The sequence below is a fragment of the Gossypium arboreum genome, chromosome 13, assembly GCF_025698485.1.
Source record: "Gossypium arboreum isolate Shixiya-1 chromosome 13, ASM2569848v2, whole genome shotgun sequence".
Lineage (NCBI taxonomy): Eukaryota > Viridiplantae > Streptophyta > Magnoliopsida > Malvales > Malvaceae > Gossypium > Gossypium arboreum.
The window spans coordinates 1-259776 of record NC_069082.1 but is presented as its reverse complement, the minus strand read 5'-3'; the positions used below and the strand labels follow the sequence as shown (position 1 = coordinate 259776).

At 32.9% G+C, this 259776-nt stretch overlaps 28 protein-coding genes and 3 long non-coding RNA genes across 47 annotated transcripts; 20 read left to right on the top strand and 11 right to left on the bottom strand.

Annotated features, from left to right (window-relative positions):
• The first annotated feature begins 1311 nt into the window (after nt 1–1311).
• On the top strand, nt 1312–3483 carry LOC108464450 (protein EARLY RESPONSIVE TO DEHYDRATION 15). The gene is made up of 3 exons (XM_017764754.2): nt 1312–1488; nt 2647–3006; nt 3116–3483. Exons 2-3 carry the CDS (start codon nt 2679–2681, stop codon nt 3265–3267), a joined length of 480 nt encoding a protein of 159 aa, XP_017620243.1. The 5' UTR covers nt 1312–1488; nt 2647–2678; the 3' UTR covers nt 3268–3483.
• A 1278-nt stretch (nt 3484–4761) lies between these two features.
• On the top strand, nt 4762–8174 carry LOC108464015 (uncharacterized). The gene has a single exon (XM_017764071.2). It carries the CDS (start codon nt 5924–5926, stop codon nt 7994–7996), a length of 2073 nt encoding a protein of 690 aa, XP_017619560.2. The 5' UTR covers nt 4762–5923; the 3' UTR covers nt 7997–8174.
• Nucleotides 8175–10325: 2151 nt separating this feature from the next.
• LOC108464131 (triacylglycerol lipase SDP1-like) lies at nt 10326–14478 on the top strand. Its single transcript, XM_053023995.1, has 3 exons — nt 10326–12835; nt 12997–13140; nt 13275–14478. The coding sequence occupies exons 1-3, from the start codon at nt 11417–11419 to the stop codon at nt 14247–14249; spliced, it is 2538 nt and encodes an 845-aa protein (XP_052879955.1). The 5' UTR covers nt 10326–11416; the 3' UTR covers nt 14250–14478.
• A 1078-nt stretch (nt 14479–15556) lies between these two features.
• LOC108461128 (lycopene beta cyclase, chloroplastic/chromoplastic) lies at nt 15557–17593 on the top strand. The gene has a single exon (XM_017760841.2). The coding sequence runs from the start codon at nt 15934–15936 to the stop codon at nt 17425–17427; it is 1494 nt and encodes a 497-aa protein (XP_017616330.1). The 5' UTR covers nt 15557–15933; the 3' UTR covers nt 17428–17593.
• Nucleotides 17594–19178: 1585 nt separating this feature from the next.
• LOC108462344 (UPF0481 protein At3g47200-like) lies at nt 19179–21123 on the top strand. Its single transcript, XM_017762306.2, has one exon. It carries the CDS (start codon nt 19529–19531, stop codon nt 20912–20914), a length of 1386 nt encoding a protein of 461 aa, XP_017617795.1. The 5' UTR covers nt 19179–19528; the 3' UTR covers nt 20915–21123.
• Nucleotides 21124–21526: 403 nt separating this feature from the next.
• LOC108463359 (UPF0481 protein At3g47200-like) lies at nt 21527–23268 on the bottom strand. The gene is made up of 2 exons (XM_017763304.2): nt 22683–23268; nt 21527–22604 (listed from the first exon to the last, which is right to left on the bottom strand). The coding sequence occupies exons 1-2, from the start codon at nt 23140–23142 to the stop codon at nt 21784–21786; spliced, it is 1281 nt and encodes a 426-aa protein (XP_017618793.1). The 5' UTR covers nt 23143–23268; the 3' UTR covers nt 21527–21783.
• A 20737-nt stretch (nt 23269–44005) lies between these two features.
• On the bottom strand, nt 44006–45097 carry LOC108462343 (UPF0481 protein At3g47200-like). Its single transcript, XM_017762305.2, has 2 exons — nt 44581–45097; nt 44006–44504 (listed from the first exon to the last, which is right to left on the bottom strand). Exons 1-2 carry the CDS (start codon nt 45035–45037, stop codon nt 44212–44214), a joined length of 750 nt encoding a protein of 249 aa, XP_017617794.2. The 5' UTR covers nt 45038–45097; the 3' UTR covers nt 44006–44211.
• Nucleotides 45098–70999: 25902 nt separating this feature from the next.
• Nucleotides 71000–72043, top strand: LOC108463364 (uncharacterized). Its single transcript, XM_017763308.2, has 2 exons — nt 71000–71425; nt 71764–72043. The coding sequence occupies exons 1-2, from the start codon at nt 71196–71198 to the stop codon at nt 71870–71872; spliced, it is 339 nt and encodes a 112-aa protein (XP_017618797.1). The 5' UTR covers nt 71000–71195; the 3' UTR covers nt 71873–72043.
• A 5429-nt stretch (nt 72044–77472) lies between these two features.
• On the top strand, nt 77473–78622 carry LOC128286953 (uncharacterized). Its single transcript, XR_008277642.1, has 2 exons — nt 77473–77890; nt 78366–78622. It is a non-coding gene; the product is annotated as an uncharacterized LOC128286953 (long non-coding RNA).
• A 6691-nt stretch (nt 78623–85313) lies between these two features.
• LOC108462341 (phosphatidylinositol 4-phosphate 5-kinase 4-like) lies at nt 85314–90829 on the bottom strand. The gene is made up of 8 exons (XM_017762304.2): nt 89392–90829; nt 89136–89303; nt 88574–88739; nt 88369–88485; nt 87703–87896; nt 87399–87517; nt 86223–86295; nt 85314–85823 (listed from the first exon to the last, which is right to left on the bottom strand). Exons 1-8 carry the CDS (start codon nt 90606–90608, stop codon nt 85535–85537), a joined length of 2343 nt encoding a protein of 780 aa, XP_017617793.1. The 5' UTR covers nt 90609–90829; the 3' UTR covers nt 85314–85534.
• A 2595-nt stretch (nt 90830–93424) lies between these two features.
• On the bottom strand, nt 93425–101290 carry LOC108463014 (origin of replication complex subunit 4). Its single transcript, XM_017762950.2, has 16 exons — nt 100889–101290; nt 100664–100754; nt 100508–100564; nt 99891–99938; nt 98289–98339; nt 98170–98213; nt 98027–98090; nt 97765–97851; nt 97436–97527; nt 97265–97346; nt 96323–96408; nt 96106–96215; nt 94881–94973; nt 94219–94283; nt 93971–94114; nt 93425–93820 (listed from the first exon to the last, which is right to left on the bottom strand). The coding sequence occupies exons 1-16, from the start codon at nt 101008–101010 to the stop codon at nt 93791–93793; spliced, it is 1266 nt and encodes a 421-aa protein (XP_017618439.1). The 5' UTR covers nt 101011–101290; the 3' UTR covers nt 93425–93790.
• Nucleotides 101291–103100: 1810 nt separating this feature from the next.
• LOC108464126 (transcription factor TGAL1-like) lies at nt 103101–111558 on the top strand. Of its 6 annotated transcripts, none has more exons than XM_017764234.2 (11): nt 103101–103394; nt 103706–103794; nt 105104–105174; nt 105322–105465; nt 105667–105741; nt 105854–105913; nt 106496–106573; nt 106691–106742; nt 108231–108502; nt 110077–110328; nt 110946–111558. In XM_017764234.2, the coding sequence occupies exons 4-11, from the start codon at nt 105403–105405 to the stop codon at nt 111090–111092; spliced, it is 999 nt and encodes a 332-aa protein (XP_017619723.1). In that variant the 5' UTR covers nt 103101–103394; nt 103706–103794; nt 105104–105174; nt 105322–105402; the 3' UTR covers nt 111093–111558. The 6 variants fall into 6 exon arrangements, with proteins under 6 accessions (XP_017619723.1, XP_017619725.1, XP_017619720.1 ...); XM_017764236.2 differs by having other exon boundaries at nt 103703–103794; XM_017764231.2 differs by having other exon boundaries at nt 103628–103794.
• A 112-nt stretch (nt 111559–111670) lies between these two features.
• LOC108463056 (CO(2)-response secreted protease-like) lies at nt 111671–120243 on the top strand. The gene is made up of 12 exons (XM_017762993.2): nt 111671–112463; nt 113318–113797; nt 113878–113960; nt 114043–114140; nt 114411–114575; nt 117274–117385; nt 117475–118012; nt 118094–118194; nt 118274–118516; nt 118616–118730; nt 119194–119407; nt 119482–120243. The coding sequence occupies exons 2-12, from the start codon at nt 113618–113620 to the stop codon at nt 120030–120032; spliced, it is 2400 nt and encodes a 799-aa protein (XP_017618482.2). The 5' UTR covers nt 111671–112463; nt 113318–113617; the 3' UTR covers nt 120033–120243.
• A 695-nt stretch (nt 120244–120938) lies between these two features.
• On the bottom strand, nt 120939–125360 carry LOC108461674 (uncharacterized). The gene is made up of 8 exons (XM_017761577.2): nt 124317–125360; nt 124109–124241; nt 123708–123923; nt 123389–123544; nt 122993–123245; nt 121739–122139; nt 121549–121665; nt 120939–121443 (listed from the first exon to the last, which is right to left on the bottom strand). Exons 1-8 carry the CDS (start codon nt 125291–125293, stop codon nt 121108–121110), a joined length of 2589 nt encoding a protein of 862 aa, XP_017617066.1. The 5' UTR covers nt 125294–125360; the 3' UTR covers nt 120939–121107.
• LOC128286959 (uncharacterized) lies at nt 121059–130872 on the top strand. Its single transcript, XR_008277650.1, has 4 exons — nt 121059–121230; nt 121323–121477; nt 121722–121824; nt 130660–130872. It is a non-coding gene; the product is annotated as an uncharacterized LOC128286959 (long non-coding RNA).
• A 1651-nt stretch (nt 130873–132523) lies between these two features.
• LOC108464088 (rhomboid-like protein 20) lies at nt 132524–145128 on the top strand. The gene is made up of 8 exons (XM_017764180.2): nt 132524–132838; nt 132923–133023; nt 134739–134879; nt 137158–137224; nt 141370–141521; nt 141605–141706; nt 142770–142892; nt 144454–145128. Exons 1-8 carry the CDS (start codon nt 132814–132816, stop codon nt 144622–144624), a joined length of 882 nt encoding a protein of 293 aa, XP_017619669.1. The 5' UTR covers nt 132524–132813; the 3' UTR covers nt 144625–145128.
• Nucleotides 145129–149914: 4786 nt separating this feature from the next.
• On the top strand, nt 149915–154537 carry LOC108464091 (putative SWI/SNF-related matrix-associated actin-dependent regulator of chromatin subfamily A member 3-like 1). The gene is made up of 3 exons (XM_017764183.2): nt 149915–151502; nt 151830–152121; nt 153499–154537. Exons 1-3 carry the CDS (start codon nt 150009–150011, stop codon nt 154302–154304), a joined length of 2592 nt encoding a protein of 863 aa, XP_017619672.1. The 5' UTR covers nt 149915–150008; the 3' UTR covers nt 154305–154537.
• A 76-nt stretch (nt 154538–154613) lies between these two features.
• On the bottom strand, nt 154614–156492 carry LOC108464092 (UNC93-like protein 1). Its single transcript, XM_017764184.2, has 2 exons — nt 155078–156492; nt 154614–154994 (listed from the first exon to the last, which is right to left on the bottom strand). Exons 1-2 carry the CDS (start codon nt 156238–156240, stop codon nt 154745–154747), a joined length of 1413 nt encoding a protein of 470 aa, XP_017619673.1. The 5' UTR covers nt 156241–156492; the 3' UTR covers nt 154614–154744.
• Nucleotides 156493–158768: 2276 nt separating this feature from the next.
• Nucleotides 158769–168664, bottom strand: LOC108464247 (protein kinase and PP2C-like domain-containing protein). The gene is made up of 11 exons (XM_017764434.2): nt 168351–168664; nt 167989–168273; nt 166993–167060; nt 166633–166856; nt 164736–164787; nt 163005–163554; nt 162715–162784; nt 162410–162629; nt 162217–162321; nt 159360–159455; nt 158769–159163 (listed from the first exon to the last, which is right to left on the bottom strand). The coding sequence occupies exons 1-11, from the start codon at nt 168463–168465 to the stop codon at nt 158969–158971; spliced, it is 1980 nt and encodes a 659-aa protein (XP_017619923.1). The 5' UTR covers nt 168466–168664; the 3' UTR covers nt 158769–158968.
• Nucleotides 168665–170650: 1986 nt separating this feature from the next.
• LOC108464295 (cytochrome P450 98A2) lies at nt 170651–174795 on the bottom strand. The gene is made up of 3 exons (XM_017764518.2): nt 174149–174795; nt 171600–171997; nt 170651–171508 (listed from the first exon to the last, which is right to left on the bottom strand). The coding sequence occupies exons 1-3, from the start codon at nt 174633–174635 to the stop codon at nt 170864–170866; spliced, it is 1530 nt and encodes a 509-aa protein (XP_017620007.1). The 5' UTR covers nt 174636–174795; the 3' UTR covers nt 170651–170863.
• A 2861-nt stretch (nt 174796–177656) lies between these two features.
• LOC108464209 (bZIP transcription factor 17) lies at nt 177657–180481 on the bottom strand. The gene is made up of 2 exons (XM_017764371.2): nt 178623–180481; nt 177657–178466 (listed from the first exon to the last, which is right to left on the bottom strand). The coding sequence occupies exons 1-2, from the start codon at nt 180253–180255 to the stop codon at nt 178030–178032; spliced, it is 2070 nt and encodes a 689-aa protein (XP_017619860.1). The 5' UTR covers nt 180256–180481; the 3' UTR covers nt 177657–178029.
• A 3322-nt stretch (nt 180482–183803) lies between these two features.
• Nucleotides 183804–186311, top strand: LOC108462340 (phosphatidylinositol 4-kinase gamma 1). Its single transcript, XM_017762303.2, has 4 exons — nt 183804–183949; nt 184033–184079; nt 184167–184289; nt 184372–186311. The coding sequence occupies exon 4, from the start codon at nt 184449–184451 to the stop codon at nt 186069–186071; it is 1623 nt and encodes a 540-aa protein (XP_017617792.1). The 5' UTR covers nt 183804–183949; nt 184033–184079; nt 184167–184289; nt 184372–184448; the 3' UTR covers nt 186072–186311.
• Nucleotides 186312–188370: 2059 nt separating this feature from the next.
• Nucleotides 188371–191078, bottom strand: LOC108464052 (uncharacterized). Its single transcript, XR_001868223.2, has 6 exons — nt 191008–191078; nt 190216–190345; nt 190083–190130; nt 189042–189184; nt 188839–188946; nt 188371–188713 (listed from the first exon to the last, which is right to left on the bottom strand). It is a non-coding gene; the product is annotated as an uncharacterized LOC108464052 (long non-coding RNA).
• A 714-nt stretch (nt 191079–191792) lies between these two features.
• Nucleotides 191793–192368, bottom strand: LOC108464053 (50S ribosomal protein 5, chloroplastic-like). The gene is made up of 3 exons (XM_053024047.1): nt 192272–192368; nt 192126–192132; nt 191793–192006 (listed from the first exon to the last, which is right to left on the bottom strand). The coding sequence occupies exons 1-3, from the start codon at nt 192366–192368 to the stop codon at nt 191793–191795; spliced, it is 318 nt and encodes a 105-aa protein (XP_052880007.1).
• A 2481-nt stretch (nt 192369–194849) lies between these two features.
• On the top strand, nt 194850–202140 carry LOC108464122 (14 kDa zinc-binding protein). The gene is given in 7 exon segments (XM_017764223.2): nt 194850–195044; nt 195217–195274; nt 198281–198370; nt 201697–201725; nt 201727–201799; nt 201801–201807; nt 201931–202140. Coding segments are annotated over 7 exon segments (459 nt in total). The 5' UTR covers nt 194850–194910; the 3' UTR covers nt 201999–202140.
• Nucleotides 202141–203935: 1795 nt separating this feature from the next.
• Nucleotides 203936–205616, top strand: LOC108462851 (uncharacterized). The gene is made up of 4 exons (XM_053023743.1): nt 203936–204028; nt 204674–204726; nt 204991–205196; nt 205276–205616. Exons 1-4 carry the CDS (start codon nt 203951–203953, stop codon nt 205467–205469), a joined length of 531 nt encoding a protein of 176 aa, XP_052879703.1. The 5' UTR covers nt 203936–203950; the 3' UTR covers nt 205470–205616.
• A 141-nt stretch (nt 205617–205757) lies between these two features.
• On the top strand, nt 205758–212009 carry LOC128286433 (peroxisome biogenesis protein 5-like). The gene is made up of 7 exons (XM_053023742.1): nt 205758–206396; nt 206571–206628; nt 208349–208542; nt 208661–208859; nt 209799–209867; nt 209966–210075; nt 211416–212009. The coding sequence occupies exons 1-6, from the start codon at nt 206263–206265 to the stop codon at nt 209987–209989; spliced, it is 678 nt and encodes a 225-aa protein (XP_052879702.1). The 5' UTR covers nt 205758–206262; the 3' UTR covers nt 209990–210075; nt 211416–212009.
• Nucleotides 212010–212355: 346 nt separating this feature from the next.
• On the top strand, nt 212356–221803 carry LOC108466430 (uncharacterized). Of its 4 annotated transcripts, XM_053023741.1 has the most exons (17): nt 212356–212600; nt 212703–212757; nt 213000–213097; nt 213610–213678; nt 213840–214028; nt 214326–214397; nt 215083–215183; nt 215473–215603; nt 215721–215788; nt 215922–216004; nt 219274–219359; nt 219704–219810; nt 219907–220021; nt 220206–220346; nt 220680–220790; nt 221147–221403; nt 221506–221803. In XM_053023741.1, exons 6-13 carry the CDS (start codon nt 214329–214331, stop codon nt 219976–219978), a joined length of 717 nt encoding a protein of 238 aa, XP_052879701.1. In that variant the 5' UTR covers nt 212356–212600; nt 212703–212757; nt 213000–213097; nt 213610–213678; nt 213840–214028; nt 214326–214328; the 3' UTR covers nt 219979–220021; nt 220206–220346; nt 220680–220790; nt 221147–221403; nt 221506–221803. The 4 variants fall into 4 exon arrangements, with proteins under 4 accessions (XP_052879701.1, XP_052879700.1, XP_052879698.1 ...); XM_053023740.1 differs by having other exon boundaries at nt 220700–220790; nt 221147–221803; XM_053023738.1 differs by having other exon boundaries at nt 221147–221803.
• Nucleotides 221804–223822: 2019 nt separating this feature from the next.
• LOC108472391 (U11/U12 small nuclear ribonucleoprotein 25 kDa protein-like) lies at nt 223823–237455 on the top strand. Of its 5 annotated transcripts, none has more exons than XM_053023745.1 (16): nt 223823–224064; nt 224579–224803; nt 225782–225847; nt 227050–227337; nt 227489–227594; nt 227794–227893; nt 228240–229661; nt 230094–230201; nt 231635–231949; nt 234147–234185; nt 234290–234416; nt 234528–235084; nt 235527–235695; nt 236417–236533; nt 236706–236837; nt 237168–237455. In XM_053023745.1, the coding sequence occupies exons 4-7, from the start codon at nt 227118–227120 to the stop codon at nt 228333–228335; spliced, it is 522 nt and encodes a 173-aa protein (XP_052879705.1). In that variant the 5' UTR covers nt 223823–224064; nt 224579–224803; nt 225782–225847; nt 227050–227117; the 3' UTR covers nt 228336–229661; nt 230094–230201; nt 231635–231949; nt 234147–234185; nt 234290–234416; nt 234528–235084; nt 235527–235695; nt 236417–236533; nt 236706–236837; nt 237168–237455. The 5 variants fall into 5 exon arrangements, with proteins under 5 accessions (XP_052879705.1, XP_052879707.1, XP_052879708.1 ...); XM_053023747.1 differs by adding an exon at nt 225047–225158 and having other exon boundaries at nt 234580–235084; nt 235527–236533; XM_053023748.1 differs by having other exon boundaries at nt 234290–234411; nt 235527–236533.
• On the top strand, nt 228733–235611 carry LOC108456487 (lariat debranching enzyme-like). Its single transcript, XM_053024046.1, has 6 exons — nt 228733–228746; nt 234147–234185; nt 234290–234396; nt 234580–234773; nt 234877–234956; nt 235527–235611. Exons 1-6 carry the CDS (start codon nt 228733–228735, stop codon nt 235609–235611), a joined length of 519 nt encoding a protein of 172 aa, XP_052880006.1.
• Nucleotides 237168–255982, top strand: LOC108472393 (peroxisome biogenesis protein 5-like). Of its 5 annotated transcripts, XR_008276990.1 has the most exons (9): nt 237168–237278; nt 239486–239648; nt 240445–240793; nt 241391–241615; nt 242612–242677; nt 245008–245253; nt 245787–246200; nt 247192–252595; nt 253656–254102. XR_008276990.1 is itself a non-coding variant. In XM_053023750.1 (6 exons), the coding sequence occupies exons 2-5, from the start codon at nt 241421–241423 to the stop codon at nt 252546–252548; spliced, it is 381 nt and encodes a 126-aa protein (XP_052879710.1). In that variant the 5' UTR covers nt 240650–240793; nt 241391–241420; the 3' UTR covers nt 252549–252595; nt 253656–254102. The 5 variants fall into 5 exon arrangements, 3 of the variants coding, with proteins under 3 accessions (XP_052879710.1, XP_052879711.1, XP_052879712.1); XM_053023750.1 differs by lacking the exons at nt 237168–237278; nt 239486–239648; nt 245008–245253; nt 245787–246200 and having other exon boundaries at nt 240650–240793; nt 247192–247257; nt 252495–252595; XM_053023751.1 differs by lacking the exons at nt 237168–237278; nt 239486–239648; nt 245008–245253; nt 245787–246200 and having other exon boundaries at nt 240650–240793; nt 252495–252595.
• Nucleotides 255983–259776: the final 3794 nt, after the last annotated feature.

Sequence of the window (259776 nt, the reverse complement as noted above, 5' to 3'; positions counted from 1 at the left end):
AAAGAAGAAGCAACAACTTGAGTTATATGAGTTGAAAAGAGAATTCTTCACTTTCTTTTTCTCATCCAAAACCATGATTTATTTTATTACTCTATCAAATAATAATACTTTATTTATATTTAATTATTAAAATAAAATAAAGGACGTTGACCAATCATGTTAGAATTTCTTTAGATTTATTTTCTCTTACCCCATAACAAAAGTTATTTAAAAAATCCAAATCATAAAAAAAAAAATTGTATGAATAAAATAAGAGATAAGATGATGAGGTAGCATGATAAAGATACATTGAATATGTAATATTAAAATAAATAAATAAATAAATAAAAGCCAAAAAGTGGTGTCATTCTCAATCATGTTTTTTACCATACTGACCAACACTTGCATGTGCGCTACGCGGATTGCTTGCTTTCTCTTTTAATATATCTAATCATTATCCCCACCCTTTCTTTTTTAATCCTTTTCTTTCTTGGCCTCATTAGGTTCATGGCAGGGACCCACAACATTTCATCTATCCACTTATTAACTTTAATAATTTCCCACCTATTCTCCTTTGGCATATTCCTCATTTAGTCCCTAATCTTTATTCATTTTGTCATTTTAAAAATCATTGTGGTCCGTAATCTTTAAATTTTGCTAGAAACAATGAACCATTTTGGGTGGGAATCACGTTAATATCAAGAAAGCGACAAAACCGAGAGCATGCTTGATCCTAAATGAAGTGAAATCCACTATTAATTCATAATTTATTTTAATAAAATAAAATAATAAAATTCACTAAATAAAGTGATAAATTTTAACTATTTAAGGATTTCATTTTTCTTATTTTAAATTTTGTTTCTTTTATATGGGTGACCTTTACTTTTTAAAATTTAGAATTTAGTTTTATACTTTTATTTCTAGAAATTTAGTTTTTCTATCTTTCAAATTTCAAAATTTAAGTTCAACTATTAACACTGTTAAAATTATTTTGTTAAATTTAGATTCATTACAATATCTTTTTTTGTTACATTATTACCAAATGAGTATTTTTTATTTTAAAATGTCACACTAACAATTTTAACAATTGAATCTAAATTTAAAATCTAAAATATAAAAGGATTAAATTTTAGTTTTGCAAAGAGTACAAGGACTAATGACATATTTTAACCTTTTTCTTCTTAAATGGTAACATTATGACCGGTAAAAAACGCATTCCAGTAAAAGCCAAAGTCAAAAAAGGCAAACGGGTTAAAAACCAAGAAGCTAATACCGACAAGGATGGTTGACCCACCACCGCCCCTCACAGCAGGCCGTACAGTAGGTATATTTCTATCAAAGTTCCTTGCTTCGGATAATTACCGAACCTGATCCTCCTTACCCTAACCTATCAGGTTCGGTTTTCCTGCCCTATATAAGGAGCTCACCATCTTTCCCCTTTCTTCCAAAGCTTTTCGCAAAAATTCTACTGATAATTTCGAAAGAGGTTTTCGATTACGCTGATCGAAGGTAAAATTATTGATTTGAAAATTTTTAAAGTTTTTATGTGCCTTTTTTTTTTCGTTTTTTTGTTTGATCTGTTGTTTGGTTGGTGAGAAAATGAAATTAAAGTGGTGGAAAACGAATTTGAATTTATTAGGTTTACATGTATGAGGAGTAAAAACTTCTTTTCATCCATTTTCTCGGTAAAAAAACGGGAATTTGATCTTAAAGATCCTCAAGCTTACAAGTCAAAAGTTTCATCTGTTTTCCTTTTTTTTCTTTTTCTTTTTTCTTTTTTTTTTTTTGCTTGATCTGTTGTTGGTTGGTGATAAAGTGAAGGAAAAGTTGCGGAAAATGAATTTGAATTTATTGATTGATGTAAAATTAAAATATAAATTATGATGTTAGGTTTACATGTCTGAGTGGTAAAAACTTCTTTTCATCAGTTTTCTCGATAAACAAACGGGAATTTGATCTTAAAGGTCTTTAAGCTTACATGATTATGTATTTGTAAAGTCTAAATTTTATTTGTTTTTATTTTTGGTTTGATCTGTTGTTTGGTTGGTGAAAAAGTGAAGGGAAAGTTGCGGAATTTGAATTTGAATTTATTGATGTAAGATTAAAATATGAATTACGATGTTAGGCTTACATGTATGAATAGTAAATACTTCTTGTCATCCGTTTTCTCGGTCAACAAACGGGAATTTGATCTTAAAGATCCTTAAGCTTGCATGATCATGTTTTTGCAAAGTCAAAATTTCATCTGTTTTTCTTTTTTGGTTTGATCTGTTTTTTGGTTGGTGAGAAAGTGAATGAAAAGTTGCTGAAAGTGAATTGAATTGAATTTGTTGATTGATGTAAAATTAAAATATGAATGAAGTTAGGTTTTTGTATGTGAGGAGTAAATACTCCTTGTCGTCTGATCTTAAAGATCCTTAAGCTATGATTAGATAGATTATTCATCGACTGTGATGATTTGAATGATAATTTTAATTTGAAGTTATGATTGTTTTAATTCAATTTTCTAATCATGAATGGATTGATGAGTCTTATGTTTTGATTCTTTTTGACTTATCTTTTGATGTTTTTGTAAGTGATCAGATCGTTGTGCCCGAAGATCTGTTTTAATCGCTTGTAATTTCTTTCTTTGGTTGTTGATTTTGTTTAAACCAATTTGTGTTACAGAATTAAAGGGATAAGTAAACAAGACTGGTAGAATGGCTCTAGTTGCGGGTGGATCGTCAACATTGAACCCCAATGCCCCTCTGTTTGTTCCGGCTGTTTATCGCCAAGTGGAGGATTTCTCACCCGAATGGTGGAAACTGGTTACGACAACAACATGGTACCGTGACTATTGGATCAGCCAGAACCAGGATGAAGATGGCTTTTACGACAACACAGAGGATGATGTATTTGATGTCAATGACATTGTTGATTTGCTTGCAGATCCCTTTGACTTTGTCTCTGACGAAGATCTCCAGTTCGAAGAGTTCATCCAATCTAATGAAATGGAAACCATAGCACCTCCTTTACCGTCAAATGGTGGTACGTACGAGTAAATAAATTCTTACGACTCTGGAAATGGAGAATTATGTGTGTGTTTGTCGATTCTACTTCTACTACTTGCATTTATCATTTTATCAAATTACATTAGGCTTTGAGAAGGGTGTTGAATCTCTGATGAAGAATCTGAGTTTGGTGCCATCTAGTCCTCGGTTTTCAGCAGAACCGGCAAAATACGTGGAGAAGCCGGCGAAGACTGTGAATGCTAAAAGTGGTCGTCGTTGCATCCATCAACCTCGTTGAATGTGTGTATTAGCCGTCCAGGTTTTAGCTGAAATTCTCTGGTCGTTTGTAACTGTTAACCTTTGTAGATTTTCAAGTTCTATAACTCTGCTACCATTCTAATGCCTTTGTTTCTAGTTGACGATATATCAAAAAGGAAAAAAAATGTAAAAAAGAATGTAAAATTTTAGAAAAAAAAATAGAAAAAAGGAAAAAAGAGAGAATCATCTTTCATCATCTCAGGATTTTTATATTTATAGATCAATCTATGGCTATTATATTAGACTGTGTGTTTGATTGTGGCACGTTAATGATGGAAAAAAAATTAAAAATAATTTTATAAAATTAAATGAGGTTTTGTTGAAATCTTAATTTTAAAAGTTTTAGGTTTAAATTTATATATGATTTTTATATAGTTTGTCTTCTTTTAACTTGTTTAAATATATTTAGTTGGTACTTTAATTTTTTTGGACCTAATTGTATTTTGTAATTTAGATTGGTATTTTTGCATTAATACCGTTAGTTTGTATTGACGTAATATATTGATAATCAATTTGTTGATGGCATGTGATAATTTTTAATATATTATCTAGCAACTATAAATTTTAAAATTTTTAAATATATAAATTATTTTTATTAAAAACTTTTATTTAAAAATAAGTTATACTATTTCTATCGTATTTGTTTCATTTTAATTTAAAATAAATCTATTTTTATACATTATTAGAATAGCAATCTTTCGTATTTACTTTTAGAGGCATCACTTTCCTAGCAAACCAAACACCAAAATAAAGTCCTCTTTTACCTTTTTTTTTTTTCTATTTTCATTTTCTCCCTAGAACACTTTCTATTTCTTTTGAAGTTTTTTTTTTTTAAGTTAAAGATAAAAGAGGATTAAATTATAAAAAGTTGAAAGTGATAAGGTTGGGATGATAATCATTGGTGACAATTCATTCATTGAATCAAGTCATAAATAGACGAAGAGATTTTAGATTCATAAAGGGATTTGGAGTTCAAGAGGAAGAAGGAAGATAACTTGGAGGGTGAGAGGAGAGAGCCAATTGCCTTACTTCAATGTTTGCAGGCTTTACATGGGGATGTCCTTGGTCATTCCTCAGGTGCCATGTCCCGTCCCCATATTAACTTTGTACTCTTTAGAATCAAGTCCTCCTATTGATGCCCCGTCTTGTAAGTGTAAGTTGTTATGTTAGGACAACGGATATGAGCAATGTACAAATGATATATATTTTGTTCATGTTAGATCATGATTGTCATAATGTGATTTTGCGGTGCTTAGATATGACATGCTAGAATAACATAATTACATGGACGTGCCACATGTAATTTTTTTAATGTTTGTATTTGTCACATTATCTTCTTGATCAGCAATTATTTTCATTAGTGGAAGGTCTCAATTGTGTTTTTATTATTATTTGGAATTTCTTTATTCATATCAAATTAGGGGGATTATAGGAGTGTAATCAAGTGGAGCTCAAGCTCGATACTCGAGCTCGATCAAATATTTATTTTTAAGCTCAAGCTTTGCTTGAGATATACTACTCAAGCACAATTAAGTTTGTTTACTAATTTTTGTACTCAAATTCAAGCTTAGGGTTAGTAATATATATTAAGGGCAATAATATAATGTAATAATATATAATAAGTTCATGAGTCATTCAAGTCAAGCATTACTAAGTTCGAATTCTACTCAACTGATTTGGTAATTATCGAGTTGAGCTCAAGTAGTTTGCGAGTACCAGTGTCTTAAATGCACTAGTCTAGGAAAGTGCAGAACTAGGGTTTTTTTATTAAAATAATAAAAAAAATTATGAAAATGGTATTGCACTCAAATTTTTATAAAAATGTGGTGTTTTTTACCATAAATATGGGTGTTATCGTACTGTCAAATGACACCACACTAGATTTTCTCTCCTTGCTACCATTTAAAAAGGGCGAAAAAAAAAAGTTGTAATAGAAAAAAAGTGTCGCCTGATACGTTAGCGACACTAGTAGTTTTTTTAAAAAAAATAAGTCTAATAAAAAAATAGTTGAGAAAAAGAAAAAGAATGTTTAGTGAGTGTTACAATACTGCCAGCCAGGACGATCAGTTTATATAAATAGAAAAAGAAAAGAAATTAAAAAAAAAGTCTTAAGAAAAAAAAGTTGGGGGTGTGTCGGTGGTACCTGACACCCTATTGTTCGATGTGACCAATCGATCACGTGCTCGCCCCATCTTTTTTTAATTCCTTTTTTCCTTTTTTTTATTTTTTTTCTTGTAAGTCACATGACACCGTCAGACAACACAAAAAAATATTATTTTTATCTTGTATTCCATTTTTAGTGTATTTAAGATAATTAATTTGTATTTGATAATTTTAGTAATTTTTTTATTATTTTATATAAAAAACCTTTAGAACTATAAAATGAAAGCCCAATCCCCCAATTTGAAGTTAAATCGAGCCCACACGGACCAGTAAATCCCCCAAAACCCTAACCCTATAGCTGCAATTTGTAAATCTCCTTCTTTAAAAACCCTAAACCCAAAAGGAAAAGGAAAGGAAATGAAGAAGAGCGACCATGTCTGAGCCTAATCTCGACCTTTCTCGCTCGGAAAAGAAAAAGCGTAAGAGAAAAAACCAAACCCAGTTCTGAAACGAAAGAACCCGACCAAGATTTCATGGTTAAACCCCAAACCAAATTGGATAACCCAAACGACGATACTCCTAAAGTGTGTTCGATGCCTGCCGATGAGGATTCTATGGTTGCAAGCATTGCTGCTTCTGCTGACCCGCTTGCACTCTTTAACGATAGTACTCCTAAAGAGTGGTTGAGAAATGTTGTGTTGCCTGATGGTTGGGATTCTATGTTGGAAAAGAAGATTGTAGTGGTGGAAATGGAAAGGAAGAAATCGGATGAAGCTAGTGGTGATGAGAAAAATGAAGTTGAAGTTCTAGTGAAAAAGAAAAAGAAAAAGAAAAAGAAGAAGAAGAATAAAGAGGATGGTGATGTGGAAGCCGAAGTGAAGACTGAGAAGGAAAATGAAGATGGGGTTGAAGCCGGTTCAATAGATACTGAGAGGAAAAAGAAGAAGAGCAAAGAGAGTGATCAGGCTGTTGCTGCTGCTGTTGATGGTGCTAATGACATAGGGGCTGATGAAATTGAAACAAAGAAAAATAAGAAGAAGAAGAGCAATGAGAATGTAGATGCCATTGAGGCTATTGCTGTTGCTGTTGTTGATAGTGCAATTGATGTAGGGAGTGATGAATTTGAAAAGAAGAAAAAGAAGAAGAAGAAGAAGAGCAATGAAAATGAGGATGCTATTGAGGCTATTGCTGTTGTTGATGGTGCAATTGATGTAGGGAGTGATGAAATTGAAAAGAAGAAAAAGAAGAAGAGCAATGAAAATGAGAATGCTATTGAGGCTATTGCTGTTGTTGATGGTGCAATTGATGTAGGGAGTGATGAAAATGAAAATAAGAAAAAGAAGAAGAGCAATGAAAATGAGGATGCTATTGAGGCTATTGCTGTTGCTGTTGTGGATGGTGCAATTGATGTAGGGAGTAATGAAATTGAAAAGAATAAAAAGAAAAAGAAGAAGAGCAATGAAAATGAGGATGCTATTGAGGATATTGCTGTTGCTGTTGTTGATAATGCAATTGATGCAGGGAGTGATGAAATTGAAAAGAAGAAAAAGAAGAAGAAGAAGAAGAAGAACAAAGAGAATGAGGAGGCTATTGAGGCTATTGCTGTTGTTGATGGTGCAATTGATGTAGGGAGTGATGAAATTGAAAATAAGAAAAAGAAGAAGAAGAAGAAGAAGAGCAATGAAAATGAGGATGCTATTGAGGCTATTGCTGTTGTTGATGGTGCAATTGATGTGGGGAGTGATGAAATTGAAAAGAAGAAAAAGAGCAACGAAAATGAGGATGCTATTGAGTCTATTGCTGTTGTTGATGGTGCAATTGATGTAGGGAGTGATGAAATTGAAAAGAAGAAAAAGAAGAAGAAGAAGAGCAATGAAAATGAGGATGCTATTGAGGCTATTGCTGTTGTTGATGGTGCAATTGATGTAGGGAGTGGTGAAATTGAAAAGAAGAAAAAGAAGAAGAAGAAGAAGAACAAAGAGAATGAGGAGGCTATTGCTGTTGTTGATGGTGCAATTGATGCAGGGAGTGATGAAATTGAAAATAAGAAAAAGAAGAAGAAGAAGAAGAAGAGCAATGAAAATGAGGATGCTATTGAGGCTATTGCTGTTGTTGATGGTGCAATTGATGTAGGGAGTGATGAAATTGAAAAGAAGAAAAAGAGCAACGAAAATGAGGATGCTATTGAGTCTATTGCTGTTGTTGATGGTGCAATTGATGTAGGGAATGATGAAATTGAAAAGAAGAAAAAGAAGAAGAAGAAGAGCAATGAAAATGAGGATACTATTGAGGCTATTGCTGTTGTTGATGGTGCAATTGATGTAGGGAGTGATGAAATTGAAAAGCAGAAAAAGAAGAAGAAGAAGAAGAACAAAGAGAATGAGGAGGCTATTGAGGCTATTGCTGTTGCTGTTGTTGATAGTGCAATTGATGCAGGGAGTGATGAAATTGAAAAGAAGAAGAAGAAGAAGAAGAAGAACAAAGAGAATGAGGAGGCTATTGAGGCTATTGCTGTTGTTGACGGTGCAATTGATGCAGGGGCTGAGGATGAAACCGAAAAGAAGAAAAAGAAGAAAAGAAAAAGAAAAGATGCAGCAGAGGAGTAGATGAGCAGGTTTCAGAACTTTACTTTTAATTACAAAATCTTTTTTTTTTTTTTTGCTTGTATTTTTGGCAACTATTGTTACTTTGTGGTAATTTTAGTGGTTTACTTTTGTGTATTCTCCATTGTTGTTGGTGATAATGGTAGTTTATGAATGAAATTGTGAAGAAAATTTTGAAGAATTGCTTAGTTTTAACTTTGACTCACCCCATAAGAATGATATGAATTGTATGTAAAAGTGAAACCACTATTGCTTGATAATGATTTTGTTGACTTCGTATGAATGGCATTTCGATTCTCGAACAGATGCAGTTAGGATTGTACGTTAAAGAACATGAATATACCCTTTTTACTTCTATCAGCCTTTTTTTGAAGAGGGATGCATTATGATTAACTGCAAATCTTGGATTTTTGTTCATCTCCTAATGAAGGTGAATAGGAACTTCTAGCTTTTAGGCTTTGCTTAGTAGAGTGGAAAGAAAATTGGAGGGGTAGAAAACTGGAAGGATGGAAAACATAATTTTTCTTCATTCCGGTATCCTTTTTTGTACTTTCGAATTATGAAGGAATTTTTCTTGCACTTGTTTGATTAATAATTGCTTGTCTTGGATTTTGGTTTGAATTTGGCTTTGATTTTGCTAGTGATTCATTGATTTTGTTTGCTTTATATTGATGGCATTTCGAGTCTTGAACAGATGCAATTAGTGTTGTATGTTGAAGAACATGAATACCCTTTTTTACTTCTATCAGCCTTCTTTTGAAGAGAGATGCATTAACTGCAAATCTTGGATTTTATAGGAACTTCTAGCTTTTAGTTTCCTTGTTCCGATGTCCTTTATCGTACTTTGGAATTATGAAGGAAGTTTTTCATGTGCTTGTTCAATTGATAATTGCTTGTCTTCTTGGATTTTGGGTTGAATTTGGCTTTAGATTCTGTTAGTGATTCATTGCTTAATTCCTTGTATGCTGGTATTGTTATGTTACAAAGATGGATTTTTGGTCGATGAAGCATCTTATTTGCATAGAAAGTTTTGTTTATGTTGTCTATGTCTATTCATATACCATTTTTATATGAATGCATACAATTTCATTCTCGAAATTGCACCTTGCATACAATTTGTTGAGGGGAAAAAAAGCTAAAACACTTGTGTGAAAATCGGTAATACATCCTGGAGTCCTCTGCACTAGGAATCAGATTGTATTTTTCTCTATTTACATTCTATCAAAGAGCAAACCGTTTTTTCTGTTGAAAATTTTGTCCATTTCTATAGTTAAAAATCAGTGTAGTTAGCAAAATAATCAAATAGTTACACGTGGTACCTTATGTTAACATACACAAATCAGTTTTTAATAGTAAAAATTAATGGAATTTTTAATAGAAAGATTAATTTACTTTTGATATAGCAGACATCGTTGTCAATGTAATCTAACTCATAGTATAAGAATCTTTTACCGAAAAAACCGCAGCTCCTTGATAAGTTTTCTTGCTGCAGATGATAATGATATTCACGGCTACCTAATATTGCAACTCTATATATTAGAAAACGTTATCTGAATTACCAATAACCATCAGAGTTTTATATGGAAAGAAAGGTGGGAAGTGGGACATAAATGCCACGTTTGGGTTACTTGTTATTCATATCCACCTTCTGTGCAATGCTATATTATATTATTATGCTCCACGTTTATTTTTTGGTCTATTACGTCGCTTCACCATCCCCATACGCATTTCTTGTCTGGTATTGCATAACCTCCTCAATTTTTTTGATAAGTCCCTCTATTATACATATTGTATCAAATTAGTCTATTTACTATTAAATGAATTGATTTAATCTTTGTACTAGAAAAATAATCAAATAAGATTAAATCAGATGAAATATTTTGTTTGGAGTTACACAGTAAATAATAAATATTAACTCTATTTTAATTTTATCTTATTTAATTTTTTATAGTACAAGAATTAAATTTATCTATTTAACAGTAAAGAATTATTTTAATTTAATCTTTATAATAAAGAGACTTGATGTTTAGGTAAGTTTGTGTCAGTCTCAAATAAATATAAAAGAGACATCACTCAAATAAAGCTGTTCATGAGCTAAACTAAACTGAATTCGAATTAAATTTAAATATGATATTAATATATTTTATATTTATCTAAGTTCGATTTAACTCTTAAAGCGTATCCGCACTTATAGTTTGAGAGACTTGCAATGTAATAAATAGAGTTGAGATAAAAGGACAAGTTCCCTTTATGATCGAGGTAACAGTCATGAATTCAAAATCTAACATTTTGCTGACTTCGATAATAATAATAATAAAAGGTGAGTTGAATCAACTAAAAAGTACATTTTGTTGCCACCAAAATCTGACGTAATTCATTACGAACTTATCTGTTTACATTGAAAGCCAAACCCCCCTCGCTAGAATTTTGAATTCTACTCTCAATCTCCTCACAAATTTAAAGCAGTTGTTGCTTGCAAGCAAAAGCAACCAAGACCCCATCCCTCCAAGCTACACAAAATCGTAGCTAAAAACCAAAGCTTTAACACAACCCAAAGTTTTCTTTCAAAATTTTGTTTCTTTAATGCTTTTTTTTTTATAAATAGAAAGTTAGTTTCCCAACGATCAGAATCTTATCTTCTCCTTTATTTTGTGTTTTTTTTTTTATATAATCTTCTTTCTCCATCCAGAATCTTTCCTTCACATTGGCACCGTTATCTCTTTTAGCAGATCCCAAAGTTTCCCTTTCCCCCAATAATTTCGCTTTTGGATGTTTATATTTAGCCTACTGGCCTTCATATTATATTAGCACTCGATGGGGATGTATCTGGTTTTCTTTTCCTGGGTTTTCCTTTGTTAGCTATTTGCCCCAATTTTTTGGAATTGTCAAAGGAAAACCCATGGTTTTTTTAACTGGTGATAATTATTGTCTTCTTTGAGACCTTTTTTGGGTTTCGTTTAGATTATTGTGGAAAAAAAAGAGAAACCGAACAGGTTCTTGGTTTCTTGTGTGTGTAATGGGAATTAGAATCTGGGTTTTCTTTTATTTGGATTTGTAGATTTTAAGAGAATTTGGGTTCTTGTTGGTTTTTTTGTAGATAGTCAGAAATTTGTTGGAATTCAGGAGCTGAACGAGGTTGGAAACTATCTAACTCTTAATCTTAAATAGAAAATTTTGCTTGTTTTCCTTTTCAATTGGGATATATATTAATCCGCTTAATTTTCTATATATTTGAAGAAAAGGAAGGAGGTGAATTTAGGGTTATAGGATCAGTTTCTCATTGATCTTTAGTGTTTCTGAATTCAAGTTGGTGAACAAATCCATTAGTGTCTTTTTGTATTTTTCTCTGATATTTGGTGCAAAAACAAAGCCAATACTGTTTGCTTTCATTCCCTGTTAGAAAATCTTTATTGCAAACTAGCTATGGATATAACTAATGAGGCCAGTGTTGATTCATTTGCGATTGGTCCTTCGACGATCATTGGTCGTACGATTGCTTTTAGGATCCTGTTGTGTAAGTCAATGGCACATTTCAGGCATCAAATTTTTCATGTATTGGTGGATTTATTCTATAGATGTAAGAACTTGGTTTCGCCATTGATATCATGGTTGCATCCCCGGAATCCTCAGGGGATATTAGCATTGGTGACTATTATTGCTTTTTTGGTGAAACGGTACACGAATGTAAAGTTCAGGGCTGAAATGGCTTATAGAAGGAAATTTTGGAGAAATATGATGAGAACTGCATTGACATATGAAGAATGGGCTCATGCTGCTAAGATGCTTGATAAAGAAACACCGAAGATGAATGAATCAAATCTTTATGATGAGGAACTTGTGAGAAACAAGATTCAAGAGCTTCGGCGTCGTCGCCAAGATGGATCTCTTAGGGATATTATCTTTTGTATGAGAGCTGATCTTATTAGAAATCTTGGTAATATGTGTAATCCTGAGCTTCATAAAGGAAGGCTTCATGTGCCTAAACTCATCAAGGATTACATTGATGAGGTCTCCACTCAGTTGAGAATGGTTTGTGACTCTGATTCAGAGGAGCTTTCCTTGGAAGAGAAGCTTGCTTTTATGCATGAAACAAGGCATGCATTTGGTAGAACGGCGTTGCTTTTAAGTGGGGGTGCTTCTCTTGGAGCATTTCATATTGGTGTAGTTAAAACACTAGTAGAGCATAAGCTTTTACCGAGGATAATCGCTGGTTCGAGTGTAGGATCCATTATGTGTGCTATTGTTGGAACAAGGTCATGGCCCGAGCTGCAAAGCTTCTTCGAAGACTCTTGGCGGTCGTTGCAGTTTTATGATCAACTGGGTGGAATATTTGCAGTTGTTAGGAGAGTCATGAGACAAGGGGCTGTTCATGAGATCAGACACATGCAATGGATGTTAAGACACCTTACAAGTAATCTTACATTTCAAGAGGCTTATGATATGACTGGTCGAGTACTCGGAATAACAGTTTGCTCACCAAGGAAACATGAGCCACCTCGATGCCTAAATTACTTGACTTCACCTCATGTTGTCATATGGAGTGCCGTAAGCGCTTCTTGTGCTTTTCCTGGCCTTTTTGAAGCTCAGGAACTAATGGCGAAAGATAGGAGTGGGGAACTCGTTCCTTACCATCCTCCCTTTAATTTGGATCCCGAGGAGGGTTCTAGTGCAACTGCTCGTCGATGGAGGGATGGTAGCTTGGAGGTCGATTTACCTATGATGCAACTTAAGGAGCTGTTCAATGTCAATCATTTCATTGTGAGTCAAGCAAACCCTCATATCATACCATTTTTGAGGGTAAAGGAGTTTGTTCGAGCCCATGGTGGTAACTTTGCGGCAAAGGTATGTTTATATTGGTTACACTTATGATCTTGGTTTATGTTTGTGGGTGTATTTAAACCATATTATGATCTTGGTAGTTGTTGTTATGATGCCTTTGTCTGTTTACTTGTCTTATTATTTGAATGATGAAATGAACTAGTTTTATTGTTTTTAAATTGTAGTTTGCGCACCTAACCGAGATGGAAGTTAAACATAGATGTAGCCAAATACTTGAACTGGGATTTCGTATGGGGGGACTAGCCAAGATATTTGCTCAAGATTGGGAGGGTGATATTACCGTGGTTATGCCAGCTACAGTTTCTCAGGTATGTTCAAAATCATTTTTAGGCTTATCTTTGGTTACATTCAGATTAAAAATTGGTGAAAGCTTGAGCACTCGGGTTTAGTTCCGTTCAAACCTTGTCTGACTCTATCTATGCTGTTTTTTAACTATTAACAGTACTTGAAAATTCTACAAAACCCAACTCTTGTGGAGCTTCAAAAGGCAGCCAACCAAGGGAGAAGATGCACTTGGGAGAAGCTGTCAGCTATGAAAGCAAATTGCGGCATTGAGCTTGCCCTCGATGAGTGTGTTGCAATTCTTAACCACATGCGTAGGCTTAAACGGAGTGCTGACAGAGCTGCTGCCGCTTCATCTCATGGTCTTCTTGCCAACACAACAACCAAATTCAATGCTTCGAAGAGAATCCCGTCTTGGAATTGCATTGCAAGAGAAAACTCATCAGGCTCCCTCGAAGAAGACCTTCTCACAGATGTTACTTCGTCTTTGCATCACGGAGTAGGTAGTTCTTTGGGAATACCACCACCTGCTAGGAATTTACGAGCCCATCGCAGTGCCTACGATGGAAGTGATAGTGAATCAGAAGGTGTAGACATACATTCTTGGACAAGATCTGGTGGTCCGTTGATGAGGACAAGTTCCGCAAATCTGTTCATCGACTTTGTCCAAAATCTAGACGCTGAAGCTGAAGTGAACAAAGGTCTAATGGCTCATCCTAGTTCTCCTGGATTTCAGATATGCGGTGGGGATTCTTTTAGTCACAGTCCGAGGATGATGAAATCAGATAGAGGTTCAGAACACGAGTTTGATCAAAGGGATTTCGGGAACAGACCGCCTGTTAACGGTTCTAGCATTATGGTCACTGAAGGTGATCTCTTACAACCTGAAAAGGTCATTAATGGACTTATGCTCAACGTCGTGAAGAAAGCCGACTTGGCACAGTCAAGTAGAAGCCCTGATTCAGATAGTTGTAGTACTGAAGTAGCTGAATGTGTGCAGCTGGAGTGTCCAGAGAAGGATGATAGCTCCGCATCCGAAGACGATGATGCAGGTGCAGTAAATGAGACAGTTGCTACCGATAATCTGACCCGAAGTGCCCATGATGATAATCAGGGTGGTGTTGTAGATGCTTAAGATTAATCTAATACCCTACCAAGCTGTTAGAGTTAATTTTTGGGTGGCAACAAATTGGTCCCTGCTTTGAAAAAGGGTATTCATTGCTAGTAAAAAATTTACCATGATTGATTAATTTTTTTTTACTATTTGTAATTTTTGTATGACATAAATATTATCACTATTTGTTTCTTTTACTTTGATAATTCCTGTTTATTGAACTAATGGATCAGTTAATTTAACAAAATAATGACATATTTATCTTGTGTATTTTTATCACATTGCTAGTATTTATTCTTTTTGAAAATTTGCTCTCTAAAATTTAAAATAATTTCTTAAAAGAACTTCCATTTTTTAAAGATAATTATTTACTTAAAAATAATTCTAATTTTGCAAAAAAAATTGTCTATGTTCGTGAATTTTAGTTTTGTCTTATAATGCATAAATATCGAGTATTTGGTATAATAATAATTTCTTTTAAAATAATCTTAAAAATTTATACGTATATATATATATATTTTAAATTTTTACTATGTTCTTATAAAATACTTATCAATCTTTTGATCTTACTTATGAAATCTAAAAATTCACTAGACAATGTTAAATTTTTTTTAATGGTACCGAATTAAATTATATGTTTTAATAAAAATATAATTCTTTCATTTTAATAGTTTATATTTTTATAACTTTTTAAAAATAAAATCAAAATTTTATTATTTTTAAAAATAAAATATAATTAATTTTAATTTTATTAATGTAAAATTGTATAAATTATAAAAGGTGTTAAAAGAGAAATTCCACATTTTAGGAGGGTGAATCCTCTCTTTTCCCTAATTATTTTGGATATTAAAATCTTCTTACATGAAGCAATAATATTGGTAGTTTTCGTTCCAAAAAGAAGAAATTGGTAGTGTTGGATTTAAGTGGACACGTGGATATCCATCCATCCATAAAACTAAACCTCTGTTGTACTGCAGATGAACTTGGTGCTGGCCTATCTCCACTTTCTGAAATGATTTATGGTAAAACTATCATAATGGCCCTATATTAAGAATTAAATTGTATTTTTTCTATTTACTCAAAAATAAAAAATTAGTTTTTATATGTTAAATTAAAGAGAAAATTAATCATTTTGTTAAATTTATTTTCTATTTTTACAGTTAAAAACTGATTCCTGTACTTCAAAATAGGTACAAGTGGTATACTACATATAATTATCTAATTATTCTACCAATTAAAGACTAATTTATACTTTGATCTAACATATATAAGGATTAATTTGTCAATTCTTTATATTTATTTATCGTTCTATGAAAAAAATCCCTAAAAAGCAAAAAAAAAAAAAAAAGGGATTCCATCTACAGTTCCCTTTGTCGTTCAGGGCAGACCACACAAGCTTTACCTTTTGCCACATATATCTCTTGTTTTTGTGAAAGCTCCATCAATGAGCCCCGTACCCCCAAATTTTCTCTCCATTTCTTAACTTCATTTCCATGTCTTGGTGAGTCTCTTCTCTTTTAGTCTTCATTATTTTTTCAATGTTTACAAGTGTTAATGGCTTGTTTAGTTTCAAATCCTTGGATGCAATTGATTTTCTGAGCTGGGGATTATTAAAAGACTAAACTTTTTATGGTAAAGCTTTTTTTTTTGAAGATCCAAGTTTGGTTTTTGAGTAGGTATTAAAAGACCCTTTATTGAAATTTCCATGGATACTTTACTTAGAACACATAGCAAGCTTGAATTTTCAGTTTTACTCCACGGGTTTTCAGAAAAAGCTTGTAAAACCAACCAAGAAGTTAAGTTTGTTCCTAAGAAAAGAAGAGTCCCTAATGGTTGTGTTAAGGTTAAGGCAAGTAGTAGTGCTCTTTTAGAGTTAGTCCCTGAAACTAAAAAGGAAAATTTAGAATATGAACTTCCTATGTTTGATCCATCAAAAGGTGCTGTTGTGGATTTAGCTGTTGTTGGTGGTGGTCCTGCTGGTTTAGCTGTTGCTCAACAAGTTTCACAAGCAGGACTTTCAGTTTGTTCAATTGATCCATCACCAAAATTGATTTGGCCTAATAATTATGGTGTTTGGGTTGATGAATTTGAAGCTATGGATTTGCTTGATTGTCTTGATACAACCTGGTCTGGTGCTGTTGTGTATATTGATGATGGAAAAAAGAAAGATCTTGATAGACCTTATGGAAGGGTTAATAGGAAACAGCTTAAGTCGAAAATGCTGTTAAAGTGTATATCTAATGGTGTGAAATTCCATCAAGCAAAGGTTATTAAGGTTATTCATGAGGAATCAAAGTCTTTATTGATTTGTAATGACGGTGTTACGGTTCAAGCTACTGTTGTTCTTGATGCTACTGGATTCTCGAGGTGTCTTGTTCAATATGATAAGCCATATAATCCGGGGTATCAAATGGCTTATGGAATTTTAGCTGAGGTTGAAGAACATCCTTTTGATGTTGAAAAGATGGTTTTTATGGATTGGAGAGATTCGCATCTTTCCGATAGTAAGGAGTTGAAGGAGAGAAATAGTAGAATTCCCACGTTTCTTTATGCGATGCCCTTCTCGTCAAACCGAATATTTCTCGAGGAAACTTCTCTAGTTGCTCGACCAGGCTTGCCTATGGATGATATCAAGGAAAGAATGGTAGCTAGGTTAAAGCACCTAGGAATAAAAGTTAAGAGCATCGAAGAGGACGAGCATTGCGTCATTCCAATGGGCGGTCCCCTTCCGGTTTTACCCCAAAGAGTTGTGGGAATTGGCGGAACAGCGGGAATGGTGCACCCGTCGACGGGTTACATGGTTGCAAGAACACTAGCAGCTGCTCCAATCGTTGCGGATGCTATCGTCCGGTGCCTTGATCCGGGAAAGAACTTGATGGGAAACAAATTGTCTACTGAAGTATGGAGAGATTTATGGCCAATACAAAGAAGGAGACAAAGGGAATTCTTCTGTTTCGGGATGGATATTCTACTTAAGCTCGATTTACCAGCAACGAGAAGGTTTTTTGATGCGTTTTTCGATTTGGAACCTCATTATTGGCATGGATTCTTGTCATCTAGATTGTTTCTCCCAGAACTCATAACTTTTGGGCTATCACTGTTCTATCATGCCTCTAATACCTCTAGGTTAGAGATTATGGGTAAGGGAACTGTTCCTTTGGTCAACATGATCAATAATTTAGTGAAGGATAGAGAGTAAGATGATCAAAAGGTAATCCATTTATTGCATGCTTTAAGTTTGTTGATGGGGTTGCATATCATTATATAGTTGAATTATGAGAATGAAAGAACACTGTAATTTATTCTTCATTCATGTACACAAACATGTTTGTTCTATCAAGCGGACTACTGCATTTTACTCCAAATCTTATCCATATATTTACAAGTCTTCAATGGCTATTCATTGAAGGAGTGTATCATGATGTTCCTTGAAGTATTCGTGTTTACACCCATGTCCAACGCATGTTTGGATAAAGGTTTTAGGCAAGGATATTCCAAATATATGGAAAAACTTGGAAAAAGTTAACATACTCGTATTTGACTCTTACACTGTTGTCCGACTAACATAGTATATTATAATTAAAGTAAGCAGTTGGCAATATGGAAAATTACTTTACTTGCCTTGTTTTGATGAGTAGGGTCACCTGATTTGAAGGTTTATTTGAAAAGTAGAAAGAGTTGGTTAAAAATATAGGCTTAAAAAAATGAACTTTGACAAAAAATTAATGCTCATTTTCTAAATGGGTTGGGTCACAATAAACTTTTTCAATTTGGGTTCAAATTTGCAAAAAAAAAAAAAAAAAACTTCTGCTGTTTTACTGTTGTTTCTATGGTTTTCTATAATAATATTATTATATTGTTACTATATTTTTATTATTGTTTGAATATTATATAATTCTTATTTTATTGTTAATTTTATTACTATTTTAGAGGTATTTACTTGTTAAGTTATACGATAGAATTATTCAAGTATAAATATATTTTTAATTTGTTGGTAAATATTTATTTTAATGTTTTTAGTGTGTTTAATGTATTATATTTTAAAATTTTTAATATAAAAATAATAATATAAAAAATTAGTACAAGTCGGGCTGGGCTCGAATTTTAGTATTTTATTCGGATTTGGATTTGAGTAAAATTTTAAGTTCATTTTTTGGATCGGTTCGGGTTTAAGCTTGGAAAATGAGCTTAAAATTTTATTAACACCCGGCCGATGATCACCTCTAATGAGGATTGCAATTAAGTTTACTTTCGTTTAAGGGTAAATTACACTAGTAGTAACTTAATTATTAGTAATTTTTTGGTCAATTATTAGAAGTTATAAGATAATCATTTAATTATTTAATTTTATCTTTTTGGTTATCAACATGCTAATGTAAAAGTAGAAACAATAAAAATCCAAGATTATTTGAATGCGTAGTTAATAGTGAGCTTAAAAAAATTATGCAAAATTTATACGTTTCAAATAAATATTATATTGAAACTCAACTATTTTAGTCATAATATATGCCGCAATACATGTTTAGAATTCGTATTTATCCTTTTAATTCTCATTTTTTATTGGAGTGTAATGTACCATGAAAGGTGTATTCAACATTTTTGTTAAAATAAATTAAATGATGGTAAAGGAAAGAAATATTATTTTAATAAAAGAAACCATTGCAGCATAAACTTGTTTTAAGCAATGAAAAACAAAAGGAGAATAGGCTAAGCGTGGCATCTTAGTAAAGAATATGAGTGAAAATAATAGATTATTTTAAAAAAATAATAAAATGAAAATAGTATAAATTACTAAAATAAAAGATAGATTTCTTTTAAAATATAATAAAAGAAAAGGCTAATAAGGATTAATGGGACATTTCAAAAAAATAATAAAAGATATTTTATACGTATAGATAAGGATTTATATTTAATGCATTCAAAGTATATAAGTTTGATTTGGCGAAGCTTGGTTGAGCGAAGCTTGAGCCTTAAATGGTGAAACCCAAGCTTAAATTATATTTTAAGTGAATTTTTTTTTTGTTCAAACTCAATTTTAGGGTCTTATAGTTTTGTTTAAATCCTCCCATATTTTAAGTGGAGATTCAAGCTTTGGCAAATAATAATTCTTAAACAAATATATTCTCCTATAATATATTTCATGGATGAAGTCTTAACAATACCAAACTTGTTACCATAAAAGGTACAAGGGTGATGGGATGAATTCAAAGGTAAACCAAGCTACTCTCTGTGAGTAGTATAAACCTTAAAATTCAACTACTTGGAGTCATATCTACAAACCTACTTACTCATCTTTGTAAATGACCAACCACCAGGACCAACCAAGGCATACAATTATTCAAATGCCTGAGGCAGTGCCATGGGATTTCATCGAGGAAAAGAGGGATGCATTTAAGTCAGCCCTGTATGAAGTCCAAAACCAGGGACCATTACAAGGTTCATGGCAAGGAGCCAAACCATTAATACAAAGAGTTTCACCACTCTTACTCAACACGAAGGCTGATTTCAAGAAATGTTTCGAACCGAGGCTGGTTGCCTTCGGCCCTTTGCATCATGGTAAACCCGAGTTCATGCGCTCTGAGCAGGTCAAGCTTAAATTCGCCGCTCGCTTTGCGCTTGATAACGGTTATACTGATGATCAAGAACTGTTCTACAGAGTCATGGCGGAGATAGGTGATTTGAGGAAGTGTTATAACCCGGAGGACATTGCTGCTTATAACGATGAAAGGCTAGCTTGGATGCTGTTCGTAGACGGTTGTGCCGTGTTGTGTGCGGTACGTTACGTTGTGGAAGGTAAGTTTGATGAGTTGAATACAAAAGCAGATCTTTTGGTATTTGCACAACTTGATTTGTTTTTGCTAGAAAACCAACTTCCTTACAAGCTGCTTAAGATATTGATTGGCTCAGCCAAAGATCCCAAAGTATGGGAACAATCAATCACAGAGTTTATAGCTCAGAACCTTATGACAAACATAGAGCAGGAGAGCAAACATGTAGATGATAATAAAGATTATGCGCATCTTTTGGAGCGGTTTCGTGACCAACTCCTGACAGGGGACAAAATGAAAAGAGACAGTAGCGTGATGGGTCGGAAGCTGTTGTCCTGGGGAGACAGCCGCAAACATAGGAGAACGTTTCGAGGGGTAAAGGAGCTTAAAGAATCGGGGATACACGTGAAGCCGAGCACGACGAACAACCTCAAGAACATCTCCTTTTATTGCAACTACTTGGGGAAACTGATGATCCCGCGCTTGTTGGTGGACGATTCGATGGCTTCTAAGTTCTTGAACTTGGTAGCTTTAGAGATGTGTCCGGATTTCAAGAATAAGTTCGAGGTCACATCGTACCTATGTTTCATGGACTCGCTTATTGGTTCAGCAGATGATGTTAAGGAGCTGCGAGTTAGTGGCGTGCTGCTTAATTATTTGGGCAGTGACGAAGAAGTGGTTGAGCTTTTTAATAAAATGAGCAGGGATTTGGTACCGGACCAAAAAAGGTACTTTAAGGTTACAGAGGACATTCATAAGTACCGTACTAATCCATGGACGGCTGCCTTGGCTAAAGCTTATTACACCCATTTTGAGAGGCCATGGACTTTCCTTGCATTTATGGGTGCCATTATGGGGCTTCTTTTCTCTGCTATTCAGGCTTATTTCTCGTTACCACAGAACAAGAGTTCTCCTTGAAACCAGTCTTACAAAGTGTGCTTTCAATCCTCTGTTTTTGTTTCTATAATATTCTATTTTTATTAATAGCATACTGTATCCTGTCTTGTCTCCATTTTTGGCCAGCATTGTGCTACATTTTCCACTTTGGTTTATGATTGTCTTATGGAGTTGTTTGGTTTCAGATTGTGTATCTGAATAAACAAATCTTGGTCTTCATTCATTAATAATGTATATCAATGCATGAATTAATTTATAAATAATTTTATAATATTATATTACATTTAAAAGAGTTGATTAACTCAGTCGGTATCACTTCTCAATTGGGTTTCAACTTAATTATAAAATCATAAAAAATTTCTTATTTTTACAAAGTAATAGATATCAATGTTTTTGGTTTTTCATTGGTTTTTCATCCGATTATTGTTATAAAGTTTAGCTTGAATGTAAAGTTTAGTATCTTTGGTAATATTAATTCTCACACCCCATTTCTCCTTTGTTTTTCATCGGCTAAGAAAAGAATCAAAGGTAGTTAAAAAGCACCGATGTAGATTGACATATTCTTTCATTGGTTTAAACATGAGTATTCTTGTTGATTTTACAATCTGAATTTAATTTTATTCGAATTGGAAGTAATATTCAAATAAGAATTTTCCATTAAATATACAAATAAATCACCGATAAATCCAGTTACAAAAGCCAGTTTTTATAATCGTTTTAGAAATTAAAAAAGAAAATGAGTTACAACATGAAACCAAACAATCCCTTATTATAAAACAAAGTGGAAAATGTGGCACTAGGCTGGCCAACAATGGAGGCAGGATATAGTATATATACTATAATAAAAACAAATGGTTAAAGCACTGTTTAAAGGGCTGGATTCAAGGAGTTTAACCACTTCTGTTCTGTGGCAACGAGAAATAAGCTTGAATGGCAGAGAAAAGAAGGCCTATAATGGCACCAACAAAGGCAAGGAAAGTCCATGGGGTACTAAAATAGGTGTAATAAATTTGAGCCAAGGCATCCGTCCATGGATTGTTGCAGTACCTATGAATGTCCTCTATAACCTTTTCGTACCTGGTCTGGTCCGGCACCAAATCCCTGCTCATTTTATTGAAAAGGTTGGCCACTTCTTCATCACTGCCCAAATAATTATGCAGCATGCCCGTAACTCGCAGCTCCTTAACGTCATCTGCTGTATCAATGAGTGTGTCCATGAAACATAAGTACGATGTGACCTCGAAATCGTTCTTGAAATCCCGACACATCTCTAAAGCTACCAAGTTCAAGAACTTGGAAGCCGTCGAATCGTCCACCAACAAGCGCGGCATCATCAGTTTCCCCAAGAAGTTGCAAGAAAACGAGATGTCCTTGAGGTTGTTCGTCGTGCTCGGCTTCACGTGTATCCCCGATTCTTTAAGTTCCTTTATGCTTCGAAACGTTTTCCTATGTTTGCGATTGTCTCCGCAAGACAGCAGCATCCGACCAATCACGCTACTGTCTATCTTCATTTCCTTCCCTGTCAGGAGCTCGTCACGTAACCTCTCCAAAAGGTGCGCATAATCTTTATTATCAGCTACATGTTTGCTCTTCTGCTTTATGTTTGTCATAAGGTTCTCAGCTACAAAGTCTGTGATTGATTTTTCCCATATTTCGGGATCTTTGGCTGAGCCAATCAATATCTTAAGCAGCTTGTACGGAAGTTGGTTTTCTAGCAAAAACAAATCAAGTTGTGCAATTACCAAAAGATCAGCTTTTGTATTCAACTTATCAAACTTGCCTTCCATACCATAGCGTACAGCACACAGCACTGCACAACCATCAACGAACAACATCCAAGCCAGCATTTCATCGTCATAAGCAGCAATGTCCTCCGGGTTATAACACTTCCTCAAATCACCTATCTCCGCCTTGACCTTGTCGAACAGGTCATCACGGTTAGTCTCGTTCTCATTCACGAAGAGAGCGGCGAATTTAAGCTTGGACTGCTCGGCACGCTGGAGCTTGGGGTTACCGTGGTGCAAAGGGCCGAGAGCTACCAGCCTTGGTTCGAAACATTTCTGAAAATCCGCCTTCATGTTGATTAGGACAGGCGAAACTCTTTGTATCAAAGGTTTGGTTATTTGAGGAGATGTTGGACGTTGTGCTTTTCCTTGGTTTCGGACTTCATGCAAGGCTGAATCAAATTCCCTCGTCTTTTTCTCCATGAAATTCAATGGCTCTGCAGGCATTTCGATAATTGTATCCATTGGTTGGAGGTAAATCTACTAGGCATTAAAGAGAAAGGTGAGTAGGCTTTATTTGTTACCTGGTATGGCTCCAAGTAGCTGAATGTTAAGCTTTATACTACTTAGAGATAGTAGTTTAATTTGTGTTTCTATGGTAACAAGTTTGGTATATTACTATGCTTTATACTTTATTGAAAGAGTGATTGTTAAGACGAAAAATTGTAAGATATATAGCAATATTCAAACTTTAACTCACTTAACATCTTTTTAAATTTATAATATGTTTATTCTAATCCAGTGATGCGGGCCCTATAACCTACATAGACCCAAACTCTCATGGTGTTACATATCATTATATAAATTATAGTTGAATTATGAGACTGAAAGAACACTGTAATTTCTTATTAAATTTCTTCATTGATGTACACAAACATGTTTGTACTCTATCAAGCTTAGGTCTTCAATGGCTATTCATTAAATGATTGTATGCTTGAAGTATTCGTGTTTAATATCCATGTACAACACTTATTCAGATAAAAATTAAAATAAAAATATTTTAAATATACGGAAAACTTGAAAAAATTAAATATATTCATATTTAATTTTTATATTTAAATCGAGTAACATAAAAGCATGGTATATTATAATTAAAGTAAGCACATTGCAGATGTTACAGGTTGGTAATTGTTTCGATTAGTGGAAATTGCATTTATGTTTGCTTTCATTTGAAGGAAAATTATATTAGTTGTAATTCAACTATTATTAAAATTTGTTGGTAATTTTACGATTTATATTCAGGATTTATGATTGTCCCTATTGATAATGTCGTTTTGAAGGTTAGAGTCACATTTTCCCACAAAGTACTTTACTATTTCACTCAACACTTATTGATAAAATAACTTAAATGTTGATAAAGGAAAAAAGGATTGTTTTATGAAAAAGAAGATAAACATTGCAGCATAAAGTTTTTTTAAGCAATGAAAAACTAAAGGAGAAAAGGCTAAACGTGACATCTTAGTAAAGAATATGATGAATATACTAAACGAATTGTTGGTCCTGAGGGTTGGTCATTTACAAAGGTGAGTAAGTAGGTTTGTAGATATGACTCCCAAGTAGTTGAATTTTAAGGTTTATAGTACTGCTCATAGATAGCAGCTTGGTTTACCTTTGAATTCATCCCATCACCTTTCTACTTTTTATGGTAACAAGTTTGGTATATATAAAATACATATATTTAATATTTATATGCTTTATACCTTTTTTAAAGTGGGATATTGTTAAGACTTCATCCATGAAAATTGGAATAAGTTTTTTAGTGGTTAAATCCTTCTCTCTTCTAATTATTACTTACATAGTTTTTATTTTATTTTATATATATTATAGGTGAATATATCTGTTTAAAAATTATTATTTGTCAAAGTTTAAATATCCAATTAAAATATAGAAGGATTTAAACAAAAGTCTAAGACTCGAAAAATGAGCTTGAACAAAAAAAAATGCTCGCTTATAATATTGTTTGAGTTTGGGTTTTATCGTTTAAAGTTTGAACTTAGCCCAACTCAATCCGTTTTATATTTTTGTATTATATTACATAAAAAGTGCTAGTAAATATCAAATAATAATAAAATAATAAAATTGAATTATAAAATAATAATGAAAATCAAACATTTTTTTATAATGAAAACAAATCTTTTAATTAATACTAAATGCTGCTTGAATGATAATGTCTCAATAAGTGATTATCAAATTAAAATAAATGATAATATGTTACAATTTTATTTACAAATAATTATAATTATAAATATTTTATATTTATTTAAAAATTATTAATTTTCAATGATTTTAAAATTAATCATTACTTTCTTCATAGTTTATCTTAACATAACTCATTAGCTATCTCCAAACTTATATACTTTCAATACATTTTAGGATCGGCCTTTTAAGACTTTGCAACAGTTTATCGTCTATCTAGGTTGTTTAGTTAAGGATCTCAACTCGACTGAAAGATTTTGTTTATAGACTTTACAGAGTGAGAGTGTCTCATTCACCATAAAAATCGAAAATTTTACACATGATAAAATTTGAACTTATTTATATCTCTTGATATATAACACTTCATAAACTTATCTTGACAGTATCGAAAATTCTCAACAGATTACCATACATATACATGTCGAACTCAAAACCTATTATTCTATTAGTTGATTTTTTCTCTTAATTATCATAATATTTGAACTTGAAGATTTTAGTTAGCATAATATTTGAACTTTGGTGAAGCTGAACTTAATCACTAAAGCAATACTAGATTATGGAAATTTTTGGAACAATTTTTTAAAAATAATTATTAAATATGAATCTAATTGAAATAGTAAAGTTTGAGATATTAAATTTTATAATATATGTATTCGAATCTAAATTTTATATGAAAAGATAAAATTACCCTTAAATAATATTTATTGATTTGTAAAATAAAAGATATTAAATTGAGACCTAATTAATAAGTGATTCCAACTCAATCAATTTTTAAATATATTATAATATAATATCATAAAATTAATTCATATTTTATACCATCAACACCCAGATTTGTTTAGAGCAATCAAGATACACAATCTTGAAACCAAACAACTCCTTGAGACAATAACTAACAAATTTTTTTTAATGAAACCAATCATAAAATATTCAACATTTTACCATACAAAGATAGACATCCAAATGTTTAGATAATATTATCTACATATGAAAGATCGATCGACTGATACATATTGCAAACTTTCCTATCCATCGACCTGCCTTATTGGCTTTAGTCGCAACACCCCTCCATGGATTGTTGCAGTACTTATGAATGTCGTTTATGACCATTTCGTACCTGGCCTGGTCCGGCACCAAGCTCCTGCTCATTTTTTTAAAAAGCTCAGCCACTTCTTCATTCTTGCCCAAATAATTATGCAGCATGCCCGTATCTCGCAGCTCCTTAACGTCATCTGCTGAATCAATGAGTGCGTCCATGAAACATAAGTACGATGTGACCTCGGAATCGTTCTTGAAATCCTGACACATCTCTAAAGCTACCAAGTTCAAGAACTTGGAAGCCGTCGAATCGTCCACCAACAAGCGCGGCATCATCAGTTTCCCCATGAAGTTGCAATAAAAGGAGATGTCCTTGAGGTTGTTCATCGTGCTCGGCTTCACGTGTATCCCCGATTCTTTAAGTTCCTGTATGCTTCGTGTACAGGCCAATTTTGGGCCAAACCCAATTACCCAAGCCCCTTAACCAATACAAAATAGCCCAATATCTAACCCAAACCCGAATGGCCCACTACAACCCATTCCAACCTAATACCCACCCTAATTTCATCAGCCCAACATCATCAAACAGCCCACCTAAACTAACCCACTGACCCTAGCCCATCTACAACCAAAACCCTAGCCCCCATGTTCGGCTTCCACTTGTTCTGACATCAGACATTAGCCCATGCCCTGGCGTCGCAGCTCCCCATGCCACCATCGCCCATGCCCTGCAAAACAACAAACAACAGCAGACAAAAAGCAGAGAAGAATGGCAAAAATAATAACAAAGTGTAGCAAAATAGGCTATAAGAAAGCCAAATGGAACAACAGAATCGGGGATTTTCTTTTACATCAATACAAGAACTAGATTTTAACACATAGACAGATTGAAATACATAGAAAAGATAGGAGAATAATACAAAACTCGGTGGCCAAAATCCCAAAATCAAAACCTTAAGGTAACCTTTTCCAATTTTTATTTTTGGTCTTATTCTCTAACCTATTTCTATTATATCTAAATATCTAAATAAATAAAAACTATATTTAAAGTATAAATAAACCAATAATAATAAAAAGCAAAAAAAAAATTACCTTTCCGGCCACCGCGTGACGGACGGTGGTCCGGTGACCGTCCGGCGACCGGACCCCTAGCCGGAGTCCCACCGGAGCCCTCCCTTCTCCCTCTTCTCTCTTTCCCTCTCTTCTTCTCTTTTTTTTTTCTTTCTTCCCCCACAAATGATTTTTTTTCTGAATTTCGGCTTATTTATAACCCTCCGAAACGGCGTCGTTTTGGGGGCTGCACTTAAGCCCCAAAACGGCGCCGTTTAGGCCTTGGATCGGGTCGACCCGACCCTAACTCGCCAGGATCCGCGTGTTTTTAAACGCGGAAGGGCTATTTGCGCAATCAGCCCTTCCGCTTTTTCAGGTGTTTGCAATCAGATTTTTCTTGCTTTTAATTTGGCCCCGATATTTAGCGTTCTTTGCAATCTGGTCCCCCACACTGCTGCGCATTTTGAGGAAATGGGATTATTACTGTCCTGACCCTCCACATTTTGCTCGCACGTTCAAATCAATCCTTTCTTTTATTTCTTTTTTAAATTAGCCCCATAACTTTGTTTTTGATTTAATTTTAGTCCCTTTTTTGTTTTTTTTATTTATTTTTTGAATATCCATGTTTTTTATTATTCTTATTCTTATTATTATTATTACTATATATTAGTATACGTTTTTCTTTTATATGTGAATGTTGTATATATTTATGTATAATATTATTTTTAATTATTGTATTTTAATATTATTATTATATTATATATACTTCTTCGTATTTTATTATTATTATTAGTATTATTATCATTATTCATATTAGCATATATATATTATTATATATATATATATACACATTTCATATAGTATTATCTTTTTACTATTATATGTATTATTATCTTATTTATTTTCACTATTATTATTATTATTATTATTTTCATCATTATTACACGTATATGTATATATCTACGTAATATTATTAATAGGTGTTCCAACATTATTATTATGTATGTATATACATTCTAACACCGCATGCATGTATATGATTCTATTTAATTGTTAGTCTTGTATACTAAATTCATACGTATATTTCTCAAGTCATTTCATGTATCCATTTTATTATTATATATGTATATAGGTAATAATTCTTTTTCAAAACTTCGTTTTAATCTTATGCATTATTTGTTTCGTTCCTTTCATAACATTGTTATATATATTGGCATATATATGTTCTTTAGATGCATGTGTTCCTCAATATTTATTTTATGTACATATGTAAATATTATGAATATATATTTAACATTACTAGTTATATATTTTATTATCTTATACATCTTGCTAATACCACTAATATTTATATATACATATTTTACATATATACTCTTAATTATTTTCATGTGTATATTCATCGTATTCTCTTTGTGTTCTTGTATTCAATACTATATCACATTTAATCTTGCATGCATTATTAGTGTTTTCCTTCAATGTTACTGTCATACTTGTTATTTGTTTCAAATATATTTATAGCTCTTCCATTTATTTATTCTTACTGCATATCAACCTTGTTTCACATTATTTTCAAAATCCCATTCACATTTTGCTAATTAATTTCAATAATCAAGGCAATATGCCGATTTAACATTAAGTCATCGAGTTTATCGCTATGTTGGGTGAACGTCAATTGGCTCGTGTTAAAGCGACATACCCTTCTCAAAAACCGGAATAAACCAAAATTTCTCGTCTTTTTAATCGGATTACGATTAAATTTTACGTTAAACTCGTATTTTTGAAAACTAAGACAACACGTGTTTATGAGATACCAATTTTTGGGCGTCGCGAGGGTGCTAATACCTTCCTCGCGCGTAACCGACTCCCGAACCCTAATTTTTCTCTGATTTTTAACGTAGACCTCAACTCGGCCTTTTCCTCGTCTTTTTAAAAGAAAATCTAATAGGTGTCCGATCACACCTAGAAAAAGGATTGGTGGCGACTCCTGGTTCATTCTAAATCCAAATTTCAACTTCCAATTTTCTAAATCGCCACAATTTAGCGACCCGAATCCAAACTAAAATTTTTACGTCGCTACAGCTGGCGACTCCACTGGGGACCCTTTTTGAGAGTCGTGTCTGGAATTAAACACGTTTTGTCAAAACTTTCAAATTTCCTTGTTCAAAGTAAATATTTGGTCGTGATCCGAAAATCTCGTTTTCAAAATTCATGCATTTGTATCGTGTTGTAAATATTTCTTCTAACTTACTTATCTGGTTGTTTTTTAGTTTTCATGGTTTTAATTTCGGTTTAGTTTTTTAAGTAAAACGTAAAGGCTTGTGAAGTTTTTCCCCATATACCGTGCACTTGCATTTTCGCATAACATGAGCTCTCTACCCGGGCTCCGTCCGTTTAAGTGAAAGTAAACGCTACGCCTTCGTGAGTTAACTCGTCCCTCCGCACAGGCTAGTGAATACTTTCGGGTTACATATGACTTATGCTTTCGTGAGTTAACTTGTCCCTCCGCATAGGCATAAGTAAATGTAATCCCTCGAATTGAACTCGTGAGCCTGTGATGGGTTATGACCGAGGCCTCGTGCTAATCTTAGCAGATGATAGTACGAGCAATTCGAGTACCTGTCTAGAACCGAGACTACATATAATGAACCATACGAGCTATCCAATTAGAGCCATGCCGAACCTCTCTCCGCTTATAGTCACCAAAATAAGTATACGGGGAAAATGCCTTTTGCCTTCCATTTACACTGTTCATGCAAAGTAATTGGATTGGGTAGTTTAGTTTGTTTTTCAAATTATATTTGTTATGTTTACTAACCAAGTTTGTTTGTTTTATTTTACTTTCATCATGCATCATAGGCATCATATTAGGAAGGTGTTGATTAAAGGTTGGTTGCCAAAAAACGGGTTTCTGATGCAGGAGTCAATTACACAAATGACCGAGAAGAATGCCGTGGTGCGGGACTGGTCTCTAAAAACTCAGAGGGACAAGGGGGATAGTCTTGTGGGAAGGTGTGCTGCCAATTTGCCCGAACAAATAACTGCGAATATTCGCCAAAATAACCTCGAAGATTTGGTTCAAATTTGGAATCAGTGGGGTTCAGACACTAGAGACATTTTCACTGAGAGGTATGGAGATATAGCTCACCTGATCACCATCCGTGTAGACGAACAGTTGATTCAAGCCATGGTTCGGTTCTGGGACCCAGCTTATCAGTGTTTCACCTTCAATCAAGAAGATATGACTCCAACCATAGAAGAGTATGCTGCTTTACTCCGCATCGACAATGTACAATTCGGCAAAATATATGTGAAGGAGCCTAAGCCGATGACCTACAAGAAAAAGTTAGTGAGACTGACAAACATGACTGATGCATGGGCTGAAAAACAGATGAAGAAGAAGAACGAAACCATTTGCATTCCATGGTCCTCCCTACGAGATTTGACTCTGAACCATCCCGACATGCTGAAAAGGGTAAATCTATTCGCTTTGGCCATTTATGGTTTGGTTATTTTCCCAAAGGTTCTCGGACATCTCGAAGTGGCAGTAGTTGATTTCTTCGAAAGGTTAAAACAAGGAATCAACCCTGTCCCAACCATCCTAGCCGAGACCTTCAGGTCCCTGAGTAGTTGTCGAAGAAAAGGAGAGGGACGATTTATCGGATCTTGCAGAGCTGCTCAATGTTTGGATTTTGAGTCACTTCTGGAAGGTAGAGCGCACTCCATTCCATATGTTTTCTAAAACATTCTCCCGCTAGAAGCTTTCCTTAAGAAAGAATGGTCAAGGAAGTCAACGAGCAACATTGGGTATCGATCTTCGTAACCTTCACAGAGGATATAACATGGAGAGCACCCTGGATCCGTCCTTCAGTTCTGCTATACAAATGTGGAAGCCAAGATTGGGTACCTTTACTTGGGTTATGGGGAGGAGTTGGATATGCTCCGCTATTGGTCCAAAGGCAATTTTCTTCGCGACAATTCCTCCCCGCAACTGGAGGATTAGCACAGTTCGAGTTCGCTTTCACGGGTGAAGGATATATGAAGAGAGTCCGAGACACTGCAAAGTCTTGGAAGGAAATTCATTTCATGGAATTAGCCTTGTATGCTGATACCCTTACCCAAGATTACAACGTATGGAGGAAGCAACGGGTAAATAGTCAGCAAATCTCGACAACAAACCACCCCATCCAGAATCCTTTCTTGAAGGAAATGCCGTCTGAGCTAGAAATGGCAAGACAAGAATTCGAGCGAGAAAAGGCCAAAATGTCTCGAGACCTTAGTGCCCTTCAAGAAGAAAACTATCGACTGAAGATTGAAGTTCAGGTTGAAAGATCCAGAACTGAAAAAGTACAAAGAGAAGCCGAGATTGTGAGAAATGACTTAAGGGACCTTCATTTGGAAAATAAGAAATTAAGAAACACTATAAAAAATAGTGGGTTAGGCAAGTCGACAGCAGAATGGAAGGAAGAAATTAGCAATATCAAGGGAGGAATGGAGTTTTGAAAGGAAAAAGCGAAGAAAGAGGAGGAAAAGGTGCATGCTACCGTGATAGAGTTAAGAGGGAAGAACGCCGAGTATGAAATAGCGACTGCAGAATTGGCGAATAGTCAGTCTGAACATCAAGAATTAAAAAGGAAAACACGAGATCTAGAAAATATGCTGCAATCTCATCAACAACAATTAGATAACCTCCTGAAGGCTCTAGAAGAGAAGAGTGAGCAGTACGATAGGGACATTCACGCGTATGAAGGAACTCTCAAAGGAAAAGAAATGCAACTCGACTTCTTGATCAATGAAATTCGCAAAGCGGCTATGCAAGTTGTCCAATTAGCAGATGAAGCCGAAGTCCTCAGCTGCCAATTCCCTCTGAGCCGAAGATCGAGTATATCAGAGTTTTTAAAACAAGTGAAGAAACAAGGCAATGTGGCAAGGAAATTTGTGTAACCATTGGAAAAATGGAAACATTGTGTAATAGGCTATGTTGATAAATGAAATGCCTAAATATGGGGCTACCTTGAAATTAACACCAATTTTTTGCATTCCTTGCATAATTAACATATTAATATTTTGACATTCGTGCATTCATTCATGCATTCATCCATACATTGCATATCCCATACTCGGTCGCTGAAGACAAAATATATAATTCGCAGTTGTAATACCACAAAACTGGAACCACGTCATCAGTATAAAACGCGCCGACAAGCTAGAGTGATGGAAGCTGAATTCAATGAGAGAATTGAAAGGATGGAAAAGGCTCAAAAAGAATTACAAGAGCAACTGGCCAAATCGCAACAAGAGACGAGAGACCTAATGGTGAGATCTCGAGAGGAATCACTCAAGCAAAGAGATCAAATGGCCAAGATGATGGAGATGATATCAGCTCTAGTTAAAGGAAAAGGACCCATGCGGAGCCCTGACATTGAGGAATCTCGATCAAGAATTCACCACGATCAGGATCCACTCTATCCCCGGATTCACTCCACCGCCGCATATACAACACGAGAGGGTATACTCAAGGGAACCCACGGCTTGGAACATCGACCTATGCCACCGCTCCACCCACTAATTTGGGGCAAGGAATATTCGCGTCAAACCGGGGCTAGTCCTGCCGATCCACTAGTTCCAGATCTGGATGACCCAAAGAGGTAGCCAAGTTGAAATCGGATAACCATGACGCAAAATATAAGAGTCTAAAGGAAAGACTCAAAGCGATAGAAGGCATCAAGTCTTCTCCGCACTAGGTGCCAAAGAGCTCAGTTTGGTACCCGATCTGATTTTGCCCCCAAAGTTTAAAGTGCCCGATTTTGAGAAGTATGATGGGACAAGATGTCCAAAGGCGATCTGGTCATGTTTTGTCGGAAAATGACCGGTTATGTGAACGAGGATAAACTACTCATACATTGCTTTCAAGATAGTCTAACAGGGTCACTCTCCGGTGGTACAATCAACTTAGTAGAGAAAAGATTCGATCCTGGAAGGACTTGGCGTCAGCATTTTGCGATCAGTACAAGCATGTATAGGAGATAGTGCCGCACCGTATGACCTTGCAAATGATGGAGAAGAAACCAGCAGAATCCTTTAGACAATATGCAAAAGATGGAGAGATATCTCGCCCAAGTGGAGCCTCCACTGACTAAGACTGAGATAACAGTCCTTTTCATCAATACTCTGAAAGCACCGTTCTATGACAAGCTGGTGGGAAGTGCTACGAAGGATTTTTCAGATATCGTAATATTTGGTGAACTCATAGAGAATGCCGTCAAGAGTGGCAGAATGAAAGGATCAGAAGGCTCAAGAAAAGTAGCACCCGTAAGGAAGAAAGAGCCAGAAGCCCACATGGTGGGAATTGGGAGTCATTACATTCCCAATCCGTATCCTAACCAACCCCGACCTCGAAATTATCCACCCCCGAATTTCTATTATCCTCCTCAAACCCCTTACTACCAAGCATCACCTCCTTCCTACCCTGTATACGCCATGAAGAACCAAAGGCCCGTCACCACATTCCCACAAAACACTCTACCCACTCAAAGCCAACCCAGAAATGAACCAAGACCAACAAGGCCCAATCCCGAGAGATGACAATTCACCCCTATTCTCAGATCATATGGGGAATCTGACCCAAAACTTCGGAGAAGCAATTAATATCTCCCATTACATGGCACCCTTAAACCTCCATACCAAAATGGTACGATCCAAACGCTAGTTGCGCATACCATGCGAAAACTAGGGCACTCTCATCGAGAACTGCCTTGCTTTCAAAAGAAGAGTTCAAGGACTTATTGACGCGGGTATCCTACGATTCGATAGTGCCAAGAATGCCACGGGAACCCGTTCCCCAACCATACCAAGGGAATGTGAGCACAGTGGGGAAAGAGGATGAATGGAAGGACGAAGATGTGTTTGAAATAAGGACGCCTCTGCAGAAAATTTGGGAGGTATTGGTTAAGAAAGGATTGCTCACCACTCGATAGAATTTTTGGAGAAGAAGGTCAAAGTTTTTGCAATTTTCATGGGAGTGTTGGACATGACATTCAGTCATGTGAGGACTTTAAAAGGTTACTTTAAGACCGGATGGATAATAAGGAGATCAATGTGCTTAACATGAGGGAGGATGTCAACGAAAGAGAAGTATGCGTCTCTGATAGCCAATCATCAGGGCCCCTTTATAGTGCTGATCGACCATTGGTAATTTATTACGACACGAAGAAAGAGCCGGTAAAACTAAAAATAATAATCGAAGTACCATCTTCTTTCCCTTATAAGGACAATAAAGCAGTACCGTGAAAGTACAATGTCAATATCATCGCACCTGAAGGGGAAAAGCCCGAAGCCACAACTGAAGACATTGGGGAAGTAGGTCATTTTACCCGCAGTGGGCGTTGTTATTCGAAAGAAGTCGAACCGGTAAAGAAAAGTAGTGACTCGAAACAAAAAGGGAAAGCAGTGATGCACGAAGTCGAGGTCGAGCAAGAAATTCCACCCGTGCAAGAAACTAAAAAGCCTGTGAATGAGGAAGAAGCTCAAGAATTCTTGAAATTTATTAAGCACATCGAGTATAGTGTGGTGGAACAATTGAGCAAGCAACCAAGACGAATCTCGGTTCTATCTCTCTTTAAAATTGAGCCACATCGAATGCTTTATTGAAGGTGCTAAATCAAGCTTATGTAGCCAACAACATATCTGTCGAAAAGCTTGATAGATGGGTAAACAATCTGAATGCGGACAATTTCATCTCTTTTAGTGATGATGAGATACCGCCAAATGGTAGAGGCTCGGTGAAAGCACTGCATATCACGACTCGCTGCAAGGGCTACATAATATCGAACGTACTCATCGATAATGGGTCAGCATTAAACGTCATGCTATTGGCCACGCTTTCCAGAATACCGATGGATTTGTCCTACTTAAGGCCCTGTCATTCCATGGTAAGGGCATTCGACGGGACGAGGCGCGAAGTCATGAGAAAGATCGAAATCCCTTTGGAAGTGGGCCCTTATATCTATGAGGTCGAGTTCCAAGTCATGGACATTACACCTCTTATAACCGCCTTTTGGGAAGACCTTGGATCCATTCATTGAGCGGTCCCATCATCCCTCCATCAAAAGGTGAAATTTATCATGGATGGTCGTTTGGTCACGATCGAGGCGAAGAAGACATCGTCGCATCCATCTCTACTGATGCGCCATACCTGGAAGTAAGCAAGGACGCAGTGGAATGTTCCTTTCGATCCCTTGAATTCGTCAATGCCACTTTCATCACTGAAGGAAACAGAATTCTGATGCCAAAACTGTCGAAAAATACCGAATGGGTGTCAAGTTGACCGTAGGAAGGGGAGCTCGTGCGAGAAGAGGTTTAGGAGACATCTACAAGGAATAGTTAGGGCTTTAAAGCGGTGCACCCCAAGGCCCGATACGGTTTGGGGTTCCAAATGACATGCGCCAAAGAAGAAGACAAAGGAAGAAGGATCAAGAGAGAAGAATTGCAAGAACTTTAGGCCGAGAACCGAATGAGAACCGATAGAGTACCTCATTTGTCAAAAACATTTACATCTGCATGGAATGTTGTACCTGGACAAGATGATCCACGAAACATGTCAAGTTAATTGAAAGGGGTTTTAAATGTCGAGATAAGTGTCATCAACAAAGAAGTGGTGCAAGTAAAGATGTCTCGAGGATACGCCTTTGCCCTCCCGGTTTTATGTTGAACAATTGGACTACTGAGGAGCTTCTTGTAGTTTATAAGTCTTCAGAGTAATGCTAAACATTAACCTTCTATTGTGTCCTTAGATATAATAGAATTCTTTTGTAAGAGCTTGCATTCGCTCTTTATCATTTAAATGAATATCGATGAAGATGCATTTTGTCACGATTTTTCGCGTTATCACTAATTTCATGATCATTTTCTCATTTCATAGCCTATCTTTACATTTGCCTCATTACCATGACATAACATTTTGTTTGTTGTTTCCAATACTTAGATGTCCCCCTATAGCTTTCTTTTCCATTTCAACTTTTAGGTGCTCAGATATTGACGACATGAATAAGCCCGTTACGAATCTTGAAATCGATTTTGAGAAGGCTGTTTGCTTAGGAGAATTTGAAGTCAAGAAAATGTCAAGATTATGTCTCGTCTCTGAATTGTTAAGAATGATGGAGCAAGAGGATAAACAGATTCTCCTCATGAAGAATCTGTGGAAACAAGAATTTGGGCAATCAAGAGAGGAAACAAGAAGTGAAGATTGGGACTTCTATTTCAAAGAGTACCGGCATAGTTTGATCACTTTACTCGCGAATACAAAGATATTTTCGCATGGTCATACCAGACATGCCGTGGCTAGATAAAGATTTAGTGGTCCATAAGCTCCCATTAAAGCCGAATGCAAGCCCATCCAAAGAAAATTAAGACGGATGAGACCAAATCTCGTTGAAGATAAAAGAGGAAGTCAAAAGCGGTTTGTGGCTTCCTACAAGCCTCGGATATCCGAATGGGTGGCTAACATAGTCCCGGTACCAAAGAAAGATGGAAAAGTACGAATGTGCGTGGATTACCGCGACTTGAATCGAGCAAGCCCAAAAGATAATTTTCCCTTGCCACATATTGACACGTTGGTGGACAACACAGCAAAACACTCATTGTTTTCTTTCATGGACGGATTCTCGGGGTATAATCAGATCAAGATGGCTCTTGAGGATATGGAGAAAACTACCTTCATAACAATGTGGGGAACGTTCTGCTACAAGGTGATGCCATTCGGGTTAAAGAATGTTGGGGCAACATATCAGAGGGCTATGGTAACGTTATTCCATGACATGATGCACAAAGAAATAGAGGTCTACGTCGACGACATGATTGCTAAATCCCGAGGGGAAGAAGAGCATGTGGTGAACCTCAAGAAGTTGTTCGAGAGGCTGAGAAAGTTTCAGCTAAAGCTTAATCCAACCAAATGTACATTCGGGCTACCTCGGAAAGTTGCTAGGCTTCATTGTCGATAAAAGAGGTATTGAGGTTAATCCGGATAAAATAAAAGCCATCCAAGAATTACCACCTCCGCATCAAAAAAGGAAGTTAGAGGATTTTAGGAGATTAAACTACATCGCCGATTTATCGCTCAACTTACCAACCAATGCGACCCAATCTTTCGCTTCTTCAAAACATAACCCGGAGAATGGAACGAGGAATGCCGGTGGCCTTTGATAAGATAAAACAAGATTTGTCTTGTCCTCCAATGCTAGTACCGCCAACTCTTGGAAGACCTTTGATATTGTATTTGACTGTGTTCGAAAGTTCAATGGGTTACATACTGGGACAACACGACAAGTCAGGAAAGAAAGAAAAAGCGATCTACTACCTCAGCAAAAAGTTCACCGATTATGAGGCAAAGTATTCGATCCATTGAGAAATATTGTTGCATACCGGTTTGGGTAGCTCGGAGACTTAGACAATACATGTTGTACCATACGATATGGTTGATTTCAAAGTTGGACCCGATAAAATACATGATGGAATCGCCGGCACTATCAGGAAGAATGGCGCGATGGCAGATTCTCCTCTCAGAATATGACATTGCTTATGTAAGTCAGAAGTCGATAAAAGGGAGCGCAATAGCTGATTTTCTAGCAACTCGAACAACAGAAGAATATGAACCTTTAAGATTCGATTTCCCAGACGAAAACTTAATGTGCATCTCAGAAATAGAATCCGAGTCATCAAAAGAGAGGTCATGGAAGATGTGCTTTGATGGTGCGTCGAATGCGTTAGGGCATGGAATTGGAGTAATCCTGGTATCACCAGACGGGAATCATTATCCGTTCACCGCAAGACTGAACTTCTTCTCTACCAATAATATCGCAGAATATGAGGCCTGTACCATGGGGCTTCGTGCAGCTATCGAGCTAAACATCGAGATCTTGGAGGTATACGGAGACTCAGCCCTAGTGATTTACCAAATCCGTGGAGAATGGGAAGTGAGGGACTTAAAATTGATTAAGTACAGCAATTTAGTAGCTGGATTAATCAAGGAATTCAAAGAAATAACTTTTCATTACTTCCCACGAGAAGAGAACCAACTGGCGGATGCCTTGGCCACTTTGGCTTCAATGTTCAAAGCAAGTAAAGAAGCGAAATAATGCCCTCAAAATGAGCATATACGAGGTCCCCGCACAAATCGTTGTAGCATTGAGAAAGAGGCGACGGACAACCATAGTTCTATGATATCTTAAAATATATCAAGAATCAAAGCTATCCCGAACAAGCACATGAGAACGACAAAGAACAATCGAAGAATGGTAGCGAGATTCGTTCTTGATGGGGATATCCTATATAAAGGGAAAGGATCAAATACTCTTGAGATGCGTGGATGATGTCGGCCGAAAGATACTTGGAGATGTTCATGAAGGAATCAGGGACACATGCCAACAGCCAAGATGGCCGAAAGATTATGAGACTCGGTTACTCTTGGTTGACGATGGAAAGCGATCGTATTAGTTTTGCCGAAAATGTCACAAATGTCAAATCTATGGCGATAAAATTCATGTAGCCCTTCGCCCTTCACGTCATGACTTCTCCGTGGCCTTTTTCTATGTGGGGCATGGATGTTATAGGCCAATTTCTCCAAAAGCATCAAATGGACATCGATTCACTTTTGTGGTTATCGATTACTTCACAAAATAGATAGAAGCCGCTTGCTTGCTAATGTGACGAAGACCGCAGCTTGCAAGTTTTTGAAAAAGGAAATCATTTGCGGTATGGTTTGCTCGAAAGAATCATTTCAGATAATGCCACGAATCAACAATAAGATGATGAAAGAAATGTGCGAGCAATTCAAAATAAAGCATCATAATTCCTCGCCTATCGCCCAAAGATGAACGGATCTGTTGAGGCAGCTAACAAGAACATCAAGAGGATCATTGGGAAAATGACTGAGACATATAAAGATTGGCACGAGAAACTTCCGTTTGCTTTGCTTGCATATCGCACATCTGTGCGAACATCTACGGGAGCAACTCCTTTCTCTCTAGTCTATAGAATGGAAGCTGTGCTACCTATCGAGGTTGAGATCCCCTCTCTGCGAGTATTGATGGAATCAGAGTTAGAAGAAGCAGAATGGATTCGAGCTCGATATGATCAGTTGAACCTCATTGAAGAAAAACGCCTAAGGGCAATTTGTCACGGGCAAATGTACCAAAAGAGAATGATCGCAGCCCATGACAAGAAGGCACGACCAAGAGAATTCCATGAAGGAGAACTCGTGCTGAGAAAAATTCTCCCAATACAAAAAGATCTACGAGGGAAATGGGCACCAAACTGGGAAGGACCATACGTCGTAAAGAAGGCATTCTCAGGAGGAGCTTTGATCCTTACCGAGATGGATGGGAAAGAGTTGTCGAATCCAGTGAACTCAGATGCGGTGAAGAAATATTATGCTTGAGATGAAAACCCGAAAAGGGCATCTAAAAAAAAAAGAACAAAAAAAGAAGAAGAGGAAGGGATCAGAGCGAAAACCCGAAAAGGGCGCTTTGGCTAAGCATAAAAGATTAGGATGAAAACCCAAGAGGGCTTTCTAATGAAACAAATATTTGGCTTACAAGGCAAGGCGTTCTAAACTGTACGACAAACAGTGAGACTACAGTATTTGAAGCATATCTGAAAGCTCGAAATCTTCTACGCAAGGAGCCATACTCTAAAAGATTCTTGATTGAGGAACGCGAAGAGTTCATGTGTCGAATATCTAAAGCATTTGCATTCATTGAATACGATCTCTTCTTTGCACATTTGTACTATCATTAGTTAACTTTCTTTGTTTGCCACATTTGAAATAAAGGAATATGAGATATCCTTTTTGTCCCTACCTGACCATTTTCATGCATATCATTATGTGGTTATTTACATGATAAATGGTGAAATGACATGCTCTAAACAAAAGAACTGTTAAGCATTACCTGGATGAAAATTTAATAAGCGCAAGAGCCTCAAAGTAGGAACAAAGTTCAATTGGGGACAAAAGAGTGACATCTAAGAAACGTCGATTACTCGTGAAGCTTGAAGACATGTACATGGCAAAGAGCCGAAGTAATGAATGCAGACTATCACAAGAATCGAGACGAAAAAAGACATACGACAAACATATTTAAGGAGCACTGCATAATCATGTAGGCATAAAGGCATTTAAGACAAACATGTGCATCATGCATGGCATATACAGGAACTCCAGCAGAGCAAGAAATCTAAAATGAGAGTTCATTGAATCAAATGAAAAGACACTTGAATTCTACCAAATGACAGGTTTTGATATTTTTGATGTTCAATTTCTGTCCTCCAATTTTGTTTTTTTCCAAAAATCAACCCATATTGCGAGAAGTGAGTTGAGCCTCAGGGCACGCTGAGGTATTTTCAATTTCTGCTTTTTAATTCATGTTTTCCAAGAAAATCAGCTCATATTGCGAGAGATGAGTTGAGCCTCAAGACACGTTGAGGTAATTTCAATTTATGTTTCAAAAATCAACTCATATTGCGAGAAGTGAGTTGAGCCTCAGGGCACGCCAAGGTATTTTCAATTTCTGCTTTTTAATTCATGTTTTCCAATAAAATCAGCTCATATTGCGAGAGGTGAGTTGAGCCTCAAGACACGTTGAGGTAATTTCAATTTATGTTTCAAAAATCAACTCATATCGCGAGAAGTGAGTTGAACCTCGGGGCACGCTGAGGTAATTTCAATTCCTATTAAATCTATAATCAACTCATATTGCGAGAAGTGAGTTGAGCCTTGCAAAGACGCTAAGGTATTTTCAAATTCTATTTTCAAAAGTCAATTCATATTAGAGAGATGAGTTGAGTCTTTTAATTTCTATTTTCAATTTCTGTTTTTAATTTTTCAAAGATCAACTCATATTGCGAGAGGTGAGTTGAGCCTTTAATTTTCGCTTTTCAAAATCTACTTTTCAAATTATTAACTCATGTTGCGAGAGGTGAGTTGAGCCTTTTAATTTCTGCTTTTAATTTCTATGTTTCAAAAATCAACCCATATGGCGAGAAATGAGTTGAGCCTCAGTTCACCTGCTGAGGTATTTTCAATTGTTGTTTTTAAATGTCTAGTTTTTACGAGTCAATTCATATTGCGAGAAATGAGTTGAACTCAAGATCACACGCCAAGCAAAGACTAAAGATTGAAGCTGATGGAAAACACCAAATGTGGCCTCCCTGAAGTTGCAGTGGAGCTGATCGAGGATATCAGATCTTGCCTCTCTAAAGTTACAGAAGAGAAGACCACAAATCTCATCTCAACTGAAGCAGTAGAAGAGTAGATTGAAGCTGTAGATCTTATTCTTCTGAAGCTACAAGTGAAGCAGATCGAAGCCCCAAAATCTCATACAAGTGAAGTTACATTAGAGAAGATCGAAGCTGCAAGGCATATGTCGGAAGATACAGTGGATTGAACCAAAGCTACAAGATACAGTGGACTGGAAGGAGATTATCACCAATGAAGTCAAGACCCAGTAAGACCGGGCAAAATTGGCCTTTCATTATGTCTTTGCTCCATTCCCGTTACACAACAATGAGCAAAGAGGGGCAGCTGTACAGGCTAATTTTGGGCCAAACCCAATTACCCAAGCCCCTTAACCAATACAAAACAGCCTAATATCTAACCCAAACCCGAATGGCCCACTACAACCCATTCCAACCTAATACCCACCCTAATTTCATCAGCCCAACATCATCAAACAGCCCACCTAAACTAACCCATCGACCCTAGCCCATCTACAACCAAAACCCTAGCCCCATGTTCGGCTTCCACTTGTTCGACATCGACATTAGCCCATGCCTCAGCGCCAGCAGCCTCCCATGCCACCATCGCCCATGCCCGCAAAACAACAAACAACAAAGCAGACAAAAAGCGAGAAGAATGGCAAAAATAATAACAAAGTGTAGCAAAATAGGCTATAAGAAAGCCAAATGAAACATCAGAATCGGGGGATTTTCTTTTTACATCAATACAAGAACTAGATTTTAACACATAGACAGATTGAAATACATAGAAAAGATAGGAGAATAATACAAAACTCGGTGGCCAAAATCCCAGAATCAAAACCTTAAGGTAACCTTTTCCAATTTTTATTTTTGTTCTTATTCTCTAACCTATTTCTATTATATCTAAATATCTAAATAAATAAAAACTATATTTAAAGTATAAATAAACCAATAATAATAAAAAGCAAAAAAAAATTACCTTTCCTACCACTGCACGGCGTGGCTTTGCCAACGACAGACGGTGGTCCGGTGATCGTCCGTGACCGGACCCTGGCCGAGTCCCACCGAGCCCTCCCTTCTCCTCTTCTCTCTTTCCCTCTCTTCTTCTCTTTTTCTTGCTTTCTTCCCCCACAAATGATTTTTTTCTAAATTTGGGCTTATTTATAGCCCTCCGAAACGGCGTCGTTTTGGGGGCTGCACTTAAGCCCCAAAACGGCGCCGTTTAGGCCTTGGATCGGGTCGACCGACCCTAACCCGCCAGGATCCGCGTGTTTTTAAACGCGGAAGGGCTATTTTGTAATCAGCCCTTCCGCTTTTTCAGGTGTTTGCAATCAGATTTTTCTTGCTTTTAATTTGGACCCGATATTTAGCGTTCTTTGCAATCTGGTCCCCCACACTGCTGCGCATTTTGAGGAAATGGGATTATTACTGTCCTGACCCTCCACATTTTGCTCGCACGTTCAAATCGATCCTTTCTTTTATTTCTTTTTTAAATTAGCCCCATAACTTTGTTTTTGATTTAATTTTAGTCCCTTTTTTTTTTTTTATTTTTTGAATATCCATGTTTTTATTATTCTTATTCTTATTATTATTATTATTATTACTATATATTAGTATACATTTTTCTTTTATATGTGAATGTTGTATATATTTATTATAATATTATTTTTAATTATTGTATTTTAATATTATTATTATATTATATATACTTCTTCGTATTTTATTATTATTATTAGTATTATTATCATTATTCATATTAGCATATATATATTATTATATATATATATACACATTTCATATAGTATTATCTTTTTACTATTATATGTATTATTATCTTATTTATTTTCACTATTATTATTATTATTTTCATCATTATTACACGTATATGTATATATCTACGTAATATTATTAATAGGTGTTCCAACATTATTATTATGTATGTATATACATTCTAACACCGCATGTATATGATTCTATTTAATTGTTAGTCTTGTATACTAAATTCATACGTATATTTCTCAAGTCATTTCATGTATCCATTTTATTATTATATATGTATATAGGTAATAATTCTTTTTCAAAACTTCGTTTTAATCTTATGCATTATTTGTTTCGTTCCTTTCATAACATTGTTATATATATTGGCATATATATGTTCTTTAGATGCATGTGTTCCTCAATATTTATTTTATGTACATATGTAAATATTATGAATATATATTTAACATTACTAGTTATATATTTTTATTATCTTATACATCTTGCTAATACCACTAATATTTATATATACATATTTTACATATATACTCTTAATTATTTTCATGTGTATATTCATCGTATTCTCTTTGTGTTCTTGTATTCAATACTATATCACATTTAATCTTGCATGCATTATTAGTGTTTTCCTTCAATGTTACTGTCATACTTGTTATTTGTTTCAAATATATTTATAGCTCTTCCATTTATTTATTCTTACTGCATATCAACCTTGTTTCACATTATTTTTAAAATCCCATTCACGTTTTGCTAATTAATTTCAATAATCAAGGCAATATGCCGATTTAACATTAAGTCATCGAGTTCATCGCTATGTTGGGTGAACGTCAATTGGCTCGTGTTAAAGCGACATACCCTTCTCAAAAACCGGAATAAACCAAAATTTCTCGTCTTTTTAATCGGATTACGATTAAATTTTACGTTAAACTCGTATTTTTGAAAACTAAGACAACACGTGTTTATGAGATACCAAATTTTGAGCGTCGCGAGGGTGCTAATACCTTCCTCGCGCGTAACCGACTCCCGAACCCTAATTTTTCTCTGATTTTTAACGTAGACCTCAACTCGGCCTTTTCCTCGTCTTTTTAAAAGAAAATCTAATAGGTGTCCGATCACACCTAGAAAAAGGATTGGTGGCGACTCCTGGTTCATTCTAAAGCCAAATTTCAACTTCCAATTTTCTAAATCGCCACAATTTAGCGACCCGAATCCAAACTAAAATTTTTACGTCGCTACACTTCGAAACGTTTTCCTATGTTTGCGATTGTCTCCGCAAGACAGCAGCATCCGACCAATCACGCTACTGTCTATCTTCATTTCCTTCCCTGTCAGGAGCTCGTCACGTAACCGCTCCAAAAGGTGCGCATAATCTTTATTATCAGCTACATGTTTGCTCTTCTGCTTTATGTTTGTCATAAGGTTCTCAGCTACAAAGTCTGTGATTGATTTTTCCCATATTTCGGGATCTTTGGCTGAGCCAATCAATATCTTAAGCAGCTTGTACGGAAGTTGGTTTTCTAGCAAAACAAATCAAGTTGTGCAATTACCAAAAGATCAGCTTTGTATTCAACTTATCAAACTTGCCTTCCATACCATAGCGTACAGCACACAGCACTGCACAACCATCAACGAACAACATCCAAGCCAGCATTTCATCGTCATAAGCAGCAATGTCCTCCGGGTTATAACACTTCCTCAAATCACCTATCTCCGCCTTGACCTTGTCGAACAGGTCATCACGGTTAGTCTCGTTCTCATTCACGAAGAGAGCGGCGAATTTAAGCTTGGACTGCTCGGCACGCTGGAGCTTGGCGTTACCGTGGTGCAAAGGGCCGAGAGCTACCAGCCTTGGTTCGAAACATTTCTGAAAATCCACCATCTTATCGAGTAAGAGTGGTGAAACTCTTTGTATCAAAGGTTTGGTTGTTTGAGGAGGTGTTGAACCTTGTGCTTCTTGGTTCTGGACTTCATGCAAGGCTGAATCAAATTCCTTCATCTTTTCCTCCAGGAAATTCAATGGCTCTGCAGGCATTTCGATAATTGTATCCATTGGTTGGAGGTAAATCTACTAGGCATTAAAGACAAAGGTGAGTAGGCTTTATTTGTTACCAGGTATGGCTCCAAGTAGCTGAATGGTAAGCTTTATACTAAGTTTAATTTGTGTTTAATTGATCCCATCATCTTTGTACTTTATTATGGTAACAAGTTTGGCATATTACTATGCTTTCTACTTTTTGAAAGAGTGATTGTAAAGATGGAACATAGTAATTAAGATGGCAATATTTAAATTTGAATTTACTTAACATTTATTCTAATTGAGTGATGCAGACCTTGTAACCTACATAGACCTAAACTCCCATGGTGTTCCATATCATTATATAAATTATTACATAGTCGAATTATGAGAATGAAAGAACTCTGTAATTTCTTATTAGATTTCTTCATTTATGTACACAACATGTTTGTTCTATCAAGCTTAGGTCTTCAATCGTTATTCATTAAACAATGGTATGCTAGAAGTATTCGTGTTTAATATTCATGTATAATACATATTTAGATAAAAAATTAAAATAAAGGATATTTTAGATATACGAAAAACTCGAAAAAATTAAATATATTCGTATTTAATTCTTATATTTAAATTCGAGTAACATAAAAACATAGTATATTATAATTAAAGTAAGCACATGGCAGATATTACATATTAGCAATTGTTTCGTTCAATGGAAATTGTATTTATCTTTGCTTTCATTTAAAGGTAAATTACATTAGTAGTAATTCAACTATTATTAAAATTTGTTAATTTTACGATTTATATTTGAGATTTATAATTATCTTTGTTAATAATATTGTTTTGAAAGTTAATATCACGTTTTACTCTTAAGAGTACAATATACTTAACTATTTCACTCAACACATGTTAATAAAATAATGTAAATGTTGATAAAGGAAAAAAAGATTGTTTTAAGAAAAAGAAGATAAACATTGCAGCATATATAAAGTTTTTTTAAGCAATCAAAAACAAAAGGAGGAAAGGCTAAACGTGACATCTTAGTAAAGAATATGATGAATATATACTAAACTTGTCCATCTAAGTATGGATCGGGTCGGGAAGCTAATATGACCAAAGATAAAAAAAAAAAAAAAGAAGAAAAAAATAAAAATTATCCCTTAATTGTTTATATATATTTTTAAATTTTGCCCGTCTTTTAAAAAAAAAATTGATGAATTTTATCGTAATTTTTAAAATGGAGTCGAATTATTATTCTTTTAACGGGAATATTCACTAAAACTCTATATTATAAGGGTAAACTATATAAAAGGTCACTCAACTATGCCCGTTTTCTTATTTTAGTCATCCAACTTTTAAAAATTTTCAATTCAGACACTAACGTTTAAATTCGTTCCTGTTTTGATCACCCGCTGTTAAACTGATAAGGTTGAAGTAATTTCTAACTGGTATAATAGCACATTTAGTCCTTGATATATACTTACATATTTTATCAATTTGATCCTCAAACTTCTTAACCAAAGATTGTTCCTTTTAAAACAAAGGCACGTCACATCTATAAATTTGTAAAATCCAAAAAAAAAAAAAACTTATGGCGTATACAAAGGAGACAAAGGGAATTCTTCTGTTTTGGGATAGATATTCTACTTAAGCTGGATTTACCAGCAAAACGATCCTATTTGGAACCTCATTATTTGCATGGATTCTTGTCATCTAGGTTGTTTCTACCTGAACTCACGACTTTTGGGTTATCATTGTTCTATCATGCCTCTAATACCTCTAGGTTAGAGATTATGGGTAAGGGAACTGTTCCTTTGGCCAACATGATCAATAATTTAGTGAGGGATAGAGTGTAAGCTGATCAAAAGGTAATCCATTTACATTGCATGCTTTAAGTTTGTTGATGGGGGTTGCATATTTTTATATAAATATTGATAAATTATTATACATAGTTGAATTATGAAGATGAAAGAACATTGTAATTTATCGTTGAACAAAATATTTATTAGATTTCTTCATTCATGTATACAAACATGTTTGTTCTATCAAGCTCTGACCATTTATGGATTACTGCATTTTTCTCGAAGTCTTATCGATATATTTGTCGGTGGGCAATGGCTTTTTATTAAAGGAATGCATTATTATGTTATTTAACTCTTCATTTTGTTTGCAATATTCATGTTGACATTCATGTTCAACGTATATTTAGACAGGGGTGTAAGGTTTCTATTTTAACTCTTACACATAAATTATTTATGGTTATCTATAAAAATAGTCACTTTTGTTTGCCTCAGGTTACATTTTAGTCACTTATGTTTGAAATATTACGTTTTAGTCATTTATGTTATCATTTTATTACGAAGTGATCACTCTACCGTTAAGTTCCGTTATCTCTCTAACGGTAATCTTACCTGGCAGTCCAAGTAGATTTTAAGTGCCAACTTGGATTTCTAAATGGGATGAAAATAGATTTTTAATTAAAAATTTAATTAATTAAAATTTTTAAACCCAAACATTAACTAAAAAAACTGTTCATATCCTCTTTTTAATTTTTCTTCCATCTCTTCTTTTTTTAAATGTTTTTTTTTCTCATTTGACTGGAAAAACTATTATTAAGATCAAAATTGTTGAAATCAAATTGACTGCTTTATAAAGATGGATTCAATGGAAGGTTCAAGTATGTCTTCTTTGTATTCCTCTATCTCTTTTATTCAGTATTGAAAAATAAAATATTAGATTTTTTATTGTTTAATGAAAACCTTAAATTAAAATTCTTGATATTTTCTTCTACTTTTTGAAATTGTTTGTAAACATGTATTTTATTTTGTGTCAAGAGACATATCATAAAATGCAACCGAAATATGTTTCATTCAAGCTAATTTTAAAATTTTCAAAAAGGACTATTACTTTCACTATTCTTGTTCCTAATTATTATATTTTTTAGTTCTTTCACAGTTTTTGAATAATTAGTTTCTCAATCAAATTTTTTTTGATCTGAATCAACTTGTATGTTCACAATCTCTTTGTGCGTATTTCAGATTATTCTTTCTTATTGTTGATTTTAACTATTTTGATCTTAATAATAGTTTTTCCAGTCAAATGAAAAAAAAACCCCATTGAAAAAAATAAGAGACAAAAGAAAAATTAAAAAGAGGAGATGAACAGTTTTTTTAGTTAAGGTTTAGGTTTGAAAATTTTAATTAATTAAATTTTTTTAATTAAAAATTTATTTTCATCCCATTTAGAAATCTAAGTTGGCACCTAAAATCTAGTTGGACTGCCACCTACAATTACCGTTAGAGAGATAACGAAACTTAATAGTAGAGTGATCACTTCGTAACAAAATAATAACATAAGTGACTAAAACGTAATATTTTAAACATAAGTGACTAAAATGTAATCTGAGGCAAGTAAAATGACTATTTTATAGATTACCCATTATTTATTTATTTGCCTTACTTTAATTTAAGAGTTTTAATGGGAATTACGGTTAGGTAAAAGAAATATATATAATTAGTAGATATTAAATAAAAATAATATATTTTGGGTTCTCATTCATTTTACGATATTAACCTAGTCATGTTCAAATTGGGGTGGTATTCATCTAATAATTTTGACTCAAAGATTAGTACTTGGTTCAAATAACTAAGGAAGAAGTCCACTTTCATTTCTTCCAACGACTTGTTGGTAAAAATAATATAATTCTAAAAGTTAAAAACAATATAGGTAGAAATAAATTAGCTCATATTAATTATTTAAAAATATAGACGGGCTTAAACAAAATTTGAGACTCATTTTCATGTTGGACCAACATTAAATAATTATATTTAATATTAATATCATACATAAACTTGACTTGAACCTGACTCGACACGATCCATCAACACTTCGATATTGATATTATTAAGATATACAAAATAATAATAAGATTCCCACCCTCAATTCACGTTGGGTTAAATATATATATTTTCTAATTATAGAGTAAAATGTAAAGGTTGCAATATACTCTAAGTTATTGTATTATTCATATATTTAAAATTTAGTATTTATACTTTTATTTTCAATAATTTAATCCTCTATTTTTCGAGTTTAAAGATGTGGGCCTATTTGTTAACATTGTTAAAATTCATTTGTAAATTTTGTTGTGACAATTTGAAATTTTTTAAAAAGTATGCATATAAAACATGGCATTGTAATGGACTTAAATTTAATAAAGGATTTTAACAATGTTAACAATTTTAAAAGTTCACGTCAACGTTTTAATCGAATAAAGTATTTAGACTAATTAATGACATTATAAGAGTTGATGTACCAAATTATTTCAAAGTTGAATTATAGAGATTAAATCTCAAATTTAAGCAAAGTATAAGAATGAAAATTGAAAATAAACAATTGTTATATAATCTCAAAAGAAATAAAATGATTATAATTAAAATTTAACCATTATATCATTATGTAAAGAAAAGGAAATGAAATTTGATAGGTGTGTAACGACTCGAATTTTACCGTTACCGAAAAAGTGTATTTTCAGGTCTCTGTTTCTGAAAAACGGATTCGTAAATATTTATTAAAAATATTTACAAAGTAAAATGAGTGGTTAATTAGAGTTTAATTAAGTGAATTTAATTTAATTAAGAGTAATTAAGAAAAGGACTAAATTGAATAAGGGTAAAAGTTGAATTATAGATTAAAAGAAAATAAAAAGAAATTATACAAAAAGTATAAATTGAGGCGGTTTACCGTGAAGAAAATCTAAGATTTTTTTTATGTTTAGTATATTATTATATTATTATATTATTATATAATAAAGATATTTTATGTTTTAATTATATTATATTATATTATATTATATTATATTATATTATATTATATAAACTAAAGAAACAAAAGAAAGGAAATAGAAACAGAATGAAACGAAACAGAGAGCAGGGGAGAAAAAGAAAGAAAGAAAGGGAGAAAAGAGAAAATTGAAGGTTTGAAGCTTTAAGCTTTAATAGGTAAGTCAATCAAGCCATTTTTACTTAATTTTGATGTTTTAGAAGTTTTAGAACAAAGTTTTGATGAAATTAAGTTGATATTTTGAAAGTTATTAGATTTATAGATATTGTCCATGTTAAATAAAATGATGAATTAAGGGCTAAATTGATAGAAATTCAAGTTAGAAATGATATAAGGATTGAATTGTAAAGTGATTCATAAGTTTTATGCTTTAAGGACTAAAATGAAAGAATTTCGAAATTATGGTTTTATGATGAAAATTAGATAATTATGTCTAAGTTTGGTTAAAATTGAGTAGAAATAAAGTATGAATTAAGATAGAAAAGTAAGTGAATTTAGTTAGGATTAAATTGAAATTAAAGTAAATCAACATTTTGTACTAAGACTATTTTGGACAGCAGCAGTAGTCTAAGTTTGAAAAATTGCAAAAAAAATTTAGAAATTGAATTAGAGGATGAATAAAATATTTAATTAAATCTTATTGAGTCTAGTTTCTTATAGAAGAAACGGTATAAGCAATTGAATTGTAAATTATGAGATATAATGAATTTTGTGAGACAAGGTCAGAATAAATTCGGGTTTCCCTGTTCTGACTTTGGAAAATCACCAAAAATTGAAGAAAAATAATTAGAGGTTTAAAGTTATATGTTTAGAATTCCTAATCAGTCTATTTTCAGGAGAAATTAACGGGAATATTATCCGAGTTCTGCACTGTGAGATAATTAATTTTTAGTGAAGAAGGGACGAAACTGTCAGACAGCAGAATAGGGGTGAATTTAAAGAATAAACTGTACTTAATGGCTAATCCAAAAATTCTGGAAATTTTATTGTAAGAAGATTTGTAAGTCTAGTTTCAGGAAAAATTAGCAGATCTTAATTTAGAATTCTGTAACTCAAGATATGAATTAGTAATGTATTAATGATTATGAATTGTATTAATTTCGTAGTCAATGTGGTACCGGAAATCTCGGCTAAGAAAGGACAAGACAAAGTCAATGGGTGTTAACTCTAAAATTACGGTTTGTATTTCTATAATCCGAACTTAGTCATTATTTATTATATTTATATACATATGGCAATTGTTAGTGATTGAATTATGATGTTTTACAATTGAAATAGATTGATTTTAGTATGCGATGAATTTATCGAATTTATATTGATTGAAATTATTTTGATTGAAATTATATTGATTGAATTATATAATATATATGACTTATGTAGAAATTTGAATATTGAATGAATGTTATATTGAAAATATATTGATTGGAAATATGAGGAAATTGATATGAATATATGAGATTGTGATATTTAAATATTTGGTATTGAAAAGTGAATTGAATTGTATTGAATTATGCATTAATGTGCATAATTGAAATATATTTGTTGAATTGAATGAAATTGTATGAATTGTGAAAATGGGTAAATATGTGTAATTATCGGAATGAGATATTGATGAAAGAATTATTAAATTGAGAAAGTGAATGAAATACCCTATTAACTAGTCGGGCTGAGTCGGATATAGTTGGCATGCCATAGGATATGGAAGTGTACGGGATTTGCCGGCTTTACCGATCAGGCACTTTATGTGTCGTATTTCAGGCACCTCGTGTGTCGTATCAAGCACCTCGTGTGTCGTTTTAGGCACTTTATGTGCCGTATATTGATAAGGTACTATGTACCATTTTAGGCATAATGTGCCGTAGTGGTGTGTTTGGGTTGGAATCCTGTATCCGTCAAAGTCCGGGTTTGTTAATAGGGGTAAATAAGTGAAAGATAAATCGAATAAATTTGATTGATCAAGCTATTGAAATGAAACGAGAAATTGAATTGAGAATTGAAAATTTAGATATGAAATTGAAAATATGAACCAAAGGTTCATGAAATGATTGGAGTTCGAATTGATGATATATGATACCACTTGATGAATTGAAATGTGATTTGAGATATATGAATCGTATGTATATACTGAAAGCTATCAGTGATAGTAAGTTGATATGATATAAATGAAATTGACTGTTATTGAAATGAATTAAAATGGAATATGATTGATAAGTGTATAGTTGAATATAGTTTAATGATATTGAATTGTGAATAAATTGAGGAAAGCTATACCGAATAGTAAGTGAAAGAACGGAGTAAATAGTAATGGATTTATTTAAGAATTGAACAATTATGTTATTGTGTTTATTATATGAACTGTATAAAATTTATATGGTAAGTAGTTGAAATTTATCTATGAATAAATAATTGCATAATTGTAATTGTTATTATGATCTTGAGTATTTGTTATATTATTAAATGTTCGGATTATAGAAATACCACTGAGTATACCATACTCAGCGTACGGTTTGTTTCCGTGCGCAGGTTAAGTAAAGATGGTACGTTGAATCAGTATCCTAGGACGATCCCGAATTCATTAAGGTAAAGTATGCTGAGTATTGATAATGGCATGTACCTAGGATGTTTAATGAGAGTCATTTAGGTTGTAAAAGTATTGATGAAATAAGTAAATTATGGTTGGCAACGGTATATAGTATGAATTTTGAAATTTACTAAAAATTCGTAGTGATTCTAAATTAGTTCCGAATTGAATTTACTGTTCATATTGGATCGCAAGGGCCCATTAAAGGGACTACATCTTAAAACTAGGATGTGTGTGAATATTTATTTTAATTAATGACCGGAATTGGACTGTACTGACTGGTAATGTCTCGTAACCTTATTCCGGTGACGGTATAGGGTTAGGGGACGTTACAAGGTGTCAAGTAAGAAAGGCCTTAGGCCTTCCTTTTATAAAATAATAATGTATTAATGTAATTATAAAATTATATTAATGCTTTTTTAAGTTATAAATTTGGGTTTTTATTTTTGAGTTTTGCATTAGCTCATTCTTTGACCTAATCCAAATCAACCTTAAATTAGGCTCGGTTCGAATTTTTTTGAGCTTGAATTTTGTTGGATTCGAAATTTCCTCAACTTATGTTTTCTCAAACTTGAACTTTTCTAAACTATAATTTTCTTAGACTCTGATCATTACATCCTCAAACTTTTTAAGCTCAGATCACTTCAGGTTTGTTTTTCACCTTTACCTAGTTGATGCCTTTGGTGCATCCAAAAATCTTAAAAAATCATATTTACTATTCAAACTTGTAAAAAAAAAATTGATAGTAAAATAAGTTAGACCATCCGTTTTTTGATTTAATTGATTGGATAAAATCAACCATATACTGAATATGAGCTCCTATGATTGGTTTGGTGGCCAAATACTATTGAATATTATATATATATTGAATAAAAATTTGATATCTAATAACGTACCTCTCCATGGTGGATGTCGTAACCATTTTTTTAGAAAACGGGAATCGACTTGGATTTTAAAAAAACGAAAATGAAAAATGGGGAGTCGCCACCAATCCTTTTTGATGAGGTGTGATCGGATCACCTTAAATTAATCATTTTAATAAAAATTAAGATTTATCAAAACGATAAGTTTTGGTTTACAAAAATCAGAAAATGAGCTCGGGAGTCGGTTACGCACGAGGAAGGATTAGCACCCTCGATACGTCCAAAATTGGTACCTGGTTGATTAATTAGTGTCTTAGTGTCGAAGATTAAAAACTTGAAAGTCTTTTGAAATACGATCCCTTTTTTATAAAAAGTTCAAGTGTTAAAGACCTTCTCGTCTCGAAATATGAAATGTCACATCCAGTGAGTTAGGACACGACATCTTGAATTTTTAAGAGTAAACGAGAAAAATCAAAACCCAGAAAGTTAGGGTACGTTTTCCCGAATTCTCAAACACCGAATATTGCCTTTGTTTTAAAACAAATTCATATTTCGAGGTGACAAAATGTCATACCCGGTAAGTTAGGGCACAACATTTCGTACTTCCGAGAATGAGCATTTTCAAAACTCGTATAGCAATTTAAAAGAGTATTCCGTTATTTAGATTAAATGAGAAAAATCGAAACTCAGTAAGTTAGGGCACGATTATCTCGAATTACCAAATACAGAATATCACTTTTATGAAAGAATTATTTTAAGGCATTGAGTAAAAACATAATGTAATTTATAGTAATATATAAAAGCGATTATGATATTAATAATAACGTGTAATAATGAATGACAATAACAAGCAATTATAAAAGATGACATAAAAGCAAGGTTAGTAATATGTAAATATAAACTAATTCGTGAGGGAAGTGAAATGGTCGAACACACAAGCAAATAGATAAACAAATAAATAATGGCAAAATAAAATGACAATTATAGCGATGATAACGATATAAAAGTATATACATATGTGTATTAAGGTACATACGTAGTAATGAGAAATATGTAAAGGAAATATATATATATAATAATAGTACAATATTAAAAGATATATATGTATAGTATATATAAAAATGTATACGTAATAAAATTACATAGTATATATATGTTAGTAATACTAATTATGATGATACAAATAATGAATGATTTAAGGTTTGAAAGAATTTACAAAGGTATAAATAAATAGGTGACGAAACGATAATAATGAGAATAATGATATATATAAGTGACATAAGTACGCTAAAATACGTATATATATATATATATTAAATTAGTTAGTATAAAAACAATAGCGTATAGGTAATTACATATAAAAAGTTATAGTAATAAAAGTAATAATGCAATAGTGATAATAAAGAAAGGTATAATAGTAATTATAGTAAAATTGCAAAAATAATGATAATAATAATAAAACATTACATAAATATATGGAAAATAAATATATGATAATATCAAATGTATATACATAACATGTACGTGTAATACAAAACAAAATATACACATAATATATTAAAACATATACATGACATACATAATATACATGATAGAACATAATATGATATTTACAATATATAAAAACTATAACAAAATGATATACACGATATAATATTAATTTACATGGGCATAATATGAAGTATAATATACAAATATATATTAAAAGTATGTATATATGACACAAATGTATTAACAAAACAATAATATCAAAAACTAATAATAATAATATATAAATGTATACGTATATATGTTAAAGATATATAATAAAACATATATTAATATTAATAATAAATATAGAGGTAAGAATAGACATAACAAAATGTACATAATAGAGTATTTGAATATGTATACATGAAACATATATTAGGAACAATAATAATATATATATAACAACTATAAAATATATATATGTAATATTAATTTAAAAAATGTCTAAATAATAATAAAATATGCTAAAAATAATAATACAAGAATGGTAAAATAGAATAATGAATAATATTAAAATAATAAAGAGTAAAAAATAATATAGAAACAAGATTAAATATGAAAAAGGACTAAATTCAAACAAATATTAAGTTTTAAATGATTTTAAAATAAATATGAAAGAAGGACCCTTTGAATGCGCAAGCGATCAGCAGAGGATCAAAAGGGTAATTTACCCGAACCTTTAAAACGGCGTCGCAGGAGGGAGGATTAAATCACAAAATGTGATGAATTTTGAGGCCAATTTGAAAGAAATAAAAAGCTAATTGCAAAACGTGTAAAAAGCGGAAGGACCGCGCGCGCAATTAGACCATCATACGAAAATGCGCAGATCCTGAGGTGAGTCGGAGCCGGGTCTTGGGTCAAGATAGCTAAACGACGTCGTTTGGGCCTATGGAGTAAGGCCCAAAACGACATCGTTTCTAAATGCCTATAAAAGCTAAAATTTTTCTAAAAAATTTCATTTTTACACCATTCTTAAAAAAAAACTGAGAGCTCCTCTCTGCTCTCCGGTTAGGGGGGGAATCGGGGCTTCAACCGCCGCCGTGCCGTCTGCAGTGCCGGCCACAGTGCACGGTGGTTGGAGATCGAAAAGGTACATTTTTTTTATATATTTTATATGTATCTATAATATGTATATATATATGTTAATACTTGTCAAAGATTCGAAAAAAATGAAACAAGAACACGAAAATAATAAAACTATCACCTTAGATTTCAAACTTTGCTCTTGTGTTTGAACTGTTTTTCCTTGCTTTTTGATATTGCTAGATTTTTTAGCTTCTTTGCTTGTGTTTTAAAACCTAAGACTATTTTTTCATTACACCAAAGGCCGAATGTACAATGGTTTTTTGATTTGGCCTTTTATAGGCATTTTTTCTACAACTTGCTTCTTGTTTTCTGTCTTGTCTCGTTAATGCTTGCAGGTACAGCTTTGGGCGGTGGCATAGTGACGAGGGCGGTGGCTGCAGCAGGCAGGAGGTGGCAGACGGCCAGAGGGTCCTAGGTGAGGCTAAGTGGGATTAGGGTTTTCTTTTTTTGATTTTCTTTGGGTTGAGTTAGTGTTTTGGGCTAAGTTTTGGACTAAGGGTTTTGGGTTTGTATTGGATTTTAATTGGGTAGTTGGGTTATGTTTATTTGGGCCCAAAATTGGGCTTGTACAGTGGAAGTCACTTAATTAAAAAAGTTATTGTTAAAATCGATGTTATGTGGGTTTTTCTATTTATACTGCCGATTGGAAGCTTTCTTTCTCATTGTCTTTTACAGTTTAGTCTTTTTTCATGAAACAACTTTGGATGTCACGAATTTGCGAATCAAAATTCAAACAACTTTTTTTTGTCTAATTTTCAACACTGACCATCTGATCGACTTAGATCTAAGGTATGTTCTACTACTTGTCGATGAAAACTGATTCATCGTACTGACCGCTGAATTGTTAGTTTGAACTCGCTTGCGAAACTTTAAAAAAAACTTAACAGCCTAGTGACTTAAATAAATTTTTTTGAATAGTTCAATGATTTAAATAAAAACTTTTGAATAGTTTAGTAACCATATTGTAATTTTTTTTAGTTAAGTGATTAAAACGAAAACATATACATAATTTATTGACTAATGGTGTAGTTCACCCTGTAACACCCCTATTCCGTAACCGTCGCCGGAATAGGACAAGGCGTTACCGAAAATTAGAAAACAGATCTTAACAGTAAAATTTTGAACGTTCTCTTGAAATAAAGATTATTTATTTAAATAAATGCTAGACACAACCAGAGATTGAATTTCAAACTTATAAAGTTAAACATCCAAAAGATGCCATATTCGCATGGCTTAAATACGTTAACCAAAATATCCTTCCACTATTAGTCTATTCTATACATGCCTTAAACCTTAATGATATACAAACTTTATCTACTCACATGATAACTCGATAGTGTGATGAAATCTCCTCGACTTCCAACCCAAGCAATTTCTCTGAAGCCCTATAGACATAGGAAAAACACACAGAGTAAGCTTTGAAAACTTAGTAAGCCTTAAGCAAATAAATCATTTCAATGATTATGGAAATTCCATATCACTAATCCGAATTGAAAAAAAAAATCTCAATTACATATACATTCATAGTACTCTTAAGTTCATACAACCTTATTAAGTAGCTTCACTTATTTATATTTACAAATAACTTATGATCATGATTTTAAATTCGTGTGATAATTGTCAATTCATTCGTATGAACAAAACTTGCACATATCTATTACATACCAACCAAAACATGTCATACTTTCCATGTTTGATTCATGGAACCACAAGGTCACATGTCAAGCACATATAGCATATATTTATCTGTTATTTATCACGTCTCATTTTCACATGGACTACATACATCTGACCAAGTTTATTCAATGTTCACAACATAATCACATAATCACTACAAGCTGTCTTTCTGAGCAACAGCCACTAAATTATTTATAACTGGAGCTACAAAACTCCAAATCATGTGCCGTTAATTTTTCCTGAAAATAGACTCATATATCTTATATCCCTAAAATTTTCAGAATTTTTGGTTTGACCAATCAATACCATATTTTTCTTAACTTTTCCCCTGTTTCACTATTTGACTAATCTGACCATTCTTCACTATAAATCAGATTTCTCATTGTACAAAATTTACAATATGTTCTTGTTTATTTCATTTGAAACTAGACTCATTAAGGAGTCTAATAATATAAATTTTATCTTATAATCATCATTGTACAATTTAAAATGATTTTCTAAAAACAGAACAGGGGATTTCAAAGTCATTTTGACTCTATCTCACGCCACTTCAAATATCTCATTATCTACAATTCTTTTGCTTACACGGTTTCTTTTATAAGAAACTAGACTCATTAAGCTTTAATTATATAATTTATTCATCTTCTAATTCAATTTCCACAATTTACGGTTATTTTCCAAAATCACACTACTGTTGCTGTCCCAAGCAGATTTATTACAAATTTGCTCTTTCACACATTCCTTGCATTCAAATTATTTAAACATGTATATCATGTCATTCAAGATCGAACTCATATAACATAGGCATTAAAAATGCTTCACTATCAACTTTAGTTCAATTAAAATGAATAAAATACAATATCATATTCACATTTAATTTTCCATAATCGTAATCACCTAAAAATAAAATCATATACTTCCACAAACCTTTCCACAAGGACCAAGTGTTTATATTTGAATATAAACATAGAATCACTTCACATAACTTCACACATTTACCGAATGTATCACGATCACATTTATAATCATAACACTTATTCACAGATGCATCACTTTATACATTTATAATTTAATTCAAATCAAAATCGCATACGAGTACATGATACATACCTGGCCAACTTAATATGTAATACACTTTCAATTTGTCATCTTAGTGTAGGATCTTGTAATTGTATACTTTTATCAAATTCATCGGCACTTGGCCTGCTAGGTATAAAACCGAAATTATATTACCAGACAAAGCTCGGAACTTTAGCCGGATACATTTCCAACACGAAGCCTCCAAAGACGAAGCCTGCGGGACTTTAGCCCGGATACATTTCAAAGACGAAGCTCGGGACTTTAGCCTGGATACATTTCCAGTGTCTTGAATATTTATTCACATGTTAACACATTTCACATAACATATCACATTAGTAATTCAATTGCGTCATTCGAATATAAGCACAAAATGTACACCTACCCTTTAACTTTCGGTTCAATAATCATACACAAAGAACACATACTCTTTTCACTATCCCAGTTTCACTTTTAATAACCATTCGGCTATATGCCATATTCACAAATTATTTCACACACAACCTCGATCAAGTAGGAACAATAGTCACAATTCATCTATTATACAAATATCCCATTCCTTGACTTTATTTCATAATAGCTATTCGGTCATCACATATATGCCATTCAATTCACATTCGACTTTATACAAACAAGTACAATAAAATTGTATACACATATTACACACTTTCACATCATTACTTAATAGTCATTCGGCCACATTATATAGATAAATCATCCATTTCATATTCGGCATTATAGCCTAAATTCAATATACTTATTGCAAATCGAACTTGTAAAGGTCAAATAATTACTTACCATATTATATAAAATCTTAAGCGCGCAATAAATCAAATTTAATTACTTAAGGACTTACCTTGAATGTCATTGCACAATTACGGATTGATTAATCAACTACTTTTGCTTTCCCCCTTTCCGAATTTAGCTCCTTTTTCTCTTGAGCTTAATTCAAACAAACAAATAAACATTTATTCACCTTAATCCATCTCATGATCGAATGCCTTTAAGCTTAATAATAAAAATCCTTTAACAAAGTAACACTCAACCAAAACAAATTCGATTATACAACTATATAATTTAAAGCATCAATTATGCTTAACTAAACGTTAAGCTATAATCGAATCACTCGTACATATTTATGGTCAAACATAGCAAGAAAACTAAATAGGCTTTACTAGCCACACTTAGTTCAATTATAACATAACTTCACTTACTTATATGCACATTCGCAACTTGATAATTAAGTTAATATCATTGTATCATAACTCAACATTTATCAATATGTCATTAGCAAAATATGCTCATGTCAAATTTACTCCCAATCACATCTCAAAATTCAACAAGCTTAGAACTCATTTAATAATTAAATTCCATTTCAAAGCATCAAAACATTATCAAATGTATACTCATCCTAAATGACCGAATGCACATTAACTAAGCACTTAACAATTTTCTTTAGCCATTAAACTCATTCGGCAATGATAAGGACAAATTTAACAAACCTTAAATTTAACTTATAATTGTACATATCTCATTCAAAGCATCCACACCAATTTATTATCCAATCAACCATAGCGAAAACCTATCATACAATTAAAACCCTTGTTCAAATTATTATTCACTATAATACTATGGCGAATCCTCAATTAGCTAACATAGCCTCTTGTATTCAATCTAAACACGTATATACAACCTAAATCCTCTTTTAACACATAATTCACTATCTTGGATCTCATTTTCTAACTAATTTAACTTAGTCCAAAGTCAATGCTATTTGAGCATTAAGCTCATGTTCTTTTCATTATTAAGCAAGTATTATAACTCAACTAACTTCATTAGCCGACTACTCAAGCTCATTTGAGCCACATATAGTAATTTAGTTTGTTCATACTCAATTAGAAACATTTCTCCTTACAAATTATCAAAACATACACAATGTAACCCATTGAGCTCATGACCGAATGCTTCATGCATCACAAACACAAAATCATACACATGGGTCATGTTAGAGCTTCAAAACCAATTCAATTTCTCAAAATCCAAAGAAAAACATATGAAATCATACCTTAATTCCCAACACAAGATGGCGAATGCCTTAGATGTTCTTTCTTCCATTTCTTGTTTAGTTTCGCAAAAGGGAGAAAAAAATGAGAAACTTTGTTTTTATCACCCTTTTTCTATTATTAATTCATGGTTTTCTAATATAAAACTATTTAATATTATTTCACTAATATACAATACACAAAATGCCAAATTTTTCATCATAATTAACGTCCACTATAATCATAGTGGTCCATTTGACATGCAAGTCCTCTATGATGCTATCCAAATACAATTCGGCCACTTCAACTTTTACCTATCACATTTTATGGTTTATTAATTGAGTCCCTTTTATAATTTGACATCCAAATAACAAAATTAAAGCATCAATTTTTTATTTTAATTTATTATTATTATATTTTTTTCACACATGGAAATTCACATAATAAAACATAGAAATTAATTTAATCATTTCTTATTAATTAAACACCCAAACGATCACATTTTCATTTAAATCTTGACATATGCTAATTCACATATAATGAACACAAATAATAATAATTAATTATTTTTCTGACTCAGTTTCGTGATTCCAAAACCACCATTCCGATTAGGGTCTAAAACGGGTTATCACACATCCATTTATTTTTACATATGTTTTTATAATAATAAAATTTAAAAAGGAAAGAAAGGAGTTTGATTTAAAATTTATAATTAAACAGATGAATTACCTTATTTCGGTTAAACAAAAAAATTTCTAGTTCTCTCTAATATTTTTTTTTGGCAAAGGGACTACTAAATTACCTTAAATTTCAAGTTTTCTCATTGAAGGGAGATCGGACTCTCTCTTGAGAGAAGTCTTTGAAATGTCGTCTGTCGGGAGTCAACGAATTCCTCAACGGTTAAGGTCTTGTGTCTAGGAGATCTATGCTTAGTTTTATCCATCGGGTTTTGTCTCTCAACTCTGCAGAAAGCTCTAATGGGTTCACGGAATGGAAGCACCCCAAGTGGTACATACCATTTTTGCCCACTAATGCTATATAAGGGCATGGGTACCCCAAGCATAATACCTCCATTATTGAGATGTTCGTCAGCTCCTGACAAATAACACTTTGAAGACTTCTCCGAAGAGAGAATCCGACCTCTCTTCAACTCTCGTATTTGAATTTGAGTTCTTGATCCCTCTTAAAAATGTCATTTATGGGATATGAGTTCTCTTCATATAAATACAATTTGCCTTACTGCACTAGTGAATTCATTTTTATTATTTCTTATTAAAAAAACATAATTCATGTATCGGTTCGTCCTTTAGAATGCCTAGGGCTCTTTACATTCTTGAGAACCTAAATGATAAAAGCCACACGGGCTCACATTTTCTGAATTGTGATACGAAAAACAGACCAATTGGAGCAAAAGTCAAGCTTCTAAAGTTGTTGTCAAGGTCGACAACATAGACTTTAATTTGCATGTAAAATTTTCAAAACTAGACAACAACAATTAATCAGGCAATTATATATATATATATAGTCCTCTTTTTATTATGCTTTCTAATTTCAACGATAAAGAAACACAGGATCGGTTAATTTATGCAAAAGAGATTAGCATGTTGTGCAAAAGTGAAGCAGCTGATATCTTTATTGTTGGATTTACAGTGAGCAGTGCATAATAAATGGAGAAAAATGATAACAGCTCAACTAAACTCTAGGCTGTGTAATTAATTTTTTTTTAGATTTTAAATTGTATTTCTCAACAATGTGATTTCTATTATTCTAACATGAGTTCTAAATGTATAGTATATATATTGTTTTTCTAAAGTGAGAGACAGCCAATTGCTTTCATTTGAGTGATGCATGCATCTCACTTTAATTTTTCAAAAATTGCTAATTTCTTCGCACGCGGTTGTTGATAGGATAATCAAACTAGAGTGATAGAGTGATGATTTTGTCAAAAGAAATAACCATGCAAATCATATATTGATTAGGGATCATGTTATAAAGTTAATTACCGACTTTTTCGTTAGAGAATTTAATGCATTCTTAGTCTTGGTACGTCATGGTATGTATTTAATATCACATGCATTGACAACGTTTGAAAATTACACATCAAATGTGATAAGGCCCTCCTGGCCCTCTTATCGCTGCCCCTGACTTCATCCCATTGTACAAAAATTGTAAACATCGATGCTTATCGACTTCCGCCTTTAAACGAAGCATTGGTCTTTTCAAGTTTATGTTTTTCCATATGAGTTGCAACTATACTTGATCGACGGCATTGAACGTAGACAGTTGAAAGGGGTGGCATCCTGATTGCATTGTGAATAGTACTATGCAAACTCCACTTGTAACAAAGAAAAATTCATTGTTTAGGTTTATCTCTACATATATGGTGGGTTGCATATAGATACTCTCTTTAAGATAGTCATTCAAGAATGTTGTCTTAACATTCATTTGTCATATCTCGTAATCAAGAGTCATCATAGTGAATAATAATATACAAATCGACTTGAGCATAGAAACCAGAGAGAAGTTTCTTCATAATCAATACATTCTTTCTAAGTATACCCCTTTGCTACAAGTTTGGTCCTGTGAATTTCCAATTTTTCATCTGCATTTCTTTTCTTCTTGTAAATTCACTTACACCCTATGAGTTTTATCTCTTCTAGTAAGTCTATAAGTTCCCACATTGTGTTGTATTTCATAGAATCTATCTCAACTTTCATAACTATTTCTTAAAACTTGGAATCAACATTTTGCATCACTCCGTCAAATGTGAGTAGATCATCATTTTCCTGTTTAATAGACTCAGTTTTAAAAACACTTCCGTCAAATTGGAAAAACTGAGGCCTACAAGAGACCCTCCCACTATGATGAAACTCCCTAAGTTGCTAATCTTTTGTAGGTCTACTATTAAGATCTGGATCCAAAACCGATACTATAGGTCTACTATGAATGATTTTAACGGAATTAGAATTGAGTTGCGAAAATTATTTAATTAGAAAATTAATTTATTAATAAGTTATGACAAACAATTATAACACATTTATTTATAAATAAATTGACTATTTTTATAATATATGATGTGGACACGTAAATAAGTTATGTACATACTTTTTGGCCATAGTTTTTTATGTCCATAAATAAGTTCTCCATACTTTTTTGTCATAACTTAAACTTGTATAAAAATAATTTTTTAAAGTTAAATCATGTATGCAGGGGCGAAGCCAGAACAATTTTTTAGGGGGGCCCGAATGAAATTTTAATTTTTTATAGTTTATATCTTTATAATTTGTAAAGGATTAAATTGAATTTTGATAATTTTGGGGGGGCCAAAGTACAGTTTTGCCTTTGCTAATCTAAAATTTTTAAAAATTTTAAGGGCCTAAATAATAATTTTACATTTTAGGGGGGCTAGGGCCCATGCCAGCCCCTTGGCTTCTCCCTTGCATGTATGGATGTTTGGAAAGCTATAGGGTAATTGGATTTCGATGTAATTACTCCAATTCTCACTCCTTCTAAAGAATTAGAAAGTGTGATTGAGGTGCTTTAATTACAACTAATTCAGTAGAACGCACAAATAACAATAGTTACCTATATATGTCATATATATATGTAAAATTACAAACAATTACACTCAAATTCAATTATTAAATGACTTTATAAACACTTTATTATTGGATTTAGTTACAAAAAGTATATGATTTTTTGTTTTGTTTTGTTTTTGTATTTAGAAACTAGAGTGTATTAAAATTGAGTTGTATTATTATGGAGCAGTTTTAAAATTTGTGTCCAGCATTTATAATTTTAATGGGTCTATAGAATACGGTGTATTAATTATTGAGCTCTCTTCAGTAGATACTTAAGATATTAAAAAAAATATTGAGTTGTATTATGGATAAAATTTGTCATGATCAAAGGGATAAAAAATTAGCAACTCAAGAATTGAAAATATGGAGGATAAACCTTGGTGGATGCTCGATTGAGTCATTTTCTTATGTAAAATCCCATAAATATAAATACGATAATCGAACTGCTTAAACAATTTTTTCATTTTTTTTATATTTGATGTATTCATCTCGAAATGTTATTCAACAGTGTTGCAATGCTCCTAACAATACCACAAATGACTAGAACCTTCAAATAATAACTCGGTATTGATGATAAGCATGTATGCACTCGTTAATTTTATTTTGTCGTTATAATGAGATTGGAGAAGAATCGAAATTGAAGCAAGCACCACCAAGATTGTTGCACACATGATGATAGTGATATATTTAGTGGGGGAAAACAGCCTTTTGAGGAGGTGATCTAGGTCCTACGTTCTGTATGTGACTACTTGTTTTAATATGAATTGAACGTCTTTTAAAGTCAGTTTTGAAATCATTCCTCCTCCATGTTATGGTTCATGTACTTGTAATCCCCTGGTTCTTCATGTACATACATATTTTCTTTAACAGGTTTTGATTATATCTGTTCTTTTTGACACAATACTTTAAATTACTCATACCTCTCCTTAACTCATAAATAAGAGAATAATACGTTTCAGCGCACTCAAAGTCATATTCTCCTATATTGACAACAATATACATATCAATCGAATAAAACTCAATATGCTTACATATTACTAATTACATTCACGTATAATAATATAGTAAATGACAATAAAGGATATACAACTATTGATGATATAATAAATGGATACACAACCTATGGATCTCATTATAGTATATGATTGCATTTGGTATTTTCAATATTAATTTAGTTGAAATTAAAATTTTAATTTGTAAATAAATTTATGTTATATTATATAAATATGTATAATATATTGATAGCTATATATACATATTACATATCGTTAGTGATGTAATACCATATCATTATTATAATATAACGTGTAAATAACTATGATATGCAATATCATGGATCCTATTGTGGTATATAAGTAATAGATATTATATTATATGTAATATTTATGACTATATATGTATATGAAGTTTATATAATTTAATTATAATATTATTAATTTAGTTTATTATATCATTATATATTTAATAAAATTATTAAATTTAATAATTAGTAATTTTTATATTTTTAAACATATACAATGATTGTATTAAAATTATATATTCATAATTAAAGTTTTCTAAATTCATTTTATTTTTATCATTTAACGTAAAACTCATTACTAATTACTTTTATTGCTAATTAATTATTATAATTATATCATATTTATAAATTAAATAATTTTAGTTTATTTTAAATATTATTATATAATTATATTCATGCTTTTTTTAAAAAAATTCAAGTATTTCTTTTTTAGGGTTTCAAATCGTATCTATCTCAAACTTGAACCAAATCAGTTTCGAAGACAAATTATTATGGGCATGAGATTTCTCTAACTTGGGCTTTTGACTTTTCACATCAAATTGGATAAAATCAAATTCAATCTTAGAATGGTTCGAGTAAGCTTACAAGCTCGATGGAGGCAGATCGTAGTGATGGCTAGGGGGTCAAAATTTTTTAAAATATGTGCTTTTTTTATAATTACAAATGTACTCCTCTGTTGTACAATCTAAGGTTAAATATATGCTGATGATGGAATTCAAGTAAAGTTTTCCTAACAATGATAACTTCAACATTTGAACTTTGTCCAATTGTGTGAGGAACAATGGCGAAGCTAGGGGGTTGGGAAGGCCCCAACCCCCCTAAAATGAGAAAATTTTCATTTAGGTCCCTTTATAATTTATAAAATTTTAAATAAACAATAGTAAAATTACATCTTGCCCCCTTCAAAAATGATAAAATTTTATTTAATCCTTTAAAAATTATAAAAATATAGACTATTAAAATAGTGAAATTACATTTTTTTATAATAAAAATATATAATTTAATTCTCGCTAAAAAATAAATCGTGACTTCACACCGATGAAGAAGATACCCACTTTCATTTCTTCTAACCACTTATTAATTTTGACAATATGTATTTAATATATATTTATATGTAGTTATGTGTTAAATAAAATTGAATTGATCCCTCGAAATGATCCATAAGGACTTTCGCTACAAAAGCTCATCTTCATGCCCTCACCTAAGCTACGGCGACATAACTCTCTGGTTCCTTCACTTTATAGGTTCAAACCTTGAGTCCTTGTTCAAGCATTTATCCTCGAGGTTCACACGATCTGTAGAAGATATATTGGGAAGACCTCATGAAGACATTCATCAAACCGTTGCATCTAACAATTCCCTCATTTGGCCCCTTCATGATCATAGATTGACACCTGCCACAATATCACAAGGCTTATACTCGATGATTGGGCCCACCTCTCACTCTCTATAAATACTCCTTGACACTAGGAAAAGAGATATGAGAACACAAACAACCTTAACTAAAACTCTCTTTAAAATTTCTAATTTAGAGGCTCTTTACACTTTTTACAAAGTGAACTGTCCTCATTTTTGTGGCTCTCCATACCTTTACAATGTGAACCACCACCTCAAGCGACTCAAATATGTATATATAGTGCTGTATCAGTGTTAGCAAGTAAGGATGAATGTGGCAGAATTGAATGGAGATGATTCTAGATGAAGCTATGGAGATGTGATTGTGGGGTTAATTGATTATAGCTTCCAAACTTTTCCAGAGGGAAGAGATATCTACGTGCATGAACATGGACAATAAAGTCATATTTTTCAAAGGGGATGTTTGATGTCCAAAATGAGAGCCAAACAAATGTGAGAACATCGAACTTCTTTTAATTTTGTACATATAAAATAAGTGGAATTTGGACTCTACGAGTCATTGTCAAAGTACGTCAGAACTGTTGGCACTAAAGAGCCTTTGCTTAGCTTTTTTTTTTATATTATTCATTAATTCAGAAATGATTGCAAAGGGTAAACGGACAATTTCAAATTTCAAATCAACCATTTGGAATGGAAAACAAAAATATCATGTTCAATTTTTGTTTTTTACTAATCTATTTTCATTTTCATTTATCCTTTACTTTAATTGGAATTTTACTTTTTGGTTTATATTACACCTCATTATCAACGAGTCGGTCTATTTAAAAAGTAAGAAGATTTAAATTAAAATATAAAGTTAAAATGGGTTTTGATAAAAAAAAAGTCCGTTTTTTAACGGGTGGGGCCTCGATTAAGTTTTTTTATTCTAGCCCAAAGTTGCAAAAAAACTTCTTGTCGTTTCTACTATTTTATTGTATAACTCTTATTTTATTGTTACTTTTGTTACTATTTTAGAGGCTTTTGCTTACTAAGTTGCACTTATCTTAATTTTATTTAAGCAAAAATATTAAATAATTTTTTTAATTTATTTTCAATTTGTTGAGAATTATTTATTTTAATATTTTTAATGTATTTAATGTATTATATTTTTATATAAATAATAATATAAAAAATTAATACGGGTGGGTCGAGCCGGGCTGGGATAGGATTTTGTATTTTTATCTGAGAGAGACTCGGGCCTAAAATTATGTTGAGGCCCGGCTTAGCCTATGATTCGTCTCTAGTTTATATCAAATTGTAAGTTAAAATATTAAGTTTTTAATTAAATTGGTGTCACGAATTATTTAGGTATCAATTTAATTGGATAATGACTAAATATCATTACTTTACAAAGTAAATTATGTTGTTTTGAAGGTTTTTTTTCTTTATATAATAAAAATAGAAAAATACGTAAAAATTTTGAACTTAAGACACTATAATTTTCAATTTTGTTTTTGGTTGAAATATGTCACAAGTCCCTATACTTTTCAGATATTTGGTATTTAGTCTATGTGCTTTTATTTCTAGGAATTTAGTCCTCTATTTTTTAAATTTTAAAATTCAGGTCCAACTATTAACACTTTTTTTACTAAATTTATTGGTGTGACATTTTAAAATTAAAAAAATCTCACTTAGTAGTCATGTAATTAAAAAATGACATTGTAATTAACCTAAATTTAACATAAAAATAAAGCTAGACCTAAATTTTAAAATCTAAAAAGTAAACAACTAAATTCTAAATTTTTAAAAATATAAATATAAATTTTAAATTTAAAAAAATGCAACCTTTTATTTCTATAGTCCGGTATAATTTTAAGATATTTTATAGAAAGTTAATACAGTAATAAGCAGGGGCAGGCAGGCCCCACCCCCCTCAATTTCTCAAGCCTTGCCAAAGCCGTTGTATATTTGTTTAAACAAAGTGGCAAAATTTCATTTGGCCCCCAACATGTTTAAATTATAGAAAGGATATAGCGCGCTTGAGTACGCTCTAACTCACTTTCTCCCACTCTAATAATAATATTGGTACCAATTGAGTTAAAATTTAATTAAATAAATAATTTTTTTATATTTTTAATTAATCAAGTAGATATACTTACATTAATAATTATTACAATATTTAGTACAAAACTACAAATTGAGCTTCTACTCAGATTCAGTCTTATGCTTTTATTCCTAAACAATTTTATGAAAATTTCTTAGAAATTCAAACTTTAATAATTATAGAATATTTGAAAATTAAAAATTAGCTCATATTTTTTTTCGGATTGTATATCTCAATATATAAGATAATTGGATTACATTAGTATTTTTGAAAACTAGCCTTATTTAATTCAATCTCTTCTTCGATTATAATCTCGAGATTTGATACACAAAATCCTCAAAATTATGTAAATAAATAAACTAAAACTTTAGTCAAACATGATAACAAATAAGACAAATTACGAAACTTGAGCAATTACATAAACAAAAATCTTTTCTTTTGGTCTAATGGTATCAGGCGTTCATCCGAAAAACTCACATCTTGAGTTTAAATCACAAGAGCAGCCCTATTTATAATGTATATTGGTAGTGCATAACTATAAAAACATTAACTATGTTAAATAGTAAATCACATTTTCTTAAATAGAAATGACTATATACTAAAACTGATCTATTTAGTGGTCGAGAGACTAATTTGAATCGGTCCCTATAATAGACATACCTATAAAATACTTCCATCAAAACAAAAACAAAAAAGTTATAAATACAAATATACGTCCAAGTAACCACAACTATCAAACTATCACAATATAAAATAAATTATCCGAATAATCACATCATAAATAAAAAACCAAAATTAAAGCTGACGAACTAAACTTAAACCTCACATATATCAATTACACATGATGAGACTCGAAAACCCATTCGAATAAAAACTATGAATCTCAATTTTTTGCCTTTGCCAACCGTGCAAAGACCTCATTGGAAAAACTACAAACCTAGCAGGTATATATATTAAAAGGAAAAAGGAATTATGATGGTAAGAAATACATGTTCATAGTCTATGATGATTAGATATAGTTGTAATATAATATAAGAAAAAGCCAATAAATAAATGCTACAGTACGTGGTATCAAAATTCAGTTAACTGAACTCAGACACAAAAACGAATGTGTGGGGTATGCCCACTGCTAACGACTATGGGCTCTAACGCTTCTAACGTCATCACTACTCCATTTTATTTAATTAACTTTTTAGATTTTTTTCTATGCTAAATATACTCTTTGGTACCTAAATTTGATTATAATATTTAATTTGGTATCTCTGTTTAGTAATTAAATTTTCTTTTGTCCCATTTAAATACCTGAGTTATTTTCCTGTCCAATTAAGTACCTTAGGGCTGAAGCCAGAAAATTTTTATAAGGCTCGAAATTAGTTTATTTTTGGGATTAATATCATTTTAATATGCAATTTGCTACATAAACTTTTATTTGATGCGATTATATACATGAAACTTGAATTGTACTTGTTTAAAGAAATTAATACATACATTTATTTTCATATTAGATTGATATAATTAGTTGTGTATACAATATATTAATGTAAAATGGTGTTAATTCGATAATGTTGTTAGTGATTTGTAAAATTTTAATCGAATTGAACTTTCATGTATGAAATCGCACAAAATCAAAGTTCATGTATGATATTGCACATTGCATCAAAGCTTATGTATGGTTTAGATATTTATCCCTATATTTTTATGAGATCTAAAATTTAATTTCACAATTTTAATAGCTTATATATTTATAATTTTTAAAGGAGTAAATCAAAATTTTATCATTTTAGTAATTTTATTTTGTCAACCTCCGGCTGCTGCCCCTAGAGTACTTATGTTGTTTTTCTAGATCACATGTGTCAACTATTTATAGAGTCACATGATGTCTTTTAGTTTGAGTACCAAATTGAATATTAAAATTAAACTCAAGTACCAAATGTAATATTAACCTTTATTTATTTATTTATTAATAAAATCCCATTTGTATATATAAATTATATTTTTTTTTTCATTTGAATTCTTTAAACGCCATAAAAAATCAACTCCCTCATAGACCAGAGAGATAATCAAAGCTTTCAAATCTGCAGCAATGGAAAAAAGATGAGATCGGGATTTGATTTGAGGGGAAAAAAATCTGGTTGCCAATACTCGACGATTGTTATTATTACACCTTTTTTTTTAGTATGAAATGGATCGTGGTTATGATGATGGCGTTAGCTGCGTCACTGCTGGTTTTGCCGCTGCTTCTGCCGTCGCTTCCGCCTCCGCCGTCGATGCTTCTTTTCGTACCGGTTCTGATCATGATTCTTCTCCTCTTTTTGGCCTTATCTCCATCACAAGCCCCTACTGCCATCACCACTGCAGTATGAAATCTCCAGATTTGTATGTATTTGATTGCAAGGAATATGAATATCTCATGTAAGTTGAATTATTTTCTCTTTTTTTTTTTTTCCATTTTTGTTGTTTGAATCGTTAACTGAGCAAGATTAGAAAACAAAATCCTTGTTCTAGATTTTCATTTCTTAAAATTAGTTGTAGGAAGGCCATGGATGCTATGATTCACGAGGTTGCATTTACATCTGTTTGTATATTAGAGATTATTAATTAGAGAAAATGCCGCGAAAAGTTTATTAAAAAGAACGAAAAAAAAAAGTAGGAGATGAGATTCAATAATGGTGGGGATCTCTAGATTCCATAATTTTTTTTTCTACCAAACGGCTTTGTGAGGACCAAGACCAATTTGTCTCCATTAACAGGGAACCAGTTGTCTCTTCATTGCTTAACCTTCATCTCAAGTCCAGCGTTAGCAGCTTTTTGGACTGCCTTTGGCTATTCAAATTATATGAGGAATTTGGTCTTATTTGAGCTTCTTCCATGAAATTACAAGTTGGGAAATACTGAGATTGTGTGTTATGGATGATGAAGAAGCTTTCTAATGGGCTTTTCTGTGTTGAAATACTGTCTGGAAATCGAAAAGCAGTAATGTGTTCCTCCGAACAAGTGAAGGTAAAGAAGTACATAATTTTACTCGTTTTACATGTGAGGCGTACTGATAGAATAATTCACTTTTAAATTTATAATATTAAGCAATAATTTAAGCTTAATTTACTCAAATTTACGGATAATTGCAACATCACCCCCTCTACGTTTAAATCGAAGGTTTTTTCAACACCCAACAAGAGTGAAAATCCTAAGAAAAATGTTTTCATTTGAACAAGATAAAATTCTAAATTTTCCATCACATAGAAGTGAATTACAAATGCAATCAACAACAATTCTTCTCTATAAATATTTGTGTTCGATCAACCTCTTTCGATTTTCACAAAAATAATTTTTTTATAAATAAATGTAAGGTTTATCACATCCAATCTAATCCCCTATGTTAAAGAGTATCCACTATCAAGTTTTGAGGACCAATTACATTTGATTTTGGAATCTATAAAATGTGCTCCATATGCTACTAGCTAATTTAGGACTACTCACAAGCATATCTTGATCTTCGCACAATCAAATTTGATCTAGGACTCTCTCAAAAAAATTTTTTTTCTAAAAAAACCTACCTAAATTAATTCTAATGCTAACATGAAACTATCCTACCATTCCATTATTTTTTAAGGAACATCCGTAAACAAAATTGTGTTCTCTATTTTGATCTCAGTCATGTGCTTTGTTGGATTGTTTCGCCCAGCATACAAATATTTTAATAGTTTTTAGAAAGCTCCAAGATAGACCTTGAAAAGTAAAAAGGTTTCTGTTCTTCCATATGCGTCATTCTAACAAATTAAAAAGAGTAAGTTTGTTGATTTCCTCTTTATGATAGAGATAATATTTTTTAAAAATATAAATAATCATGATACAAAGGATGTAACTTGTGTGTTGTTCCTCATATTGGAACATAAGAAACCAAAGTTGAACAACACTATTTGTATCAATAATCTCCCCTGTTGGCTTTTTTTTTTTTTTTTTACAAAACCCCAGGCAAGAAAAACAAAAACTCCCCCTACAATGAAGACCTTAAATAAAACTAAACATTAATCACATGCTTATAGACTTCAAATTTTAAATATGAAATGCATCCGAACATAAGTCAACAACACAATGTAGTTTCCCTATAGAAATCTGAGTTCAACTACATTATAACAAAACAGCAAATTTTCCCTTAGTAGTTGAGAGAATACTCTACTAGAGAAACAGTTGCAGCTTCTCTTACTCCCCATTTTTGGTATAAATATCCAAAGGGAAGAAATCTATATAGAAACCATTTGAAGAACATTCATATATTGAAGTACCAAAAGCTTTCTTCTATTGATCTGTTGAAGTTATTAATTAAGCAAGTTAAGCTTAGGTTGGAGGTGAGTAAGAGTGTTGGTCCTTTAACCAACATTAATTCCAAGTAGTTGTGGCAAGAGTAAACACTAAAAATATCATTTGTCGTGGAAAAAGTTTATATGGCGCGACAATCTATTATTGGCTTAAATTCTTTTATTGAATATAACATCTTGATGTAAAATAAATAACAGAAGAATAGTTTAGATACCACTCGTGACAAAAAAAAATAAGTACCATTGAGAAAAAGAGTATTATTTAGATAACAATTAATGGGTTAAGTCCTTTTTAAAAAAAAAATAGACTTCGTAGTTTAACTAACGAAGATATCAACTTAAGAAAAGAATAATAATTTAAATACTGACCAAAAATAAATTTAAATAGTAAGATAAAAAACGATGAATTAAGGGTACGTAACTTATTTGTGTGTACATATTTTTTTGAAAGAATTTTAATATTATATTTCGTCTTTTATGTCTATGTGGATTTAGGAACTTTATGTTATCAAGAATCTAAAGACTTGTCATTTGATTTAATGCAAGTTATGTTGATGGAAAGGCAATATGAAATTGATTTACATTTTACAAAAGTAATGGTATTAAATTGCGAACAATTATTTGAGAATCTTTCTCAATTTTTAGTGATTCATGCACTCTATGCATAATCAAGTCCACTCAACTTTAGTAATAGTGTCATTGGTATCATGAAAATGTCAAGTAGCCACTAGCCCATTGAAATGATATTAACAAAGAGAAACCTTTTTAATTACAATATTTTAAAATTGTAAGCGAAATACGAAAATATATATCACATTTTATGCTTTGAATATGTTCACAAACTAATAATATTAGTTGAATTCTGTGTACTAAACATATAATTAAGATATTCATTATTTTATATATAGAAAATTTTATAATTAAAAAGAATATCAAGTGCATAAATTAATATATCTCTCTTGTCTATATGTTATTAATTAAAATGACCCATTACTATTCCTTGAAGTGACTGTCACATTTTCCTCAATGCCATGGGATAAGGCCATTCCATCTCAATCTTGTTTTGAATCCTAAAAGCAAAGCCAACTAAAAGACAAAATCAAATTGTATCAAAAGTAGTGAAATTCCATAAAGCATTACTCAATTGCATCATTATTATAATGTTTTTGTGTAATTGCACAAAACGGTACCCAAAATCATTTCAATCTTAGTGATGTTTTTAATTACATGAACATTATCCAATGACACAAATTATTACAACTTTAATAATATTTTATGTAATTATACAAAACATTATCCAAGTACACCAACTATTATGATCTCATACTAGTTAATAATAATACTAATAAGTAATATGGTCGGAGTGATTGTTAGATCAACCTAGATCAAAGGTATGTTTTTTTACTCGTTGATGAGTATCTATCGTACCGGTCATCTAATAGTTGCTTGGAGATTGTTGGGTAGACTTTAAAAAGTAACGTAACAACTCAATGATCGTTTCGTAACTTTTTGAAGTTAAGTGACCAAAACGTAAAGTTGTTAATAGTTTAATGATCTTAAATAGAATTTACCCAAGACTTATTTGTACTTTAGTACTATGCCTTTTTCAAGGATAACAAGTTACTTATGTGTTTATCCACTAGTGGATATGCTAAAAATATTTGAAATAAAGGGGTAGTTTTCAAAAAATGAAAATCTGAAGGCAGCCTAGAGAATCATTGTTCTTTCATTTTCAAACAATGTGGTGTTTAATCATCTTAAGGCGGTCGCTCATATACCATCATACCCTTAGGTGCATGTACTTTGTTTTCTTCTTACACATCAACTTGATTGCCCTTTCTTTATTCTTCCCATATCATTTCCTTCTTTATTTAATGCTACGTGCAACTATTAGACTAATCTCACTTAAATATCTTACTCCTACACCAAAATATTGACATTTCTTGCCTTTTTTTTTCCCAAGGAGATAAAGAAAAACGAAGGTCTCACTTTAGAGATGGTAGTGGACATTTTCTTATCCACCATCTCGTTATGGGATAAACTAATGTTGACATTAGTTTCGGAATTTGGTAAAAAAAAAATTTAATTTTATTCGTAAACTTAAATTGCATTAAAATATGATGACATGACATTTTTATTATCATATAAAAATTTTAAAATAATCTAAAATTTAAAAAAAAAATTAAATTTTGATGCGATGACATAACATAATATTTGAATGGATTAATATGCAATTTCACCAAATTATTCAATAATCTACATAATTTTTTTTTCTTTTTTATTTCACCCTTTGCATCCACCAAAACAGTCCAACTCCACTTTTGTTGCATGTCTATCATTTTTAAGGAAAAGAAAATCCCCATTCAAAGCATATGGATACTAAATTTATGGAGCAACCTTTTTGCCACCCTAGTTTTAAGGAATGTGAGTGTATTAGTCAAAACCAATTTTTGCCCCTACTTCTCAAATACAAAAATTGTCATATAAATCCCTATTAAATAATTAAATTAACAATTAATTTACGGTAGCTAAAAATGAAAAAATTATGTTTAATCCCTTCAAACATGATAAAATCATAAATTAATTATGAAATTATATGTTGATCTCTCAGTTTCGGCCCTTAAAAGAATTCTGAATTCACGCTTGTTTATTGGTAAGAAAATTGGGATAAATAACTTTGGTTTAATATGCAATTTGATTCATGAACTTTAATTTCGATTCAATTATACATATTTATTTTCATATCGGATTAATATAATTGTTTGTATATGTAATATATCAACATAAAATGATACTAATTTGATTATATTGTCAATAATTTGTGAAAATTGAATCAAATCAATTTTTCATGTATAAAATTAAAAAATCAAAATTTGTATATAACGTTGCACATTTATTTAAAATTTATATATAATTTTAATATTTATCCCCGAAAAAATTTACTAAAAATCTTTTTTGTCGGCAGAAGAAAGAAAGATGGCAGTAAAAATTGAACGGGTTAGTGATGTAAAACAATAAAAACATTTTGTTTTTACTTTCAAAGGTCCAAAGATGCATGAATCAAACCAAAAGCTAGCAAGTTTGGTTCAAAATGAAACACGTAGAAACAAATATCTATCTATGCTATATGTAACTTCTTTTGACTTAGTTTATTGTCACTAGTTAATCTTTGGGTTGGCTGAAGAGCTGCTCAGTGCGTACTACTGGTTACTTGAGTTGCCATGTTAGCTTCCTAACTTGCCTCGTGACCAGTTTGTAGCCTTATCACTTAGGTTGCTTAAGGTCCTGTTTGACAAGGTAACTTATCATGTGATTTACTTCCTAATTGTAGGTGATCATACAGCTGGAATTGTGAATAAAAAAGAAAAGCCTGGAAACGCATAACTATTGAAAAATTCCTTGGTTATCCAATATATAGTGATTTAAAATTTGTGTTCATCAGAAAGTTCCTAAAGCAAGTAAAGGATCCATGTTTCCTAAAGCAAGTAAAGGATCCATGTTTGGTTGTATGTTAAGGATGTTTGTTTAATATAAGATTTAGTACTGAAAATGACAGGTTCAGTCTACGATCATTCCCTTTCCATGTTTAAGTTGTTGGGAAAAAAGAACTCAAAGCAACCCAAAGAAATAATAAAGATGAAGTTTTATTGAGTAGGTTAATTAGGTGTGTTCCTAAATTTTGATTTTCTACTTGTATTTCATTTAATTAAATCAATAATGTATGTGTGGTTGGAAGAGACAAGTTTACAAGAGAGAGTCATGTTTGATGGCGTTAAATCCATTGTACAAGGCATTGATGCGTTTTCAACTATAATTGGGTGTTTGGAGCCTTAAAGAGGAAGGCATTTTAGTGCGATGGGAGCTTACCGCCATTGTGCAGTAATCATAGGTAGCCTTAGATTGTTTGGACTTGGCCCTACACATATACATCTTACGCATGAGAGGCAATGAAAAATTACAATATACGTCCACGTTAAAATTATTAAACTTTTATAAAATAAAATAAAAATTTCAGACGTTTTTTCTAATTAAAATTTGAAAAATTTAGGGCACAATAAATTTATCTTAAATAGATTATATGAACCAAGACATATGAACCTTTTTTTATTTAAAAATGTGGCTTGATGCTGACCTATTACGAATAAAATGTGAGCAAGTTGGTAGCTACATTAAAAAAAGGATTTACCTTCCATCTTCCCTTAAACACTTAAATTTCCCATCATCTTCTTCTGGAAATTTCTTCATCCTATATTCCTTGTACAAAATCCAGTCTCATTAGGGTGTTAATAATGAAGAAGATTATCTAGTTCGTACAAGATCATATCCACGTATCGAGATTATTAAGCGAGGACGAACTTGATGTTGAGGTATTTTTGCACTAACTCATTCGTTTTTATGTTTCTTCTAACAACGTTGGTCTTAGTTTCACCGTTGGTGATACCGGAATTGCCGCCCCCGCCGTTGATACTTCTCTTCATTCCTGTATTGTTAATGTCGCTTCTTGTTTGCTTGGCCTTATCTCCATCAAGATATCCAAATATCGGCATAGCTTCCGTTTGAGGTAAAAGCATATTATCTAATTGTGGTTGGATTGAAATATATATATATGCAGAAATGTTTACTGTGTATCTACGATGTTACTTTTTTTTTTGCTAATAATGCATTTTTTGGATCCTCAATGGTGTTTGTGATATCATTTTTTTAGATGAAATTAGTAACAAGTAGAGAAAAAGAATGTAACAATAATACTTTACAAGTTGCTGATAGTAAATGTAAACTTCAAGCTACCTTAGGAAATTGCAAAAGAGATAATAATGGATTTTAAATGTAATTTTTAATGATTTTAATGCATATTAAGCAATAAATTAATAAAGGTAGAGAGGATTTGGAGATTGTTTTGAGGTTCCAAAAATAATATGTAGTTATTTAAGAAACTAGAATAATAATACAAATTTGACCCAAAACCATTTCCTTAACCAATATGTAAAGAAAAAAGAGAAAACAAGTTATGCATATTGAATATTGTTTTCCAATAGGATTAAGAAGGGAAAGGTGGAAGTTGATGCGGTGGAGCACTGAGGTGAAGGTAGGGAAGGAAGCTTTCTACAGAAGAGTTTTTTGGGTTAAGGAAAATGGAGTGACACAGGTAGTGTGTATCAGCTGTTTGCATGGTTTTTTTTTTTTTTTTTATAGCGCAAGGTAAGCTTAGCTACTATCTTGAGGTTATTAATGCAGAAGTTTGATTTCATATTTCAGGCAATGACATATTATGATAAAAGATGTTTTGAGATAACTGTCAATCAATTATTTTGGGACTTCACATAGTTCTTGTATGGTTTTAACAGAGATGCTTAGTTTAAAAGTTCGTTCGTTGAGATAAAATTTATAAATTAGTTCAAAATCCACCGGTTGGCAGGTTGACTATGTATGGTCCGTTCTACCATTGGCTCGATCAAAAGACACATGTCAAATTCTCTTTAAGTATGCTGTGAGATCCGCAAAGTTACATGGTCAATTTGTATTTTAGTACAAACATCTCTAGCCACAATTAAATAATAATAATTAAGAATCCAAAATTATTTAGGAAAAATAAGTTAAATGGTCAATTTGTATTAGATATTATAATTATTTAAGTTTTTATGTAATTAATATTTAAATATTATTTATACTTAGATGTTAATTATTATACTTTATTTTTTTAAACTAATATTTAGATACTACTTTATATTAATTTATCTAATTAAATTAAAATTATTACTAAATTTATCATTAAAATTTAAAAATTCTATAAGTGAAATCAAATTAAAAAACACTTTGAAAAACTTTGGAGGGTCAAACACAATTTTTTATTTTTTTAACACTAATTATAATATCAAAATAAAAAAATTTAAACTTAAAAAATTTAAAAGAAATTTTACAAAATTTAGAATTGGCCCTGCCTCCCCGCCTCCGGTAATAATAATAAAACAAATTGCATGACATGAAATTTCTTCAAACTAGTCTGTGTTGATTGTGTAAATTATATTTATAATATTTTTATAAGATTACTTTTTTTTTAAGTTTTAATGGATTTCTTCAAAAATTCATTAATAAATTGAAAAAGTAATGTAATTACAACATATTTTTAAAAATATTAAACTAAGATGTTGTTTGATAAATTAAAAAAATTAAGTGCTGAAAAAATAAGTGTTTGAAAATTTTAATTATTAAATTTAAGTTACAAAATTTGTTCGATATATTAATTAAAATTAATTATATAATATAATTAGATTGTTTGATAAATACATATTTGAATTATAAAAAATTGTATTCTATATTTTATCTTTAATTTTAAACATTTCACATTCTTCTAAACAAAAAAATTAAATTTTAAATGTAGAGTTTTTATGGGATAATATAATATTAAAATAAATAAAATATAATATAATTAATTTCAAATATTCTCCATTAAGTTAAATTGTGGCTCTTATCTACTTATTATTTTCCACTTTTTGTAGAAAAATTCTATTGAGTTGTTTCAGTTTTGGATGATCAAACATGTATAAAACTCTACAAATTTACTGATAAAAGATATATCAATAAATTCAATGAGATGAAACACATTAATAAATTTATATAGGTAGAATTTTTCAATGATTTAATGAGATCATCTCAAATAATGTGTTAATGTGTTTCATCCCATTCAATATTTTCAAAGATATATCTCATTGAATTTGAAAATAGCGATTTCGAAACATAACCCAAGTATCTAAAGTTTTGGATATGAAATCTTGAAATCGTTTAAACTATTTGTTTAGGATATACAGTTGATATAGAAGTAGAATTGTATTGGATTGATTTATATGTATAGTAATATCATAATCTTTAAGTATGTATATGATACCGATGGACACTAAGACTTTATAATGGAAGTGTGATATATGGATTTTCATATTTTGAATAGAAGAGAATAAAATTAATCATCATAAAATTAGAAAGTTCCTAAAGCAATCAAAGGATCCACATTTGATTATATGTTAGGGATGTTTGTTTAGTATGACTGAAAATGACAGGTTCAGTCTAGAATCATGCCCTTTTCCATTTATATTTGTTTAAAATATCCGCTACCCTTTTTTTATTTGTTGGAATAAAAGAAAGCAACCAAAAATCTCTTCTTATTATATATATATATATATATATTCAATGCTCATAAATCTCCCATGTCTATTTTTTTTACTTAATGGTAGGGACGTTTAGCATTAAAGCCATTGAAGAAAGGATTTCTTTCATTGATGCGTTTAATTTGAAGTTTAATTGGCTATTGTCGAGAGGGGTCTTATTGACTTCAAGAGGATGTTACTGGCATTCACAAGAAGGTGTACATTATCGTAGATGGCCTTTGATTGATTGAATTGTTTATACTATTGATTTGGGTGAGGTCTTATACACATAGATCTCATCATCCAACTATATATACAATTGTATTATGTTGTTGTACAAAATCCATGCAACATTTGCTGCTATGCCAAGGGACGGAAATAATAAGGTTGTTCATAGAAAATTGTTAAATTTGTGTGGCCCGAATTTCATTACCTGTAAAAGAAATAAAATAAGAGAATCATGCCACACAAGTAGAATCTATATAGTCGAAACTCCTCTTGTATCATTCGTTTTTCAACATTAATTCTACCTGTGGTTTTTTTATCAAAAGGGTTTCCACGTAAAACCTGTGTGTTCTTATTTTTCTTTATTTTTACTATTATTCTATTACCATTATCGGCATCTATCATAACAAAACTATATCTAATAAAGTTTTTTTCAAAAAAATAATTAAATTTACTTGTTGTTTCTAAATGTTCATAACTAAATTTAAAAAATTTACATCAATTTCTTATTTATAAAAGTTTTTCATTTGACCGATAAAAGAATTGCACTAAGTCAAACTTTACCTATCACATTATATACCGTATCAAAATTCATATATGATTTTGAGATGGTGATATAAAAATTTTAGCATGTTCAATGAAGACTAATAGTTTTTTTTATTTTTTTATTATATATTATACACTTTAAACCAACAACTTCACAAAGTTGTAATAAAAACGTGTCAATTTAGTTAATGCTGCATGAACAATAAAAAAAAAAACCAATAATTAGCCATCGAAAGAAGAGTTTCTCTTTTCTTTTTCTCTCCTAAAAGTCAACATTAAAGATTTTGCAACATTAATTTTTCTCTTACAATCACTCACTAAGGAAAAAATAAGCCTTCATTTTTTTTAACATTAATTTCAATATAGATTACTATCATATATATTTTTTGATACAATATCTACAATTATTTATAATCTCTTCTTAACCCTAAAATAAAAAGATAATGCGTTTCAGTAAACAAAAATATTTACGTACACGTTGAATATTTATTCTATATGTCGACATTAAAATTATCAAACATTTTCTTTATTAAAATTTAAGGGTGAAGTTAGAATAAATTTAGATTAATTTAAAAGATTATGTGAACCAAGACATTCGAACCTTTCTTATTTAAAAATGTGCATCGATGGCGACCTATAACGACTCAAATGTAACATTGAATCGAGCAAGTTGGTAGCTACTTTGGAAAAAAAAAAAGAAAAAAAGAAGGATTGGCCCTTCCATCTTACCTAAGTCTACAATTTTCCATTATCTTCTCCCAAAATTTTCTTGGAAATTTCTTCCTCACAAAATCCCGTATTAGTATAGTATTAGATTATCCCGTTCCTACAGTATCATATCCTCGTATCCAGATTATTATGTTGAGGTATTTTTGCAATAACTCATTCATTTTTATGCTTATGCTAACCACCTTGCTCTTAGTTTCCCCGTTGTTGCTACCGGAATTGCAGCCACCGCCGTTGATATTGCTCTTGATTCCTGTTTTGTTGATGTCGGTTCTTCTTTGCTTGGCCTTATCTTCATCAAGATCTCCAAATATCAGCATGGCTTCCGTTTAAGGTAAAAGCATATTATATATATATGTGCAGAAATGCTTACTGTGTATCTACGATGTAAATCATTATTTTTTTATTTTTTGAATCCTCAATGGTGTTTTTGATATCATTTTTAGATGAAATTAGTAAAAAGTAGAGAAAAGAAAAATTAAAAGTAAGAAAATTTTACAAGTTGCTGATAGTAAATGTAAATTTCAAGTTAACTTAGAAATTGCCAAAAGAAATTTATGGATTTTAGATGTAATTTTAATGATATTAATGCATATTAAGAAATAAATGAATAAACCAAACAGAATATTTAACACTCTTTCGAATATATTTAAACCTAGAGAGGATTTGGAGTGATTTCGAAAATTGCTTTGAAGTTAATTTATTTATTTTCAGAATTGTATCTTGATTGAATTGGTTAAGTTATTAGTTTTCAGTCCAATTGATTTATCTAGTTTAATTGAATATATTATTAAAAATAAAAAAATATAGAAAAACTAGTTTAACAGATTCAATCAATCGACGGATCAATTTAATCGATATATTCACAAACCAATCAATCCAGTCTCTTGTTCCAAATCAATATTTTAATCGAAAACAATGCTTTATCCAGCAAATTTTTTATGTTTTTTTGGTGTGTGTTGGAATATTTCCACCATTTGTGTTTTTATTAGTGCATTATCAATATCTTCAACAGTTGTTAATAAATTAAATTGATGTTTTATTAGAAAAATAAAAAATATTTGACTAAAAAGCATTTCCCTTAACCAAATTGTGAGAAAAAAAAGGAAAAGAGAAAAGAAATGATCATTGTAATATTTTAACATGTTAATCATGTTATTCATTGAATATATACACTAACTAAATTTAAACAATAAAATAAACATAAACATAAAGACAAAGCATGGTACTATTTTAGTCCCAACATCTTTGGTCTCTAAATTATATTTAATAATAATAATAAATAAATAAATAAATAACAAATTGCAGGACTATAAATCTCTTAAGAATTTTTCTATATTTCCAATACATATAATAAGCAACAAAGATATAGTATAAAAATAGTACAAATTTACAAAAATATGTTTCTATACTTAGAAAATGATTTTCATTAGTAAGGAAAGTTTAAACATTTTAAAAATCGAGTCAATTTATAATATTTATGATAATATTTTTTCCAAAAAGTATTTGCGCTCTTTGTGCGAGACGAATCCGAAACATTCTCAGCATTCAATTGAACGATCTTCTATGATATTTTCATACCCTGAATTGCTTCGAGCGTGAGCTCGAGCAATCACAAATCAAACACAAAACAAGAAACGGTTCAAGTACTTTCAGTAGGAAAGTATTTTTCTCAAATAAAAACCGGTAGAAATTACAATTATCAGAAAATAAATTCGTACTACTTTTTTGCAAAATAGCAATATATAAAACTTATGTGTGTAAATAGCTCTACCATGTTTATAAGGAGAGATAGGAATCTTTGTTCAATAAGGGTGATCTAAATAATATTTATTTAATTAAAAAATAGTCTCCTAAGGGGGGCAACACACCTTCAAATCCCCTTAGGGTTGCCACCATTCCCATGTTATGTGAGGCAAATTAGGCGTCTCATGTATTAAATTTAATTATATGTATTTCATTTACTTTTGACATAGTATTTTATAATTTAATTCAACTCAATATATATTTTCTATTTCTCAAAATAAATATTATTTAATTAATTAAATTAATTTTTCCACTAAATAATTTTATCAATCAATTTTAATTCCGTTAAAGTCATGACAATTTTACCATAAAAGAATATATGAGAAAATATATTTAATATCAATACTCAACAAATTCATAGTGACTAATTAATTTAATTCTATTTTCTAACTTCAATTATTTAATTTTAATTAATTAAATAATAATTTGAATATCTTAAATTAATTTTCAAGTCATTTCTATGCTTAATGAGAAAACACATTCATTTGTGAATGTGACCCAGTTCTCTAACTTCATCATTTCCATTCATTTTTGTTCATTTGATTTTACATGCAATTCATTTCTAATTTCTACGAGCAAGTAGAGGAACCGATTGGATATATATAATTAGGACTCAAATAATTTATAATGAAGTTTTAGCTTTTCACCTATTAATTATAATCTTATTCGATCACAAAATCATTCCATTATAGTATTATGACTGAGCTCTCACTAATTACATACCATTACGAAAGTTATTTAATCAACATTCGTCTAATAACCTTGTCATAAGTGTGTTACCCTCATAAGATATCATTAATCTATTTGGGATAAATTCGTTCTCCCAAAATGATCATATTTTATCTCATGATAATAATTATATCTTCTTTCATTAAAAGTTAATTATTATCAAATAGAAAGCAAGTCATTTATAATAACGACAATTAACTCTTGGTCACGTTTAGTTTTCATATATCATGCAATGTCGATGAGAGAATGTCGTTTACCCATTAGTTGAGCTATGAATTTCACTATTATGAACGATGTTACATATTGCAGAAGTTATATACCCAACGCACCAACTTCTGAATCTTTATCTATTTGAAATCAAGATTTTACTTATATTAAATTATACGAGTCACGCATATATAATTCACCATTCACTGAGGATTAAGATATGTCATAATCTGAGCATCACAAGTGAATAAATCCATAAACGGATCTAGAATCTATTCTACTTGAGCCATGTGATCTATACTGTCAGTCCAGTCAGTCACATCTATGTTTTTATCTTCTGGGAATCATCCGCTCCAGTGTTCAACACAAAACATATCCCTAATTAGACTTGATATATAGCATATTAGTTTTTCAATCAGTTTGCTTATTTTCGATTAGACTAAGGACATGTTTAGGTTTATCTATTAATACAAATTGTCTTTCCATATTATGATCCGACAATGTAATATCTCTTAGTATTAGTTAAACATTAGATAATCTATGAGTCAATATTTGCTTCCATTTTGCTTTGCATGCATAAACATTGAGGACGGTATACAAAAAGTATTAGTATAATTAATGGATATTTTTATTACACTAATTTGTTTGAAAAATACAAGTGTACAAAATGAATATACTACACTCAAGGCACCAGGTCCAACAATATATGTTAACACTCGTGTGGTAAAATAATTTAAACAACACTACATGACATGAAAATGATACACTTTACAACATAAAAGCTAGTATCTTTCTATTTGTGGCTCTTAGTAAAGTTGAGACATGACCTAAGTATCTTCAGTAAAAGCTTTGAAAATGAAATCTCGAAATCGCTTAGAATACAGTTTAGGATCCACGGCTGATATAGAAGTAGGATCGTATTGAATTGATTTATATGCATGTTCAAGCTTCTTGGTAATGTCATAATCTTGAAGTATGTCTATAATGCCGAAGGACAATATAACTTTATAATACTCCCCAGTTTGTTCTCCTACAAGTTGTAACTCACATTCAGGCTTTCTTATAGTTCTTTCTACTCGTGCTGGCATATTGGCTCCCAACACCATGTTAGCTTGCCTGCAAATGTTGGTTTGGTTTTTAATATCAAAATCCTAAATCTTAATATAATAATCATTTGCCTAAACAAGCAGAAGCCATGGTCGCTAAAGAGGCTAGCTCAAGTAACACCATGGTTCCTTCAGATCCTTTTTATGTTAAAGGTCTCAAGTTCGAGCCTAGCCTTAAGCTTGCTTTGCAGCAACCACAGTTTTTACGTTTTAAGGCATCAAAAGGTACTCCCACTTTATGAATCATTAGGAATTTCGATAAAGTAAGGAGACAAAACTCCGATCGAGGACAATATTAAACTTGTTAAGAGTCCAACTCTCAAAAAATTGTACGAGTTCCTATCTGAAGGGTACATTATATGATTGAAATAAAAATATAAGACTATATTTATGTGTAGAGACATTTCACCTTTCAAGGTCTAGTAGAAGTTGATCAGAAGTTGATCTAGAATGAAGACTACTTGATTCATTCCTAGGATCGCCTACAACAAAGAAAACAAAATTTTGTTAATTAAAATAAAAAATTGGTTTAGTGCATTATTTGGGGCTTGAATTCGACAATCATTCGCATATTAGAGCTTGAATTCTTTTTTTTTTCCAATTTAGGGCATATTTAATAAATCATTGAAAATTTTCATTTCATTAACTCACACACTCATGGAAGGAGCATACCCACACCACACATGCACACATTATATTCAAAGGGAGCTACCTAAATAAAGGCTTGCCACTACTCCCTCGAAGGTTTGAACCCAAGCAAGTTCTATAGGTAAACCCTTAGCCACCAGGCCAATCAAGGGCGTTCACCAAATTTAATATTTTCAATGTGTTTTGTAATATTTTAATATTTTACTAAATATAAAATTTTCAACAAAAAAAGTTTAATAAAATAAGTAGGTAACTAGTGCTTATCCATTTATGTAGAAAATATTAAATTAATTCTATTTTATTAAAATTTGAAATAAAGTATATTTTTTAAAAATATTCAAATAACTTATTTATATTTTATCCAAAATAATATAACATATTATATTAATAAAAACTGAGAAATATTATATTAACAAGACTAAATTATAAAACAATTATCTTTCAAAAATCAAGATTTATTTTATCAAACAACATAATTATATTATGTGTTTAAAATTTTGTGGTAAAAATGTAGTATTAATTTTTTAATGCTTAAATTTTTAGTTTATCAAAGACACTGTTAGTTCCTGAACATGACAATTATTCCCACATTGAGGCCTGAACTAAGTAACTATTCACACATCGGGCCCTAAAAATTTTTTTTCCTCTAAGTTAGTACCTGAACTTGACAATTGTTTTTACATTAGGACATAAACTTGTTTTTGTCCAACCTTTTTTAATGAAATATTAAAGACTAACTTAAAAAAAAAATTCAAACCTTATCTGGAAGCAATTGCCAAATTTAGGGACTAACTTAAAAAAAATAAATTTGAATGCAAAAACAATTACCAAATTTAAGTCTATAGGTCAATAACCTTAAAAGAGTTTCTAGCGGAGAAAGTAGGTACTAAGCTTCAAATACTTTAGAAAAAGATGAAAGATGATGAGATAAGAGTACGTTTTTCACATGGAATTAGCTCTCCATTACTTGAAATTTCTCTGAAGTGAAGTCCCACCAAAAGACTGTAGTCCATTGTTCTAACTTGTTCAAGAAACTCACAATCCCTATTTATTTGCCTGTGAAAGGGTTTATCGAAAAACAAAATAAGAAAATGTGTTTAAATCAAAGGCTTTTGAAGGAAATTTGAAAAAATATATTTGATGCATTGACATCGTGTTGCTATATAGTTCATAAACATGTTTAATTACTAAATGTTAAAAGAAACAAAACATAAAACATAAAAGCAAAACTTATGTTTTACCAACAAAACTTATGAAACCAAGCTTTCTGCAGTTTGAATATGAAGTTCAAATCAAGATCTTTAAGTATAGTTGTACTATTGATCTCGGATTCAGGCTTATTTGTTACACGCCCTAATGAAGATCCTTTTAAGTCAAAGCGTGTGTGAATCGTATATTCGGAGCGTAAGAGATTCCCCATGATAATGAACCGCACCTGAATTATCAATCGCTTTTAATAATTTTGGAGTTGATCTTTATATACATAGATGATACTTAGAGGGCAAAAAAACTATGAAGGCGTTTGTATTAGGTATCAAATTATATTTTGTCCTTTTTATTCAAAAAATAGGTAAATTAATACCTGTACATTAGATTAAAGAACAAATCGGTAATTTCTGTTAAAAAATTCACTCATTTCTACTATTAAAATCTGGCATAATTAACAGAATGATCAAAAAATGGCACATACATGCCACGTGTACATCATGCTTTTGCATAGGGACTAGTTTTTAACAGTAGAAATGGATAAAAATTTTAACAAAATGGCCAATTTCTTCTTTAATTTAACGTATAATAACTAATTTACCCATTTTTTAAAATAGAGAAAGTAAAATATAATTCAACTCTTGGTACAAGTACTTTGTACTTTTGGCTGGTTAGAGTGCATGAAAATATTATATACTAACCTTTCTTTGTATGGCACCGGTTACCTTTACACAGTGCAAGCCATAATATTTTATGACTAAACTGTTTTCGAAAGATCGAACATGGTTATAATAGGCTGCAAGCATCTTTAAAAATACCTACACAACAAAAATCCTTCGATTATTACAAAAACCTAAACATTGCCTTGAAACTAAAATAGGGTCTGAAGACGCAAAGTAAGCTCACTTTGACTTCTGCTTTTTTCATGGTTTTGATCATGTATATGTCATCATCAGTCAAGTAAAAAAAGCTACCACTTTTGCCTGGGGAAGATAGCTCCCTTAGTGCATCATTTCCACAAATAGATAGCATGTAATCTGCAGGGTCCACCTTGAATAGTTTCCTCAATGACCTTTACACAAATAAATGGGATTAGGTATGGTAAAAATATTAGGAAACGATTGTATTAGAGAAAATTTTGTTCACTCTACTTATAAAATAGTTAAATTAATCCTTATATATGTTGTTCATTTATTTTTATTATTAAAAACTGGTCTCTGTATAATAGAGTGAGGTATGCGTGGCATACCACATTTAGCTAAACCAGTTTTTAACAATAAAAATAGATTAATTTACTCTTTAATTCAACTTACAAGGATTAATTTACCCTTTTTTTTAATTTAACTTTCGTAATACTTTTACCTATATCTTTTATTTGAAAGTTTTTGCATGTTTCATGCAAAGTTGATGTTGCATGTTGTGATCATGATGAGAAAAGTATATAATATATATTCGTATATTATGTTACCTGAAAACAACTGGAGTATAATCTTTCCATTTGAATTCACAAGATTGATGTGGTGGAGTATATTTACTACCTTCCGGTGGAAACCTTGTCCAAATTTTCTCTTTAGGGTCAAAAGCCGAAGCCTTAAGATCAAGACTTGTAGGTGGTGCAGGTCTTCCTACTGAATGCCTATGTCCAAATAAATAATAATATGTGAGAAAAACTCCATTCTTTTTTTCATTATAGCATACAAGTATCAGAGCTTAAAGAATGTTACCTTATTCCCAATTGCAAGTTGAGCATAAGTTCATAGTTCTTATGTCCTACAGATATTTTTTCACCTTGCCTATTACCAGGCTTAGGTACCTTCAATGGTAATAGAGGGTTGAACTTATAATTTGATTCTGCAGGATTTACACCATAGAACTCACAATCCAATTGTCTACTCATTTCAAAACTATTGAAATCATTATCATTTTCGCCCCATAGATTCATTTTATCAAATGGTCTTTCTAAGACTAAGCTTCCTCTTCCATCAATCGACGGTCTCCTCGATTTCTCCGCGTTGTTAGACGAATACGATATCGCTAATTTCTTTTGTGATGGCAAGATTGGTACCTTTTCACCAGGGGAAATTTTGCAGTCAGCTAATTGGTTATACACAATTTTAGGATCCCATTCAACATCATTTGAAGAAGATTCTGATGGATGATATGTACCATTTTGTTCATTTTCTTCTTTACTCCAATATCCAACATAAAAACTCCCATCAGACAATTGGTATGTACCATTACCTTTCGGCATACCATCTTCCCAACATCCATCATACTGATCGCCATTAATCCATACAAAACACCCATTACCATGAATCACCCCATTCTTCCATTCACCATCATAATGATTCTTGTTATGCCATTGGTATTTCCCGATTCCATATCGTAAACCACGGCGCCATTCACCTTCGTACCAATCGCCATTAGCATAATACTCAATGCCATTACCATGTTTCAAGTTCATTACCCATTGTCCTTTATAAGTATCCCCATTCGATCCAACATATGTACCAGTACCATCCATGTACCCACTTTTGAACTCACCTTCATATGTAGCACCAGATGGCCATCGAAACCTTCCTCTCCCCATAGTTTTGCCTTTATGCCATTCTCCTACATACATGCATCCATCAATCCAATAATATTTGCCTTGACCTTCAGGGAAATTATCACACCATTGACCTTTATAATACTCCCCATTAGGTAGAATTTTCTCTGTGAAGTATGCTGCCTCAGAGATGGTGCAATTTTTATCATTGTCTTGAACAGCATTGATGCTGGTGGTGGTGGTGGTGGTGGTGGTGTTAGTAGCTGTTGCATTTGCTAAAGCTATTGTACCAAAAATGCTATTTGCACGTTTCTTTGCTGCATGTGTTTTGCGCAAAGTGGCCTCCCATGCCCTTGAAACAGTACTATTCTCCTTGTTCAACATGTTCATCATGGTTGCTATTGAATGAAGATGTCATACTATTGTGGTTTCTTCAATGATACGAAAAGAACTAATAATCCTAAAAAGAAGGAAAAAAATGATGAAGAGAAGTGTGAAAAGAGCAAAATTCTATGAATCTTACAATGTTTTTCTCTCAATTTTTCATTGTTTTTCAATGAAATGAAGCGAAAAAAACGATTGACCAAAAATTTTCCTCCATTTTTTCTCTACCTCATAAAATAAGATTCAATTTTATGAATCATTCATTTTTTTAAGGCTAAATATTGAAAGTCACTACTAATTTAACATGCATGGGTCTTTATTTCTGTTGTTCCAAGTGCAATTCAACCAACTTTCTATTGAATGGTTGACAGGTTACAAACAAAACTTGGGTATATGCTGAGTGAAGCAAGCAGAATTATGGGGTAGATGGGATGGCTACAAGAAGATGATTATTGAGTGTGACAATCCTTGTATTTGGTTGGAAATATTACAAGATTAAAAAGATGAGGATACGATCACCCACTTACAACTATATGTGGAATGTCTTGTATTGTAATGAGTTTGATTTCTCTTACACTCGGACCGAGCCATTATTATAGTAGTAATGTCCATTAATTGATAACACTTTGTCTATGATTTCCAACCTGTCTAATGAAGGTAAGTGAGGACTGTAATTTTCTCCTTTGTGTGATTAAAAAGGTGACTTCTTCATCTCTCTGACTTTTGGAAGGACTAATGAAAATGAAAAAAAAAAACAAGTTTTATTATTTTTAGAGTTACTTTAAAAAATAGTTCTACCGAATTTTATAAAATACATATATTCCTCCTCCTCTTCTTACCTTCAAAATCGAAGAACAAGTTTCTTTTATTTGGTTTTGTGCCAATAATCCCTGTACTCTTTTAAATATACATTTTTGGTACTTAATTTCTTGATATTTTGTACAATTAGACACTTGAACTTAGTTTTAAGATTTAAATTAATACCTAAAGCTTATTTTAATCCAATTAAATAACTAAACTCGACTTTTTGGTTCAAATTGGTACTTGAAATTGGTCTTTTGTCGAAATTATTACTTATTATAAATGATTTATTTGAACCAATTTGAACTATAAAACTAAGTTTAGGTACTAATTTGAACCAAAAATTAAGTTTCAGTACCTAATTGGGTTGAAAAAAGTTTAGGTATTAAATTAAACTTTGAAACTAAATTTCAATACCAAAATGTATATTTTCCTTTTTAAAATCCTAATTTCAATTCAAAGGTTGACGGAATCCATTTCTTTGTTAATATAAATTACATGGGATTTGTTTGTACCTCATAAAATAATTGAATGAAAGTTTATTGTTAAGGCAATAATTATATTTCCTTGGAAGTAAAAAGAATTTTAGTTCTTGTGTTCGATTGATAAAATATAATTACATAGAAATTTTGTAATTTATATTTGATAGTAAAATTGTAATAATAGAACTACATACTTTAAATCCTAAAATATATATTAATTATCATAAAATTATCAATAATATTTTAGAAAAAATTATAAACAAATAACAAAATAGGTCGGACAATATTAAGGGTGAATTGATATTTCAAAAGAGTAAGAAAAAAGGTTGACACAATTATTTATAGTGGTTCGTCCACAATTACCTATTCCACTATTTTGATATATTAAAAGACTAGAAGTTGTTAGGAGAAAAAACTAAGAATATGTGAAAAGGTATTTAGGTCAAGTGTAGGCACAACCTCAAACAGAAATTTACACAGGTAAATAGAGCATTTGGGAAAAGTGAAGGGCAGCAATAACATGCTTATTGAAATATATAGCATAGGTTGATACAAATGCCTAAACAAGAAAACCAAACTACAACACCATAATACCATCATCTCAGTGAACATAATTGCAAGGTCCTTCACACCTTTCACCACCCACCACAACACTATCAATCAAACAACATTTTGGAGTTTGCTTCCATTGTTAACCCACTCATGACTTACCTTAATTTCATTCTTGTGGATGTGAAGCAAATCTTTGATTCAGTTATTAATGTTGTTTGGGTTTTGAGTCTCCAACCAAATCAAATTTGAAGTCTAAAAAGTTAACATTGTTGTTTTTTTTAAAAACCCTAATTTCTTCTCTCTTTTTTTGTTTATGTTTCTAAAGTCTCAATTATTAATATCTTCAATTACCATAGTTGCTATTGCAAAATTTATAATATTGTTCAAAATATGCTTTCCAAAAGAACTTTGCTATAACATTTTTCTTGTTAAAGGATGTAGAATGTGGAGGGATTGAATTCGAAATTGACATAACAAAAATCTTTTGACATTACACAGCTCAATTAACATAAGTTTATTGTATAAAAAAAAAAACAGTTTGCTTAGCACTAGATTTCGACTACCAAAAAGAGTTTTGAAACAGTCAAAGCAAAGCTGAATTAGTATTGACCAAACAAAATCGATCAATTGGATCAGTTGAAATGATAATCAGTCAAGACACGGGTCCAATGAGGTGTAAAACTAATTTATCTATAAATCGATATAAATCAATTGAATTGAATTTCGTATATTTTTTAATACTATTTTTAAATTTTGTAACAGTTTATTTGCTTTGAATCACCCAAACCGATCCCATCAATAACCATTGACTTGACCACTTCAACTACCCAAACAATTTTGGGCCTAACAAATTCTAACTTGTTTCCAACCTTTTAAATTACATTGGAAAATGGAATCAAGTATCCACTTGAGATTACCTAGCTTTGAGATTCTGAGACCAAGTTTTTCAGGTATTTTAGAGGAAACTACAAAATAACAGAACATTAAAGATTTGCTTCGTAAAAATAATAATAATTTGATAGAAAAATAATTATGAAATATAACCGGTGCATTTACAAATCTCTTTTTCTCTATCCTACCAAGCACAGCCTAATTCGATTTCTTATTTTAGGATGACAAATACAAGTGCATTCATTCTCTGGTTAACACAAATCCCAACTCAAACCCATTAAAACCATTTATCAAAGGTAAGCAAGCATGAACCACTACAATAATCGTTAACAGAGATGGCATATAAAGAAAAGGTGGAACTGACCCGTGCAAATGCAGCATAGTAACCGACCATTCTAGATTTCGTTTGGCAATACATATGGGGCAGGCATCCAACGGTTCTCTGGACCATATTACTTTAATACTTTATCGATCCATTAATTTGAGAAGGATGGCCTACAAAGCAATCAAAGCACCGAGATCACTGACTTTGAAACCGAAGATGAATTCTCAATGTATTCTAAGGCACATGTGATCCAGTTTATGTAATAAATGTTTTCGAAAGCTTATGCATGTCAAAAAGAAATTATGATGATAGTAACTTACAGGACACTGCTGGTATGACTTCAGCCCCTGATGTAGTTCAGCTGATGAAATTAGAAGCTTTACAGGACGAAATTCAACAGATTGATTGTGCCCTTTGTTGTCTATAAAACTAATCAATTGACATTGTAGAAGGTGTTCAAATGCCTGCAAAAATTAGAGTGGAATGCCATCAAATGCATTGCATGAGATTAAGTGTTAAGAATACCAACTTTTCCACTTAGAAGCTTGTTTAAGAGAATTATACACACCCGTAAACAAACATTTGCTGCGTAGTAGTCAGAAGTTTGGAATGAATCATGTATGCTCTTGTATTCTGACATAATGGAAAATGTGCAAGTAAATAATACCTTAATGGTAGTATTTTTTAAAAAAATTAAAGTAAAAAGACCTCTCCAGTCCCTCTCAATTTCAAAATTGAGCAAATTAGTCCCTCTCGAAAAAATTGGAGCAATTTAATCCCTTTCAATTTCAAAAGAAAGCAATTAAGGACTATTAATCACGGCATCAGTGTCTTCCATCAATGTACATCATTTTGATTGGTATAATAACAAATTTAGTTTTCAATTTTTATATATTGTCATTTTGGCCTTAATTCTGAAAATTTCAACAAATTCAGCCTCAACATTTACACAAATGTTGCGGGATAAATTTGTTAAACTAGGACCAAATTGACAGAATGTATAAACATTGAGAGCTATATTTGTTATTATACCAATCAAATTCATGTACAATTGATGAAAAACATTATCGTGATTGTTCTTAGTTCCTCACTTTCGAAATTAACAAGGATTAAATTGCTTTGATTTTTTTTTAGAGGGACCAATTTGCTCAATTTCAAAATTGAGAGGAACTGAAGAGGTCCTTTTACCAAAAAAATAATAGTAATAACAATGAAAGTAGTGAAATGAACCTGTCATAACAGAATAGAAGTTATAAGAGGTCTGCTCCTTAACTTCCAACCTTTTCATGCATACCATCATATAGAGTTCCAATACAGAGCAATCTGCTTTACACAATTTCAAAGATTGTTATGTTTCTAATAAAATTAAATAAATCAAAGATGGATAATTTCTCATCTACTTGTCATGCTTTATCTTACCCTGATTTTGCAACTAAAACTGCACAGCGATATGGCATTGCTTTTAAAATTGCTTCAGATCTTACTTGTGTCATGTGAAAATAGAACGTCCATAATGGCAATGTATCGCAAAGAAAAGAGAGAAAAATAGAACACACTTATTTTTACGTGGAAACACTTTCAGGAAGAACCACGGGCAGAGGAGAAGAAAATTTACTATGTCGAATTCGAATGATACAAGAGGAGTACAAACTGCGTCTATTCATAGGTTTAAAAAACCTTATTCTAATCAACATCTAATAGAAGTAATGCCACAAATCCCCCTATCTTGCCACTCATATTTTATTTTTAACATGACTTTGGGGCACACAACTCTAGCATGTCAAATGTTAGAAATTTAAATTGTCAACTACATTTAAAGATGCCCCATGTATTTTAATAATACTTATATCAGTTTGCACCAATTATCTGTTCAAAACCATCAATACTCTATACAATGATGTAAGACTTTCAAAGAGTTAGCTAACTAAGATTAATTAATGAAATACTAAAGCATTGCAACAATACTCCACCAAAAATCATCAACGTGACACAAAATGCCCAATGGAAGTTGAAGCCATTTGAAGGATTTCAGATGATTATTTTTTACAAGATAATGTTCTCTTTGAACATCTAAACATAAAAACCCGAGAAACAACAATCTAAAAGTTGGGAATTTCAGCATGAAAAAAAAATGACCAGGAAGTCTGAGATGAAGCTTGCGACAGATGACAGTTTGCTTTAACTTTTCACAAATCCAACAAAAGTCTTACAAGGTAGTCATTGTCCATTGTACTTGATTACAAGTTTCAGTAGATTATTCACATGAAAAAGTTGGAGAAAAACTAAATTTTATACTAGATTAGCTTTACTATTAAGAAACAAATTTGAGACAATTTGACCTTATGAAAAGCGTGCTACTCTCAAGCAGGAGTTATTAAATATTCCTATATGCAAAAAAAAAAAAAAATGAAATACAGTACCAAATAGAGAGGAAAGCATATTTAAGTCCTCGTACCTCTTATGCTTTCCAACTTTAGCTGCCTCTGGTTGCTGGAAAGTGCAGTTTTGAAGTTCCCAAGTGAAAGGAACCCAGCATTCAAATCCATATAAGAAACAGCTTGAAATCTAGAATCAATTCAATATTCATATTAGCTTATCATAAAACATTGTAATTCTAGTAGCTTATGTTTATATAAAAGCCTGTATTTCCAGATGCAAGAAGCAACACTTACAGAAACCTAACCAGATGACCAATTGTGAAATTGAAACTCAAATAGGTATCAATCAGTTCTTTGAATCTCTCATCTGATAAAATTTTCTGTAAGATGTCAAGGAATTCATCACTCAGTCTGGAAGAACAGATCCTTGGAAATATACAAGTAAAATATGTGTAATCTTAGGTGCATAAACATTTAAGTATCAACATATAGTTAAAATTAATTAATCTTTACAAATTATGTATCCAAAATTGTAAAGCACCTTAGGAGCATGCATAAATATTTAATGTATGCTTTTATTTATATATATAACAAAGGGAAGCCTAAATTCAAAGGTTCTGCACCTAAAGGTCATATATATTCAACCTTATCCCCACTTGTTTTACTGTTTTCTAGATATAAAATATAACAAAGACAATAAAATCTATCAGGCTGTAGTGTTTTATTGTTTTTGATGACTAACTGGAACATGATCTTGTTTAGTTTATGGGAAGACAGATATGAGAAAGCTACAGCATATCGGAGGGAGAAAGGGGAAAAATGATGAATTGGATCAATTCAGGTCAAACTGTGATTTATTTATTGGAAAAAGTAAAATAATTTGTTTGCACAACATGTACTTGTTTCCGACTATAAATTAACTCTCTAATCTGTATACTATAAGGCCATTCCAATATAAGCATTCATTACTAAATTTAGAGAATGTAACTTCTATATTCAGAATTTCATAAGAACAAACCATGAGTATATTATAATTAAGATTCAATTTGTTCTTAAAATGAGGGAATTTGGAAAGTCATTAAAAACATAATCTAACAGCCACTTCAAACTTTTCAAAACAGGTTCTGAAAATCATTGGAAATCTGTTCAGTCATGACCCCCCCTTCTCACCCACCCCCTTCTGTACTATACCATTATCAATTATCCAATCAAAAGAAAGTTTCAGGGAAAGGATACTTTTAGCCTTCCATTAAATTCAGCAGCGTAGTTGTGGGGAAGGCTTGAATCCATCGGCAAGGACAAAATGTGCTCCATGAATCTGCAAGGCCAAATTAGGCATCATCTAATGTAGCTCTTTCTTGAGCATAAGACACAATGATCTCCATGGTTAGACAAAAGAAAAATCACCTTTCTGTATCTTCTTTAGAGGGAGAAAGAAATAGCAGCTTTCTGTGTGAAAAACGAGATCTCACTCTTTTTTCAAGAAGCTGGTCAACATCCTATATGGCATGGACTAACATTTTAGGGCTTAAGGAAGTAAATAAATTATTATTAAGCAAACTGCATCTTTATAAACTAATCTATAGACAGAAGCTAAGCATCAATTCTCTAGTTAGTTTTTATCTTTCAGCAAGTAAAAGAATTTTATACAAAACTCAGCAAAATGAAACAATGAAAGACAAACCATAAATGCTGTAAACAATAAAAATTCAAAAAATAAAAAACTTTAAACACACCAGTCGACAGCTCACACCAATGACAACAGCTTGTGAATTCACGGACTGCATTGCATCTAGCAAGCTATAAAGTAATCTTTGTTTTCCCTACAAAAAAACAATTAGACAAAGAAATTCTGTTTAATTGCTTGATTGAAAATTTTAAAACCTAAATTTTTTTTCCCAAAATAAAATTATTAATATGTTATCTATGGTCCACACCCTGAAAAAAAAGGAGCTTTTACATTTCGCATTATTATATAGAATAATAGAAGATCCTAACCTGAGCAAAAAAATCAAATTCATCAAGCACAAAAATAATCGTTTTATGTGCTAATCCACATTCCCTGTAATGATAGACACTATCAGTTTAAAGATAATTGGAATAGATTTTGTTTCAAGAAAAGGCAAATCAAACGCCCTCACCTTAACATTGCTATCATGAACTGGGAGTTGTCATCAAATGATGCCTACAGAAATCATTTCATAATCAATATAAATTTTAGTTAGAAATGATATTGACCTCAAATAGATATACACAGTACCACTTTCGAGAACAAAAGTTGATGTTCCATGCATAACTGTCGAGCAATTTCCTGAAAGACAAATAACCATTGACAAATAAAAGATAGTATCATGAAAGTTTTAAGACAAACTAATTTAATTGCATGACTTAGTAAAAGCCTTGGAAGAAAACTGATGGTTGAACAAAAAATACGTTAGGTACTATTATTAACAAGTGACAAGTTGCATATGCAGATAATAGAGAAAAAACAGATAAGCTCGGCTAGTAATATCATCTAGCTAACTAGCACAAGACCAGACCTAGTATTTTTTTCAATTCAGTGCAGTTACTATATGCCCGTAACTTGTTGAGCTGCTCACCAATCGTCATTGGATAAATTCCATTTAGATTTCTTCAATGTGTTAATGATTTATTTATGGTCTAGACCTACATATTTTCCATTAGAGAAACTTTTAAAATTAAGTGCATAGTGATATTGCTTATCCACAAACTTGCTAATCATTCAATGTACTAACTTCTCATTGTTGCCTCAGGAAGTAACAATCAAGGATCCATCTATTTTTCAAGAAATTCCCCTATTAATATAGAAGAGTTGTAAGAATATCTCAGGTCTGATAATTTTGTGCAAAAAACTACCCAGTTTTAACTGTGGGTAACACCTTTGCACTGTATAAAAAATGTATGTATCAGTGATTGCACCTGTAGTCCCCAAACTTTGGGAAACATATCATACCAGTTCCAAGAGTTCAAAGGGTCAAATGTTAGTACATATAGTTCTAGCATTACAATTAAACTTCCCTCTAACAATTCTTCTATAAACCAACCACTAATTTCAAGTTCCAACTGCCGACAGCATTGAAAAATAGCATAAGAATTGCTATGTTGAAAATATTTATTTTACAACCACTACTTGAAATGGTGGCCACCAAAACCACTAATGAGCCATGTAGGCCTAGTTTCAAAATTAAACAACCCCTTCCCTCATCAGCTAATATTCCTCTTAACAGACAAAGAAATAAATTTATCTTTTTAAAATTCAATATTTAAAGAGAACCTAAACTATATTTTATAATAAAAAAAAGGAATAAAGAAAAATTTTAAGATTATATTAATTTTACTTTTTCAGAAAATATGTATATTAATAAAAATTTGGATAACAATCTTCTAATACTGCAGTTTAATTAATTTCAAGAAATAATAATAACAATTTCTCCCATTTTTCCTGTTCTTTCCTTTTTCTTTTCTTCTCTTCAATCTCCCTTTGTTCTTTTTGACCAGAGGCCAACAACACAGACTGAAGAGCCTCTTCATTATAAGGATGGAAGTTAATTAAGTGACTTTTTGAACTACTGAATCAACATGAAATGCAACCAAAACTTGGGGAATTGCAGGTGCAATTTTATCTGTTTTATGCATAAAGGATACACTTTACTCAACTAGCAATTTAGTTATATGAAAGCATACTTTCTGCATGAATCAAGTTTAGCATGAGATAAGACCATACACAGTATCACAGGTTTAACATGCATAATGAGAAAAATTAGGGAGTTGATAATTCATGATCATGTAATTCAGTACAACAAAGTATAATGTAGGAGTAGGAAAGTTGTGAGATATCCACCTTAAGTGCACAATTGTCATCACTATGCAGAAGGCCATTCAGTCTAATCTGCATCAATAGTCGAAGACAATATAAGATGAGAACGCATAATATGCGTATAAGTATGTATTTTGAAGCATTGTGGCTTTGCAGTTTAAGGCACTGCAAACAAGAATAAACTGAGCTGGGACTTCTACATATAATCACACAATCATACATACAAGCATAGTTGATTTGATCCATACAGTTTGTTTATGCTCATGGAAATGAAAATACTAGTATGATGCATATGGTCAAGGCACCAGTAAATGAGAAGACTTGCAGTTATTGAAGTGATCCAAAGATTCCTAGTCTACCTAACAAAAAATCCTCTCTCATCACATCCCCTAAAAACATGAATGAAGGGATTAGTTCCAGAAAATAAACAAATTTACCTTAGAATGCATTCCAATGAATATCCAAAACATAATTTCATCAAAATAAAAACTTTAAAATTCATTTCCTCGTTTCCAAAGAAACTAGATCAATTAAACTTTTACCTTATTATCTTTTTTCTCCACTACTACAGCCTCAGGAACAATCTTCCGTAATACTGAAGAAAATAAAATAAAGCAAGAAATTAAGAAGCGTAGCCATACCACTGATATTGCTTCAGGATATTGCTGAAGAAGATCGCTGAGAACAAGTTCCAAAACCTAACAACGCGGAAAAAAAATACAAAGAGAAAATTGTTCGTTTAGAAGAATGAAAGAAAAAATAAATAAAAAGGAGTTTAATCAAAGATGGTGGTATACCGCGACTTTCCCTGACCCACGAGGACCAAGAAGCAGAATCGAATTATTGCATGCTTCCGTAACTGAAGTGGAAATTATAAACTTCAACTTGCTGCGAAAGAGAACAAAAGGAAATTAAGGGGAGAAATATACACATTTATTTAGGAATAAGAAAAAGTCGTTTATTATGTTCATTTTAAGTGAGTGGAAGATGGATAAAATTATAGGGAAAAAAAAAAAGCAGACCTGTAGTTACTGTCAGGAGAATCGGAGAGGGGTCGAAAGATGAAATTAGGGTCAGAGAGACGAGATCTAAGGAGATTTAGAGCTTTCTCAGACGGCTTTTCTTTCTCTTTTTCTCTTCCCATTGGTTTTTTTTCTTTGTAGGTTGAGATTGAGAGAAACCACCGTAGAGCAAAGATATGTATAATTACGAATAACTCCTAAAAAAAGGAGTAAATTAAGGGGAAAATGAGAGACAAAGGCCGTTTGGAACCAACAGCGACGGCGAGGGTCCTGTCTGAGAGATAGTGAGACAAGATGAGTTTAGGCGAGGGAAAGAGAAGTCAAAAGGGGGAAGAAGAATGGATTTCCCGCCACTACTCCAAAATCGTGTCTTGGGCTCCTCCAACTTGCAAAGACAGGTCCAATTTACGGTGTAATAGAATAATAATCTTATAAAATGGTTAATTTCTTAAATTTAAGATTTAATCCTTATATTTCATTCACTTATATACGATACGAGTATATACGAGGGTTCTTTCTCGTGACATGTAGCTTCGTCACCTTAAATTTAATATTTAATCTATATAATTTAATTTTTAATATAATTTAATTATTAATTTTCCGACACGTGATTTTCTCAACTAAACTTTCATTTTTTCATTTTAAAAATGTTAAATTTCACCTCTGATCACTTTAATATACTTAAATTTGATATTTAATTTATATATCTTAATTTTTAATATAAACTAATCTCTATATTTTTATAATATTATTAATTAGTCCAAATCTCGTTACCTTTTTGTTAAAATATTAGGTGGTCATATATAGTTTGAATACCCTAAAAGCTTTAGAGAAGAGTTAAATTTCAGTTTTAGTCTTTTTATTATGTCTAAATTAAAGATTTAATTGCGTCACTTTAATTTTTAATTTTTAATTTAATTTGGATCCTATAGTTTTGTAATGTTATTAATTAGTCCAAATGGTTATTATCATTAATTTCTCAATTAAAACATTATGTAATTATACATAATTTGAATACCTTAAAGGATTTTAGAGACAAATACTTGACTTTTTTTTTCTTTTATGTTTGCCTTACTTCTTATTCTTTTTTTTTTTTTTAAATTTTAGGATGACTTAATTGATTTTTAGAGATTATTTAAAATTCTCAATAAATTATAAATTTCTAACCATGTTTTATAAATATAGAAAACTATATAAAATAACTAAAATGAAAAAATATTAAAATTAAAATTATTATAAAAATTTTAGCCAAAAATTATTAAAATATTATAAAAGTTTTGAAAAGTTTTATAAAACTATTAAAATATTAAATATCATCAAATATCATAAAAATTTAAAAACTACTAAAATTATTAAACATTACAAAATATTATTAATATGTTATGAAATAATGAAAATATTAAATAAATATTATTAAAAACATTAGAAATGGTAGACAATTATATAAAAATAATTAAAATGATAAAATTAATAAAAATATAAAATTTTATTGAGGGTATAAGAAGTTGTAAAAGTTTAAAAAATATATAAGAAAAGAATATTTTTTATTATTCTTGAAGTGTGATGATAATTAGATTTGGATGGAGCGTTGAGTGAAGAGTCGATAAATAATGAAGTTAGTATTTGATGATTTAAGGAGAATGGTGATGATTTACGGAATTATGCGAGATAGCATGTGTGAAAAAATAATTTTTATTAAAAAGTTTTAACAATTATTAAAATATTATAAAAATTCAAAAATTATGAAATATATACAAGTTATTAAAAACAATTAAAATTAAAATTACAACTCTTTTATAAATTTTAATTATTTTAAAAATTTTATATAATTTTAAAAGTCAATTAAGTTCTCTTAAAATAATTAAAATTAATTAAATCCTTGTAAAATATAAAAAATCAATTAAACTTTTCATGTTAATATTTTTCTGCAACAACCATTAATTAATCGTCATATTAAATCGATATTTAACGATACGTCAATATTTTAAAAATGACAAATTAGAAAGCCCAATTAAATGTTATTTTTAAATTAAAAGATTAATTTAGTGCATTTTTTAACTAAGAGCCGAATTAATTTTCGAAATATTCTCGAAGGTTTTAGTACTTTAGCTTTTCTTTTTTCTTCTTAAAATAAAAACTGGTCGAATTTTTTTTTAACGGACGGATTTTTAGGTTCTGTTTATTTGGTCACCTTTATTCTTATATTCCTTATGTACACGACGTCGTTTGAGAATCTATTACTACACATTCCATGTCTTAAAAAACCCTAACTCATTCCGTTCCTCCGCTCTTTCAGGCTGCGACCCCCTTTCTCATTATTCCATTTTTTTCTTTGTTGTCTTTCTTCTTTTTCTTTTATTATTCCCCCTTTCCTTTTCTTTGCTTAGTTCCTCAAAAGTTACTGTTTTTCTTTTAAGAATTTCCCCTTAAGCTGAACTGGTTACTTAGTACTTCTATCTATATGTAATCCTTGGTGCTTTGAATTCCAGCTTAGAGCCAAGGCAAGGTCAGCTTAATTCTTTTTTTTTTGGTCAAAATTCGATTATTTTGCTATTTGGTTTGCGTTTAAGTTTGTTTTTTTCTCTGCAAAATTGTACGGGTAAAAGGTTAAGATTGTGTGTGTTTAATTTTGGGAAGTTTGAATTTAGTGTAGTTTGTTGATTTCATTTTGGGGGTTAGGTTATCTAGAGTTATCGTGATATTTTGGTTGACTTGTTAGAAGTAATTGAAGTGGCGCAGGTGGGAATTTGTTTGTAAAGAGAATAAAAAAGCGGTCTTGGATGATGATTAATGGTTCGTGATTATTGATGGCAGTAGAACGGTGAATTTTGGTGTGCAAAAATGAGAAGAATTTTGTAGCAGCTTTGCTCGAGCTACGTTCCTTTTGTATCCTTTTCCAATCCCAGGTATTTCTTTTTTACTTTTATTTTGATTCTAAACTGTTTATGAGGTTTCTATTAACTGTTTTGTAATAGTTATCGATGATTAACTTCTCTTATATGAGTTTTGTGTTGGCTACCTCTTAATCTCTTTGGTTATTGATAGAAGTTAGAATTGTTTATCATAGGTATATAACTAAGTAGTTTGCATTGAAAATTTGGTGGCTGCGTATAATTCATGGATGTAAGTGTAGTATAGGTAACGTTAGTAATCCTAAGAGGGTTGAGTCCGGGAGTTTATTAGCGTTATGTTGTATTCTTTGTTGCTAATTTGACTTTTGCATTTCTGGGAAAAGAATAGTATTATATTGACTTAAAACATGTTAACTGGCCATGAGGTTGGCCAAGTATGATTACAGATCTGGGATGTCGGGCATATTTTACTGATAAATAGAGGCTGTCTAAGAATGTCGAAATGTTAGTCATCTCCTGTTACACATCGTGAAATGTTCCTATTTAGCTTTTTCTTCTTCGCTGGGTCACGGGCATTGTGCTTTACTTTTTGAAACATATTGCTTCAAATTAGAATAAATGGTTTTGATGACTTATGGATTTCAGTGGTAAAGAGGCAAACACCATTTGCTCTTCTAGAATTTCAAACTTTAGAACCCTTAGGCAATCTCTTGGATTTTGCATTGAGGATGCTATCGATCTTATGCAAAGAATGCAATGGTCTTTAACTTTCTAGTGATGAATAACTCAATGCATTTCATTTTTCATGTCATGGGAAATGAAATTGCATTATGCATTTTAATACTACTTATGAAGAGAATGTGTTGTATTTTATTTTGTTTATAATGTAGCATGGGTGCATTGACATTGAAACCACCTTCTGTTATGAGTAACATGGGTTGGTGAATGATATTCTACTGTTCCTCAACTCTTTATTGCTTGAGGATGTAGGTTGTAATTAGTGCTGGACCATGTCCTCTGCACCTTTTTCAATGCACTATCTGGAATAAATGGTTTTCTTTTCTTTTATGTTCTCTTATTTCAACTCAATGATGTACTTGTCTATAAATATAATTGCAAAAAAGCATAAACCTAAAGGTGAGTTCTGGAAAATGATTCTTATTCTGTATTGTTCATTTTTCTTTGGCAGTGTGTTATTGCTTCTTCTTTTTTTTCTTTTTACTACTGAACCTGGCATCATATTGCATTGTTCATTTTTCTTGTTATGTAATTGAAATGGTTTGCTGATTTAGCATTTTTTTTTCCTTGTCTTTTCATGAGGGATCTTATCATGATATCTATTTTTGATCATTTTTGCCTTTAGATAATCTATTTAATTACATAAAGTCAAGTTCCGAAGCAGTAGCTGATGCCCAGTTTGGTGCTTTAAGCAAGGTAGTTATTTATCTCCTATAAGAAATTGTGTTTATACTTCAAGCTCTCAAACTAAATTTAGCCCCTTAGAGTTATCTCTCCCATTGTGTATATTTGTGTGTAAGACACTTGCGTACACAGATTGTAATATTTCTGCTGCTGTTTTAGGGTCACAGGCTAAACACTACAAAAAGATCCTGCCAAATCTTGTATCTAATTAGCTGGTCAGGAGAATTGGGAGGTTCCAGTATGGCAGATGCCAGCCCCAGGACTGATACTTCAACAGATGACACTGATGAGAAGAATCAAAGGGTAATGCCTCTTGTTCATGCTAGTGTTTAAACCTCTGGTTCTTTGGGTTTTAGTTTTCATTTCATCTAATTGATTCCAAAACTTTACTTTTTCTCTCTGAGAAATAAAAAAGAAAAAAAAAAATCATATGTAGACAAATATGTTGTCCTGGTGAATATGCCTACTGGCTAATAGTGATTGTGAATTCTATATTTTGTGCAGTTTGGAAGAGGTCAAATGAATGCTATTGTGGCTTCTGATTCTAGCGATAGATCAAAAGATAAAACAGATCAGAAGGTCAGGTTCCCTCTTTTTTGTGTTTAGATTGGGTAACGAGAATATTAAATTGTTAAAACAGTTTTATCCGTATACCGTCATATTGATAATCTTATTATTTTCCCTTCTACAGACATTGCGTAGGCTTGCTCAAAATCGTGAGGCTGCAAGAAAAAGCCGGTTAAGGAAAAAGGTTCTGACTTGGTTTAATCATTTACACTTTATCAATGTTTGCATAGGCAGGCATTTATTAAATTCTAAGTTGCAATCATCTATTAAGGTGCAGTATTTTGGTGTCTTATTATAAATTTAGGGATAACTTGTAAAATCCCTTGTAACACCTTGTAGCAATTACACATTTATGTCACATCTCTAAGGCTGATTGATTGTCCTGCTTAAGACATTATAAGAATTGGAAAAACTCCCATAAAAAAAAAGAGTTGGAATAACACTATTGTGTCCACAAAAAGGTTAATTTCCCTAGGGGAGTTTATTGGTTGGAAATATGAAGTAACGATCTTGATCTGATCTTGCATTTTCTTTGAAGTGCCTGTGTGGTGAATATTCAATGTTCATGGATATGGAAGTTTGACCCTTGAAATGCAAGGAAAAACTTACCCCCAAAAAATGTAGAAGCAGCGGTATCTGACCAGAAACAGAGGAGAAAAGTGCAAAACTACGTGTGCTTTTTTGTTTTGCATCTATTGAGCTCAGTTTACCAATTTTATTATTGTATTCCCTGTTTCTTAACCCTTTTCCTTCATTCAAAATCTAGGCATATGTGCAGCAATTGGAGAGTAGCCGACTGAAACTGACTCAACTTGAGCAAGAGCTACAGCGAGCTCGTCAGCAGGTCTGCTACATGTTAATCTTATAGGTTTTATGATGTATCATTTGCAATTGAAAATTTCAGGCTGCAAATGCTGTCTATTATGCCTTACATATCTTCTTTTCACTACTTTCACTATAGGGGATATTCATTTCAAGCTCAGGAGATCAATCTCATTCAATGAGTGGAAATGGTATAAGCTTTGTTAGCCTTTCCTACCGTATACTGTCATGGTTCTTGGAATGCAAGTTCCTTCTATTGCAAGTTGGTTAAAATGTGCTTCGTTACTGTAGCTATTACATTACATGAGTGAATAATATGTACTAGGTATGATAAGTTTTGTTCCGTAAACATGGAAAAGAAGGACCTGTTTCTGCTTGTGTCAGGTGCCTATACCTGAGTATTTAATTCAAGGTTCAGAGGGTTCCTTCACTTTTTAGAACATTGTTATGTATGCCTGGATGCTATTGCTTGGCACAATAAGCTTCCTTGTATGCATTTGTGATTCATTGCTTTTCTGGTTTGGTTCTGTTGAAGAATTTGTTTATTTGCTTTTTTCCTTTGGTTTTCATGGCATATAATGTCTAATATTATTGAATGGTTTTTTTTTTTTTTGGCTTATTGGATTTTGTTCAATGATAAAATTTGGTGTTGTCAGTTATTAAGGTGCCTGTCTAGGCGTTAATGCCCAGTGAGAAGTCAAGATTTCACCTTCAACCTTCTCATGCGAGGCTATTTTTATTGGGCACTCGCCCTAGTGCGCTTTTTTGTGCATTGGGCTTCAACCCTAGGCGGCAAAAAAGCTAGCTCAACTATTTTCTAACTTTTTTTCTTTAAAACCTAAATACCCGCTGAAGTCTACTTTTAACTTTTTATTTTTTTGGTTTTAACATTAATAACTTTATTTCCTGAAGCCGACTTTTAAATTTTAAGTTTCTTTTTTTTTTAACACTCAAAATACCATAATTTTATATTTTATTACTTATAAACCTACTAGTGGTCAAGTTTATTGTGTTAAAACTTTGTTAAATTAGCAAAACTCAAAACTTCAACCTCCTTCAAACCAGTTACAAACACTAGTTACACTACCAAGCAAAGATAAACATGTTTTTACTTTTTCTCAATCTATTCTACCATTTGTTCTTCTTTTAATTCTCTCTTTCTCTATTTTTGATTTTTTTCTTTCTATTGTAATTCTTTTCATTAATTATTAGACTTGAACAATGATTTCAATTTATAAATGAACTATATTGAAATTTATCTTAACTAGTTATTATCTATCATGTTTTACATAATTTTTCACGTACATTTTACACATATTTATTTATATGCAAGCACCTTTATATCACTTAGGCGGGCATTTTTTTGCACCTCAGGCTATAGAGAGGAGTTTGTGCCTTGACTGCGTGTAACGCCCCTGACAACATTAGTTGTCATTGTTTTGCCTTATCCAGAAATAAATTGATTGTTGAAACTTTTTCTAGGAAAAAATAATTTTGCCTTCAATACTTTTGTACTTTATCGCTCTGCGTTTACTCTATTTGCTAATGGTAGTGAGTTTATTTAATTAGTGTTTTTCTTCTCTTCCTTCTTTTTCCCCTTTAAAACAAGACTTAAAAATTTAAAGCTTTTTTATTCTCAAGTTTTTGATCTCTGATCTTCATGGACTGCTGGTGTACAGGTGCACTGGCATTTGACGTTGAATATGCACGGTGGCTAGAGGAGCACAATCGGAAGATAAATGAGTTGAGGACTGCAGTCAATTCACATGCTGGTGATGCAGAACTTCGCATTATTGTGGACAGTGTTACAACGCATTTTGATGACATTTTCAGGCTGAAAGGCACTGCGGCAAAAGCTGATGTTTTCCATATCTTATCAGGAATGTGGAAAACACCAGCAGAGCGGTGTTTTCTGTGGATTGGAGGCTTCCGTTCATCTGAGCTTCTTAAGGTGAGCTCCAGTCTTCTGATACTGAGGACTGTTTTCATGTTACATATGAGGTTTCAATATTTGAGTGTCTCATGAGGGTCTATCAAAATTTACATGTCTTAACTTTGTTGAAGCTAGATCTATGCTAATAATACTAGTGAAAACAGTTCATAGGAATTGAAAAAAAAATCTATATATTGATAGAATTTCGACATCACAAAGAAAGTGATACCAACTTAGTCATGAGATTGTGACAAAAATTCAAATCAAACTATTTTAAAAATTATAAAATATAAGATGCATGTCTTTATGTAAAAATTATCAAATCCAGCTTTCTTTTTCTCTTCCCAAAAGCAATTTTTAAATTTATTTTTTCTTATTACGAAGTATCAGTTTCCCTGCCTGCTAAGTGGATAGATTAGGTAGGCTCATCTTAACACATCAACCATGTACCCATCTAATAATATAACATCAAATCATCATATTTTTGGTATCATATTATTGGATGCGTCTAGTTTATTTCTAACTTGGTGGTTCTTCAACTTGAATATTAAACAAGTTTTTTTGTTATATACTAAGGTTCTGTTCTGTTCTGTTCATATATGTATTTTTCTTTGTCTTTCATTCTCTATTCACTTCTAAATGAATTTCATTTTCTTTTTTGCCAAAAAAAAAAGCATCAACCAAACAACACAGAAGGGAAATATGTAAAGTATTGATTGTTGCTTTTTTCTATTCTACCATTCTCGCTCTGCTTCCTCGAAACTTGTTATAAAGCTCAGGGTGATCCTTTCCCATGCAAAAGAACAATCAAAGCCCTGAAGCAAAATGTCCCCGGAAATGTGATACCCTTAAAAGTGTGATGATTCTTTTGAATGCGCTTTGCGCTTTAGGAGAATTTTCTGCCCATTGACTTTTCCTAGCTTTGAAACTTGGTTTTATGCCTGTTTGGACATTATGTCCTCAGTTAAGATCAAATTCTGAAGTTTGTTTTCGGGCTGTCTGTATCATGGACTACCTTTCCAGTATTTTGCAGCATGACCACCAGTTTTGGGTTTTATGAAACTTTCTAGCTCTCATCTTATAAGTTGTTAAAATACATTCTCAATATGTTATCATCTTTTCCTCATCGGTGTTATTTTTTTTTTTATAATTATTCATAATACTTGAAACTATTTCTGTTAACCAGCAATTGACTCAAACGATCCACTGATGAACCTTTGACCCATGGTCTGAAGCCTTGAACTGGTATTATCTGGTGCGGTTCTGATAATCATGGTGTTCTTTACATTGTTTTATATCTTGATGACCTATGCTGGCTTTTTATTTATTTATTTATTGGAAGCTATGTTGCGTGCTCTATTGACTTCTCTAATCTAAGTTTGTAGATATGTGATTTTTATATTCTTCAAATAGAAGCAATACAATTGCCTAAAACATCGCATGTTTGTTATATTAGATACACCTTCATGGTATTGTGATTGCATGTAATAGATTGTTTCCTTCTTTGTTCTGAGGGACATTCTGATGCATTCATCTTTTCTTCTCTTTCTGGTTTATTGACCATTTCTTAAACGTAATGGATGTTGGCGCAGCTTCTTTCAAATCAATTGGAGCCTCTAACTGAGCAACAGTTTATGGGAATCCAAAAGTTGCAGCAGTCATCACAACAGGCTGAAGATTCATTGTCACAAGGGATGGAAGCATTGCAACAATCTTTGGCTGAGACTTTGGCCAATGGTTCACCTTCTGCCCCTTCTGGATCATCTGGGAATGTGGCAAACTATATGGGTCAAATGGCCATGGCCATGGGAAAGCTAGGAACTCTTGAAGGGTTCCTTCTTCAGGTACTTACATTTTGTGTCCAATATTGACTATGTTTCCAATGTGTGTGTGTTTTTTTTTAATCTCTTTTAGCGTTATGTGATTTGATTCTGTGTTGTGGGAAAAAGGAGGGGATAGAAAAAGAAGGGTATTCTCAACTCGCACATGACATTCTTGATCCTTTTCTTGGTTCTTGTTTTAAACAGTAGGAAACAGTTTTCATGTGTTGATACCTTGTCACAACATTATTAATTTAGGTGTTTGGTTATGTTATGTGTCATTTTATTATGATAGTCTCAACTGGGGAAGGCCTTGTGTTGATACCTTCTCCAGACCCTGCTTATAACAGAAGCATTGTGTTTTGGGTATGACCTTTTAGTCTCGAGAGTAGTTAAAATAAAAAGGAAGTTAATGTGAATAATACTTCATTTAATCTTCTTTGTTTCTGGATCATTGAAGATGGTATGATGCATCCGAATTTTACAGCTTGTAAAAATTTGGGAACCATGTCGTATGCATTTTTTTTTGTGTATGAAATTTTGTAAAACCCATATATTTGGTTTAGTTTTATATTCTTGTCAATTGATTTTTCCAGGTTAATTGCTAGGTTAATAATTTGTTCTCTTTTTTACCATATCAGGCTGATAATCTGCGTCAACAAACACTGCAACAAATGCATCGAATTTTGACAACTAGGCAATCAGCTCGGGCTCTTCTTGCCATAAATGATTATTTTTCTCGGCTTCGAGCTCTCAGTTCTCTTTGGCTGGCTCGGCCCCGGGAGTGAGAAATCTGGTCCTCTTCAAGCCAATTGACTGTCATTTAATCAAATTATATTAGTGTCCTTGGAGCAATGCAAATGCAATGATTGTAGGGTAGAATGCTGCTGTTGTTCTTCCACTTTCGAGTCGGACATTCATTCAGGATACAGGTGAGGTCGCTTCTATTGTGTGTAGATTTTCTTTGTATGGACAGAACAAATGCGGGCATGCTGAAATGCTGATTGCTTCTGTTGTAAAACTTTAGCCCCATAATTTGATGGCTTTGATTTTAGAATTAAGAAAGGAAGATAGGGAAATGATATAAATATGTAAACATAGGATACAGATTTCAATTTGTAGATCAAAAAGCAGGATGAAAATAGTTACGTTTTGGGTGTTTGATCTTACAGTCTTTTGCTTTTGCTTGTATAAAGGTTAAACCCTTCCATTGTTGTAATGTAATTGATCATACTATCCCTTGCATTATAATAATCATAGCTGTTTATCTCACGACGTGTGTCGACCTGTACACAAATAAAAGAGAAATTAAGCCCAAAGGAATCAAAATCGCAGTAAAATAAATTAAAATTAAGTAAATCGATGTGACAATGATAATAAGTTTGATTTTGATTTTGATTTTAAATTGATCTTTGATAATAAGTTTTCTCTTTTTAACCAATAAGTTGGTTATAGTGATATGAAGTGCGTATTTGCGATTTAGCTAGTCTGACATCTTGCAAGATTGTATGTGATTGCAAAAAAGATTTTTGCAGTTAATGAGAGTGGAAGAAGGCGAAAGAGCGACACTGGATCTGGTTCAGTAGGTGTTTTATTTTTATTTGTTTGGATTCATGTGGTGCTTGTTAAGATTAGCTGTTGATTTTGTTTACGAAGATATCTTTCTTGTGTTTGGATATTCTCTAATTTTATAATTTTGTTTCGAGATCTTTTAATAAAAATCTCAGTAACGATTGCCATTGAGGAGGTTGTAGAAGTCCCCTTCGTGTTATCGAGAATGATGTTAGCTCGTTGCCTTTCTTTGTTCACTAGCTTGCAAGATTTGAAGATCTTTTAGCACGGTTCTTTAAGGTAGTTTTAAAACTTTTGCAATTCCGTACGGCAGCATCTGCTGTATTACCATTGCTGCTCTTGTTAATATGGATACAAAGAGTCTAGCAAGTGTTGTTGTTCCTGTTTCCAACGATTTCACAAGTGGTCGCACCACAAAGGTAAAGAGGTCATGTTTCCTTAGCCAGTTATGTTATTGAAGGAAGTTTAGACAAATGACTTTTTCATTCTGACAGTGGCACCTATCAGATTCGCTTGAATTTAATATTTTTGTGTATAGCTCACAAACCACTGTTAAGAATAAATTATGGTTCTCACACTACTAGCAGGTAATTTCTGCGATTCAATCTCACGAAATAAATATAAAATGATCACTCTTAATCAATGAATCAAATACAAGTACTTTTTTATATTTTAACCTTGTGGATTTTTCTCCATATGGAAAATAATGAATACTTTACATCTCATATTTCTTTCCTTTAGGCTTCTAACCAACATTTCTAGACTGGATTGCTTGTATTTTAAGGCCATTTGATTCCTCTACTTTTTAAAGTTATTTATTTTCCTATGGAAGCCCAAAATTTCATTCACCGACATCCACATAAATGAAGTGTGCTTTAAAAAGGCAATCAAATAGGTGCTTTTCATTTTTGCCATTTCCTTTTATTGGAACCCTTTGATTTGTTTAATTCAATGTAATAGGAAATTTAGGTCAAATTCTAGTGTTGGTATATTTATTATGTTAAAATTTGAAATTTAATTGAATTTGATATTTAGTTTAAGTAGTCTATCTTCCTAAAATGGAACAATTGCCATTTAATTCTTTTATAAGTAATAAAATTACATGTTAATATATAGTAAAATTGTACTTTTATCCTAAGAATAAAAAATATGTTTTATCCCTAAAAATGATGAAACATAAATTAATATATTTTTGTTCTTGCTCACATGCACATGCTGATAAATGCATAGACAGAGAGAAAAATTTAGATAAAAATAAATGTACATGTATCATACATATATCTGTATCTAAGGGCAAAATGGAGGGTGAGGGTCGTGCCCTATTCGGTCATTTGGTCTCACTGCTCTTTTAGTTCCTCTTAAATCTAAAAAGTTCAATTTAATCCTTTGTAGGCCTCCCAACATATTTTAATTTTATCTCGACCTTGTCTTGTGTGGATAGGAAATCCTATTGACTTGTCCACCATAAAGGGATATGATTGGAAGCAGCGCAGAGTTCCCAAATGGCAGGGAAAATTCTTGTTATTTGTCGAAAGAAGAAGAGAAAGAATGTTTCGCCAGATTTTCTTGGAAACCAAACGAAACTTAGTAGTTGTTTCATTATTTCAAGCACTTATGATGACCTTATAACTCAGCACCGTTAGTTTTAAATTTAATTTTCTTACTCTTCATTTATTTAGTTTAATTGGAACAAGCAAACAGTTGTGTAAAAAAACAATCCCACATAAGAATAATATCAAAGATGCTTTCCTCACAGCTCAAGTTTCCATGTGCCAAAAAGCTCTCACACAGTCCCTATATATACACTGAATTCATCCTTGCAAAATCCACAACCAACACCATTACCATAATGTCTTGTCTGCTGCAACTCTTGTCTTTTTTTCTCATTATCTCTTCAGCTACATCAATCCAAACCCCAAAGGTATGTTGTGTTCTGTCTCTGAACTGAAATGTGTATACATATAATGGCATATTTGATAGTTGTGGGTGCTGTGTTTGTAGCATTATGTTGTATACATGGGAAGCTCAGCTGGTGAAACTGCAGAATCAGATCACCTGCAATTACTGTCCACAGTAATTCCAAGGTTTCATTACATGATCAATCACTCATGACCGTTCATTCATTCATTCATCTACTGAAATATTTTTGGTTACTTTTTCGGGTAGGGAGGAAAGAGAAAGGATTTCAATTACAAATCATTATAATCATGCATTGAGAGGATTCTCTGCAATGCTTACTGATGATGAAGCTTCTGAGTTGTCTGGTGAGTCCCCCCTTTTAGCCTTTACCTTTTCTAAGATATATATATATATGTATATAGCTGTCAGCCTGTCACTTGTCTGGCTTGCTGTGTTTTACCTTTTGTCCTTATTTAGTTCTACTATTTTGTTTCTTCTTCAAATTTGGAGATGCCTATACCACCAATCTCACCATTTATTTATGCTTTGTATTTTACGTAATAGTTGATCGCATATATGTTTATAATTGTGATTTTCATAAAAAAAGTAGATAAATAATGTAAATGTGAAAACAGGAAGAGATGGGGTGGTATCGGTTTTTCCCGATTCAATTCTTCAATTACATACAACACGATCGTGGGATTTCTTAGACGACAACTCAAACCCTAAGTTAAATCGTGGATCATATCTGCAGCCTCATAAATCTAGTTATGATGTCATTATTGGCATGATCGATACAGGTACCTTCACTTTTCTTTTTTTATTTATATTAAACATAATGAAACTTTTAAAATGAAAAATTTGATTGAAACTTTACAAGCATGTGAGGCAATTTACAGAAAGGAAAAACACACACACACTAATCAATACATGGAGATTGCATTTATTCTTTCTCATACTTTATTGAACACTAATAATTCCCCACTTTAGTTAATCTTCATCATGTTTGATTATTATTGGTTTAAATTTATGAAAGTTTTGTGTATTTTTTAAAATTTTAAAATTTAATTCTACTTTAATTTAGAGATATTAAATTTTGAAATTTTTAGTTATTATGTTAAAATTATGTATAATTGATGGAAAATATTAACGTCATACTTAATTGTACTCAATTGTTCACTTTCAAAATTAACAGGATTGAATTGCTATAATTTTTTGAAATGGACCAATTTTCTCAATATCAAAATTGAGAGGGGCCATAGAGGTGCTTTTACCAATAAACTACACTTATTGATTAAATATGTATAATAATTTGTTAGGCCCTCCAATTTTATAAAAAGTTATTTTAGCTATTCATTTAATTTTTAGCCCTTAAACTATTAGGGTTGTTTGTCAAAACACCTCAAAATAAATAAATAAAAGTTAATGTTTGTCAACTTTATTAACATGACAATACATGTGTAGGTCACATCAATAATTAATTACATATATTTAAAAATTTTAAATATTATAAAATTTATTATAATTTTTATTATTAAAAATAATTTTTATATTTTTTCAGAATTTTATATTTTAAAATTTTAATTAATTGTTGACATGTCATGTGATTAAAGTTAATAGACTTAATTAATTAGTGTTTTAAAAAGGAAAAATTTATGTTTGGGCAGTCCAAAAATTTTCAAAATTATTTTTAAAAACAAATTGATTTCTTTTACAGGATTCATAAAAATTAATGATAAATTTAGTAACATTTTTAGTTTAATTTGGTAAACTATTTCAGAGTAATATCTAAATTTTAATTTGATAAAAATAAAGTTTAATACTTGTAATATTTAAGTATAAATAGTATCTAAATATTAATTAAGTAAAAATAAACTTAAATACTTATAAAATCTAATACAAATTAAACATTTAACTTATTTTATTTCTCCTAAATTTTGATGGCCAAGATTATTCTAAATTTAAAAATACCTTGTAGAAAATAAACCGAGCTTACTTTAAAGATGTGTATTTTATATAAATATCCCAACTCCCTCTTATTAACACATCTGACTTCGACTATCGCATTTTAAAATTTAAAATTTATACTTTTATTACACTAAAATGAACTCATTAAATTTTAATTTGCAACCTTTAACTTTTATCCAAATAAACCTTTAAAATTTATTTATTTATTTATTTATACCAAAAACAATCCCTTAATTTAGATCACTATTCTAATTGATATAAACTGATTAGATTAGGAATTAAAGGATAGAGATTTACATGAGTAAATGGGATTTTAATTATTTGGTAAACTTTTTCTTCCCCCACCCATTTTTAAATTTTAATTAAGTCACCTAAATAGAGTAAAACAAAAAACTTTACTTAAACTACCATTTCTAAAAGTAATGGCCATGATTGAGCAAAAGAATCCCTAAAAATATTCCCTTAATCGTAGTTTTTTTGAGGGGTTCATTATTTGTTTGGAATGCATTGGAAAATAAAGCATTTTCACTAAATTTAGCACTTTATTTAGGGTTTAAAAGGGTTGATGTGATAATCACTTTTACACGGTGTGTTATAAACTCAAATCAACAAACCACAAAGTGGAGGGCAATCCCTTATTACAGATCTTTATCTATAGGATTTTACATGTATGGCCAAAAAGTAATAATATAAGAAAGAGTGAGATCTTTTATCTCCACATTTTTGGAATTATCTTCCTATGTTTGTTTGATTTATGAGGTTTTATTTTTTAATTTCGTTGAGATTTAAAAGATGAAGTGCCTTGTTGAATGCACAATTAATTATTAATAAAGGGGTAGCTTAAATGTCCCTGTATATCATTTAGGGTTTGGGTTCAAACCCTAAAAATGGTAAATAGCTACCATTTTTTAGTAAGTGACTGTACGCCACGCATGGTTCGATTTGACAAAGGGTTCTCACTTCTTGAACCATTCGTGGTTCTTGACAGAGTTAAGAGACAAAACCCTAATTTAAGACAAATATCAAACGTGTTGAAGGGTTTATCAGCTTCGTAAGAATAAATACTTTGAAGATTTCTTTTGAAAGAGATGGAAATCCCTCAACAATTAGAAACCTTGGACTCGCTCGATTACGTGGGTGAATATTTTATGTAATAAATTTATAAAAATTGACATAAAAATTAAACATAATTTTAGTATTGAAAGGAAGATTGAAATATTAAATATTAAGATGTTTTGGATTCAAAGTTGATGATTTTCATATTATATATTTTGAAACTTGATTAATATGTGTCATTAATTTAATCAAAGACATTATATATAGTATAGATTAGTTCTTCAAAGATAACTAAAGGATTATGCAAAATACATGTCAAGTTCAAATATATATATATAAAAATAAAATAAAATAAACTAGTTTTACACTTTTATAATTTCATAGATAATTGAAAATATAGTAGCAATCCTCGCGCACATAAAATTATTTGAATACACAGGTTTGGGTTTATTATTAAAATTGATTTTATTTCAGGAATTTGGGCCGAGTCTCCAAGTTTCAAAGATGAAGGAATGGGAGAAATACCTAAAAGATGGAAAGGAGTTTGCATGGAGGGACCAGACTTCAAAAAGTCTGATTGTAACAGGTCATACATACATACATACATATTTATTTGATAAAATAAAAGCTTTGAAATTATTGTTGACGATATATATATATATCTTGTGATTCTAGGAAGTTGATAGGAGCAAGATACTACAGTGTAATGCATGCATCTAATGGAAACAACACAACACAAATAAGAGTTGACAAATCTCCAAGGGACACTGTTGGCCATGGAACTCACACTGCTTCTATTGCAGCTGGTGCCTTAGTAGCCAACGCTAGTTACCATGGCTTGGCTCAAGGTACTGCTAGGGGTGGTTCACCCCTTTTTAGGATTGCAGCCTATAAGGCATGTTCCGAAGACGGTTGCCCCGGTTCCACCATATTAAAGGCAATCGACGATGCCGTTAAAGATGGTGTCGATATCATCTCCATTTCTATCGGAACGAGTGCTTTCCTCCAATCTGACTTCTTGAAAGATCCTATTGCCATTGGAGCATTTCATGCAGAACAAATGGGGGTCATGGTGGTCTGTTCAGGTGGCAATGAAGGACCTGATCCTTTCACTGTTATAAATGCAGCACCATGGATTTTCACTGTGGCAGCTTCTAATATTGATAGGGATTTTCAGTCGAAGGTGCTTTTAGGAAATGGAAGAATCTTTCAAGTAAGACGCTTCATGTGTGTGTGTGTGTGTGTGTGTGTATATATAGAAAACATTTTGATTTTGATTATGTTGTGCTGAAAGGGGTCTGCCATTAATTTTTCGAACCTCACTCGAACCGAGACATATCCACTTGCATATGGAAAGGACATTGCTGCTAAGTACAGTCCAATACCAGAAGCAAGGTAAAAAACATTGTTTGAGTTAATATGTTTGATTGGTAGCCATTGTTGCAATGAAATTTTGCTTTGTGTTACATTGCAGGAGTTGCTATCCTGGATCATTAGATCCGGAAAAGGTAAAAGGGAAGATAATTGTTTGTTTCGACGGTTTCCCTGTCGTGTCGAGGACAATCAAGAAACTCGTAGCCGAAGATGCCAAAGCTAAAGGATTGATTTTGATCAATGAAAATGATAAAAGTGCTCCATTTGATTCAGGACCATTTCCATTCACTGAAGTTGGAACTACTATAGGATATAAAATTCTCAAGTACATCAACTCTAACAAGTAAGACCATGATTTTAGTTTTTTGAATATGCCTTGAAGAACAAGGCATGTTTTGATAGTTCTAAGTGTTGTTTTTTTCTCCCATTTATGTTATGATAGGAACCCATCTGCAACTATTCTTCCTACAGTTGAAATTCCAAGAATTAAACCAGCACCAGTGGTAGCATATTTTTCATCAAGAGGTCCTAGTGTACTAACAGAAAACATTCTCAAGGTACACACATGTATATATTTCTTTATCATATCAATAGGCAAAAGTACCATGGAGGCCTTTGTACTAAAGTCAGATTGTATTTTTCCTTCTTTACTAGAAAAATGTGTAAATTAGTCCCTATATGTTAGACTAAAGAGTAAATTGGTCCTTTTTGTTGAAAATTTCATCCATTTGTACTATTAAAACCTAGCGTCGTTGATAGAATAACCAAACAATGACATGTGGCATGTTATGTGTATTTCATACTGATGCACAACGACTATTTTTTAACAATAGAAATGGATGGAATAGGATGACTAATTTACATTTTAATTTAACATATAGGGATTAATTTGTTATTTTTTAAGTAGAGGGGGTAAACTACAACCAAACTCTAATATAGGGGCTTCCATTGTACTTTTACCCTTATCAATACTGTAAAACTTGAGATAAACATATGGTTTTTTTTTTTCCTTTCCTTTAGCCTGATATAATGGCACCAGGAGTTGCCATTTTAGCTGCAGTAACTCCAAAAGATGAAGAAGAGAGTGCCTCAGATGGCGAGAAACCGGGCGGATATGCCCTAAGATCCGGAACATCAATGGCTTGTCCACATGTAACAGGGGCTTCAGCATTGGTTAAATCAGTACATCCTAAATGGACTTCTTCCATGATCAGATCGGCACTAATGACAACTGGTAAAATTACATACTTTTATGCTAAAATCAATGCATGATATTCATGATTGAGACTAATGTTTGTCCTAATGCAGCAACTGTGTATGATAACATGAGGAAACCATTGACGAACAGTTCGGCTTCTTTTGCCATCCCACACGAGATGGGAGTTGGAGAAATAAGTCCAGTTAAAGCCCTTAATCCGGGATTAGTCTTCGAAACAACAACCGAAGATTACCTTAGGTTCCTTTGTTATAACGGATCCCCAGAGAAAACGATACGTTCCATGTCGAAAACGAACTTCAAATGTCCAACGAAATCCTCTGATGATCTCATTTCCAACATCAATTATCCATCAATCTCCATAAGTAAACTAGAAAAAAGCAAAGGGTTCTTAACTATTAAAAGAAGTGTTACAAATGTTGGACACCCAAATGTGACATATACTTCCACTGCGCAAACTCCCATGGGAATGAAAGTGAAGGTTTTACCCAAAAAGATTACATTTTTAGAGAATGTAAAGAGGGTTTCTTTCAAAGTGTTATTTGATGGCAGTGAGGCTTCAGGTGGGTATAATTTTGGATATATAACATGGTCTGCTGCTCAATATTCTGTTCGTATGGTGTTCGCAGTGAATGTTGAGTGATAAAATGATACTGTAAGAATAATAAGAAATAGAGATTAAACAAGGTTTATGATGTTAGGAAAAGTGGTGGTGATATATGTAGTTTGGTGAAAATATTCATTTTGTATTTCAAGTTTTGTATGTGATTCATTCTTATATGATTTCAAACATGTAAGACATTTCTTATAGGGTTAACTATACGAAATATTTAAATAAAGGTTAAATTTTATTATTAGTCTTTGTACTATTCGTAAGTTGTGAATTTAATCTCTATATATTTTAATTTTGGTCATTTTAATCCTGTACTTTTAGAATTTTAAAATTTTAGTTCTAACCAAATTGTAGCTATTAAATTCATTTAGTTATGATATTTTCATATTTGATGTGGTAAACATAATTGTAGCTATTAAATTCATTTAGTTATGATATTTTCATATTTGATGTGGTAAACATATGTAATGCTATGTCAGTACGGGCAAAGCCAAAAACTTTTTAATGGGACCAAGATTAAGTTATATATTTTATTAAGAGCTAAAGTGCAATTTCATTATTGTATTGACTTATATCTTTATGATTTTCAAAAGAACTAAATCAAAATTTTAACACTTTGGGAGGGGGGCAAACTATAATTTTTTCATATATTAATTTAAGCTTTTATTAACTTCAGGTGACTAAAACAATAATTTTTCATTTTAAGGAGACTTACATGTTGGCTTACTATTCCTACATATTACTCAAAAAAAAAAAATCCAGTTAGCAAACATGTATTAGATCTACAACTTTAGGCATAATACATTTCTAAAAGAAGAATTTAACTATAATTTTAAAATTCGAAAAAATGCAAAGACTAAAATTGACTAATTTAAAAAGTATAGACTCAAATTAAACCCACAACTTACATGCAAAGTAGAGGGTCTAACAGCAAAATTTGATCATAAATGAATAACCTGGATTGTTTCTTTCCATTTCGTGTAAAGTGACCCCACTTAGAGAATATGCCATTTGGCGTTTACATTTATGCTTTTTCTTTGTTTTGAATTTATAGAATGAAAATAGACGGCATATATATACAAATTACAAAGAGTTTAACAGCCGCTTACAAAATATCAAAATTTTTCAGGTTTCTTAGAAAAGTTTCTCCGACTATAGAGCCAACCTTAACAAATACAGCAGGATAGCCTAATGGAGCTTCAACCCAAGCTTGACAACCTTGTTTTTGGTATGTTTTTCCGGTCCAAATATGTTGCCAACTACAAGTTTCTCCAACTGGGAAATGAACTTTGACATTTTTCTTACCTTTGTGAAGAACAGGAACCACTAGGATCTCACTGCCTACCAAGAACTGCTCGTAACTTAAGCTTTGAACCCTCTCGTCGTTTGGGTAGTGAAGAAATAGATGACGGCAGACAGGTGATCCCTTTTGAGCCGCTTCCTATTTGTTTTGTGTACAACGAAGACAGCAAGAGGTTTGTTAGATCATTACATATGTTGCTTGTTGCATCATTGCACATATAACTTGCTTGTTTCTGGCATTTACCTTTACAAGTTCGACTCTGTAAAACTTCCAAGCTTTGTACACTTTAGCAAAGCGTGCAAAATGTGATAACGTTTTGTTGTTGGAGTAAAATTGACTGTTGCACCAAGGCTTGTTTCCCTTACAGAAGAAACATTGATATCAGTTACTAACAATATCGTGTTTCGATATTTCAGGATGGACTTTGACTTACCTCATGAGTACGGAAAACTATGGTGAATGCATTTAGCTCCATCCATCTCAAAAGCAACTCTTCAGTTCGACAGTACCTAATAAAAGGTAAGTTCATGGTACAATAGCCTCCGATATCACTATGGTTAAAAGCATAACCGGAAAGTCCACTGCTCAATAGGGCAACAACAGAACTCTTTATACCATCATTAGCTTGCCAGCTTACCATTTGGTCCCCTTCCCAAAACAGCATTCCCCATTTTGGACTATCCCTGAAACCAGCCCTCATGAAGAAGACTAAGTCCTCTTGGGGATCTTCTCTTTCCTTTCCTGTGCAATGACTTTTCCATTCTTCCACAAATTCTCGATTTATTTGAGCCCATAATTCTGGATATCTGTTATGAGCAGCAATAGGATCTTCACCTGAAATGAACGAGTATATCCTTATTGATATAGTTCAACAGGAAAACAGTAGGAATAAAGGAGAGGAGAGGGGCTAGGAAAAGAGGAACCTAACAGTAAAAGTACCACGGAGGCCCCTGTACTAAGATTTAGATTGTATTTCACCCTCTTTACTCAAAAAAAGAGGAAATTAGTCCTTATATGTTAAATCAAAGAGCAAAATAGTCCTTTCTATTAAAATTTTCATCCGTTTGTACTATTAAAAGCTGGTATGGTTGATGAACCACACGTACATCATGCTAATGCACAGGACAGTTTTTAATAATAAAAATGGATAAAATTTTTAACAGAAGGACTACTTTGCTCTTTGATCAAACATACAGAGACTAATTTGCACATTATTTTAGTAGAGGGGGAAAATGTAATTTGAGTCCTAATACAGGGGCCTCCATGGTATTTTTACCAGAAAAGAAACATCATGTAAACATCTGGTCTGCTGAGGAGATTATACAAGCAATTTCCTGACGACAAGCTTTCATGTTTACTACAAGAAAGAGTGCAATTGATTTGAGGATGTTGACCACAGAATGGCTATAACACTTTGCAAAAGGACCATTTACTATGCTTGTTATTAAAATTGAAGGGAAATTTACTATGGTGTGATCTAATGACATTTCTGGAAGTCACCATGGGCAACGATAGCCAACTAAAATCTTGAAATATTGTAGTTTAGTTTTGAGATGACAAACTAGCTTGGAGATGATTGAAGTCATTGCCACCAAAAATGATAGAGCATATACGTGGACTGGTAAATATATAGCTTATTTATGCTTCAATATAAGAAGACTAGTTCAAATGCAGTTGAGATTGAAACCTGAATAAAGTACAGCATCCACAGGCAGACCTTCACCAAAATCAGCCATCCATCCTCGAACTCCATCATCCACCATTTCGCGTAAAATTTGCTTGAACCAATTTGCAGTCAGTGGGTGTGTCAAGTCCAGCATTCCTACATCAAACGCTGTATTTGGAACCATGTACGGTTCTCCACGATCATCTTTCACCAAAATGTCTAGCTCTTTCGCTTCCTCAAAGAGATTTCGCCTTTTGTTTGGCTTCTCATCCATCTGTAAAACGAAGATAAAGTCTCAAATAAGGCTTCAAGCTTTATATCAGTTATCAAACTACAGTGTAGTGCTTCATAAAAGATAAGTGTGCATAGTTAGCTTAATCATAGCCATGGCTTTGACAAAAGGAAGCAAAGAAGCACCAGTGCTAAACAAGGATTGCAGTATGTCATCACTTTGATGTAGTGTTTGCTAAGATCTTTAACCAACTGTTGCCATCCAGGATACCTTGTTACATCCACTTCCCAGTTCCACCATAATTGTGATCCGATAAAGGTTTCCCTTTGCCCCACCCAATCCTACAACATAAAAGCTTCAAATCAAACTGACAGAAAATTGTATTTAGAGTTCTAACTTTATTAATGTTTCTTTGAACAGACCAAAGTTTTCTTTTCAAATCATCTCATACCATAATTGTGGTTTTCTGTCAGTTTCAGTATTGAACAAAGGCAAGTGCATTACCTGCAACCAAAATGCTGAAATGGGAACCTTATAAGTTCTCAATTTATCCCAAACACGGAGTACAGTTTCTGTACCCCCTTGCATGCCAACTACCGCACCAGATATCACCCATTCAGGAAGCTCGGGAGGCCTCCCAATGGCTTCCGTGAAGTGTTCAATGATCTCCAAAGGCGAGTTTCCATGTAGTATCCTCCCTTGCATTGCATTTCCATGTATCTGCAAGCTCCAACATACAGAAAATAGAAAACTGCATGTTTTAAAATCCGAATGAGCCTCAAAACAATCTAATTCCTTAAACAGCTTTATAACATTCATTAACCTCAAGCACACACAAGATTCAGTATCACTTGTTTCATAAGCAAATAGAGCACAGTTTCATGATGAACTGTATTGAAACATACCTGTAATTGGACCCTATCAGGTTGAGTAAGATCGAATACAGAATAGTTGTATCCTTCCAAGTAAAGAGACCTCATTTTGGATGTCATATAGAAAGGTGAAGGAGCATAAGTAGTGCTCCAGTCTCCACCAGCTCTACAACAAAGAAATTTCATTTTTGAGAATTAAAAGCCTAAACCTTTTAAATGATTAATAGCAAAGCAATCTTACCTATAGCTAACCAAGTTAGCAGCAAAAGTAATAGGTTGATCTCCTCTTCCAATACCTTGTTCTTGAACAAAAATAGGTACCCTTTTACCCTTAAAATCCATGTGAGAAAATTGCTCACCAAAACCAAAAAATCTCTCGTTTCTTTCACTTGCATAGGTTAAACAAACCCTATTGAATTCTAAGGCAGTTTCTACAACATTGGATTCTCCTAGTTCCTCCTCTGATGAAGAATTTATGGACAACCCTTTTGTCCTTGTAAGGAACCAACACCATCCCAGTTTCCATTTTCGATGCCGCCTTAGTTTCCTCCTTAAACGGCGGTACCTTCCTAATGATGTTGAACGTGAAGCTTTGGGGTGATGATGAAGCTGAAATTTTGGTTGTCCAATTTTGACTTTGAATCCAATTTGGTTATTTTCCTTTTGATCAAACAAAACCCAATACCTTGCTGAAGCAGACCTATAAATGCTTGAACTTTGAAGCCATTTCTTTGTCCTTTTGCTGAAAATATGCCCTGTTATAATCAAAAAAGGGGAATCTGCAAATTTGGAATTCGTTTTAAGGTGATCTAAGTCCAAATAATCAAGTTGAAAGTCATCAAATTGATTGATCAAAATAATATCTTCAATACTCTGATGATCACAAACCAGGTGAACATCTCTATCTTTGATAGCAAAAGATCCCCTGCTTTCTTCCACCTCTGTTTCAGCCATGGCTGCTGATATAAATGCTTGTCCAGGGATAGTGGACCATAATGACTTTGAAGGGTGTGAAACGTGGGAAATTGAGAGATACCCACCATTTTGGGTGCTCCAAATAAGCTGAAAATCCTTGCCAAGAGGGGAATTTTGGTTGGGAGGTAGTGTTTGGGAATTGATGAAGAGGTTACCTTGAATGATGGGGAGATATGCTGGTGTGGAAGGGAAAGGGTTGTTTAGATGTCTGTGGTGCTTTTTAGTGATCTTAAGGGTTGACATATTGAGTCTGGGAGTGAGTTGAGATGTTCATGGAATATTTGTTTATTTATAGATTTTATTTTTGTTTTGTACATATTTTATAGATTTTATTTTGTCTGAATACTTTATAGGTTTTATAATAAAGGAAAATATTTCCTTTTCGGGTTAATCAGAAATTTTGGTTTTCTAATGAAAATAATAACACCAAAAAGAATCTTGAATATATAATACGAAACGGTTAATATACCTCTTGAATTTGAATGTAGACTACTATCTGTTTAGATTCGTTCAAAATTAAATTTTTATTAATTTTATATGTTTTAGTTTTTAATAAAATATTAGGTTTTTATATTATTATTTTAAAATTAAGAAATATAAAATATTTTAGTTAGTTAATTTTTTATATATTTTTAGTTTTTTTATAAATTATCATTTTTATGTTATTATTATTTTACAAAATACATAAAATATATAAATTAAAACAAATAAATTTATAAAAATATATATAATTAAAAATATAAAAGCATAAAATATTCAGAAAACATATAAGAATATATATTTTAAAATTTTAAAACATTATAAATTTATAAAATCCATAAATATAAAAATTTACAAATTTATAAAGTTATAAATGTATATAAAAAACATATGGATAAATAGTTGTCTAAATGAATCTAGACATCAATTGCTTTAGGTTCATTTTTACATGAAAAAATATATTTTTTATTAATTTATATATTTTTAATATTTTTATTTTTATTTTTATTTTTATTTTATGTCTTTTACGTGTTATGATGAGAGGCTGTCACGTGTCACCATATGATTGGTTGACAGTGCAACATCAACACAAACTAACAATATTAGTGTGGAGTTATCAAAATGTGCGACAAAATACAAGTTCAAATACCCACTAGGTCCAAAAAAAAAGTTTAAGTATTAACTAAGTACTTTTTGACAAGTTCAAATCTCATGTTTGGGTTTCGTGATTGCCCTCTCAACACTATTATTTTCAAACAATGAAAAAATTATACAAATAAAGTATGTAGGGGATAAACTCGATTAAATAACGAACAAAGTGAAGAAAATAAGAATTGAAAAGATCGAACATGCAAATTTTACGTGAAAAAACTCTTCAAAAGAGGATAAAAAATCACAAGGCAAAAAGAGATTTTACTATAATAAAGGAGAGTACAAAATATGGACAGAATTAGAAGAAAAACCCAAAGCCCCACAAGAAAATCCCTTCAAAACAAAGAACAAAATTCTTTCAATCTAAATATTTTGTTTTTGTAAAACATAGAGTAACTAAGGCCTATTTATAGGCCAAAATTCATAGCATATATGACTACAAAAGCTCTAGGTTAATTAGAGTTTAAGTGGAAAACTAAAAATAGAGTTTAACTAGGAGAAGAAAAGCCAAAATAAACTTTGGTTAAAATAAAAGGCATTTTCCTACAAATCTTCACATTGACTTGTATTTGGACCAACTTCCTTGCCAAGCCTTGTTACGGGCTTAATTGATTCTTCATTGTATATTTAACAAGTCCAAGCAATGCTCGAACTTTAAAACTGGAAGGCTCTTTGTCAACATATCTGTCGAATTATGTTCTATGCCAATTTTAAGAATATAAACATCCCTTCGAATGATCACCTCCCAAAAAAAAAATGATAACGAATGTCTATGTGATTAGTTCTTTCGTAATGCATTTGATCTTTGCTGAGATGTATGGCACTTTGACTATCACAATATACAACAATTGCCCCTTTTTCACTTACCAGTTCACTGAACAGGCCCCTTAACCAATTTGCTTTTTTAATTGCCATGTATTCTACCTCAGTAGTCGACAAAGCCACTGGAGCATTATTAGGGTCATATTAAAATTTGATTAAGAAATTTTAGCATTTAAATAGTTAATTAGGTAAAAAGAATTAAATCGTAAAAGTTACAAAAGTTGGTTTCTATAAGTTAAAGGTACTAAAAGGTTAAATTAATATGGTTACAAGGGTTTTTATGGCAATTATGCCAAATCTTAGTGGCATGCATGGTTAATTATTTATTTAATTAATTTATATGTTATAATTTTATAATAATAATTAAAAACAAACTTAAGGAAAGTAAAATAAACAAAGCACATTATTTTTTTTATTTTGTTTATTCTCGTCTTCTCCAAGCTGAAAACACCATTGTTGAAGGCAGAACTTTTGGCCAAGCTTAATCTCTCATGCGTGGTATATGTTTGATGCCCGTTTTTAATAATTTTTATGTCTTTGAGCTCTTATTAGCTTAATCTATCAACCCTGGGGGTCAATTTGTAAAATTTTTAAAAGTTTAGAGACTTGCCATGAATGAATTGGAAGTGTTAGTGGATCTAGTTGATAGATTATTAAGGTCAGTAGTTAAACATAAGTTTTTTGTTAAGTGATTTTTTATGATTTTAAAATTTAGGGACCTATTTGAGAGAATAGTAAATTTTGTTGATAATAGTGTGAAATGATGAGAATTTTGGGTTGTTATGGATCCCTAGGAAAATCGGTTAGCATGGAGTTTCTTTAGTTATGGTTAAATTGTGAATTTTGGGTTTAGGGACCAAATTGCATTAAGGTTAAAATGTTAGGGAAATTTTGTAAATTGTTAATAAAAGGGGTCTATAAGTATAAATTATTTATATAATTCTGGAAATGGATTAATTAAACAAGAATATTTATCTAGATCAAGAAACGACTCAAGCAAACACAAATAAAGGAAAAACTAAGGTTTTGGAGTGGTTGTTGACTTTATTTTTACAATTGTTTTTGTCAAGTAAGTTCTATGAATGTTTTGGTTATAATTCATTATTAAATACTGTTATTGATGTTTATATATATATTCAAAACTGCTAAAATAAGTTAATTTATGTTAACTATACTGAATGTTCTAATATAATTTCGATGGGTCGAGTAAAAGTTTCATACATGATATTTTTGTATGAATTTCTGATTTGGACTGAGTTCCTACATGTGTTGTGGACTCGAATTTACATGTGACTCGAATTTAGCCTAGACTAGTAATCCATTGTCGTTTTGCATGTAAACATAGCCCTGGCCAGACTAGTTTTCTGAGTTGTCATTGGTTTATCCTGGGCGAGTAACTTGACAGCGTTATTCTGTATATGACTAGCTCTTACGAGCATTATCTATTTCTAAACTTATGTGTTGAATACTTTTACAAATATCCATCGAAATAATAAAATTATTTGATATGGAACCGTCTCAATAAAATATAACAAGTTACGAATTCTGTATATTCTTAAGTTTAAACGATATTAGCTTGGAATTTTTGAATCATGTTGTGATAATATCGATACTTGAAATAGGTATATGTAAATTGATTTATGTAAGGAACAATTACGAAATGACTATATGGTATCAAACTTTGAATAGAATGTGTCAGATATTATAGATTGAGTTGGATGAAGTGGTTGGTAAATATGCTATTTGAATGTTTTGCTATAGCATGCTTAATGCAACAGTATGGTTTAGACCCTAGTCGGAATAGTGGTCTCGGGACCACAAATTCGAGTAAAAAAAAATTTAAATATAATTAGCATGTGTGAAAGTTTCGTATGAAAATTTAATCGTTTGTGTGCTTAATTGTAAAAAGGACCTAATCGCATTAAATGTAAAAGTTGCCTACTACTTGTAAAAGTACCTATTTGATTTGTCTTATTAAAATAGAGGTCCTTATGATGCAATTATACCATTGAATATATGGCTTCGTTTGGATGGGCGATTGATTACGGTGCGGTGCATTTAACTTACTTTTTGTCTCACGCTACAGTATCTCTACAGTATCTAATCTCACCGCCACCGCTGTTTTTACACTAACTGCAGCTAAACGCACTGCCCATCCAAACTCACCCTATGAGTGGTCATAAATGACCTTAATGTTAATTTTTTATATGTTATTTCATTAAGGGTAAAATTAGTATTTGGTTATTTAAGTTATTATTAATAAAGCAAACATAAAAATTAGTCTCATATCATCATTTTCAACCGAAATTAGAAGAAAGAATAAACCATATTCTTGCATTCGGTTTTGGCACTTTGATTTCTTGATTAATGTATGGTTTTGACTCGGTTTTTGATAATTTCTACGTTTTTGTAATTGTTGCACTATATTCTATTAAGCCCTTGCCCTAATTTTTGATTTTGATGATGATTTTGAAATATGCCATTGATAAAAATATGAGTTTTGTGATGTTAGTTATTGATAAATGGAAGATATGTTTTGAGTTAACATGTTTTGTCTTTGAATTTTTGATGAATTTGAGTAACTTGGACTAAATTGAGAAATTTTTGAATTGAGGGACTAAAATGTGAAATAAATGAAATATGTGGGCTTATATGAGCTATATGAAAATTCGGCTAGGCATGTGTATAAGGAAATTTTGTGTATTTTGTGATTTTTGTGACTAGGGACTAAAGTGTCAAAATGTGAAAATATGAGGACTAGTTTGTAAAATATCCTAAATATGTGTATATGGATTGATTTGAACGATTTGGTGAATAAAATGGTTAAATTTGAATATGTTTAGATTAAGAACCAAAGAAAACAGAATTAGATCGAGGAAAAACGAAAGTCGTTGAATAGTTGCTTGTTTCCGTTCATTTTCGTACGAGGTAAGTTAATATACAAATAAATTTATTTTGAACTGAATTATTATTTCTTATATGCTTTTGAACAATGTTGGATGATTATAAGTGTTGAGAATGAGATCTCTAAGAAAGTATCGATAAAGTTTTGACGTCCAAAAAGTCTTGTACGAACCTTAGGAATAGTTAGGATACATATGTCATGATATAAGATCTGATATGTGTTATCGTGTAAGACCACGTCTGAGACGTTGGTATCGACTTATGATTTACGTGTAAGACCACGTCTGAGACGTTGACATCGTACTTGATTTCGTATAAGACCCTGTCTGGGATAGTGACATCGATGTTTGATTACATGTAAGACCACGTCTGGGACGTTGGCATTGTATGTGCTTTCCGAGCTATCCGCGTATCCTTATGATTTTGAACGGTTCAACAGGCATTTCGAGTAAATGAATGACGATGTGAATATGTATCCGATTCAGGTATGTTTGAATGGTATAATGTGTTTGAGAATAAAAGGTAAGTATATGTGCAAATGGTAATATATGATCTAAATATGTGAATTTATGCTATAAGAGCAAATGAATTGAGATTATGTGATATGCATATGAACAAGGTTGGTTGTAGTATTTGGCTACAAAGTATATGTAATTTGATGATGTTTATATATTTTAAACGTTAAATTTATTTGTATATGGCTTACTAAGCTTTTCAAAGTTTACTCTGTGTGTTTTTCAACTAATTTATAGATATCGTAGCTACCAGGAGCTCGGGGATCATCAAGGATCGTCACCACACTATCGAACTATATTTTGGTACCTTTTGACATTATGAATATTAGAATATGACATGTATAGGCTAGAGGTATTTGGATATGTTTTGTAATGTATATATCTAGCCATGTGATTTGGCTTGATTATGGTTGTGTACATGAATGAATTTTTGGTATATGATATGTGATACAAATTATGCCTATGCGATGTGTTCTTGAAGGGCCAAGTGAATTGGTCAATTTGGTAAGTTTGGTTTGTGCTTATTTGAAAAAAATGGTAAGTTCATGGCATAAGATTGAATGAAAGGTTTTGAGATTATAAACTATATTTTTGGTATGTTTTTGGTTAAAGATTTTGGCATGTTTTAGTATAGAATATAAGTATGAAACTGGATGTTGGTAATATAACATGAATGATGGATGTTTGATGATTGAAATTGGTTGAAAATATTATGCAATTGAAGTGTATTTGATGTTTGTAGGTTTGACCCAAATTGGGTGGCAAATTGGCTTTTCAAATGGCCTATTTTTGTCCACACGGGCAGAGACACAGGTGTGTGTCTCAGCCGTGTACAGCACACAGTCATGTTGCACGGTCGTGTGTCCCTTGGGGTACCCTACGATTGTAAGTCAGTCTTGAGCACGGCCAAGGCACACGGGCGTGTGGCTAGCCGTGTGAACCAAGTCAGTTTCGACCACGGCTAAGGCACACGGGCATGTCTTGTGGCTGTGTGATTTAGTCAATATGTATGCCTTGTTTTGACACGGCCTAGACACATGGACGTGTTTAAAGCCTTGTGGTATATTTACTCTTTTAATCCTTCCTATTTTTCCCTTCCTTCCAATTTAATCTCTTATAATTTTAATTTTTTACACTTTTACCTTAACACTTTTTATTTTCTTACAATTTAGTTTATACTCCAAATTAATTTCTCACACCATACGAGTCTTTTCAATTATCTTCAGTATCTATTGTCACCCTCTGCTAACACTGATAATTCTTTTCTTATTTTATAAACTTCTCAAATTATAATACATTTGCTCTTAGCTTACCATTGTTCCCCACAAAGGTATTGAGGATGTTACATTATCGATGTTCATAATAAAATTATATTGTTACTAAGTTGTTATACTATTGTTAATGAAGTATATAATTTTGTTTTGACGATTTGAGTAGAAAATGGATAAACAAATAGGTATAATTTTATTATTAATTATAATATATCATTATAAACTCAATATATTTATTTTTATTAAATAATAAAATAAAAATCTATTCACATATAATACATCTGAAAACAAAACTAGTATAATAGAAATTTTGTGGGATTAATTCGAATAAATTTGTTATTTAAAAGTTTCAAGATTATAAAGATAATATATTAATAAATATGGTATAAATATAAATTATATGTACAACCAACTATATTATAAAAATTAAATTAATAAAAAACTACAAATGATAGAAGATATCTTTTCAAATCTCAACAAGCTAAGACTTCGTTCACAATTGAAAGGTAAAAATATCATGAGTCTTTTGTATAAGGTGTTAGATTGTATTTTGTTCATTTACTAAAAAATAAGTAAATTAATTCCTATAGATTAGATAAAAAAATAAATTGATTCTTTCTATTAAAAAGTTCATCTATTTTTACTATTAAAAACTAGCATGACTAACAAGATTATCAAACAATGACATGACCCGTGCCATACGTACCTCACGTTAACGTACATAAAATAATTTTTAATAATAAAATTAAATAAAATTTAAAAAAAATAATTAATTTACTTTTTATCTAAAGTGTAGTGACTAATTTATTCGTTTTGAGTAAAAAGATAAAATAAAATTTGATTCCGAATATAAGGTGCCCATACGGCACTTTTACCTACAAATTAATTGGAAAAATAACAATTAAAAAAAGAAAAGAGAATTTTCAATTTTCAAAAAAGAAAAAAAAGAGAGCCGTCATCAGGAAAAAAAAAAGAAAAAAGAAAATAAAAAAGGAGAAAGCAAAACTAGAAAATGAATAGAAAGAGAGCTCATTCATTTCTGTAATTCCGTTTTAAACCGAAGACCAAAAAGAAAGTGTGAAATTTGAAATACAGAGGTCGTTGCTCCCCATTTTCAAAGATGAACGGCGGCCCCTCTGGTTTCAGTGCGTGCAATTTCTTCTTCTTTTATCCCCTGTTTCCCTTGAAATCTTGATTAATTGTATATTATTTTGATTATTTGGTTGCAGATAATGCTCCGGTGACCAAAACCTTTGTAATTGCATCTGCCCTCTTCACCGTATTCTTTGGGATCCAAGGTCGTTCTTTCAAGCTCGGTTTGTCCTATCAGGTAACCCCCTTGTTTCAGTAGTGTGTCACTTTGAATCTGATTCGATTTTTTTTTTTTAATTTTATGGATTTTGATCCCCTAGACTTTCCCCTCTTTAACTTCACTTTCGATGTTAAATTCGTACTCTCTTTTTTATGTGAACTATTTTCTAGGGTTTTCCTGTAATGCATCTTTGATCTACCATTTCAATTTCAGTATAAGCAGTTGTTTTTCTATTTTTTTCTAATTTACTAGGATTGACTTTTGCTTTTTCTGAAAATTGAAGTAAAAAAGAACTGTCCTGTGATTTTGTGTAAAGAATGAATGATTTTTAATTGTTCTTTTGGTTTTAAAGTGGATCTTTTATTGAACCCGTAATTGTTTTGGTTATCTATGCATCAAGTAGATCTTGACTTTCTTTTACCGTTTTATTCATCAACTACTGATTTAGAAGAGTTCATTTTGAGCTATCATTGCTGTTGGGCTGGTAAGATGAAAATGATTTCTAAGTTTTCTTGTCTGCTCCTCATTAAATCTTTCATAGATTTTTAATTAGTTTCTTTTAGTCTTGCGCTGAGGATATCAGTTGTTTAGATATTTTTGCAATGCAAATACTAAGATACCTGAAATTCATCTTATAAGAGAACAAGTATGTGGGTGATATTCAATTATTAGAACTTATTATTTTGGCCTAATAAGTTGGCTCAAAATCAAGTATTCTTTTGTCACTGATTTAACTGAAGTTGAGAATTGACATACCAAGTAGAGGTTGCTATCTGTTGACATTCTGTGAACCGGAGGACAATATAGTCTAACACATTGTCAAAACTCAGGTTTCTAATCATCGATTGTTGATAATCTTGTAAGACAGACAACTTCAACAACAAACTACATCTTTCCTTACCTGATAGTATTGGCTATACCAACGCATTGCTGTATGCTATATTTAAGACCATATCCCAGAAGCTAATTAGGATGCACACAAATAATATAACTGAAGTGGAAAATTATGATATAGAAGCAGCTTTTGAAGTAGTGAGCTCAAGTGGAAAACAGGCATATATTCAACAATAGAGCCTGCTTTAGTTTCTTTGAATGTCTCAATATATGCTTAATATTATTGTACTACTATAATCATCCTTATGTCCATATTTAGGAATAATAATTAGTATTGAATTAATTGGTGCTACATTTTTTCGAAAACATTTAAAGAAGGGTTGCAATGCTACCTACTTGATTTGTTATTAGTTGAGTGTGCAAAAATTATCACATTTTATTTCAGATAAATAAAATGGAATGGTGTACCTTTTTTAATTTTGCCTCTCCCTAGTTTAAGCGCATCTTTTTATATGCTTGATAAAACAAATTCAGGAAGTATGCTTTCCATTTCCAAAAGCTTACTTGTCTCTGAAGTGGGAAAAAAAGATTGGGGGGGGGGGGGTTAATGTGATATGATTTCTTGTCCAGAAAGCCAAATAGTAAAGTTATGGTAATTTGAGGCAGGGTGAGGGGGTTTGGTCTTAACTCTGCTTTAAAACTGCAAAATATATAATAAAATTAAATGCTGGTAAAGTAACTGGTTGTCATGCCATGGTGTACGTGTCTGATCTCTCATCACCAAAATTAAGTCGAATGGCATTGCATTTGTTTATTTACTTTTGGGGAGTCAAAGATGAAATGTGATCTTCTAGGTTAATTGTGTATAACTCTTACTGGTTGTTCCATCTTTGTGACAGGATATTTTCAGAAAACTTAGCATATGGAAGTTAATCACATCAGTCTTTGCCTTTTCATCTACACCAGAACTGATGTTTGGACTTTATCTACTGTACTACTTCAGGGTCTTTGAGCGACAAATTGGTTCCAATAAGTACTCTGTGAGTAATTGTGGCATTTATACTGGAGCATCCTGTTTTTTTGTCTTATGTATTCCTTTAATGTTGAACCTAGTATTCAGACAGTTAAAATATTATTATAGAATGTATGTGTAGTGAAGTAAACTGCAGTGACCAAACTGTACTACCAATACTCTGAACCATATTAGGAGAGGCCCTGCCATTTAACAGAAACATCTGATATGGATTTGATTTTTTCCCCCTTATTTCACTCTCTTCCAAGATTTGGAAAAGTAGGAAAGTTTGCATATTGGCTGGAGTAGGATCTTAGGGGAAATGCCCAAGCTGTACCAATACAACTGCTGTATTACAGCGCAGCCCTGTATTGAATCAGAATGGAACTAGGGCCAGCTTCATACCAATATTGGCGAAATTTTTGGGGACCCTACAACTAGTAAAGATGTGGTATTGACAACAGTAAATTTGACTTCTGTTGTTCTTAAGTGTCTATTCAGTCACATTATTTAAAATTTTGCTTTTGTGACTGGACTAATGCATCTGTTTCGGGGGGGAAAATGAAAATAAATAAGGAATAGTCAGTGCATGTATGACTTTCATTTGATTTGCAATTGAATAGTGAATCATGTATGTTTCCTTTTACTTTCCAAGTTCTGGTCTCTCCCTCCCCTGACATCCCTCTTCTTCCCTTTCTTCCTATCTATTATATCTGAGACATCTGTTGCCACGGAAATTGGAACCAGCCAGATTCAGTTTCTTTTTCTTCATGAAGTAGGGTAAAACTCCAAAGAAGGAAGGGAATTTATGATGAAAATTCCCTTGAAATCAGTTTCAGCTAGATACAATAATTTACATTCACCTTCTACTACCATTGGCAACTCCTCAAACTTTTGTTCCAGCAAGTAGTGTCATCACCTACAATACACCCTTGTTCTCAATATTATTCTACTACTTGTTCACTTCTTTGGCTGGAGATTATTTTCTGAAACTCCTGTTCTGATGTTGTCTATATTGATTTCAGTGAAGGACTGTTAATCGGTTAATACTTATAAACCGTTTCTTGTTTTTTCCATGTTTGAACATATCCATCCATTTTTGGTTTTAACTGCTAGGCTTAAAACATTATGTGAGGTTTGTCTGCTTTTCTAAGTTATCAACCGTTAAAGAGTAAAGTATTCAACAATCTGTTTTTTTAAGCTACCAAATTTTATGACAATTTGGTATGTAAAAAGAAGTCCGGGAATATGCAAAAATCCCAAATTTATATATTTTCTTTCTTTATTGAATCATTTATAGGAGTTTAAACAAATACTCTGATTGAGAAACTACCATCTAAAAGATTAATTTATTTGATTCATGAATTGTGATGCAAGAAGAAACTGGTAATGGTGCCCAAATTGCTTAAGGTGAAGTTATTAAGAATCCTCAACTAGCTTGTATCACCAGCTTATGTGAATCCCATGCTTTGGTTTTTCAAAATTTGAATGTGGATTTTAATCCATGTTCTTTGTTTGTCCTTTAACCAACAATGAGTACATTTTAAGCAAACTCGTCGTGAAGTTTAAATCTTTGATGTTTGATTACTCAATATTTCAATTAATCTTTAACTTCTTTGATCTCATCTCTTCCCTTAATAAGCTCAATCAACTCTCTAGTTCACTTTTGAACTTTTGATGTTTTAGATAAGAAATTGGAGTCCCAGAGAGAGTCAGTTTGAGTTTCATAAGGTTTTTATAAATCAAAGAGAAAGAGATGGAAGCAATAGGGGAGAGGCAAAGGAAGATGTTATTTACATAGTTTGATTATATCAATTAATTCTTTGCATAATAGACTAAAAATATTTATTTGAATTTAAATTGAAATCTTATAGTTACCCTACTAGTAATGTTAATTTGTTGAAATTATTGGATCTCAAGTCTTTGATCATTTATGTATGAATATTTCATTCAGAATTTGAAATCCAAATCCAAATTTAGGTTGTCAAGAACAAGATGAATTATCTGCTGTTATAAAAATTACTCAGTCACTTTCCCTATCGGTAGCGCATCTAGAGGGGTTATTCTATACATTAGCTTTGCATTAAATTAAGAGAATGAGTTGTCATCAATAGATTTTGATGGTAGTACTCATAAATTTCACATATAATAGTGGATATCATCAATTGAAGCCATTCTCTGTTTGACTTACAAAATGGTTTATATTCTTATATTTCCTTAGTATTGGCAGCTCATACTCTCTTAGAAGCTAAAGTACTTTTTTCCCAATTCCTACACGTAAAATTTTGTCTGCCTTGGTTATGCAGGTTTTTATTTTGTTCTCAGTAATGGCTTCATTCCTCTTTGAGGTTATGGCAGTAGCTATCCTTAAAGGTATGCATTGTCATATCATTCTCTGTCCTTATTTTCTAATCTAAATCTATGTGACATCGATCTTTTTAACAATTTATATTCTTTTTGTCTCAGTTTGTCTAGTCTCTTCTTTTCTTTTGGTAATATTTTCTTGGTCAAGTTTCAAAATTCTTTTCCAAATGAATGAGTATGCTATTAGATGAATGTTTAATTCATCGTAAAGTTTCCTTAAAGAAAGAAGTAAAGAAGCCCCCATATACAATTAGGAATATCTAAGGAATTCTTTTGAATAGGTTCTCAGTTTCATTCTATGAATTAGAATGCTTAATTCTTTGTCATTTCCTTTTGGCTACTAGATATATAACCAATGATTGTTACATGGGAAAAATTAGCTTCTCTTGATGTAGTAATCTCCCATGTACTTATATTAGAACATTGAATTGTACAAATGATTAATTTACCCTTTAACCTAAGTACTTAATACCATCCCCCAAGTTGGAGCAAATATGTCATATGTACCCTGCTTTTGCAAATATATCTTATTCTTGAACCTGGTAGATTTCATTAACAATTGTTGTAATTGGTCCATGAATCTCATTGATTGCGGATTACATTCTATTTGAGTTTATCTCAAACTAGATGACCATCCATCTTATTTTGTTTAGTTTTTTTCATGAAATGCTGGATTTAAGGCTATATGAGGAGAGTTGCTTGACTAGTCAACTTGGCAACCAATCTCTGATAACAATTTGGATCAGTCAACGCATCACCTTGATTAGCTAATAATTTGGTTTTGGGATCAATAGGATCATCAAAAGGGTTGCATCCTAACAATGCATTCAGAAAGTAAGTCAACTAGTCCAGTTAATATTTCTTTTGGGATTGTGAAGTCCCATTACAAGATCTAGCAACTTCTATACCTAAAATATATCACAAATACCTGAAATCCTTGGTTTGAAATTTAGTTCAAAGATATGATATCAATGCTCATATACTTTACCTATCATCACTAGTAATGACAATATCATCTGCATTCTGGTAGAATTTTAATGGCTTTTGTTTGTCAATAGACAACAACTTGGTTTATTCTGCACCTTGGAAGACCTAATTCAATATCAACATCATTGTACCTCCCAAACCATGCTTGTTATGGGCCAAATCTATGTTAGGAAAGGCCATTAATTTTAATTCTCTAACTAAGGCTTAGGTTGTGATTTTACTTCTTTCCTTAGGATTTGTTGTGCATTTATTTCAGTTGATTTCTTTCCTTTCTAGAATGGGTTTCCTATTAATCTAATAAGACTGGTCTGGCATGTATGGAATAATAAAACCTAAGCAGAATTTTTATCAAAACCCTTAAAACTGATTTCAATCTCTCTCTAACGAGTGCTAAGGTTTTAGTCTCCCGTTAATGAGTTGAACTATCAATCCCTAACCTATGGACATAACAATTTGGCATCAATGCCAACGATTCTCAACTGGTAAACAGATTAGTAACTCTTTGGTAGATACGAAGGTAGATCTTCTAGCTGAACAAAACCAAACCTTGACAGCCTCTACCAATCTTACGAAGGTAGACCTTCTAACTGAACAAAACCAAACCATGATAACCTCTACCAATCGTTCTTATTCTATGCATTAGATCCTTCCAAACTCATATCCAACAGCCATCTTTTTCTTTAAATCCAATCAAAAAAAACTTTCAACTCTATATTGGAAAAGTATAATCAGTCTAAACTTCCTGAGTTACTTTTGAAAATATTGAATGCGGGTGAGAAGTTTGAAAAGATTTATTCAATGGTGCTGATAAACCAGAACAGGTTTGTGAAGGTCCACAATCCCTTTCAGGTTTGTGAAGGTTTGTGAAGTTTATCATGACTTCAAGCTTGAGGACAAGCTCTTTTTCCGGGGGGAGTAATGTTATGGACTAAATCTATGAGAGGAAAGTTCATTAATTTTAATTCTCTACTTAAGGTTTAGTTTACGGTTTTATTTCTTTCCTTAGGTTTTGTTGTACTACTATTTTAGTTGATTTATGTCCTTTTAGAATAAGTTTCCTATTTATGCAATAAAGATTGGCTCAGGACGAATGGAATAATAAAACCTAAGCAAAATTTTATCAAGACCCTAAAAATAGATTTTTGAGCTATCAATCCCAGACCCACGGGCATAACAGTGCCCTAGGAGATTGTTTTTACCCATGCAAAGATTACTTCAAATGACATACTAGCTTTGACTTTGCCTGAGCAATGAATCAGGTGGTTTCTACATTTAAACTTCCTCCCCAAGGTCACCATCTAAGTAGGCAATTTGCATGTGTAACTAAATGATAGTTAAAAGTATGCATCAATGGGACAATGGAGTATGCTTGGCAAAAGGTGAAAATGTGTCAAAATAATCAACTTCATGTACGTAAGTTTAATTCTTAGCAACCAAGCAAGTTTTCAATCTATCAATCGAGCCATCTTTACTTTATATGTATAAACCATCTACAACCAACATAGGGAATTCCACAAGTTTGAAACTACCATTGCCCCTCAAGGAACCTGTCTCATTTTCCATGGTATCTAATGAATCCAGATTGGAAAAAGTATAAGAAGCAGATTAGGAATAGATATAGAGGTTAATGTAGAGATAAAAGAGAAATAGTAAGCTGACAAAGCTTGAGGACACAGTTAGAAGTAGGATGAGCCATAAAAGAATGTTTACCAATAGGAAGATGTAAATTAGGAGGAATAGCACCAGGAAAAGGATCCAAGGAAAAGGGAACTCTTCTTGGATTGGTTCAGTTGGCAGAACTGAAGGACTCTACTTCCCGGTGTATACCTACCAACAAGTTAGGATGAGATAATCAACTTGAAAGACTTGAAGAATGATTTGAATTCTTCTGTTGTATAAACAATACGATTGGACTCAATAGGAGCAAGTAGAGGAAGAGAAACGGATTTATATATGAAATGAAAGAATTCACGCAATATGGAGCATGGACAAAACATTTATTAAAAATTGGACAGTAACATTGATATCCTTTCGAAAATGAGATTAACCCTGAAAATACACACTTAATAGATTAAGGGTCCAATTTTACTTACCTTGTGAAAGTTGATGCACAAATGACACATGGATCAAACATTCAAGTAAGGTAGAAGTTCACTCTTCAGGAATAAGTTTAGGAAAGGTATTTGATCAATTAACAAGTTGTAAGTACACTGGAAAACATTTATGAACATACATTTAAATAATAAACAAGTAAACTTAACAGGATTCCTATTGCGGAGTGCAAGTACAAGATGACTAAAATCAGAGCATTCTCATGCAAGAAGGTACTAAGGAAGTAGAGAAATGAAACTGGAGTTTGTTACTATGAACTCAAATAGAAAGACTAAATTGAGTTTTAATTTCAACAGAAGAGGCACAAAAAATTGAAAAGAACTTATGATGATCTTTCATTAGATAGAGCCATTTAACATTAGAACACTCATCTACAAAACTAACAAAGTAATGAAACTCCAGTTTGGAGGTACATTCAATATTTTTGCTTCTTATTTCAAGAGTAACAGATTAAGGACAGACCATTTTTTTTTTCTTGTGAGGGATTGGAAACAACCTTAGCTCTTTGGATGTGGAAATAAAGTGAGATCTATTATACGGTCGGAGTTTTTTGCTTCTTATTTGATTACTAGGAGCTGAATTTTCATTAGTAATAAGCAAAAACATTGAATGTCTCACTTTTGAAATAATAAGCAAAAATTTCTGAATATAAGATTGGAAAGAAGTCCTTCAGATGCGGCAAGACTCAAAAGTAACAAAGTAATGAAACCCTGAAACTGTATCACTAATAAGCAGTTAATTGGATGAGGATGATCGAAGATACTCAGTAAAGCTTGTGCAAGTGTGGGAAGTTCAGCTTCCCCATGAATAATCTACCATTTGATGTTGATGTGATTATACCTGTTATATAATGTTCTTGTTGGATAATTCATGATCTTGATCATATATCGGCTTCCAACAAAAAGATTTTCCCTTATTTTCTTAAAGTTTTTAATGAAGACGGATTAGACATCAGCATGTATGATTGTTATTTTTATGCATGGTTAACTTTACTAGTTTTCTATACTGAATTGGCATTACTGGTAGAGAATTTAATTGACATTTAATGTTTACAGATCCCACATCTAACCTGCTCACTTCTGGACCTTATGGCCTCATATTTGCTTCATTCGTACCCTTTTTTTTTGACATCCCGGTTTCAACATGGTTTCGTATTTTTGGTGTTCGCTTCTCCAATAAGTCTTTCATCTATCTAGCTGGTCTTCAGGTATAGTGAGTATTTAGTTTTTCTGCTTACTGTTAATCTTCTACCTCAAGGGCCAGTGATAAAATTCGGTTTCTTTCTTGCAGCTGCTTCTATCATCTTGGAAAAGATCTCTCTTGCCAGGGATATGTGGCATCCTTGCTGGTTCCTTATATCGTCTAAATGTCTTCCACATCCGAAAGGCTAAGGTTGTTTCCAATCTGACATTCAGAAATTTTTGCTTCTTTAACTTTAATTTTTTGATGGAGACGTGGGGAGTACTTGTAGACTTCCATCTATGCATAGATTGAATGTGATTTCGGCTTCAGCAGTGGTTGCTATGTTTTTTGTATAAACCCATTGATGAATGGTCCTGAGCTGGGGTCTGTTATAACAAATTTCCTACATTTAGAGCTGTAGTGAGTTATGCTTATGTGAATTTGTTTTCATGCCTATGCACTTTGTGCTGCATTTTATGGGGTTGGTATAATTATTTATGCCATCAAAGTTTGGTCGTCTTTTGAGAAATCGAAACATAGGGGAAAAAAGCATGTGAGGTTTTGAACTTCAACATTTTTGGGGTCAATTTCTGCATTTCCCCCTCTATTCTATCAAATTATTAGATGTCACACTAGCCATTTGTCTTGACATGTCATTGTCAGAAATGAAAAACTAGCTTGTTAGCATCTTCATTTCAGAGTGTTGGTGAATTTTCTTGGATTATTGATTCAATAGATGTATTCATTTTTGCTGAAATTCTTGTACAACATTTGACTTCAGTATAGGGACCAGTTGAAGCATTTGATCATTGTTTAATCCAACAAATTTCAGTTTACTTAATTCAAACTTGGTTTTATCTTTATGAGTGAATCCTTTGGAAGTTCTTTTCTTTTTTTCCCATTTTGTTTGGCTTTATTAAGACTAATTTTACAATAAATATTGAGTAATAGTTAAATAAGGATGCCAAGTAAATTAGAATAAAAACTGGAAAAACTGGTAACAACTCTTTATAAAAGGATTAAATGTTTTGCAATTCAAAAGGTCTAGCACTGAAAGTGAAGACATTGAATTTATTCTGATGAGAGGTGAACGATCTTGAAAAATTCTAAGTTTGTTGTTCCTCTAGGGAAAAAGAGATATGGAGTTGAGCTAGAATATAATTATTTCACCTTTTCAACCATTTCTTTAGTTTTTTGATCCAATTTGTAGCCTTATTCTCTGTTCATATGGTGTTATATGATCATTAATTTCAGATTTGTTAAAATCTTACAGTTCCCTGAGTTTATTACATCATTCTTTTCGCGTGTTTCTTGGCCATCTATTGGGAATCCACCTACAACACCAGCTAGGAATCTTGCAGGAAATGTACCTTCCTACACAACTCGCCAAGTGGAGGCAAGTATTCTTTAAGTGCTTCACTTTTGCAATTCTTACTAGGAATCAGAATTAATCGTAAATTACATGGGCTGACATAAACATGCATATCTGTCAACTGTGTATTCATGAAGCATGTGATGGGAATCCCAAGTTGGAGTTGCATCACACAAGGGCTAAGATTTTGCATACAACTCAATATTCTTCCATTGCATTTGATTGATTAAACTTGCATCATGTGGTGCATGTGAATGTTTGTGGTGTTTAACTGCTCCTATTATAGCATGCTTTTGATGATTTACATTTAGTTTCATAATATTGCTTGATGGGTGTGTGTTTGTTATAGTATTTGTACTCAATGGTAGGTGTTGGGTAGTATATTAGTATTCAATAATTTTCAATATTATATTCTTGGTTCATCTATAAAGTTCATGCATTCTTCTGAAGGCTGAGAGATTATTTTGTGCTGGGATGTAACAATATCCACTGTTTATATTGCATATTTATATAACTTGATGCAGTGTACCTTAGTGTCTGAACTACTATATTGAGGAATGTACTTTTGTTGGTCAAAGTCAAAATCTTCTATGTATTCAGAGCAAAATGTTCGTGAGTTACTTGATCTCTAACAGCCCTTTGGAGTTCTGTTAGGGTGAAATGGGTATGACTGCCATTGCTGCATGACTATGATTAGTGAGGATTTGTGGATTTGTTGTGAGTTGTGACCCATGATCATCTTTTAAAAGGATCTATAAAAAAATAAAGAAAAAGGGAACAAACCTGTAATAGAAGGGAGAGAAGTAGGAAATTCTAACTTATTTGAGAGGAGATTTGAGCTTTTAAGCTGAAGCTTGAGAATCAGCACTGAAGATGGGATTAACTCTTTGAATCCCTTCAGGACTCCATCTCAATGCTAAGTATTATAGGAGAATTCTGAGATTTTGAGCTTTTGTAGGTATTAAGTCTGTTAGCAGCGTTATTTTTGGGAAGGGTAGAACCCAAAATATTGGACATTGAAACATTCTGAAGCGGAAAGAATGGAGTCTTCATGGATTGACTGACTAAATCTGTTGGAAAATCTCTTTATTAGCAGCGTGGAGATAGTTTTTATTTGTATGCAAAATGTGGAGTAAAAACATTGGGGTTCATCACAGTTAGTGCTGCTCGAACATAAAAATGTAACGTGAGAAGTTTATATTGCTTGTTTGGAAATAACTTGCTCGCCAGAGGATTTGATTTCATGATGCCGTTCTTCTTCCCTGCTTCTGTGTTCCTTCCCTCATAAGGCCAAATCAAGCTCCATTCACCATTTCTCTCACCATTCACTTATTGCCATTTTCATCAATAAAGATCACACTTATCAACCCTCAAATTCAGCTCTGTGGAGAAGTCAAACTCTGGTTATTTAAACTCTGAAGATTTTTAGATTTACATTTTTGGTAAAAGATTAGCTAGATTGATGTGCAGAATGTTCTCTCTCTTGAAACTGATACGCATGAAGTTTTGCCGTCCATTGTATCAATTTTTCCGATGCAAGTTCAGATTCTTCCAAATAACAGCTCATTAACTCCCTTGTTTGCAGAGAACCTATGCATCCGCAGTTGCTTCTTCAGCCATAGAGCCATCGGAGGATGCTGTTGCTACACTGGTGTCTATGGGCTTTGATCAGAACTCAGCTAGGCAGGCACTTGTGCATGCTAGAAATGACATCAATGCTGCCACAAACATTCTTCTTGAAGCACAGTCCCACTAATTGAAACATAGAATTGCTGGCGAAAAGTGGATGCCGGGATGTTATTTCATTGGTATAAATGCATAATCACACATATAGTGGATGGCAACCGATTTGCTTGCCTCCTGGGGTTATGTGGCATTCCAAGATTTCACTATGGAGTAGTATTTTCTTCCATTTTGCCCTCACGTATTTCTGTTAGTAGCAGTAATCATACACCAATGCAACTCAAAACTTGGGAGTTCTTTTTTTTTTTTTTTTTGAAATTGTTTACCTTCATGCAAATGCATGCATCTTACCAAAAGGATACATGTGCGTAATGATGCAAGTTTTGCATTTGAGGCTTATGGTCCAAAATTACTGACAAGTTTGTAAATTTGTTCGACTTAAATAGACAATTTAGGTACCATTTAGTTCCTGCCAAACCACCTCATTATTCCAGACTACAAGAAGAAAATGCCGATAATATATAAAGCTTAATGAGCGTTTTGGTATCTCAACATGGTGGCTATATTTTGGTTGGTATTGGTGTTCTGTTTTTTTACCTGGTATTTAGATTCCAATGCTGCTTACCTTTTATTGCTTGCTTAGCGTCGATAGCCAATAAAAACATAACATGTGGATTAAATATTAATCTGTGTGGCCCCTTAATTTTCTCATGTGGACTTACTCTTAGGAGCAAGAGTCAGGTCTCTACAAGTATTTTGGGTTTTAATCATGGAATCCAATGGATTTCAGCATCTTTCTTAACCCAACAACTGGGTTTTAGGGTTTAGCTGATTTTAGCTATCCAAAAAAAAAAAAAAAACATATATCATTTACTTTCCTTCAACGTTCATTTGTTTTCCTTGTCGTTTTTTTCTACGTCTTCGTCAACAAAACATGTGGTTACTCTATTAGCGAGCAGACTTTTTCTTTGAAGTGAAACTAGTAACCAGGTTGTTGAAACTACCACTTCACAAAACCCAAGATTTACAGTGTAGTGGGTTGTTGTTCCACTTCCCTAATTTTTCCTCCGAGAACCTCTAGTCTAACCACTCCAACACCTGCGCCTTGCTGTTCCAGCCGACCATGGCATGAACAACTGCCCACCAGCCCCCTTACCATCCTTGTTTTTGTCCCGATGTTGGATTCTGATAAATTTTTCGATAGGAAAGTGATAAGTCATCGGAATAATAGTTTTTGGCCTAGGATTTAGGCCAAGGTGTCATGTGGTGTTTGCCGTGATGCCCATTTCCATGCTGACTCGTTTTCTCTAAGTTTTCTGTCACTTGTGGTTTATCGAGTCTATGTGGGAACTTGATTTTGTTTGGGTTCCATTGCATATGGTTTTTTAGGTCAGAGATGTTTCCATACCCATGAGAGCAAGGGACTATATGCTACCATTTTCACGGTGACTCGATTTCTCTAAGTTTTCGATTTGTGGTATATCAAATCTCTATGGGAATTCGATTTTGTCTGGGTTCTATTGCATGTGTTATTTTAGGTCAAAGATGCTTCCATACCTATAAGAGTAATGAATTGTATAAATTGTGTTAATATCATGTATAAATCTAGTTTGATTGGACAAATAATTTTAATTTCACCCTCCTCTCTAAGAATTAGATAGAGTAATTGGCTCTCCAATTACACTTAATTGACATAAATGACTATTATAAATAATTGTATTTATTTAGTTTTCTTAATTTAATATATTCACAATTTTTTTTTTTACATATAATTTAATCTATTTTAATATTATACATATTTTATATATTATTATTAAATAGTTTCAAAGCATATATTTTATTATTTATTATATATTATTTTTAAATATAAATTTTATATTGAATACGTAGTTTTTACATGCATGCTAAATTTCTAGTCATAAAATAAATTTTTTTTTTACTAACAAGATAAATTCTAACATATAAACTATAATTTGATTTAAGGAAGATAAAGTTTAGTTTTTGTGCGATTTATAAGTAGAAGAGTGATGAGCTTTCCAAGTTACCATGTTAAACCAAAGCTGGTGACCTTTTCTGGAAAAGACATGCCAAGAAAATTATGCGTTTGTATTTTGAAGAACGTCAAATTTTGATGTGAGGAAAATGATGATGATCATCATATGTGAAAAATCTTTGTTATTTTACATCATGACTAATATTAATAAATTATTGAGCCAATTTATAGCGATTTGGTGACCATCACAATTGTTGTTATAATAGCGATTGGAAATGAATAAATTATAATCAGAATTTCAGCTTGAATTAAAAACACCCCTCACGTCTCTCTACTATTTTTATATATATCGTTATTGTTTGGTGTGATTAAAATCATCTTCAAACAAGAAATGATGAGAGAGAGAGATAGAGGCAGGCAAAAATGTCAAAAAAGAAATAAGTAGCAATACTTGCGGGGCCTTATAAATAATGATTCATGCCAGACAAACCTCCTTCCATTTATCCTATTTTCAATCAATAATTTCATATCTTTAATATTTATAATCTATTTTTTATTTATTTTAATTTATAATTTATAATTTATAATTATAAATTTTTATTTTAAACCTAATCCGAAAATTTAAAAATGATTTCATCCAAATTCAACTAACCTAAAATCAACTTCATCAGCCCAATGGATACTACAACGTATGATAAAAACAATACAATCAGCCAAATCATATATCATTTATTTAATAACATGCTCTTGTCAACCTCAATTTTACAAGAAAAAGAAAACCCAAATCTACACTTGTTTTCATATTTATGCTATTGCTCTGCTTCTGCTATATGTTGCTCTATATGACCATATCTTTTTTTTCTGTTTGAAATCTGCTATATCTATCCAATATAAAAGAAAAAAAACCAAGTACTGCCATTAATAACATCAACAACTCTTCCCTAGAAAATGCATGATTTTGATGTTCTCCATTGATCTAAATCAATTTTCTGATAGCTTCTGTTAAATTTATATTTATATTTATATATTGATGTATATGATCAAAATATTTAACAAATAAATAAAAAAGTGTATATATTTGTTGGCCAAAAAAAAACTCAGAGCTAAGCTTCCCATATACATATATGCAAAATCACCAAAGGGTAGTACTGGCCTGTAAACAAAGCCTCAAAAATATAATGCTCTCACAATAAATTTAAAAAAAAATAAATAAAGGGAAGAAATGAAGCTTTGGGTAATGCTCATCTTTTTCTCTCTCACTTACCTCTTATTGTGTAAAGGATTTGGACCTGTATACACTTTCCTTTGTTGTGCTGCAAAAATGTCATCTCCATTTTTACCTTGAGATTTAATAAACTTGGGACTTTTTTGCTCACCATTAGACCCACCAGCTTTGAATCTATGAACACCACCTGCATAACATGGAGTCTCAAACTGTAGTAGCAGCAGCAGCAGCAGCAGCAAGAGAGACAAGCAAGCTAGCCTTGTTCTTAGGCACATGATGGCATGGAAAGGTAGTTTTCAAGTTTGAAGATGCACTCAAAATCAAAACTTTGGCTGTTGTTTTCTATAAAGAAAGCTCTTGTTTTTTGGAGTTTAGAAGCCTTGGGGTTTGAACTCGAAGAGGAGCTGCCTTTTAGGCAGGCAAGTCAATATTTGTTGAGAGTCAAAATGCATAGGAAATGATGCCTGGTTGTTTCTACTATCACTATTAAAAAATAAACCACAATGGAAATAAAAAAAAAATTAACAAGTCTTAAAAAAGTTTTAAATTTTTTAGGTTGTGAAAGTTCCACTGAAAGAGAGAGAGAGAGCATGATATAATATCAGAACATGGGAGCTCCACTCAGTCTTTTATCAATACTGAGTCATTTGATAACAGTGATTTTGATTGGCTGTTTTTGGCAATGAAAAGCCCTTGCTTTTGTAGGCCTGACTAATATATACCAAATATCCTTCATCTTCATTACAATTTAATAAGACATGTCTTAACCCTTTTTTTTCTCATTGACAAATCCCAATTGTAGTTTGGTTATTAACTGATCACTTTCACATATAATTTGAATATATTTGGTGACCTAACAAGCAATGCATTTATCAGATGTTAATGTAAAACATCGTACAAATCAAGTATCATCCTCTTTGGATAAGTGTAGCTGAAAAGGGCCACACTCGCGAAGTATGACCCTTGAAGTCATTGTAGAACAGAATCATTGAATAGCAAGACCTTTGCTTTGATTTCTCTTCATTCTGATATAACAACCTTTAAAACAAATTTTATATATTTTATCTCTAAATTATTTAGTAAAAATATTATTGAAAATTTTCATTAAACTTTTTCAAAGCTTAAAAATACTCACAAAATATTCTAAATATGTTCTTGTTCCAAATGTTTTTGAGTTAATCTTAAGTTATTTCAGAGTGTTTAAAATGTTTTTTGGCGAGTAAATATCAGTACCTAAGGTTTGTGTCTGGATACTTTACAGACCAGTAGCCATAAGACAAAATAGGAGGGCAATGTATCGATATTGGTTCTTGAGGCATCAATACATGTGCTTTAGGTATCTATACTATACATGCCTCTAAGGTGTCGATACCACAACCTTTAGAACGAGTACTAATGGCTAGTTTTTGTAAAAGGTACTGATACTCTCTTTGTAAGTATCAATACTTGTCTTCCAAGTCAACTTTTTCTACTCGAATGTTTATCTTGCAACAACTCTATTTTATCCCCATCGACTCTAAATGAGTACAAACCAATTCCTTAATATAAATGCATTCTAAAAATAAAAAATCCTAGCATCCAAATCAAGAAAAATACTCTTTAATTCTCTTTATTTTCTTAAACATAGTCTTAATTGCTTTCATTGTAAAATCCTTATATGGGTTTTAGTGAGCTTAATATTATAAATACCTACGTTTTAGAGGTTTATTTTTGAACTTAATCTCTCACTAATGGTAAATCGACATTGTTATTAGTTTAGCTTTGAAAACTAATGTTAGTGTTCTTTTTGCTATATATATAAGTTTGTGAACTAAAAAAATCCTTAATTGAGACATTTTAAAACAGTGGAGTTAGAAAATTGAAGCTGAACTACTATAATTCGAAGTACCAAGCATTTTTATCCTACATATAAACAAAAAATTTAATATCTTAATTCACGCATAACGCATAGTAGAGAGAGCAAAATCTAATCCACCTATGGTACTTTTAGGTTAATCATACTGGTTATTAGAAGTAGCTAATAACATTGCAAGAATGATCTTATCAAATTATTTCAAATTAATGTATGAAGACTGTTTTTCAAATTTGAATATTGTAAAGGACGATAACAATAATTTAACCTAAAAATGAGTATAACTCGGTGCACCGTGGAGTATAAAGATGGGTTTATGCATTAGCATTTAAAGTCCTTCACTTCCCTCTCTTCACTCAAAATTCAAAAACCCAAAGCCTCAACCTAATGGAAGAATCGGCGTCGTCCGTAGATGAATTATGGCAGGATCAAGAATCCTCTTCCCAGTCTTCCTTCGATACTTATTTGCTTGGCTTTGTCATCGCCAATATAGTAGGCCTTCAGTATTACAGAGGCAAAATCAGTGGCCGAGAAATGGTGGGACTTGTGCGAGAACCTCTCAACCCTTACGACGGCAACGCCCTCAAAGTTCTTAACACTAGAACCCTTCAAGTTGGCCATATCGAGCGTTCCGTAGCCGCCGTACTTTCGCCTTTGATTGACTCTCACTTGATTGTCGTCGAAGGTATCGTGCCTAATTCTCGTAGTGCTAGTAATAGGTATAAAATCCCCTGCCAAATTCACATTTTTGCTAGATTAGAAGCCTTTAATTCAGTTAAATCCGCGATTTCACGAGGTGGATTGGAGTTAATTTCCCACTCTGATGTGTCTTTCACGTTGTCTGAGGCTGCTGTGGTTAAGGGAAACAGAGCTGGAGGAGAGTCCCAGAGTTTGGATAAGGTTTTCAAGTTGGTCGAAAAGAATGTTAGCAAGAAGGCAGCAATGGAACCCATAGAGCCTCCAAATGAGGTTATTATATCTCGGCTTTTGTTGCACCAAAAGGAAGGTTTAGGATGGTTACTCCATAAAGAAAATTCGAATGAGTTGCCTCCTTTTTGGGAGGAGAAAGGTGGAGAATTTGTAAACGTGTTGACAAATTATCAGACTGATAAACGTCCTGAGCCTTTGCGAGGAGGGATTTTTGCTGATGATATGGGATTAGGTAAGACTCTAACTTTGCTTTCTTTGATTGCATTTGATAAATTTGGTAGCTTTGTTCCCAATTCTGGTGATGCTGGTATAGAAGAGATTGTTCAGGAGGATGTTAAGAAGGGAAAGAGGGGTAGAGGAGCTAGTAAGAAAGGTACTGGACCTCGAAAAAAACGTAATACTAAGGAAGCTGAATTTGGCAGTAAAGCTAAGGGGAAATCTGTCAGTGTAGCTGATGGGTGTGTCAGTTTTTCCGGCCGAAGAACGACATTAGTTGTGTGCCCCCTCTCTGTGTTTTCATCATGGATTACACAGATTGAAGAACACACTAGTCCGGGGAAATTGAAGGTGTATATGTATTATGGAGGAGAAAGAACTAAGGAAGTTGAGGAGCTTAAGAAGTATGATATTATTTTGACTACTTATAGTACTCTGGCCACTGAAGAATCTTGGTTTGACTCCCCTATGAAGAAGATAGAGTGGTGGCGAGTCATCTTAGATGAGGCACATGTGATTAAGAATGCAAATGCCCAACAGAGTAAAGCTGTCACTAATTTGAAGGCCACTTGTAGATGGGTTGTTACAGGAACTCCCATCCAAAATGGCTCATTTGATTTGTTTTCTTTGATGGCATTTTTGCAATTCGAACCATTTTCTATCAAGAGCTATTGGAGAAGTTTGGTTCAACGACCCCTTGCGCAGGGTAATAAGAATGGTCTCTCACGTCTCCAGGTAGCCAAGCATAACTAAGACAGCTCTTAATGAAAACATGTATTGTTATTTAATATTTGTGTTATATGTGTATAATATGTAAAAAAGAAGAAGAAGAAGAAATTAACTAGATTTATGAAGTAATTGAATCATGTATGAGGAAACTAAAACTGTCACCTGAGTTGCTCAAACTTAATCTTACAAGATAGCCTTTTCAGTTGAACATGATAGTTGACTACTTGAGCAGAAGTAGCTCACTTAGACATCTATGTAGGAATTAGGATAGGCTCCTTTTCATTTCATTCTTTCTTATGCATATTGATTTGTTATGAAATAAAATTCTTTCAGGTTCTAATGGCCAGCATCTCCTTGCGGAGAATAAAGGGTAATAACTTAGTTGGATTGCCACCTAAAACATTACAAACATGTTATGTTGAGCTTTCTGTAGAAGAGCGTGAACTTTATGACCAGATTGAAGGAAAAGCCAAAAATGTTATCCAGGAGTTCATTGCAAATGACAGTCTAGTGCGCAACTATTCAACCGTGCTTGGCATGCTTTTACGACTTCGGCAGATTTGTACTAGTCTTGCCCTGTTACCTCTGGATCTCCGAGCGATGTTTCCATCTAGCAATGTTGAAGGTATTCAAAGTTATTAAAATATATCCTACTCATATACCTTGACATTTTTTTTAGGTTCCATTAAAATTTTATTCAATACTGTTTGCCGAATTGTTATATTTTGGAGATTCAATTTAGTTGCTTGCTCTAACAGATTGAATATTTAGGTTAAGATCAAGGCCAAAGAATTTATGGTTTATGTTGAAACCCTTTGTGCGTTCTATGGAATATATGATTCCTACAGGCAGATTTCATTTATTTCTGGACTATTGCAACTACTGACAGACATGCTATGTTTTTATGTGCAATCTCTAGGAAATTTAGTAAAAAGAGATTTGTCATGTAATTGAATCATTTTACTAAGATCACTTGTTTCAGAAGTCCCCCTGCGGTTTTGAGTTTAGTGGCCACAAAGAAATTTAGTCAGAGAATGCTTGAACCCGTTAAATGTTATTGGAGAATTCTTAATGGGAAGACGTTTAAAGGATGTTGAAGGTACAAATTAGGACAAGGAAATATAGATGTGCTACTGGAGGGGATCTTTTCTTTCTTTGGAGAATTGACTGAAGCACTTACTGACTTCACAGAAAATCTCTAGAAAATAAGTTTTGGCTGGATACTTTTTTTGTGTGTGAGACACAAATATGTAATATATGATGCTTCAGTAGGTGTCATAAGTTAGCTTGTAAAGAAAAATTATGGTTCTGAGGACATTAGGGTCTAGGCTTCATGATAAAGGAAATCCTCAGGCAGCTAAGATGGAATGTGATAGTAGTTCAGAAGGTTAAAAGATGTTGTTTGCCCTGATAAGTAATCTTAATTCCTTTTTGTCTGTTACCTGGGTTTATCAAAGTTTAAGAGGATGTCATTTATGGACTTGTTAAGAGTGGTTAGTTAGGATAAGTAGTTTGTTAGGTCTTGTCCCAGAGTACGATGATCAGTGATTTTGATGTTGGTAACATTATATACTGGATATTTTTCTGGTGAAAGATTGTTGTAATGATTTTGCAACCCAGGAAAACTTTCTTTAGCTTATGTTTAAGAAAATGAATGGCAATGGAATTTTAAATAAATTTATGTATTCAGAGAATTATCAGTGCTTTTAGAGGTTCACCTCTTTCTGCACTTACTGGGGATCTGATCGTGCATTCTGCTGCATGCTTTCTGGTAGAGCTGTGTATTAGGTCAGTCAGTGTATATTCTGCCTCATGATACTTTGCTTCTGGGCATGCTAGTATTGTTCTTCTAATGGATATTGCCGTGTTGTTCTTCAGATTGTTCACTGTTTTCATTTTTATAGAAATGTTTCTGCATCATGGTACAAGGTGGAACTATTTTCTAGCATGCTGACGATTGTTGTTATAGTTCAATTATGACATGTATATAAATTTGAAACAGATGTATCCAACAACCCAGAGTTGCTAAAAAAGATGGTTGTGATGCTACAAGATGGCGAGGATTTCGACTGTCCTATTTGCATCTCTCCTCCTGTTGATGTAGTAATTACATGTTGTGCCCACATCTTTTGCCGATCCTGCATCCGTAAAACCCTACAGCGTATGAAGCCATGCTGCCCTTTATGTCGTCAACCCTTATCTCAGTCTGATCTCTTTTCAGCCCCTCCAAAATCTTCTGAAGCTGATCACACTGAAATATCATCAAGGAACCCCACATCATCGAAAGTATCTGCTCTACTAAGCCTCCTTCGGAAGTCAAGAGATCAAAAGCCAGCTACAAAGTCAGTTGTTTTCTCTCAGTTCCGAACTATGTTGCTACTACTTGAAAAGCCGCTGACAGATGCTGGTTTTAAGATATTGCGTTTAGATGGATCAATGAATGCAAAAAAGAGAGCTCAAGTGATTAAAGAGTTCCAAGTTCCAGGACCAGATGGGCCGACAGTTTTGCTTGCAAGTCTCAAGGCTTCAGGTGCAGGTATCAACCTTACAGCTGCTTCTAGAGTTTACTTGATGGAACCATGGTGGAACCCAGCTGTTGAGGAACAGGCTATGGATAGGGTTCATCGTATCGGGCAGAAGGAAGATGTAAAGATTGTAAGGCTGATTGCTCGGAACAGCATTGAAGAGAGGGTACTGGAGTTGCAAGAGAGGAAAAAGAAAGTAGCAACAGAAGCTTTTGGAAGGAAGGGCCCAAAGAATCGGAAAGAAGTCACGATAGATGATCTTCGCACTCTCATGTCCCTGTGAGTTTTCAGGCATCATGTTTCTAACCCCTCCATGGAGCACTTTTACTGTTTTTTTGGTTATAATAGGATTTCTAGGACTCACTTTCAAGTTTTATAGGCCTTTAAATGCCTAATGTGGAACTTCTGGGATATTTTGTTGTAAATATCTACTACCTAGAACTTGTTTTTTTTTTTTTATTATCAAATGCTACCTAGAACTTGAAATCCAGGAAAATGGGATATTTTGCCTTGAAATTCATCAGATATTTATGAAGAAATGGAGAGAAAAGTGTTGAATTCCATTAAGTGAAGAAAGCTCTGCACAGTAGCATTTAACTTAAATTTCCTTTTAATGGAGACAATAATGGCGTGGTAACGTAAACATAACAACTGTTGTAAAAAGACAAGATGCTCCATTTAGGGCAGGAATGTGGGAGAAAAGACAAACAAAACGAATAACAGCTAAGTAGAGATGGCAGTACTTTTGATATCTTTATTAGAAGATGGAACAGTAGCCTCCTTTACAATTTCATCTTCAGTCTTGTTATCATCCTTTACAGCTAGCATAACTAGAAGCACCAGCAATGGATAACTTATAGTAGTGAGTGACCAATTCACAATCAACTGGGAAAGTAACGGAACCTTGTGTGTATCAACCTGCCAAGCAACTGCTGCTCCTGCACTTTGTACTCCCTTATAGAATCCACTATATCTGCAACATTATTACGAGACATCAAACAAAAGTAAAAAATGGATGGACACCGAAAGAACATGTAATGAAGAAAAGAGCACTACCTGCTGAGTGTCTGGGAATCATCAGCTAAGGCTCCTATAACCCAATAAACCATGCTTTGAAACATGGCATCAAGCAATCCATAGCTAAAGTACAAAATAAAAGGACCAGCAAAAGAAGAGTCCTTGAAATCCAACTTATTACTTGGAGGATGATCATGTGAATAAGGAAGCTGATTGGCAAGACCACCACCCCAAATTGCAGTACCAAGCAAAGCAACAACACTAATCCCAACAAAACCCCTCATCCTCCTGCTTTGGAAACTGAAATCCAATATGTAACCAATCCCAATAGAACCTAACATTTGTGCCCCCCAATAAAACACATTGTTTAACCCTCTAGTTCTAAGATTAAAAAGAACAGCATTCACATTATTAAACTGATAACTATAAAAGAAATTACTAGCCCAAGCAGCAGGGACAATAAGCAACATTTTCCAATTAGTAAACAATTTAAGGACCTCAGTTGCTTCTTTAGAGACACTAGAGTACTTAATATCGGTACAACGTGTACCATCATTACGAACAACACGGTTAGGAGGCAAAATAGCAAAAGAAAGAAGAGTTCCTGCTGACATAAAGCACATGAAGCCAATATAAGTAGCATCATTCACAGAAGCTGCTTCGTTTCTATGGTAATTCAGAATAAAAGGAATCAATCCACCAATGACACCACCCATGTTGAATATACTCCAAAACAAGGAAATATAAGTGCCTTTCCGATTTGGTGGAGGATAACTAGTCATAATAGCACCTTCACAAGCCCAAAGAAGACCAGCTCCAATACCCAGTAAAGCACCGGCAATGATAACAAAACCTTGGTGTTGTTGCTCGTTGTAATAAAGCAAAGAACCAGCGTATAAGACATAAGTGCTACAACCGGCAGCAAGGGTAAGATGGGGTCCGAGGATGTTGTAAATGCCACCACCTAAGATACCAAACACGGTGAAAGTGGTGTAAAGGGCGGTGTTAGCGTTGTTGGTGGCGGTTGGATCGACTTGGCCTCCTCCTCCCATACCAGATAAGGCGTTGAACATTCCAGGGCAACAAAAACATACTAGGCCTATAAGGGAGACTTGAACAAGTGGGGAATTGTATCTGAATCTTGATTTTGTGGACAATTTGGTGATTGATTCTTCATCTTTAACTTCAACTTCGGCACCCATTTTCTTTTTTTTTTGGGTCAAAGGATCGAAAATGGCAAGAAAATTGGGAGTAAGATTCAGAATAACAAGTATCAGCTGCTTATAAAGAGGACTGATCTAATGGTTTGCTAGCTTTAAGGAAGAGCAAACTGAGGGTAATTATTCATGATAGGCAACAAAACCGTGATCATGAAAAAAGAAGAATAAAAAATTAAAACAATTTTACGTCTTTGGAAGTATTAATCGTGTCGTCGTCTTGTTGACGATGAACTTTTGTTTAGGGTTAAATTACATTTTAGGGCTTGAATTTAATAATTTTTTTTCATATTGGAGCTTAAATTTTTTTAGTCTAAGTTAGACATTGAACTTACAATTATTTTCATATTGAGGTTTGACCTCTTTTTTTTCTTAAAATTCTAGAGTTTAGGTCTTAAAGTTAGAATAATTGTCAAGTTTAAGGACTACCTTAAAAAAATAAGTTTAAGGAGAATAATTGTTTAATTCATGGCCGTGAGAATAATTGTTAAGCCCAAGATTTAATTTAGACAAAAAATTTAATACCAATACAAAGAAAATTACTTAATTTTTTTAAAATTAAAATTTTTAGTGATAATGTATGGAATAATTAACTTCCAATAACAAGTAGTGGAATATCCAGAAAAAAGGTTAAGAAATGAAAAAAAGGTAATAGAATAGTTTCCAGAATTAAAAACTTTATGCATGAAGACAAAAGGTGAAAGTAATATTTTATCCATCACATCTCAGCTAAATAAATATATAGAAAGTTGAAATTGAGATTGAGAATCAAAAGATTCCAAAGGTGAATATTTAGATTGACATTAAAGTTTCAATTAATTATACCCCCATTTGACTTTTTATAGCAACTACACATAACGTGTTTGTGACATTTGTCACCTCATCCTTTACGTTATGGTTAAATTGATTGCTAAAAAAGAACATAAGCTACCGTCTTGTTTATGAAATTATTTATTCTTATTCTTATTTCATATAGAAAAAGAAGGGAATGCAACTGAAAACAATGTTTTGACAACTCCCTTGGTAGCATATTTTCCAAGCACAACCCAGCTGCCGGCCTTCTACTTTCACAACATAAAAATCTTTAGCTACCTTAATTAATGTATATTGTTGCCATCTTCTAAGCAATTTACTTGAATACCATCATTTGTTTTGTTGCCGGCTCTCTTTCTGCGCAACAAATTAAGGGTATTATTTTTTTAAAAATAACGAATTGGAGCAAAGTCAGATGAACCAGTCAACTTCTAAGCCCTATAATGTATGTTTAAATAAGTCAACTTCTTACTAACTTAGTTTTGAAACCACGCAAAACAAGTGCCAGCATAAAAACAAAGCCACAATAAGATGAAAAGGAGAAAGAGACAAGACATATAAGCAGTGCGCATGCGTTCATCCTCTCGTTAGTCTTCTACAAGTAGAGGATGTATTGTGTTATTATTATACTTGCTTCTCTTTAACGTGATTGTGAAATTTATGTAATATATATATTTTACTCCTCTAACTTTCACTACTCTATAACTCACCTCTAAAAAATTTTTACAATAATTCGAATTATTTTTATATTTAGTTTAGTGATTAAAGGCTATTCATTCATAAAATTTACTCGAGTTCAAACTTTTAAGAGAGCAAGTGACAGTTTTTTATTTGAGCGTCTCTCTTAAGATGTAATGTGTACATGTCTACCAACACTTTAATTGTATAGTATCAAAAAAATAATTACTATCTATGTTCGAGATTCGTAATTATACAATAAAGGAGTTATGGTGATATACACTTGATTTTATTTATGATTTTATAATCTAAAATTTATTTTTACTTAATTAATCTTGAATGAGTTTGCAAAAATTAAGATTATCATATTTGGGGGTTCCTTGCTATATGAGAAAGGAGTTATAGAGTAGTGAAAGTTAGAGGAGTAAAATATATATAAAAATTAATTTTTTACTTAATTAATTTTGGACAAGCTTTCACAAGTTAAAGATTTTTGGAGTTTTTTCTAATGACTATTTCACAAGTATCATCTGCTTATGTTTGTTTTTATTTTTTGAAAGCTTTTCTTGTTGCTTGCCTTGCATGTCTTGAGACAAGTTTTTTCTAATGACTATTTTTTTAACTATGTGCAGACTGTATCAAATGCACTAAATTAATATCTTACACTCGAAAGGGCAAATCCAAAGACTTTGACCCCTCTTAGTTCAAATAGGTTAATTACTCTTTCAGTTATTCTAAAAATTTTATAATTTAACTCAAAGTTGTTTTAATTCATGCTTTAACCTGCAAGATTTCGGTCCCTTAATTTAATTTAAAAAAAAAAAAAAAAACCTTCTAGCTTCATCCTTACTTGCACTATAACTTCAAAACAAACCCAAAAAATATAAAGTTTGATACTTGGTAAGATTAAGTATACAATGATTACATATCTATTTATTTATTTATTTTTAAAATACCAGCATTTAAATTTTGTTTGTGGAAATTCTTAGTTATGTGTCCAATAATCTAATAATTTAGACCTGTTCTGACCTAAAATTAATTTTATTATTTCAGAATAAAGTATCGACTAAAGAAATATAACAATATTAAATGAATATTTTAGAAGCAAAACCAGCTCCTAAAGGCCAAATGCTGTTGCTCATAACATGGATGATTTATTTCATCTGTATTTCAATAGTCATGGCAAGCGAATTGAGTTCACAAAAAACAATCAAAAACACCTTTAGTAAACTCTCTCTGCTGTGGATACTGGACGAAGGAACACAACAATGACTGTGATGTTATCTTTACTGCCACGTTCTGCAGCTTCCGTTGCCAACCTTTTTGAGCACATTGCCGGCTCTTTAACCGTGTCTCTGATGATGTTTATCACCTCCGTTTCACTCACAACATCCCAGAGTCCATCACTAGCCATTACCTGTCAATCAAACCCAAATCCAGGAACCACATGGGGGCATTAACAGCAATCTTTATCATACAATGTGCATTCATTGATATAGCTAGAAAGCCCTAAAAGTACAATCTACAAATAATTGTCTTAAAACTCAATTTTATAGATCACAAGTCCAGTTATGAACAATCATCCACAATGTACAAATTTTCACCAACATTACCAGGAACTCATCCTCAACTGAAAGTACAGTTTCTGTTATCTCAGGTTCTGCAGTTACAGCAGGCTTCAAATCATCATCACCAATGGAGCGAGTTACCTATGAAAAGACAACTTCATTAGAGGAAGTATTTGGCATGTTTTAAGACAAAAATTTACTAAACTGTGCTTTATTGACAACGCATTACCAAATACCTTGAAAATATGATTAGAAAGTCCTCCAAAGAGTTCTATTCTAAGTTCTGTTTCCAATATCTAATCACTCATATCGTAGAAAGCCATCTAACAAAGTGATTGCACTTTTCAAAAGTATAACAGCACGCTCATCTTTTCTTCTTTAACTTAAGTCAAAAGCACATGGACATAGACTTTGACCAATCTGGTTTGAACACAACTGTCATATATGGTACATTAATAACTATGCATGAAGGTTAACATGGTGAATTGCAAGTTTATCTCTTAACAGTGTATAGCCACGAAATACCACAGTAGTAAACTCTAAATTCCAAGTCAAGTTAGAAGTTATTTAAGTTGTTTGATAGAAAATCATGATGTTCCACGTCCATGTTGATTTATATGTGCTGATGGATTCAATATTCTTGATGTGCTAGTTTTACTTTAGATTGTGGCATAGAAACAGTAGTCCAACAAACTGGAACCTAAACATCATGTAGTGTCTTCAATGGTGACTCCACATCAAATTACCACATGTACACTAGTCACCCAACCTAACTTAATACCCTAACAAACAGCCCTTTTATTTTGCAATTACAGCCAACCTTCATCAGAAATTGCCACCCACAACTGCACATTTTCAATCCCCATCTTTCAAGCTCCTTATCCTATTTGAGATTAAATCATGCTATTCAGGGCCTGGGCTTGAAATTTTTTTGGCATTGCCTGTAGCCCTGCCCATGGACATCTCTACTCAGAGAGTGTAAAAAAGTCTATCGCCTTCACCAATCTTTGTATAGTTTGAAATAAAGTCTTCACGCTTGGTTTGGTAGATAGAATTTGGATTTAAGAAGAGTAATTGTGATAATTTAGTGTTTTATAAATAGTCTAAGGTGGTATAACCTCATTAGATGTTTATGTTGATGATATTGTCGGTATTGAAAGTGATTTTGCAGGTATTTTTATTTGAGATCTTTTCTTCATACCCAGTTTCGAACAAAGGATTTTGGGTAGCTAAAGTATTTATTGGGCGTTGAAGTGACACAAAGAAAGGTATTTATTTGTCTCAGAGAAAAAGATTTTCTTACAGAAACAGGAAAATTGGGAGCCAAGCCGTGTAGTGCATGAATGATGCCTAACCTACGACTTATCAAAGAAGTGAACCTTTTGAAGACCCTGATAAGCATAGACGACTGGTTGGAAAGTTAAACTGTTTTACTGTGACTCTCCTCGATACTGCTTACTCTGTTATTACCGTAAGTCTGATTCATGTAGTCTCCAACAGCTAATCATTCGAAAACTTTGGAACAAATTTAAAGGCTTCTTGTATTGCCCGCAAAAGCGATTGTAAAAAGAACATTAGGATAGGTTAAAAACTTATATTTAATACTATACTTTATTTGAACAATCATCAAGGCTACGTTTGGTTCCAAGGAATGAAATAGATGAGGGACCTTTCACCAAGTTTATCCTGACTTCAAGCTTGAGGACAGGCTCTTTCTCCAAGGGGGGAATCATGTTACGGTTGCTTTTGGGCACGACAAGAAGTCAAAGGCGCGAAAAATGGAAAGAAGACAAATAAGCTTATTTTAGTAATATTCTTAACTAGAATAATTTATTTTAGAAAGTATCTTATTGCATTAAAAGTCTAATTTTGGTTTCCTGTTCTGAAGAATAAAGTAAAGAATGAACCCCATGTAACCTCTATTTAAAGAGATGATTCCAGTAATAAAAGAAGCAGAAGTTTTGTAAAAAAAACCCTAAATGATCTGGGTCTTTCTTTAAAGTCCTAAGGTTTCGGTCTCCCTGGATCAGTCACAACAATTCATGACAGTTCCATATTCTAATTTCTCAAAGAGTTATCATATCAAGTATCAATATGGTTGTGGAACGCCATGCCAATATCCTATAAGTAGTTAATTTATCAAAAACAAGATTCATAAAATTTTAATGAATTTATAATGTATTAAACAAGGATATGATAACCTCAATATCTAGTACGACATAATAATGTGAAAATTAGATTGGATAAAGCCTATAATATATGTTAACCACTTTTACAAACAACTTTGAAGTGTTTCTTCAGAAAACTGCCATAATGAACTAAGCAGTTGACACATCCTGTTTTTAATTACCCGTGTTGGATTCCTCAATAGAACGTGTCACTTCAATTTCCAAAAGAAAATTTTTAACCTTTCAAAAGAAAAAGGAAAAAAAATATAGACTGCTTTTCTAAAAAGAATATAAAATTCAATAGTATGCTATTAAGTTGCCAAACAAACAAGTACAGATTCAGAAGATGAGAACTTTGAGCCTAGAAATTCATGTTGTATCCTTTTGGCCAAAAAGGAGCTACCTCCCAGGAAAGCAAGTTAAAAGTGAAGTTTCCAACACTTACAGGAAACAAGAAATTATAACCCAACAATAAACAGACAAATTCATGGAATTCAAAAGCTCTAGATGGAATGGAATGAAATATTATGAAAAAGAAATATCCAAACAGCAAGTGTAACTACTAGGTGCGGTTATGAATTATCCATTCTCTTCTTACCATGTTAAAAAGACTTTTCTGCTCTTTATTATATCAAGCATCAATTTGCAGACCATTAAAGATGTCTGGTAATGAAACTAGTGACAAGGAATTAACTTCTAAGTCAAAATCGAAAAAAAATTACAGAGGGGCATACCTGAAGTGCAGCACAACCAACCCTCCAAGTATCAACTTGCCATTTTACCTCCCCCCCTGCACTAACAACTCGGTTTCTCTCCTCAGGACAGCTTGCAACATGATCCTAACATGTCAAAGTCAACTAGTTTTAGAATCGTAACACACAATAGTTCTATAAAACTGATACAATTCAAATAAATAAGCAAGCTTACCCTACTTAGAGCTACAGGGCACCCTCTTCGACATAAAATTGTCCTGCAGTCACCTGCATTAGCAACAAAAAGCTTGTTCTTAACAATTAGAGCAGCAGCTGCAGTGCAGCCAGGATGCCAGTCTTTCTGAATAACCCTCCTTGATTTTCGATGAGAATCAAGTTCATCTCTAAATGCAACATCTGTCCTAACAAATGCTTCCACCAGTGCATCAGCAGGACTGCACTCATATATACACTTATTTAATATATGAATATGGGTAATACTTTGAACGTGGCAAGCATAACAGCCAGAGTGAAGCACACCTGCACATAGAACCTAAGGCTTTCAGAAATTCTGGCAATGCTTGAACTGAAAACTCAGCTGCTGCTGCACCTGCAAGTTTTCCAGAGAACAGAAATTTATATACATTATATAATATATAGGAACAAGAAAACTAGATTCAACCTCAACGCAGACAAATTTAGTAGCTTCAAACAAGGAGAGGGGGGCAGAGAAGTATTTGAATTAATTTCTCAGATAAGATTTACAAGAATTTGTCCTCATATATGATCTCTACTGCATCTTCAGCGTTCTGTATCATGGTTTTGTGTACCTCTATGCCCATCGAAGATACCAAAAGCATGAACATCCTTCTCATTGCATAGGAAAGGCATAAGAAAGTGCATGTCCTCCATACTCTCCCGTCTTCCACATGTAGCAAAGGATCCCCAAGAAAGCACTAGATGATATGCAAAAGGATCATCAAAACCATCAAGCCACATTCTGAAACCAGAATGTACTCCAAATGAAGCTCCTTTGGATACACATTCTCCCTGAGTTGACCAGTTAATCTTTTCCTGATAGGTATGAAGTTTATTAACATCATCCATGACTTGATGGAAGTGAGAAATGGGAGGCTGGTGAAGAGATAAATCTTCTTTCTCCATTTTCTTTCTTTGTTGCAACATATCATCTAGTTCTAACACGATATCATTGAATGATGGCCTGTTTTGAGGATTTGCATCCCAACACTTTTGAATTAGTGACAGCATACTTTCTGGTACTCCAGACTCAATACCAGCAAGAACTGGACGCAGTCCACCAGAGCTCACAGCTGAAGTAAGTTGCTGCTCAGTATAGTTCATCTCCAGAACAGTGTGGGCCTGCCAGTAGCAAAGAAATTAAAAATAACTACTAAAATTTTAGCAACAACGAGTTGTCAACAGCCACCCAGGATTTGAAAAGTTATTGAGATTAGCTTTGCTGTACCCCAATGACCATGCCCCGCGTTAAAAAATTCAAGCAGAAAATATAAATTAAAGATTGTGGACATGCAGTTTGTTTCTCTCTTCAATTCTAGACATTAAATGACCACTGTGAAACTTTCAGAAAATGCAGCTTAAGATTTATTTTTAACAAAATTTGTAAGAAGAGAAACTGTGTGAGGGAAAATGAGATAGAAAAAAATAGTTGGCTGCATTTTGTTATATGACTGACCGTTTATCATAGGTTAATTCAGATGTAAAAATCATTAAAATTTAGTTGAATTAAAACAATATCACAAGGAAGATGATAAAAAGATATAATTCAACTTCGACTTGATTAATGCTACTAATTTTGTTCTCCATACATAGTCAATGAGGATATTTCTTCAAGCACCAGAAACTCTATCTGTAAGAGAACAGATTTTCTTTGTCACTTTCCCCAACAGTCTCCAAGTAAACAGAATGCAGGAATAGAACCCATGTTAAAATGAGCACAACTTAGAAATTCTTCGTAAAAACTAATGCCTAATTTCCAGTAACTGGAAAATCCATATGAAGAATTTCCTTGTTATATGGACCACAAAGATCTATATGGCTAGGTGACTGGCAGAATATATTAAGATAATAATATGTAACATAATCTGAAACTTTCTCAGTATGCCACTAACATATAACATAAGCTGGACGGTTGGATTGGACCATTTGGGCTTTAGCAAATACAGTGAGTTTAGTTGGTTTTACCAGACTTGAGCAAATTAATTGGAAGCCAGGGAAGTACGAACTCAACCAAACCAAACTGTGGTTCACCATTCGAACAGGTCAGATTAGATAACATAAGTTACCCATTCGGAGGCTACTAATACTTGCATGTATGCAGAAACTATATTCAACCTTGATTGTTTTCAATGTTTTTAAGTACCAACAGCAATAGTTCAACCTAAGAACCAAATAATATGCTTTGTCTTGGAAACTGAAATTTTACTCGATAAGCATAGGCATGAATTATCCCCATGCAATTGCAACTTACTCTCGTAATTAACAGAACATGACAAGATACGCATAACGAAGAAAAGACTGACCTGAGCTTCAGCACGGATATCAGTGTATGGGATAACGCCAGTTAGCAGTTCACTGCAATTAAATGGAAATCAAACTTCATCGTTATAGCCCTCGTAACAGCAACAAAGCTAATGTTTCACTGCAATTAAGCTACTACTGAATTTAAATGATGCACTGGCAAAAATCACTCCATAATGCATAATCAAAACTAGATTAACCATGCTAGAGCATAAAAATCTAGCTCAAGGTGGTACCTCTTAACAGTTACTGTAACAGTTAATGACAGCACCCAGGCAAAACCAGATCGAGTGATTCACCTAGCGCTATTGTTGTATTGGGTATGTGTCTAGTGCATATTGGAGGCAATGGTGGCGAAAAAAGAACAGATACAGAGATATAGACAATGTGAATACCATAAAACAGTGAAAATGAAAAGAAAAAAAAAGGATTTGACTTTAAGGGCTGTGATTAGGATATTTTTTCACTATCTTGCTCCGACTTTCCATTAAGTACCACCCAAATATAAGGGGGAAAAACCTTAGAAAAATGAACATACATGTTTTAAACACATATCCATATTCAACACTCACCCCCAAGTCCAAACAACATATTTAACATTGATTTCACAATATCTAAATTTTCACATCACAAAGATCGAGCGAAGAAACTAAATGATCTTGCATTTAAACAGAATGTAAATGAGATTTCTGTATCACAAATCCCCGGTTTCTTGCTTAGTAGATTGCTATCTTTTCTCCTAACGAAACCCATCAGCCTCTTTTAAGGCCAAATACCATGTAGAAATCTTAAAATTAAACCAAGGTGCATGCAAATGGCAGAAATATCTGAAACCAACAACTGATATATCTATATATCTATTACAAGATGAGAGACAGAAAAACCAGTGACTTAAAACATACATAACAATAAAAGCATCCTTTATTTGCAGCTGATTTAGTGACAAATTTGGGACGACAATATCACCAATATAAATAAATAAGGGTAACCTTCTTGATTACCTTATTGCTTGGACTTTTCGTGAAAATATGATAACCTGCTACGTAGCTCTCCGTACAAAAATTGGTAAGAATTTCTTAGGGCTAGTGTTTTGCCACATTGAATATTACATGATGACTTCAAAGCAAAACTGGAGCAGGCTGAGGTTAAACTTTTGTGGGTTTATACCAAAACTCATGTTAACATGAGTATGACATGAATAAATCATGTTGTAGGATGAGTAGACCAGCCAATTCAAGTATAAAAAATAAAAAACAGGATAAGAAAGTTTTCTTAAGTTGGTCCGTTTACTTATCAACTCAGATATGTCATGTTTAATAACTCATGTAATTTCATTTAATTTTAATTCAAATTTATTCCAAATACTATATTGTTACCATAAGATTAACACAATTTAGTATTTCAATATGTTAAAAGCATAGTTTGCAATTAATCCTTTTAAATAATCATCATTTTGGTCTTTAACCTCTCTACGATTCAATTTAAGTGCTAAACCTCTTCAAATGGTTACATTACTGTCCTGTTAAAATATCTAATGGAAACATATGGAAATGTTTCAATGTCAGAAAAATATAAGTCATGTATACATCGGCCATTTTTACAAATTAAGAAAGGTACTGAAATAAATCTCCACACTACAATTCTAAGGACCAAAATGTTTTTAACCCAATTTGAAATATTCTAGAATCTTCCATTGCACTATAAAAACATAATCTTAGTATTTTAGATTAACAGTTGACAATAACTAATAGTCTATGAGTATGATATTAAATATATCCTTTTTTTCTCTTTTGTGCTAATCACGTACAATCTATATTGTATGTTAGCATGGCAAGACTCCTTATTCATAAACTATAAACAATCGTTGTTAATAGAAGCTTCAAGAATCCTTATTCTTACTTGATAGACACTCCAAAGCTATAGACATCTGATTTTTCTGTATGTATCTCCTTCGTCAATATCTCAGGTGCCATGTAAATAAGAGTTCCAACCATATTTTTTTTGTGAAACCCACCTGTTGGCTTGCCAGAAGATCTCCAATTCACAGTAGAGACTCTTCTAAGATCTTTCTTATACTCTGCCAAACCAAAGTCAGCTAGGCATGCAGAAAAGTCTCTGTCAAGCTGCATCATATGCATTACTGTAGTTATATAACTTCTAGCTCAAAATTCACTCAATAAAACTAATTTTTCTAATAGTATCTAACACCAACCAGATAATAAAGATAACTAAAGAGATAGATTATAAAAAGAAAATTACAAGAACATTTGCCGGTTTCACATCTCTATGTATGATTCCTTTGTTATGCAGATATTGCAAAGCCTTCGCTGGAAGAAGAAAACAGCAGAAAAAGCACACCATGTAACATCATTTAAAGGGAAATTTTAGTAAATTATGGCCCAATAAAGGGCCAAAAAGGGGGATACACAAAACTTCTAGTATAAATTGTCTTGATAGTATTGTGCTTAAATATATATATATATTTCCACATAAAACTGAGGATACTGCAAAATGTTCCAGATCATTAAAATGGTTGTTAGATCCGACATTAACTAATTATTTAACTAGTTACCAAGATAAATAAACACACTTAAAGCATGCAGTCATCATGCTACCATATTTGTCATACTACAGGGATCCTTTCTGGCCATCAGGATATCTATAAAATTCTTTGTAGGCACATTATTTCTAAAACCTATTTCTGGTTAGAACAAAACCTAGTACAGCATGCCACAACACCAGTCCTGATGCCAAAGTCATTTCAATATAAGATTGATTGAGACAACTTTAACCACCTGAAACTTTAATATATGTTTTCTTAAACCAAGCTTTTAAATTTCTAGCATTGTTTTCAGTCAAAAGCTAACCTCAATTTTCACCTTATAAACTAACGAAAAATACTTTGAATAAACCACGCATCAAAAAAAAAAAATGCAAATTTTACAGTAATATCAAGCATTCAACAAAATGAACTCTAATTTACCACCCATTTTAATCCTATCTCTCTACATATATAAACCCTGATTTTTTTCATCAATTATAGCACCTAAAGCCATTCTCTGTTGTCCAAGCTATGTCAATATGCTATCCAAATCTCCAAGCATATGACTAGGACATAGCTGAACAAAAAATTGAATTCAAAATTCAACAATAGAAGCAGTAAGCGGTATTACCAAACTTGAAAAAGAAAACTTTACTATCACTCTAGCAAACTGAAATAAAAAAGAAGGGAAATTCTGGAGAAAGCAGATATACCTAACTGGAGCATGATTGACAACGCCTGATCAAGATCGGGAATCCATTCTTCAACGTGTAATTGATGAGCCAGATTAGTTTTCTCATAGAATTCGAAGAAAAACAGATAATTGGGAGGTTTAGCATGAGCGGCGAGGAGAGTTGCTATCCCAGGATGATGTAGCTGGCACAGCAACTGCAATTCCTTGTGAAATTTATCCAATTCCTCCGAGGTAGACAAGGTTGGTTTCTTGGCAGCAACTTTCTTTCCATCCAAAATAGCTTCATAAACAACGCTTTCAGCCCCTATTAAAGGTCAAACAAAAGATGAGCAAATTCTGGGTGGAAAAGAAAAGAAATGAAAGAAGAGAAAAGAGAGTTACCTTTGGCAATAGGGGAAAGAAGAGTGAAGGAAGAAGGAGGAAGGTGAAGAGGGATGGAGTTGCTGGAGCAGCAACCTCTAACGCAAGTGTTTGGTTCCACTATGTCTAACCCCATTTTTTCTTGGCCAATTTTCCAATGGGCATCAGCAATAAAGATTAAAGAGCAATGGGATTTGGATATGGGAAATTTCCCGGCAACAGCAGCTTCTTTGGAAATTTCCCAAATCTTTTTGCTTGCTTGGTATTTGTATGGTAGTCTACAGGGAGAGCTTCAGCCATCACTTGCTTATCGCGCCCTTTTTTATATACGGTTAAGATGTGGTTCCATAATTAGTGAAATTATTACTATTTTATTATTTCACACCTAACAATTTTTATTAATTTAAACATTATTTAGTTGGTTACCAAAAAAATTTAATGGTAACTATAAAGATAATTATCTAATTGTTAATACTTTTTTGTCATATGATTATGAAATATTATAAAATAAATACTCATTATTTAATTTTGTCTTTTATGATCGTTAGCTAACTCACCGTAATTGTTTTTAAAATTGATATGATATAGTAATTTAACTCACAATATTTATACATTATGTGAATTTAGTCTTGATTTTAAAAATCTAACCCTCAGTATTTACACATCGTGTAATTTAATCTTTGTAGTTTTTGTGATCCTTTTACTTAAAAAATTAAAAAAACAAAAATTTCAGCTAAATTCGATTGAAAATATACAAAAAAAAATGAAAACACTCAAAATCCTAAGATAATAATTTTCATCTTTTCTCGTTCTTTTAAAATTAGCCTTCAATGTCATAAAGAAAAACAAAACTAAAAAAGAAAGACTCAATGAAACATCGTCTTTATCCTAGGATTAAATGTAACACCCTTAACTTGTCTCCATAGTCGGATTAAGGTTACGAAACATTACTGATCAATCGAAAAACATTTAACATCATACATTTAATAAATTCATCTCAATTAAAAATTATATCACACATATGCATTTGGTCATTAAATCAAGCCTCATTCGATCTCAAACATCAAACCCTTAACATTGCAACAAGAAATGGACAGTGAGTGACATCGCAACTTGCAACCCCCAAATTTGTGACGTCAACCCAATATTTTAAAATCTTTGTATTTTAGTCCTTATTCGATCTCGAGTTATTAAAAGAGCTTTCGTAAACTCGTATAAGACCAAAATATGATTGTATAGCATGCCGTAATTATATTTTGAACTTAATAATATGTAATTGTTATATTGAATTGTAATTTACCATAGTTACTCTAACAACGAATATGGCATCTTATAGCTCAGACCCAATGATCGAGTCAGGTATGAGGTGTTACAATTATAATGTAAACATTATTTTTTATTAAATAATATAAATATTATTTAAACTATTCAACGCCATTAAAATAAATTAATATAATAATTGTTAAGGGAGATTAAATTCACTTTGGGAGAAATTTTTAAAGTGTCGTCCGTTGGGAGTCGATGGACCCCTCAATGGTGGAGGTATTGTATTCGGGATGTCTGTGGTTGGTCCTAGGTTTTGTCTCTCAACTCCACAAAGAGCTCTCATTGGCTTCACTAAGTGGGAGTGTCTTGCCCAGCCCACCAAGGAAATGTGAGCATTTGACTGTGGCGGGGTTCGAACTCATGCCCTTATATGGTATTAGTGGGTATAAAATCGAGTACAGATGTCTCAAGCACAATAATTCTACCATTTTTTGATCTGTCAGTACTTGACGGACATCATTTCAAAAACTTCTTCTAAAGAACGTATATTCTCCCAACAATAATGAAATTTTAAAACATAATTAAAGGACTTGAATAATATTATGAATCTCTATTAATGAAAAAAATGATCTAAGAATTTTGTTTAAGGGTATAGGGGAAGGGAATGTCAAAATTCGAACAGTTGACTTGATATCAGCTAAAATTTCATTTTAATGGAAGTTTTATTTGTTATCAAACAACGACTTTCGTTAATAATGAAAATTTAGTTTTAGTGCATATGATTAACATCAAAATAAGAAAAAGAAAATGTTATGGTACATAGCATGCATACAACTTCAGGAATTTGATACCCGTCTTGTGATCATGGTTTCCCAAGATAGATTATAACTTCTATTCATCATATCTAATTGGGAATGCTTTTAGAACTCTTCAAGGTCGAGTGTGATTTTAGTTTTCTGTATGATGTATTTTGATAACATCCCAAGTCTGACGTAGGAATTTTGTAAATTTAATGTGTTAGCTTAGGAAGACATATGTGTAGAGAACCCATTAAATTATTTTACAACAAAGAAACAAAACTTTATATAGTAAGATAATATATAGTATAATGTATCTCACTGCGTTTTTATTTGGTCTTCTTTCACGCGACCGATCACAAATCACATGAGACATAATTGATAATACAACAGAACTTGTAAAAAAAAAAAAGTTCAGAATTCAAAATCTAATGCTAAGAGCAATAAGAATTAGAAGTTTAGGGAAAAAACTTAGATATCCGCAGCCACACGTTTGTACAGATGAGAAGGCAGCCTAGGAGTGGCAATAGCTTGCAATGGAGTCCGCATATAAGCAACCAGTCCAGGGTTTTCAAGCAAGTCAATTTCCTCAGCCTTCACTCCCTCCGCAGTTGTCCAACAAAAGTGGTGCAACAAGTGACCCAACATGGATGTCACCAGGTTGATCCCGAGCTGTGCACCAGGGCACACCCTCCTCCCTGCACCAAATGGAAGCAATCGGAAATCATGACCCTTCATATCCACGTCCTCCTCTAAGAACCGTTCTGGCCGGAACTCTTCAGGGTCCTTCCACACAGCTGGATCTCGGGCTACTGCCCATACGTTAACATGCACGTTTGATCCCTTGGGGATGTCGTAGCCACCGATTTTCACATTTGCATTGGCACGGTGGGGTAACATTAGAGGAGTTGGGGGGTGCAGTCGTAGTGCTTCCTTGGCTACGCTTTGAAGGTAAGGCAGATTAGAGAAATCAGGTTCAGACATCACCCTTTCGAATCCTATCACACGATCTAGCTCCTCTTGTGCCTTTTTCTGCACTCTTGGATTCCTAATAAGCTCAGCCATTGCCCACTCGACTGAGATTGCTGTTGTGTCCATGCCTGCAGTGATCATGTCCTGCATATTCCATTTACTTGTAAGAATTGATTTTGCTTGATGGCTATGGACCCTAACTTGATAACAATCTCCAAAACATAAAGATGCTTACCCAAAGAAGTCCAATAATAGTGTCCTCGCTAAGATCATACTTGTCTTGCAACGTAAGCAAGGCATCAACAAAATGCTCCTTGGCACCGCCGCTCTTTTGGCGGGCTAGGGTGTGCTCCTCCATGATAGCTCGGGTGAGACGATCCCTCCGTGCCCCATGCTTGGCGAAAGCCTCCTCCTCCAATGGAAACATCCAACGAAGCCATGGAATGTGTTCAGCCATGGCGAGTGATGCACCTAGCTTAAGCCCATTAGCCACAATGGCCTTGAATTCATGGCCTTGCTCATCCATTATGCCATCGGAGTTCACAAAACGCTTCCCAAATGCTAGCCTTGTTATGTTGTTGAATGCCACTGCTCCTAAGTATTTCCTTACTTGTAAAGTTTTACCCAGGCTTTCTGCTTGGATTCAAGTTCAATCAACAGTCAGATATTGTTGGAATGCCACAAAATTAGCTTATACAAGAACCTCTATTATTTCGACCAAAGAAATACTAGTCTAGGTAGTCTAACCCTTATGTGTTTTTGTTAATACCAGTCCTTGTTCCATTGACAAAAAAAAGAAAAAAGAAAAAAGAACCTATATTGTTTCAGATTTATGGTAAATGTTAGGAATAAAAGAACACCATCAATAATTCTAATCATTGAACTAAAGAGTTTTTAGATTGAATTGATCAGTCAAAAGAGAACCATTTTCAAAGAGATCAAGTGAAATACCAAAAAGCTTGGGTGAAAAAGTTTGAGGGTGGGTTATTTTTTCCATTTAGGTTGAGAAAAAAAAAAAAGGAAGATTCTAATTTCGGAAACTATCTTGTTAGAAGAGTTAATCACAAACCTCGAATATAAATCAATCTAAAAAATATCAAAAAGGAAAATAAAAAATTGTTAACGTTTCAAACAAGAGAAGAAAAGTTGTTCAACCATTCTAGTCAAGAAACGTATTCATGCCTAATAAAAGTGGTTGCAACGTCAAACAGAAAGAGGTCAAAAACATCACCTAAACCCAACTCTAATTATTATATTTATTTAAAAAAAAACATCACCTAAACCCATTTCTAATTAATAAATTTATTTATCTAAGTTTTGATTTTTTTTTTTTCACAGAATAACCAGAATTAGCAAGGAGCAGCTAAACATTTTCTCTCATACGTCATACCAATTAACTCATTTGAAATGAATACCCCCACAGATTTTTCAATGTCACGAAAATAAATTAAGAATTTATAAACTTACTTTCTTTAAAAAAATTAAGAAAAAAAGTTTTCATCTCTTAAATATCCTCCTCTGTTAATTTAGATTTAAAAAAATAGTTATTGAAGAAAACATGGTACTCAAGTACATTTGTGGTCCATTTGCGCAATCCTTGTGGTCCATATATACGCAACAAGATTTGTTAAAAGCCTATAGGTCCAGGGAGACATGTGAAACTTTTAATGTACAATTTGTACGGTGGAGATGAAAGATTGGATGGGATTACGAGAGGTTAAAAGCTTTCCTAAGTGTCAAGTTTTAGTTTGATTGTAATTGGTAAGTACAAGTTATATGGATTTAATAGTGTTAAAACGTATTATCATTCTATTTAAGAATTAAAAGAATTATAAATAATTCTATACATTATATAAAAAAATTAATAAAATTTATAATGAGATTGTTGTTTAAAATAAAAGGTTAAAATTTTAAGCAAATTTAAAATCACTTAAAAAATTATAAGTAATTTTAAATATTGTATAAAAATAATAATAATAATTAAAATTTGTATTTCACCTAAATTTAAAGCCTGCTTTATATTAGAATTAAACTTGAAATATGAATTTGAACAAATCTGAATAATCACTACTTGAAGCTAATTTGATTTTTTTATATATTATGTAAATTAATTATTCCATATGAATACTACATACATTATACTATAATATAACAAATGAATTTCGTCCAAAAATATAACAAACAAAAAATATATTAAATAAAATTTTATGCCTAAAAGTTTAGTAAAAAATACAAAAATTCTAAATATTAAATAAAAGATATATAACTAAAAATAAATGATTCTAAATAGTTTTATTTTAAATTAACAAATTATAAATATAAAAAACTTAAATAAAATTAGAAACTCATAAAATCAAATTTAAATAAATATTCATAAATTTTACCTTAATTCGATCCATCAACATCTATACGCTTAACTATTGTTCAAAGCATCAACCAAAAAAAAAAATACTATTTTTCAAAGCAGAATTGAACCCCGTCTCTACTATATTGACTCTAGATGTTGATTTCTTTATCTATCTATCTATCTATATATATATATATATATATATATATATATATCGTGCATTAGCTTAGACTAAAAGACGATAAAAGTCATTCTTATAAATTAAAATTAAAAATTAATTTTAACAAAAGTTACGGTTTAATCCTTTCATTAATAACGTTTTATATATCTATCCAGTTACTTATTGCTTTCAAATTTATAATAAAACTTGTTTAAAACAACAATGAAATAATTAAAAAAAGCAATGGTAAAGAAAGGAGAAAAATAAATATGATTACCAGGATTGGTGCAGTCGAGAAAGATGGATTCAACCATGGCGGAAACCTCATCTTCTCTAATAGGTCTCAAAGCCTCAAGCCTCTTCGGAGAGAAAAGCTCCAGCGTGCATACTTTCCTTACCTTAACATAATGAGGTCCATAATCGGCCCATATAAGGTCCTGTCCATCTCTGCTAAACTTGGCTGCCGATCTACTCCGATGCCTATCAGCTAACTGTTGATCATGCTCTTTCAAAACTTCCCTAGCCAGTTCCGAATTCGACACGATCACGTTGAGAGTGGAACCAAACCAAACAGATATAATGGGGCCGTAAACCTGTGCCCATTCCGCATAACACCGGAACCTAATAGGCTTTATGTCGTAAAGGTTGCCGACCACCGGCCATGGGCGTGGACCTGGTGGGAGCTTGAACCTTAGCCATTGGTAAAGCTTGTACGTTAAGAAGAAGGCGATGATGGAGACGGTGAGTATTAGAGGAAGACTCATTTTTTTTTATTTAATTTTGAAATTTTTTTTGGTTGCTTTGATAAAGGGATTTTGGGGCGAAGTTGGTATAAGAGCGAACGAGGGAGAGAAGGGAGGCGGAGTTGGTGAATTGAATTTTCAAGAGTTTTGGTCCATTTGAGAGTGACTGATATCTTCACCTGTTAAATGCAAATGGGTTGTGGTGAAGGGCAAATGGAATTAGGACACATCAGCGTTTGGTTGGTGAATTGCGGTAGGTTTGGTAATATAATAATAATGTTTGATTTGAGTGGAGGTGGTGCGGTGGGTGAGGTCAGAAATGGAAAGAAAGTTATGGAGAAGGAATCAATGGTTGGTGAGATGGTGGTGGGATCTCCTAATCCTAAAGTGACCAAAGAAATCAATCATATCAGCTTAATTTTGAAAATGTTTCTTAGATAGATGAAATAATAGAAAGAAGCTTGTATCTTAATTTAATAATAATTAACAAAAAAAAACCTAATTCCAAGTTTATAGACCACAGGCCTATTTGCATGGAAAAGAATAAAAAGTATTAAAGAGGATCAATTTTTCAAATTTATCTATTAAAATTATATTAATCCTAATAATAGTTGAATCTTTGAAATGAAAATTTTGAGAAAAGAATTATAATTCATATACAATTAAAAGGTATACTAATTTTTTTAACTCTTACTCTTTACAATTTTTGTCAATATAACTCTTTCTATCTTATTGAATTTTTAAGTCTTTAATCTTTTATTTTTACAAATCGGATATATTGTGCTAGAAATTGTAATAGTGTTATTTAATTTTTGAAAGAAAGCATTTTACGTGATAGTTTATAATTTATTATACATTTTAAGTTAGATACTAAAATTAATGAGTTAAAAGTAAATCTATTCAAGAATTATGTTATTCATTCAAATTTGAAAGTTTTTCAAATTTTATAAAGATTTAGATTGAAAAATAAGCTTAAAATATGAGCTTTAACAAAAAAAAAAAAAAAACCATTTTAAAAACGAATCAAACATTGAACGGAGATTCTCAAGCTCAATTCAAGTCAGCTAAATACAAACAAATGTTTAATATTTCATTTTAGATATAATAATGTTTTTCTCTCCTAACACTCCTGGTTCTAGGAAATCCTAGATTACTAACTTTTTAGAGATACGTGAAACCAGCTATCTTGGCAACCCGATTCACCATAAACGTGTTAGTAAGGAGGACTATGCTTTTATTGTTGAGAGACTCTGCTGCAAACTCGGGATGCAAAGCTAATCTCTCGTTCTTTTTAAAATCTACTAGGCTTATCCTCCTCATTTCATACAATGTCGTAAGGTGTCGTCAAGCATATGTTCTGCCATCGATCGTATGAGCCGTAATTTCCTATGGGGTAGGACAAAATCATACTCTAGACTTCACCTTAACAATTGGGCCACCATTTCTCATTCTAAAAGAGTTGGAGGTCTTGGCATCCGCCATGTGAAAGCACAAAACAAAGCTCACCTATCAAAATTCTGTCGGCATCATGTAAATTCCAGCTTTGACCTTTGGGCTCAAATCCTTCAAGCAAAATATCTTAGTAGTCCGAACACTAAGTCCAATACCTCGGTCACCTGGAAAGCTCTCAAGAGTGTCCAACATATTATCGAAAATGGTGTTCGTTGGATTATTAAGGATGGTTCCCTTATTTATGACCCTTCCTCCCTAATGAAGATTACTTCTTGGTTAAAGATTTTTATACTGGTTCTTACAATACCTCTTTTGACCTTCTGAACACCATTAAGAATGGTATTCTTGTGTATCCTCTTCCTCTCTTCACTGATGGTCTTGATGTTTTGTGTTGGAACACCTCCCCCAATGGTTTTTTTCAATTAAATCAACTTATCACATTGCTTCAAACCTTATCAATCCTCCTCGAAGTTCGAGAAATTGGTTGTGGATTTGGAACCTAAAAGTTCCACCTAAACTCTCCTTCATTTGGCAAATTGTTGGTTCTTTTCTCCCAACTCGATGTTTCCTCCGTGCCCGAGGTCTCGACATCCCTGCTGAATGCCCTTTCTGTAATTCTTTTCCTGAGACAACTGATCATCTGTTCCGTGAATGCTCGTTCACCATTCATCTTTGGAGTCTTCTTCCCCATCCCTCTTCGACGATGGGTTTTCCTCCCTCCTTTTCTCGGATTGGCTTAAAAATAATTTGACTTTGAAATCATCCTCACCTCAACATCACATCCCTTGGCCAACCATGTTTACCTTTTTCCTTCGTAGCATTTGGATTGCTAGGAATGCAATTATCTTTAATAATCCCTTAAATGCCAACGGCATTCGCATAAAGCCATTCTCGTTGGGAAATTTGGGAGCTGCGAGTGTGGGAGTTATTATTCGTGATGATAATGGTACCTGGATTGCTGGATGTCATCATTATTGGGGCAACACTTTGAATATCATGGCTGAACTTCGAGCGTTTAAGGGCTGATCTTTTACTTGCCCATAGAATACATATTCTCAATGTTATTGTTGAGCTTGATGCCAAGGTTGTTAATTATAATGGTCTTTTTTGGATCTCTTAGCCATAATTGCAAGACTTTGTTGAGGAGATTCCTAAATAGTCAACTTCAACATACCTTCAAGGGTAATCGTTGCGCCCATGCTTTAGCTAAACCTGTAAGTCATGTTAATCCTAGCCTTTTATCTTATGCTAGGTTATCTGAAGACTTTTATGTTGTGTATTTTAATATCTCAGATTTCATGGACTCAATCAACACACATTTGTATCACACTCGTTTCAATTAAATAAAGTTATCCTTATATGACCCCCCAAAAAAATTATATTACTAAGGAATTTGCATTTTATATAAAAAAAGATGTATAAATTAAGTAATAGATTTTCATTTTCCTCCCTCATTTTCAACTCCCTTTTACCTTTTCATAATCACACTAATAAAATATAAATATTTTTTTTTCTGTCTTTTCATTATTCTTTCTACCTTCCAAGCAGAAGCTTTAGCTTTAACTAAAAGCATCAAGTCGGGTCATGATGTTTTATTTTTCTTTCACTTTCTCTAATTTATTTATATCTCTTCTAAACAAAGATAATCAAACATAATGTAGAAGTACAGCTACAAAATTCTCCATATTGATGATGGCCAAAAAATCATCACCATATTGATTGGCAGAGGCATCATACTATGGCTCTAAAAACTGAGCAAATATTACAATATTAGTACCAATGTGCAGGAAAGCCAAAAGGTTATGGATATTGAAGAACAAAAATCCAAAAGTACATAGAGGTTAAACTGTTATAGAAGTTGTTCCTAGCCACTATATCTAATAATTACTTATACCATTATATATATAAATATATATATATAAACACTACAAGCCGAAGTAGCAGTCCTTTTTCTCTTATCCCTTTAAGCAGTCACCAGATGAAGACCAGATCTCGGAAGCCCACAAGAATACGTAACATACTTGACGCTATCTAAGAGCACAACAACAAAGATCCGAGAGAGCGATTTTGGTACAATCATGTCATCCATATCGCCATCACCAGCCTCTCTGGGATCAATAAGCACAGAAACTACCATAGAAGAAGCTGTTTTGTTACCTTGAAAATTTTGGTTTCCGGAATTTCTTCCAACATGCTCTTGGGTTATGTTCAGATCAGATCGAGAAAGAGGAACAGGATGACCATGGAGAATCCTTCTGTTTCTACCCTTGTTAAGCTGGGTAGCATTCTGACGATTTTTGGCAGATTCAGGGGTAACTGAGGATGCTGGAACAATGGCTCCTGGAGCAGAGGCATCAAACTGGAACACTTCGGTGCACATGCCCGAACTCAACATCGGTCCTAAAACAAAGGACAAGAAACAATCAACTTACTACATGATACATACAACAAGTGTAGAGTTGGGAGCATTACAGCTATAGTACAATTTTCTAGAACATTCACATTCAGAAAAGCACCCAACATGCATATTAGCAAATGTAATAGCAAAATAAGTACCTGCCACTCCTTCCCGGAACCACTGCTGCATCTTACCATCGGCAGCAGTTGACCTGATATGGTCCTTCAAAGCATCAGCAGAGCCTGAAGAAAGAGCCATCGGTCTTTCTGCAGGATTTCTATATTCACGTGAATGCTTTCCTCCATTCTCTCTGGCATTAGGAATGGCCAGTGCTGGAGAGAAATTCTTAGGGATGGCCAAACCTGTCTCCTTATTCTTTCTTTCAGAAGCCTTATGTGAGGCCAAAGCTTTCTCACTGGCCAGAACTGAATGAATTATCAGATTGCCATCAATTTTCACAAGCTTATCATTTCTCGGTACATATAACGAAGCAGTGAGAGGCTCACTAACATTTTTTATATAATCAGGTGCACTTTGTGCACCAGTCTTTTTGCGCTCACCACCAGACTCTGAGCGTCTACCATGAACTCTATTGCTAATGTTAAAACCACCGTAAGAAAATGCTGCATCCCTACTATACTTAGACCTATTTAAATGACTATCAACTCTCAAAACTCTTCCACGATGCACCTCGTAAAATCCATCTCCAACAAAACCAGGCCCAGATCCAACAGGGGTATTATCGTATCTTAGGTTCATAATTGGGACCAAACCACTAAACATTAATATGAAAAACAACATTCCCAGTACACTAACACTAGCAACCTTCTTAGTTTTGCTCTCATTCTTTTTAGCTTTGGAAGCTGGCCTTGATTGTTGCTGTGTTTTCAACCTAGGAATAGGTATCAATGGCACCTGAGACCCAGGAGGCTTCATCATATACGGCGGACCACAGGGCATCCAAGGGTATGCGACTGGTGGATACATCGGCAAAGGCACTGGCTGCGGAGGGCACATTCCAGCGCCTCCACCACCAGCACCACCGGTACTTAATTGCTGTCTCAAGGTAGCATTTTCAGCCATAAAAAAGGCTATCTTATTATTCAAGTCGGTAATCGTAGAATGCATTGTTCTGACCTTGTCTTCCAGCTCTTCCACGTAATGCTTCTTCCGCTGCCTTGATAGCTGCGCACTCTCTCTGTTCCTCAGGAGCCTGGCTTTCCTTTTCTCCTCCTCTTCGCTCAGAGAATTTGACTTATTATCCGAGTTGAAGTTATAATTGTTCGCAGTCAGCAGCGATGATGATCTTCTACACTTGATGGAATCAGTTTCTTCATTACCTTTCTGTCTTTTAGACACTCGCCTTTTTCCCAATTCTTCAACATCAATCTTTTGATCCATGTTATTCCCAGAATCCGGCGATGTAACATTCGTGTCATCGGAAGCGGCCGAACCACAATTTCCGGAGCCCAGAGAGGAGATAGGAGAATGGGAGTTGCCGGAAGAATTGGGGCAGCTGAAACTGTCAAGTCCCGGGGAGGAAGAATTGAGGTACCTTTCCACGTACGATTCGGATGTGAAAGCGGGTGCGTCGGAAGAATCGGGCATGATGAGGTGGTCGGAATCGGAAGGGAAGTACAAATCGTCGAAATCGTCGAAGGTAAGCTGGAAATCATCGTTTTCGTCGAGAGGAAACCCTAGATCTGAGGAGAGATACAACGAATCCATGGGTGGAATGGCCAGCGATTCAAGTTCGGAGCCCATTTGTGGTTCCAGCGGCGCTTCCGCCATTGAAATCTGGTTTGCGGAGAAAATTCAGAAGGGGCTTAATGCGTGAATCGATGGAGGAAAGACCAAGACTTTTGAATTAGTCTTAGAATGAAGGAATTGGGGAAATGACAGATTTTAGTGATTTTTTCGTTTCGTTCCCTTTCTGGAAAGGTCCGAAGACTTTCCTTCAACGTTTGGGCTCTGCCGCGTGGGCGGCCCCTTTTTTTTATTTCCTATTGATTTTTTTAACAGAGTTAATTGCACAAGAAGTTTCCTAATTATGATCTTAATCTAAATTGTTGTCCAAATTTTAAAATATTCTAATTGTATCTTTAAATTAAAAATATTATATTAATTAAATCTTTTATTATTAAAACTGTTAATTTAACCGTTAAATGATACATCAAATCTTATACTGATTAAATTTAAAATGAATGATTTAAAAAATAAAATGTTGCCACATAATTTTTAAAAGTAAAATTAAAAATAAAGTAAAATTGAAAAAAATTGTGAACCATAAAACTCTGTAAAAACTTTGAAAAATTCAAAACTAAGATTTTTTTAGAACATTCATTTTACAAAGATTCATTATTTCTTAAATTTTTCATTTTAAATTATGTCATATAAGATCTTATATGTCATTTAATAGTTAAATCAACAATTTTATTAGGAGAAGGACCCTAATTAATATAACATTAATAGTTTAAGAATGTAATCAAAATAATTTGAAGTTTAGGGACCAATTTAAAATGATGGTCATAATTTGAGAATGTTTGATAAATTAACTCTTTTAATAATATAATAGTTTTTATCTTTTAAGCAAACTACATTGATGGTCACAGAGCTATTAGTAAGTTTTTTAGTTACACATAATACAAAATGTTTATCCAACTATTTAACTTTTTTTTCAGTCAGAAGTCGTTAAGTGTTTAACGGAAAGATAACATGATAGCTTTTAAAATTGACATAACAACAAATTTACCCTTAACATTTACACATAGTATCAATTTAGTTTTAATTTTTAAAATTTTAACTTTCAATGTTTGCACATTACCTAAATTTATCACGCTTTCTATATAAAAATTTTATTAAATACACAATTTGTAAATTAAAAATAAAAACAAAATATTAAAAATCATGTTTATTATTAAACTAGATAATCCCTAAATACATTGTTTTCTTTATACTTCAAATGACTAATAACATTTATTCTTCCGATGGATATTTGTAAAAATATTCAATACATAAGTCCAGAAATAGATAATGCTCGTAAGAGATAATTAGATACAAAATAAATGTATCAAGTTACCTGTCTGAGTTAAACCAATGACAACACAGACAAATAGTCTGGCTAGGGCTATGTATACATGTAAGGTTACCAGTCCAAGCTAAACTTTTAAAAGAACAACGGATTACCAGTCTAGGTTAAATTCGAGTCACGTGAATACCTGAGTTCGTAACACATGCTGGAACTCGATCCAGAACAATAATCCAGACAAAAATAACATGTATGAAACTTTTACTCAATCCATCGTAATTATTTCAGAAATTCAGTATTTTTCACATAAACCAATTTCATTTCAACAGTATTAAATATGTATAAATATATATCATTAACAACATCTAATAATGAATTATAACCAAATATAACAGTATGAACTTACTTGTAATACAATTCGACTTTTAGGGACTAATCGACAATTTCCCCTTTTCCCTTGATGTAACGTGCAGTTTAGTTTAATTAAATCCATTCAAACCAAATAAACAATTAATTTATGCAATTAAGTCCTTTTTGTCACATTTACAAATTTATCACTAAACTTTACCCTTTATACATTTTAATCCCTAAACCCAAAACTATCAAATTGAGCACAACTAAGCTTAAATCAAGCTAGCCGAATTTTATATCTCTCATGAACAGCCCATATATTTATATATTTCATAATATTTTCATGAGATTTTGCAACTTTAACAACTAAATTCTTAATCATCCAAATCAATAAAATTTACTTTACAAAGTAATATTATTTAGCTATCAAGCTTGCAAAACTATCATAAAACTTCAAAAATCTCATAAAACAATGGTACATGTCAAAACATTTAATAGTTTTATAAATTAACATTCGGATTAACTGGACCTAAATGTAATGATATCAAAAACGTAAAAATTACTAAAAATGGACTAAAAAAAGGTACCATGCAAGGTTGAAATAAGCTTGGCCAAAACTTTTGCTTCTCAACTATGGATATTCGGTCATGAGGTTGAAGAAAGTGGGAAAAAAATAAAATGGTTGTCTTTTTGCTTTATTATTTGTTTTATTTTTATTATTTTAACATATATTATAAAATAAATATAACTTAACATATAAAACACTTAAAAACAACCCACTAACCGTCCAACATATTTTAATATGGTCTAATTTCAACATAAGGCCTTCTAATCATTATTTTATGACTATTAAACATGAATAAACTAATATCAACTTTTGAAACTTTTATGATTTAATAGTCATAAATGCCCATCCAAAGGGGTCTTAAGTAGGTAGATTTATCTATTGGATCTTGTGTTTATATTTTTCCAAAAATCGACACTTTAACTTGAGTTTAGTGCTACAATAATATTTTTTTATTTTCTAAAATAATTATTATTTTATTGCATTTTCAGAAAAATTGAATTACATGTTTTTCTTCTCAAATTGAAGAAACTTATTTTTCTATAAAAAAATGTAATAGAAGCCAAAAGGTATATATTCAAGGACACATACCTTGTTTTATTACTTGTATCCTAGAGGCAAAATAAAATATTAAATAAAGTGATTGTGATTCAGACCTCAAGTCTTGTTTTTTTTTTTTTAATTTCGTTTCTTGAGCGACAAGTTTTCTAACATAAAAGGCATTGGTTTGTGGTGTTTGGAGGAGCATAGTAGACTCTTCTTGCTTAAGCTGGGATTTAGTTTTCTAAGTAATGTTTGGCTTTTGGATGAGGGTGCTACCAACTAAATACAAATTCAGTGAGTGGTTTAGGACCGTTATCCAATCATTGTACAGATACTAGTCTCAAAGATGACAAGGTTGGTGTTTGGAGCATGGTTGATGAGTCGTGGAACTGGAAATGGAGTGAGTTTGTAGCTTATCTAGATCATTTGATACTCTTGCGCATTGCCAATGTTAAATGAAAATGCAGGGCCTGATAGCTGTAAGACTATAAGACTGAAGCAGTTTGAAAGACCATGCTTTGGCATAAAAACGTATATTTCTGTAATTATGAGAGTCAAAAAGAAAATTTCTGAAAGGTGGTAATGAGTTTTAACAAGGAAAGCACGATAATAGTAGTAATGGGAAATGTAGTCCGGACCTTAAGCAGTGGTCAAGGTCGTTGTGGTGCGTCTGTTGTAACTTTCAAATCCCGACGGTGCATTAAAAATAAACTAAAAGCACCTAATAATATAACCCCAAAGATAGAAAACATTGAAGAGTGGGAAGAGATAGGATGGAGGTAGTTGGCAACAAAATAGGAGGGAAAAGCAAAACAAATTGTTATATATATATATATATATACACATAAAGGACGCAAGAAAATGGAGAAAAATTTAAGAAACAAAACACAGAGGGGAGTGGCGGTGAGGTCTTCAGGAAAAATTATTTTCCGGTGACTGTTTGGTTCTCTCCCGCTCCTGATGCTGTTCTTCCCTGAATGCCTTAATCAGTGTTCGGGGTATGGATCTTCTTTCATTTCATTGATAATCGAAAAAGTTTTCAAATTTACTGAGTGATTGTTTATCCTCTAAATTTGTACAGAAAATTGCGGCGATTTCTAAGTGGAGGAGCGAGGGGCTAATTAATAGGTCTGGTTTTATATAGATTTATGTTTCCTTGCTTTTTTGTTCAAGTTGAATCTGATCAAGTTTTCACCATTGCTTTTAAATCAATAGGGAAACAGAAGGTTTCAGGTTTGATGGATTCAAGGATATATAGTAAGTAAAGGTTAATCTGGTATCTATCGGTTGTATGCAAATCCAAGAAAATGAATCCCACACAACATGAATTCAAACCAGGTATCTACATTCATGTATATTGCATACAGTGTAGGTGGAGATTTCACATGACATGTACTAACAAAATGCTTTCAATTTGTAGATACATGATGACTGGTCTCCTAGGAAAGACTAATAATCCTCTAGTAGATATGTCCTTGGTATGATTGACTGCTGTGTATGAGTTTCTTTACAATGGCGGTAGCCGTTGATCAACATCATGGATTCAAACCGTTCAACCGATCTCAAAGATGCAGACTCCAATCCTTCACACAACTTGAGTACAACATTCTTGAAGTTGGCCACAAAGACCTTGCTCACTCTTTGAAACAAGTATTTGAAGTTGCAAATTTCAATCGTAGCTTCTCCACCCCTTGCCTTTCCTTTGCCACTAATGTGGAGCAAGAGTATGACACCCATCCTAGGATTCAGATTATTGGGGGCCCAAGACTGCCAAGAATCAATGCTCTTGTCATTGAGGTGGCCATGGCCATCGCCTCTGGGGTAGTACCAATGCCGGTGTCAAATGGACTTGGTGGTACCTACTTCTTACGTAACCGCAGAGGTGAAACTATAGCTGTAACAAAGCCCATTGACGAGGAACCTTTAGCTTTCAATAACCCAAAAGTTAGTGGGGGATCCATGCTGGGACAACCTGGAATAAATCGTTCAATACGCGTAGGTGAAACCGGCATCCGTGAGTTGGCTGCTTATCTCCTCGATCATGGTGGCTTTGCCGGTGTTCCAGCAACAGCTCTTGTAAAAATCTCCCATGTTGCCTTCCATGTCAATGAAGCAACTGCTATCTCTGCCTCACCTTATAAGATTGCCTCCCTACAAAATTTCATCTCTCATGACTTTGATGCAGGGAACTTAGGGCCGTCTTGTTTCTCCGTAGCTTCAGTCCATAAAATAGGGATATTCGACCTGAGAATCCTGAATCTAGACCGGCATGCAGGCAATATTCTGGTCAAGAAAAGAGGTCAACATGAAAATTTTGCTGTCGAGGCAGCTGAGCTCGTGCCTATAGATCATGGTCTTTGCCTACCAGAGTGCCTAGATGATCCCTACTTTGAATGGTTGCATTGGCCTCAAGCCTTAGTTCCTTTTTCGGAGTCAGAAACTGAGTATATTCTGAATCTTGATCCAAATAAAGATGCGGAGATTTTGCGGACAGAGCTTCCATTGTTAAGGGAGTCCTCGATACGAGTCCTGATCCTTTGCACCATTTTCTTGAAGCAAGCTGTTAGTGCTGGCCTTTGTCTAGCTGATATAGGCGCAATGATGACTCGGGAGCTTCGGGGTGATGAAGAAAAAATGAGTATGCTAGAGACTCTCTGCGTAAAAGCCAAGGAAAGTATTTCGGAAGTTGAAGATGGTATGGATAGGTACGAGGTTGATGACACTGGAATTTTTCTAGTCGACAATGATATTGAAGGTACCTCTAATGAGATTGCTGCAGATATTCCGAAGCTTTTTCAGAACCCTTTGAATTTGGCTAAGCCACCGAGACCTTCAAAACTTTCGTCTGTAAGATCGATGCCATATGCTTCATTACCTCCTCTGTACAAGGATACCGAAGTTCATATAGAAAACGATGCAAAAAGTGATGGTAAAGCAGCAGTTGGGACCGTGCAAGGCATGAGTTTCTCAGTGCAAAATAGAAGTGGAGGAGGAGGTGTAGATTTGGGGGATATGAAAGAATCTAAATGGGAAATGTTCTTGGAGAGTTTTGTGAAGCTCTTGCCTCAAGCATTTGATGGCTCCAGCAAACTCAAGTTGAGAGCTTCTTGCAATTTCTAAATCATGTCTGGAAGGTAGTACGAAATGGTACCCTACTAATTAATATCAACAAACTATTGTACATTGAGTTAATATTTGCTCATTTATATGAGTTGTATGTAATGTAGGATAATCTATATACTTGTACATATAATAATTAGGGTACATATGGATCATATAATGAAGTGAATGGCGAATTAAGGAGTTGTCCTTTCTCTTTATACTAAAAAAACAACTTAACCTACTTATCACTTATAGAAATTTCTTTATTTTATTTTTATATTTCATTTAATATTATAGTATTTTATCAAATAATATAATTATATTTAATATTTAATTTTAAATAATAAATCAAACAAATTTTATAACTTAAATTTAATACTTAATTTTTTTATATTTATTTTTCTAATACTTAATTTTTCAATTAAACAATAATTTTTTTATTCAACCCCTTTTGCATCGTACATATTCCATTTGTAGAGGGTCGATTTCCTAAAACAGACCCTGTTGGTGTTGCAATGCAGACCCGAAGTTTTGTTTTTCTTAAATATACTTGCATTTTTTACCTTGTATTATTATTTTTATTGTTTCATGCTCACCATAATAAAGAAAGAAATAGAGAAAGGTTAAGTTGGAAGGAAAGATGTGATTACAAAATAGATTTTCATTAAAATTCTCTCCTCCAATTTTCATTTCAATTAAATTAATATTTTATAAAAATTATAATATGTAAGACTCTACCTATCTATTAATAAATACACTTAAATAATATCACATTAAAATTTTCAATAATTTCTTAAATATTCCATTTAAATACTTATAAAATTATTTTGTTCATTTTCGCTCCTATAATTTTTAGAACTTACTAGAAAGTCTCTATACCTCAGATTGTACACTTTTTACAAAATAGTATATTTTTAAATTAGATTTTATAATTTAGTCCCTATGATTTCAAATTTTATTATTTTATGTTTTTCAATTTTCATATTTCATAATTATATAATTGAGATACTACATCAAATTTTCAAATTTCACCATTCAACCTTTAGGATTCGAAATTTTACAAATTTTATAATTTAGTCATTACTTAAATTTTTATCAAATTAATCTCTTAACAAATCATTTTTCAATGACCCATCTAAGTAATGTTCAAAATAAATATTTATCACCTTCAACGTAATAAGTACACAATTTCATTATTCAAAATAATTAATTCCAATTTAAAATATTCTTAATAAAACATTCATATTTTCTTACTTCCAATTATTTGCTTAAAATCATCTACCGAATATCCATAACATCATTTACCATTTACTTAAATTCACATAACTCTTTATACTAATTTTTTATAACAAAGCAGTCCGTTGGGCAACAAATCATGTTTCTATTAATATCTCATTCATTGGAAATGATAATCAAGTTTCGTTTGAAATTTTCAAAACAAGATATCCCATTACTAATATAAAATATTTTTACCGAAATTTTAAATAAGCCAATTTATAAAGTATTTTCTTTAAATCATATTTTGTTCTACTTTTACAGTTTTGACCTTCTTCCATTAAAATGATTTATCTTTTAGTACAAAACTCATATAATATTTTTGTTTGTTTTTCATGAAAATAGATGTCGTAAAATTTTATTATAATGTGCAAATGTACACAATTACTAGCAAGTAATATAGTAGTAAATACTAAAGTTATTGTCTCCACATAGACAAATTTTAAAACATAAATTGCAAAATTAACAAATGACAATATGAAAAGTAAATAAATATATTATTGAATTCAAATAAATATGCAAAGCAAAAAATAATACAAATTAAACTCCGTTTGTTGCCGTAAAATATTTTCCGGAAAATAATTTCTGAAAAATGATTTACTTTTCTAGTGTTTGGATAAATTTATGTAAAATATTTTTAGTTGTTTGATAGATTTTCGAAAATATTTTCTAGAAAAACTATTTTTACATATATTAATAAATTTATATATATTAATAAATTTATATATATTAATAAATTTATATTTTAAATTATTTTTACATATATTACAATAATTTATTTATAAATAAATTAGCTTAAATTTTTATAATTTCTAGACATGTTGTTCTCTTTCATCTTTCAACGGTTCATCTACTTACTCCATTCTTTAGTTCAAATTTCTTCCTCTCAAGCCTTTGCTTGTTTCAATTAAACTGAAATTAGACTTGTTTCTTTAAGTTGGACTTTTGTGAATACGAAGATCCTTAAAAAAAAAAATAGTTGATCAAAGATAAGATTGAGATAATCAATAGATAGGACTGAAGATCAAAGCTGAAAGAGATCTTGTTTAGATCAACTCCTTACAGTGAACTTAAAACCATTTATTTTTTAAACTCCAGAAATGATAAAAACATCACTCTTACAAAGACTTATAAATGTAACACAAAGGAATTTTATAAGATCTTTGAACATTTGATAAATCCTAACTTTTGATCATCAAAGATCAGTTTTGTTTAAATTAAACAAGGATTTGTACACTTAATTCTCCCTATGAGACATTTTTAAAAAGACTGGGGAAGAAAATTAGTATTTAGTTGAAGCCTAAGGCTTTGACTGGTATCCCCATGGATTGTTGCTTGCCAACTTCCATTGATCTCTGCACATCTCTGCTATACCGTATTTTGCTCTGCAATATAGCAAACTCTTAAGATTAAAAGGACCTATCTTGTACCGTAATTGGAAATTCTTTTTGAAAGATTATCCATGTTAACTGAATAATCTATTAGGAAAAAGATGGGATTGTAAACATACTTCCAACCAAGTTCTTTTTTGAGCTTTTTTAGTGGAAGCATAAACAGCTGTAGCATCTCCTGGACTTCTGGGGCATAGTTTAATGGGGATTTTCTGCAATATTTTCAGCTGCAACAGTTTTATATTAGCATAAATGAGAGCGAGGCCGAGAGAGAATGTTGAATGGTAATTGACAAATATGGGAATTGACAAATAGCATTTACCTTTCCAGAAGCTTTCTCAAAAGCAGCAACCATTTCAAGCACAGATGTACCACTGCCGGTTCCGAGGTTATAGGTAACGCAGCCTAGAACAAGATGGAAATTGACAAAAGGAGCTAAAGGGAGAGAGAATCAGGCACAGCAACCTGCCGAGATGAAAATTAGCTTAAATTCCCTTTTGTAACCACACAGATCATATATTGGCCAAGTCTTAATTTCTTATTGGCCATTACTTTCAGCTGTTAGCTAAGGAGTTATTATCAGATACCGTACATGAACACACTCATATTCCCTTCTTTTCTTCTCTTATTTTCTAGCCTCTCTTCTCAATTCTTGATTAAATAACACAACCCAAGCTCCCTGATTTCTGATATTTCTAAAACGTACAATAAACTAACATGGAAACAAGATTCACTAACAAAGGAGCTGCCAGGAAATAATAGAAAAAAGATGAATAAACAATTAAACCCAAAACAAAATCTCTAATCAGAGTTCAATCCTAACAAAGTTAATAAAGGCGAAGAAGAAATAATAGAAAAAAGATGAATCAACAATTAAACCCAAAACAAAATCTCTAATCAGAGCTCAATCCTAACAAAAGTAAATAAAGGCTAAGAAAAGGATTGCTTTTATTTTTTTGCTTTAGAATTAAACCAATCTTGTTTATTCAGCAATAATTTCTTCAAGGGTTAACTACGATCAAGAAAACAAATGAACAAAAAATTAAATAAAAAAATCACCTTAAATACTAACAGTTGAGTCTAAGTTAGTGTGAGTCCAAGCTAAGATCAAGCAATCATTTAAACCCAACACTCAATATCCACGTCATAACAAAAAACTGCAGCTCATACTGATCGGTTAAGACAAAGTTGAAAACGAAGGGCTTCGATTTTTCTTTTTTATTATTTAAAAGAAAATCTGTATTACATGAAACAAAATGGAAAATCCCAGAGATACAATATAACCTTCAAAGCCCCATCAATCGAACAATAATAACAAAATTTCACCGATAATAGAAAAATATGGGGATATTTGGGAAATTACCTAAAAAAGAGCTTTGCCTGAGAAAGACGAAATAGCAGCGTGTATTGCCTGAGAAGAGGAGATATGCGGCAAACTAAGGAAAATGGGAAAAAATATAAGAAGTTGAAGAACGGAAGAATGAGAGAAATTTCACCTGGATGAAGGAGATGGAAAATGTCTTACTGAAAAGAAATCGGTAAGACATTTTCCCCAAATTGCAAGTCATTTTACCCGTGTCTTGGAATCCATTTTCCAAGTATAAATTATTTTCAAGCTGCCAAACACTGTAAAACCAATAAAACATTTTTCAGAAAATATTTTCCTGGCTTCCAAACAGAGACTTAATAGCAATGAATTGAAGAGTTGAAATAATTATTTCCCCCTAATATGCAATTACCGGTAGTGATGCTGTGACATTAAGTCAGGTTATTAATCCGGAATTGACAATTTATAGGCTTCTCCCAAAGTCACTATGCTCAATCCTATAACTAATTTAACATATGTCTATGGCAAATTAATATCAACAATACAATTGCAAGCATCATTCCTAAAGGATTATGCACGGTAAGAATATATGATTATATCATTACACATTTAAAATCAAAGAAACTAAAGATGCATCATTTAAGTTTTATGTCCATTAATCACAACCTTTTCAGAATTAACAATTAACTCAATTACCCACTAATGTTGATTAAGAAATAGCAAATATTAAACATGAATAACATTTGAATGAATAAACCTTATATTGCAACAAGCATCCTTAGCGAAGTACCAATAATCTCAAATTAGGGTTCATAATTATTCTAGCTAAGAATCGTTTAGTCCATAATCATCAAGTTAAAAGCAATCAAGCAAAACTCACCCATGGTCCAAATAATAAAGGAAAAGTAATAAAAGACAAAGAGAAAGGTGAAGAGATAATGAACACTTTGTTCACAATTACCCTTTTTTTTGTCATCGAGATATGGTAAAAGTATTATGGAAGTCATTGTACTAGGGATCGAATTGCATTTTGCTCCCTTTACTCAAAAAAATGAATAAATTAATCTCTATAGGTTAGATAAAAAAGCAAAAAGATTCTTCTGTTAAAAATTTCATTTATTTCTTCCGTTAAAAACTAATCCATGAAGTACGTAACCAACAAAAAGGATCACCCAGGGACTAATGTAGTATAAAGGTCTCCATACTTTGACCTCAAAGCATAATTTAAGAGCTATCTATTATCACAGTCACAGTTAATGCAGCAAACAAATTCAAAGCCATATCTGTCTCCTAAGTTTGATGACATATTACATGTATCCATTCCAAAATTCAGTTTTCAATTACTCAAATGAATGAATCTTAAGCCGCAGACATACCACCCTTTTTTTTTCTTTTTGTCTCAAAGAAAAATAGAAAATATTTAAATGTCTGTAAAATAGCATGTTCTTATCAAGTTGAAATGTTGCATGTATACTCACTAACATCACAAGATTAACCATCATATGCATTTAAGAACCAAATTAACCCAACACACACATACCAATGGAACAAAGAAATCTCAAAATCAAGCAGGTATACTATTTGGGACATTTTTGTCTAACAAATGGAACAAAGAGATACAACTGTGGACTAAAGCCTACGCCATACCCCTTTCAAAATGCCAAAACAGATTGTATAACAGGAGACTCAGTTCAGCAAATAGAAACAAGAAATTAAGCAAAAAGGTCAGTAGGAGACCTGCTAAGGTCACACATTCTTCAATTTTTTCATCTTGGAAGGTGGCCATCGTCCCTTCTCCCTCATCTTCCTCTTGCAAACAAGTCGCTTTCTAGGAAGTCTTATTTTCTTTGCCAGCTTCATCTTCATCTTCTGTTCCATTATCTGCTGCATCTTGGACTCCAGAGGAAGTTGTTCAACCGGCAAAGCTTCCTTCTTCGTTTCTTCTGGAAGCTGTGCCTCGCTATCGGTACTCACAGACTATGCTTTTACTTTCATCGCCAATCTTTTTTTTTTTTGGGTACAATTTGTCTACCAATTGAACATTTTGATTGAGGATGATTAATGGGTTTTAAACGCAACCTGGACACTGACAGCCAGTAGCAAAACTTTTCAAACAAGATAAAAGATAAGCTTACGTTACAACGAGTTATCGAAGAAATCACAATGCCGAGAGGTGTTCGATCAAAATCCCCAATGAACACCAAGTTAAGATAAACGTGACTTACTTGGTAAAACAGCAATGGGCAAGAATGTTGTGCAAGAAGAAACCGGTGAAGACAGGAGACAGTGAAGTGGATTAAAGCTAAGGAGAGCCATTGCCATTTCTTTGCACTCTCGTTGTGGATAAGCCAGATAAATGCTCTTTTTTTTCCCCGAGCATCACACAATTGAAAAAATTGACATGATATATTAAATATGTGGATTAAAAGAAAAAAAAAACAGCCTTGATTGGCCCTTGCCCCTTGTTGGTTCTACTCACTACAGATGGACTTGGCAATCAGCAAACTCGGATTACATTGGTGATTAGTGAAATAATAATATAAAAAAAAATATTGATTAAAAGTTAATGTATTATTTTCATAATTTTTTTTAATATTTTTAACTTAATTGAAATTCAGATCAAATTCTACAAATCAACACGCATTGAAACGAAAGTTTCTTCAAAGATTTCATTTCTTTATGCCATATATGTCCATGAATATTGAGTTATGATTTAACACCACCTAAATCAAGAATCCTACCAGCAAATTCAAAAATAACTCGGTCCAATCTGCAGTAGCTATGAAGCGGTCCAAGCTTTCCTTGACCAAATCTCTTGCCCCTCAATTATTAGCCAGGTAAAATAACCTCGTTGAAAGCATCCTTAACAGTTATAGATCTAATGCCTCGTTTCCTCTAATCAAGTATACTCGCTTCCTCTAATGTCTCGTTGAAAGCATCCTTAACAGTTATAGGTCTTTGCCTACCCTCTTGTTTCACATATCCATTAACATTTCATTAAATCATCATATTCTGGTCAATAGAGAGTAGAGTTAGGTTTCAAGTAGTGCTCATGGGCGGAGCCACACAATATTACGAATTCAATTGACCCCACAAAGAAAAAGTAAAACAATAACAACTTATATAGGAGATTAGCAAGCAACTCAATATGTCCGCCATGTGGTGTGGAAGCAGAAACAATGGACCACCTTTTTCGAAAATGTCCTTTGTCAGCGGCAGTATGGGAAGCATTATCTATCTTTAATCTTACACAGGGGACAAACTTAGAGTTTGAGAAGTGGCTTACCAAAGTCTTTGATTCGCTCCCTTGGGATCAGCGAAGGACTTTTTGTGGGGCGCTTTATGCTAACTGGGGTCGGATACGAAAACACAAACAGATCAAGTCAGGAGATAACGAAATATGTTCAAAATTTTTTATATGAAATCGATGGGGCAGGTAACAAAACCCATAAGGCCCCTAAGGATGGAGTCAAATGGAATCACCCACTTGGGCAGGTAGCAAAAGTAAACTTTGATGGGGCTTATGATATGAGAAACCACCAATCGGCGTCAGGAATCGTGGTCAGAGATAGTAAGGGTCATGTTCTCATTTCTTGCACAGAACTTCACAGAGAGGTCGCCTCTCCTTTCGCTGCAGAAGTCATCGCTTGTCGAAGGGCAACTCAGATTGGTCTGACAATGAACCACCCAGAAACCATTATAGAAGGCGATTCTTTAACAATAATCAAGAAATGCAAGGATACAAACCCAGATAAATCGCAAATAGGGGCTTACAGACACGATATTCACGAGATGAATAAGTTTTGCTCATATCCCGAGATCAGCGAATGGGCTAACTCATATTCTAGCAACAGAGTCGCTTAAGAGGAAAGAAGAAATACACCTGGTAGAGGGCATTCCCAGTTACGCGGAAGGCATTTTGCGAAGCGAGAGGGTTCAAGCACCAGATTGAAGAATAGCAGGGAAGAAGGAAGGGGGAGAGTTTTCAAAATGAATCTGTAAATCTGACTTTCCCTTGGTAAAGGACGTCGCCATTAAAACTCAAAGAAAAGATGGAGAGTTAGGCGTCAGTTTTTCTGATTGGGCAAAGTAGGCGGTGGTTTTTAATGTTTTCTTTAGTTATTTAATTATTATGATTTGTTTTCTTACGGGCTTACTTGTGTTGGGCCTAGTGTTTTGCTTGATTCATTTTGTAAACTTTATTTTAATCTATTTAAAGCCCAATCTGATTTTAATTTAAAAAAAACAATAATAAATTATATAGATACTAAATTAATGAAATAATATACATACAAAGCTCTATGATTATGAGGGTAGTGGGGTGGGGAGTTTTTTTAATTTATATTAATATAGTTATTTTTATTTAATATTAATATTAATATTAATATTAATATTTATTATGATTATATTTTTAAAAATATTTTTATATTTTTATATATTTTTGTCAACAATTATATTTTATTTTTATATATTTTTAACATATTCATGTGTTTTTGTTTTTTTGTTTTTTAGGATTAAGATAAAATTTAGAATATTTGTAAACTTTGAGGATTAATTTTTAAAATTATAATTAAATTAATATAATATGTAAAAGTTAAGAACTAAATTTATTATTATATCGAATTTTTAACTGCCACATTAACTTGCTATTTATGATTTTAATTGGGTGACCAAAATGGTCGAGATATGTAAAATGGATGCTTAAATTGCAACCTTTTTATTTTAAGTGTCTAAAATAAAAAATTTTGGTAGCTGGATGACTATCTGTGCGATTTACCCAATTTTATATTAAATATAATTTTTATATAAATTTTTCACCTGATGCAGAAAGGCAAGAAACTAGGGTTAGTGATTATATTTATAGATGAATGATGAAATAAAGAAGAGCCGATTGTCTGTTTTTAGTTCTCACTTAACCCGTTTGCCTCCGGCATCTTCCCTCATGGCTTCGGAGAAAGAAGCTGCCCTTGCTGCTGCTCCCTCTGATTCTCCTACCATGTCAGCCCAGCCCTATGTTTCTCCTTCTCCTTCTATTCATCAATTTCTTCTTTTAGAAAAAAAGAACTCTTTTTTTTTTTAGAATAATTTTCAACAGTAAATGTTCCTCCCCTTTTCACTTCGATGTGAATTTCCGGGGTCATTCCTTCTCATTTACTTTTTTTTTTTTCAGATTTGACAAAATCATCAAGAAGGAAATCCCAGCTACCGTGGTGTATGAAGATGATAAGGTGCTGATCTTTTTTCTTTTTCTTTTTCTTTTTACTTCTGATTTTAAATTCTGCGGATTCAGTCACTGCTTATTTGTACGCTGGAAAAATCTTTTAGAAATCTGGCCATTTTTTTTTTCATTCTTGAACTATGGCTTAATTCGTACAACAGGTGATGCTCATTTTATATATATATATATATATTTTCTATTTGTTTCTTAGAACAAATTTCCCTCGACCAAATTCTGGTCGCGACCTAGAACTTGGTCTGGCTTTTAACAATTCAAAAGGCATTACTTTTGACCTTTTCCGTTTTTATCTTAAAATGGATAGAAATGCAAACACCCCCTGCCCTTATAAGTTGGAAAGCTACGTCGTCCTTGTGCATTTTGGCATGTGGCCCGTTATTGGCCTAAAGTAATCCACGGGGACTTGTGGGGTAGCACATTCCAAGTTAGAATGAGAGAGTAGTGGTTCTTTTGTTTGTCTTAAGAGCTGTATATATAAAGGGCTATGTTTTTCTTTTTTAAATTTATTTTCACTAGAAGTGTTGTTAAGGGTAATAGATGAGAATTTGTTAGAATTTTGAGGGATGCTAGTGTATTTAAGAGGATGGATTCTAAGGAATGAACTTGGAAATGGCCTTATGCCTTGAAATTATTAGGTTCATTAATTGGATCAGTCAGCTGGTCAAATGTTCTCAGGGAAATGAGATAGCAGATGTATTAGGTAAGGTTGCCATTTGAAGGGAAGTATTTTCATGGCTTGATGGTGACATTTGTTCTGTTTTATTGAGTTCTCTGTGCGTTCATTGGTATTTCAATGTCCTGGCGCTGTCTGTTCTTACTTGGTGTTTGAGTTTTGTTTGACTTGTGCTGCTGATGTTTTAAATCTACTTATTGGTTCTGAAATGTTTTTGTCCTTTGTTTGATTTTGTGAGTGTTGTTAGTTATTACTGAAAGTTGTCTTAACAAAAAAAGAAGATACCAGGGTTTTTCATGTTCAAGTAAGAGTTAGAAAGAATGCAATTGGCTTCATAATTGTTAATGGGAAGAGGTTATCACTTCCAAGAGAAGTTAAGTGGATCACGTTTAAAATTTTAGATCATTTTGATGATGAAAACTGGTGAAGGCCACTCATTGATAGATTAGAGTTTAAGTAGCTTTCAGGAATGCTAGCTGAAATTTTGGTAGATCCATTCCAAATTGAACAAATGCAAATGTTGTTGGCATTAGCAAAATCAGGAATATGTCCGCAGATGCGCAAGTAAAATTAGAGACCTAATGTATAAAGTTTGATTAGGTGAGCTGAATCAGGTAGAGATATTGTATGTAACAAAGCTTGATTAGGTGGTTTGAATCAGGTAAAGATATTGTATGTAACTGTATTGAAGCTGTTGAGGGTGTGTGGATTAGCAGCTAGGGGATTGTTTGGTATGATGTTTTGAAGTTTATGTATGTCATGTTTGCTGTTTATTGCTGCCTTAATGAAAAATCCTTACTATTTTATTTCTTTCGTAACAAAGAAATATCAGTACTCACTGTTGCACTGAAGAAAATTTTAATTAGCTTTGAATTTTGCTTCAATTGGCCAAAAGCTTTAAAGCTATCACTTCTGGTAAAGATTTTACAATAAGCCTTTCTATTTTATTAGCCGAACACTTTGTACATTTTTAATACCGACCAACCTTCTCAATTTGTCTCTCCTTTGTCAAACGTGTTATGCATCTTCTCTTCTGTAATGTGATGCATTTCTGCTCTTTACAATGACCCTTTTCCAGCTTCATTTCATCTTTCTGACACATGTACTTAGCACCTTTTTGGTATCTTCATTTTTCTTTTTTTCTCCCTTTTTTAGTGAAGAGATAAATGACTTTCTAGTAAAAGATATTTTATTGGTAACAAAAGAAATATGGCCTTAATTGTTCTTTTCTTCAAATGTTATTAATGATGATAAATGATGGTATGAACTATTTTAGCATCTCAGTATTCAATGTATACATTTCTTTTCTTATTCATTTTATAAGTAAAAACATATAATCTCTATTTTGGTCTCTGCACAGTATTTCATTGATTATTTTTAGATGAAATTTGGAGATGCTAGAACATAACCTAATCACTTTGGAATATTTTACAAATTTTTTTATAGAATTGTGATTAATTCCATAATTATCTGGATGAGAATGTCATCAACAGTTTGTTATCGTACTAAGTCTTGGACTCTTCAGAAACTACTTAATTTGGAACTATCAAGTGAATCTTATCTTCTTTCATTTGTTCATATTTTTGTAACTTCCTTTTCCTTTTTAGTCTGTTGCCTAGAATTATGTGGCATTTGGAAAGGTTCCTTGGGTTTGAATAATCTTTGATCGACTTTTGTGTCAGTTTTGGGTTAGGGTTTTTAATTTTTTCTAGTCAATTTGGTTGGATTGGATTTGGTTGATCTCCAAATATGTATCAACGTTTTCTCATGTTACTTTGCTAAGAAATAGCCTTTAGTTTTGCGTTAGGCTCGAGGTTAGGCCCTTTCATTTCTCTGTAGCTTCTACTCAGGCTGGCTTGGGCTTTTGGCATGTTGAGCAGTTAAATAGGTGACAATCAAAGATAATGTGTTATCCTTTCTGTTAACACTAGCTGATATCTGATATTTGATCAACATTAAGTGAAACATGATAACAAAATATCAAACGTTTTAATTAGAGAAGCATGAAAATCTTCAGCTATGATTATAGTTTATGCATGCTAAACTATAATCTGAAGTTGAAAGTTTTACTTTTTTAACTTCTTAGTTTGATTTCTATTTGCGAATGTTAATTTATGTTATTGTTTTCTGTATGAATCTTGCATTCACCTCGTCAGATGCATGCGAGAATGACCTAGTTTTATTTATCTATTTGGTGGTAGGTTCACATGAATATATTCTTGCTGTTTCTTTAGGTTAATATGTTAATTCTTTTCTGCTAGTTTAAGTTTATTTGACATTAATTTGTGCTAACATTATGTTTGTTTGCCTTTTTTTTGTTTGTAGGTCTTAGCTTTTAGGGACATAGCTCCCCAGGCTCCTATGCACATTTTAATTATTCCAAAATCAAAGGATGGCCTAACGGGTTTGTCTAAGGTACAATTTTTTTTTTCTTCACGACTAACTGAGCGGTAAACATTTATGCCTTCTCATTGAGGAAACTACAATTTTGGCTGGTATTAATTTGGGAAAGAAGTATCGAATATTGTTAAAAGAATGCTGCTCAAGTTTTGTTAATTTGATTTGCCTTTTGCGTTTTGCTCACTCTTGATGCTGTATAAGGAAAAGAAAGAGAAGGAAAATGGGAGTGAAATTAAATGGAAATTGTATCGAGAAATTCTGGTGGTTGAGACTAAGAGAGTATTAGTGGTTATAAGGGTGGGGAACTGAAAGAACATCAATGCTGAGGAAAACCATAAAACTTGATATGCAAGTATTGATAGGTATAGGCCATAAATCCATGAGATAAATTGTGCTTCTAAATTTATCCGTACAATGAAAATCCGTAATAAAACTTTAAAGCAATATCCATTATTCATCTTTGTTGGAGAAATTGTCTTTAGAGTTAAATTGCATATACCCCTCCTTCCTTGAGTCAAAATAGATGACATTCCAAATGAACAGAAAGTATGTCATCGATCTAGAATTAAAAAGCTCATCACCAAGTTATTTCAATCCATCAACTGATTGCAATCACTGAAACACTTGTAAGGTTTGTAATGAAAAAAACATAAGGCCGATGAAATAACTTAGTATTAGAATTTGCAATTTGTGTATCCAAGGCTTGTTCATTTGTTTTCTGTGTCATAATCATGTTTAAGGTGTCATGTATTTATTATAAGTTTTGACATTTTAAAAATAAGTGGTGTTATATTGATTTTGATATGCTTTTGTGCTTGTGTAATATTGTATTTTAGCTATTTTTCTTGTGTCTGTTTAGTAACAATATTATCTCTACTTTTGCCCATAAATTTTGTCGTAGTCTGGTTTTATTTTGTGAAACTTTTTGATGTTGAACAAAAGTTTCCAAATCTTTATTGAATTAAATTAAATTATCATTCATATTTGAAAATTACTCCCAACTCATTTAAAATTCTTTTGGCCATATATATATTTATAATTTTGCTCTTTTATAATTTGCAATAAAGTAGTAAATTTTGATAATAAAGCCTATAAAAGTTAACTTTCCACAGTTTATGTTATGGAGGGAGTACCATCTTAATTCTAATTTGTACTTACAAGAATAGCCTTACAAAAAAGCTACAAAAAGCATGAGCAAGACAGTGAGTGTTTGATGAGTAATGGGGAGTTGAGGTGATGTGGGTATTTGAGCACCAGAATGAAAATGGTAGTCAGCGACGGTGTTAAGTGAGAGTATTGGTTTGGTAGCGTTGAGTTACTGAGAATCTTTTTGAAGATCAAACTCTATTTTCTTCTTTGATAAACTTTCTCTCCACCATTTTTTCTATCTATTTTGAACAATATTACTCCCCGCACCAAAAAAAAAAAAAAAAAAACCGTACCTCAATTGTCAACTTTTTTGGCTAATTAGTGTTTCTAAAATAAAGATTTCTCCCTTTCTTTCTACTTTCAACCGCAGACACATGAATATTTATAATTTGTAATTCTGTAAACATTCTCTTTATCTTTTTGTAGATATTAATAACTAAATAATGGAAATAATATTAGTAAACAATAAAAGATAAATGAAACAAAATGAAATGATAATATATAAAAACATCAAATTTAAATTCAATCCAAACATGACCGAACAATAAAAAACAATTTTTATTTTATTTTTATATTTTGTAACATATATTTGTTTTATATTTCTGAATATATATTTGAAATTTTTATATATTTTTAATTTGAAAGTTTTGAATAATTATAATTTATTTTGAATTTTTAGGATTATGATGAAATTGACAAAATATGTAAATATTGAAGGATAAATTTGTTAAAATTTTTAGGATTAGGCCCAAATTGATAGATAGTGTAAAATGTTTGGGGTTAAAATTGTTATTATATCAATCAAAAGATAACATCAGTATTTTCGTCTGGTAATTAATGAATTTTATCAGACTGATCACAAAATGAAATTGAGCTAACAAGAGTACTAAATTAACAAAAAAAAAAAAAATTGGATGACCAAAATATATTTCAGTAGTTCCATTTCTTTTTTGTTAAATCAGTTTAGACAAATTTGGGTTTGATTTTTTGTTGGTTTTCTGTAGTGTTATTAAGGAGTGCACCTAGGTGTAGCACTTTAATATCAGACAATAAAAGTGCCTCAAATCCTCTTTAGGCCAGATTATTTTATCTCCCTTATGCTTGCTGCATCTAGGTGTGCTTTTCTGTAAGGTGATGGGCACAAAATAAAAACAGAAAAAAAAAAGGCTCGACTCTAATTCTCAATATTTGAGTATCCAACAATAGCCATAGGACCGTAAGGAAATATGCATATTGCCTAATCAAGTTGGAAGAAAATATATACATACATAATTATTCCTACTGAAATGTGACAAGACAAAAGTCTGCTACAACTTTGGTGCAATCTGCCATCATACATAGTTGTGATATCTACTTCCTTTTGAGATTTGTGAATGATATTCTAACCTTAACTGTGGAGATTACAATTTCTGTCAGCAGACCATAAAACAAATAACCTAAGGTTTCAAACTTTTCATCCACTCCACTACTTGCTTCTTGTATATGTGATTGATTAGACCACAAATGTGCTGCTTCTTTTGTTGCAGAAAGATTTGAGGAGCCTTCTTTCATCTTCTTATCCAGGAACGGGTTTCCCTTCATTTTGTAACCTAGGTTGTAATTTTGTTGCATTTATGTTGTGACCTACAATTTGGGCGCTTTTATTTCTCCCAATCTGCTTCTGAAACTTTGTTCTAGAACGAGGAGCTTGGTTTGCCAAAACATTTAAACAAAATCCTAATTACTACAAATGAGAACTTGCATTCTTTATTTGTTCTTTGTGTTCTTATTCTTTCTGTTTGAGGGTTTTGTGTTTGTCATTTGATAAAACTAGTATGTTACCAACCATTTGCCAAACCAGAATTCCAACTTATCTCTGGAAATCTGACCTGGCTGAAGCGGGCTATTGAGTATGGTTTAATAGAGCCTCCTATCTAGCCAAATACTGAACTGCAAAAGGAAAACCTTTTTGTTTTAGGATTTCCCATTATAAGAATTAGTTTAAGAGGATATTATTGTGCCTGTGGTAAACACAAAGGGTGGCGGGGATGAGATTTGTTTTTTGGACTGGGTATACGCTAGTGGTACCTAGGAGTGAGATTTGCCAGTTATACAACTGTAGGCCCTAATTATCGTATTAAAATAAATTAAATAGGAATATGAAGCTGATAGTTCCTTGATCTATTTTTATGGTTGTGAGTTCTCTTTTGTAGGCTGAGGAGAGGCACTCTGAAATCCTTGGGTAATACTGCAAAGCTTGTTGCAAAACAGGAAGGGCTGGAAGATGGATTCAGGATTGTGATCAATGATGGCCCTAAAAGGATGTTTGTATTCTTTCTCTTGTATATTTTATTTAATTGAGAAATATTAATTTCCATTTCTATTTGTAGACTAATGGGAATGGGGCTTAGAATGTTATTCATATAGTACGTTGTGTTGTATTGCAGGTCAATCTGTGTATCACATTCATGTCCACCTCCTTGGAGGGCGCCAAATGAACTGGCCTTCAGGCTAAATAAAGAAGTTATAGTTGATATAGGTATTTCATGATCGTGTGCATTGTATGTTTCATGGCCTTGTTGATAACTTCAATAACGATAGCCGACATGTGGGCTTTCATTAAATGATCAATGGAGTACGCTCTTGTATAGGGAAAACTAATGAACCTTGTGAAATGCATTGCTTGGAATCTCAACGAGGCCTGTTTAAAGTTCCCCAACTTGATGCCTGTTTAATATAATTTAACTGGTTTTCAGTGCAGCAGAAATCTTACTTGGAGAGATGAAATTTGTTAGTAGAGCAGCTGCACTTAATAATAGGCATAATAAACCGTTTGAAAATTTTCTACTTCTTTCTCTCCATCATAAATTTGTTGTTAATTCATGTGGGATAAAAAGGACAAGTTTTTGGTTCGGTCTCAAAATTATCTCCATTTTATGGAACCTTGCGAAGGACTCATTTATGATGCATATTTTATCCCATTATATGGTTTCTGTTTTTCTAATTGATAATAGAAAGATGATTGTTTTTTTTTCTTTGATTCTTCTACGTGTTGGTTTGCGAAAGGAGTATCTTCAGAGAATCTGACATTAAATATTTTCACAACAACGTGGGTTAATTTTCATTCTTATTCTGAACAGGGATGTTCTCGTATTATCCCGCTTCGGACTAAGCCATTCCAAGAATATCCCGGTCATATCCCTTCCCGGTTCAGTGTCTTTTAGTGCCCGGTTCAGTTGTTTTGGTATCCGGTTCGGATCCTTCCTGTGTCCGGACCGGGCTACCTGTCTTTCTTATTCCAGCTAGGGATATCCCATTCCATGTATATTCCGGTTTACTCGATCCTGGTAGTTCTCTGTTGCTAAATTTCGCAGCCTGGCGACTCTCCAACTGGCTATTATTAAAATAAACGACGGTAAGGCAAGGCCGAGAGGGCTTAGACCACTTGAAAGCTAGCACCGAATAAAGAGACACCACAATCGCCAGTCCCTCGATACAAAGGAATTGATCCGCTTCAAGAGTTAGCCCACCTGGGGATATCCTACAGAAGGATATCCCGGTACTGATATATCCTACTCCGGGGATATCCGGTTTGGGGTGTAGGGGCAGGGTTTTAGGGCTGGGCTATTGTTTTTGGGCTTTGTTTCGGTGTTTGGGGCTGTGGATCGCTTAGGTTTCAGATTGCTGGGTTTTGGACTACATCGGATAGTGATTTCAGGGACCAAAATATATACCAAAAATGTCATTAGCCTTATAAATTATTAAAAAAGGAATTGAGGATGAGGTTTCTTTTTAATTGAAATGGGGTTTTTTATAATAAAACCAACAAGCCAACTCTAGGCCATTCACGATTTTAATCCAACAAACCAAATGGATCGTCTGAATGAGGGGAAGAAAATAAGGAAGCCAGCCACTAAGAATCTTTGTTGTAGGGTTTATGAATAACATCGATTTCTATCTCTCTTCTCCTGGTATGTCTCCGGCAATAAAACTCCACCGTTTCGTTCCATCTTCCTCTGTCGAGTTTTGGCTCAGATCGACTCCCGGGTAAGAATTCGTGCCTTTGTTTGACAGTTCGACTCCTTATTTCTCTTCTCCTAAAGATTCTTCACATTTGAATCTTTGCCATTATCGTTTTTACATGGCTTTTGGTTTGGAATTACGGGTCGATCATAGGATGGTTGACTGAATCAGTTTCGAAATTGGGTTTTTGTTTTGTATTGTAAGCAATTGAGTGAATTGGGATTATAAATCCATAAATGGGTTTTGGATTTCTCTGTCTTTGTTGTTTCAGAAAGTGTTTTGTTTGTAATTTATGCTTTTGGTTGGTTTAAAATAGTTTAACTATTTTGGGGTAGCATAGGGATATTGCGTTGCCTGGTATCAAATTGTATACTGTGCTTGTTACAGGTTTTCAGTGAGAACTCTTCATTAGTATCTAAGCTGTGACTTAAAATTTGTCATAGGATGGATGATCTCTTTACAATCAATGGATCAATGCATATGGGCTTAACCAATAATTGTGTTTCTTCAAATAAGCTTTTGGTATTTTGTTGCTCTCTCCTTGAAATATTGGATCAATTGACATGTTCGTTTTGAAATTGGATGCTTAGGATTTGTTTGGCCTAGATGTTTTATAAAAAACTGTTGTTCAAGTAGATCTCTTCAAGTGCTGCTGTAAAAGATAAAATACTTAACGTAAACTATATAATAATATACATTTTTCTAATAAATAAAAAATATTTAAAAAAACCTAAACTTTATTAAACTGAGGGTTTTGTTGATACAATATAAGAATGTGGCAAGAAGGTTGGAGGCAGTTCACTCGATGGGCCGAGAGTTGTAAGTGGCAGTAGATAGATTGGTCCCCTCTTGTTATGAGGTTTGAGGGGAGTATTTGAGGGGAACACTTATAAGCCATGTGTTCTTGTTTTATTGGTGGGCTTGTTATTCAAAGTGGGTGACGTAGTAGGGTGGCTATGTGATTTGATGTAACGAGGATAAAGAGTAGTGACAACAGAGTGGTTTAGCTTGGCATGACGTGGCCTTGGGCAGAGGGTGGTGATTGGCGGGGTTATTCTGTTTGGTGGGATTGTCTCAATTGGGAATAAGATAGGAATTGTTTAGAAATTCAATTATTTATTTTAATTAGTGTTGTAATTAATAGTATAATTATTTTAATTTTCGTAGCTAACAAAGAACCCGAGATATCGGCTCAAAAGGGAAAGGAGAAGATTACCGAGGTTTGTATTTCTGTAATTCAAGTTATTTATTATTGAGTATTAATTTTAAATTTATTTATTTTATAGTAAGTAAATATTGAGGTAAGTAATTTTATTGAATTGAATTTAGAAAATTGAATTGAATGAGAAATACGTGTTAGTATTACTATAAAAGTAATTTTATTGAATTGAATTTAGAAAATTGAATTGAATGAGAAATACGTGTTAGTATTACTATAATTTGAATTTAATTATTATTAATTTTTGAATTTTGAATTTAAACAGAAGCTTTGGGAGAGGAGAAGAATCGAGAAACATGGCAACAACATCGAAGAACATGAATGTTTTCTACAGGCAGAAGAAGAACAGCTCTGCCTCCACCGGAAAAAAATCAACTAAAAGCCCATCTCCCAAACACGCCGCTACTTTCGGTTCCGATATCACCCAACCCCCCGCTCTTGTTTGTCATGGCGGTTCACTCGATCTCAAAGGTCACTCTCTTACTTTTCTCCCGGAAATGGATATTTACAAAAAGCTAAAATTATTGTTTCTTTTCTTTGAGGGGAACAGATGATTTTGATGAACAAGAGCAAGTGTTAAGGCAATTTGATATGAACATGGCATACGGGCCGTGTGTGGGGATAACGCGACTGGATCGGTGGGAAAGAGCTCAAAGAATGGGGCTAAACCCTCCTAAAGAGATTGAAAGCCTTTTGAGAGGTGGGAAAGTGAAGTTAGAAAGTTTATTTGATGGTCGTGTTTAGTTAATTAGCAGGTAGCATAATAGTAGTATTATGTATGTTTAGCTGAAATCAGACAGCTTCTGGCTGTGCTTCTGGTTGGGTGTTTTTAAATGTTGTGATGAATCTGGAAAGTTGTTTTGGTCTTAATCCATGGGTGATTTTATGAAATTTGCACTAGCAAATTGGTTGTTGTAGTATGATCGAGTTGGGCCAGTGGCATATCGACTATCTTTACTGTCTGAGTTAGAGAAAATACATAATGTGTTTCACGTATCAATGATACGAAGATATTGGTAGTCAGGGACGGTGTTAAGTGAGAGTATTGGTTTGGTAGCGGTGAGTTACTGAGCATCTTTTTGAAGATCAAACTCTATTTTCTTCTTTGATAAACTTTCTCTCCACCTTCTTTTCTCTATATTCTGAACAATATTACTCCCCGCACCAAAAAAAAGAAAAAAAAAACCGTACCCCAATTGTCAACTTCTTTGGCCAATTAATGTTTCTAAAATAAAGATTTCTCCCTTTCTTTCTCCTTTCAACTGCAGACACATGTATATTTATAATTTATAATTCTGTAAACATTCTCTTTATCTTTTTTGTAGATATTAATAACTAAATAATGGAAATAACTAAATAATGGAAATAATATTAGTAAACAATAAAATGTAAATGAAACAAAATGAAATTATGTTAATAGAGATGAAATTGGTGGGTATGTTGGCAACCAAGACGATTCTCTGATCAAACATGGTGAATACTGTGCTCAACATGATGCAAAAAGGCAAGGAACTAGGGTTAGTGATTATATTTATAGATGAATGATGAAATAAAGAAGAGCCGGTTGTTTGTTTTGAGTTCTCACTTATCCCGTCTGCCTCTGGCATCTTCCCTCATGGCTTCGGACAAAGAAGCTGCCCTTGCTGCTGCTCCCTCTGATTCTCCTACCATGTCAGCCGAGCCCTATGTTTCTCCTTCTCCTTCTATTCATCAATTTCTTCTTTTAGGAAAAAAAAACTTATTTTTTTTTGAATAATTCTCCACAGTAGATGTTCCTTCCCTTTTCACTTCGATGTGAATTACCGGGAACATTCCTTCTCATTTACTCTTTTTTTTTTTTTTCAGATTTGACAAAATCATCAACAAGGAAATCCCATCTACCGTGGTGTATGAAGATGATAAGGTGCTGATCTTTTTTCTTTTTCTTTTTACTTCTGATTTTAAATTCTGCAGATTCAGTCACCGCTTATTTGTATGCTGGAAAGATCTTCTAGAAATCAAGCCTTTTTTTTTCCTTCTTGAACTATGGCTTGATTCTTGCAACAGGTGATGCTCATTATATATATATTTTTTCTATTTGTTTCTTAAAACAAATTTCCCTCGACCAAATACTGGTCACGACCTGGAACTTGGTTTGGCTTTTAACAATTCAAAAGGCACTACTTTTGACCTTTTCCGTTTTTATCTTAAAATGGATAGAAATGCAAACACCCGCTGCCCTTATAAGTTGGAGAAGATATGTGTCCTTGTGCATTTTGACAAGTAGCCTGTTATTGGCCTAAAGTAATGCATCGAGACTTGTGGGGTAGCTTATTGTATTTAAGAGGATGGATTCTAAGGAATGAATGTGGAAGTGGCCTTATTATGCCGTGAAATTATTAGGTAAGGTTGGCATTTGAAGGAAGTATTTTCATGGCTTGATGGTGAGATTTGTTCTGTTTTATTGAGTTCTCTGCACGATCATTGGTATTTCCATGTCTTGGCGCTGTCTGTTCCTTACTTGGTGTTTGAGTTTTGGTTGACTTGTGCTACTGATGTTTTAATTCTACATATTGGTTCTGAAATGTCTGTCCTTTGTTTGCCTTTGTGAGTGTTGTTAGTTATTAGTGAAAGTTGTCTTAACAAAAAAAGAAGATACCAGGGTTTTTCATGTTCAAGTAAGAGTTAGAAAGAATGCAATTGGCTTCATAATTGTTAATGGAAAGAGGTTATGACTTCCAAGAGAAGTCAGATGGACCACGTGTAAAATTTTAGATAATTTTGATGATGAAAACTGGTGAAGGCCACTCATTGATTGATTAGAGTTTAAGTAGCTTTCAGGAATGCTAGCTGAAACTTTGGAAGATCCATTCCAAATTGAACAAATGAAAATGTTGTTGGCATTAGCAAAATCAGGAATATGTCCGCAGATGCGCAACTAAAATTAGACCTAATGTACAAAGCTTGATTAGGTGAGCTGAATCAGGTAGAGATATTGTATGTAACAAAGCTTGATTAGGTGGTTTGAATCAGGTAAAGATATTGTATGTAACTGTATTGAAGCTGTCGAGGTTATGTGGATTAGCAGCTAGGGGATTGTTTGGTATGATGTTTTGAAGTTGATGTATGTGATGTTTGCTGTTTATTGCAGCCTTAATGAAAAATCTTTATTATTTTATTTCTTTCGTAACAAAGAAATATCAGTACTCACTGTTGCACTGAAGAAAAATCCTTCTTAATGGGTCAGGGAGTTTGCTAATCAATTGAGCAGTAAGAGCTTATTGATTATAATAAGTTAGAAGATAAACTGTCACTGATGATTCTTGTAATTGTATATCTCTGTTTGGTATTAAACCAGCTAAAAACATTGTAATTTGTATAAATGTTCTTATTATACAGATTCTGCTACTCTGGTTGGTGGTTCTTTGATTTTCTTCAACCTGATCAATGGGCTGAGGAGTTTGCTACTGTATGAGAACAACTAGGGTCTTTTGATTTGTTTATTCAGGATACAAAGTGCGACTAATGATTCTGCGTGTTATGTATTATTTTGAGACTCTTAAACCGTGCGAAGCTCTTATTCTTATTTGAAATATTCTAATTTTCTTCATTTCATTAAATGTTCTTGACTTGATGGTTAATAGGTTTTCCGTGGACCTGACCATTGGGCCAATGAATTTGGTGCTGAAAGATTGCAACAAGAGTCTGTCGATGATCAATGGGTCAATGAATTCTCAAAGGTGCATGTTGATGACTGGGCAGAAGAATTTGGTTGTCAAGTTGGTGAGGGGGCTTTGGGAGATAGTTCGTCTGATAACTGGGCAAATTCATATGATGAGTAAGTCTGGTAGCCTTGAAGAAGTTCACTTTATAACCTCTCTGAATTCTACATGAATGTTTTGGTTATAACCTCTCTGAATTCTACATGAATGTTTTGGTTGTGAAAACGCTTCAAGGGGTGTCTATGTATTTTCTGATATGAATCCATATGTTGGTCATCAAAATCCTTTAAAAGAAGGTCAAGAGCTATTCAGGAAAGGACTTTTGAGAGAAGCAGTGCTTGCACTAGAGGCTGAAGTTATGAAAAATCCTGAGAATGCTGAAGGTTGGAGATTGCTAGTAATAACCCATGCTGAAAATGATGATGACCAGCAGGTAATCCACTTTGCTCTTGTTTGTCAGAGTTGGATAGTTCATGTGTATTCTTACACCAAAAGACATTGTTTTTGTGTTCTTTAATACTACAAGAATTTCTATTAAGAGATGTGACTGCTTGTCTAGTTCAGCCATCTGTTCAGCATCTTTGGTTACAATTCTTTGCCTGGCAAGGTTGACCATTTACCTTTCTCTTCCACCTAAATCTAAATCATTTTTAATCTTGTCTAATGCCCTGTGAATACCATCATATTTTAGGAAACAGAACAACCTATTGCTTAAGCAAGCAAGAAAACCTTTTGAACACAAAGGATCTATTTTCTTGTACCGCTACATTTTGTGTTTTATTTGCTGGCTTGATGTAGCCATGTTGGTGTACCATGCAATGTTCATTTCTTGTATATGAAAACTTCTAGTGGAAAGGGATAGAAGGAGCTATTTTTCGTTTAAACATTGAAGTTTGCAATATGATTGGTATTACGTTTATCTTAGTGGCCTGAGGCTTCAGTCAGAGTACCAGATCTAAGGCCGCAGTCTTTGCCTGGCTGCTAATGTTCTGGATCTAACCTATTATCGTTCGTTGTCTCATGAACTAGTAGTGCATTACATTTCACTTATCATCCGCTTCTATTTATTCTTGAACCATGTCAAAACCTTTTTGGCTTAATTAAAATTAATTTGAATGGATAAGGTTCCATCTTAAACTATGACTATATCAAGCCTATGAAGTGTAATGTTTCACATTTATTGCAAGTTGTTTTGGATGATTAATGTGTCTGCTTGTCATTATCTTGAGACTTACATGGATTATGCTAGACCATTTTATACTTCTGTTATTCTTGATTAATGCATCTGCAGTTTTATGTGGTTTTTACTGGGGTCCATATATTTGACTTTGTAGAAAAAAATGTAATTCACTGATTAGATATCTCTGTACAGGCTATTGCAGCAATGATGCGTGCTCAGGAGGCCGATCCTACCAATCTGGAAGTACTTCTTGCTCTTGGTGTGAGTCATACAAATGGCTAGTGAATGCTTATCCCTTTAATCAAGATGAGATTAAAATTTTGGTGTGTCAAACAAATAATACTGTTTGAAAAGTTCAGAATTGGAACAGACTGCTGCTTTAAAGTATCTGTATGGATGGTTACGTCATCACCCAAAGTATGGTACTCTTGCGCCACTGGAGCTTGCTAATTCTTTGTATTATGCTGCTGTAAGTACACTAGGGTATAATTCGTTGTTTTTTTGGTTGGTTTTTGTCTTTTGGAACAATGCCTTGATATTGCAATCTTGGTTTGAGTGTAAGCCGCTTCCTCTAATGTTACTGTGGGATAGTTTGCTTATGTTGTGAATGCTGTGATTGCAAGAGTGTCTTTTTGCATATGATTTCCATGACTGCAATGATTATATTTTGGACTTAGAGTTTTACATACGGTGACAGGATATAATTTTCCATAAGATTACTAGAAGCTTATCCCTAACATTAAATTTTGGAAATGTTATTGTTATATTCTAGTGTTATTCGAAGTGTTTTCCGAAATGTTATCCGAAGAAGATGAAGTATGCCTTGAAGGCTGTGTCTAAGAATAGAAATTATGTCTCGTAGATTAAGTGTTTGAGAAGTAGAAGTATGCATTAAAAGCTAATTTCCTGGAAATATGTGCTTGAACATTGCACAATATTTTTCCCTGAAAAACTTGTAATTACTTATATAATTGTACCTTCATTGAGGTATGCCTGAAAAGGTTGAAAGGTACTCGCCAATGGAGAATGCTCATGATATTTATCCCTCCAAAGCTTGAGGAATGTCAGTAATTATTTATAATATGCATAAGTTATACAATGCTTATCCTTTAGCTTTGTATGCATGGAAGTGAGCTTGTCATATGTGGCGAGTACCTTTCAACCTAACTGTGCGGTTAGTGATTTATATTTATATGTCAGTTTGTATGGCATTGTTGTGTGTTTTCTAATAGAATTGAAAGTAAGAGACACTGGGCTCAATTAACATCAATTTTAACTAGAAGAACATGGTCATATTTAGAGTGAAAAGTCTTGCATTTTATCTAGTGCTAAGGTGGTGCATATTAGTCCATCCATGGATCAATGCATATTTGGTTTTCTTTTCACACTGCTAGGTGCTTTCACTCATCAGTAAGGATTGGGGTAGATTTTCTTTAAAATAGTTGAGTGGAGCTCATCAATGAACTTAGTTGGAATTGTTTGTGTGCTGTTACTTACATGATTTGGAAATGGATTTTGATTGAAATATTCAGGTAATATCTAAATGCATGGCATGGCTAGAATTAGGGATGCAATTTAACTGAAAAGGTTGTTGTATATTACAAAGTAGTTTCGAGTGGTTATTGTGTTGCATTAGAAGATGTTAACTAGGTGTTGTTTTCTTTCTTATGAAGAATACAGTATATTTGCCTTTTTTGATCTTACAATGAGAGTTTTCTTTTTAAGTTTCATATTTGAATTGTATTATTGGTTTATTTTTAAAAAAATCCAAATTACTCATCTTTTGCTTTGGTATTGTTAATTATGTAGAAAACGAAGGTTTCTCTTTTGAGGACGTCGGCCATTCATATAAAATCCAAGGTATCTCTCTACAATCTACTGGTTTTCTTTGTTATTAGTCTGTCGCTACATTTTGAAGCCAGCAGATAGTTGGGTTTCTATTTGCTAATGTTGGATAGTAATTCTCCTTAAAAACTACCTATCTTCATCTGTTTTCTGCAATTTAAATTAAGGGTCCCCTTCATAATGTTGATAGTTGATTGGACAGAGAGATTATAACTTGATCACCAATCTATTGTAAGATTTTTGTATTTAGTTGCAGGCAATTGTTCATTACCTCTCATTTTTCCACTGGTTTGGTTTCCTCCATTGCACTAGTTTGGTTTCTTTTCCACTGATTTGATTTGTTTTTCTCTAGCAAGCCTTATTAAGATTGTGTATAATTCTTTTGCCTTCAATGTTTTGTCTCTTTTCTTTTGCCTTGAATGTTTAAATGAGAAGCGGAAGCAGGAGCTATCATCTCTCTAAATCTCTAATGAAACTGCATTATCTAACTTAAGCCTTACAAAAAAGGGCCATCAGAAATGGAGAATTTTAGGTCTTACAAGGAAACTAGAGGGCAGGGTTTACGGTGGACAAGGTTTAAAATGAGTGGCAATTTTGGTAATAGTGGAATGAATGAGGTGAGTGTATAAGAAGATAGATAAAGTGTGTGGTGTGGGTTATAGAGTTGAGATGGCTTAAACTTCCTTCCTTGGCTTCTAAAAGTCGAAAGCTTGTAAGTGGGAAATATTCCCATTTATATATGTTACAGGATATTTTTTATTTATTACAGGATATTTAAAAGATTTTATCTCCTAACTATTTATAAACATGTTACTCTTATATTGTTTTACAGTGTAATTATAGGAATATAATCCACAATTGAAGGAAATATATCAATAAAGATAATATTTTCTAATTTTATGTACAACATTGATTTCCCTAAAAGTTTAATTATTAATCATTTAGTTTTTCGTTTTCCAGTTTTCATTTATTTCCATATGTTATGGCTAAAAGAAGATCCAAACTCAGCTCAGTTGTTCATTATGTCTGAGTAACGATAATTGAAATAGCTGACATCAATAATTTTCAGAACTAGAACAAGATCTTTCTGTTTCCGTCATTTTGCTATCATATTTGACTGGAATCACAAGCATGTGAGAATGAATGAAGGTATTTTTTTATAAAATAGTAATTTAATTCAGAACTTATAATTGTTTTTTATGGGTTTTATAAAAAGTTGAAATTTTCCTGTAAATTTTGGTTTGTATGCAGCAATGAATACTTCAGAGATTGGAGTTCAAAAGCCTGATTCTGCTAGTGCAAAACTGTGTCATTTTATCAACTATTTTTTGGTTGTTTGTTAATTTATAAAAAAAAAAAGATTTAAAGAAGGGATTAATTGTTACCCAAAAAGAAGATGTGATTAATTAATTAAGATGTAACTGTGAGAAGGAACTAACAAATTGAGTCCACTTTCCTTTTTAAGCCATTGGTTAATGACTTCGGTATTTATTGTATTAGTTTGCATGAATTTAATTCCTACCTTCTCCGTTTCTTTTAACATATCAGGAAGTGGAATTGGCAGTGAAAAAAGAAGTAGGAAGTTGCAATGATGGCTTTCCGCTTACTGTTTTCCTCAAATCTGACATCTACATCTACCCCTAGTTGTTAAGTATCTCTTCAATCTACATCTAACCCCATTTATTTGCCTTTTCTCTCTCTCTCTCTTGATCTCCCTCTTTTGTTTTCTTTTTCTTCCTCTTTTCTTCTGCTTTTATAACAAATCTTCAAATATTAATGAATTTGGCTTACTGTTTTCCTCTTTTGTATATATTAATGAATTCGGGTCTTCCTGGCATTCTAGGTGATAGTTTATTCTTAATGGAACTTTGGATATGTGGTAAATATTTTTGTTTTGGGGAGTAAAATTTGGTACAAAAATTGCATTTTAGTCCAACATCATCTGTGTATTCAATTGAATGTGTTTTCCGTCTTTTAAGGATATTGCTTATTGATTCCTCAATGAAGATATCTTTCAATCGCTGCATTAGAGATGGAGATTTGATTATTGTACATGAGAGGCATGATATTATGAAAGCTGTTAAAGTGTGCGAGAATTCGGTTCTTCAAAATCGTTTACATAAGATTTAATATAAATAATTGTTTTAATTTGATTTAGGGCAGTGATGATGAATTGAATAGAGGATATTTTGATGATATATCTGAGCTAAAACAAAACGGTGGTAAGGTATTAACTGATTTGTTCTTTTTATATACATCTAGGCTATATCATTTGCAAATCTGTTCAAATTAGTTGAATTGCGACTGATTTCTGAGTAAAATTAATGGTACTTTCTGTAAACATTTTAATTGTTAGCGGGTTTTTTTTTTTTTTTTTTTTTCTGGCAGATTGCACTGGCAAATAAGATTCTAATTCCCGGAATTGCAGCAAGGAAGTTTCCTGCCGTGGATGTTATATATTCTGATGGTAGAAAATCAAAGCTGCTGATTGTTTTTGATGCAAGTGGCGTTGATGCTAGCAAGTTGGCTGTCCCTGAAGCATCTTTAGTCTGTCTATCATTTAGAGCAAACTCTCAGGTATGGTTTCCTTTTCTATGTTTGTTTTGGATTAAATTTATGTATTTCTTAATGATGTTATAAATCTTCCATTTTTATCATGATAAGAGAATGTTGAATAGATAGTGCATTGCTTTAAAATTGTGATAAAGAGGCATATCAGCGACTCCATGGCGATGGAGGGGTTAGCACTAAATTGCAATCATGAAAACAACAAAAACATGAGAAACAAAAGATGTTGTTGGTTGCTAACTTTTCTTTTCTCTTGTTTCTGGTTATTGTTGTTGATGATGCATTTTAACTCCTTTTCCTTGTCAGGCTATGGTCGATTCTTGGAGCAAGCCTTTTTATGACGCCTTTAGTGAGTCCAAGAGCCTGCAGCTAAATGAGGTTCTATATTTTTGCTATTTAACTTTTCATTCCTTTTTGGCATGTGTGGTGAATCAACTATTCTCAGTTTTCTGTTGCTAGAAAGAAGTTATAGTTACATGCATCTGTAGTCAATAATAATAACAAACAAATAAAACAGCGAACAAGAATAGAAGATAACCATGCTGGTATGACTTATGAGTTATGACAGTCCTAGTTGAGCTTATAGCTCATCAGATCAGCCTATAATTAATAATGCAGTTGTCCTTTTATTTACTGTATTTGAATGGAAATTCTTGGCAGCTGATTTTATGTTTTATATAAGTTATTCGTTAAAATACTCGTGTTTGGAAATTATTATGTGTTGCTAAATGATAATATATTTGTTGTTATCATGTATCTTTTATAGACTCTTGGTTCTTATGCTTGAATCCCATTAAACGACTGCTTCTTCGATTTATGAGGAAATCTAGTGATGGAGCGAAGGATGCTCTTCAGAGGTGTATTCTTTATTCATTTGGTGATCATTATTACTTCCGAAAGGAACTTAAGATACTGAACCTTATAACTGGCTAATCAAAAGTTTCTTATATCCGAATCAATAACATAACTAATATTCATACAGTTCTGTTTTGTTAGTCTGAGAAGATGCTTTTTCACTTGTTTGAAGGTATATTTTCCTGCTTGACAAATTTGGTATGATAAGATGGCAGGGCTTTGGTTTGGCAAAGTAAGAAGAGTTGTCATTGCTATTTTATTGCACGAAAGTTCTTGCGGAGGAAATATAGGTATCCTGGCATTTTTTAGGTACCCTATTATCTTAATGGGTTAATGTCCATTTTTGCATTCATGGGATACTAGTGTCGAATGGAAATAATGATGTGCTTTGTTGGAAACATGGTCCCGTTTGCTGTTTTCTTTTAGATTTCTGCAATCGAGCAAAGCCTTAGGTTTTTCATTTTGGGAGAGCGAGTGAAAAGTAAAGAAGTATCCTTATGCTAGTGTCAGTTTTATTTCAACTTCACTTTCTTATAGTCTAGTTTTGTGTCGGACTTAAGTTATATGCCTATCAATATCCCATTGATATTCCTTGCAGATACTTTTGGCTTGCCTGGTGTAGCTTAGTTTTTACACTAAAAGCCTGTTGGCTCAACAAGATGAACAAGTTCACAGTTTTGAGAGACCTCAATTTTGTTGCAGAAAACCTTGGTGTTGAGTTTTTCAAAGGTACTGTTGTGGTATAATAATCTTCCCATTACTGATGATGTGTAGAGTTGAATGAATTTTGTTTTATTTTCTTCAACAATTAGAATAAATTGTATTTATCTCTTGTAATATGCACAGATATATGGACCTTTGAAACGCTGCTCCGCATGTATGAAATCCGTGAATGGAAAATGGATCACTCGAAGGTCAATGATGGGATTTTTACTTTCTTTTTCTTTTGTTTTTTATTTTATTTTTATTTTCTTCCTCCCTTTCTTTAATACGCAGATTCTATCTGGGTCTCATTCCATTTTTTTCCTGATCATCTTTTTTTTTTAGCTTTTGTGTAACCACGTGCCAAAACAACACACTTGCTACAGCAGGATATTGAAATCCCACCCTTCATCGGATTGTAATTTCAGGTATGATTTTCACTTCGACTAACTTTTTCTTTTCACGTCTTTTTTAGTTTCAGACCTATGCTTATCTTCTCTTATTTCTGTGGGTATTGTGGTTTTCATCTTTAGAACAAGTTTTCATCTCTGTTTTAGTTTTCAGATTTATGCTTCTTTTTTAGTTTTTTCATTGTGTTTTTGTTATTCGTGTTGGTGTTCAGCCTTATGAAACACTGCTTATATTCGTCTTTTTAAATCTTGTGATGTCCTCATTTTTTTTGATAGTTTATCACTTGGTGTGTGTTCTATTTTTTTTCGATTGTTTGTTTCCCTCTGTATTTAAGGACATTTTCTTACAAATCTTTCAGTCCTATTTATGAGATTTTATAGCGAAGATATGTTTCTATCAACTATACAAGTATCTACCCTAAAACCCTAACTGATTAGCAGAAAATAAATGGAAACATTTTCTCGTTTCTTTCCCTTTTATTCTCTTGATTTTCCCTTTTTCAACAAGTAAAAACTTTATATTTAAGAAAAAACTAATAAAATCATACTGAGTTTTTTAATATTTTCAGAGAATTTGACGTTAGATATTCTCGCGACGACGTTTTAGTAAGTACTGTGATATTGGGTTAGCTTGCCTGGGAGTAGATTTTTCTGGTGTTTTGTTCTAGTTTATATTCATTCTTGTTCTGTGATGGGGATATCCCTTTCCGCGATAAATAATTCCAAGGATATCTGCATTATATCCCGTTCCGGTTCAGTATTTTTGGTGCCCGGTTCAGCTGTTTTAGTAACCGGTTCAGATATTTTACGTGTTTGAACCGGGATACCTGTTGTAGTTATTCCTGGCAGGGATATCCTATTCACCGGCATCCCGGTTGGGGGATATCCCATTCCCGGGATATCCCGGTTTAGGGGTTTAAGGGTTTGAGGCTTGGGGCTTCGGTTTGAGGCTTAGAGTTTGCGGTTGGGCTGGTGTTTTTGGGCTTTCGTTTTAGTGTTTGTGGCTGTGGACCGCTTAAGTTTTGGTTACTGGGTTATGGAGGTTAGGTTATACCCAATGTACTGGACTGATTTTGGGCCTTCATTTAGTTAGTCAGATGGGCCCTTTTATTATTATTTTGTTCTCTTACTTTGGGTTTTATCCAGTTTTGTGTATATACTATTTATTTAGTTATTTTAATATCCAGTCCGATATTTTTTCAAAAAATTAAATTAAATTCAAACCGTTTTCAAAATAAATAATATAAAAACTCTTTCTTCATTCATCTCTCTCACGTTCGGTTCTCCCTTGATTCTCTCCTCTTTTCCCCTTTTTTCTACTATTTTTCTTCTTTTCCACTCTTCCTCCTTTATTCTCCTTTCTACGAAAGCGCTGCCGCTTCCTCCACACACTTTCCAGTGTCTTACCTCCGATCGGGCCAGCTTCCTTCCCATCATTCGAAATTTAAATCCTCAAATATATCTATCCAGTCCATTGCCCCCCATTTCTTCGAAGATTCTCTCTCACTCTCTTTTCAACGTTTTCCTGTCATTCTTTTTTAGCTTTTGGTATCCACAGGCCAAAAAAAGACACGCTAGAGTAGGAAGAGAGTTTTCGTGAAAAACCCTAAGTTTTCTCTGGCTTTTCTGGTTCTTGTGATTTTTGAAATTCGCTGCTTCAACGGAGACTCATTTCAGGTATCAATCTCTTTTTTAGTTTCAGCTCCATGCTTTTTTACTTGTATTTCAGTGGATTTTTCTTAGGGTTTTTGGTTTTCGGCTTTAGAAATACTGTTTTGTTCCGTCTTTCAGATCTATAGATGTCGGTCTTGTTCTTCATTTTTGTTTGTTTATCGTCTACTATATGTTGTTCTTTATTTTTGGATTGTTTGTTTCACTCTGTTTAATATTATAGCTTTTGTCTTATTATCTATTTCTTTTAAATCTTTGCTTAGCAGAATACTAATTGCCTAAACAAAAAGCATCCGTATGTAAATTGTTTACTGCATCTGTGTTGGCTTGATTTTAGTTCTAGGAACCCGGTGGGAGTTGTGACGCATGTAGAGTTTATTTGGTAGTTTTTCTGGATGGTAATAACACGTCATTTTAATTCGTTGTGAGTTGTGACATTCTGTTTCTTAGTTTTCTCCAAAAGTCTGTACTTTAGTTTTAAAAAAATAATAATAATCTAATTGGGATGCTTGTTGATATTGATAAGAATTGGAGAATTTCAACCGATTTGCTAATTGCAAAGGTTTTTGTCGATTTGGCCTTCATGATCATTTACGGTGGAGGTTGTCATGATTCGTGTATGCATATATGTTTTCTTTTCTTTTTCATACTGCTAGGTGCTTGAATTAGTCATAAGTATTGGGTATATTTTCTTTAAAATTGTTGGGATTGTCTGAGTTCTGTTGGGTATGATTTGCAAATGGATTTTGATTGGAAGTTTTAGGTAGACCATGGTATCTCTGTATATCAGCTGAATGGGAAGTTTTGTGTGATTATTGATATATCCATGTGGTGAAAATACTCTGATTTTGGTTAAAGATAGAATTATATTCATCTGTGTTACCTAGCCTTACATGAAGGGAAATTGAGTTGTAATCTTTTAAATGAATAGGTTCTAGTCTCAATCCTTAGATTAACATAATTTTAATTTGCTTATTGGTTGATGCTTTTTTACTTGTATGTCAGTGGGTATTTTTATGATTTTTTTTTCCTGCTCTATAAATCCTTTGTCTTTGCCTTTTCATCTCTGTTTTTAGTTTAATATGTATGCTTCTTTTTACTTCTATTTTCTGTGTGTTTTTGTCATGGTTTTTGGTTTCACCTTTAGAGAATCACTGTTTCATTCCTTATTGGAAACGATAGATGTTAGTGGTTAGATACCAAAATTGATAATTTAGTACCAAAATGTGAATAAAAATTGAAGTAACAAAAATGTTAAAGAAATATATAAAAAATTTAGAAGGCTAAAATGGTGAATAACGTCATTAAGAAAAAAACCTAAGGTTTTCAGTTTTTCTCAAACCCTACCATAATATTGTGTCCAAAATACTCGCAACATGGAGATCTCGAAGGGTGCATGCATGGAGATCTCGACAAGGTCTACGAGACCATTAAATACATCGAAAATACTCCAACATCAAAATCGACCTCCTCCTTTGTTGCGGTGATTTCCACGTTCTTTCTCTCACACTCTCACTTTCTCCCTTCAATTTGCTGTTTTTATATGAAAATTTGTCACTTTCCAAATACTCATTTTTTATATGAACTTAATTTTTTTTTTTCCCTTTGCAACTTAGGCAGTCAGGAATGAAAGAGATATGGATAGCCTCAATGTGCCTCCAAAATATAGGGAGATGGAAGTCATTCTGGATATACTATTCAGGTGAGGAGGTTGCCCCAGTTTCCACCATTTTTATTGGTGGAAATCATGAAGCTTCCAATTATTTATGGGAATTGTAAGTCACCCCCTTTTCTTCATATGTCCTAGCTTGGGGATTTTGATTTACAATTATTTATGGGAATTGTAAGTCACCCCCTTTTCAAAGCTGAAATGGTCAAGCAACTATCAAAATCCCAAGCTAGAACATATGAAGAAAAGGAACTCTTGTTGACCATTTCTGGTTGCTTGTTGGTTGAAACATATTTCCTAGATCCAGCAAGGAACTATTGGAAGCAAGCCTGCTGCTCAGCTGCTCGAAAAACTCAAACCATCATATTGGTTTTCAGCTCACTTGCACTGTAAATTCACCGCTCTTGTTGAACATGAAGAGGGTGGTCAAGTGACAAAATTTCTTGCACTCGATAAATGCCTTCCAGGGCTCAAGTTCTTGCAGGTATGTATCATAAGTTTTGACCATTTCATTTAGGTTCTTTCTTTTGGTCTTTGCTGGAAGCTAATAAATGAATTCTGTCTTTCTCTGATCTTTTAGATTGTTGATATTGAATCTGATCCAGGACCTTATGAGGTTCAATATGATGAAGAATGGCTGGCAATAACATGAAAATTCTGTCTTTCCTTTACCTTCCGATGTGGAGACTTTGGGTGTATGTATATATGACATTTTTGTTTTGACCATGTTGTTTTGACCATGACACTCATCTCGCTCCTTCTTTCTTTTTTGGGTGGGGTGGACTAATATTTTATTTGAAAATGTGCAATTTTCTATTTTTGCAAGTACTATTACTCTACAAGAACTAGTGAGCTGACAACTGCTGTTCTAATATGTAGGAGAACACAGCTCGACATGCAAGATTGTCGTCAATGGGTTAAGAGCAGGATAGAAGACAGAGGAGCCAAACCTTGTGAATTTTCTCAAACAGCTCCACCTCACAACCCCTCTCATTCAGTTACAAACACTACTTTTTTCTGGTAAATAATATGGTGATATTTTGATGCTTTTCCTTCTTTGAGGTGCTAAAAGTATCTCCATTAATGGTTTTATCTTTTGGATTTAAGAAACTCACCATGTATGTTTGCATATTTATGCCACTTATCACTGTCATGATTAGGCATCTCGATATTACTGTCACAGTCAGTCCAAATCACTATCCATCATTTTTTATCTTTGTTTAGCTCAATTAATTGTTGGTTAGCAAATGCATTCTTATTTATTTAGAATTGCAACTAGAATATTCATGACTTTTGCAATTTGTTTTTGGTCAATTTCCTTTTTAATTATTAAAATTTTCTCACCTTGTGTAGGTTCTCCCCATAATCCTCAGACTGTATCTTTCTTGGAATTGCTAGATCTTCCTTATGTTCTTGATAATGCATCAGACGCCAGGGATACTCCTGCTTCATTGCCTCGAAAAGGTAAAGAGTTTTCTATTTACCTTGCCCACTCAGTTTTGATGCATTGTCCCGTTATACAGTTCTTGGCGGCTTTTAGTTAATCTTCGTTGTGATGCAGTCAAACCTAGAGTATACATGATTCTAGGAATACCTTTTGCTTCTCGTGTTTAATATGGTGCTGATGCTCTCTCATATAGCGTAATAGGATAGATAATTGATCATTTGCTTTCAATCAAGGTAGAACATAGAATGCGCCTAATGTTTTGAGCATCTGTGCATATCATACATAATGCTATAAATTTGCCTCATATAGGTTGATTAAGCTAAATCCATTAAAATTTCTTAAGGTGACATCGTTTTTCCTGTTGGTTCATTAGATGATTACAGTGAAGACATTCCTATTGAAGACGAGGATGAAATAGAAGATGATGCAGAACCGAATAATGAAAACAGGTCCTCATCAATGTCAATAATGTTTTCTGTCAACCAAGAGGTTTATTAGTGCAAAAAGATTGATGGCAATATCTTGCTATTCCATGAGGCTTTACTGATTTCTGAAGTTGGCTGCTTAGTTTAATGGCCCACACTTTTCCAACTTTCATCAGCAGAGGAGAGCACCTATGCAAGTTGTGGGGTTTGTTGTTTTCTTTTTTCTTCAAAATGGATAAATCACAATAGCATGGGGTTGTATCTTGCTTCTTGCAAATTTAGTAATTTATTGAATTCCGACATCCAGGAACATTGGACAAGGCATGGCACCCTTTTTCAGGCATGAACTTATTTCTTTTTCAATAAGCAATTTTCAGACATGGCCATTGGTTTCAAAATGGTAGCTAGATCTAGATATATGGTACATGGCCACTGCCGAGAGTTTATTTGGTAGTTTTTCTGGATAGCATGTCTATTTAATTTGTTGTGAGTTGTGATATTCTGTTTCTTAGATTTCTGAAAAAGTCTGTACTTCAATATTAAAATACTAATAATAATAATAATAATAATCATCTAATTGGGATGCTTGTTGATATTGATAAGAATTGAAGAATTTCAACCTACTTGCTAATTGCAGGTGTTTTTGTCGATTTGGGTTTCATGATCATAAACGGTGGAGATTGTCATGATTCGTGTATGAATATATGTTTTCTTTTTCATACTGCTAGGTGCTTGCATTAGTCAGTAAGTATTGGGTATATTTTCTTTAAAATAGTTGGTATTGTCCTAGTTCTGTTGGGTATGATTTGCAAATGGATTTTGATTGGAAGTTTTAGGTAGAACCATGGTATCTCTGTATATCAGGTGCATGGGAAGTTTTGCGTGATTATTGATATATGCATGTGGTGAAAATACTTTGATTTTGGTTAAAGATAGAATTATATTTGTCTGTGTTAGTCTTATAGAAGGGAAATTGAGTTGTAATCTTTAAAGTGAATAGCCTACTCCGGGTATATCTCACTTCTATGCTATCTCGATTCACAAGTATTAGTGTCTGGTTTGGTAGTTTTACTGTCTGGTTTAGCTTTTTTTCTTATTTGGACCGGCCACTTCTTGTACTTATTCTTGGCAGGGATATCCCGATACGGGGCTACACCAATTTGTTGCTATCCCGGCTTGGATCTATCCCGATTTGGGGTTTTTAAAAAAATTATATATAAAAAATAATATAAAAAATTTAATATGCACGGGTTTGAGTTTTTTCAAAATTTTATTTTTGGGTTGAGCCCGTCTCAACCTTAGCTTTTGATTATTAATGTATTAAATTTTGTTGTATATTCATTCAAACTAGGATAGCTATTTGAGTATTTTATTTATCTTATTATTTCGGGAGGGAGAGTAAATATGATGAGGAATATCTCCATGAATCGAACTACCTGTCACTCTTATTCTAGGTAGGAATATGCCATTTCCGAGATATCTAAGTTTGGGAATATCCCATAAATGGATATCCCGGCCTGGTTATAGCCCATTCGAAGTATATCTCACCGTTGGTTTTAGGGTTTTTTTTGAAGAAGAGTATTGGGTTGTTATTAAAATGCAAAAACAAATAAAATCACCAGGACTTGAGCAAAATAAAACTCTGGAAAAATAGGCTTAATTTTATCTGGGTTTAAGCACATTATGATAGTAATATTTAAAAAAAGATTGTATCTTCAATCTATAAAAATTGAATATAATTTTTCCAAAAGTCAAATCTTGTTATGATATTTTCAAGATAAAAAATAGTAGAGGAGTTTCCTTAACAATTTTTTGATCAAATTTATTAACAAAAATAATAATAATAGTATGCTCACTCTACTTTGAATTTTTATTTTATTGTTTTTATTTATGCAAAAAGAATTAATCTGGTAACTATTTTTATTTTGATAGTTAAGAGTCATAGCTTTTTGCAATAAAAAGTTATTGAATTAGCTCTAATTTTATTTAATTAATAAATATATTATTTATTTATTTTTATAAATTTTATATTATATAAAAATAGATTTAAAAATTGAAAGGTTAAGTCTACTTTAAGGAAAATATTATCTATTTATCAAGTTTAATCTAATTTAATATGTAGGTAATTTTAATCATCAATTAAATAATATAACTTAATTTAAAATTTATAAATAGTAAATTTAAATCACTTTTTTTAAATAGATAATTATATTCATTTATCTTTATAGTTCAAAATTTTAAGTTATATTCTCTTTTATATTTTTAAATATATATTTTATTAAATTTTCTAATAATAAAATTATTTATGAATTATTAGAAAATTCTAAAGTACTTAAATTAAAAATATATGGGTCATAATAATATTTACAATTTTTAGTTTGAAATGCGTAAAAATCGTACTTAATTTTATTGAAGTAATAGAAAAACTCTACTTAATCCTAATTAGTTTTAAAATATATTAAAAATTGATATTAAATAAATCCTTTAATTCTATAAATATTAAAATGTAAAATATATGCATATATTTATTTGGAGAAATAAATCCTATTTCGCTTTATTTTTTTCTAATATTTCTTTTTCTTTTCTTTAATTTCCCCAAAAGACATTAGTGATTTAAAGAAAGTTTTAATTACCATAAATGTTACCGTTGTCATCAGTCCAATTTTTTTCAATTTTTTCTTAATTCTTTTTTAGATTTGGTTAAAGGCAGGCCAGAAAAACACTCCCACCCGCTTCTCTGCCGTTTCACCGCATACCAACGCCAACTGAAGATGGTGACGGAGAACCAGAACCCTTTAGAAAAAGATTTTTGAAATCTCGCTATTAACCCTTTTCACAACTTTATTCTTTCCCTTCCCACTTCCAGGTTTGCCCCTTTTGTTCCTTAATAATAATTATTGTTTTTGTAGTAGTTTGCATTAGTTTGTTTTTTGATATGTTCTGTTGTTGGGTATTTTTTTTTTATTTGGAGCTCTAAAATAAATTGAATAACCATGCACTATGATACTTATTTCCTTCAAAGCATGAACTGCAGATTTTTATTTTGCTTATTTGATCTGTAAAATATATGAAATCCTCTTCTTCATCGTAGAGTCATTTCATTTATGAATCTTTAGTTCACCTTTGTCTTTAGGGTTTTAGGGTTTATTGGTTTGAGTGTAAGCCGCTTCCTCTAATGTTACTGTGGGATAGTTTGCTTATGTTGTGAATGCTGTGATTACAAGAGTGTCTTTTTGCATATGATTTCCATGACTGCAGTGATTATATTTTGGACTTAGAGTGTTACATACGGTGAATTACTAGATGCTTATCCCTAACATTACATTTGTAAATGTTATTGTTATATTCTGGTGTTAATCGAAGTGTTTTCTGCCATACAGGTTGCTAGATTATTCAATGAAGTTGCTCAGATGTCTCCTGAGGATGTTGATGTAGACATTGTCCTTGGTGTTCTGTATAATTTGTCAAGCGAAAATGATAAGGCCTTTGCATCTTTCAAAACTGCTTTGAAACTTAAACCTAATGATTATTCTCTTTGGAACAAGCTTGGTGCAACACAAGCCAACAGTGTGCAGAGTGCTGATGCAATATTAGCTTATCAACAGGTAGCCTCTTCATGATTCCCCCTTGAATAGTGGTGGCCTATCTGTTTACCACCTGATATGTTGATTTCATAATTACTTTTTTTATAATTAAAAATTTATTTTGCCTATCCTAAAATTTTGGGGTTCTCTTTACTAAGTTGGAGTACCTGTAATGTGTGAAATTCAAAATATATGAGTACTAGGATTTTACTAAGGATCACAATTTGTATGGTGTGTTTCTCACTATTTTGCATGTTGGGCCAGAATAAAAAAAAATGAATTATGAAGGTGTTGACAATGTCGGCAAGGGTGCTATAACTACCTGAACCATTTGAGGTGCAAGATGTAAAAAAGGCACTTTTTTGAGTAAATTAAGGTGAATATGTAAATTTTTGCTTCTTGAATCAAGGGGCCTTTTTTGCTTCTATACAAAAAAGTGTGCCTAGGACTTGGCTTGTGCTTAATCAATTGAAAGGATGGCATAAAGAAATGCAAAACATGTGATAACCCAACATGTCAATCTTCTGTGTGCCAAACTCATATGGGTTGCATCATCTTTTTCTCTATTTCTCTTCTTTCTTATCTTTCAATGGTAAAGTGATGCATTGGTGTGTTATACAGCTCTCTTATAGGGTTGAATTATTTACTTGGTCCATCTTTGTAACCTTAGGCTGCTAAAAAGATTCTCCAAATAACATGTTGCACAAACTAGCTCTTCTATTAAGCTCCATGTAATTAGTTATTTGATTTGTTGGAGCTATTGGTTAATTTAGATGATTTGATTACGCACTTCCGCAATTTACATATACCCTTGATCATATCTTTCAAAATTCCTTTTTTTAATGCATTCAGATCTTGCATATGCAGTTTGATTTGTTTAGCCTCTGTTACTGAGATTGTCCATTTAAAATTATTTGATGATAAACTTCCCTTTGCCTGTGGTGGCCATATTTTCAGCACTATTGAATTTAGTCTTTTGGTCTATGTCTGGATCTTTAGGCACTAGATTTGAAGCCAAACTATGTGCATGCTTGGGCAAACATGGGTATCAGTTACGCCAACCAGGTTTGTTATATCCTGCACTGTTCTCTCATTGTCTTGACATTCATGAAAAGGGAACTGCATTTCTTTCTTAATGTCTTCATTTCCTTTTGCATATTTCTGAGATGGTCAATCCTTCTAAATGAAAATTTATGGGTATGTGATCAGGAATTAAATCACATACCTTAAACCTTAAACCCTAAACCCTAAATGGGGTGCTATGTATAGAAGAGATAGATTTGAGGATTCAAATTTCGAATAATGGGAGGTAAGACGCCGGAAGGTGTTGATGGCGCGGAAGTGTCTAGGGTTTCTTACGAAAGGACAAGAAAGGAAGGGAAAGAGAATAAAGAAAACGAAAGAGAGGATTAACAGAGATCAAAGAATGGAAAAACAACAGAAAATAAAAGGGGAAATAAATAAGGGAAAATAAATTTAAAGAGGTAGATGAATAGGTGAAGAAATGAGGAAGCTATGAATGGAAGAGAGAGAATTTTCTAAATCCCATGTGACAATACTTTTTTTTTTGAGAAATTAAAGACAAAGATGGTAAAGAGAATTAGGAAAAAAAAAGTGGGGAATCGGGATATTCCTAGAATGGGATATACCCAGGCCGGGATATACCACTATGGGTTAACAATGAACTGGGATATCCTTGGGTTTAGGGTTTGCCTTACATAGTTTCCTTCATTTCAGAGTTTCCTTCGTTTCAGCTCTCAAGCCCACAGCTGCATACTTTAAAATGCCTGTCGTCAGTGAATAACTTTTGTCGCAGATAAGTGGTTTGAAGAAATTCCCGTTAGGTAATGGAACATCTCCTTTTTTATGCACAAGGTTCATCCTACAAACGAACGATAATTCTAAGAAAATGGATTGCATATTGTCATCCATCACCATATATCCTTTCATAACTAAGAGAGGAAAACTACAACAGAGCATTTGTGTTACTAACCTGGCGCATCCCAACACAAATATTATGTCGTGTTTATGTTAGAGGATGATACTGATTTTGTTGGGATTTGGTTCTATTTTTATTTCTTAAAATTTCTTTATTACTTTAAATATAACTTTCCTAATAAATTAGAATATGCTGATGTCATGTTTTTATTTTCCATATTAGAATAAGAAAGTAGGGTTTTGCAATACTATTCAAATAAAAGCTCTTACTCTTGGGTTGGCCAATCCTCATTAATCAAAGTATTTGACTTAGAATTTCCAAAATCCAGTGAAGCAGATCGGCAACCAGTACCCTTTCCGCTTGGTTTTGGGCGATTACCATCAGCATAGTGTAAGAATGGAGTCAGGGGCGAAGGAGGAAGGGAAAGTGCTGGGATACAACAGCAAAAACGTGAAGAAAGTGGCGTTACTTTCAACATTGGCTGCACTCCTTGACGATCCAATTCTTGCCGATGTCCCTAAGAAACCCAGTTTGTCCGATGTCGATATCCGAATCAACCTTGAACTTGGGAGTGCCATGTGTATCTCTATCTTCAAATTAGATGGAACCTTCTTCGGTACGCTTCATATGCTCTCTCTTTCTCTCTCTCTCTCTCTCTCTCTCGCACACACAGACACACAGAGCTAGGCAGGCCTTCAGCCACATAGAATTTGTGTTTGAAACTAAAGTCAGTACTTATTTTGATTGGCTTTCCTTGGAATTTGAAGATGTTGTGGTGATGAATTCAGCCACGGTGAAAGACTTGAAGCTCGCAATCAAGAAGAAAGTGATCGAGTTAGAGCAATCCAAGATGGGTCATCGACACATTTCATGGTTTATCATCTTGTTTTTGCTCTTAAACCACCCTCACTTTTTTTTTTTTTTTGGCCAGAACCACCCTCACATTAATTGGTGGCATTTTGATGTATTAGAGAGAAAAAAAATAATGTAGAGCAATTACGTTTACTATAAAGTTCTGTTTCTGAATATTATTATTTTTTCCTTTTAATGTTTACTTTGTTTGTGGTTATAGGAGGCACGTTTGGGCTAATTTCTGCCTAGCACACCACAATGAGAAGCTCCTTAATGATGGCGCTGCATTTCAGGATTTTGGTGTTCGAAATAATTCTCAGGTGTTGTATATGGCCCCTTCACTTTTCTGGAATTTATTATTATTATTATTATTTTTTATGATCAGTCTTTGCTCATTTCCTGCTTATGATCTCACCTTGGAGCCTTAACATCCATTGACCTTGCGAATATCAACTTAAACAAGCTTCATATGCCAATGAATTATGGGAATCCATCATCCCACATAGGTTTTTATAAATATTGTTAGGAGGAATCCCGACTTAAAATTGATCTAGAAATTTGACCCTCATTTACGATTACTGGGTCTATAATGTCTAGCAGCTGGCAGCATGTAAATTATAAACATGAAGAATTCCTCCTCCTGAGATGTTATGATGTGTATTGCAGGTACAGTTTTTACCTTATGTTGTCTCAAAAGGTTCTGGGGGACATTCTAAGAGGAGAAAACACCGTTTCTTCCATGGCCTGAACAAGCATTCATGATGACATGCCATCATTCGGGCATCCCTGTTTTCTGATCCAACTCATTCCACAAATTCACAATGTTCCATAGCAAAGTAAATGTGGTACAAGTACATTGGTTTCTAGTTGAGATTTTAAATAAATTTTAAAGCTCTTGTAATACTAAATTTTTAATAAATTAGCTTTATCATATCTCGCATTCTCGTATTCTAGTTGACATTGATTTCTTCAGAAGCTGATAGTGTTAGCGTTTCTTTTCTGACAATTTATTTGTTTTTCTCTGTTTCTCGATGCCATGTTCAATTGTGAGTAGTGCATGTTGTATCTTATCATGATTTACTGAATTATTGTGGTTTTGAACATGTAACATTGTGTTTCTCATTCTTCCTTGTTTGGTTGCTCATAAAACTGAGGGAAAATGGGTATTGCAAGGTATTGTATTGTTGTTCTGACTTTTAGTTATGGAAAATACTTGCGCAACTAAGTTTAAGAGCGTTTTTGCAAGCAGACAAGAGGGTCTTTATCCTTAAGTCCCAAAATGGAGGTTAATATTTTAGGTCCTTTTGTTATCTTTTTCCCCATTTTGAATTATGGGACAAAGGAATGTTCTAACTTAATTTTTCCTTGTTTGACTAATATTTGAAGGATTTTTGGATTGAGAGACCTGAAATAATACCTCCTTTTGTAGTTCATTAAGGAAGGAAGTAAGAAGAGATTTTGGGATCAATTAACATCAATTTTAACTAGAAGAATATTGTCATATTTGGAGTTTAAGTCTCACATTTTATCTGGTGCTAAGGTGGTGCGTATTAGTCAGTCCATGGATCAATGCATATTAGTCAGTCCATGGATCAATGCATATTAGTTAGTCATACTGCTAGGTGCTTGTACTCATCAGTAAGGATCTAGGTATATTTTCTTTAAAATAGTTGAGTGGAGCTCATCGATGAACTTTGTTGGAATTGTTTGTGTGCTGGTGCTTATATGATTAGGAAATGGATTTTGATTGAAATATTCAGTTAATTCCTAAATGCATGGCATGGTTGGAATTAGGGATGTAATTGAATCGAAAAGGTTGTTTTCTATTACATAGTAGTTACGAGTGGTTTTTGTGTTGCACTAGAAGATGTTAACTATGTGCTGTTTTCTTTCTTATGAAGAACGCAGTATATTTGCCTTTTTTGATTTAAAGTAAGAGTTTTCTTTCAAAGTTTCATATTTGAATTGTATTACTGGTTTTTTTTTTTCAAAAAATCCAAAGTACTCATCTTTTGCTTTGGTATTGTTAATTATGTAGCAAAAGAAGGTTTATCTTTTGAGTACGTCGGCCATTCATATCGACCAAAGGTATCTCTCTACAATCTCATGGTTTTGTTTGGAATAACATTGATGCGTGTTGTTTTATTTGATTGTTATTTCCTCATCCCCCCTTCCCCACCTTTCCTTTCTCTGTAAGTAACCAAGTATCTTCTCATTTTACCTTTGGATTTGTTTGTAAAGGTAAGGCCGTCTCTGTCTGATAGCAATTTGCATTGCGTGTTGCCTGCCTTTCTTTTTCTTTTCAAAGTCTCTGTTACCGTTTTAATCTCTTTTGTGGAAAAATTTTAAGGATATTGTTGGATATTTCTTTTTAATTTCCATTTTCTCATCCATTTCTTATGCTTATTGCTAAACCGTTGTTCAATTTACTTGGTTGGGTTACTAGTATGATGTTCTTATATATACCCTATGGTAATTATTTGTTTTGAACGGGAATTTGCAACTGTTGTTTTCTGACAGATAGGTTTGCACATGTCTTTGATTCAATTTCGTCTTACCCTGTCTTTCTCTACCAGCAGTATGGCGGATTTGCCCTCCTCCTTTTGGGGCATCATCACCTGCAAACTAGTAAGTAGTCGAATATGCTTTTGCTTTCATCAATGACATTTTTTGTGGATTGGAATTTTTTTCAGCTCTTTCTTCTTGGTAGATTTCAGTCAAATTCAATGGCTTTTATTAATCTTCTTTTTCATTTCCATCTTTTATAAATTCAATACACTCTAATCTTGGCACTCGGTAAACCATCCTCAGCCTTATCTAGTTCGTGTTACTTAAAATTTTTTCCTAAATCTTGCTGATAGATTAGCTCCATAGGTAGCTTTTTTTTTTTTTGGGAATGGTAATAGTTATGGTTGTATAAAATTGCTTAGAATCATATTCGGCCAGTTTCTACCATTTATTTTTATCCATAATTTAGGAATAGGCTTTGAAATTGGCAATTAGGAAAAAGAGAATGGCTTGTACCTTATAACAGAGAGGAAGAATAGGTTGGTTGAGAAAAAAATGGTTTGGCACCAACAATGATGCAACTAAATTGTGCTGACGCTCATAAAAGACCTGCCTTCCTGAGATTCTAACCTCAAATGAAGCATAAAAGAGTCTGGGAAGCTTAGGATAAGACAGCTCCACACTGACGACTAAAAGACCCTGGTATGGTTCCACTTTTGGACCTGTATCTTTGAATTTTGGGTCAAAGTTATCCATATCTACATTTGCTGTCCATGCCGAAGTTCGAGTAGTTTATTAGGTTTGTTCTAAGTTGCCAAAGTTTGTGGACTATTTAGGAAAATTATTGAAACCGACTGAAGATTAGATTTAAACCACTTTATCTTAGGTTAATCTATTTAGGACTGCCTAGAACTGCAGTATTAGATTTGTCATCAGTATGACGGAATTCACATTTCATTTTTAGAATACAGAATGTATATATTTATCTAATTTCTGATACTCATATTCAGATATTTTTACATTGGGAGTATTTGAACCTTCCAAACAAAAGAATCATGCATTGGAAACATAATGCAATTCTATCATTAAATATCATAAGTTGGCTTTAGCTTTTGAAGTAAATTGAGTAGCTGCATAAGAATTTCTTTTTTATATAGTAAAGGTAATTTCACTTCTCTTTTTGGGTCTATTTGTTGGTATTTTTTATAGTTGAAATGTTTTCGAGATTAATGCAACGTATTGAGTTATATGTCTTTTTTAAACTATGTTACCTAGACTCTTCATTTTTTTTTTCTAAAAGATGATGATCTAAATATATGGAAAAACTTTAAAAGGTTCAGTATACCCATGTTGGACGCATCAGGTTCATGTTGTCCTAATTTTTAACGATGCTTCAACATGATTTTTGCTTGCGGTATTCTGCTTTGTTTGCTTTCTTTTCATTTTGCTTACACTGGAACAATTGGTCTCTTTGTGGTCTCTGTTGTTGGAGGTTGAATATTTATCGTAACACAATCAATTAGAGACTTTTGTTTTCCATCTGTGTGCCATAGGTGGTACGTGACAATTTTAAAACAGTGAAGACAATTACTTTTAGAGTACGTGGGATACTACCATCAGATGTAGACAATTTTCTCCTGTAAATTGTGTCTCCTCTGTCTCCCTTTATTCTGATTTTTACCTTCTTTTCCTTTTTTTCTTTTTTCATTTTCTCTTCCTCCCTTTCTTTACTACCCAGATTCTATCTGGGTATCTTTCCATTTTTTTTCCTGATTTCTTTTGTATCTTTTGTGTAAACACATGCCAAAAAAACGCACTTGCTACAGCAGGATATTGAAATCCCACCCTTCCTCGGATTGTAATTTCAGGTATGATTTTCACTTCTACTAACTTTTTCTTTTCACGTCTTTTTTAGTTTCAGACCTATGCTTATCTTTTTTTATTTCTATGGGTATTGTGGTTTTCATCTTTAGAACAAGTTTTCATCTCTGTTTTAGTTTTCAGATTTATGCTTCTTTTTTAGTTTTTTCAGTGTCTTTTTGTTATTCGTCTTGGTGTTCAGCCTTATGAAACACTGCTTATATTTGTCTTTTTAAATCTTGTGATGTCCTCATTTTTTTTTGATAGTTTATCGCTTGTTATGTGTTCTATTTTTTTCGATTGTTTGTTTCCCTCCGTATTTAAGGACATTTTCTTACAAATCTTTCAGTCCTATGAGATTTTATAGCGAAGATATGTTTCTAGCAACTATGTAGGTATCCACCCTAAAACCCTAACTGATTAGCAGAAAGTAAATGGAAACATTTTCTTGTTTCTTTCCTTTTTCAACTAGTAAAAACATTATATTTGTTGAGGGAATAAGAAAACACTAATTAAATCATACTGAGTTTTTTTTATAAAAAAAATGCCCAAGTGGTAATTTCAAAGAAAAAAAAAATTTCTGGAATGAAATGGAAATGAAATGAAGATCGGAGAAGGTATCGTTTCGTCAAAGAGAAGCTCGGGGCATTAGGAAACTGACTGGAACTGGATAACTATCGAGGAAATTAATTAAAAAAATCTATTTTTTTTCTTCTTCTAGTAAATTTTCGTTCTTATTCCGCGTAAGGTATATCCCCATCATATCCCGATTCGGAATAAGCTATTCCCAAATATTCACCGCATATCCTGTCCCGGTTCTGTATTTTTAGTCTCCGGTTCAGTTGTTTTGGTAGACGGTTCAGATTTTTTTCGTGTCTGAACCGGATTACCTGTCGTTCTTATTCCATCCATGGATATCCTATTCCGGGTATATCCCGGTACGGGGATATCCCGCGTAAGGATATCCCGGCCATGTTTATCCCATTCGGGGTATATCTGGGTTCGGGTCCAGGGGTGTGAGGCTTGGGGCTTGGGTTTAGGGTTTACGGTTGGGCTGATATTTTTGGGCTTTAGTTTTAGTGGTTGGGGCTGTCGACCGCTTAAGTTTTGGATTACTGGGTTTGGGTTTTATTCAGTTTTATGTATATACTGCTTATTTAGTTATTTTAATATCCAGTCCGAAATTTTTTCAAACAAAAAACAAATTCAAACCGTTTTCAAAATAAATAATATAAAAACTCTTTCTTAATTCATCTCTCTCACGTTCGGTTCTCCCTTTATTCCCTTCCCTTTTCTCCATTTTTCTACTATTTTTCTTTTTTTCTCTTTTTCTCTTTTCCTCCTTTATTGTCCTTTCTAACAAAACGCTGCCGCTGCCTCCACACACTTTCCAGCGTCTTACCTCCGATGAGGCCAGCTTCCTTCCCATCATTCGAAATTTAAATCATCAAATATATCTATCCAATCCATTGCTCCCCATTTCTTCGGCGGTTCTCTCTCACTCTCGGTCTCTTTTCGACGTTTTCCTGTCATTCTTTTTTAGCTTTGGGTATCCACAGGCCAAAAAAACACGCTATTGTAGGAAGAGAGTTTTCGTGAGAGAGAAACCCTATGTTTTCTCTGCCGTTTCTGGTTTTTGTGATTTTTGAAATTCGCTGCTTCAACGGAGACTCATTTCAGGTATCAATCTCTTTTTTAGTTTCAGCTCCATGCTTTTATACTTGTATTTCAGTGGGTTTTTCTTAGGGTTTTTGATTTTCAGCTTTAGAAATCACTGTCTCGTTCCGTCTTTCAGATCTATAGATGTCGGTCTTGTTCTTCATTTTTGTTTGTTTATCGTCTACTATATGTTCTTTATTTTTGAATTGTTTATTTCCCTCTGGTTAATATTATAGCTTTTGTGTTATTTTCTATTTCTTTTAAATCTTTGCTTAAACACTAATTAAAACATACTGAGTTTTTAAATATTTTCAGAGAACTTTACATTAAATATTTTCAGAACAACGTTTTAGTAAGTACTATGTTGTTGGGCTTAGCTTTGCATCGGAACAGAATTTTCTAGTGTCTTGTTCTAGTTAAATTTCATTCTTATTCTGCCTCAGGGATATCCCCATCATATCCCGTTTCTGAATAAGCTATTCCTAGAATATTCCCATCATTTCCTGTCCCGGTTCAGTGTTTTTAGTGTCATTATCTGTTTTGCAGGTGCAAAAATCATGAAGCTTCCAATTATTTATGGGAATTGTAAGTCACCCCCTTTTCTTCATATGTTCTAGCTTGGGGATTTTGATTCTTTTATGAAAAGGCCTTGAATTTTACCTTCTGCGTTTGAAATGTGTGAACTTTAGGTATTATGGGGGATGGGCAGCACCTAATATATACTTCTTGGGGTATGCAGTGGTTGTGAAGTTTGGCAATATCTGTATCGGTGGACTTTCCGGAATTTACAATGCGCGTAATTATTGTTTAGGTTCGGTATGAAGTTCTTTTACTTGTCTATTCTATGTTTATTCTGGAGTTCTTTTAATGATGATTGTTTATTTACTGCAAGCGAGTGTCAGATATGTTAAATTGATTCTTATTTAGGTTGGAGAGTCGAAGCTTTGAAACTGAAATGAATTAGCATTTCCTTGAGCAGGACACCATGAAAGGCCACCTTATAATGACAATACTATCAGGTCTGTGTATCATGTCCGGGAATACGATATTCACAAGCTTATGCACCTAGAGGAACTGATGGATATTTTCCTTTCACACGATTGGCCGCTCAGCATCACTGATTATGGGAACTGGCAACACCTTGTTCGCTACAAAAAACATTTCAAAGATGAGGTAATTATATTCAATTGGTGGAAATGCATATATGTGACAGAATTAAAATCTTCATATCAAGCGTATTCAGTTTTCTTGTTGACCATTCCTGGTTGCTTGTTAGTTGAAACATATTTTCCTAGATCAGCAAGGAACCCTTGGAAGCAAACCTGCTGCTCAGCTGCTCGAAAAACTCAGACCATCGTATTGGTTTTCAGCTCACTTGCACTAAATTTAGCCTCCAGGTAGTTTTCATGAGAGGGAGGAACTCTCTGCCTTTTCTGGTTTTCTGTGATATTGAAATCTCTTTCTACATCGGATAGTGATTTCAGGTATGATTTTCACTTCAACTATCTTTTCTTTTTCACTTATTTTTTAGTTTCAGATAAGCTTATTTTCTTTTATTTCTGTGGGTATTGTGGTTTTCATCTTTAGAAGGTGTTGTATTTGGCCCATTCACTTTTCTGGAAATGGTTTTTTTTTTTATTATCATTCTTTGCTCGTTTCTTGCTTATGATCTCACCTTGGAGCCTTAACATCCATTGATCTTGCAAATATCAACTTAAACAAGATTCATATGCTAATGAATTATGGGAATCCATCATCCCAAGTAGGTTTTTATAAATATTGTTAAGAGGAATCTCAACTTAAAATTGATCTAGAAATTTGGCTCTCATTTACAATTAATGGGGCTATAATGTCTAGCAGCTGGCGGCATGTAAATTATAAACATGAAGAATTCCTCCTCCTGAGATGTTTTTATGTGTATTGCAGGTACATTTTTTACCTTATGTTGTCTCAAAAGGTTCTGGGAGATATTCTAAGAGGAGAAAACACTGGCCTGAACAAGCTTTCATGATGACATTCAATCATTCTGGCCATCCCTGCTTTCTGATCCAAGTCATTCCACAAGTTCACAATGTTCCATGGCAAAGTAAATGTGGTACAAGTACATTAATTTCTAGTTGACATTTTAAATAAATTCTAAAGCTCTTATAATACTAAATTTTTAACAAATTAGCTTTATCATATCTCGTACTCTCAAAACCAAATGCATTGATCATGTCATCATCTCCAAGACTCCACAATTTTAGTCGAAAAGTTAAATGTGTAATTATATATAGTATAGATTTGATAATATAGTATATAAATACACATTTAAGTAATAATTAAAATATTTTCTTTTACAAAGTAAATTATTTTATTATGATGATATTTTTATATCTAAAATCAATAAAAAGAAAAACAGATAATAATATTTTTAAAAGAATGACAAATCTCAAGACTTTTTGTTTCCTTCTTTATAAATCCTTTTGCCTTTGCCTTTGCCTTTGGCTTTTACCTTCTGCAATTAAAATGTGTGAACTTATTATGGGGGATGGGCAACACCTAATATATACTTCTTGGAGTTTGCTGGGGTTGTGAAGTTTGGCAATATCGTTATCGGTGGACTTTCCGGAATTTACAATGCGCGTAATTATTGTTTAGGTTGGGTTTGAAGTTCTTTTACTTGTCTATTTCCTAGATCCCACAAGGGACTCTTGGAAGCAAGCTTGCTGCTCGAAAAACTAAAACCATCCTACTCAAACCATTTCATTTAGGTTCTTTCTTTTGGGCTTTGCTGGAAGCTTATTAATGAATTTTGGCTTTATCTGGTCTTTTAGATTGTTGATATTTAATCCGATCCGGTACCTTATGAGGTTCAATACCATGAAGATTGGCTGGCAACAACACGGAAATTGAACCGTCTTTCCTTTGACCTTCCGACGGGGAGACTTTGGGTGTGTATATATGACATTTTTGTTTTGACCAAGCCACTCATCTCACTCTCTCTCTCTCTCTCTTGGGTGGGGTGGGCTAATGTTTTATTTGAAAATGTGCAATTTTCTATTTTTGCAAGTACTATTACTCTACAAGAACTAGTGAGCCGACAACTGCTGTTCTAATATGTAGGAGAACACAGCTTGACATGCAAGGTTGTCGTCAATGGGTTAAGAGCAGGATGGAAGACAGAGGAGCCAAACCTTGTGAATTTTCTCTAACAGCTCCACCTCACAAACCCTCTGATTCAGTTTCAAACGCCTGGTAAATAATATGGTGATATTTTGATGCTTTTCATTCTTTGAGGTGCTAAAAGTGCTAAAAGTATCTCCATTAATGGTTCTATCTTTTGGATTTAAAGAACTCACCATACTTATCACCATCATGATTAGGCATCTCGATATTACTGTCACAGTCGTTACAAAATGCTATCCTTCATTTTTTATCTTCTTTTAGCTCAATTAATTGTTGGTTAGCGAATGCATTCTTTTTTATTTAGTTTTGCTACTAGAATAATCATGACTTTTGCAATTTGCTTTTGCTTGATTTCCTTTTTAATTATTAAAATTTTTAAAATTTTCTCACCTTGTGTAGGTTCTCTCCGTAATCCTCAGACTGTATCTTTCTTGAAATTGCTAGATCTTCCTTATGTTCTTGATAATGCATCGGACTCCAGGGATACTCCTGCTTCATTGCCTCAAAAGGGTAAAGAGTTTTCTATTTACCTTGTCCCACTCAGTTTTGATGATGTTACAGCGTTCGGCATGTGATAGGCCAGTTTAGGATTATTCTAGTTCAGGAAAAGACCTCTTCAGGAGTTTTGGAGAAATCACGTCGAATAACCAAGTTTTGAAGCTTTCAATTAATAATCTGTTAAACTAATGAATTGTTTTGGGTTTACCTATTTATTTTAAATATATAATACAGAACACTCAGATAAATATAATATATCATAAAGCTGATTTTGTCTTTGCCTTTCTACATTTATTTTCAGCGAGTTTTTGTCAGCTCTATCTTTTTATTTCTTGCTCAGCAGAATATTATTGGGGCTGGGGGTTAATGGGCTTAGCTTGAATTCGGTACAGATTTTTTTTTAATCGTCCTGTTGTATTTGATTTTTCTTCTTATTCCAACCATGAATATCCTTGTCATATCCTGGCTTGGTATAAGCTACTCTGGGGATATCCCCTTCATATTTCGTCCCGGTTCAGAGTTTTCACTGCTCGGATCAGTTGTTTTATTGTCCTGTTTAGATTTTTTATGCTTCTGGGTCACTACCTGTCATTTTTATTCCAGGCAGGGATATCCCATTTCAGAGATATCCTGGTTTTGGGATATTTCAGCTTGGTTATATCCCATTTGAAGGATATCCCTACGTTGGTTTAGGGTTTTTTTTTTGAAGAAAAATATTGGGTTATTATTAAACTGCAAAAACACGTAAAACTATCAAGACTTAAGCAAAACAAAAGTATGGAAAAATAGGCCTAATTTTATCTGGGTCTAAGCACATCATGATAGTAATATTTAAGGAAAGATTGTATCTTCAATCTATAAAAATTGAATATAACTTTTCTAAAGGTCAAATCTTATTATGCTCTTTTCAAGATATATATTCTCTTTATAGTTCAAAATTTTAGGTTATATTCTCCTTTATAATTTCAGATATATATTTTATAAAATTTTCTAACAATAAAATTATTTATGAATTGCTAGAAAAGGTTATAGTATTTACATTTAAAATATATGGGAAAAATAAAATTGACATTTCTTAGTTTGAAATGCCCAAGAACTATCTCAAATTTTAGGCTTCTCTATGTTAGTCACCACATTTAACATCACTGATCTACTAGATTTTAACTATCCTTTTTAACTCATTATATATTTGATATGGTAAATAGTATTATTTTAAAAATAAATATATTTAGGCATTGAGAATATTAAATTGTATTAAATGAAAATTTGGAAGGTAAACAACTCAATTATCACTTTATTAAATGAGTGTATTAAATAGCAATAGTTACCGTTGGCAGGAGAAGATCCCCTCTGCCCGTTTTCATCAGTTCTTTCAAATTCCCTTCCTTCCCATTTCTTCACCATATCTTTCTCTTCAAAATTTTCCTCTCTCATCCGTTTTCATCTCTTCCTTCTCAATTGTTTCTGTTATTTTATTATTGTGATATTGAAATCACTTGCTTCATCCATAGATTTTCTGGGTTTTAATGATGAATGCTGTTAGATTCTGGATTTCCCTCCTTTATATAATTGTATTTTTTTTTTATGGTTTATGTGATGGGGAAGCTATATTAGTATTGGATTGTAGTTTAGATATTACTGCCAGTTTAAACATGACTTTTTCAATTCTCCATCATAGTAAAATAGTGAGCTTGGTCTGTAAATTAGCCTTTTCTCTCTTAGTATTGTATTGTATTTATTTATTTATTTATTTTTTTGCGTCGCTGCTATTGCTATAAGCAAAACATTTAAGAATTCTGAAGCCTATTTTTGGAAGAAAAAAAAATGCATGGTTTTTTGCTTTAAATCAAGAACGTATGTTTGGAAATACTTTACGTTTGAACTGTTAGCAATTTCTACTCAAATATGATTATTTTGCCACTTCCTTTTTATAATATATATTTTTTTTGCTTTTGTTCCATATAACAAATTTTAAAGAAGAATAATGGAAATTTGAAATTTCACAGATGCTAGCTGGTGATCAGGGTGGAATTTACATCATTGGGATATCTAAATGATCAAATGTCTTTTATGTACTGTTCTGCTTACTTGATGGTTAACTTAACCACTTGAATGTCAAATAATGCTCAAGAACCTATTATTTGCCTATGCATTAGGGAATAAGAGGCATTTATTTATTTTTAGTATATAAGTAGTAAAATCCTATCATCTTTCTTTAGGTCTTGAAGGAGGCCTCTAGGCTTTATGCTGCAAGTTGTGTCAGGGATATTGGTCCTGATCTTAGACCAAACGATTATCAGAAGGATGATGGGACTGAAGGTAAATCCAATGGAGATAAGAGTAGGAGTACAGACACAGAACCTTCGACCTTGGAGGATATTGGTGAGGAACTTTACTTTGTGGTTTCTTATCTTGAAATGTTCCTGTAAGTTGTCTGTAATTAATCAAGAAGTATATAGCATGACTTGAAAAATATGCGGCATAATATATGTGCAATAAACCATTCGATTCGTGCTTGAGACATCTTACGGAGTTCAGTTAGGTTTTCATTTCAATTTCCTTTTTCAGTAGAACTTGTCTACAGGTTGCATGGAATTTATTCTTTGATTTCTTTTTCCCCTTGCTGCTCAGAGTCATCCGTGATTGCATTTTGTTTTATTGTGTTGTTGGCACCTGTGTTCAAGTCTTATATTTTACGCTTCCATTGGCATATTTTTGGTGAATCCCTTCTTCACCAGACCAAGGTTCAGTTGTTAAGGAAGTTATAAAATTACTGTTTATCTCCTAGCAGTCTTAGTTAACTGGGTTTCATTGTCTATAGCCATTACAGTGACAATCATATCGTTATCTTATCCTACCTAGGTACTTTTTTTTCTTCTTTTTGGCATCACTCTGAAGAATGATAGCATGATGTGCCATCTGCCAACATTCTACTTTCTGAACATCTTAATATATATTTCTTTAACTGATTTTAGAAAGAAAATTTTTAACTCATGATAATTTTCTACTTATTCTGTCATCATTTACCTTGTTGGTACAGCTTCTTTTTTATAACTAAAATTTTTTAGGCCAAATTTCTCTCCTCTCACCCTTTCTTTTCTCTTATTTTCCTCGCATTATAGTTTATCTTGTTGAATTTTTCATTGTTTTGATGTTGTCTATGAAAATGATTTAATAGCAATTGCTGCAAGAGGAGGGATGGAGACTTTGGGGCCTGCTTTAGAGAGGTTATACATGACAAGGGATTCTGCATATAGAGATGCTCTTAAGAGTTTCATAGAAGGATATGAAGAAGGTATCCAGAAGGTCATGGAGAAAAAGGAAGATTCTTCTCTAGCACAGCAAGAAGGCAATACTGATAAAAATTCAACTTGATGGCTTATAAGTGCATACTCGGAGATGCATGTGAGTACTTCTCCGGGATACCTATTGTAGATACAAGTTTAGAGATTTGGTGGAGCTGGGTTGGCATGAAATCACAAGAATGATACATGTCCTGAGAACTTTCTTTCCCTCCCCACTTCCAGGTTTGCCCCTTTTGTTCCTTAATAATAATTATTGTTTTTGTAGCAGTTTGCATTAGTTTGTTTTTTGATATGTTCTATTGTATGGGTATTTTCCGTCTTTCTCTTTGGGGTATTTTTTTTATTCGGTTCATGAGAAATTTCTTGGGGGGTAAAGGTGATTTGGAGCTCTAAAATAAATTGAATAACCATGCACTATGATACTTATTTCCTTCAAAGCATGAACTGCAGATTTTTATTTTGCTTATTTGATCTGTAAAATATATGAAATCCTCTTCTTCATCGTAGAGTCATTTCAGTTATGAATCTTTAGTTCACCTTTGTCTTTAGGGTTTTAGGGTTTATTGGTTTGAGTGTAACCCGCTTCCTCTAATGTTACTATGGGATAGTTTGCTTATGTTGTGAATGCTGTGATTACAAGAGTGTCTTTTTGCATATGATTTCCATGATTGCAGTGATTATATTTTGGACTTAAGAGTTTTACATACGGTGACAGGATATAATTTTCCTTAAGATTACTAGAAGCTTATCCCTCACATTACATTTTGGAAATGTTATTGTTATATTCTGGTGTTAATCGAAGTGTTTTCTGCCATAAAGGTTGCTAGATTATTCAATGAAGCTGCTCAGATGTCTCCTGAGGATGCTGATGTACACATTGTCCTTGGTGTTCTGTATAATTTGTCGAGAGAATATAATAAGGCCATTGCATCTTTCAAAACTGCTTTGAAACTTAAACCTAATGATTATTCTTTTTGGAACAAGCTTGGTGCAACACAAGCCAACAGTGTGCAGAGTGCTGATGCAATATTAGCTTATCAACAGGTAGCCTCTTCATGATTCCCCTTTGAATAGTGGTGGCCTATCTGTATACGACCTGATATGTTAATTTCATAATTACTTTTTTTATAATTAAAAATTTATTTTTCCTATCATAGAATTTTGGGGTTCTCTTTCCTAAGTTGGAGTACCTGTAATGTGTGAAATTCAAAATATATGAGTACTAGGATTTTACTAAGGATCAATTTGTATGGTGTGTTTCTCACTATTTTGCATGTTAGGCTAGAATAAAAAAAAATGAATTATGAAGGTGTTGACAATGTCGGCAAGGGTGCTGTAACTACCTGAACCATTTGAGGTGCAAGATGTAAAAAAAGCACTTTTTTGAGTAAATTAAGGTGAATATGTAAATTTTTGCTTCTTGAATCAAGGGGGCTTTTTCGCTTCTATACAAAAAAGTGTGCCTAGGACTTGGCTTGTGCGTAATCAATTGAAAGGATGGCATAAAGAAATGCAAAACATGTGATAACCCAACATGTCAATTTTCTGTGTGCCAAACTCATATGGGTTGCATCATCTTTTCCTCTATTTCTCTTCTTTCTTATCTTTCAATGGTAAAGTGATGCATTGGTGTGTTATACAGCTCTCTTATAGGGTTGAATTATTTACTTGCTCCATCTTTGTAACCTTAGGCTGCTAAATAGAGTCTCCAAATAACATGTTGCACCTAGTTGGACCTTAGAAAACAAACTAGCTCTTCTATTAAGCTCCATGTAGTTAGTTGTTTGATTTGTTGGAGCTATTGGTTAATTTAGATGATTTGATTATGCCCTTCCTCAATTTACATATACCCTTGATCATCTCTTTCAAAATGCCTTTTTTTAATGCATTCAGATCTTGCATATGCAGTTTGATTTGTTTAGCCTCTGTTACTGAGATTGTCCATTTAAAATTATTTGATGATAAACTTCCCTTTGCCTGTGGTGGCCATATTTTCAGCACTATTGAATTTAGTCTTTTGGTCTATGTTTGGATCTTTAGGCACTAGATTTGAAGCCAAACTATGTGCATGCTTGGGCAAACATGGGTATCAGTTACGCTAACCAGGTTTGTTATATCCTACACTGTTCTCTCATTGTCTTGACATTCATGAAAAGGGAACTGCATTTCTTACTTTATGTCTTCATTTCCTTTTGCATATTTCTGAGATGGTCAATCCTTCTAAATGAAAATTTATGGATATGTGATCAGGAATTAAATCACCTTGTTTTCAAAATACAGGTCTCAACATATTTTGGAAAAAGAATTCGTTCGAAATAACACTAGTCTTGATGGAAAGATGAAAGCTTATTTGATTGGTTAATAACAAATTTTTATGGTCTAAAATGAAACCCATTATGTATCTAAGATTAATTTATTTTTGGTAAGGGTACTCCCTTATTTGACACACCCTTTACCATGTACATACCTCACAAATATCTTGTAAAAGTTGACACGAGATATATATCTCTATCAAGAAAAAGCAGGTTGGGACTGAATTGAATAAAATGAGAAGTACACTAATTTTGAAATTGTACTGGGCGTGTGGCGTAATGACCAGCTTATTCCCATATTCTCTCCTATTTTTCCTTTATTTCTAACGTTCCTCTCTCCTTTATTAGCTACTCTTTTGATTAGTTTTATGTATGTCCAGTAGGCCCATTCCCTCCCCTAAAAATTACGAAACCAATTACTCTACCCCTCTTAATATTTTATTTTACCGATGAAAATAAAATAAAAATATTATAATATTGTTATGTTATAAAATAAAAACCCAAAGTTTCTCTCCGTTAAATCAAGATAGCAAAACATTATGGAATTAGTACTGTCAATTAAGTTTGAAATACTTGACTTTGATGTGGTCACCTAGCATTGGAAGACATGAAGACATTGTACTCCACCACATCAAAGCATTAGAGTCTGGAAGAGTTCAATACTTTGTACATTAAGTAATCTGCTGTTGTTTTAACCATCCCAGTATGTCATTTGCCTTGTGATGAACTACTGACTAAGGAATATATTTTGAATGGTTGGTTGTTTATGTATTTGCACAGTAGAGCCTTCACAGTAGAAACTCAATTCTTTTAATCCTTTTTAATTTCATCTGTAGTAAAGTAACAATTCCCATGACTTCTTCTGTAGCTTAGTGTTTTGAACATGCCATGGTGAAATGTATTATATTTTTACCTTTTAGGTTTTGACATGAATTTTGAATCTAAAAGCAAAATAAGGAGACAATATTGTGGAAGATTGTTATGTTTGGTTAAAGAGATTTATAAAGCCTAAACATGCAGAATACAAATAATTTTAAAGATTTCTTGTTTTTTTCCCCTTTAAGTTCCAGTTGTTACCTTTTAACTATTACAATAAATCAATAAATCAGTGCAACACAGAGTAGAGGTTCTTTTGTTTGCGTTAAGAGCTGTCTATATAAAGGGCTGTGTGTTTTATTTTTGTTTAATTTGTTTTCACTAGCGGTCTTGCTAAGGGTAATAGATGAGAATTTTTTGGAATTTTGAGGGATGCTGATTGTATTTAAGAGGATGGATTCTAAGGAATGAACGTGGAAGTGGCCTTATGCCTTGAAATTATTAGGTTCATTAATTGGTCAGTTAGCTGGTCAAATGTTTTCACGGAAATGAGATAGCAGATGTATTAGGTAAGGTTGGCATTTGAAGGGAAGTATTTTCATGGCTTGATGGTGATATTTGTTCTTTTTTATTTAGTTCTCTGTGCGATCATTGGTATTTTCAAGTCCTGGCGCTGTCTGTTCTTACTTGGTGTTTGAGTTTTGGTTGACTTGTGCTACTGATGTTTTCATTCTACATATTGGTTCTGAAATGTCTTCGTCCTTTGTTTGCTTTTTTGAGTGTTGTCAGTTATTAGTGAAAGTTGTCTTAACAAAAAAAGAAGATACCAGGGCTTTTCATGTTCAAGTAAGAGTTAGAAAGAATGCAACTGGCTCGAGAAAGTGACCTTTAGAAACTACAAATATAATGGGTATCTCCATTGACAATGGTGATGCTCTTTTCCTATTTATATACATATATATATTAATGAACACGGGTCTTCCTGGCATTCTAGGTGATAGTTTATTCTTAATGGAGCTTTGGATATGTGGTAAATATTTTCGTTTTGGGGAGTAAATTTTGGTGCAGAAATTGCATATTAGTCCAACATCATCTATGTATTCAATTGAATGTGTTTTCCGTCTTTTAAAGATATTGCTTATTGATTCCTCGATGAAGATACCGTTCAATCGCTGCATTAGAGATGGAGATTTGTTTATTGTATATGAGAGGCATGATACCATGAAAGCTATTAAAGTGTGCGAGAATTCGGTTCTTCAAATTCGTTTCAGTGTATTTAAACATTCAAATTCGTTCCATAATTTTCAGCAACAGAGGTGGGTTCGTTTACCTATTGGCTTCGACACCGGAGTTATGGACTTTGGTTCTAAGTCATAGGACTCAGATTCTTTATATTGCGGATATTAGCTTTGTGATTATGTACTTGGAAGTAGTTCCGGGTTGTTTGGTTCTTGAATCCGGGACCGGTAGTGGCTCATTAACAACATCGTTTGCAAGGGTTGTGGCACATGTGTATACCTTTGATTTCCATTAACAGATGGCTGCCTCAGCTAGGTAAGCCTTAGTGTTTATTGTTTGCAAAATTGCATTGTGATGAATATGATATAGTAATTCCTTAGGTTAAACTTGAATACTGGGTTATCTTTAGTTGATGTCTTCATAGATCTACATTTTGTTGCCATGATGCTTCATTGTCTCTAATTGTCTCGGTTTACAGATCTTTATTAGTTTCATTAGTGAGTGCATTGTTATGAAATTTTGGTTTCAAAGCTAGTTATGAAATATGATTTTAGAAACTGCTTAGGTTGAGCTTGAATTCTAGGTAGATTTAAGAAATCTGTTTAGGTAGATGTATTCTTTGAAATACGACATTCTGTTGCTGTCATGCTTCGTAGTCTCAAAATTATCTCGGTTTTGTGGAACCTTGCGTAGGACTCATTTACGATGCATATTTTGTCCCATTATATGGTTTCCGTTTGTCTAAATGATAATAGGAAGATCCAAGGATGGCTGTTTATTTTTCTTTGATTCTTCTGTGTTGGTTCGTGAAAGAAGGAATGTTTTGTAATATTTCACTCCTTCAACAGAGAGGACTTCGAGAGGACTGGAATAAGCACTTTAGTTACCATGGGAGTTCGAGATATTCAGGGTGAGGTATTTCCCGATCAGTTTTCTGGGTTGGCTGACTCCGTATTTCTGGACCTACTGGAACCTTGGCTAGCCATTCCTTCAGCTTGCACATGTTGAAACAAGATGGAACTCTGTGTTCCTTCTCATCGTGCATCGAACAAGTGCAGCGTTCATGTAAAACTCTTAGATCTGAGGTTACAAGTAACATATTAGAATTAAGTTATCCTAACTTTTTGAAGCAGTTTTTCTTTTAAAGCAGTTTCAAAACTGCTTTGAAACTTAAACCTAATGATTATTCTATTTGGAACAAGCTTGGTGCAACACAAGCCAACTGTGTGCAGAGTGCTGATGCAATATTAGCTTATCAACAGGTAGCCTCTTCATGATTCCCTCTTGAATAGTGGTGGCCTATCTGTATACCACCTGATATGTTAATTTCAAAATTACTTTTTTTATAATTAAAAGTTAATTTTGCCTATCCTAAAATTTTGGGGTTCTCTTTACTAGGTTGGAGCACCTATAATGTGTGAAATTCAAAATTTATGAGTACTAGGATTTTACTAAGAATCAATTTGTATGGTGTGTTGGTCACTATTTTTCATGTTAGGCCAGAATAACAAAAAATGAATTATGGTGTTGACAATTTCGGCAAGGGTGCTGTAACTACCTGAACCATTTGAGGTGCAAGATGTAAAAAAAAGCACTTTTTTGAGTAAATTAAGGTGAATATGTAAATTTGTGCTTCTTAAATTAAGGGGGCTTTTTCGCTTCTATACAAAAAAGTGTGCCTAGGACTTGGCTTGTGCTTAATCAATTGAAAGGATGGCATAAAGAAATGCAACATGTGATAACCCAACATGTCAATCTTCTGTGTGCCATACTCTTATGGGTTGCATCATCTTTTCCTCTATTTCTCTTCTTTCTTATCTTTCAATGGTAAAGTGATGCATTGGTGTGTTATACAGCTCTCTTATAGGCTTGAATTATTTACGTGCTCCATCTTTGTAACCTTAGGCTGCTAAAAAGATTCTCCAAATAACATGCTGGACTTAGTTGGAACTTAGAAATTAAACTAGCTTTTCGATTAAGCTCCATGTAATTAGTTATTTGATTTGTTGAAGCTATTTGTTAATTTAGATGATTTGATTATGCACTTCCTCAATTTACATATACCCTTGATCATCTCTTTCAAAATGCCCTTTTTAATGCATTCAGATCTTGCATATGCAGTTTGATTTGTTTAGCCTTTGTTACTGAGATTGTCCATTTAAAATTATTTGATGATAAACTTCCCTTTACCTGTGTTGGCCATATTTTCAGCACTATTAAATTTAGTCTTTTGGTCTATGTCTGGATCATTAGGCACTAGATTTGAAGCCAAACTATGTGCGTGCTTGGGCAAACATGGGTATTAGTTACGCCAACCAGGTTTGTTATATCTTGCACTGTTCTCTCATTGTCTTGACATTCATGAAAAGGGAGCTCCAATTACTCTAACCCTCTAACTATTTTATTTTACCGATGAAAATAAAATAAAAATATTATAATATTGTTATGTTATAAAATAAAACCCAAAGTTTCTCTCCGTTAAATCAAGATCCATTGTCATTAGCTTATTTCTCTCTCTCGAAAAAGGAAAAGAAAAGGTTTCTGATCGATGAAAATTGAGGGAAATTTGTATCAAACTTGACATTAGTCCCTTGTTCTTCTTAAATAATTCCTTATTCACCTATGAGTTGGCAAATTCTGTTCATCCTGCATTTTCCCGGAAGCCAAATAGGAGACTTAAATGTTTTTAATTTAGAAAATTTTGTTCTCTTACGGAAATATTGAAAAAATACATGTTTTCAGTTGATCCCTTTATTCTCTCCAATTTCCCTTTAATTTTTTCTAACGTCTTTTTTCCTTTACTGGCTGTTAATTTTCTTTCTTATTCTGTTCGGGCTTTATCTTTGTCATATTCTGACTCGGAATAAGCTATTCTCCGGATATCTTGCCTTTTCTTATTCCGATTCTGAATCTTTGGCTTCCGGTTTATGGGTTTTAGTGCCCGGTTCAGCTATTTTTTATTGTCTGGACCGGTCAACTTGTCAAACTTATTCCGGCCAGGGATATCCCTAGAATGGGATATCCTGGTTCGTTGTTATCCCATGGTGGTATATCCCGGCCTTGGTTTATCCCATTTTAGGAATATCCCGATTCCCCGCTTTTCTTTCCCAAGTAATTTAAAAAGGGTATTAATTACCATAAATGTTACCGTTGTCACGTGGGGATTTAGAAAATTAAGTTCTCTCTCTTCCATTCATAGCTTCCTCGTTTCTTCACCTATTCGAAATTTGAATCCTCAAATCTATCTCTTCTATCCATAGCACCCTATTTATTCATGACTCCTCTCTCCTTGTGTGTTTTTGAATTTCTTCCTCTCATTTTTTTCTAGTTTTGGGTCATCGAATGCCAAAAAAAAAAACACAGAAAGACGCTACTCTAGGTTTTCTCTGCCGTTTTTGGTTTTTGTGATTTTTTGAAATTCTCTGCTTCATCGGTGGCTGATTTCAGGTATTGTTGGAATTCCTTAAATTAAGCAGATTTTTTACCTTAGTTCTAGGAATTTTCTTGTACTATTAGCCATAATCAAATTACTAATTTTTAGGGATAGGCTAATTTTTAGAGATTATTTTCTTTTTATTTTTCTTGCTATTCTTTAAAAGGCTATAGTCAGATTAGAAAAAATAAGAATAATTCTTCCTAAACTTGTTCATGGTATCAGAGCATCAGGAATTCAGTTGATCATACTATTTCTTCTCTTTTCTTGTTCTGTTTTCTCTGTTAGAAACCCTACTCTCATGGGTGACACCGAAAATTCCTCTGAGACTCTTCATAAACTTTGGCTAACCAAAACTCAACTCAAGGCTTTTCATAAACTACTCAGGACTCCTACAGCCAGTGGGTCACTAGCTATTCAAGGTACTGCTTTAAATACTATACACGAACCTATCACAACTTCCTGGATACTAGACTCGGGTGCATCCGACCACATGACAGGTAATCTAAGTTTGTTTCACACCTATTTACATTGTCATGATTACTCTCGGATTCAATAAGCGATGGATCTTACTCATTGGTGGTGGAATTGGGACAGTTAGACTTCTTCAAAATTTTTCCCTTGATAAAGTTTTACATGTTCCAAATCTTTCCTATAATTTACTCTCAATTAGCAAGCTTACCAAGGATAAAAATTACTTGTTGAATTTTTTGCTTTAGGTTGTGTGGTTCAGAATGAGAATCGGGAAGATGATTGGCACTACTAAAGTTGATGATGGCTTATATGTTTGGAACAAAAGCAGTTCACAAGAAGGGATGGCCTTATCTACATCAAAAGAAGATTCTATCATGCTATGGCACCGTAGACTAGGACACCCAAATTTCATGTACTTCAAGAAATTGTTTCCTCTACTATTTCTAAATAAGAAAATAAGTTCATTGAACTGTGAAGTTTGCCAACTGTCTAAACACACTCTTGTCCCTTATCCTTTGAAACCTTATGTTCAATCTCAACCTTTCTCTTTAATCCACAGTGATCTATGGGGAGCCAGTCGAGTAAAAAACATCACAGGGGCTAGGTGGTTCATAACTTTCATTGATGACCACACTAGAGTTTGTTGGATCTATCTTCTTAAAGAAAAATCTTAAGTCTCTAGAGTCTTCAAAAATTTTCTTTCAATGATTCAAACCCAGTTCAATTCAAATACACACCCTTAGAACTGATAATGGGAGAGAGTACTTTAATTCTATCCTAAGTCCTTATCTTTCTGAACAAGGAATCATACATCAAAGTTCTTGTCCTGACACCCCTCAACAAAACGGGGTTTTCGAGAGGAAAAATAGACACCTTGTAGCCGTGGCTTGTGCTCTTATGTTTACTATGGGTGTACCAAAGTTTTTATGGGGAGAAGCTGTTCTCACTGCTTGTCATCTTATAAACCGACTCCCATCTAAGGTATTAAACTTTCAAACACCTTTACATACTCTTCAAAAAAATTTTCCCTTGTTTCGTGTTCCTAATCTCCCAACCAAAACATTTGGTTGCAAAGTATTTGTCCACAACCATCAACCTAACCGATCTAAACTTGATCCTAGAGCCCACACTTGTGTCTTTATTGGTTACTCACCTACACAAAAAGGGTACAAGTGCTACTCTCCAACCTTACACCGGATGTTTGTGTCCCTTGATGTTACTTTCTTCGAAAACGAGCCATATTTTTCAGCCTCTCATCTTCAGGGGGAGATACTTATTGAAGATGAGACCTTGAGCAATCTTCTCATTATACCTAAAGACTCTATCAGCCCTACCACCATTACAAAACCTGCTGAAAATCCTACAGCCATTGTTTTTCCTGTTTTGGAACCTGTTTTCCCTATCTCAACTGTTCAAAGAACAAGAAACAAGGGTGATTAACCATACTAATGAAGAAAACACCCCATTCATTTTGAAAACAACAAGAAAAAACTCGGAGGCTTCGTGTATACTCTCGGAGACATCACCGCTCAAAAGCAAAAAGCAGAAGTGCCAATGCCATCTTTACCCGAGGACTGTCTTGAGGAAGAAGTTTCACCTCATTCATCTTCCATCTTCCTTCCAATTACAGTAAGAAAGGGCACTAGGAGCTGCACTCAACATCCCATTTCTCGGTTTGTATCCTATGGAAACTTGTCTAAATCCTACAATGCCTTTGTTTCTAATGTTGACTCTATAGAAACTCCAAAAAACAAAGAAGAGGCTTTTAAGTCAACCAAATGGAGGCAAGCTGTGTTGGAAGAAATAAAGGCTTTTGAAGACAATGGAACTTGGGAAATATCTAAACTACCTCTTGGGAAGAAGACCGTGGGTTGTAAGTGGATTTTCACCACAAAATTTAAACCAGATGGGAGCATTGATCGATACAAGGCTAGACTTGTGGCGGGGGTTTCACTCAAACATATGGGTTGGACTATGAGGAAACATTTGCACCGGTGGCCAAATTGAATACTATTCGAGTGCTTCTCTCAATTGTTTGTCAACTTAGAATGGCCTTTGATCCAATTGGATGTAAAGAATGCTTTTCTCAATGGAGAATTAAACGAAGAAGTCTACATGGATTTTTCACCGGATTCAAGGAAGCAAGGGCCAAGTATGCAAGTTGAAGAAGTCCTTGTATGGACTAAAGCAATCCCCTAGGGCTTGGTTTAATCGTTTTGCCAAAGCCATGACTAGTAGACATTATACTCAAGGTCAAGTGATCATACCTTATTCTACAAACACTCGGATAATGGGAAGTGTTGTATTCTCATTGTCTATGTAGATGACATAATATTGACAGGGATGATTCTATTGAAATTGAAAGACTAAAAGAGTTCTTAAGTCTTGAGTTTCAACTTAAAGATTTGGGGAATCTTCGATATTTTCTAGGAATGGAGATAGTAAGGTCAAAGGCAGGTATTTTAATCTCTCAAAGAACGTATGTTCTTGATCTACTTTCTGAAGTCGGACTGTTGGGTTGCAAACCAGCCGAGACTCCTATGGAACCCAACCTTAAATTAGGAACTGATAAGGATGGAGAAGAGGTAGACAGGGGAGATATCAACGGTTAGTGGGAAAACTTATCTATCTTTCTCACACTCGTCCGGACATAGCTTTTGGAGTAAGTGTTATAAGTCAATTTATGCATGCTCCTAGGGAGAAACATTTGGAAGCTGCCTACAGGATATTGAGATACTTAAAAGGGACTCCTGGTAAGGGTTGCATTTCAAGAAAGATGTAAATCGAAGCATAAAAGTCTACAATGATGCAGACTGGGCAGGGGCAGTTAATGACAGGCGTTCCACAAGTGGTTACTGCAGCTATGTTTGGGGTAATCTCGTGACATGGAGGAGTAAAAAGCAATCTGTTATGGCACGCAGCAGTGCTGAATCTGAATATCGAGCTTTGTCCCACGGTATATGTGAAGGAATGTGGTTACAACGGCTAATGGGAGAACTAAAATTATCCTATACAAAACCTATAACATTATACTGTGACAACCAGGCAGCAGTTAGCATAGCTCATAACCCTGTACACCATGACCGTACCAAGCATGTGGAAATTGATTGCCACTTTATTACGGAGAAAATTAACAAAAGGGAAGTTTGTGTTTCATATTTACCTACAAGACAACAAGTAGCAGATGTGTTAACCAAAAGCTTGAGCAGAAAAATGTTCGAAGAAATTATGGGCAAGCTGGGTTTGATTAACATCTACACTCCAGCTTGAGGGGGAGTGTTGGAATTCCTTAAATTAAGCAGATTTTCTACCTTAGTTACAGGAATTTCCTTGTACTATTAGCCATAATCAAATTACTAATTTTTAGGGATAGGCTAATTTCTAGAGATTATTTTCTTTTTATTTTTCCTGCTATTCTTTAAAAGGCTATAGTCAGATTAGAAAAAATAAGAATAATTCTTCTTCCTAAACTTGTTCAGGTATGAATCATGACTTCTACTTTGCCTTTGTCTTTGCCATTTCATTTTTGTTTTAGTTTCAGATCTATTGTTTATTACTTGTATTTCATTTGATTTTTTTTTATGATTTTTTTGTTTTCTTCTTTATAAAATCTTTGTCTTTGCTTGATCATCTCTTTTTTTTTTTTCAGATATATTTATTTATCACTCGAAGCAAAGCAAAAGGGAAAGTAGGAGGGTTTTGAGGATAGTGAAAAACGGTTGGTCCTGCTTCATCGGAGATTCATTTCAGGTATGAATATGTACTTGAAATTTGTCTTTTTATTTCATCTCTATTTTTAGTTTCTTATATGTACTTTTTACTAATATACACAAATTTATGTTTATCACTGCCCTGCTTCAGACCTAAATTTGGAGATGCTAGAACATAACTTAAGGTCTTTGGTATATTTTACAAATATTTTTATAGAATTGTGATTAATTCCATATGGACCTGGATGAGAAGGTCATCAACAGTTTGTTATCGTACTAAGTCTTGGGCTCTTCAGGAACTACTTAATTTGGAACTATCAAGTGAATCTTATCTTCTTTCATTTTATCATATTTTTGTAACTTTCTTTTTCATTTTAGTCTGTTGCTTACAATTATGTAGCAATTGGAAAGTTTCCTTGAGTTTGAATAATCTTTGATAGACTTTTGTGTCAATTTTGAGTTAGGGTTTTTAATTTTTTCTAGTCAATTTGGTTCGATTGGATTTGGCTGATCTCCAAATATGGATCAATGTTTTCTCATGTTAATTTGCTAAGAAATAGCCTTTAGTTTTGGGTTAGGCTCGAGGTTAGGCCCTTTAATTTCTCTATAGCTTCTAGTCTGGCTGGCTTGGGCTTTTGGCATGTTGAGCAGTTAAATAGGTGACAATCAAAGATAATGTGTTGTCCTTTCTGTTAACACTAGCTTATATTTGATATTTGATCAACATTAAGTGAAACGTGATAACAAAATATCAAAAGTTTTAATTAGAAAAGCATGAAAATCTTCAGCTATGATTATAGTTTTTGTTTGCAAAACTATAATCTGAGTTTGAAAGTTCTAGCTTTTTAACCTCTTAGTTTGATTTCTATTTGCTAATGTTAATTTATGTTATTGTTTTCTGTATGAATCATGCATTCACCTCGTCAGTTGCATGCGAGAATGACCTAGTTTTATTATTTATCTGTTTGGGGGCAGGTTCACATGAATATATTCTTGCTGTTTCTTTAGGTTAATATGTTAATTCTTTTCTGCTAGGTTTAAGTTTATTTGACATTCATTTGCGCTAATATTATGTTTGTTTGCCTTTTTTTTGTTTGTAGGTCTTAGCTTTTAGGGACATATCTCCCCAGGCTCCTACGCACATTTTAATTATTCCAAAATCAAAGGATGGCCTAATTGGTTTGTCTAAGGTACAATTTTTTTGTCCTCATGACTAACTGAGCAGTAAACATTTATGCCCTCTATCATAGAGGAAACTACAATTATGGCTGGGTATTAATTTGGAAAAAAAGTATGGAGTATTGTTAAAAGAATGCTGCTCAAGTTTTGTCAATTTGATTTGCCTTTTGCGTTTTGCTCACTCTTGATGCTGTATGAGGAAAAGAAAGAGAAGGCAAATAGGAGTGAAATTAAATGGAAATTGTATCGAAAAATTCTGGTGGTAAAGACTAAGAGAGGTTATTAGAAGGTGGGGAACTGAAAGAACATCAATGCTGAGGAAAACCTTAAAATTTGATATGCAAGTATTGATAGGTATTGGCCATAAATCCATGAGATAAATTGAGCTTCTAAATATATCTGTACAATGAAAAACCCTAATAAAAGCTTAAAGCAATATCCATTATTCATCCTTGTTGGAAGAAATTGTCTTTAGAGTTAAATTTCATATACCCCTCATTCGTTGTGTCAAAATAGATGACCTTCCCAATGAACAGAAAGTATGTCACCGATTTTAGAATTAAAAAGCTCATCACCAAGTTATTTCAATCCATCAACTTATTGGAATCGCTAAAAAACTTGTAAGGTGTTAGAATTTGCAATTTGTGTATCCAAGGCTTGTTCATTTGTTTTCTATGTCATAATCATGTTTAAGGTGTCATGTATTTATTATAAGTTTTGACATTTTAAAATGATTTGTAATAGCTTAAATTTTCAGTGGTGTCGGAACAGTGATTCGAGATCACTAAATCCGACAAATGAGTAGAAAATATTAATAATTTAGTGAATATAAGTTAAGTGTGAAGTTAGGAAAATTTTTAAAATAGCGAATAGTGTACGAGAAATAAAAATTTTAAAAATTAGAATCGGAAATGAGATATCGAGAGTTTGAAAATTTAAAAACGAGACAAATATTTTTATAAATATTTAAGGAGTGCTAATAAGTTAGTATTAAAGTTCCGTTAAGAAATTTTAAAGTTTCGATAGCTAATTGAATAAAAAGAATTAAATTGTAACAAATTTAAAATTATGGAAATGATTAAATAGCTTAAATGATAAAAGAAAGAGGGTTTAAAAGGCAAAATTGGAATATTGTAAAATTTACTTAATAAACTAGGACTAAAGTAGAATTATTATTATTTTTCTGCATTCTCATTAGCAAAAACACAATAGAAGGGTTTTCTTAAGCTGATTTTTCATATTTTTACTGCAAATCGAGAACCCGAAGCAAGTTGAGGAAAATAAAAAGTAGCTGATTAGTCCCTGAACTTTTACAAATTTTGTAAATCGACCCAGGTAAGTTCATATGGTTGAAGTTTAATGATTATATGTTAATTTTATGAATTATATAATGTAATATGTATGATGAAATATATTTATTGATAAATAGAGAATAAAATAACAACACAAAAAATTGAATAAATGATTAAATTGAACGGAATGTCAGATTTGAGTACTTTTGATCAGTGACAAGTGATAAGTGGTAACCTCAGCTACACTTATTTGATCAATAATAAGTGACAAGCGACAAGCGACAAATGATAAGTGGTAGCTTTAGTTACACTTATTTGATCAGTGACAAGTGATAAGTGGTAGTTTTAGCTACACTTATCTGATCAGTGACAAGTAATAAATGTGGTCAGTGTAAGACCGTGGCAGGACTATGACTTCAAAAGGTGAGAAGTGATCATACGCAAGACCAAAGTTATACTATGGCAAAGTGAAAGTGAAGTACTCAATTTTTCGTAACCATTCCCTAATTTGATTAAAGAATGATATGTGACAAATGAGCCCAAAAGAATTAAAGGAAATGGATAAGTAGTAATAAGTTTATACAAGGGAACTCACCAATAGCTGTGGTTGACAGGTGAACTTAATAATTGTGTATATTGTATAAGTGTATAAATATTTGGTAAGATTTATGTTTTATGCCTATGAACTTACTAGGCTTCTATAAGCTTACATGAGTGTAATCAATGTCTCTTGTAGATTGACGTGGAAGTATACGGAGGATCGGATTAACACAAAGGATCACACTATCCAGATTATCTTCAGTAGTTTTTGTAAATTTCTTTTTGATTTATATGGCATGTATAAGGTTTGATGATTATATAAATACTAAGACTTGTTTAAGAAATATACATTAAAGTAAAGAATGATGAATATGTTAAATAGTAGTATAATTTGTTATCAAATTGATTGAAATGAATTGGTTGGTTGGATTGGTCTCGGTTTTAAAATTTGCAGGAAAGGTTAGATATTTATAAAAGGATTATATTTACCAAAAAAAAAATAACTTTGGGATTTTGCGAAAAATTCTCTATGGTTTCGATTTAATTTTAGTTTGGTCTCGAAGTATGTTTTGGGCTTTGGAGGCCCATCTAAAGGACGCCATGACATGTTTTAGTAAATGAATAGTATTTTACTCGTATTAATGGAAAATTAATTTAGTAAACTCCGGTAATGCCTCTTACCTTATTCTGGCGACAAATACGGGTAAGGGGTGTTACATGATTGGTGTTATATTGATTTTGATATGTTTTTGTGCTTGTGTAATATTGTATTTTAGCTATTTTTCTTGTGTCATGTACAATATTACCAGGACCGTTTAATAATATTATTTTCTCTAAAGGTTTCTCTTTTTAGGACGTCGGCCATTCATATTAACCCAAGGTATCTCTCTCACAATCAAGTAAATTTTCTACAATCTTTCTCTACAATTTCTGCTTTGTCGGCAAGTGTTATCCAGTGATAAGTGTCCTAAATTTCTTTTGCCGCACAACCGATTTAGGCAACCCAAATAAGCTCGCTTGAAATGTCAAGTCGATAATCACCGTGCATCTATGACCTCCATGCTCGCACGCTTGCAACAGAATTTAGCAATATTTTGTATTCTCTTGAAATTATCTTCAATCTTATTTTCACGTTTGAGTCACCCATTCATTTCTATCAGTGGTATGTTTTCAGTGCTTTATTCGATATGTAGGTTTCTCTACCAATGCATCATGTGCAAATTTGAAAGGACATGGTAATGTGTTTTTACCAGGGAGCTATATCTAACTCCTTGTGCAATTGCAGTTGGATATACCTTCCAAATTGGCTTTATCTTTCCTTTTCTTTCTGCTACTATCTCGTGCTTTGAGTAGTCTTTGCATGCATGTCACCTTTTAGCCTTCTTTTCTTGCATAACACAATTAATGAGCTAAACATACAGAACAAGCTCGCTTAACATCTCAGATCAAATGAGAGGGGAAATATAGAAAGTTTGGTCGCAATTCAATGAGACTAGGATGCTTGCACATACACTCTCTCAAAACAAGTGATCCTAAGTTTCAAGTTATTTAAAACGGTTGGCTAAATACTTGCAATGTGTCAAGATAGCTCTTAATGATATCATCGTTACTATGCATGAGTTAATATATGCACTTATGTGTTGTATGTTTTGGGGCATCTGAATTCAAAATTTCTTCAATTTGTATCCAAGATGAGTCGAGGTGAACTTATCATTGATGATAATCGAGTCAAACCAAAGATCGAAAAAGCGGGCAATGAAATATCGAAGAACGAAGACAATGGAGGTGCTTCTTGGGCGATGAATTTGCTCATGATGAGGCAAGTAGAGATCTTGTGGAAGGTAAAGAAGCTTATATATTAATATGTCCCGATAATCACCATGAATTCCTTTTAGCGCTTTCCTCCTCCTTTTCTTACGCTTTGCCTACGTAGACTAAAATGGAACTAACATCACTAACCTTAGGTAGTAATCTCATTCACCAACCCTAGGTGGTTGAAACTAGTTTTGATGATTGGAGAATGTCCCAAATGATAATGATGGTTTGGTTAGTGCTATTATCTATATATCTACTATAATTTAGCAAATAAAGTGTGAATGACTAATGATTACAGATTATTACATCTTCGCTGAACTTTTAAATCAACTAAACACAGAAATCTTATATGAGATTATCTATATTTGTTATTTATAAAATATGCTACTCACTGCTTTTGGTGGTTCTTAGTATTTCTATGGGCCAAACTAATGGGTAATGGAGTTTGCTACTAAATTGAGCAAAGGAGAGCTTATTGATTATAATAAGTTAGAAGATAAACATCACCGATGATTCTTGTAATTTTATATATCTTTGGTATTGAACCAAATAAAAACATTGTAATTTGTATAGAAGTTCTTATTATACGTAATCTCTACTACGGTTGGTGGTTCTTTGATTTTCTTCAACCCGATCAATGGGTCGAGGAGTTTGCTACTTGTATGAGAACAACTAGGGTCTTTTGATTTGCTTATTCAGGATACAAAGTGCAACTAATGATTCTGCATGTTATGTATGATTTTGAGACTCTTAAACCGTGCGAAGCTCTTATTCTTATTTGAAATATTCTAATTTTCTTCGTCTCATTAAATGTTCTTGACTTGATGGTTAATAGGTTTTTCGTGAACCTGACCATTGGGCCAATGAATTTGGTGCTGAAAGATTGCAACAAGAGTGTGTCGATGATTAATGGGTCAATGAATTCTCAAAGTTGCATGTTGATGACTGGGCAGAAGAATTTGATCGTCAAGCTGGTGAGGAGGCTTTAGGAGATAGTTCATTTGATAACTGGGTTTAGGGTTTAGGGCTTATGGCTTAGGGCTTAGGGTTTTAGGGTTTAGGGGTTAGAGATTAGGGGTCAAGGGTCAGGGGTTAGGGGTCAAGGTTCGTGGTTCGTGGTTTAGGTCGAGGTCGTGGTTCGAGGTTTAGGGTCGTGGTTGAGGTTCAAGTTTGGGGGTTTGAGGGTTAGGGGTTTTGGAGTTTAGGGTTTAGGGTTTAGGGTTTTAGGGTTTAAGATTTAGGCTTTAGGGTTTTAGGGTTTTAGGGTTTGGGGTTTTAGGGTTTTAGGGTTTAGGTTTTAGGGTTTAAGGTTTGGGGTTTGGGGTTTGGGGTTTTAGGGTTTGGGGTTTGGGGTTTGGGGTTTGGGGTTTTAGGGTTTAGGGTTTAGGGGTTAGGGGTTAGGGGTTAGGGGTTAGGGGTTAGGGCTTAGGGCTTAGGGCTTAGGGCTTAGGGCTTAGGGCTTAGGGCTTAGGGCTTAGGGCTTAGGGCTTAGGGCTTAGGGCTTAGGGCTTAGGGCTTAGGGCTTAGGGCTTAGGGTTTTAGGGCTTAGGGCTTAGGGCTTAGGGTTTAGGGTTTAGGGTTTAGGGTTTAGGGTTTTAGGGTTTTAGGGTTTAGGGTTTAGGGTTTAGGGTTTAGGGTTTAGGGTTTTAGGGTTTTGGGTTTAAGGTTTTAGGGATTGGGGTTTAGGGTTTAGGGTTTAGGGTTTTTAGGGTTTAAGGGTTTGGGGTTTAGGGTTTTGGGGTTTAGGGTTTTAGGGTTTTGGGGTTTTGGGGTTTAAGGGTTTAGGGTTTGGGGTTTTGGGGTTTAAGGTTTAGGGTTTTGGGGTTTAGGGTTTAGGGGTTTTTGGGGTTTAGGGTTTTTGGGTTTAGGGTTTAGGGTTTTTTGGGGTTTAGGGTTTAGGGTTTAGGGTTTAGGGTTTTGGGTTTTAGGGTTTAGGGTTTTAGGGTTTTAGGGTTTAGGGTTTAGGGTTTAGGGTTTTAGGGTTTTTTAGGGTTTAGGGTTTAGGGTTTTAGGGTTTAGGGTTTAGGGTTTAGGGTTTAGGGTTTAGGGTTTAGGGTTTAAGGGTTTAAAATTTAAATTTAAGGGTTTTAAGGTTTAGGGTTTAAGGTTTAGGGTTTTAGGGTTTTTTAGGGTTTTAAGGGGTTTAAGGTTTAAAGTTTTGAGGGTTTAGGGTTTAAGGGTTTTAAGGTTTAAAGGGTTTAAGGTTTAAAATTTTTTAGGTTTTAAGGTTTAGGGTTTTAAAGTTTAAAATTTAAGTTTTAGGTTTTAAAATTTAAAATTTAAAATTTAAAATTTTTTAAATTTAAAATTTAAAATTTAAGGTTTAAAATTTAAAATTTAAAATTTAAAATTTAAAATTTAAAATTTAAAATTTAAAATTTAAAATTTAAAATTT

Excerpts from the sequence above, each read along its gene's own strand:
- LOC108464450 (XM_017764754.2), top strand. The coding sequence starts at position 2,679 with ATGGCTCTAGTTGCGGGTGGATCGTCAACATTGAACCCCAATGCCCCT. Across the intron at positions 3,007-3,115 it reads TCCTTTACCGTCAAATGGTG|GCTTTGAGAAGGGTGTTGAA; the intron begins GTACGTACGAGT and ends AAATTACATTAG.
- LOC108464015 (XM_017764071.2), top strand. The coding sequence starts at position 5,924 with ATGGTTAAACCCCAAACCAAATTGGATAACCCAAACGACGATACTCCT.
- LOC108464131 (XM_053023995.1), top strand. The coding sequence starts at position 11,417 with ATGGATATAACTAATGAGGCCAGTGTTGATTCATTTGCGATTGGTCCT. Across the intron at positions 12,836-12,996 it reads GTGGTAACTTTGCGGCAAAG|TTTGCGCACCTAACCGAGAT; the intron begins GTATGTTTATAT and ends TTTAAATTGTAG. Across the intron at positions 13,141-13,274 it reads TGCCAGCTACAGTTTCTCAG|TACTTGAAAATTCTACAAAA; the intron begins GTATGTTCAAAA and ends AACTATTAACAG.
- LOC108461128 (XM_017760841.2), top strand. The coding sequence starts at position 15,934 with ATGGATACTTTACTTAGAACACATAGCAAGCTTGAATTTTCAGTTTTA.
- LOC108462344 (XM_017762306.2), top strand. The coding sequence starts at position 19,529 with ATGACCAACCACCAGGACCAACCAAGGCATACAATTATTCAAATGCCT.
- LOC108463359 (XM_017763304.2), bottom strand. The coding sequence starts at position 23,142 with ATGGATACAATTATCGAAATGCCTGCAGAGCCATTGAATTTCATGGAG. Across the intron at positions 22,605-22,682 it reads GCTGTGTGCTGTACGCTATG|AAAACCAACTTCCGTACAAG; the intron begins GTATGGAAGGCA and ends TGTTTTTGCTAG.
- LOC108462343 (XM_017762305.2), bottom strand. The coding sequence starts at position 45,037 with ATGGATACAATTATCGAAATGCCTGCAGAGCCATTGAATTTCCTGGAG. Across the intron at positions 44,505-44,580 it reads GCTGTGTGCTGTACGCTATG|AAAACCAACTTCCGTACAAG; the intron begins GTATGGAAGGCA and ends TTGTTTTGCTAG.
- LOC108463364 (XM_017763308.2), top strand. The coding sequence starts at position 71,196 with ATGGATCGTGGTTATGATGATGGCGTTAGCTGCGTCACTGCTGGTTTT. Across the intron at positions 71,426-71,763 it reads AAGGAATATGAATATCTCAT|GGAACCAGTTGTCTCTTCAT; the intron begins GTAAGTTGAATT and ends CTCCATTAACAG.
- LOC108462341 (XM_017762304.2), bottom strand. The coding sequence starts at position 90,608 with ATGATGAACATGTTGAACAAGGAGAATAGTACTGTTTCAAGGGCATGG. Across the intron at positions 89,304-89,391 it reads AACTTGCAATTGGGAATAAG|GCATTCAGTAGGAAGACCTG; the intron begins GTAACATTCTTT and ends ATTTGGACATAG. Across the intron at positions 87,897-88,368 it reads CCGGTGCCATACAAAGAAAG|GTGCGGTTCATTATCATGGG; the intron begins GTTAGTATATAA and ends TTGATAATTCAG.
- LOC108463014 (XM_017762950.2), bottom strand. The coding sequence starts at position 101,010 with ATGGGAAGAGAAAAAGAGAAAGAAAAGCCGTCTGAGAAAGCTCTAAAT. Across the intron at positions 100,755-100,888 it reads TCTCCTGACAGTAACTACAG|CAAGTTGAAGTTTATAATTT; the intron begins GTCTGCTTTTTT and ends TCTCTTTCGCAG. Across the intron at positions 94,284-94,880 it reads CTTCTATTCTGTTATGACAG|AATACAAGAGCATACATGAT; the intron begins GTTCATTTCACT and ends CCATTATGTCAG.
- LOC108464126 (XM_017764237.2), top strand. The coding sequence starts at position 104,375 with ATGGATTTCAGTGGTAAAGAGGCAAACACCATTTGCTCTTCTAGAATT. Across the intron at positions 106,574-106,690 it reads TACAGCGAGCTCGTCAGCAG|GGGATATTCATTTCAAGCTC; the intron begins GTCTGCTACATG and ends CTTTCACTATAG. Across the intron at positions 106,743-108,230 it reads TCATTCAATGAGTGGAAATG|GTGCACTGGCATTTGACGTT; the intron begins GTATAAGCTTTG and ends GCTGGTGTACAG.
- LOC108463056 (XM_017762993.2), top strand. The coding sequence starts at position 113,618 with ATGCTTTCCTCACAGCTCAAGTTTCCATGTGCCAAAAAGCTCTCACAC. Across the intron at positions 113,798-113,877 it reads CATCAATCCAAACCCCAAAG|CATTATGTTGTATACATGGG; the intron begins GTATGTTGTGTT and ends CTGTGTTTGTAG. Across the intron at positions 114,141-114,410 it reads TGAAGCTTCTGAGTTGTCTG|GAAGAGATGGGGTGGTATCG; the intron begins GTGAGTCCCCCC and ends ATGTGAAAACAG.
- LOC108461674 (XM_017761577.2), bottom strand. The coding sequence starts at position 125,293 with ATGTCAACCCTTAAGATCACTAAAAAGCACCACAGACATCTAAACAAC. Across the intron at positions 124,242-124,316 it reads GCTAACTTGGTTAGCTATAG|AGCTGGTGGAGACTGGAGCA; the intron begins GTAAGATTGCTT and ends TCTTTGTTGTAG. Across the intron at positions 121,444-121,548 it reads ACAGAGTCGAACTTGTAAAG|GAAGCGGCTCAAAAGGGATC; the intron begins GTAAATGCCAGA and ends CAAAACAAATAG.
- LOC108464088 (XM_017764180.2), top strand. The coding sequence starts at position 132,814 with ATGAACGGCGGCCCCTCTGGTTTCA. Across the intron at positions 132,839-132,922 it reads CGGCGGCCCCTCTGGTTTCA|ATAATGCTCCGGTGACCAAA; the intron begins GTGCGTGCAATT and ends ATTTGGTTGCAG. Across the intron at positions 133,024-134,738 it reads AGCTCGGTTTGTCCTATCAG|GATATTTTCAGAAAACTTAG; the intron begins GTAACCCCCTTG and ends TCTTTGTGACAG.
- LOC108464091 (XM_017764183.2), top strand. The coding sequence starts at position 150,009 with ATGGAAGAATCGGCGTCGTCCGTAGATGAATTATGGCAGGATCAAGAA. Across the intron at positions 151,503-151,829 it reads ATGGTCTCTCACGTCTCCAG|GTTCTAATGGCCAGCATCTC; the intron begins GTAGCCAAGCAT and ends AAATTCTTTCAG. Across the intron at positions 152,122-153,498 it reads TCCATCTAGCAATGTTGAAG|ATGTATCCAACAACCCAGAG; the intron begins GTATTCAAAGTT and ends AATTTGAAACAG.
- LOC108464092 (XM_017764184.2), bottom strand. The coding sequence starts at position 156,240 with ATGGGTGCCGAAGTTGAAGTTAAAGATGAAGAATCAATCACCAAATTG. Across the intron at positions 154,995-155,077 it reads GATTCCCAGACACTCAGCAG|ATATAGTGGATTCTATAAGG; the intron begins GTAGTGCTCTTT and ends ATAATGTTGCAG.
- LOC108464247 (XM_017764434.2), bottom strand. The coding sequence starts at position 168,465 with ATGGGGTTAGACATAGTGGAACCAAACACTTGCGTTAGAGGTTGCTGC. Across the intron at positions 162,630-162,714 it reads GCCTTAGGTTCTATGTGCAG|TCCTGCTGATGCACTGGTGG; the intron begins GTGTGCTTCACT and ends ATATGAGTGCAG. Across the intron at positions 162,322-162,409 it reads GCCCTGTAGCTCTAAGTAGG|GATCATGTTGCAAGCTGTCC; the intron begins GTAAGCTTGCTT and ends TTGACATGTTAG.
- LOC108464295 (XM_017764518.2), bottom strand. The coding sequence starts at position 174,635 with ATGAGTCTTCCTCTAATACTCACCGTCTCCATCATCGCCTTCTTCTTA. Across the intron at positions 171,998-174,148 it reads TCTCGACTGCACCAATCCTG|AAAGCCTGGGTAAAACTTTA; the intron begins GTAATCATATTT and ends GAATCCAAGCAG. Across the intron at positions 171,509-171,599 it reads CTATTATTGGACTTCTTTGG|GACATGATCACTGCAGGCAT; the intron begins GTAAGCATCTTT and ends TGGAATATGCAG.
- LOC108464209 (XM_017764371.2), bottom strand. The coding sequence starts at position 180,255 with ATGGCGGAAGCGCCGCTGGAACCACAAATGGGCTCCGAACTTGAATCG. Across the intron at positions 178,467-178,622 it reads GTTCCGGGAAGGAGTGGCAG|GACCGATGTTGAGTTCGGGC; the intron begins GTACTTATTTTG and ends CCTTTGTTTTAG.
- LOC108462340 (XM_017762303.2), top strand. The coding sequence starts at position 184,449 with ATGAGTTTCTTTACAATGGCGGTAGCCGTTGATCAACATCATGGATTC.
- LOC108464053 (XM_053024047.1), bottom strand. The coding sequence starts at position 192,368 with ATGGCAATGGCTCTCCTTAGCTTTAATCCACTTCACTGTCTCCTGTCT.
- LOC108462851 (XM_053023743.1), top strand. The coding sequence starts at position 203,951 with ATGGATGATCTCTTTACAATCAATGGATCAATGCATATGGGCTTAACC. Across the intron at positions 204,727-204,990 it reads GAAAGGAGAAGATTACCGAG|AAGCTTTGGGAGAGGAGAAG; the intron begins GTTTGTATTTCT and ends GAATTTAAACAG. Across the intron at positions 205,197-205,275 it reads CGGTTCACTCGATCTCAAAG|ATGATTTTGATGAACAAGAG; the intron begins GTCACTCTCTTA and ends TGAGGGGAACAG.
- LOC128286433 (XM_053023742.1), top strand. The coding sequence starts at position 206,263 with ATGAATGATGAAATAAAGAAGAGCCGGTTGTTTGTTTTGAGTTCTCAC. Across the intron at positions 206,397-206,570 it reads CCCTCTGATTCTCCTACCAT|ATTTGACAAAATCATCAACA; the intron begins GTCAGCCGAGCC and ends TTTTTTTTTCAG. Across the intron at positions 209,868-209,965 it reads AAGTACTTCTTGCTCTTGGT|AATTGGAACAGACTGCTGCT; the intron begins GTGAGTCATACA and ends TGAAAAGTTCAG.
- LOC108466430 (XM_053023740.1), top strand. The coding sequence starts at position 214,329 with ATGGTCGATTCTTGGAGCAAGCCTTTTTATGACGCCTTTAGTGAGTCC. Across the intron at positions 215,184-215,472 it reads GGTATCCTGGCATTTTTTAG|ATACTTTTGGCTTGCCTGGT; the intron begins GTACCCTATTAT and ends TATTCCTTGCAG. Across the intron at positions 215,789-215,921 it reads GGAAAATGGATCACTCGAAG|CTTTTGTGTAACCACGTGCC; the intron begins GTCAATGATGGG and ends TTTTTTTTTTAG.
- LOC108472391 (XM_053023748.1), top strand. The coding sequence starts at position 227,118 with ATGGAGTCAGGGGCGAAGGAGGAAGGGAAAGTGCTGGGATACAACAGC. Across the intron at positions 227,595-227,793 it reads GGTCATCGACACATTTCATG|GAGGCACGTTTGGGCTAATT; the intron begins GTTTATCATCTT and ends TTGTGGTTATAG. Across the intron at positions 227,894-228,239 it reads GTGTTCGAAATAATTCTCAG|GTACAGTTTTTACCTTATGT; the intron begins GTGTTGTATATG and ends TGTGTATTGCAG.
- LOC108456487 (XM_053024046.1), top strand. Across the intron at positions 234,186-234,289 it reads TCCAATTATTTATGGGAATT|GTATTATGGGGGATGGGCAG; the intron begins GTAAGTCACCCC and ends TGTGAACTTTAG. Across the intron at positions 234,397-234,579 it reads TTCCGGAATTTACAATGCGC|GACACCATGAAAGGCCACCT; the intron begins GTAATTATTGTT and ends TTCCTTGAGCAG.
- LOC108472393 (XM_053023750.1), top strand. The coding sequence starts at position 241,421 with ATGTCTCCTGAGGATGCTGATGTACACATTGTCCTTGGTGTTCTGTAT. Across the intron at positions 241,616-242,611 it reads CAATATTAGCTTATCAACAG|GCACTAGATTTGAAGCCAAA; the intron begins GTAGCCTCTTCA and ends TTGGATCTTTAG. Across the intron at positions 247,258-252,494 it reads GTATTAGTTACGCCAACCAG|ATATATTTATTTATCACTCG; the intron begins GTTTGTTATATC and ends TTTTTTTTTCAG.